We start from the raw sequence: 252494 nt of genomic DNA on the forward strand, positions 1-252494 counted from the left end.
GAACCGATCTACGACCACCATGACTGTGATGAAGTCTATGGACAGGTGTGACCAAGGTCACTGAGGCACTGGGAGAGGAACTCGTTTGCCTGCCGGGGCGTTCCGAGGTGTCTTCGTTTGGGAACATACAGAACAGGAGTTGACGTAGCGGGAGACATCAGAAGCCAAGGTGGGCCAGCAGTATTTTTGGGCTAGAGAATGCAGGGTGCGCGTAATACCAGAGTGCCCTGCTGTAAGGGTGGTGTGCGCCCAGATCAGCAGGCGGTCCCAGACACTGGTGGGTACATACACGCGCCCCGGAGGGGCGCTGACAGGCGCTGGGTCCTCCTGAGCCGGCAGGCGGATGTCTTCGTCCACATCCCAAACGACAGGAGCAACGATGAGAGACGAGGGCAGGATAGGACCCCCAGATCCTTCCTTTCTCCGGTATGGTGCATCCTGGAGAGTGCGTCGGCCTTCACATTCTGGGATCCTGGGCGGTAGGACAGAATGAATTGGAAGAGAGTGAGAAATTGGGCCCACCTGGCTTGACGAGAGTTCATCCGTTTCGCTGCCCGTATGTGCTCCAAATTCGGAATGGATGGACTGCGCCCTCCAGCCAGTGTCTCCATTCCTCCAGAGCGAACCACTGCCAACAGCTCCCTTTCTCCAACGCCATAGTTCCTCTCTGCGGGGGTAAGCTTTTTAGAGAAAAAGGCACAGGGATACATTTTCTCTGGCTTACTGTGCCGCTGGGAGAGGACCGCACCCACGCCCTCCTCCGATGCGTCCACCTCCAGGATGAAAGGACGAGATGTATCTGGGTGTTTTAGGATGGGCACTGTGGTGAACCTCTCCTTCAGCCTCTTGAAGGCAGCGTCAGCCTCAGGGTTCCAGGCCAGCTTCTGAGGCCCACCCTTAAGGAGAGAGGTGAGCAGGGCGGCTATGGAGCTGAAGGACCTGATGAAACGTCGGTAGAAATTAGCGAAGCCCAGGAAGCTCTGTAGGCCCTTGATGGTGGTGGGAACTGGCCATGACCTGACGGCGTCCGTCTTCACTCCTTCCCTGAACACCCCCTGAGGACTGATCTGGTATTCCAGGAAGGAGATGGCATGTTGGTGGAATTCGCATTTCTCCCCCTTCACCAACAGGCTGTGTTCCCGGAAGCGGAGTAGGACAGCTCGGACGTGCCTGACGTGCTCCTCGAACGTAGCCGAGTAGATCAGGATATCGTCGATGTACACCACCACCTGTCTACTCAGCGTGTCCCGGAACATGTCATTGACGAAGGACTGGAACACAGATGGTGCGTTGGTGAGGCCGTAGGGCATGACACAGTATTCATAGTGGCCTGAGGTAGTGCTGAATGCCGTCTTCCACTCGTCTCCTTCCCGGATTCGGATCAGGTTGTAGGCACTCCTCAGGTCCAACTTGGTAAAGTACCGGGCCCCTCGTAGCTGCTCGATGGCCGACGGAACCAGAAGGAGGGGGTACTGGTACTTGGTGATGACTGCATTCAGCCCCAGTCCTCCGTCTTTTTTGGCCACGAAGAAGAAGCTGGCGGAGGCAGGAGAGGTAGAGCGTCTGATGAACCCCTGTTTCAGGGTTTCCGCCACATACTTCTCCATGGCCTCAGTCTCCGCCATGGAAAGGGGGTAAATGCGACTCTTCGGGGGGTGTTGTCCCTCCAGCAGGTTAATGGCGCAGTCCCAGGGCATGTGAGGAGGGAGACATGTAGCCTTTAATGAAGAGAATACATCAGAGAGATCTGCGTACTCACGTGGAATGTTGCGCTGGAGGGCAGGCTCCGGACTCTCCACTGACGTGGAACAACAAACCACCGGCAGGCAGGTTTTCCGGCATGAGCTGTGATCCTCTTGGTGCTCCAATTGATGGTGGGGTTATGTAGTCTGAGTCAGGGCAATCCCAAGATGTTCCGGTGAAGGGGTGATGTGACGATGTGGAATGACAGATCCTCGTGGTGCTCCGGGAGTGTGGGATGGTGATGGTGATGGGGAGAGTAACGTGCGTAATGGTGCCTGATCCAAGGGGTTTATTGTCCAGTGAGGTGACGTGTAGCGGAGATGGCAGTGGTACGGTGGGCAACCCCCATTCAGAGACCAGCTCCCTATCTATAAGGTTCCCCGCTGATCCGGAATCTATCATTGCGGTAGAAATGGAAGAGAAGGAATAACCAGTCACCGTTATGGGAGCTAAAAACAATGGTTTTGTGATAGGAGCTGACGTAACACTCACGGAGCGGTGACGGGAGTCATACCGCCTAGATAGGGAGCCGCCAGGAGATCTGTGGTCTGTGGTGGTGTAGGGGGTGCTGCCCACCTCCTTGGGTGAGGACTCGGAAGCAGGGCGGCTTCCATAGCTCAGATGGTGTTGCCGAGGTGGTGGGCTCAGACCGGTGGCTCAGTAGACCGGCGAATCAGAGCACCGGAGGGGAGCAACGGGAGGAGACGTGACACAAGCGTCGGCTGGAGTGGTGTAAAGCTCGCCACCATTGGACTCTGGAGCAGTGGAAACCATTCTCTAGAGTGATGAATCACGCTTCACCATCTGGCATTCCAACGGACAAATCTGGGTTTGGGGGATGCCATGAGAATGCTACCTGCCCCAATGCATAGTGCCAACTGTAAAGTTTGGTGTAGGAGGAATAATGGTCTTGGGCTGTTTTTCATGGTTTGGTCTAGGCCCCTTAGTTCCAGTGAAGGGAAATCTAAACGCTACAGCATACAATGACATTCTAGATGATTCTGTGTTCCCAACTTTGTGGCAACAGTTTGGGGAAGGCCCTTTCCTGTTTCACATGACAATGCCCCCGTGCACAAAGCGAGGTCCGTACAGAAATGTTTTTTCCTGGATCGGTGTGGAAGAACTTGATTGGCCTGCACAGAGCCCTGACCTCAACCCCATCAAACACCTTTGAGATGAATTGGAACACCTACTGCGAGCCAGGCCTAATCACCCAACATCAGTGCCCGACCTCACTAATGCTCTTGTAGTTTAATGGAAGCAAGTCCCCGCAGCAATGTTCCAACATCTAGTGGAAGGCCTTCCCAGAAGAGTGGAGGCTGTTATAGCAGCAAAGGGGGGACCAACTCCATATTAATGCCTATGATTTTGGAATGAGATGTTCGATGAGCAGGTGTCCACATTCTTTTGGTCATGTAGTGTATTTCCAAGTTGGTGAAGTTGTTATACGACATGCATGCATTCAAGTGCCTTTGAAGTCTGAATAATTTTTTCAACCTATGAAATGTCATTGAGATTGCTAATAATATGTTAACTAGATTACTAACTGTGACAATATTGTCAAACTAGCTACATTCACATAATAATGATTTGTGCATTCAAGTGCTGTCGGAAACTCGTGCTGTCGTAAATTTGTAAATGCAAGTTTCCAACTCAGAAATAACCACTTGAACAACCCTCCAAGTGGGAAACTCTGCCCAGAAGTTCTGACGCGTCATCACTGACCCTTCACCTTTTCAACCAAACAACGATAAGACAAAGCCATTTACAACCTTCCTGTAATGATGTGGATATAGCTAATGATGTGTAAATGTTGGCAAGGTAGCTAAGGAATTATTAGCAACGTTACCTTGCTTAGCAATGCTATTCTAAATCTGTGGTTGAAGAGTTGTTCTAACTTAAAAAGCACTTGAACGCACGCATGTTGTATCAATGATTTCACCAACTGAGAAATAAGAGATTCGGAAGAGCATTTGAAGGCAGCATATGACTGCCATTGATGATATGTTTTTAATGGTATACCATGATATTGTAGTGGCAACATTGTGTTGTGTAATTGTAAATTGGAGCTAGAGTTTTGTTAATGTCCAGTATTGAAGAGAGAGCTTGCTCTCTTTCTGCAATTTGATAACACACACACACACAGACACACACGTGAGATGTATGCAGCCTTTGCAGAGAGCTCCACCCCTGTATTATCTGTCAACCAGGAAGAAGTAAGTTCACAACGGAACCACACTGTAGCATGTAGCTATTCAGTAATGCTCACAACATTCGGTCTAAATTATTTATTTGCCTTATGGACTTATAATTGTTGGAAATAATCAACATTCAAATAACCATTGAAGATGGTTGAAGAAACAGCATAATCTACTATACATTGTTATTTCCAAGTTCTACTGACCTCACTGCTGTAAGTTTTCAAAAGTGAAAGTAAACCTCAATTCCAGAAGCCATCACAGAAGAGAGACAGTGGTGGTGAGAAAATGGCATCTAAACCTTCCCTCCCAGAGGAGGATCTCTGATGTACTGTGTGCTGTGACATCTTCAGGGATCCAGTTTTCCTGTTATGTACCCACAGCGTCTGCAAAGCCTGTCTGAAGGAATTCTGGAAACAGAAGGGATCTCTAGAATGTCCAATGTGCCGGAAAATATTGTCAATGGATAACCCCCAATGTATGGATCCTCTGGTGTGCAGTGTAAAAATGGGGAATATACTACACATTCCTTATCTGATCAATGTACTCCATCCACTACCCTCAAAGTGAGAAAGTCCCAGAGAAAGGGAGAGCTTTCATTTGTTGACCCAGTTGATAATACAAAACCTCACAAATTCACACATCATTTCAAAGAGAGAGTTTTTCCATACATGTCTACTTTACGTTATAATCCACTGAGGATCTTGCCAGGGAAGGTCTCTATATCAATTGATTCTGCCTCTGTCTAAACCAGGTGTTAACATACTGTAAATGAGTCAGTAAAATGTAATCTTATTCAGTAATGGACAGCACTTCTAGCTACTTCAGTCTTTGTGAATACAGGCCCTGATATTATAGTTTCTTCTACATGAGTGTGTTTTTTTAAATTGTGGGTAACGTGTTCATGGTAGGCCTGTCAAATCATTGAATTTGAAAGGGAAAGCAACAAGTGCCATGATCCCATGGGAAATGTGGGACTTGAGAATGGTACAGCATCCAGAGACCAAATAGCTGAAGAGATACAAACAACATCATTTAGATTTTCGGGGGGAGTCGGGGCTCAAACACACCAACAGCGAGTACTTAGCACCTCTGAACGCAATTTGCGAACCGAGTTCGCACCGATTTTACACGTAGAACTGGTGAAAAACATCGGCAGTCAGATGTCTACAGTGGGTGGTCCCTAAAACAGCGTGCTGAAAGATCGGCAGACGAACGCTAGATCCACATTCAGTGCGATGTGTGCAAGCATTTATTGAGTTAAAGCTGTCGGTCCTCAAAGATTAAATTAAAACAAATTCATAATTTCCAATGATTTACCTCCCGTAAGAGTGGGGTCCCGCTAGTGTAAATACGTTGCATTACTTATTGCCGTTATCGGTGGGGATTTACATTGGCTGTGTGTTGTAGGACATACATTGCAGATTTGGCATCATGACATTGTGACAGTGTGAGGCATTGTTCAAGCCTAATTGATGTATTCACAGTAATACTTATGGTATGCTGGTATTAATATTTCCTTTATCGTTTTATTTTCTTCTTCTTTTCTTCTTATATATATAAAAAATCTGTCCATACTTCATTTAGCACATGATGTTTGTGTCCCAATAAACAGTGACTTCCTAAAAAGTTATCAATAATAAACAGAGCTCTGTGTTTTCATTCTCGTACAAGCGGCGGTAGGAGTTGGTTTTTAAGAGATTAATGTTGATGGGAAATGTAGGGGTTAATAAGTGATCAGTGGCGACCCGTCATTTTGAGGCCCACCTTTTTTCCCCCAAAACAAATTCATTTATTTAAAAGAATCATTGAGTTAATAAAGCTGCATATAAACTTGGTCTCTTTTTTGCTTTCTTGAGTAAGGCAGCTCCAAAATAAAGGTGTTTCAGCCTAGCCCAGTACTTTCTGTTGTGGTGGGGCAGCCAGCGGAAAATACGGAGCGTAGGGGTTGGTAATGTTCTCTAGTTGCGCTGTGATTGGGTAATGTACTCTAGTTGCACCGTGATTGGCTCAGTGTTCTGTCACTCATGGGGACACTACGTCACCGCCAAATCTAAGGATAGAACTCGAAAAATCAAGTCCCTTGGGTGCTGCCATGGAGTTACAATAGAAGTGCCCATCCAAAAAGGCTTAAGGTCATTGGCCAGAGATAAAATGACGTCAAATAATGTTACACAGTGTCTTCGGAAAGTATTCAGACGCCTTGACTTTTTCCAAATTTTTACATTACAGCCTTATTCTAAAATGGATTAAATAAATAAAAATCCTCAGCAATCTACACAAAATACAAAATACCCCATAATGACAAAGCAAAAACAGGTTTTTAGAATTTTTTGCAAATGGATTAAAAATAAAAAACAGAAATTCCTTATTTACATATGTATTCAGACCATTTGCTATGAGACTCGAAATTGAGCTCAATTGCATCCTGTTTCCATTGATCATCCTTGAGATGTTACTACAACTTGATTGGAGTCCACCTGTGGCAAATTCAATTGATTGGACATGATTTGGAAAGGCACACACCTGTCTATATAAGGTCCCACAGTTGACAGTGCATGTCAGAGCAAAAACCAAGCAATGAGGTCGAAGGAATTGTCCGTAGAGACAGGATTGTGTTGAGGCACAGATCTGGGGAAGAGTACCCAAAAATGTCTGCAGCATTGAAGGTCCCCAAGAACACAGTGGCCTCCATAATTCTTAAATGGAAGAAGTTTGGAACCACCAAGACTCTTCCTAGAGCTGGCTGCCCGGCCAAACTGAGCAATCGGGGGAGAAGGACCTTGGTCAGGGAGGTGACAAGAACCCAATGGTCACTCTGACAGAGCTCTAGAGTTTCTCTGTGGAGATGGGAGAACCTTCCAGATGGGCAACCATCTCTGCAGCACTCCACCAATCAGGCCTTTATGCCAGAGTGGCCAGACAGAAGTCACTCCTCAGTAAAAGGCACATGACAGTACGCTTGGAGTTTGCCAAAAGTCACCTAAAGACTCTCGTACCATGAGAAACAAGATTCTCTGGTCTGATGAAACCAAGATTGAACTCTTTGGCCTGAATGCCAATCGTCACGCCTGGAGGAAACCTGGCACCATCCCTACGGTGAAGCATGATGGTGGCAGCATCATGCTGTGGGGATGTTTTTCAGCGGCAGGGACTGGGAGACTAGTCAGGATCGAGGCAAAGATGAACGGAGCAAAGTACAGCGAGATCCTTGATGAAAACCTGCTCCAGACTGGGGCGAAGGTTCACCTTCCAACAGGACAACGACCCTAAGCACACAGCCAAGACAACGCAGGAGTGGCTTCGGGACAAGTCTCTGAATGTCCTTGAGTGGCCCAGCTAGAGCCCGGACTTGAACCCGATCAAAAATCTCTGGAGAGACCTGAAAATAGCTGTGCACCCATCCAACCTGACAGAGCTTGAGAGGATCTGCAGAGAAAAATGGGAGAAACTCCCCAATTACAAGTGTGCCAAGCTTGTAGCATCATACCCAAGAAGACTCAAGGCTGTAATCAATGCCAAAGGTGCTCCAACAACCTACTGAGTAATGGGTCTGAATACTTATGTAAATGATATACTTCAGTTTTTTTAAAATACATTTGCAAAACATTCTAAAAACAAGTTTTTGCTTTGTCATTATGGGGTAGTGTGTTTAGATTGATGAGGGGGAAAAAAAACAATTTAATCCATTTTAGAATAAGGCTGTAACGTAACAACATTTGGAAAAAGGGGTCTGAATACTTTCCAAATGCACTGTATCTACAGTAGCTTTGATTGGACTGATCATGTCAACATCATACTTTCAAAATCTTAGCTAACAAGCTAGCAGTCATCATCATGAGTCAAGTCGACAATCTACTGGCAAATCCTTTTTAATCCTTGTCATGTGAAGAGAAATTATGAAGAGAAATTATAGATAAAACATATCGGTGCTCATCGGCCATTGGACATAAACAGTACACAATAAATTGGAAATCGCAAATTCAACAATGAGTGGTTTGGAAGGAATCAGTGGCTAACTGCAAGGTTTGCAAAGCAATCACTAGCCTGCTATTCAGTGGAGTGGGTGTGTGGTCCAAGTATGGGATTAATGGTCTCTTTTCCAAGCTTAAAAGGATAAACATTCAACATTGGCCATTCTGTCAATCCAGCATGACTTCTGCATAACAACTGGAAACTCAGATCTGGGAAATCCGACTTCAGTGAGTTATTTTTTTTAAACGAGCTCCGACTGGGAAAATAAGTTTTGAACGGTCATCCAACTCGGAATTGCAAGTCGGGTTCTCTGGGCTCTTTTTAGAGCTCCGACCTCATCCTGATTCGACCTTGTTTTTTGCCGAGTTCCCAGTTGTCTTGAAAGCACCATAAATCCAGAGAATGCCAGACTTTGATGACAAAATTTGCCCACGAAGGACCGCCGCACAACCTTCCTGTTCAAGTGAGCACAGCACAACAAGGTGATTTAAAAAATGTATTGTATGCTGCTGCATAAATGATGTAATATGCCAGGGAGATAAGTATACTGTAGCTAAGAAAGTAATACTAAGTATGTTGTGTTGTAAGCTGTTAGTAGCCAATGTGCCTAGCCCTAATAATTTGGTCCCTTTCCCCCTCAGAACTTAGCCTTCTGTTCTGAGTTGGTGGTGCACATGTAGCCTATAGCCTGTTTTAGAGAAATGTAATCATTGAATATTGTAAGGGCTTTCATTGTCTGCTTATATGTTCCCTTTATTTATAATACGGTTCTGACTTGGTGTACAGGGAGAATACTGTAAGAACGGCCCATGTTCTGAATTCTGTCGCTGTACATTTCAAAAGTGCTGAACAGATAGTTATATTGACTACGTCCATCCTAGCTCGCTCATTAATGTCTTAATCGAAATTACGGATTGCCTCTTATCCGCTCGTCGTCCCCTTATGCCATAGTTTGTACATCTCAATTGTCAGTAGAAACCACATGTTTAAGCAAGTCAGCCATACCAGCTATGTTTTTTTCAAAGGCAGTGAATGAGACTGAATGAACTGTTTCGCTGCCAGACAAGGCTCCGCTGATAGCCTGGTGTAGCAGTGGTAAGGTGTTGGGACAGCATTAGGTAGCCCCTAACTGTTTGTGGGCAGTGTTTGTCACCGTTATAGTGCAATTAATGCATTGTTTAGTGTTGTGTTGTGTAATGGCTTTGCTGGCATGCATCTAAAAAAATATGTTTTTAGTTTGCCCCACCAAGATGTACATGCTAAAATCGCCACTGTAAGTGATGAATTCCATGTGGTTACAGACCAAAATGAAAGTTATCTCATGGCCTCATAAATGAATGACCTGCAGCAGCCCTCTCATTACATATCTGAGAGCAGAGCACTATATATAATCATCCAAGCACACTGCCAAAATGAATTTGGTTAGGAATGTGGGTTTTGAGTTTCTCAATTTAGTACAGTATCTGTTTTTTTCTTCAGTGTCTGTGCCACTGAGCCAAATTGACCTGCATTTGTTAAGGTAAATTAGCTCTAAAATCATCTCAGATTATCCGGATCAAGAGAATGTGCATTTAGGTAGAAACTTTAGTACTGTAGGTTTACTTGATTACAGTTTATCTCAGTCTCCTGTTTATCTTGGCCTGAGCACTGCTGGCTGTCCCTGCACTGATGACCTGTCTCTCTCTCCCCCCCTCTCCCGCCCTCTCTGGTCGGACTACTGACGATCTCTTTTCCTAATAAAGACTGAAGCAATCTTTGCACTGTGTTTACCTAGTGTACTGTACGCTGTTAGCTGTTACGTCTTCTCTATTGTCTGCAAGGTAGATTTATGATTCAGTGTTTGAAAACACTTAGGGACAGTTTCCTGGATACAGATTAAGCCTAGTCCTGGATTTAAAAGTGCCGTCAATGGAAAATCTCCATTGAAAAGGTTTTTTAGTCAAGGATTAGGCTTAATCTATGTCTGGGAAACTGGCCCTGTAAATTGACCATCTGTACTGTATCTTTCAATAGATTGATTTCCAGTTTGATTATAATTTCTTCAGATAGAGGTAAGGCTTCAAAAACAATGCAGTTAACTCTCATTACTCTCCAAAAGATACTGTTCTGAAACAACAAATGCTTCATGTCAAATAGTCTTAGAGTGTGTTCAGACTGGTCACGAAATATCACATATACAGTCGTGGTCAAAAGTTTTGAGAATGACACAAATACTAATTTTCACAAAGTCTGCTGCCTCAGTTTTGATGATGGCAATTTGCATATACTCCAGAATGTCATGAAGAGTGATCAGATGAATTGCAATAAATTGCAAAGTCCCTCTTTGCCATGAAAATGAACATAATCCCAAAAAAACATTTCCACTACATTTCAGCCCTGCCACAAAATGACCAGCTGCCATCATGTCAGTAATTCTCTCGTTAACACAGGTGAGAGTGTTGACGAGGACAAGGCTGGAGATCACTCTGTCATGCTGATTGAGTTAGAATAACAGACTGGAAGCTTTAAAAGGAGGGTGGTGCTTGAAATCATTGTTCTTCCTCTGTTAACCATGGTTACCTGCAAGGAAACAGTGTCATCATTGCTTTGCACAAAAAGGAATGCTCAGGAATGGCAGCAGGCAGGTGTGAGTGCACAGTGAGGCGAAGTCTTTTGGAGGATGGCCTGGTGTCAAGAAGGGCAGCAAAGAAGCCACTTCTCTCCAAGAAAAACTTCAGGGACAGACTGATATTCTGCAAAGGGTACAGGGATTGGACTTCTGAGGTCTGGGGTAAAGTCATTTTCTCTGATGAATCCCCTTTCCGATTGTTTGGGTCATCCTGAAAACACCTTGTCCCCGGAGAAGACAAGGTGAGCGCTACCATCAGTCCTGTGTCATGCCAACAGGAAAGCATCCTGAGACCATTCATGTGTGGGGTTGCTTCTCAGCCAAGGGAGTGGGCTCACTCACATTTTGCCTAAGAACACAGCCATGAATAAAGAATGGTACCAACACATCCTCTGAGAGCAACTTCTCCCAACCATCCAAGAACAGTTTGGTGACGACCAATGCCTTTTCCAGCATGATGAAGCACCTTGCCATAAGGCAAAAGTGATAACTAAGTGGCTCGGGGAACAAAACATTGAAATGTTGGGTCCATGGCCAGGAAACTCCCCAGACCTTAATCCCATTGAGAACTTGTGGTCGATCCTCAAGAGGCGGGTGGACAAACAAAACCCCACATATTCTGACAAACTCCAAGGCTTGATTATGCAAGAATGGGCTGCCATCAGTCAGGATGTGGCCCAGAAGTTAATTGACAGCATGCCAGGGCGGATTGCAGAGGTCTTGAAAAAGAAGGGTCAACACTGCAAATATTGACTCTTTGCATAAACTTAATGTAATTGTCAATAAAAGCCTTTGACACTTATGGAATGCTTGTAATTATACTTCAGTATACATTTACATTTTAGTCATTTAGCAGATGCTCTTATCCAGAGCGACTTACAGTTAGTGAGTGCACACACTTTTCATACTGCCCCCCCCCCCCCCCCCCCCCCGTGGGAAACGAACTTTTGACCACGACTGTAGTTCTTAAAATGACATTTTAGCTGACCTCTTGTGGACACCCGGGGTCAGGAAATGTGTCTATTTCACTACTATAAGAAGAAGAAATATGGCTCAAAGACGTAAGTGTTCTACGATCTGTTGGTACCCTTGGGTCTTGTCTGGAAACTCACTAAAGTCTATTTAGGCTTAATTTCAGGAGGTTATCATCGAACCACAACTGTGTGTGTGTGTGTGTGTGTGTGTGTGCGTGCGTGCGTGCATGTGTGCCGTGCGTGTTTGCCTGCAAGCGTGTGAACAAGCGAGAGAGAGAAAGAGAGAGAGAGAGAAAGAAAGTGAGCAAATGTTTGTCTCTGTCTTAACTCAATTCCAATCTTTTCTACAGTGGGCAATATAAATGGGAGTGTTCAGAGTGTCTCTTAAATCAGTCCTCTTGGCGAGATACAATAGAGGACTCCCTGGAAGTGTTTCACTGCCTCTTTTATGTGGCCTTGGTGTTGTTCCTGCATGCTCCAATGATGCAGCTCGGATCAGCACACTGTATGTCCTGTTCTCCCTCTCCTCTCTTTCTACTAGTCCTGGAGGACACATTTAGCTGTCGCACAAGGGACTCTGTTTGATGTGTTCCCTTACTCTTTGTGCATGGAATATCAATAGCAGCACTGTCTTCAGTGGTAGTGTGTATTACTATGGTATTGTTTGTGTACTTAATCATACCACTGATGACTAATGAGGTGAACACCCCTATGTGATGACATATATACCTTCCTTGGATACTCATTGTTCTGTGAGGAGAATAATGTTTTCACCTCCAATGTGAATTGCAGTTTCACAAGTGAAATTTGCGGTTTCACATGTTAAAAACGTTCACATGTGAGAATTGGATATGCAGTTTCTCATGTGAAAAACTTTCATGTGAAATTCTCACTTTCACATGTGGTATTGCAAGTACAGTGAGGGAAAAAAGTATTTGATCCCCTGCTGATTTTGTACGTTTGCCCACTGACAAAGAAATGATCAGTCTATAATTTTAATGGTAGGTTTATTTGAACAGTGAGAGACAGAATAACAACAAAAAAATCAAAAAAAACGATTTGCATTTTAATGAGGGAAATAAGTATTTGACCCCTCTGCAAAACATGACTTGGTGGCAAAAACTTTGTTGGCAATCACAGAGGTCAGACGCTTCTTGTAGTTGGCCACCAGGTTTGCACACATCTCCGGAGGGATTTTGTCCCACTCCTCTTTGCAGATCTTCTCCAAGTCATTAAGGTTTCGAGGCTGACGTTTGGCAACTCGAACCTTCAGCTCCCTCCACGGATTTTCTATGGGATTAAGGTCTGGAGACTGGGTAGGCCACTCCAGGACCTTAATGTGCTTCTTCTTGACCCACTCCTTTGTTGCCTTGGCCATGTGTTTTGGGTCATTGTCATGCTGGAATACCCATCCACGACCCATTTTCAATGCCCTGGCTGAGGGAAGGAGGTTCTCACCCAAGATTTGACGGTACATGGCCCTGTCCATCGTCCCTTTGTTGCGGTGAAGTTGTCCTGTCCCCTTAGCAGAAAAACACCCCCAAAGCATAATGTTTCCACCTCCATGTTTGACGGTGGGGATGGTGTTCTTGGGGTCATAGGCAGCATTCCTCCTCCTCCAAACACGGCGAGTTGAGTTGATGACAAAGAGCTCAATTTTGGTCTCATCTGACCACAACACTTTCACCCAGTTCTCCTCTGAATCATTCAGATTTTCATTGGCAAACTTCAGATGGGCATGTATATGTGCTTTCTTGAGCAGGGGGACCTTGCGGGCGCTGCAGGATTTCAGTCCTTCACGGCATAGTGTGTTACCAATTGTCAATGGTGACTATGGTCCCAGCTGCCTTGAGATCATTGACAAGATCCTCCCGTGTAGTTCTGGGCTGATTCCTCACCGTTCTCATGATCATTGCAACTCCACGAGGTGAGATCTTGCATGGAGCCCCAGGCCGAGGGAGATTGACAGTTATTTTGTGTTTCTTCCATTTGCGAATAATCGCACCAACTGTTGTCACCTTCTCACCAAGCTGCTTGGCGATGGTCTTGTAGCCCATTCCAGCCTTGTGTAGGTCTACAATCTTGTCCCTGACATCCTTGGAGAGCTCTTTGGTCTTGGCCATGCTGGAGTGTTTGGAATCTGATTGATTGATTGCTTCTGTGGACAGGTGTCTTTTATACAGGTAACAAACTGAGATTAGGAGCACTCCCTTTAAGAGTGTGCTCCTAATCTCAGCTCGTTACCTGTATAAAAGACACCTGGGAGCCAGAAATCTTTCTGATTGAGAGGGGGTCAAATACTTATTTCCCTCATTAAAATGCAAATCAATTTATAACATTTTTGACATGCGTTTTTCTGGATTATTTTGTTGTTATTCTGTCTTTCACTGTTCAAATAAACCTACCATTAAAATTATAGACTGATCATTTCTTTGTCATTGGGCAAACGTACAAAATCAGCAGGGGATCAAATACCTTTTTCCCTCACTGTATATGTATAGCCTAAAAACATGGTTAAAACTATAATATTGATATTATGGATGGTCAGTCCTTGCATCCATAGCGTAATCTATGGAATTGAGAGTGGTTGCATTTCTCCAGCCCCATCCCTCAGCTTTTTACCGAATGTCAAGAATGCTGTAGGTGGGTGTAGTGGTGGAATCAAGCGCAGGACACCGAAGTATAGTCCAAAAGACTTTAGTTAAAATTCCAACAAGGAAAATACGAACAAAACTTGCCCGAAGGCGAAACTACGCACGAAGGCGACACAAACAAAAGGCGCACTAAACATGTGCGTAAACGCTCCAACACAGTGGAGTGAAGCTCAACCGAGCGAATAAGCAAATACAAGCACAACACACGACAGAAAATAATCACACACAAACACAGACACACCCAACGAGACTTAAATAGAACACTAATGAGGACTAACTAGACACAGGTGTACAACATCAAGACCAAACCAAACGAACATGAAACATAGATCGGTGGCAGCTAGTACTCCGGGGACGACGACCGCCGATGCCTGCCCGAACCAGGAGGAGGAGCAGCCTCGGCCGAAACCGTGACAGTACCCCCCCCTTGACGCGCGGCTCCAGCCGTGCGCCGACCCCGGCCTCGGGGACGACCAGGAGGACGCGGAGCAGGGCGCGCGGGATGGTCCCGGTGGAACTCCGACAGGAGAGATGGGTCTAGGATGTCCCTCCGCGGCACCCAGCACCGCTCCTCCGGGCCGTACCCCTCCCACTCCACGAGATACCCATCCGGCGTCTGGAGTCCAAGATGGACCGAACGGTGTACGCCGGAGCCCCCTCGATGTCCAATGGGGGCGGAGGAGTCTCTCCTATCTCATTGTCCTGGAGTGGACCAGCTACCACCGGCCTGAGAAGAGACACATGAAACGAGGGGTTAATATTCTTATATTCAACAGGTAGATGTAGCCTATAACACACCTCGTTCAATCTTCTCAGGACTTTAAAGGGCCCCACAAACCGCCGACCCAGCTTCCGGCAGGGCAGGCGGAGGGGCAGGTTTCTGGTAGAGAGCCAGACTCGATCTCCGGGTGCGTACACCGGCCCCTCACTGCGGTGGAGATCGGCGCTCGCCTTGTGACGAAGGACGGCCCGCTGCAGGTGGACGTGGGCAGCGTTCCACGTCTCTTCCGAGCGCCTCATCCAATCATCCACCGCAGGGGCCTCGATCTGGCTCTGCTGCCATGGTGCCAGAACCGGCTGGTAACCCAATACACATTGGAAAGGGGTTAGGTTAGTAGAGGAGTGGCGGAGAGAGTTCTGGGCCATCTCGGCCCAGGGAATGTAACGCGCCCACTCCTCAGGCCGGTCCTGGCAATACGACCTCAGAAACCTACCCACATCCTGGTTAACACGTTCTACCTGCCCGTTACTCTCCGGGTGGTACCCCGAGGTAAGGCTAACCGAGACCCCCAAACGCTCCATAAACGCTCTCCACACACGGGAGGTAAACTGAGGGCCTCGATCAGACACTATATCCTCGGGGATCCCGTAATGCCGGAAGACGTGGGTAAATAGGGCCTCAGCGGTCTGTAGGGCAGTAGGAAGACCCGACATAGGGAGAAGACGACAGGCCTTAGAGAACCGGTCCACAACGACCAGGATGGTGGTATTCCCCTGAGAGAGGGGAAGGTCTGTTACAAAATCCACCGAGAGGTGGGACCATGGTCGTTGTGGAACGGGTAGGGGCTGTAACTTACCCCTGGGCAGATGTCGGGGCGCCTTACACTGGGCGCACACCGAGCAGGAGGAGACGTAAACCCTCACATCCCTAGCCAAAGTAGGCCACCAGTATTTAGTGCTAAGGCAATGCACTGTCCGGCCAATACCCGGATGTCCAGAGGAGGGTGACGTGTGAGCCCAGTAGATGAGTCGATCCCGAATCTCGAGCGGAACGTACCTCCGACCCTCAGGACATTGTGGAGGGCTGGGGTCTGTACGCAACGCTCGCTCGATCTCGGCATCGACCTCCCACACCACCGGTGCCACAAGGCAAGACTCCGGTAGTATGGGAGTAGGCTCAACGGACCTCTCCTCCGTGTCATACCGCCGGGACAGTGCATCTGCCTTACCATTCTGGGACCCAGGGATGTACGTGATTTTAAATACGAACCTGGTGAGAAACATACTCCATCGAGCCTGGCGAGGGTTCAGTCTCTTCGCTGCCCGGATGTACTCCAGGTTCCGATGGTCAGTCAAAATGAGGAAAGGGTGTTGAGCCCCCTCAAGCCAATGCCTCCACACCTTAAGGGCTTGAACTACAGCTAACAGCTCCCTGTCCCCAACGTCATAGTTACGCTCCGCCGGGCTGAGCTTTTTGGAGTAAAAAGCACAGGGGCGGAGTTTAGGTGGCGAGCCGGACCGTTGAGAGAGAACGGCCCCTATACCAGCCTCAGACGCGTCCACCTCAACCTGAAATGGAATTGTGGGATCCGGATGTGCCAGCACCGGAGCCGACGTAAACAGGTCCTTCAGTCTCCCAAAGGCCCTGTCCGCATCAGCTGACCACTGCAGGCGCACCGGACCCCCCTTCAGAAGGGACGTGATGGGAGCTGCCACCTGTCCAAAACCCCGGATAAACCTCCGGTAGTAATTCGCAAAGCCCAAGAACTGCTGCACCTCTTTTACAGTGGTTGGAGTTTGCCAATTACGCACAGCGGACACACGATCCACCTCCATTCTCACCCCTGACGCGGACAACCGATAACCCAAAAAGGAGACCGACTCCTGGAAAAACAGACATTTCTCTGCCTTGACATATAGGTCGTGCTCCAACAGCCTCCTCAATACACGTCGCACCAGGGTTATATGCTCGGCTCGGGTAGACGAGTACACCAGAATATCATCAATGTACACGACCACCCCTTGTCCCTGCATATCCCGGAAAATGTCATCTACGAAGGATTGGAAGACTGATGGAGCATTCATCAACCCATATGGCATGACAAGATACTCGAAATGACCTGACGTGGTACTAAACGCCGTTTTCCATTCATCGCCCTCCCTAATGCGCACCAAGTTATACGCGCTCCTGAGATCCAATTTTGTGAAAAACCGCGCCCCATGCAATGACTCCGTCATGGTCGCAATCAGAGGGAGTGGATAACTGTATTTCACAGTAATCTGATTGAGACCACGGTAATCAATGCACGGGCGCAACCCTCCATCTTTCTTTTTCACAAAAAAGAAACTCGAAGAGGCGGGGGAAATGGAAGGCCGAATGTATCCCTGTCTCAAAGATTCGGCTATGTAAGTCTCCATAGCTTTCCTCTCCTCTTGAGACAAAGGATACACATGGCTCCGTGGGAGCGCTGCTCCTGCCTGGAGATCAATCGCACAATCCCCCTGTCTATGGGGAGGCAACTGCGTCGCCCTAGTTTTGCTAAACACAAGAGCTAAATCCCCATATTCAGGCGGAATGTGCAGTGCGGGCACTTGGTTTGGACTTTCCACCGAAGTCGCCCCCACGGAAACACCCAGACATCGCCCCTCACACTGAGCAGACCACCCATCGAGAGCCCTCTGTTGCCACGAAATAGCAGGGTTATGGGTGCTTAACCAGGGAATCCCCAGCACCACTGGGTACGCAGGAGAGTCGATCAGATACAGCTGTATAGTCTCTTCATGACCCCCCCTGCGCACACATCCTAAGTGGCGCTGTGACCTCCCTGATCAACCCCGACCCCAACGGGCGGCTATCTAAGGCATGTACGGGAAAAGGTTTGTCAACAGGCAGGAGAGGGATCCCTAACTCTAAACAAAACTTTCGATCAACAAAATTCCCAGCTGCGCCTGAATCTACTAGCGCCTTATGCTGGGAATGAGGTGCAACCTGTGGAAAACCAACAGGTATACAAAAGTGCGCAACAGAAAGCTCTGGGTAAGCAGGGCGTCTACTCACCTGGGAGGCCCCCCCAGTGCGTGGCCTGTTGTCCTCTCCCTCGGAGAACCCTCCCCAGCACCTGGCCGCAGTGTGCCCTCCACGACCGCACTTGGTGCAGGAGACAGGCCCCCTCGGGCTCTTCCTCCTCCGCTCTCTAGCGCCAGCGCCCCCGAGCTCCATGGGGCACGGCTCGGAGGCGCTGGAGGGTGAAATGGACGGACCCCCCTCGGAACGTCCGCGGGTAGCTAGCAGGTTATCCAGCCTGATGGACATGTCGACCAACTGGTCGAACGAGAGGCTGGTGTCCCTATAGGCCAGCTCCCGACGGACGTCCTCGCGAAGACTACATCTGTAGTGATCGACGAGAGCCCGCTCATTCCACCCTGCATCTGCCGCTAGAGTACGGAATTCTAGGGCAAACTCCTGGGCACTCCTCCCCTGCCGGAGGAAGACCAGACGCTCCCCCGCCGCTTTCCCCTCCGGGGGATGGTCAAACACCGCCCTGAAGCGGCGGGAGAACTCGTCGTAGGTGATGGTATCCGCGTCGATCCTCCTCCACTCCGCGTTGGCCCATTCCAACGCCTTCCCGGAAAGGCAGGAGATCAGGGCGGACACGCTCTCATGTCCCGAGGGCGCCGGGTGCACGGTGGCCAGGTACAGCTCCACCTGGAGAAGGAATCCCTGACACCCGGCCGCGGTCCCATCGTAGGCCCTCGGGAGCGAGAGTCGCACTCCTCGGGGTTCCGGAACGGGAATGGGCTGACTGGCCGATGGTTCTGGCAGGGAGGATGGCGGTGGAGGAGTCCCCCAGCCTCGGATGGTGGTGATCACCTCCTGCAGTGCGGACCCCATCTGCAGGATCTGGTCACTTTGTTCACGGACCTTGTCCTCCAGCGTCGCCTGGGCTGCTGCGGCTCCTGCTGATTCCATTCTTTATGGTGTGTGATTCTGTCAAGAATGCTGTAGGTGGGTGTAGTGGTGGAATCAAGCGCAGGACACCGAAGTATAGTCCAAAATACTTTAGTTCAAATTCCAACAAGGAAAATACGAACAAAACTTGCCCGAAGGCGAAACTACGCACGAAGGCGACACAAACAAAAGGCGCACTAAACATGTGCGTAAACGCTCCAACACAGTGGAGTGAAGCTCAACCGAGCGAATAAGCAAATACAAGCACAACACACGACAGAAAATAATCACACACAAACACAGACACACCCAACGAGACTTAAATAGAACACTAATGAGGACTAACTAGACACAGGTGTACAACATCAAGACCAAACCAAACGAACATGAAACATAGATCGGTGGCAGCTAGTACTCCGGGGACGACGACCGCCGATGCCTGCCCGAACCAGGAGGAGGAGCAGCCTCGGCCGAAACCGTGACACCGAAACTGTGGTGGGGAAATGTGTTTCAATGAAGGATTCCCGTTTTAAACACCTTTAATAGAGTGACTGTTATTATATGGTGCAATCCTCTAGTGAGTGAATTACTTTTGTGCCATTAATATCAAGCAAAACTTCTGAAGTCAAGAACAACATTCTTAGTATTGCAAACAAAAATAATAATATTGAAAGCAAAACATAAACCCAAAGATATTGATAGCAAAACAAAATATTGCAAGGAAATAACTATTTTTATTTTAAAAATATTTTTCTGTGATTTTGGTTTATGATAATGCAATTAAATAAAACACCTCCCTCTTTCCTGCAATTAACCCTATCTTTGGTTATGTTACCCTGGCCTTTGCTTTCGCTGCCTTTCTTTTCCAGTTGCAAGTTTTGGCATATTCCTTCCAGCAACATAGAACCCTGCATCGCACTTCTGGTTTGCTTCTGAAGCTAAGCAGGGTCGGTCCTGATTGGTCTCTGAATGGGAGACCAGGATGTAACTGGAAGTGGTAAAAAATAACATGAAAACCACGTGTGTGAAAATGTCACATGTGAATTAAATTTTATGCATCAGTACCAGCAGCCCTACAGTTCAGCATGTTAAAGTGATTCATTCAAATAATCAATAAGGATGATCATTTTCTCCATCCATTTAGGCCTATACAATGTTCGCAACGTTTTTTTCTCCATCTTCAAATACATTAATGTTTGTTCCCACCATACCCCAGCCTATTCCTGCCAATAAACAAACTGCTGCTCAGACTTCCTGGTCTCTCAAGATGGCCCTAACAGAGCTGACTACTATGCTGTAAATGAATACATTTTGCTCAAATCTGCTTTGCTTTACAATAATCCTCCCTCTGGCTTTCTTTTGCTCCAGGGCTGTCCAGCAGAGGGCAGTGTGAGATATGACCAATCCCACAGTAAGTTTCATCCACTTATTTTCCTCATAGTGTATCTCTCATTGTACTGCATAGCTCTGTTCTTCTTCCAGGGGTGCACTGTAAGGGTGAAGGTGATACTGTACAGTCCGCCAAACAAACAAGAAAACAAAGACACTGGATATAATTGTGAACGCGGCTAAAACGTTTTTGGATCTCCAGGGCTTCGTAGCCGAAACATTGCAGGGAATATTGTCTGAAGATGCTTTCCCCTTTCAGGCCCCAGAGCCTGTAGGGAACTGAGTAGACATTTGAAACTGACTAAAGACTAAAGGAGTAAAAAAAAAAAATGTTTTCACCCTTTCCCAATTTTCCCATGTTTTTTCTGTGTTCAAGTTCCCCAGTTTTCACCGCACACAGTAGGTGGCAGCATGCACCTCTAATGTGTGTTTGCAGACCACAATAATACCATAAAAGAGAAGAATAAGCTCAGTTCTGCTGTTGCAGAAGGCTTTAGTGATGTTTAGGGTATTTGATCACAATGCCTGTTCATTTTGTTGAGTGTAATAATCAAGTACATTTTTATCATTGCAGCAGCTTACTCATACAAGAAATAGGCCTATCATGTGTTACACCACTCTAACCATACATTCCAGTCAATCAGCTAAGGCAGTGAACAACAAAAAAAGTGCTTGTTCATGATGGAGGGCTGACATACAGTAGGCTACATGTTAGCGTGGGCAGTGTTAGTGATTGCATGCGTTTGCGGCACTGATAGCTTAGGTGGAGGGGACACACAAATGCTGTATTCACACGCCACTCATCATCAAAGGGAAAGTTGCATGTGTTCTGTATGTGATGTAGGTTGCATGGTTGATATTCCAGTAAAGTAATCGTCGACACCATCTGTGACTGTACACTTGTAGTTCTGTTCTCTGTAGTCAAACGTACAGTGGCCTACTGTCTTTTCTGTTTCAAAAGGTCATTGTTACAGCAGTGCATCCCTATATGTCACTGTCGTCTCCTTCCTGCAATCTGTCTCCCAGCTCCACTTTCCTCACCGCGTCAACACTTTTCCTTGCTGTCGTCTGTCTCAAATCATGGGGTGTTATTTATTTCATGAGCATGTTGTGTATGTAGTAACATACAATGTGAAGTAGTACAGTGCTCATCAGCTAGTGTCCCAAAATATGTTGTAATAGAAAAAGACACAGGTGTACTATAGCTCTGTTTTGCTGAGCCTTCCTTGGTGAGGTTCACTTACACCCAGGGGTTCAATTGAGGTGTTAACAAAAATACATCCACCTTGTTTTGCCCCTTAATACACTGAACACCCCTCCCTGCCAATGCAACTACCATTCCCCCTGTTCACTTTTGAGAGTTTGCCCCCAGCTTACACTTGTACACTGTGTCTGTCTGTTGTTTTGGCAGCTCCTCCGGTCCCTTCAGGTCCACGCTGTGTGTCTGCAGTCAGAATCATCCCTCTGACAAGCATGAAAGGCTCTCCTGATCTGATTCCGTCTGCAGGTGAACACACTCATTAACTCCTCTTCCCCTCCTCCACCCCTCCACTCCTCCGTCTCATCTATCTTTCATCAGCCTGAACTTTAGGACACCTTCGACACACTGGATATGCCGAGGAGGATCACTTGTTAACTATCTGCATCCATTTTAAACAACAGGAAGCTACTATAGTGTCTCTGCCAGTGTTACAACACAGTTGTACTTATTGGATATAATGACTGACTAATGGTGTTAGCACAAAATTAATGATATGGATGAGGAGAGTATTAAACTGTTGGCCTGGATTTGACATTTACATTCTATTTTTATAATTTGGGGCTTGAGGTAACATGGATTCCCTCAGGACCTGAGGCAATAGAACTGTGTCTCATGGTGATTGAAGCTCACTCTGAGAATAGAGTCAAACAATGCGTGTCTGTGAGGATTTTCGCACATATTTTGCCTCGGAACAATGAGTGACTATGAAGATCCAATGAAAGTGATAACATCATTGTGTGTACCTATCTATCTATAGAGCTGGACCCTACAAGGGTGTGTAAAGGGAAGGGGGTCGTGACTCTGAGGGCCACTCTGGTCCACATAGACGACGAGGACTGCGTCAGTGAAGAATCAAATGTTGACACAGCACCAAGTAAGTCAAAGAGAATGCTAAAGCTGCTCTCTAAAATCTTAGATATTACAGCATATGTACAGTATATCTAATATCTCTGATATTATGTAGAGTTTTCCTTCTAATACGGAGTTGAGTGAAACGCCAGCAATAGCTCTGTGAAAGGGATCAAATTAGAGGGCAGATGTATAGCTGGAGGAATATAGTTGATGGGGCAAACTGGAAGGAAATGTTCCCGTTAACAAAATAGCACATTGTAATATCTTGATTATGTCATAGGATGAATCACTAGCAGTAATGAGTCATTTGTTTTCCGTTGTTATCTTGGAGGAAAATTCACTGTATTGCCAAGCTTTTCTGTTCACAGAAGTCTTAAAATGCTTGAGATACTGTACTTCATCAAGTGCAGCTGGACTCACTTATGCACATATTTTGGTTGTTTTGATATTAAAGTGAGAACTTGCCACATTTTAAAGTGTATTTATATTTGGTTGCCCAGCCCAACAGAGAATCGTTGACAATGATTGCTCATATTTTGTCAAAAAAAAACTTTTGTTCGGACCTGCCCACACTGCACTTTGGAAACAGGGCCTTGACTGTATACTTGTTTGTTGCATTCAGCACGTTAGAACTGGGCTTTAAACTGGAGGGCTTTTGGGGAGATGCTTTAATTGTTGTTGAGACTGAATATAAAGGCCACTGGAACAAACAGCCTTTACAGACCACTGAATAGGCGCCTTGTTCTGATGACAAAGTTCACAGATTGTGGGAGAATCATTGGGTTTCTTTCTCCATGGAGATATTAGCATCTCTGTCCGGGAAAAGCACTATAGGAAGCGTTTGGTCCCCGCAGGATCAGCCAGAGATTTATTTCATTGAGGATTAATTGTTTCCTGCTTGTAGTTTGGTGTTAATCTCTGAAAAATGTTAATTGCCAAGAGACAAAGATTGCCAAGAGTACAGTAGTTTGTTTTTGTATCTTTCAGTATTGTTAGGTTTCTGATCGTCTTACACTGTTATTCACTGGCCAAACTGAGATTGTTTTGGGATCATTTCAGGTGGTTGGATCAGCCAGATCAATGGAGACAGCTCTCAAAAGGGATTGGCTGATGGAGGCTTCCACGACATCACAGCTGATTTACCTACAGTCAACAGAACTCAACCCCAGGTGCGTTTTCATCTAATCAGTGAATACGATTTTTGTTAATTTCCCCTATTTTGGGCATTTATGGGATAATACATTTGATAATAGCATGCTTGTTTAATGTGAATAAAACCATATTTCAGTGTGATATAAATAGCCCTATTTGGTGTATTTCTGCTGTGGATTTTGTGTCAATTGAAGTTATTGCCTAAAATATGTGTTTTCTTAGCAAAACCAGAATATGTTCCTGCTCAACTACTCATACTATCCAGTTTATTGTTATTATCAAAAACGTATATAAGAGAGGAACAGCATCACTCACAAGTGTTATTCACTCATTACCAGGGAAGTTCACCTGTGAACACCGAAGAACCCCAGCTTCCTGCCTCTTCTGACATTCAGAACCATATTACTTCGACAAAGGCCCCCTCCAACACCAACACTGTCAACCCAACCATAGTTCTACTACAACACAACAGAGGTAAGCAACTCTGATTCTGGGTAGTACTGTATGTGGGTTACGGATGAAATTGCCATGAAATCTGTTGACCACATTGTGAAGTGTGTACTAAATTCTGAAGTTATGTGCCTGGGATAGAGAGTCCAGTGAGACTGACTGAAAGGTGGATTGGGCTTGTACTGAATGTTAGCCAGCATGGATTGACCAGCTCAGAGCAGCTTAGACTTGACCCCTTTGATTAGCCTTGTTTCATTGTCCTTTGTCCATCTCTGTCCTCTCCTCACAACAGAGCAACAAATGCATATTTCTAATATGGAAGGTATGCGCTGGAGTTCTGACAAATTGTCTTGTCCACTGCCCCTTCTTTTCAATCGTAGTTCCTGCCGCTGGCTGGACAACGTTTAGTTTCATTACCTGATAATATAGTCAATTTAGCCAATTTGTTTGTCCATATTGTCCCTACCTGTTTCAGTCCATTTTCTACTGCCTGAACAGTGCCTAAATATGTTTGCTGTCAGCCTCATGTCGGCCCAATGTGACGTGTTTTCATGCTCCTGCTCTGAGATATTGGATCGTTTTTAATATTTACATAAGAAGAGTACTTCATACAATACCAAGCTATCTTATAAATTACTGCACTTATTATATGTACATTTTTCATTGTAAAGCATTTTGTAATTCGTTATCTCAATTGCTGTGGTATTTTCGTGTAATCTGTTCATAATCATGTTTTACCATTGAAATGACTGTATATCGTTTGCATAGTATGCTTGTGGATCATATGGGGTAAACTGCTTGCCCACGATGTATAGGGACCTATTTGACAGGACAGATTTTGAGTGGTAGAACCCACTGTAGCACTTCTCTTCCCTTTGACACAGCAATGCTGGCTTTTTCAGACCCCACCCAAGAGAGGGACAAATTGCCTGATCCAGGACCTGTAGTTGGGACAGAGAGAGAACAGAGCCAACACCCAGATATGGACGGCAAGAGGATGAGGTACTCTCAATCCCCTGTCTTGGGCCCACTGAACCAGCCCATTGTGCCAGTACGGGTAAGAAAACAAAATGAAGTGACTGTATAAAGAGAGGACAGTAGCCTGGTCCCAGATCTGTTTGAGCTGTATAGCCAACTCCTATGGTCACGGTCATGCCAAATAATGACAACAACCATAGGAGTTAGTTATACAGCCCATACAGATCTGGAATCAGGCTAAGAAGACACACCTATGAGTGTACAGTCCAGATGTAATGAGTTGTGCTTAATAGTGTACGTCACTTTTTTTTTTACCTTGTGCCTTTTTTAAATAATCTGAAGCCTTCACAGGGCATTTTTCATTTGATGCTTAGGTCGGTAGGACAGTGGTGAAAAATCGATATGCCTCACTGCCAAATGCCAATCCACTTTTACCTATATATTTTTGTCAGAACCCCTGTTTGTTTTTAAATATGACAAAAAACATGAATATGTTCTTTTCAGAACACAGAGAAGTCCAAGGACTGGTACAAGAACATGTTTAAACAGATACACAGAATTCCAGGTAAGGGGATCATTAAAAAAATCTAACTCATTGTTCTCATGTGTGTGTTTGATTTGATGTTGACCAACGTGTCAGTTGTTTCTGTCAAGCCGTTGTCTTTGTGAGTCTGTGAGTGTGTTCGTTGTTGTCACGTTGTGTGTTTTTTGTCTCCGTCACCTCGCTCAGAACCTGTTGAGGAAAACCCATACCGCCCCACCTACATATTCCCTGAATCCTATGATCCTAGGCAGATGAAAACCACAGGTACCCAATAGCAATCATGACTCCACTTCCTAACTTTACTAATCATGTATAATCCCTTCATTATAATGCGCTTATGACTGTGTTGACTCTCCGTTTGTTACTTACCATTGCCTTGATAGAATTGAAAACGGGTCAGTAAATGGAGCACTTGTTTGCTTAGTAAAACTAAGAGTGAGCGTAACAGAAGACTACACCATGAATTCACTTGAACTGTTATCTGATATTTCTCATGAATAACATTTTGCATTAACTAATTCATGGACCATATGTTGTAAGGCTGCTCATCTTTTAATATTAATATATTAATGAACAGACATTTCCTGGCATTTCAAGTTCTTCCTGATTGAAAGATGCAGTAGTGTAGACAGATTAGGAACATTTGAGCCACTAGATCATGGATGGGTAACTGGCTGCCCTTTTTGTAGGCCCGTGGATCCATTTAAAATGGAACTCAATCAGGGTCCCAACTTACTGTTGAGAGTTAGAATAGTAGAATAAACAAGGTGCAATTTCAAAATGTGCTTGTGCATCAGCAGTTTTTCTCTTGTTATGTCAGTCACTGACAGTCATTCAATAAGCCCAAGCCAGCGATTATTTTATTTATTGGTAGGTTAGTCTTTAGTCTAGCCATCTAGCCAGCTATCTAAACTTGTAGTGATTTACGTTTTAGTCATTTAGCAGACGCTCTTATCCAGAGCGACTTACAGTTAGTGAGTGCATACATTTTTTCATACTGGCCCCCCGTGGGAAACGAACCCACAACCCTAGTGTTGCAAGCGCCATGCTCTACCAACTGAGCTACACGGGGCCAATCATGGTTGAATTACGGACCGGGGGGCCCCCCTTGGTTTGTAAGTCACTCTCACTCAGATTTCATATTAACATGGCATAAGTCAAGGCAAAATGTGTAGAATTGCAGGAAATTAGCTGTAAAACTGCAAAATCTTCTCTATGCCCCATGGCAAAATATGTAGAATTGCAGGACATTAATTCTAAAACGTCATATTCTTCTCTCCACTGTCAAGAGGGGGGCCGCTAAAATGTTTTGCTCGCAAGCTGGGTGTGGCCCCCCAACAAAAATGTGCTTAGGGCCCCCAAAAGGCAGGCTCTGACTGCATGTGTAGGTAAGGATGTGGGTATGCAGACCCGCGAACCACTGCGGCCCCTCATGATGAGTTCAGATTTTTTGTGGCCCCTACCCCATTAAAGTTGCCGATCCCTGCACTAGATGGTGCTCAAGTGTTATGTATTACAACAACCAAGCATGACAGAGAGGCTTTGTATGTACTGGACAGGCAGTAGTAGATCACGCTGTGTTCCATGGACAGTATATCAGCATGTTTACACTACACTAGTTTGAAACCGGTCTAGTCAGTGTAAAAACCCTCTATTTGTGTGTGCATGTGTATTCAGTTATTCTGTATTGACCCACTGAAATAATAGTTATTTAGCCGTTTGTACTATCTAACAGTTGACAGTTGTTTTTAAATCATCAATGCCATGCATGTCTAATGTCGGACTACATCACCTTGCATGTAGTTTAGGACAGTATACACTGAGTATACACTAAGTATACACTGAGTATACACTGAGTATACACTGAGTATACACTGAGTATACAAAACATTAAGAACTGCTGTTTCCATGACATAGACTGACCAGGTGAAAGCTATGATCCCTTATTATTGTCACTTGTTAAATCCACATCAATCAGTGTAGATGAAGGGGAGACATGGATTGTGTATGTGTGCCATTCAGAGGGTGAATGGGTAAGACAAAAGATTGAAGTGCCTTTGAACGAGGTATGGTAGTAGGTGCCAGGCGCACCGGTTTGTGTCAAGAACTGCACCGCTGCTGGGTTTTTTATGCTCAACAGTTTCCTGTGTGTATTAAGAATGGGTCCACCACCCAAAGGACATCCAGCAACTTGACACAACTGTGGGAAGCATTGAAGTCAACATGGGCCAGCATCCCAACTCAATAATAGGAAGGTGTTCCTAATGTTTGGTATACTTAGTGTGTAGGTGCTGTGTACAGATGTACTTATTTTCCCTTTTGTTTCTGCTCATGTCTGCTTCCAAGCAACCTGATATGTCTGGTTATTCATTGAGTCAATCAATCAATTGATCAATAAATCGAATAGTTGACCAAAAAATGCTTGTACGAAATGTGTACACTATTCAGAGATTTCCAAGAACAACATTACTTATTTATAAGGATGTTAATCGATTGGACCCGTTTATAGAAAAGTTATGCTTCTTCCAAAGTGCTTTGACTGACAACCTCTGAAAAGCACTCTATTTACAGTGTGTATGAAGAAATGTAATGCCAGAACTAATGGAATAAAGGACATTCTGTACTGTGCAATTACAGAGGAGGAATAGACGCTTACTGTGCCCTTTGAAGAGCTGTACTGGACTTATAGCCTTTTATTTGGATATATGATATACGGCTCTGGCTGTACCCTGCATTACAGCAGAAATGTATGGAATACCAGTCAAAAGTTTGGACACACCTACTCATTGAAGGGCTTTTCTTTATATTTACTATTTTATACATTGTAGAATAATAGGGAAGACATCAAAACTATGAAATAACACATATGGAATCATGTAGTAACCCAAAAAGTGTTAAACAAATCAATATATATTTTATATTTGAGATTCTTCAAAGTAGCCACCCTTTGCCTTGATGACAGCTTTGCACACTCTTGGCATTCTCTCAAACAGCTTCACCTGGAATGCTTTTCCAACAGTCTTGAACAAGTTCCTACATATGCTGAGCACTTGTTGGCTGCTTTTCTTTCACTCTGCGGTCCAACTCATCCCAAACCATCTCAATTGGGTTGAAGTTGGGTGATTATGGAGGCCAGGTCATCTAATGCAGCACTCCATCATTCTTCTTCTTGGTCAAATAGCCCTTACACAGCCTGGAGGTGTTGGGTCATTGTCCTGTTGAAAAACAAATGATAGTCCTACTCAAATTTGGACTCATCAGACCAAAGGATAGATTTCCACCGGTCTAATGTCCATTGCTCATGTTTCTTGGCCCAAGCAGGTCTCTTCTTCTTATGGTTGTCCTTTAGTAGTGGTTTCTTTGCAGCAATTTGACCATGAAGGCCTGATTCATGCAGTCTCCTCTGAACAGTTGATGTTGAGATGTGTCAGTGACTTGAACTCTGTGAAGCATTTATTTGGGCTGCAATTTCTGAGGCTGGTAACTCTAATGAACTTATCCTCTACAGCAGAGGTAACTCTGGGTCTTTCTTTCCTGTGGCGGTCCTCATGAGAGCCAGTTTCATCATAGCGCTTGATGGTTTTTGCGACTGCACTTGAAGAAACTTTCAAAGTTCTTGACATTTTCCGGATTGACTGACCTTCATGTCTTAAAGTAATGAAGAACTGTCGTTTCTCTTTGCTTATTTGAGCTGTTCTTGCCATAATATGGACTTGGTCTTTTACCAAATAGGGCTATCTTCTGTATACCACCCCTACCTTGTCACAACACAACTGATTGGCTCAAATGCATTAAGAAGGAAAGAAATTCCACAAATTAACTTTTGAGAAGGCACACCTGTTAATTGAAATGCATTCCAGGTGACTACCTCATGAAGCTGGTTGAGAGAATGCCAAGAGTGTGCAAAGCTGTCATCAAGGCAAAGGGTGGCTACTTTGAACAATCTCAAATATATTTTGATTGATTCCATATGTGTTATTTCATAGTTTTGATGTCTTCACTTTTATTCTACAATTGAGAAAATAGTAAAAATAAAGAAAAACCCTGGAATGAGTAGGTGTGTCCAAACCTTTGACTGGTACTGTATATGTCAGCATAATGTATTTGAATTAATGATGAATATTGATTTTCAGCCATCATGATTAGATGTTTTTAAAAACTATGGCCCCTCCTGGAAAGCTATTGTTGTAGATGTCTGATTCGAATCCAGGCTCTGTCGTAGCCGGCCACGACCGGGAGACCCATGGGGCGGCGCACAATTGGCCCAGCGTCGTCCAGGGTAGGGGAGGGAATGGCCGGCAGGGGATGTAGCTCAGTTGGTAGAGCATGGCGTTTGCAACGCCAGGGTTGTGGGTTCGTTTCCCAGGGGGGGCCATTATGAAAGAAAAAAAACAATTTGAAAAAAAAAAATGGTATGCACTCATGTAAGTCGCTCTGGATAAGAGCGTCCGCTAAATGACGTAAAATGTAAAAATGTAGATGCATGCTATAACATGCCTTTTAGGTCTACGTATTTTTATTTATTTAATTGCTATTCTTAATCTCACTTCTGTTTTAGATATCTTTGACGATACGTTAAGATGTCAGTCTTGTACAATTGATTAATGTAGTAAACACATTCTTGACCTTGCCATTCTACAAGTTCACTGCTTGTTACATTGCTATAATAAGCAGTTCATAGTATTCTGTCATTATAGTGTGGCACTGCTGCTATCAAACCTCTACTGGTTATACTGAGTATCTAAATATGTAGCACCACTATAACAAGCGAATGAACAGACAATAGATGGGGCCACCCTTGATTAACATTGCATAACATAGACTTATACAAGTGGAACTGCCAGTGGAGCAGGCTAGTAAGTACATGTTTATAGTGTATTTATAATAATGATTTTTCTCTCTCTTACAGATGATGGTCACTCCGCCTACGGTTATGTGGAAGATGGTGCGTTTTGTCATCCTCTTAGATTCAGAAATTAATAATAATAATCATTTATTTTACTTGTGTAGCGCTTTTTATTTCTGAAAATAATTTCAAAGGGCATTAAAAAGCAAAAAACAACAACAAATTTAAATTGAGATGGTAGAGATTGAGATTGAATGTCTCTAATTTTGGATGAAAGGCTGGGAGTTGAGGCAGTTTGGATAGGATATTCTATTATGTATATATATATATATATATATACATTACTAGTCAAAAGTTTGGACACACCTACTCATTCAAGGGTTTTTCTTTATTTTCACAATTTTCTACATTGTAGAATAATAGTAGAGACATCAAAACTATGAAATAACACATATGGAATCATGTAGTAACCAAAAAAGTATTTGAGATTCTTCAAAATAGCCACCCCTTGCCTTGATGACAGCTTTGCACACTCTTGGCATTCTCTCAACCAGTTTCACCTGGAATGCTTTTCCAACAATCTTGAATGAGTTCCCACATAGTCTGAGCACTTGTTGCCTGCTTTTCCTTCACTCTGCGGTCCAACTCATCCCAAACCATCTCAATTGGGTTGAGGTCAGGTGATTCCAGGTGACTACCTCATGAAGCTGGTTGAGAGAATGCCAAGAGTGTGCAAAGCTGTCATCAAGGCAAAGGGTGGCTATTTGAAGAATCTCAAATATAAAATATATTTTGATTTGTTTAACACTTTTTTGGTTAATACATGATTCCATATGTGTTATTTCATAGTTTTGATGTCTTCACTATTATTCTACAATGTAGAAAATAGTAAAAATAAAGGAAAACCCTGGAATGAGTAGGTGTGTCCAAACTTTTGACTTTGTACTGTATATAGTAGAATATCTATAATGTGATCTCAATAGCATGGTCTTTGTGAGGACAAGCCCCTACTCGGACACTTTAGACCTTGAGAAAGATTTCAGTTTATTTCAGTTTAAGCTAAACATTACAAGCCGCTTTCATAGCAGAGTCTGTTGTTCTTTTGTGTTTCTTTTCAGTCAAAGGGGTCCCACGGTCAAAAAGTGCTGCTGAAGTTGACCGTAGGTCGTCTATGCCTGTGCCAACACGGTCCTCTTCCCTCAAACCTGCCAAAAGGTAAGTCCTTTTCTATTGCCGTTTCTTTTTAATATGGAGAGGAGTATAGTGTGTCCTCGAAGACCTCTTAACCCAATCTCATTATAAATGAATTGCATTTTTGGTTGCACTTTTAGATGTGGGACTGTAATGAGATACAATAAGAGGTATACGATTATATTCATTTTAGTCAACATGTTTGGTGTGATACTGAATATTTAATCACGGAAAATGTAACCTACACACTTGAATACACACTTGTCATGGATTCAAGAATTCTACTTTTCTGGTTATATTTGATGTTTTTCCAGGAATCAGAAGGGCATCTACAGTAGATGAGTACCAAGCAGTAGGAACAGTACTTTGTTCCTCACCTCTGACATTGACTCATGGGAACCTCATGGTTACCTTGTCCCCAGTTAGGTCCTCTCTAACCTCTACTACCTCCTGTCCTTGTTGTCACACTAGATGTGATTAGACACACTCCTCGCACCTCCCCTTAAATGTTAGTGCTGACAAAGAAAATCCACTCTCTAAGGCAGGGATCATCAACTAGATTCAGCCGCGGGCCGATTATTTTCTTCAGCGGATGGTCAGGTGGCCGGAACATAATTACAAATAATTTGTAGAGTGCAATTGAACACAAGAAGCCAAACAGATATAATATTTGACTAAAACATAATCATTTCAAAACTTGTTTTCATTTGTATAAGATCACATATATGTCTCTATTATGCGTCCAAAATTAAAATCACTTGGAGCTGATTTCCTGGTGTTTTAAATATATATATTGTTTCCCACGGGGGGCTAGTATGAAAATGTATGCACTCACTAACTGTAAGTCGCTCTGGATAAGAGCATCTGCTAAATGACTAAAATGTAAATGTAAATATATATATGTTTTGCTCAGAAAACTTGTGGAGCCAAAATTAAATCACCCGTGGGTCAAATTAGGGAACCCTGCATTAAGGCGTGTGGAGGAATGAGTGATGGAGTGAAGAAGGAAGACAGGTGATAGAGGATAAACTGTTGCTCACGGAGGCTGCAGAAGGTGTGCCTGGTTGGCTCGAGCCCTTTCCTTGGTGTATACAGTGCATTCGAAAAGTATTCAGACCCCTTGACTTTTTCCACATTTTGTTACGTTACAGCCTTATTTTAACATGGATTAAATTGTTTTTTCCCCCCATCAATCTACACACAATACCCCATAATGACAAAGCAAAAACTGGTTTTAGAAATTTTTGCAAATGTATAAAACTCCCCCCGGAAATATTACATTTACATAAGTATTCAGACCCTTTACTCAGTACTTTGTGTGATGCACCTTTGGCAGCGATTACAGCCTTGAGTCTAATTGAATATGACACTACAAGCTTGGCACACCTGTATTTGGGGCGTTTCTCCCATTCTTCTCTGCAGATCCTCTCAAGCTCTGTCAGGTTGGATGGGGAGCGTCCCTGCACAGCTATTTTCAGGTCTCTCCAGAGATGTTCGATCGGGTTCAAGTCCATGCTCTAGCTGGGCCACTCAAGGACATTCAGAGACTTGTCCCGAAGCCACTCCTGCATTGTCTTGGCTGTGTGCTTAGGGTCGTTGTCCTGTTGAAAGGTGAACCTTCGCCTCAGTCTGAGGTCCTGAGCACTCTGGAGCAGGTTTTCATCAAGGATCTCTCTGACTTAGCTCCTTTCATCTTTGCCTCGATCCTGACTAGTTTCCCAGTCCCTGCCGCTAAAAACATCCCCACTGCATGATGCTGCCACCCCCATGCTTCACCGTAGGAATGGTGCCAGGTTTCCTCCAGATGTGATGCTTGGCATTCAGGCCAAAGAGTTTAATCCTGGTTTCATCAGACCAGAGACTCTTGTTTCTCATGGTCTGAGTCCTTTAGGTGCCTTTTGGCAAACTCCAAGCGGGCTGTCATGTGCCTTTTACTTAGGAGTTGCTTCGTCTGCCCACTCTACCATAAAGGCCTGATTGGTGGAGTGCTGCAGAGATGGTTATCCTTCTGGAAGGTTCTTCCATCTCCACAGAGGAACTCTGGAGCTCTGTCAGAGTGACCATCGGGTTCTTGGTCACCTCCCTGACCAAGGCCCTTCTCCCCCGATTGCTCAGTTTGGCCGGGCGGCCAACTCTACGAAGAGTCTTGGTGGTTCCAAACTTCTTCCATTTAAGAATGATGGAGGCCACTGTGCTCCTGAGATATTCACTTAGTAGAAACAATTTGAATATCAAAAAATTATCATTAATAATTACACACACTTATTTTAAAGTGTCCATCAACTGTGCTAATTTTGATGGCAGCCATTTCTTTTTAAGAACCAGGAAGATAAAGTTGTCCCTCTCAAAGGGACAACAGGACTTAATACAGTGGCTTGTATGGCCTCAGAGATACGGACCAAGAACTGATGTCCACTAGAGAGGACAAACATTTATTGCTGGGTCTCAGGGGGATAGAAAGCATTTGTTTCCGTAAAGTATTTAATGCAACACTAGGCCCAGTTGTTTTAATCTGAAACACAACCAAAACAAACAGCAAATGCATCCACCAAGTTTGTAGAGTCACAAGCGTGATGTAATCATTGCAAGCTAGGGTTATGGGACCAAATACTAAACGTTTGACTACTTTAACACGCATATAAGTGAATTTCTCCCAATACTTTTGGTCCGCTAAATTGGGGGAACTATGTACAAAAAGTGCTGTAATTTCTAAACGGTTCACCCGATATGGATGAAAATACCCTCAAATTAAAGCTGACAATCTGCACTTTAATCTCATAGTCACTGTATCATTTCAAATCTAGAGTGCAGAGCCAAAACCTACAACAAAATTGTCACTGTCCCAATACTTTTGGAGCTCACTGTATATTCTGAAGCAGATGACATTGACCACACCTTGTGGTCTATTCTCTCATGAAATGCAGCTAGGGTCTTTGGTTCAATCTAGTTAGCTAGCATGATTTGATTCATGCCTTGACATGACCGTACATTTTATTCTTTATTAAATCATCTCATAAAACAGCTTTGATCGAGAGCGAGCGCGAGAGAGAGAAAGAGCGACAGGGAGAGTAAAAGAGATGGAGAGTGGGAGGGGCACGAGCTTTACTGTATGGGAAAACGCTGTTGATGATGGAGCTGTAACCCAAAAAACTAGCCCCAGCCAGTTGCCATGGAGACTGCTTGACTTAATAGAGATCTGCTCGCTCTCCTACCCTCCCCCCTGCAGGAACGACTGGGAGCCCCCTGACAAAAAGGTGGACACCAGGAAGTACCGTGCCGAGCCCAAGAGCATCTTCGAGTACGAGCCGGGAAAATCGTCGGTGCTGAAACTGGAGAGAAAGGTACGACAGCCATGCTTCCAGTGCCATGCCTGTGTTTCTGTGTTTGCCTCTGCAGTCTCTATTATACGCATGTTGTGTAAGCTGTTTCCCTCTTAGAGCTTAGGTGGATGCTTCACTAACTAGGGCAGCTCTAGTAGGCAACATATGTGTAGACTGAATTGCCATGTGTACAATATTCCTAAAGGAGGATACTATTACAATGACAGATGACCTAGTTGGCGGTGTGGAGGTATCACTTACAAGCCATGGCCATTGTCTTGCAGTGTTTCAACAGCAAAAATTGGCTTGAATCTGCTTGGAAAATAGTCTGACACAGGACACAGTTTATGGACAAAAAATGCTATGAATACCGATAGATCAATGTCCCAATATAGTGTATGCCACCCGGGTTCAACTGAAAGGTTGAATCTGCGGGGCATTAAAGGCCCACTGTGATATTTACAGTCCATTTTTTCGATGACATACACCCATTGATTCTTAAACAGTATCACTTATTAATGCCTCATGAGATTCATTAACGAGTGGGCCTTTAAACAAATGCTGCATATGGGTTTTAGCTGACAGTTGGTTTAGCTGACAGCCTCTTTGTGTGGCTCATACAGAAGAGAATAGAGATGCTTCTCTACTGTATAATAGTTATTTGATTATATCATAATGTAATCATTGTTTGTCTGGAGCTCAATTAGGGTGAGCTATTATGGGTTAGGACCCATCCCAGTGGCACCACATACTGAACAGTAGAGATCAAGGCCTTGTTACTGCTGTCCACCATTGTCAGACAGATACAGTATGTGATGTGACAATGTATTTAATTACAGGACACAGTCTGTGGTTCTGTGTCAGGTTCCCGGCAGCATTAGTCTCTTATTTTAATCTAGCCTATTATATCTGTTGTTCTGTGAATTATGGTCTTCCTTATTGCCATTGTGGCTCATTGATTGAAATATACTATACATAAACATGTTAGGAAATATATTCACATTCAAATAAGTAGAAGAATAAGATTTCACAAGTAGGAATACAAGCATAAGAAGCAGATGGGACCTATGAAAGCACACTTGCTTATCTTCTCTTATACATGTGCACAGAGTGCACTCTGCAGTTGAGTACGATTCAGATGACTGCTTTATGTTATTTGTTGATGTCACATGTAATATGTGTTCTATGTCTTTATACATTTGAGAACGAATCCGACATCTGTCTGAGATCCAAATTTCCGGGAATGTCCATTTGTTTTTTCGCCTTGGATAACTCACCTGTCATAAAGACAAATCTTCAGGAATTCCTTTGTATTAGGAAATGTTTTGTTTAGAAATTCAGCATGTCGGGAATGTGGGAATGTTGTCTGGATCATATCAAGAATGTGTCATAGCCTCATTGCCTGTGTCTGTAAATTCTGTGCTGTCTGAACTGTCTTCTCTTTGTCTTTCTCCTCCTTTCCTTGTTGCCATGCCGCTGTAGACTCAGCACATTAGTCCAGAAGATGTAGATTTAGAGAATGAGCCTTGGTATAGATTCTTTTCAGAGATGGAGTTTGATAAAGCGGTAAGTGGTCGCTGTCTTAAAGTGACAGTGTATTTAAACAATGCATGTGGTAATAACATCCATGTTTAAATGCCTAATCAAACTACTGACCAAAAATATAAAAGCAACATGCAACAATTTCAACGATTTTACTGAGTTACAGTTCATATATAAGGAAATCAGTCAATTGAAATAAATAAATTAGGACCTAATCTATGGATTTCACATGACTGGGCAGGGGCGCAGCCATTGGTGGTCCTGGGAGGGCATAGGCCCACCCACTGGGGAGCCAGGCCCACCCACTGAGGAGCCAGGCCCAGCAAATCAGAATTCGTTTTTCCCCACAAAAGGGCTTTATTACGGACAGAAATGCTCCTCAGTTTCATCAGCTGTCTGGGTGGCTGGTCTCAGATGATCCCATAGGTGAAGAAGCCAGATGTAGAGGTCCTGGGCTGGCATGGTTACACGTGGTCTGCGGTTGGACGTACTGTCAAATTCTCTAAAACGACGTTTGAGGCGGCTTATGGTATAGAAAGTATCTGGCAACAGCTCTGGTGGACATTCCTGTAGTCAGCATGCCAATTGCACACTCCCTCAAAACTTGAGACATCTGTGGCATTGTGTTGTGTGACAAAACTGCACATTTTAGATTTGACTTTTATTGTCCCCAGCACAAGATGCACCTGTGTAATGATCATGCTGTTTAATCAGCTTCTTGATATTCCACACCTATCAGCTTGATGGATTATCTTGGCAAAGGAGAAATGATCACCAACAGGGATGTAAACAAATTTGTGCACAAAATTGTAGAGGAATACGCTTTTTGTGCATATGGAAGATTTCTGGGGTCTCTTATTTCAGCTCATGAAACATGGGACCAACAGTTGACATGTTGCGTTTATATTTTTGTTCAGTATATGTCTGTCTGTAAGGACTACTCCAACAACTTTACCTCACATCTGCAAACCTTTACTGAATATAAACAAGCTATTATCCCCTCCTAAAAGTCTTGCAATGGGGCCGTACCTTGTGTAATTAGAGCTACAGCTCTATAGGTACTCAATTAGCTCTAGATCTAGCTCTATCATTGTATACTGTATACAACACATTTTTACGTTTTTCTTTCTACTATCAGTTGGGAGTGTGAAAGACAAATGGGTCTGTGGCAAAGCAATGCAGTTAATGGTTATTTTGTTATTTGCAATGCCCATGCCATTGCTATCATTGCTTGTTATTTTATTTTGCACGTTTTATATACGTTCTGGAACAACTCCATCTTTTGACTTCAGTAACACCTGAAAGTGTGCTGTCTTTTTTAAAATGTTGTTCTACTTTCATGCTGTAAATCTTGGCACCTGCTCTTCATCTGTGAGGCTTGCTGAGTTTGGATTGTAACTTAGCTATATCGACTATGTTGGCAGCTGAACATTGTATGACGACCTACAGTAGCAATGGCTCTTATCCAGTGATTAAGATTATTTACATTTTTACACATTGTCCATTTGTGAGGCAAATAATATACCCAATACAATTCGGGTTAGGTGTCCTACTACCACTGTATATGATGATATAGAATACAGTGCCTTGCAAAAGTATTTATCCCCCTTGGCGTTTTTTCCTATTTTGTTGCATTACAACCTGTAATTTAAATTGATTTTTATTTGGATTTCATGTAATGGACATACACAAAATAGTCCAAATTGGGGAAGTGAAATGAAGATCTGGTGCAACCAATTACCTTCAGAAGTCACATAATTAGTTAATAAAGTCCACCTGTGTGCAATCTAAGTGTCACATGATCTGTCACATGATCTCAGTATATATACACCTGTTCTGAAAAGCCCCGGAGTCTGCAACACCACTAAGCAAGGGGAACCACCAAGCAAGCGGCACCATGAAGACCAAGGAGCTCTCCAAACAGGTCAGGGACAAAGTTGTGGAGAAGTACAGATCAGGGTTGGCTTATAAAAAAATATACAAAACATTGAACATCCCACGGAGCACCATTAAATCCATTATTAAAAAATTGAAAGAATATGGCACCACAACAAACCTGCCAAGAGAGGGCCGCCCACCAAAACTCACGGGCCAGGCAAGGAGGGCAGTAATCAGAGATTGGAGTATCTGTCCATAGGACCACTTTAAGCCGTACACTCCACAGAGCTGGGCTTTACGGAAGAGTGACCAGAAAAAAGCCATTGCTTAAAGAAAAAAATAAGCAAACACATTTGGTGTTCGCCAAAAGGCATGTGGGAGACTCCCCAAACATATGGAAAAAGGTACTCTGGTCAGATTAGACTAAAATTTAGCTTTTTGGCCATCAAGGAAAATGCTATGTCTGGCGCAAACCCAACACCTCTCATCACCCCGAGAACATCATCCCCAGAGTGAAGCATGGTGGTGGCAGCATCATGCTGTGGGGATGTTTTTCATCGGCAGGGACTGGGAAACTGGTCAGAATTGAAGGAATGATGGATGACGCTAAATACAGGGAAATTCTTGAGGGAAACCTGTTTCAGTCTTCCAGAGATTTGAGACTGGGACGGAGGTTCACCTTCCAGCAGGATAATGACCCTAATCATACTGCTAAAGCAACACTTGAGTGGTTTAAGGGGAAACATTTAAATGTCTTGGAATGGCCTAGTCAAAGCCCAGACCTCAATCCAATTGAGAATCTGTGGTATGACTTAAAGATTGCTGTACACCAGCGGAACACATCCAACTTGAAGGAGCTGGGGCTGTTTTGATTTGAAGAATGGGCATAAATCCCAGTAGCTAGATGTGGCAAGCTTATAGAGACATACCCCAAGACACTTGCAGCTGTAATTCCAGGGTGTAAGGCAACAAAATAGGAAAAATGCCAAGGGGGGGTGAATACTTTCGCAAGCAACTGTACATGTAAGTAATAAATCCCACAGCTGTTATGGCTGTATCAGGCAGAAAGCCATCTTTTCATTTTGTCCCTTACAACAGGATCCTCACGGCTATGCCAACACTGGCACCATGCCCTCTGTACCATGTAATTAACTCAGCACCCATGTGGACATTTTTGTTGTTGCATTGATGGGCACCCTGCAAATGAGGACACACAGCATACGCCAGAGGACTGGGCAGGGTGATTCAACTGTGGCAACACCTCAGATCAAAACTGTGATACCCTTTTCATACTAACATGCTGACCCGAACTGTATTGTGCTGGCTCTGATATTTTCCTTTCACATGGTCCTTTCCAGTACAGTGTCTGACAACTATGGTAGTATATAAAACCAGGCCAGCACAAAATGGCTTGGCTCAGCCCTGTAGCGTGGGTACAACAGTGCCTATGCAAGCATTACACGACAGCCCCTATTCAATCTAGGTGTGCTGTCTAGTCTGGTATATTTACTATAGTAACTTTTCCAAGTGAGGGCATGTTGTCAAGGTTGATTCAGAAGTTTGATATTCGGTGGGGAGCTTGATAAATACCGGTAGGCTACATGCCTCGGGCTCCAGTGGGCACCAGACAAGTATTCAGACTCACTGGCTGCCCACAAACAGATGTTACGCCTCCATGCCGTCTGCTCTGTCAGTCAGTCAGTCAGGGCCAACCTCTACAGTGGAGTCTGCCTGGAAACCACACCCTCTCCTCTTCCCAACCTTCTCTTTGAGTCACGGTGGTATCCATGGAAAGTCATGTCCGTCTGTCTCAGACTCCAGCAACTCCTGTCCGGCGACTTATATTAGAGTTAGGAGGGGTTAGTACTAGAATCTTTGGCCTTCAAGTGAGATGTCTCAGGGCGCGTGGATGGTTGCCAGATTAGCTCAATTTGATGACCTACTGACTCAACGATCCAGATACACCTGGTATTTGTAGCATTTGACCCTCAAGGGGTGGGCTAGACACCTTGGCACATTGGGTTTAAATTGGCATATCTCTTCTGGATTATGGTGACTCAATCTATGAGTTCTTAGAGTGCTCATGGGATGATGGTTCCTTCTTGGAAGGTCTAGTGAATCTAGACTCCATGTATGTCCATGTAACACGTGACGATCCGATCAACCTAAGGAGGAAACCTGAGTATTCTTTCACAATTTGTTCTAAATATTTTGCCCAAAGTTAAGTCCAAGAGCTGAATGGTTTCTTGACAGCATAATGATCTAACAATAGATAAAGTGGTTTTCTGACCTCTTATACTTGTAGGACATTGTCTTATGATCACAATCCCTGTTGCTCCAAAAGCATGGTCATAACTAGTAGGGCTGGGAATTGCCAGGGACCTGATGAGCCGACATTATCACAATACTTAGGTACCGATACAATATGTATTGAGTTTTTCTCGCGATTCTCACGATTCTATACTGAACAAAAATATAAACACAACATGCAACAATTTAAAAGATTTTTACTGCGTTACAGTTCGTATAAGGAAATCAGTCAATTGAAATAAATAAATTAGGCCCTAATTTATGAATTTCACATGACTGGGCAGGGGTGCAGCCATTGGTGGGCCTGGGAGGGCATAGGCCCACACACTTGGCAGCCAGGCCCACCGACTGGGGAGCCAGGCCCACTGACTGGGGAGCCAGGCCCAGCCAATCAGAATGAGTTTTTCCCCACAAAATGGCTTTATTACAGACAGAAATATTCCTCAGCTCATGAAACATGTGACCAACACTTTACATGTTGCATTAATATTTTTGTTCAGTTTATATGTATTGTGATTCGATACTGTAATTCTATTGTGATTCGATGTTCCATACAAACGTTGAAAACAAATTGGCTCCCTATTTAAAAAGAAGATGGAGAACAAGCTATGAAGGAATAATACTGCAAAATAGCGCAAAAATAATATTGAAATATTGTCAAAACGACACAATATATCGTCTAAAATATTATCCCGATATGTATCTGTATCGATTTATCCCCCAATCACTAATAACCAGATAGATGCAATGATATTATTGTTTAATCACATCAACCATTAATACATCTCAAAGATCACGACTGCATGAGCTCACAGTCAGAGGTCTGGACATTCGTATGATCACAGTCACGTTCAATCACAGCTCCATGGATATACAAGGCGATACGGAAGCCAAATTGCCATACGTATCTACGGTTAGGAAGAACATTTTGGCCTTCTGTGTTCCGACTGAGCGACTCCGTCAGTGACTAGTCTGTCTAGCGTACGCTGTCACTGAGGGGGCAGATGCATGTGGGACCACTAATAAAGTATCTGACTCTGACCACAGTCTCTGTACTGAGTCATACCCTGACTGATATTGGAGTGCGTCCCAAATGGCACCCTATTCCCCATACAGTGCACTATTTTGGACCTGAGCCCTATAGGCCCAGGTGAAAAGTAGTGCACTATAAAGGGAATAGAGTGCCATTTGGGATGTAGCCATTATGAACCTCCATCACAACCTTAATGTTTGACCGGAAGTAACCCATAATCCCATCAACTCATTGTGTTGTCATATATAACCTCTGTTATATACTTAAGCAATTAGGCACGAGGGGGTGTGGTATATGGCCAATATACCACGGCTAAGGGTTGTTCTTAGTCTCAACGTAACGCGGAGTGGCTGGATACAGATGTTAGCCGTGGTATATTGGCCATATACCACAAACCCCTGAGGTGCCTTATTACTATTATAAACTGGTTACCAACGTAATTAGAACAGTAAAAATAAATGTTTTGTCATACCCATGGTATACGGCTTTCAGCCAATCAGCATTCAGGGTTCGAACCACCCGGTTTATAATGAACCTTTATCTCTAAGCATTTTATGCGGAGGGAATAAGGATACAGCTATAACAACATCCTAGGGGAGCCAGTGTTTTTATAAGACTTGAGGATTCACTTTTCGAAGGAAGGCTCCCATTACATAGTGATACACTCATGATTCCTATTTTTGAATGTGAATAAACAAAGCCCATAGCACCCCAACCTGCAATGTTGGCCTATATATATCCCCCTCCAGCAAAGTAGTACATTTCTTTGAGTCAAACAATGTTAAAACAGTGTTCCACTGATGCGCCAAGGGAAAGGAGTTCACGGTACCTTCATCCGCCTAGATCGGTAAACAGCTTCTAAAATGTTGTGTCCCTTAATTTCCATTGAAACCACACATTACACGAAGAGACTTCAGATGTCTGCAATATATGTCTTAAATCATTGTTTGACTTCAGGGATCTTGGCATGCTAGGGACAATTGTTCATGCATATGAACTTTCCATCTTTTATGATATTATTTTGTACTCCACTTTATATGGAATGTTTCACATTGAAGGTTTTAATCATATTTGGCCCCCAACATATGTGTGAACCTTTGTTTCTGTTCAACTTTTTATTGTTATATCACCTGCCATAGACTATACGGTATCTATCCGTGGCGTTCGGTGCCGTTTAAGATGAGGGAGGATGATTATATTTTTAATGATCATGGCCTTATTTCTATTACAGCATATTGGATGACTGTCATTCATATTCCATTAACCCATCTCAATGTAACATTGATAAGTTTAGGCTACTACATGATACTCTAATTTTCCCTATACCCATCATGAGGTTGCTACAATCTAGCCTATGAATGAAAGATAAAACATTTTGTAATCAAGGTGACAGACAGTGACACATTCAATACTGCCTTGCACACTTTTGCCTGCATCTAGCTGATCTAGGGTGTATTCATTAGTCCAACAGTTGCAAACGAGAGTTTCTATTGGACAAATTCAGCTATGTTTATTCCCGCTTCGTTCCGTTTGCTTCCATTTAAGAAAAGTTTTAAAACAGAATCGGCAGAATGAATATACCCCTGATCACACACAAACACAGTTCACTTACATAGCAGCCACATACAAACAGCATGATCACTTTGCTCGTTAATTCCTTCTCGCATCTATGCGCTCTCCTCCTCTCACCTTTTCTCTTCGCTTGTGGACTTCAGTGTGCAACACATCAGCTGTCTGTGACCAGGGAAGAAAACCTTTCAAAGCCAAACCTTCATATCATAACCTCTACACACAGCCTACATCATTATCACCATATTAGCTAACATCATAGTCAACATAGCTACTAGAACTAATTGCATTAGTAAACCCGCTACAATCATACTGTACAGTGTACAGTCAGCAAGCACTTTAGCAGTTACACAGGCGGGTCCCGGTGGCAATAAATTAATAAAACCAAAAGCTTACCTTGACTTGGAAAAGTTCCAGTGTTGGATAGCTATAGCCAGCTAGCTAATATGGCATCTCTCTCTGTTTGAGCTGGGTGTTTGAGTAGGCTAGACTAGCTAGCTGTATTCGCTAGCTAAGTGAGTGAAAGAGAAAGTGAAATATAGCTCTCTCTCTCTCTCTCCCTCTCTCTCTCTCTTGGTTCTCCTTCATTTTTGAAGAAATTAATTTGTTTAAAACTGTTCAACTATTGTCTTTCTCTCTCTTTGAGTCAACTACTCACTACATTGTATGCATTGCAGTGCTAGCTAGCTAGCTGTAGCTTATGCATTCAGTACTAGATTAATTATCTGATCCTTTGATTGGGTGGACAACATGTCAGTTCATGCAGCAAGAGCTCTGATAGGTTGGAGGACGTCCTCCGGAAGTTGTCATAATTACTGTGTAAGTCTATGGAAGTGGGTGAGAACCATGAGCCTCCTAGGTTTTGTATTGAAGTCAATGTACCCAGAGGAGTACGGAAACTAGCTGTCCTCAGGCTACACCATGGTGCTACCCCACAGAGTGCTGTTTGAGGCTACTGTAGACTTTAATTGCAAAACAGTGTGTTTTAATCAATTATTTGGTTACATGAATATATTTAGTATAGTTTTATCTAAAAAGGATAACTTTTTAAAGTAGTCTATGCTGAAATCGCTCCGCCATTTCCTGGTTGCTAAAACTCTAATAGTTCGCCTAATTTCAGTTTATGTGACAAAATAAGCTAGTGTAGGGTAGAGAATCATTGTACAATCTAAACCGCTGTGAAATATATTTCCCATAACCAAAAATATTGTTGTTTCAGCTGTTTGAAGCTGGTGTAAAACCAAAAGTAAAAGACCCAAAAACAAAACTTAAGAACGGGAAGCATAGAAATAGCACACATTGAACAGATCTACCGCTTCTTAGACTTGCTTTCACATAGAATTATAGATCTGTAACTCACATTTCTATGTAAATTTGGTCGGGTCACCCAAAAAGTTACATATTGCCACTTTAATGTTTCAGTATTTAAATTTTTCTGAAATTCACTGAGGAGGATGGTCTTCCTCTTGCTCCTCTGAGGAGCCTCCACTGGTATCTATACATATACATATCTATACATATACATATCTATACATATACATATCTATACATATAACGTAGATTGCTGGGAATCCCCAGGCTTGTAAATCTCTTGTAAATAATCAGATTGAGATCCACCTCTTTTAGTTCAGATAAGCCTCTCACCCCTATTTCCTGTTTATTTTCCAGCAGAGCAGTGTAGTGTCAGCTCAATTACCCACAAGTAGCAGGAGAAACCATTCATTTCATCCCGTGTTGAGAGGGACTGGGAGATCAGTCAGCAGACCTGGGTTCAATTTGAGCGTTTACTTTAGCCTGCTTGGAGTGACAGATGGGTGGGGTTTGCCGTTTTGCAACGATTATATTGGCTCCATTGCGCCAGGCAAGCTCAATCAAGCCCAGCTAAAATATTGTAAATGATTTCCAATAGTGTTTGAACCCAGTTCCGTCAGACAGAGAGGGATATAAAGACAATAGAGTGAAAAGACAGAAAATTCAGTGGCAGTGGCATGTTCTCGAAGAGGGGGTAAAGTGCCCGTGGAACATTTGGCTTTATAAATAGATGAGTCTATAGACCTGCCAGGCTGAATGCTAGTCTTATAAAGATAGCCATTCATTTTGAAAGGTTATTAATGATCCTCCTCCCCTGGCAACCAGAGGGAAGGCATGTTGTGGGAAATAAGCCTGTGCAGTATGCTACTGGTCTGGACATCTGTTTGAGATGGGCCGGGGGTGAAGACGTGTGGTTGGGGGAGAGGTGAGCGGGGGAGTGTGGCGCTACGAGAAGGGCCAGGCTGGCGCTTGGGATTGTGCAATCTTATTTGCAAACAACACTTGTGCTTTTATTCATGTTCATGTCATGTCTGTTATTTTTACACTCTGTGACGTCCGCATAGAGAAAAGCAACAGAAACAGTGGGCTAAAATTAGCGAGCTCTAAACCATTCAAAATGCTAGCGGGTGCTACCCCACCAGCGAATGGCTCTCCCTGTGTTTTGGGGTTAGTAACCTCCCCAGAATAACAACAAATAAGATAACGTGTGTTTTTAGCTCGCACGGCACAGTCCTATAAACAAACGTATTCACTCACCCTTTCCTTGTTTGTTTATGTATGTCTGCTTGTGCTTATACTATATGTCATTGTGTCAGTTTTACTTTATTTCTGTGTTATTGTAAATGTTTCTCATTGCTTTTATTGTATTCAGGCGTTGTTGTTATTTGCATTATACTGTGACGATATTTGTGTGTGTGTGTGTGTGTTTCTGTGTGTATGTGTGTGCATGTGTGCGCGCACGTGTGTGTAATTTGGCCTGCTTGCACCACCAGCTGGTTAATTGTCCCCTGGTCTGGTCCAGTGGTAATGAGAGTGACTCAATACCAAACAAAAGAGAGGCCCTCTGTGAGAGACACCACCCTATTGGCTGAGCCTAGTGAGAGCCCCCCCCCCACGCATGGGCCCCCACCCCTGACCGATGCACGCCCACCCCCCTGCACCCCTCCTCACTGCCGCTTGTTCTCCAACTTGCATGCCGGCCAAAACACACGCTTGCTCCTCCATGTAAAAGCTTCGTCCAGCAGAGCTAAGAATCGCAGGCTTTGGAGACACTACAGACAGACACAGGAGAGCGAGAGAAGAGAACCTCACGACAGCTAATGCTCCTGCTTCTGTTCTAGCTGGAAGAGACCTTCCTGTGGATTTATCAATGACTTCTTTGTTTGGTCTGTTGCAGAGTGCCCCCTCTTTCAGCCCCCTGGAAACACCCTCCGACCTACAGAAGTAGTAAGTCCATGCTTCTCATACCTCTATGCTTCTGTCTTAGTGCTTAGCCATTCCCAAACGTGTGTTTGTTTGTGTGTAGGGTACGTTTTTAGGAGTGCTGTCAGCAGGGATTCTTTTGTGTGTATTTGAACACCCTATGAAGACTTCCCCATACAGGGAAGGGGGTGACACTCCTCCTGCTAGAGAGAGAGAGAGAGAGAGAGAGAGAGAGAGAGAGAGAGAGAGAGAGAGAGAGAGAGAGAGAGAGAGAGAGAGAGAGAGAGAGAGAGAGAGAGAGAGAGAGACCTATTAGAGAGAGAGAGAGAGAGAGAGAGAGAGAGAGACCTATTAACGAGGGTAAAAGCTGCCAGTACAGTGTGTCCTCTGTCTGCTTTGGAGAGATTTTGGGGGTGGTGGGGGGGTGGTTACTATATATTATGCCGATTTATTTAAAGCTGAAAGCAAACAGCCCCTGAATCAAACCTGGATGTAATTTGTGAGTGGAGAGAGACAGGGAACTCCGCTCTACTCCACCCCTACAGCTACGTAACTTTACAGAAATCATCCCCCAGAGTGGGTGTGTGAAGCCAGCCTGTATCGTATAACAAGAATAGCTTTTATATGAAAGAGGGTGTTTGGTCATTAAGCAAACCAGCAGCGTTACGACTTGGATCGCTTTGTTTTTGTCAGCAGAGATTTATGTGTGCTATTTTTGTTTCCGCAATAAAATGTAAGGAATTCTAGCCCTCGCCATGGTGACGTTCTTGAGGTCCAATGGCTAAAAGTTATCCCTCCATTTCAACATGGAACTTTCCATCTCTCTCAACACTTAAAGTACATTCGGAAAGTATTCAGACCCCTTGACTTTTTCCACATTTTGTTATGTTACAGCCCTATTCTAAAATGGATTCAATCATTTTTTCCCCGTCATCAATCTACAAACAATAACCCATAATGACAAAGCAAAAACTGTTTTTTATAAATATTTGCAAATGTATTACAAATAAAAAAACGGAAATATCACAATTACATAAGTATTCAGACCCTTTACTCAGTACTTTGTTGAAGCACCTTTGGCAGCGATTACAGCCTCGAGTCTTCTTGGGAATGACGCTACAAGCTTGGCACTCATATATTTGGGGAGTTTATCCCATTCTTCTCTGCAGATCCTGTCAAGCTCTGTCAGGTTGGATGGGGAGCGTTGCTGCACAGCTATTTTCAGGTCTCTCCAGAGATGTTCGATCGGGTTCAAGTCCGGGCTCTGGCTGGGCCACTCAAGGACATTCAGAGACTTGTAACAAAGTCACTCCTGTGTTGTCTTGGCTGTGTGCTTAGGGTCGTTGTCCTGTTGAAAGGTGAACCTTCGCCCCAGTCTGAGGTCCTGAGCACTCTGGAGCAGGTTTTCATCAAGGATCTCTCTGTACTTAGCTCCTTTCATCTCTGCCTCGATCCAGACTAGTCTCCCAGTCCCTGCCACTGAAAAACATCTCCACAACATGATACTGCAACCACCATGCTTCACCGTAGGGATGGTGCCAGGTTTCCTCCAGTTGTGACGCTTGGCATTCAGGCCAAGGAGTTCAATCTTGGTTTCATCAGACCAGAGAATCTTGTTTCTCATGGTCTGAGAGTCCTTTAGGTGCCTTTTGGCAAACTCCAAGCGGGCTGTCATGTGCCTTTTACTGAGGAGTGGCTTCCGTCTGCCCACTCTACCATAAAGGCCTGATTAGTGGAGTATTGCAGAGATGGTTGTCCTTCTGGAAGGTTCCCCCATCTCCACAGAGGAACTCTGGAGCTCTGTAAGAGTGACCATCGGGTTCTTTGCTCTGACATGCACTGTCAACTGTGGGACCTTATATAGACAGGTGTGTGCCTTTCCAAATCATGTCCAATCAATTGAATTTACCACAGGTGGACTCCAATCAAGTTGTAGAAACATCTCAAGGACGATCAATGGAAACAGGATGCACCTGAGCTCAATTTTGAGTCTCATAGCAAAGGGTCTGAATACTTATGTAAATAAGATATTTCTGTTTTTATTTGTAATACAGTTGCAGAAATGTCTAAAAACTAGTTTTCGCATTGTCAATATGGGGTATTGTGTGTAGATTGATGAGGAAAAACAATAATTTAATCAATTTTAGAATAATGCGCTATCGTAACAAAATGTGAAAAAAGTCGAGGGGTCTGAATACTTTCCGAATGCACTGTATGTTAGGATTTCACAGCATGATATTCCCTAACTCTTTGGAACAGTTTATTGTTATCATAAATCTTTGACGTCATTCATTGTCGTCAGCTCATTGTATATTAAGTAGCACAGGTTATTGATATTGCCATGCACTCTATTGCAATAAGTTAATTAGCAGAGAAATCTGTCTGTACATATTATATTATGTCATGTTATGAATACTACATGTTTTAACTCATTTCTACATTTACATTTTTACATTTTAGTCATTTAGCAGACGCTCTTATCCAGAGCGACTTACAGGAGCAATTAGGGTTAAGTGCCTTGCTCAAGGGCACATTTACGTCATTTAGCAGACGCTCTTATCCAGAGCGACTACAAATTGGTGCATTCACCCTATAGCCAGTGGGATAACCACTTTACAATTATACTTTTTTTTTTTTTGGGGGGGGGGGGGGGGGGGGGGGGGGTAGAAGGATTACTTTATCCTATCCCAGGTGTTCCTTAAAGAGGTGGGGTTTCAAATGTCTCCGGAAGGTGGTGAGTGACTCCGCTGTCCTGGCGTCGTGAGGGAGCTTGTTCCACCATTGGGGTGCCAGAGTGGATTGCTTAAAGTATTGGTTCAGTCTAAAGCCGTTCTTTAAAAAATATTAAACATGTATTTGTAAAGGTCTAACAAATATGTATAGTAACCAGCTATCTGCCCCCAAGTTGTGAAAATTCCCATTTAAAATAAGCAAAAACTATTTATTTCTGGTTAATAGCTAATCACATTTGCACATTCCTTTGATAAAAATAAAATTTAAACAACTGTCAGACCACTCGCTTTATTGGCCTTAACCGCATTTGATTTGCTAATGTTTAATAATGTTTGTGATGCAAGTATTGCATTGCATCACAACAGTTTGTGTATAAACCTTGTCTATCGCCTGTTCAAGAAATTCGTTTTAAATAGCCATAAACTCCTGAGATGAAGCTGTACGTCCCACATGCTTTCCTCAAAGGGATACGAGACACATGTTTATGGCGTGAGAGTTTACTGGAGTTGCTTTGAAATTAGAGGCCTAGTCTAAATTCAAGAACTTTCTAGGACACATTTACCTCATTGTTGACTACCACATTGCTTACTGTATACAGACGTGTGTATAAACAAGGGACTAAAACAGATATTTTTTGCTTTGAGTTCAATATAGGTCAGCAACAGACATGTGCACAGACAATATTCAGTCGTTAGACTGTTCACTATTGACTGAGAAGCTATCAGCTGTAGGCTTATATTTAAAATATGACCATTTACAAACAGGGTCAGCTACTATCAATCTATTTTTAGCCTTGCAATTTTATCCATCATCAACAATCAAGCTCTCTGAGCTTGATGCCTGCTGGTTAGATGATATTGGGTAAGAACATCTTCAGTCGTATAACAGATGTTATGTTGGTTCCAATGAGTTATACAGCCCCTGTAGCCTGCTAAGGGGTATTTATTTGAATATTTGCATGTACTCTATAAAGTAACGTTTTTTTATTTAATATGTAGGCAGTATCCCAAATGGTTGGTTCTTCTGAGAACTATGAAAGAGGTTCTTGTTAAGGGGGTTGAATAAACAAGGAAGGGGGCATGTATAATCCAACATTTGGTTCTTCCTGATAAACTGTAATCAGGCACCATGTCAGAGAGCTTAACTCATTTGGGGAAAACCTGTTACTCTCCTCACGCCTCACTTCACTTCAATTCTGCTCGCAAATGTATGTCTATTGTGTCTCCAAATGTTTGTTTATTGTTAATTTACAGCACAGGAAAGTAGAACATCCGGCAATGGGAATTAGACTACTGTTGTGTCACCCTGTAAAGACACTGTCGGAGGAGCGATTCCCTATGCTGAAAAATTTTGTTGCCAGGCTTTGTTTTATTTTTCCACATGACTTACTACGTTACTGGAAATTGTTGTCAGTTTAATGGCCTCCACTCGTGCATGGCAGCACAAATAGAAAGACAGGGAGGCGTCAAATTCTCTCCTCAGACAGTGGCATCTGAAGTAGAGTAATCCTGAGAAAAGTACAGGTGCATGGTAGAAGAGAGGCAGGAGCAACATGTGGCAACGTTCAGACAATATTGTTTTGAAATCTCTCCAATTGGCCCCTGTGGAATGCTAAGATAAGGGTGGTGAGCACAAGTAGTGAGTGTTTTACGTCAAGGTCCAAATTCCAGGCATGCTTATATGAAAGCATCTTTATACTCCTCATGTTCCCATAATACAAGTAAACAAAAAGGCTGAATCAACGAGGAATCAACCACAGAATGTTCAAAATAAGTCATAAAAAGGCATTTTATGCAACATTTTTAACTCAATTAGACTGCACTTAATTACCAACACTGGCATGTATTAAAGCATGCTCCCTTCTAGCTACAGTAGCTGGTTGTGTAAACATGTAGTCCAGTTCTAATCAGGCTTTCTGAGTAAAGCTGCTTTTTAGGTTGAATCACTCTTTACTCCCTGTTTTTCTCGCCCCTATCTAGCTCTGGGTGTAAGGCCAGACACAGCGAGGTGGAGAAGGACGAAGGATCGTCTGGCAGCGAGCCAGCGGCTCCAGAATGCGACCGCTATGTTTACAAGAACGTCCTGGAGGGCGGTGATATTCCCCTGCAAGGTCTGCGGGCCCTCAACAAGCGCCATGCCAGCACCTGCTCTAAAGGTAGGATTCCACCACTCAACACATGCTGCCAGGAAAGAGAGGGGAACTGAAAGGGGTTTTTACCACTCAGACAGAACCAAATGACTTATGAGGATGTTGAACCATAAAAGTGTCTGTCAGGGATACATGTGTTTCCTTTTAACTTTGTGTTGGAATCCACATATTATTTTGCTTCAGGTTACCACACCAGAGGCCAATCATCTTGCAGCATTTATTTTTTCTCAAATGTTTATTTGATTTATTATTGATATCATGGATCTTTCACCAAACTGTCCATATAATATCCGCTTGGAAATCAATTGAGAGTTAGGCTGTTGAAGGTTTTCCTGCGAAATCAATGAATGAAGGCTATCAGACTAACCTTGGGTTTTCCCCTCGTCTTCCAGTCATTTGCCTCTGCAGGCCAGGCGGTCATTGGAGAGGCTTAGGGGCAGGGCTCCGGAGTGTTCTAAAGTCAGGGAGCAAAGGTCCAGGCGAGAGGACAGATGGGGAGGAAAGGGGAAGATAAACAGTAGTCTGGTTTTCACGGCTGGGCCAGACAGGGGTGAGATAAACAAGAGGGACACAGCAGGGTGGCCAGGAATGAGGAAGTCAGCTGTCAGAGGGAGGTCAGAGGATGGAATTCCTGCGCACATGACCAGGGGAGAGGTAGAGGAAAGGAGGGAAGGGGACGAGAAAGGAAGGGACAGATTGGGCACCGCGAGGTGATGTTGCCCCAATACTTAACATGTCAAGAATTCCAACAGGCAAAGCAAGGCCCAGTCCTAATGTCTAAAAGTAAGAGAATGTACCATTACGCCAGTCCATTTGGAGTTTGTTTGAGTTTTTGCCAGATGCACAAATGTATTCTTTATATTCTTATTTTACGTGAGCTGTCTGCGCTTCTCAATGAATAAGACATATTTGTTCTCTACAGAATGATTTTAGATGGCCAGTAGGCTTACTGTATTGTGAAACAAAGATACCAGATGACTTGACTGAAGTTCAAGTCCCTATCCTATAAAAGTCTTGACTGAAGTCCCTTTTCCATAAAATAGTGGAAACTGCTGTAAAGGGAATTCCGCCCAGAGTTATCTTGAGCAAACTTAGTCAACTGACTAGCACGCTCTCTCATTATGGCTTACCAGAGACACACCACCTTAGCGCTGTGGACACTCAGTTGCAGTACAACAGAGCAAGATAAAGTACAGACAGAGACAAAGAAGCAACCCAAAGTTGGAAGGCAAAAGCTTCATCATGTGGTTCTGCTTCATGCTCTTTCAAACAATAATGGAACACTTTGTTTGTCACAAAACGTTGCTTCCTGCAGGCTGTTCTAGTGGCTACGATTGTAACGTCCCCTTATAATGTCATCTTCATGGGAATAACATTAGCATTCAACTTATTCAGCGTGTGGAGCTCAAACAGGATACTGAGGAGATTGCAGTTCTTGCCATATATGACTGAGCCAAAATGACAGACTCCTAAGAATAATGCTAGTTAGAAGTTGGAGCGTTCTGCTGTAGGCTACATCCCTGTAGAGTTGCTTTCACGACAGCTGGTGGCAGTTATGTGTCATCATTCCCTACTGTGATGTGTCATCCCTTACTGTGGTAGAACATACAGTACTTGGCATTACTAGCACATCTCTTACTTAGGTGAGAGTCAACCATAGCCTACTCGTCACACCTGGTGTGTCCTCCTGAATATTATATTGTGTAGTGGCTCACAGGGGCTTGTATGACCTTCTAGTTTTTACAGTTTTATTTGAGAATGTATCCTGAGAAGGAAGGGCTTTTGGGTTAATTCCTCAATGCTGAGGCTTATTTCGTAAGTAGTGTGTTAAGTAGTGCGTAGATGGGCAAGTAGCTTATAGAGTCATTTGTATTTCGTATGAACACTTACAGTATGAACTGTTTACGGCATCATTTTTTTAATGCACATTTTCAAAGCTAGCTCTCTGTTGTGAGGTTCAAGAGGCAAATATTAGAAAATGAAGTCCAGTGTCTCACTCGAACAACAAGTTTACCAACATTACATCACATAGCATTTCATGCATGACATACTTCCCTGCTCTTTGCCCTTTCTGTTGTTTCATTTCTTTTATGTTGCTGCTTACGATCACTACTAATTTAATTATGAATGACTAAAATGTAAAAAATGTAAAAATGGGATTGAAAAGCATATCAGGTCCAATGAAAATACTACACACTTTGTTATTTGTAAACATGCATTTCTAGGCCTATTCAAAATCAACATTTTCATTGCTCCACTAAAAACAAAGCATTTTACTTTGTTTTACAAGTATCATTACTAATTGCATAACAAAGTAATTTGTAGTATAGCAAAGTCATTTGTTACTTGATGTGAAATGTATCAAGTTTTTATCTCCCTCTCATCAACTTTTGATGGAACTTTAGAAATGTGTTGACTGTATTTTTTTCAGTGTGTGTGAATTTGTAACCATTGTAACCTAATATGCTGTTTATTCTGTTGTTCTGCATGCTTGCCAGTGGATTATCAAGGTGGGAATGGCTATATAATTTCACCCTGCTCTTCTGTAAATAGTAGATCAGTTCTTGCCAGTAATGCCCTAGGTTACCAGTGTAAGAATAAGAAGCCTTTATCTGCCGCCAAAGCCTGCATACCCCAAATCCTCCCCTCTAAGTTCAAACCCAAGCTGATGCACCCTAGTGGTGACAGCCAGGACAGTAGGACTGTGCCTGCCAGGCACCCAAAGGCACACAGCTGTGAGGATATATACACAGGGAGCACAGGAGCAGAGACCCGGGAGAACAGGTTACACTCAAACACAGACTCAAACTCCAATGGTCTCCCCCTTGACTCTGAGACTGGTTTTCAAAATGGCAACCCTGCAACTAGAAGGAGCACAGCAGAGTTCTCCACCCTGTACCGGAACATGCACAGTATCCAGAGGCCTTCCTGCTCGGTGGGCTCCAGCCCCCACGGTAGTGTCCGTAGCCTGACCTCCCTGTTTGAAAAGGTGGGGATCAATGAAGCTGATGGGGAGGGGGACGAGGCAGGGGGGAACATTCCCGGGCGGGACGCCGTGTTGTCAAGGGTTTCGGCGTTTGAGCTGATCATCCAGCGCTCCAGCCCGACTCCCACACGCTCCTCCTCCATGCCAACGCTACCCACTTGCCCCACCCTTAACCACAGCCCCGCCAACCTCTTCATGGCGTCCGCCGTCTCGGCTGAGTTGCTGCTGGTCACTGACCCTGGGCACCCTGGGCAGACAAAGGGCTGCCCTCTGGAGGACACGGAGGGTAAGGCAGCCCAAGATGAGGCCTCTCTGTCAGGCAGTGAGATAGTGGAGGAGGTGGCATCCTCGGAGTACAGTGACACCCTGCGAGCCGAGTCTCTCTCTGGGACTGAGGTAGAGACAGAGCAGCACGGCTCCACAGACAAAGCCCCAGTACCAAAAGAGAAACTCCCAGAGGTCACTTTCTCCAGAACCTCAAACAGTCCCCCAGCACCAGTCACTCCGTCTGCTCCCCCACACAACTACCACCTCCACAACCACCACCACCTTAAACCCAGCAGCAAGTGCAAAAGCTCCTGCCCAGCCTCCTACACCCGGTTCACCACCATCCGCCGGCATGAGAGGCAGCAGGAGGCCATGGCCCAGCAGGACAAACTGTCCACCCAGGAGAAAAGAAAGAACTCCTCCTCTCTCCCCGTTAACCTCTTCCTCATGGGCCCTGCACCATTCAGGGTGAAGAGGTCTCTCCAGTCTCACCGGGCCAAAAAGACTTTCTCAGCCACTAAGGTGATGGCAGGTCAACGGTCACAGACCCATTCTAATGAGCCCAGGCCCCTCATCCCACAGCGTCTCTCTTCCTTGGAGGTGCTGGAGAGGCTTGGCAACGGGGAGGGTGGGCCGTCCGACAGTGACAACAACCTGACTAATGGTGGAGGCTTGGACACCAATGGGAATCTTCTGCAGCCGCTGGCAGCTCATCGCAGAGGTGGCTATCTCCTCCCCATACTTTCACCTGAGTGTCACCCTCCAGCCTCCCTTCTCCTACACACCCATGCCGATCTCTATGGCCACTCATTTTGTTTATTCTCCAAACTTTTCTTCCTCACATTGTCTCTGTATTTTTCACAACGTGAAGCTACCACCTTCCATCTTTTTAGTCTGTGTGGTGTGTGACAAAGTGAAAATGCAGCCTCTCCATTTCAGTTTTTGGTGTTTTGGTTTTGGTGGTTTTTCCATTTCCATTTTCTTGCCCGGTGAAATTGTTTTCCCACCAACCCATCACAAAACATCTGAGTAACTTTGCATGACACCTTAATTTTGATTAAAATATATTGAACTTCATGTAAAATGCCATGCAATGTTAGTGTAGGCTATTGTTATGGCATTGCATACTATATACACCCTCAAGTAATGTATTACCATGCATTTTTTTAAAGGCTTTGTGGATTTGGGTTTTGTCAGCTTTGAGGTAAACAAATGTGCATCCTCCATTCATCTGTCATCCTCCATTCTGTCATTCTGATAAGACTGGTATTTCAATTAGAGACTATGTGCTTCCCTCTTGTTTCTTTATAGCTGATATTGGCATTTCCTGTATATATTCCGTGTGATAAAACACACAGAGGTTGGGAGTAATAGGGGTTTATTATGGTGCTTGCTTGGAGGCATGGTGAAATGTCTATTGCTAATGGCTGGGTGGGAAGCAAGATGAGTAATGTAGTACAGTTAGTGACTGGGATGAAGCATTAAACAGTCAGTCATGTCAGGGTGGAAATGATATTACTCATTGGTGATGGGTGATATGCATTTACATTGTACACCAACCATATCATAGTCACATTACTTTATTTCATCTGAATGTTTCGTACAGTATTTGTTTCCTCTATAGCCGTCAACCTCTTTTTCTGCCTTTTTTCATAAACAACACCCTAAAGCTGAGTCATAGTGTGTTACTGTGTTTATTGTTTTGTGCATGTGGGAATATACACTGAGTGGACAAAACATTAAGACCACCTTCCTAATATTGGGTTGGTAACAATCCCCCCCTCCCCCTTTGCCTTCAGAACAGCCTCAATTCGTCAGGGCATGGACTCTACAAGGTGTCGAAAGCGTTCCACAGGGATGCTGGCCAATATTGACTCCAATGCTTCCCACAGTTGTGTTAAGTTGGCTGGATGTCCTTTGGGTGGTGGACCATTCTTGATGTACACGGGAAACTGACCCAGCAGCGTTGCAGTTCTTGACACAAACCGATGCGCCTGGCACCTACTACCATACCCTGCTCAAAGGCCCCTTTTGTCTTCTCCATTCACCCTCTGAATGGCACACATACACAATCAATGTTTCAATTGTCTCAAGGCTTGAAAATCCTTCTTTAACTCCTACACTTCATCGACACTGATTGAAGTGGATTTAACAAGTGACATCAATAAGGGATGATAGCTTTCACCTGGATTCACCTGGTCAGTCTATGTCATGGAAAGAGCAGGTATTCTTAATGTTTTTGTACACTCAGTGTATGTTTTTTTATTTATTTTTTTTGGGGGGGGGTGTATTTTTCCTTTATCATACTGCAAATGACACCTTTTCTTTGGAGCATAACTAGTTCTATATGGTACAGTGTTACAAATTCCCTTGCTTTGTCAAAATATGCTTTATACATCTATTGGAATTGTGGTATTGCAATGCTGTTAGGGCTATTTAAAAAAATATATATAGATATTATAGATATTGAGAGCAGCATTATTGATAAATGCTGTTATGTGAAAATGTTGAATCCCTTGTGAGATTTTCAGGACATAATTCATGTATTTTTCGTATTAGATTCAGACTCGTCCCAGGCTTTGACCCAAGGAGACCTTGGTGACGGCCAGGATGAGGTGGTCAGGAGACGCCATGGAGACAAAGAGGTAATGTTTCTTTATAGTTTTTTATCATTTCTGCAATGTTTTGTTTCTAGTCCTCTCTCAACAAAACCTGATAGGGCTTCACTCTCTTTTTGAACAAGAAATATCACTAAAAACTTCTCAGTGTACACTAAAACTGTGAAATATTTTAACAATATGAAAATGTCTGTGGTCCTCAGAACTATTAATGTGGCATGCAAAAACAAGTGAAATACAAAAAAATGTACTAGCAGATTATGGAATGTTTCCCTGACAGAAAGTCTTGGAAGAGCAGCGGCGGCTGAAGAGGGAACAGGAGGAGGCTGACACAGCATCGAGGCGACACACGGGAATCGTTCCCACCCACCACCAGTTCATCACTAACGAACGCTTCGGAGACCTGCTCAACGTCAACATCAATGACGCAGACAAGAGAAAATCCGGATCAGAGGTACAGTACAGTACCATCCCTCTCATTGTGCAAATTGACAGCTATTTTGGTGTGTGTGTGTGTGTGTGTGTGTGTGTGTGTGTGTGTGTGTGTGCGCGTTAGTGGCGCGTGGGACAGCTGTTTGTTCACCCGCACCCACCCGCAAATGCTAATAACCCATCCGCAACCGTCCGACTACCCACATAGGCTAGCACAACTTGTTATCACAACACACTTTTGTTCCCTCCCCCGTTATGTTTCGGTGATTTACCATTTCAACATACCTGGCTACAATACCATACACTACTCTATTTTCAGTGACCAGCTAAATAGATCTGCCAAACATATATTATCATCATGATAAACCTGCTTTTTACTCTGTATTCCCTGGCACACATTTAGTACGTTTTAATCGGTCTGCCTGCTCTTTGACTGTAGCCCACAGTAGCTCAGTATTTACCACCGGACAGAAACACAGTCACAAGAGCTATTTCATTCATGTCATTTCTAGAATATTCTCAGTGGATCAGGGACACTGAAAGGGCACAACTAACAACCAGATGAGCTCAGAGATTAAATTAAGCACTCAAAAACATTTATGCATTTTAACTAATTACCATTATACGTAACCGGTACAAATTAGTACTATGGATTATATTTGTTTATGTTTTTATTCGATTTTGGAAGCATATAATGACAAAGTTAGTGTTAATTTGCAGTGCATTATATGCTGTGGAAAAGAAAACAGATTTATATTGCAACTGACATGTACAAGTGCTATATTTTTTTTATGTGCCTCTACTTGTATGAATCAACAATGTCTTATTACAGGGTATAACTATGAGGGTATAATTGACTGTGAACATAAACCAGAAGATAGTCTGCAACCTAGCATGCAAGGCCAGCCTGAACTGAATAACCAACGTTCCGTACATGTCACAGGGCATTGGAGTCCAGGCTCCTTTATCCATGCTTATTTTCTAACAGTCCTTGCTTTGTTTGTTTACAGAGAACTCCAGCCCTGGCTCGGTTTGACTTCAGAGCGGAAACTCTAAAGTGGGTAAAACCCATTGGCACACATACCATGAGTGATTTCAAGAGCATGCACAAAATACTGTGAAGCTGCAGTGAAATATAAACCCTGGTGTGTTGTAATCATCATGAGACTGTAACATGGAGGCCTGTGTACCATTTGTGTGACTGATGGTGGTTTAGATGAAACTCCACTCTCACATAGCAATTTATACATGGGGAGACGTCATTCTGAGTCTTTGAGTGAAATATTGAACGTGGTTGATATGTGGTCATATTTCTGCCATACTTTGTCATATTGCTCATATGCCTTTGACGTTATATGCATTTTGACATGAGTGCATATTGTTGAATCCAATAGCTAACCTATGTTTGTTGTTGTACTTTTTTTCAGGGAGTTACCATTTCAAAAGGGAGACATTGTGTACATCATTCGACAGGTGGATAATAATTGGTTCGAAGGGGAACATCACGGCAGAGTCGGCATCTTCCCACGGAGTTATGTTGAGGTACAACCATTTCCTGTATTTTGACTCCAAATGAACTCTGACCTTTTCTTACTAGATGGAACTCACTACAGTACGGTACAGACCAGTGTTGTAAAGTACTTAAGTAAAAATACTTGCTTTTTGGGGTATCTGTACTTTACTTTACTATTTATATTTCTGACAACTTTTACTTTTACTTCACTACATTCCTAAAGAAAATAATGTACTTTTTACTCCATACATTTCCCTGACACCCAAAAGTATTCGTTACATTTTTTATGCTTAGCAGGACAAGAAAATTGTAAAATTCACGCACTTACAGTGGCTTGCGAAAGTATTCACCCCCCCCCCCCCTTGGAATTGTTCCTATTTTGTTGCCTTACAACCTGGAATTAAAATTGATTTTTTGGGGGTTTGTATAATTTGATTTACACAACATGCCTACCACTTTGAAGATGCAAAATATTTTTTATTGTGAAACAAACAAGAAATAAGACAAAAAAAGCATGAGCATGCATAACTATTCACCCCCCCCCCCCCCCCCCCCCAAAGTCAATACTTTGTAGAGCCACCTTTTGCAGCAATTACAGCTGCAAGTGTCTTGGGGTATGTCTCTATACGCTTGGCACATCTAGCCACTGGGATTTTTGCCCATTCTTCAAGGCAAAACAGCTCCAGCTCCTTCAAGTTGGATGGGTTCTGCTGGTGTACAGCAATCTTTAAGTCATACCACAGATTCTTAATTGGATTGAGGTCTGGGCTTTGACGTCCAAGACATTTAAATGTTTCCCCTTAAACCACTCAAGTGTTGCTTTAGCAGTATGCTTAGGGTCATTGTCCTGCTGGAAGGTGAACCTCCGTCCCAGTCTCAAATCTCTGGAAGACTGAAACAGGTTTCCCTCAAGAATTTCCCTGTATTTAGCGCCATCCATCATTCCTTCAATTCTGACCAGTTTCCCAGTCCCTGCCGATGAAAAACATCCCCACAGCATGATGCTGCCACCACCATGCTTCACTGTGGGGATGGTGTTCTTGGGGTGATGAGAGGTTTTGGGTTTGCGCCAGACATAGTGTTTTCCTTGATGGCCAAAAAGCTCAATTTTAGTCTCATCTGACCAGAGCACCTTCAAATCAAATCAAATCAAATTTGATTTGACACATGTGCCGAATACAACAGGTGTAGACATTCGAGTAAAATGCTTACTTACAAGCCCTTAACCAAAAAAAATTAAAATAGCAAATAATTAAAGAGCAGCAGTAAAATAAAATAACAGTAGGGAGGTTATATACAGGGGGTACCGGTACAGAGTCAATGTGCGGGGGCACCTGTTAGTCGAGGTAATTGAGGTAGTATGTACATGTGGATAGAGTTAAAGTGACTATGCATAAATAATAAACAGAGTAGCAGCAGCCTAAAAGAGGGGGTTTGGGTGGGGTGGGGTGGGGTGGGGGGGCAATGCAAATAGTCCGGGTAGCCATGATTAGCTGTTCAGGAGTCTTATGGCTTGGGGGTAGAAGCTGTTAAGAAGCCTTTTGGACCTAGAGTTGGCGCTCCGTTACCACTTGCCGTGCGGTAGCAGAGAGAACAGTATATGACTAGGGTGGCTGGAGTCTTTGATAATTTTTAGGGCCTTCCTCTGACACCGTCTGGTATAGAGGTCCTGGATGGCAGGAAGTTTGGCCCCAGTGATGTACTGGGCCGTACGCACTACCCTCTGTAGTGCCTTGCGGTCGGAGGCCGAGCAGTTGCCATACCAGGCGGTGATGGAACCAGGCAGGATGCTCTCGATGGTGCAGCTGTATAACTTTTTGAGGATCTGAGGACCCATGCCAAATCTTTTCAGTCTTCTGAGGGGGAATAGGCTTTGTCATGCCCTCTTCACGACTGTCTTGGTGTGTTTGGACCATGATAGTTTGTTGGTGATGTGGACACCAAGGAACTTGAAGCTCTCAACCTATTCCATTACAGCCCGTAGATGAGAATGGGGGCGTGCTCAGTCCTCTTTTTTTTCCCGTAGTCGACGATAATCTCCTTTGTCTTGATCACGTTGAGGGAGAGGTAATTATCCTGGCACCACACGGCCAGGTCTCTGACCTCCTCCCTATAGGCTCTCTCATCATTGTCGGTGATCAGGCCTACCACTGTTGTGTTGTCGGGAAACTTAATGATGGTGTTGAAGTCGTGCCTGGCCATGCAGTCATGGGTGAACAGGGAGTACAGGAGGGGACTGAGCACGCACCCCTGAGGGGCCCCTGGGTTTAGGATCAGCGTGGCAGATGTGTTGTTACCTACCCTTACCACCAGGGGGCGGCCCGTCAGGAAGTCCAGGATCCAGTTGCAGAGGGAGGTGTTTAGTCCCAGGGTCCTTAGCTTAGTGATGAGCTTTGAGGGCACTATGGTGTTGAACGCTGAGCTTAGTCAATGAATAGCATTCTCACGTAGGTGTTCCTCTTGTCAAGGTGGGAAAGGGCAGTGTGGAGTGCAATAGCGATTGCATCATCTGTGGATCTGTTGGGGCGGTATGCAAATTGGAGTGGGTCTAGGGTTTCTGGGATAATGGTGTTGATGTGAGCCATGACCAGCCTTTCAAAGCACTTCATGGCAGGTTATCTTAGTGTTCTTGGGAACAGGGAACAGCTTGATCACATAGTCATCCGGAACAGCTGATGCTCTCATGCATGCTTCAGTGTTGCTTGCCTCGAAGCGAGCATAGAAGTGATTTAGCTCATCTGGTAGGCTTGTGTCACTGGGCAGCTCGCGGCTGTGCTTCCCTTTGTAGTCTGTAATAGTTTTCAAGCCCTGCCACATCCGACGAGCGTCAGAGCTGGTGTAGTGCAATTCAATCTTAGTCCTGTATTGACTCTTTGCCTGTTTAATGGTTCGTTGGAGGGCATAGCGGGATTTCTTATAACTTTTTTACATTTTAGTCATTTAGCAGATGCTATTATCCAGAGCGACTTACAGTTAGTGAGTGCATACATTTTTCATACTGGGTCCGGGTTAGAGTCCCGCTCCTTGAAAGCGGCAGCTCTACCCTTTAGCTCAGTGCGGATGTTGCCTGTAATCCATGGTTTCTGGTTGGGGTATGTACGGACGGTCACTGTGGGGACGACGTCATCGATGCACTTATTGATGAAGCCAGTGACTGATGTGGTGTACTCCTCAATGCTATCGGAAGAATCCCGGAACATATTCCAGTCTGTGCTAGCAAAACAGTCCTGTAGCTTAGCATCTGCGTCATCTGACCACTTCCTTATTAACCTAGTCACTGGTGCTTCCTGCTTTAGTTTTTGCTAATAAGCAGGAATCAGGAGGATAGATTTATGGTCAGATTTTCCAAATGGAGGGCGAGGGAGAGCTTTGTACGCGTTTCTGTGTGTGGAGTAAAGGTGGTCTAGAGTTTTTTCCCTCTGGTTGCACATTTAACATGCTGGTAGAAATTAGGTAGAACGGATTTAAGTTTCCCTGTATTAAAGTCCCCGGCCACTAGGAGTGCTGCCTCCGGATGAGCGTTTTCCTGTTTACTTATGGCCTTATACAGCTCATTGAGTGCAATCTTAGTGCCTGCATTGGTTTGTGGTGGTAAATAGACAGCTATGAAAAATATAGATGAAAACTCTCTTGGTAATAGGTCTACAACTTATCATGAGATACTCTACCTCATGCGAGCAAGACCTCGAAACTTCCTTAGTATTAGATTTTATGCACAAGCTGTTGTTTACAAATATACACAGACCGCCACCCCTTGTCTTACAGGAGTCAGCCGTTCTATCCTGCTGATGTAGTGTATATCCCGCCAGCTGTATGTTATCCATGTCGTCGTTCAGCCACAACTCGGTGAAACATAAGATATTACAGTTTTTAATGTCCCGTTGGTAGGATAACCGTAATCTTAAGTCGTCTAATTTATTTTCAAATTATTGAACATTGGCTAATAGGATTGTTGGAAGAGGCAGTTTACTCGCTCGCCGTCGGATCCTTACAAGGCACCCCGACCTACGTCCACGATATCTCTGTCTCTTTCTCATGTGAATGACAGGGATTTGGGCCTTGTCGTGTTTCTGTAGGATATCCTTCGCGTCCGACTTGTTGAATATTTTTTTTAAATCCAATATGAGGTTAGTAATCGCTCTCCTGATATCCAGAAGCAATTTTTGGTCGTAAGAGACGGTGGCAGAAACAGAATAAATTACAAATAACGCGAAAAAACACACATAATAGTACAATTGGTTAGAGGGCTGTTAAACGCAGCCATCTTCTTCGGCGCCATTCTTCCATATGTTTGGGGAGTCTCCCACATGCCTTTTGGCAAACACCAAACGTGTTTGCTTATTTTTTTTAAAGCAATGGCTTTTTTCTGGCCTCTCTTCCGTAAAGCCCAGCTCTGTGGAGTGTACGGCTTAAAGTGGTCCTATGGACAGATACTCCAATCTCCGCTGTGGAGCTTTACAGCTCCTTCAGGGTTATCTTTGGTCTCTTTGTTGCCTCTCTGATTAATGCCATCCTTGCCTGGTCCGTGAGTTTTGGTGGGCGGCCCTCTCTTGGCAGGTTTGTTGTGGTGCCATATTCTTTCCATTTTTTAATAATGGATTTAATGGTGCTCCGTGGGATGTTCAAAGTTTTGGATATTTTTTTATAACCCAACCCTGATCAGTACTTCTCCACAACTTTTGTCCCTGACCTGTTTGGAGAGATCCTTGGTCTTCATGGTGCCGCTTGCTTGGTGGAGCCCCTTGCTTAGTGGTGTTGCAGACTCTGGGGCCTTTCAGAACAGGTGTATATATACTGAGATCATGTGACAGATCATGTGACACTTAGATTGCACACAGGTGGACTTTATTTCACTAAATATGTGACTTCTGAAGGTAATTGGTTGCACCAGATCTTATTTAGGGGATTCATAGCAAAGGGGGTGAATACATATGCACGCACCACTTTTCCGTTATTTATTTTTTAGAATGTTTTGAAACAAGTAATTTTTTTCATTTCACTTCACCAATTTGGACGATTTTGTGTATGTCTATTACATGAAATCCAAATAAAAATCAATTTAAATTACAGGTGGTAATGCAACAAAATAGGAAAAATGCCAAGGGAGATTAATACTTTTGCAAGGCACTGTATCAAGAGAACATCCCTGGTCATCCCTACTGCCTCTTATCTGGCGGACTCACTAAACACATTTGTAAATGATGTCTGAGTGTTGGAGTTTGCTCCTGGCTATCCGTAAATAAAAAAGAAAAAAAAGAAAATCGTGCCGTCTGGTTTGCTTAATATAAGGAATTTGAAATGATGTACAGTGAGGGAAAAAAGTATTTGATCCCCTGCTGATTTTGTACGTTGGCCCACTGACAAAGAAATGATCAGTCTATAATTTTAATGGTAGGTTTATTTGAACAGTGAGAGACAGAATAACAACAAAAAAATCCACACAAAAAAAGTCAAAAATGTTATAAATTGATTTGCATTTTAATGAGGGAAATTAGTATTTGACCCCTCTGCAAAACATGACTTAGTACTTGGTGGCAAAACCCTTGTTGGCAATCACAGAGGTCAGATGTTTCTTGTAGTTGGCCACCAGGTTTGCACACATCTCAGGATGGATTTTGTCCCACTCCTCTTTGCAGATCTTCTCCAAGTCATTAAGGTTCTGAGGCTGACGTTTGGCAACTCGAACCTTCAGCTCCCTCCACAGATTTTCTATGGGATTAAGGTCTGGAGACTGGCTAGGCCACTCCAGGACCTTAATGTGCTTCTTCTTGAGCCACTCCTTTGTTGCCTTGGCTGTGTGTTTTGGGTCATTGTCATGCTGGAATACCCATCCACGACCCATTTTCAATGCCCTGGCTGAGGGAAGGAGGTTCTCACCCTAGATTTGACGGTACATGGCCCCGTCCATCGTCCCTTTGATGCGGTGAAGTTGTCCTGTCCCCTTAGCAGAAAAACACCCCCAAAGCATAATGTTTCCACCTCCATGTCTGATGGTGGGGATGGTGTTCTTGGGGTCATAGGCAGCATTCCTCCTCCTCCAAACACGGCGAGTTGAGTTGATGCCAAAGAGCTCCATTTTGGTCTCATCTGACCACAACACTTTCACCCAGTTCTCCTCTGAATCATTCAGATGTTCATTGGCAAACTTCAGACGGGCCTGTATATGTGCTTTCTTGAGCAGGGGGACCTTGTGGGTGCTGCAGGATTTCAGTCCTTCACGGCGTAGTGTGTTACCAATTGTTTTCTTGGTGACTATGGTCCCAGCTGCCTTGAGATCATTGACAAGATCCTCCCGTGTAGTTCTGGGCTGATTCCTCACCGTTCTCATGATCATTGCAACTCCACGAGGTGAGATCTTGCATGGAGCCCCAGGCCGAGGGAGATTGACAGTTCTTTTGTGTTTCTTCCATTTGCGAATAATCGCACCAACTGTTGTCACCTTCTCACCAAGCTGCTTGGCGATGGTCTTGTAGCCCATTCCAGCCTTGTGTAGGTCTACAAACTTGTCCCTGACATCCTTGGAGAGCTCTTTGGTCTTGGCCATGGTGGAGAGTTTGGAATCTGATTGATTGATTGCTTCTGTGGACAGGTGTCTTTTATACAGGTAACAAACTGAGATTAGGAGCACTCCCTTTAAGAGTGTGCTCCTAATCTCAGCTCGTTACCTGTATAAAAGACACCTGGGAGCCAGAAATCTTTCTGATTGAGAGGGGGTCAAATACTTATTTCCCTCATTAAAATGCAAATCAATTTATAACATTTTTGACATGCGTTTTTCTGGATTTTTTGGTTGTTATTCTGTCTCTCACTGTTCAAATAAACCTACCATTAAAATTATAGACTGATAATTTCTTTGTCAGTGGGCAAACGAACAAAATCAGCAGGGGATCAAATACTTTTTTCCCTCACTGTATACTTTTACTTTTACTTTCGATACTTAAATATGTTTTTAGCAATTATGTTTACTTTTGATACTTAAGACTTTTACTCAAGTAGTATTTTACTGTGTGACTTTTTTACTGACACCAGTCAGTTCATCAGGGTTATGACACCAGTCAGTTAATCAGCGTTATGACACCAGTCAGTTCAGAAGTTCAACCATGTATGAGTCCCAGTAATGATATTCACTGGGGTCGTGTTCAGTAAGAAGAAACTGTTCTGAAACAGAGTGAAACAGGGAGGTGCTACCTGAACATGTCCATTAAAAACACAAATATTTGTTTCACGTCACAAAACGTTTTACTACAGTGTGCCCTCTTGAATGTGACACTGGTACCTTTCATTGACTTTAACCGATACCCTCCTAAACTTGACACTTGTTCCTAGCATTGACATTGACGGATGTATTTTGGGCTTTATGTTTTCCCTAGCTCCTTCCCCCCACGGAGAAAGCCCAGCCAAAGAAGAGTGCCCCAGTGCAGGTGCTGGAGTATGGAGAGGCCATAGCACGCTTCAACTTCACAGGGGACACAGTGGTGGAGATGTCATTTAGAAAGGTAAAAAGAAGAACAGGGTTTTAAGGATATTGAGTTTAGGAGCAGTTGTAACATTTGTTCCTCTTTTTGCGTAATACAAATGGAAATCGCAAAGTATTACATCATAGTTACATCATAGTGTTATGATACAGGAAATACAGTATGTTTAACTGAAATGTTGTGTGTGCCGGTGTTTAGTTTGTGCTTGGTGTTATGTTATTCTATGCTATGCGTCTAAATGTGCGATCATATGAGCTAACGTGATACCAATGTGTCTACAGGGAGAGAGGATCACCCTAATTCGCAGGGTCGATGAGAACTGGTATGAGGGCAAGGTCTCCGGCACCAATCGCCAGGGTATCTTCCCCGTCACCTACATAGAGGTGCACAAACGACCCAGAGTCAAGAATGGATTGGATTATCCAGACCCACCCATTGGCCAATCACCTCACCGCAGCCTCAATGCTTCCCCTCAGGTAATGACAAACTCCTCACACAAACTCCTCACACACACACTCTCTCTTGTAGAGCTCAGTCTGTCCAGGAATACAACAATCCCATACTCTCCAAGTTTGTCTCTGTTTTTCTAGTTTACTTTGGTGTTGTGCTATTCAAATTTTTTTTTACTTTATTATTTGTGTTCATTCATACTCATGTCTAATGTTCCATTTCTGTCCCTCGTCCTCCCCTCTCTCTCTCGCTGGATTGTCATTTTGGTCTATAAGCTGAACCGTGTCCGTAACAACCGGCTCATCACGTCCCCCCTGCCCCTCCCCCGTTCCCCCCGCCGCTCTGTGTCCCCCGAGGTCCATGCCATCTCCTCTGAGTGGATCTCCCTGACCATAGGGGGTGCCGGCCCCCCCGCTGCCCCAACCCCTCCTCTACCCCCACTCCCTTCCGTGTCTTACTGCTGGGGCGAGTACCTGCCCCCTTCCATGTCCGCCAGCCCCGTGCCCCCCAATTGCGGCAGCCCCTACTGCATCTCCCCAATGGCCTCCCCTTCCGCCTCCCCCCTGCCCCCGCTCTACCCGCCCCGCCCTGGCTCAGCCACCCCTTACCTCACCTTCACCCCGCCCCAGGGGGAGGACTTCCTGCTCTCCCCTCCCTCTCCTCGTCTGTCCCGCAGCCTGAGCCCCTGTGGGGGGGTGGGCCTGGAGAGCTGGCTGACTGGGGCCAGCCCCTTGCGCATCCTGGAGAGGGATTTGATGGAGGGGGAGGGGGCAGAGAGAGACAGGAGCACTGGACGCGAAGCCCTGGGCAGCTGGCGAAATTGCCCTGCAGAGGTATCTGGCCTACTGCATGGTGTGCGGTGTTGCATCTCGGGCTCACTGTGGCTGGAACTGGAGTTCTTACCTCCATGAACCACAATAATAGGATGTTTCCGTTGTTGCTGCCTCTAGATAGATAATTGTGCAATAGATAGTGAATGATGACTAACTGTAATGTTGACCCTCCTCCAATGCAGTCAGCAGAGCTTACACAACTCCTGTGTCATATTTTGGTCTGCATGTTTTTTTTTGTGTGCACTACTCACATGTACATGTTTGAGTGGTAAATTAAGTTTTCAAATGAAAATGTATCTCCTCAGGTGTTTGGAATGAAAACCATGTGACTGTGCATGATTTGTATTTTTAAAATGTGTTGAATGATTCAGAGAGTGGTTGCAGATTCTTGACCCCCACCAATATAGCGTCATCCCACTGGGCACAGACATCAATTCAACGTCTATTCCACGTTCATTGAAATGACGTGGAAACTACATTGATTCAACCAGTGTGTACCCAGTGGGATGTTGTAAAATATTGTCATAGAGGAGCCAATTTGATTACTATTTGAGGATCAAGATTGTTTTGGGAACAATCTGAAATAAGTTTATGAATGTTTTTATAGAACATATAAATGTTGTGATTGTTTTTTGTAATAGAAAATTACTTTTGTTCGAGAGATACACTACATGACCAAAAGTATGTGGACACCTCATTGAACATCTCATTCCAAAATCATGGGCATTAATATGGAGTTGGTCCCCCCTTTGCTGCTATAACAGCCTCCACTCTTCTGGGAAGGCTTTCCACTAGATGTTGGAACATTGCTGCGGGGACTTGCTTCCATTCAGCCACAAGAGCATTAGTGAGGTCGGGCACTGATGTTGGGCGATTAGGCCTGGCTCGCAGTCAGCATTCCAATTCATCCCAAAGGTGTTCGATGGGGTTGAGGTCAGGGCTCTGTGCTGGCCAGTCAAGTTCTTCCACACCGATCTCGACAAACCATTTCTGTATGGACCTCGCTTTGTGCATTGTCATATTGAAACAGGAAAGGGCCTTCCCCAAACTGTTGGCACAAAGTTGGAAGCACAGAATCATCTAGAATGTCATTGTATGCTGTAGCATTAAGATTTCCCTTGACTGGAACTAAGGGGCCTAGCCCAAACCATGAAAAACAGCCCCAGACCATTATTCCTCCAACACCAAACTTTACAGTTGGCACTATGCATTCGGGCAGGTAGCGTTCTCCTGGCATCCGCCAAACCCTGATTTGTCCGTCGGACTGCCAGATGGTGAAGCATGTTTCAGCACTCCAAAGAATGCTTTTCCATTGCTCCAGAGTCCAATGGCGGCGAGCTTTACACCACTCCAGCTGACGCTTGGCATTGCACCTGGTGATCTTAGGAATGTGTGCAGCTGCTCAGCGATGGAAACCCATTTCATGAAGAGCCTGATGAACAGTTATTGTGCTGACGTTGCTTCCAGAGGCAGTTTGGAACTCAGTAGTGAGTGCTGCAACCGAGGACAGTCAATTTTTACCCTCTACGCGCTTCAGCACTCGACGGTCCCGTTCTGTGAGTTTGTGTGGCCTACCACTTCGCGCCTGAGCCATTGTTGCTCCTAGACGTTTCCACTTCACAATAACAGCACTTACAGTTGACCGGGGCAGCTCTAGCAGGGCAGAAATTTGACGAACTGACTTGTTGGAAAGGTGGCATCCTATGACGGTGCCACATTGAAAGTCACTGAGCTCTTCAGTAAGGCAATTATACTGTGAATGTTAAGCTATGGAGATTGCATGGCTATGTGTTCGATTTTATACACCTGTCAGCAACAGGTGTGGCTGAAATAGCCGAATCCACTAATTTGAAGGGGTGTCCACATACTTTTGTATACATAGTGTATGTCTAACCAAGAGTGTGAATTGACTTCCACTGCAATTGTGTTTACAGCACACACTGTTGAAAATGAATTGCATCCTGTAGACATGAACTCCGATTTGCGATCCTACTGAGTGTAATGTGTGTGTTGTTCCTCTTACAGCTGGTGAAGAATGAGAGTGTCTACCATGGAAGAACCTCCGGAAGCCCTATCATGTTGTTTGACATCCAGGACAACAACATGAATGCTAACTCATTTGCGGTAAGGTGCTGATTTGCATGTTGTGGGCGACGATACTATTAGAAAATGTATGTGTTTGTTGTTTCTGGATTAGAAATATGTGGTGGGGATTCATTTTTCCTGATCTATGATGATCGCTTCGTTTAACTCATCAATGTCAAAATATGAATTGAACTTAACATCATCACTTAACTAATCATTTATCCTAAACCTCATCACTCAGCTTCCGTCAATAAGATTGTCAATAAGATTAATATGACAGCATTCTTGCAAGACCTTGCTGCCATCTTTTCCTCTCCATTGATTGTGCATGTCTTCTTTTGAATAGTATCAGATGTTCACTAATATTTCATTGTGACTGTGTACATTCTACATGCCACTCACTCTAGTGTTTTGCTCTTCCATGCGTACCCCTTTGCCGGACTCCACCACCATCTCTTCTGGTGTTTCACGGCTTTCCTGGTTTTTCCTGGTTTCTAACGGACCCCTCCCTTTCTGCCTTGCTACTCACCGGACCTCCTACTTTCCTTCTTCCTTTACGTCCTCTAAATCCCTGCCCCGCCCCTCTCCCCAACTCCTTAATCTCTCCTCTCCTTCTGGGCTGACTGGGAATTCTGTGGAAATTCTGGGAATTCTCCCTCTGACCTCTGACCTGACCACCGTCACTAGGAGGCGGTTTGTAATGAGATCATGAATATAGCTGAGACCTCGGTGAGGTACTGCAGCACCCTCTCCCCCCACCCCCATGACTCTGTCCTTCACAGACTCCTGCCCCACCTTCACCCCAGTAAACAATCTCTCATCATTTCCCAGCAACCCCAGTCCCACAGCAGCAGCCCGGAGCCGAGTCGTCTCAGCTGTGGAATGTGAGTATGGCCGTCTGACGTCTGTCCCTACGTCTAGTCTGAGCTCTAGATACACTGTTATACTGTTATACTGTTATACTCTGTCTAAAGGATTCAGAGCCCCAGTTCAAGAGTCATGTTCATTAGGGCACGCAACAGAAAAAGGTTTTGAAAGCTTTGCAACGGAAAACGAAAATGAGCGTTTTATTATTGGATAAGTCCCAGTAGTCCCTCCCTGTTTCAGTTGGTTTCAATCCGTTTGGTGCCTAATGAACACGGCCCTGGTCTGGTAAATACATCTCTTATATCGTTTTTGATATTATGTCTCTCAAGTCCTTTTATGGTTGTATTTCTGACTTATGTAGTGTTATCCTACAGTTTCCAGGCTTTGTACAGTTACGTGCCACAGAATGAGGATGAGCTAGAGCTGCAGGAGGGGGATCTTGTCAGCGTAATGGAGAAGTGCGATGACGGCTGGTTTGTTGGTATGTGCCTGGGGCCTCAGGATAGATTGCCCGAAGATATAGTCACAGTATGTCACATCCATCCATAGCAGAGGGTTAAACTTCCATGTCGGTAGTTTCTCAGAAATTCTCACAGAGGTTCAAACACATAGAGTTCAAAACGTACATTTGTTCTGCCTGAGTAGGCACATTTGATTGCAAAGAATAACAAATATTGTTGTTGTTGTTTTTCATTCTCAGGTACCTCGAAGAGGACCAAACAGTTTGGCACGTTTCCAGGAAATTACGTGAAAGAGGTCAACTTGTAACCTGTCAACAAACATTTATAGTGTGAGGAGAACCCAGCTCTAACCCTTGGTTACAATTCGAGTTTTGGGAAAGCATTACTATTGCGCTTGATTGTTTAAATTAGGATAGTCATTCAGCCAGGTGAATACGTTTGTCTGGGGTAAGTGATCTGTTTGGTGTGAGGTATGTTAATGTTCATGAGGCGAAGACAGAAGGAAGCTAGCTGTTGACTCACTGCCCAAACGTCAGTGTTGTGTATACGTACTCCAACCACATCCTACACAGTACATGGCTGAATTTATCATATCATATTCTGACAATGGAACTTTTAGTTTGAAAACATCCTCCCAAAATGTCAGCACATACAGACTACGGTATACACTGAGTGTACAAAACATTATGAACACCAGATTTTTCCATGACATAGACTGACCAGGTGAATCCAGGTGACAGCTATGATCCCTTATTGATGTCACTTGTTAAATCCACTTCAATCAGTGTAGATGAAGGGGAGGAGACAGGTTAAAGAAGGATTTTTTTATCCTTGAGACAATTGAGACATGGATTGTGTATGTGTGCCATTCAGAGAGTGAATGGGCAAGACAAAAGATTTAAGTGCCTTTGAACAGGGTATGGTAGTAGGTGCCAGGTGCACCGGTTTGTGTCAAGAACTGCAACACTGCTGGGAATTTTAATGCTCAATCTGTTTCCTGTGTGTTTCAAGAATGGTCCACCACCCAAAGGACATCCAGCCAACTTGACACAACTGTGGGAAGCATTGGAGTCAATATGGACCTGCATCCCTGTGGAATGCTTTCAACATGCCCGACTCAATATTAGGAAGGTGTTCTTAATGTTTTGTACACTCAGTCTGTATTCTTGTACCGTGTATATATAGTAGCTGCGGTGTGTCATTGTGATTGTTAACTACTATACAAAGTATTTTTGAAGAACATGAATGTATATCTACAGTATATGGGGGTCAGCAGCAGAGCAGTTCATGGATCAAGAGAGTGGATCTTATAACTTCCATGATGGATCAGGAGGGCTCAAATGTGTTGTTGTTGATGAGCTAGAGAAATAGAAGCTGTTATTCATCAGCTACTTTTCAGGACCTTTTTTGGCGAAAGCATTTTTCATTAACTTTGAAAGCAGATACATACATTGGAAGGTTGACATGACTTGCTAAGTCGTCTAGAAGACTAATGTTTTTCCTAGGAAAACCCAGTAACTAGTAGTGTTTGGTTAGACATACCATGGAGGTATCAGGCTGTATGTGATGACACATACTTGGACAGTGTCCAACAGACCATATTCCTTGATTTGAATTTCGAAAACCCATTGACCTGACAGTGAATTTGTAGGCCTGCTATATTGTGAATCGTCTTGGAATGGCTTGGTTTTGTTAGCTCAGAATGCACTGAAAACTATAAAGCTATGTTTGTGACAATGTAGTCAATGTAGGCTTGTAGTCTTCATAAAATAGCAGAACATTCTTACCTCAGTGTAGTTCCAAAGCTTCCAATGCCATTTTAGTATTGCCTCTGTTTATCCAAGGTTTGTACTATAATTCGAGCATGTTCATGTGCATGATAGAAATCCAGAAATGCTCAAACACGTTAGCTAATATTAGCTAAGCTTTCTGTCAGTTGAAGTGATTCATCCAATCAGGAAGACTGGCTGTGCTATGTACGTACCTGATTAAGACAGATCATGCATGTGTATGAAGGAGTGTACGTACAAGCAAGCAAGCATATTTTGCCTGTGCGTCACACAGTATAGGAACATCATCTCTTATCAAAAATAATTTTCTGTCATCTTGTACAGCATATCTGTCCCTGAAAATTAGAAGTAACATTAGCTGTCTGATCTTCTGTGATTCCTGTGAGGTAGCTGGTGGCAGTCAGCTGCCTATGCTATACTGGCTCCAGTGGAACCACAGGACAGGCGTGGTATGCCACTCTTTTTAAAGCACTTAACTTCCGCCCCGTGGTCATTTTTGGGCTTTCTCCTCACACTAATTGTATACTAATTCATTTGAAGTTTAAAAAAGCCTTTTGTGAACTAACACTCGCACTTTACTTTTTTTCCCCCTTACTATCTCTGACTTTGCTAATAATTTAGCTACTTTACTGAGGAAAAATGTACTTACTATGACTGTGATATGTGGTTGACCCACCTAGCTATCTTAAGATGAATGCACTAACTTTAAGTCGCTCTGGATAAGAGTGTCTGCTAAATGATTAAAATGTAAATGTAACTTGTAAAATCAATTTCATATTTTTCATGAAAGTTAACTCTTTGTTTGATTTTAATTTGTGAGCATTTTACTTTTTACATTTGACAAATTATATATCCCAAAATGGTTGGATACAGAGGCCTTTTATACACAGTAGGCTACATGTGTAGCCTCAGTGTAGCATGTACCATTCATCTGAAAGTGTTAAACTATTTAAGAGCATTAAACTGTATCAATGCCATTATTATTTTGAGGCCAGCAGGTGCAACCAGAAAAACATTACTCATTATCTTTGAACTGGATTGCTCCCTCAGTGAAGATTGCTTTGAATTCGGATATCAAAGCATCGAAGCAGTCTTCCTGTGAGGACAGAGGTCCTCAATCTGAGAGCTACATCAGATCACTACGCTGGTAACAGGCACCATATGTCAGAATATATCCTGAAAACTTGGCAGATTGAAAAAAGGATGCCTTATGTTGTGGCAGCTCTACTTTCTTTCTTACTTTGTTCACATCAAATTCTTCCTCCTTATGACTCACTGCTATGTGTTCTTCAGAGGAATCCTCAATGTCATGAGTGACAGCAGTCTGGGTTCACTAGGCAATAGAATTTAAATGTGTTTCTAAGACAAAAAAGTATATCTGTCATAAGACTATCAACATCTAACTAGTATTATTACCTTTATAGTAATACTTAATCTAGTTCATGAAGTGATGATGCTGATGATGATGACTTATATGTTAAATATCTTAATTTCTCCACTTGATGAGGTTAGCTACAGTAGTGCTGTGATGATTAGCGTTGACCAGATTGTGACATGGTTGGGAGCTATTATAGCCGTGTTCACATTGGCAGTTTGAATTGACTCAAATCCTATTTATTTGCATATCCGATTCGAATCTGTTCTTTTTCCTGCAGTCTGAACAGCCAAAAACCACATGGAATCTGATATTTCAAGCCACATTTCAAACCACCTTCTAATTCCTGGCCATGTGACTTGTGTCTTAATGGTCAAATCTGATTTATTTGCAGTTTTTAGACTGTAATTTGGGATATCTTGTTGCTTGCTAGCTACTCTGTTGACAGTTTGACAAGAATATGTGGTAACTAACTAGCTTTTTAATTGTTTACAAACAAATTACTGAATATGCTAGAAAGCTAAACAGCTACCTAGCTAGCTAGTTGACTACTGTGGCGAGCCAAAAATAATTCGTTTTGAAAGTTGGATCATCTTATCCTTTGAGGCTTTAAAAGTGTTCTTAAACTCTGATTATGAACATTCAAAGCAACTGGGAAACGTCCATGGCAGGAATTGTTGTCACCTTAGCATGCTACATAACTTCTGAGTGATATGAAGCATGAGCACCACCACCAATCAGCCTACACCACTGCGCACACACCGTCGTTACTATGACAACTAGCATAGCCATGTCAGCAAATTACTGCTGCCTGAACACACACAAATCCAATTTGGTCACTTGTAACCTGCTGTTTGGACAGTCAGTATTCCAAAAAACGGATTTGACATACAAAACTGATTTGAGCATTAAGGCTTTAGTGGCTGCCACCTATGATGTTACCTTGTGAGATATTTAAGTACAGTTCTGCCTGTTCACTCATCTGTCAGTTGTACTTGAAAGGAATAGACAGCTTCATTCTGTCAAGCTGTTACAGTGTTTGTCATTGACATGAGACAATACAACACCCAAACATTCAACATCATTGTTTTCCCCTAGCTCGTTAACAGCCAACTGCCAACATTGATGAGAATATAGTCTTGTGTGACAGTTATTTTAACGAAACCAGTTACATTGTACTAAGTTGCTGAGTTTGTCTCTGCATCATTCATATGACTATCAAGAAGTATTTTGCGGCACTAGGAGAACATAGATGAGGTGTTCTACTGTATGGCCATTCATGTGTTTGTAAATGTCAGTGTTTCTCCCATTGGTTTGCTGTACATAACTTCCATAACTTGTTTCTTAAGGATAATCCGAGTGGTTGTATTGTGACTCAGCTGTGAGCTGTTTACCCCATAGAGATACAGTATAACACAATGTGTTCTATTTAATTCTGTGGTTTCCACCATGCTAGCACTTGCGCTATAGCTATTATTATCTCCAACACAGAGACAATGACATCCAAAGTCAAAGCAAAGCTTACAGAATAAGGTCCAGAGACAATTTAATAAGGAAAGGTCTGTTCCATGTCAAACTGACTGTATGATAGACTTTGGCAACAAGCACTCTCTCTTTCGTATCATATCGTAGCCTCACAAGTCAGTGTAGAATGTTGATGGGATAATGTGCTCCATCAAATTTTTGAATGTATGATTGTGGAGTACTGTATACACTCATTATGTAACAAGGATCAGTGCTTTCAGCTTGAATTAACATTTAAAACATTAAACAGCCTGGCACAATAAGGATTGTAAATATGTATAATAAAGACGTATGGAATGCAAGTGATGGGAAAAGTCACATGAAGCTCTCTCAGTTGTTCCAGAAGGATTTTTTTTGGCAAAGCACAGAGTGAAGAGTTATTGAGCACAGACAGTTTGATGCACATGAAGTAACGTTACGCTGCCATTTTGTGAGGATCATAATGCCTCATTTTCATTCGCTTTTATTGATTATCACAGAAATGTATCCATATGTCATATTTAAGGATATTACTATTGTTGTCCCCATTGTTTTGTAGTATTTGTAATGGGTGAAGACATGTACTGAAGAACATGATAGCTACTGGACCAGTATCTAGACTAAAGTGTGACACAACGCTTGAAATAAATGATTAATCATCGTAAGTATGTGTTCTTTAGTTTGCCGAGACGCACAACCTGCAACAGGTTTTGTTTGTTTGCTTATTTTTTGCGGTGCTGTTACAATGTCAATATTAAAATGAAGACAACACTATTTACTGCTGTGATATTATTATTGATATTTCGGTATTATGCAATATTTAATAAACTATATAAAGCATCCTAAATGACCATGTGTCTTATTGTCCTGTAAAAGGTCTAGCTTTGAAACAACTGAAGGGTTAAAAAAACTGTTTTACAGCCATTTGTACACATTGTTTAACTGATCATTTTTTCACAAACACATACACACAACAGACTCACAGAACAGGTATACTCCAGAGAAGACATGCCGTAACCTAAGATGTCCTGTATAACACTGATCATATAATCAATGATGGATGCAAGACAGCACAGTCAGTAATGAACAGATGTTTGTTTAAATTATTATGGAAAAGTAAATAATTTTGGCTACAGTGAGGCCGACACCACCACCAACATCCCAATTTAACCCCTGAATGAAAGTGATCAATGCAGTCCAAAAGTTTTGTATTGCTATGAAGAAGGTAGCTAGCAAATTGTTCAAGCGGCAATCAGCAGTTGAAAAAACTATAAAACGTACTCCACACCCCTCTTTCGGTAAAAAGCTGAGGGATGGGGCTGGAGAAATGTAACCACTCTCAAATTCATAGACAGAGCTAACGATGCAAGGACTGACCATCCATGATATCACAATTATAGTTTTTGTTTACATTTACTTTGTTTACAAACATTGGCATAAAATAAGCTTATATTTTGGGTTCTGATGGGGTACGCCAGCTGAACTATAAATTAATTAGAATTAATGGGTACATATCATTAATTTATAAGTCCAGAAATTATTGTAGCAACTGCAGATTGCCCCTTTAATGTCAACTATTGTTTCCATTGGTTAAAACTAGGCATACTGGAGTATAATCACACTCCATGAAACTTCAAGGTTTTCAGGCTTCTCATGTACTGGGCAATTTCCATTAAAAGTAGGCTGTTGATTTTAAAGACTGGAAGATCCCAATACATTAGGCCTAGTAGGACAATTGCTGTGACAGCCTGGTCTCATAGACTAGACGTAACATAGTAAATGTAAATCCGGGACGCTCAAATTAGTATGATATGTTACGCTTGGTATGGTTACAGCTACTCATTCAAGGGTTTTTCTTCATTTTTACTATTTTCTACATTGTAGAGTAATAGTGAAGACATCACAACTATGAAATAACACATATGGAATCATGTAGTAACCAACAAAGTGTTAAACAAATCAGATTTTATTTTATATTTGAGATTCTTCAAATAGCCACCCTTTGCCTTGATGACTGCTTTGCACACGCTTGGCATTCTCTCAACCAGCTTCATGAGGTAGTCACCTGGAATGCATTTCAATTAACAAGTGTGCCTTCTCAAAAGTTAATTTGTGGAATTTCTTTCCTTAATGCGTTTGAGCCAATCAGTTGTGTTGTGACAAGGTAGGGGGGTATACAGAAGATAGCCCTATTTGGTAAAAGACGAAGTCCATATTATGGCAAGAACAGCTCAAAAAAGCAAAGAGAACGGCAAAGAGAAACGACAGTCCATCATTACTTTAAGACATGAAGGTCAGTCAATCAGGAACATTTCAAGAACTTTGAACGTTTCTTCAAGTGCAGTCGTAAAAACCATCAAGCGCTATGATGAAACTGGCTCTAATGAGGACCGCCACTGGAATGGAAGACCAGAGTTACCTCTGCTGCAGAGGATAAGTTCATTAGAGTTACCAGCCTCAGAAATTGCAGCCCAAATAAATGCTTCACAGAGTTCAAGTAATAGACACATCTCAACATCAACTGTTCAGAGGAGACTGTGTGAATCAGGCCTTCATAGTCGAATTGCTGCAAATAAACCACTACTAAAGGACACCAATAAGAAGAAGAGACTTGCTTGGACCAAGAAACACGAGCAATGGACATTCGACCGGTGGAAATTTGTCCTTTGGTCTGGAGTCCAAATTGAAGATTTTTGGTTCCAAAAAGAGACGCGGTGTGGGTGAACAGATGATCTCCGCATGTGTATTTCTCATCGTAAAGCATGGAGGAGGAGGTGTTATGGTGTGGGAGTGCTTTGCTGATGACACTGTCTGTGATTTATTTAGAATTCAAGGCACACTTAACCAGCATGGCTACCAAAGCATTCTGCAGTGATACGCCATCCCATCTGGTTTGGGCTTAGTAGGATAACATAGTGCCACTGACGAGGCCCACTACCAAGGACTGTGGCCTCTCCTTCTCCATGGCCAACGTGATTAAGACATTTAAGCATGTTAACCCCCGCAAGGCTGCCGGCCCAGACGGCATCCCTAGCCGCGTCCTCAGAGCATGCGCAGACCAGCTGGCTGGTGTGTTCATGGACATATTCAATCTCTCCCTTTCCCAGTCTGCTGTTCCCACATGCTTCAAGATGGCCACCATTGTTCCTGTACCCCAGAAAGCAAAGGTAACTGAACTAAATGACTATCGCCCTGTAGCACATCTCTGTCATCATGAAGTGCTTTGAGATACTAGTCAAGGATCATATGACCTCTACCTTACCTGTCACCCTAGACCCACTTCAATTTGCTTACCACCCCAATAGATCCACAGACGATGCAATCGCCATCACACTGCACACTGCCCTATCCCATCTGGACAAGAGGAATACCTATGTAAGAATGCTGTTCATTGACTATAGCTTAGCATTCAACACCATAGTACCCTCCAAGCTCATCATTAAGCTTGAGGCCCTGGGTCTGAACCCCACCCTGTGCAACTGGGTCGTGGACTTCCTGACGGGCCGCCCTGAGGTGGTGAAGGTAGGAAACAACATCTCCACTTCGCTGATCCTCAACACTGGGGCCCCACAAGGGTGCGTACTCAGCCCCCTCCTGTACTCCCTGTTCACCCAGGACTGCGTGGCCAAGCACGCCTCCAACTCAATCATCAAGTTTGCAGACGACACAACAGTGACGAGACCGCCTACAGGGAGGAGGTGAGGGCTCTGGGAGTGTGGTGCCAGGAAAATAACCTCTCACTCAACATCAACAAAACAAAGGAGATGATCGTGGACTTCAGGAAACAGCAGAGGGTGCACCCCCCTATCCACATCGACGGGACCGCAGTGGAGAAGGTGAAAGCTTCAAGTTCCTTGGCGTACACATCACCGACAAACTGAAATGGTCCAGACAGACAGTGTGGTGAAGAAGGCGCAACAGCGCCTCTTCAACCCCAGGAGGCTAAAGAAATTCGGCTTAGCACCTAAAACCCTCACAAACTTTTACAGATGCACAATTGAGAGCATCCTGTCGGGCTGTATCACCGCCTGGTACGGCAACTGCACCGCCCGCAACCGCAGGGCTCTACAGAGGGTGGTGCGGTCTGCCGAACGCATTACCGGGGACAAACTACCCGCCCTCCAAGACACATTCAGCACCCGATGTCACAGGAAGGCCAAAAGATCATCAAGGACATCAACCACCCGAGCCATTGCCTGTTCACCCCACTATCATCCAGAAGGCGAGGTCAGTACAGGTGCATCAAAGCTGGGACCGAGAGAATGAAAAACAGCTTCTATCTCAAGGCCATCAGACTGTTAAATAGCCATCACTAGCACATTAGAGGCTGCTGCTGCCTATTGAAATCACTGGCCACTTTAAGAAATGGAACACTAGTCACTTTAATAATGTTTACATATCTTGCACTACTCATCTCATATGTATATACTGCATTCTATTCTATAATATTCTACTGTATGTTAGTCAATGCCGCTCTGTCATTGCTTGTCCATATATGTATATATTCTTAAATCCCATTCCTTAATAGTTGTGTGTGTATTGGGAATATGTTATACAGTGGGGGAAAAAAGTATTTAGTCAGCCACCAATTGTGCAAGTTCTCCCACTTAACAAGATGAGAGAGGCCTGTCATTTTCATCATAGGTACACGTCAACTATGACAGACAAAATGAAAAAAAAATATCCAGAAAATCACATTGTAGGATTTTTAATGAATGTATTTGCAAATTATGGTGGAAAATAAGTATTTGGTCAATAACAAAAGTTTCTCAATACTTTGTAATATACCCTTTGTTGGCAATGACACAGGTCAAACGTTTTCTGTAAGTCTTCACAAGGTTTTCACACACTGTTGCTGGTATTTTGGCCCATTCCTCCATGCAGATCTCCTCTAGAGCAGTGATGTTTTGGGGCTGTCGCTGGGCAACACGGATTTTCAACTCGGCTAGGCCACTCCAGGACCTTGAAATGCTTCTTACGAAGCCACTCCTTCGTTGCCCGGGTGGTATGTTTGGGATCATTGTCATGCTGAAAGACCCAGCCACGTTTCATCTTTAATGCCCTTGCTGATGGAAGGAGGTTTTCACTCAAAATCTCACGATACATGGCCCCATTCATTCTTTCCTTTACACGGATCAGTCGTCCTGGTCCCTTTGCAGAAAAACAGCCCCAAAGCATGATGTTTCCACCCCCATGCTTCACAGTAGGTATGGTGTTCTTTGGATGCAACTCAGCATTCTTTGTCCTCCAAACACGACGAGTTGAGTTTTTACCAAAAAGTTATATTTTGGTTTCATCTGACCATATGACATTCTCCCAATCCTCTTCTGGATCATCCAAATGCACTCTAGCAAACTTCAGACGAGCCTGGACATGTACTGGCTTAAGCAGGGGGACACGTCTGGCACTGCAGGATTTGAGTCCCTGGCGACGTAGTGTGTTACTGATGGTAGGCTTTGTTACTTTGGTCCCAGCTCTCTGCAGGTCATTCACTAGGTCACCCCGTGTGGTTCTGGGATTTTTGCTCACCGTTCTTGTGATCATTTTGACCCCACGGGGTGAGATCTTGCGTGGAGCCCCAGATCGAGGGAGATTATCAGTAGTCTTGTATGTCTTCCATTTCCTAATAATTGCTCCCACAGTTGATTTCTTCAAACCAAGCTGCTTACCTATTGCAGATTCAGTCTTCCCAGCCTGGTGCAGGTCTACAATTTTGTTTCTGGTGTCCTTTGACAGCTCTTTGGTCTTGGCCATAGTGGAGTTTGGAGTGTGACTGTTTGAGGTTGTGGACAGGTGTCTTTTATACTGATAACAAGTTCAAACAGGTGCCATTAATACAGGTAATGAGTGGAGGACAGAGGAGCCTCTTAAAGAAGAAGTTACAGGTCTGTGAGAGCCAGAAATCTTGCTTGTTTGTAGGTGACCAAATACTTATTTTCCACCATTATTTGCAAATAAATTCATTCAAAATCCTACAATGTGATTTTCTTGATATTTTCTTCTCAATTTGTCTGTCATAGTTGACGTCTACCTATGATGAAAAGTACAGGCCTCTCTCATCTTTTTAAGTGGGAGAACTTGCACAATTGGTGGCTGACTAAATACTTTTTTCCCCCACTGTATATATGAAATTGTTAGATATTACTTGTTGGATATTACTGCAGTGTCGGAGCTAGAAGCACAAGCATTTCGCTACACCCGCTATAACATCTGCTAAACACGTGTATGTGACAAATAACATTTGATTTGATTTGAGGACAATGAGCCAACATACCTCCACTCTGTGTAAGGGCTATTTTACCAAGAAGGAGAGTGATGGAGTGCTGCATCAGATGACCTGGCCTCCACAATCCCCCGACCTCAACCAAATTGAGATGGTTTGGGATGAGTCGGACTGCAGAGTGAAGGAAAAGCATCCCACAAGTGCTCAGCATATGTGGGAACTCCTTCAAGACTGCTGGAAAAGCATTCCAAGTGAAGCGGGTTGAGAGAATGCCAAGAGTGTGCAAAGCTGTCATCAAGGCTATTTGAAGAATCTCAAATATAAAATATATTTTGATTTGTTTAACACTTTTTTGGTTACTACATGATTCCATTTGTGTTATTTCATAGTGTGATGTCTTCACTATTATCCTACAATGTAGAAAATAGTAAAAAATAAAGAAATACCCTTGAATGAGTAGGTGTTCAAAAAATGTTTACCGGTAGTGTAAGACAGAAGGTTCCTTAAGGCAAAAACTAAAGGAGGGTGGTTGGTCAGAGTGGATGGGTGAGCGTATAATGCAAAGGTTGCGTGTTCGAATCTCATCACGGACAACTTTAGCATTTTAGCTAATTAGCAACTTTTTAACTGCTTACTACTTTTTAGCTACTTTGCAACTGCTTAGCTTGTTAGCTAACCCTTCCCCTAACCCTAACCTTAACTCTTTAACATAAGTCCTAACCTTAATCCTAACCCCTAAACCTAATCCCTAGCCTAGCTAATGTTAGCCACCTAGCTAATGTTCGCATTAGCCTCCTAGCTAACATTAGCAACAACAAATTGGAGTTCGTAACATATCATACATTTTGCACATTCGTAACATATTGTACGTTTTTCAAATTTGTAACATAGGTAACGTCATACCAATTGTAATCACAAATTAATACATACCATACTAAGTGTAATATATCATAGGGAGTGTAACGGATTTACGTACAGAATAAGAAGAAATTCTCTGACACCAGGTTGGCTGTGTAGGCCCTTCATTAATTTGCTTGTCTCCTATCTAACTCCTATAATGGAATTGTTGTCACATTGTTATTATTTACAATTCGTTTTTGCAATGCAAATTAAAAAGTAGAGAATGTAGGCCTACACACACCGGGACGTTTCAGTTAGTCGGCTGTAGCCTACTTAGTGGAGCGAAAGGCAGGAATTCCATTTTTGGGAGCGGCACATACCACATCCTGGGATTAGGGTCTTCCATAAATGGTAAGCTTGCATATAACATGGTGACGTAACCGTAAATGGTTGAACAAACATAGGAAATCGATCTTATCGGAGTGAAAACATCAAAAACCATTCGCTCAGCTTTGAAACAGGAACCGCCCCTTTAACTTCTAGCTACAAACTAGCCTCATCGAAGTTTGTTCACTTTGATCACACATGTCATATCTGTCAGGACATACACAGGCTGTCTAAGAATTATACGTTTTTAACTCGGATTCGGCAAGTTTGGAAGTAGGCTATGCCTCAACGAGTTGTCGTGCAAGGTCCTGGACCTTGGGGATTCCGTCTAGTTGGTGGGAAGGATTTTGAACAACCCTTGACTATCTCGCGGGTAAGTGTTGTTTCAGATCATCTGTCACTTTATAATGTACTGTTACAATGTAACGGCATCTGGCCTTTTCCCGTGGCAGAACTTTCACTTGCTGACTCGAACACACTCTTTCCGTGAGGCGCGAGGGGAAGCGCTCGTTCTCGCTGCTGTAAAGAACATTATTTTCGTAACCTCCCCAATAATGAATTGCCACTTGAGGGTCAGGAGAAAGTTACTTTTCGGATCATTGTGACAGATGGCCATTCAATAAAACTTTATTTACTCTGAACGGCCTTTCCCGAGAAACCAGCTTCACAGTTTGTGTTGTGCAAAGTGTGCTACCATGTGCTACTGTTAAATTCGTCCAGGAATTGGCCTAGTCTATTTCTAGATGACAATCTTCCATTGTTTGGCCAATACATCCATCCAAGCCTGTATAGGTCTATACATTATTGTTTAGTTTATCTAGAGGGCATTAACAACCAATTATATAGTTTAAGTTATTTTCTCAGACTTAGGCCTACAGTACAGCACATTTTGTGGGTAGGCAAGATCACATCCCTTGAGACTACATTGTCATAGGTGGGGCACTGAACTTCACTCTGTCTTCACCAATCTAACATTTGCCCACAATGTTTAGCCCTAAACGTTGTTGTCTCTGAAGTACATATTGAAGAATCATTGGCAAGGTGTATTGAGGGCTTCAGTGCAAAGGATTATGAAGTGTTTTAGATGTAACCAACTGAATGACTGCTATGCACACTCTTATCTTTGACCACCAACTATATTGTTAAGTGTGTTTGTGAAACCGATTCTTGTTATTTGTTAAGTTTCTCGAAGACATCCCTTTGAATGCTTAGTCACCATCATACTTTTCTAGTGTTACTAATCCATTCTGACAACTGAGACTGCGCCCATATTTACCACATAACAACCTGCCACGGGACACTCGAGAGTTTTGCCAAAGGATCCTTGTCCTCCTGAAATGTCATAGATGAATCCCAGATTACTAGGTCCCAAATTTGATAAGAACGTTTAGTATGTTGATGATGTACTGAATATTTCAGGTCACTCCGGGCAGTAAGGCTGCCCAGGCCAATCTGTGTGTCGGGGATCAGATCCTGGCCATAGATGGAGAGCACACTGAGAGCATGACTCACCTGCAGGCACAGAACAAGATCAAGGGCTGCTTAGAGGAAATGGTCCTCTCCATCGACAGGTAGGGAGTTGCAGTTTTCCATAGACTCAAATGGGTTCAAAAAGCACTGAGTTATGAAACAATCCAGCACAAGTACAGTATCTCTGACACCTGATGTGGTTATATGGAAGGGATACTAAATTGTATGGTTCAAATGGTTAAGGGGGTGGGGGAAGGAAGTCTTGGATTTGTTTATGTCTGAGGTTAAATGCCCACACCAGTAGAAATCCACTTTTTCGAGCTGAAAGACTATGGCCAGAGCTTACCCATGATGTTGCACAACAATTTAAGTCGATAAATCATTGTTTTAGTCAAAGTATGACATATTTGGGCTTGAAGTGATAAATCCGAACTGCCCACTTCATATAAATCTGTGTGAATGCGGTGACTTTTCCTGTAATATGACATACAAATTATTTTCAGCCAACGTTTTGTTTCAGGGCTGGGTTTTATTTGAATGTTACCACACACCAGCATGGCATTGTTTATTAATCAGAAACAGCTGAAAATGTATTATTCTTGGTGACAGAGATGAGCCATCCAATATGTATGTGTAAGCCAGTCCTCAGTAAAAGGCACATGACAGCCCGCTTGGAGTTTGCCAAAATGCACCTGAAGGACTCTCAGACCATGAGAAACAAGATTCTCAGGTCTGATGAAACCAAGATTTAACACTTTGGCCTGAATGCCAAGCGTCACATCTGGAGGAAACCTGGCACCATCCCTACGGTGAAGCATGGTGGTTGCAGCATCATGCTGTGGGGATGTTTTTCAGCGGCAGGGACTGGGATACTAGTTAGGATCAAGGGAAAGATGTACGAAGCAAAGTACAGAGAGATCCTTCATGAGCGCTCAGGACCTCAGACTGGGGCAAAGGTTCACCTTCCAACAGGACAACGACCCTAAGCACACAGCAAGACAACGCAGGAGTAGCTTCGGGACAAGTCTCTGAATGTCCTTGAGTGGCCCAGCCAGAGCCCAGACTTGAACCCGATGTAACATCTCTGGAGAGACCTGAAAATAGCTGTGCAGCGACGCTCCCCATCCAACCTGACAGAGCTCGAGAGGATCTGCAGAGAAGAATGGAAGAAACTCCCAAAATACAGATGTGCCAAGCTTGTTGTGTCATACCCAAGAAGACTCGAGGCTGCAATCGCTGCCAAAGTTGCTTCAACAAAGTACTGAGTAAAGGCTCTGAATACTTAAGTAAATGTGATATTTCTGTTTTTTTTACTTATAATACATTTGCAAACATTTCTTAATATATTTTTGCTTTGTCATTATGGGGTATTGTGTGTAGATTGATGAGTAAAACATGTTTTTACATCCATTTTAGAATAAGGCTATAACGTAACAAAATGTAAAAAAAGTCAAGGGGTCTGAATACTTTCCGAATGTGTTGTATAGTTAGTTACATGTCATTTGCGGTGTGCATGATCATGAGCAATGTCATTCACTTCCCCTGTGAGAACCATGAGCACAGGCTAACTTGACTTTGCTGTGCCGAAGCCTGCCAGCAGTCTACATTTACATTTGACATTTTAGTCATTTAGCAGACGCTCTTATCCAAATGTTGATGTACCAACTTGACGTATGTGTGATATCATGGCAGGACAGTTGTTGTGAGTGGTGCTTTCCTTAAAGGGGCAATCTGTGTTTCTACATCCATTTTTGGACTTTTAAGTTAATGATATATAGCCATTGATTCTTGAAGAATATAACTTATAAGTGCCTCATGAGCTTAGATCTACTGTAACCCCCCCAGAACACAAAATATAAGCTTGTTTTACTCCTTTGTTTGTAAATGATGTAATTGTAAAAACTGTATAGCCTCAAAATATGGTTAAATGTTGGAAATTGATATCATGGATGGACAGTCCTTGCATTCATAGCGCTGTCTTAATTTAAGAGTGGTTACATTTCTCCCAGCCCCATCCCTTTGGCTTTTTACCAAAACGGTGGTGGGGTGTGGCTTTTTACCAAAACGGTGGTGGGGTGATGCTTTGTTATTGTTTGAACTGCAGATTGCCCCTATAAAATATGTTCTTTAGAAATGGTTGTGGTCCCATCAACAGGTTTGAGGCCTGCTCCGTACACACATCTTTAATGTTTATTGCATGTCTGAAAACTGTTTTATTGCAAGACTGAATGTTTTTTAATTGCAAGTCTGTATATTGTCTGACTGTCTTTTTAGATCAGAAACTAAAATCTGGTCACCGCTCTCTTCGGAGGATGGAAAGACCAACCCTTACAAGATGAATCTTGCATCTGAGCCCCAGGTGTGTCTGTCTTGTATCCTACTTCACTCAGACCAAAGATATCATTAGGAAATGAGGCATTCATAAGTTGACTTAGAGGTATGTCCCTGCTCTGTCATGGAATATTAACTGGAAAATCCCATACTCACAGAAAGGAAATTATCCAGTATCTGCAACCTTTCACATCCCCACTGCACAAACAAAGGCTTGGGTTGTGATACTGCCAACGATGAAGTCATTGTTTACTTCCCAACAGGAGATATCCTAGGAGACCATGGCGTTATCAGCCAAGCTCTGACGCAAGACTCAGTTCCTGCATAGTGAATGGAAAATTGAGGCCAAAGTGTGAATTTAATGTAGGAAGTGTGTGATTTGTCAGTCCTCCACAGCTTTCAGGGATGTGTTGCGAACATAGTGCATTTTGGTCACAGAATTTCTAGAAAATATATATGTTTTACGCATACACACTGTTTTAAATGATTTTTTTCACTTTCGCTGTTAATGAATCCAACAAATGCATTTGTCGTGTGGAGCCACAGCCTGGAGCGGCAGTTTTTTTTTGTTATGTCTTTGTGAAAATATGCACGGAGCATGAGCCAGATTTGAAGGTATTTAGTCATTTCATTGACTGTGTACATTAATGGTGTGCTTGCATGTCACCGTATTTTGTTTCGGGCAGCCCCTTTTTTACCGGCTATTATGAAGGAGGTACCCAAATAACCTTTTGACGATGCTATTCTTTACCTCTAATATTCACAAATTAGTCAAGCAACTGTCATACTGTTTCTATCAAGGCATGTGTGTGAGAGATGCCGTTGAAAATAGTTCTATGATTTTGTCCTGTACTCATTACTTTCTTTATCCCTGGCTACACCCAACTTGCAGGAGGTGAAACCCATAGGTTCCGCCCACAACAGGAGCGCCCTGCCATTCGCTGGGTTTGGCCCCAATGTGGTAACCAATCAGTACAACAACCCTGCCGGTCTGTACTCCTCCGAGAACATCAAGGACTTTAACACGGCCGTGGATGACGTGAAAACCATTGCCACTGCTGCTAACGAGCCCAGCACCATGTAAGGATCTATCCCAGCTGGTTGTAATAATGTCATTGCAACCAATTTTACTCGCTGGGTATCATTCTGAAATTTACGACGTGGCTTACTATCGCAGAATGTACTGCATTTTCACTTGTTAAATGCTTACAGTATGTGTTTGTTACAAGTCAAACTCAGTGGTGGCCCAAGGAAACATAGCAATGTGTAAGGCCCTATCACTATAATTGGTTTTTCCTTGATTTGACTACGCCTTTGTACTATATGACTCATTGTATGTAAACTAGTATTGATTTGAAGTGTGTTCATTTGTTTTTCAGCCCAATAGTGGCAGACTCGGAGGTCTACAAAATGCTGCAGGAAAACCAAGAGGCTAATGAGCCTCCTCGACAGTCAGCTTCATTCAAAGTGCTGCAGGAGATTCTGGAGTCAGGTACTTATTCACACATACAGTGCTGTGAAAAAGTATTTGCCCCCTTTCTAATTTCCCCTACTTTTGCATATTTGTGATACTGAATGTTATCAGATCTTCAACCAAAACCTAATATTAGATAAAGGGAACATAAGTGAACAAATAACACAACAATTACATATTTATTTCATAAACAAAGTAATGCAACACCCAATTCCCCTGTGTGAAAAAGTAATTGCCCCCTTACACTCAATTGGTTGTGCCACCTTTAGCTGCAATGACTCCAACCAAATGCTTCCTGTAGTTGTTGATCAGTCTCTCACGTCGCTGTGGAGGAATTTTGGCCCACTCTTCCATGCAGAACTGCTTTAACTCAGTGACATGTGGGTTTTCAAACATGAACGGCTCGTTTCAAGTCCTGCCACAACATCTCAATTGGGATTAGGTCTGGACTTTGACTAGGCCATTCCAAAACTTCCAATTTGTTACTTTTTAGTAATTTTCATGTAGACTTGATTGTGTGTTTTGGATCATTGTCTTGCTGCATGACCCAGCTGCAGTTCAGCTTCAGCTCACAGACGGATGGTCTGACATTCTCCTGTAGAATTCTCTGATACAGAGCAGAATTCATGGTTCCTTCTATTAAGGCAAGTCGTCCAGGTCCTGAGGCAGCAAAGCATCCCCAAACCATCACACCACCAAAGGTCAAGCATGGTGGTGGTGGTGGTGTGATGGTAAATGAAATAAATATGTCATTGTTGTGTTATTTGTTCACTTATGTTCCCTTTATCTAATATTAGGTTTTGGATGAAGGTCTGATAACATTCAGTATCACAAATATGCAAAAGTAGAGAAAATTAGAAAGGGGCAAATACTTTTTCACAGCACTGTATATATGCAGCTGATATTTATATAGTGTTTAAGCAATGTGGCATTTACTTCAAAATGGGTTTGAAATGCAACCATTTTGGGTTGCATCACATGGATTGCGTATCAATTGGGTTGGATTATAACCCTGCATAACGTATTGCCACCGTTGCAATGATGTTGCACAATTTTAGAGACACTAGCACTTTTGTTTCGCATTGTCAAATTGGGTTATAACTTTGTCATGTAATGTTTGGAGTTTTAACATTATGTAATTGGCAATTGTTCTTGAATAGATTTGGTTGAGCTAAGTAGTGTTTAAACCAGGCGTGTCAAACTCATTTTAGCTCAGGGGCCACATGGAGGAAAATCTATTCCCAAGTGGGCCGGACCGGAAAAATCATGGTGTGTGTGTATATATATAACTTAAAAACAACAACTTCAGATTGTTTTCTTTGTTTTAATACGATCAACATACAACATAAAGCTGGAGCCTGAGGACAGTGTGTCCAAAATAGTACAAGCACAACATCACTATTAATCATAAAACACGTCAAGTTTATTTGAAAATTCTAAAGAAAAAGAACACACAAACACACAATGCCTCAGTGATTAACAGAACTGTTTCACAGATCACAGAACTATATCAGGGTGTCATTTCTCAGGCAGAAATGTAGATAAAAATAATGAAATCCTGTTCCCCAAACAAGTGCAAGTACCACAGAGTCAAGAATAGGTTAAATATACAAATAAAATAAAATCAATTAAAAACAATAGCACATCAACATAAAAACATATAAACATAAATCTGAAAGCGTTGCTCAAACTCCCGTAACAGTCCCGTTATTTTATCTTTGAACCGCTTCATGTCTGCCACATGTTGGGTCGCGCACACATTTTTCAGACAGGGGAAGTGAACTGCATCACCACCGGCAAGTTGCGTCTCCCACAATGACAGCTTCAACTTGAAAGAACGTATGCTGTCATAATACTGCGTGACAACTTTGTTGCGCCCTTGCAGCTGTTTGTTCAAGTTATTCAGGTGCTCTGTAACATCCACCATAAATGCAAGGTCCTGCATCCATTCTGCGGAATGAAATTCTAACACTGGTTTGCCCTTTTCTTCCATGAACTGTTCAATTTCTTCTCGTAAATCAAAGAAACGCCTCAGCACAGCACCTCGGCTTAACCATCTTACCTCAGTGTGGTATGGCAGGCCATAGATGTGGTCTTTCTCTCTGAGAAGGCTGTCAAACTGACGGTGATTCAGGCTTCTGGATCGGATGAAATTAACAGTTTGGATGACCACCTTCATGACGTTATCCATCTTTAATGACTTGCAACACAAAGCCTCCTGGTGCAAAATACAGTGAAAAGTCAAAAAATCACGTCCTCCATTTGCAGATTGCACTTTCTCTCTGAACTTTGTCACAACGCCTGCTTTTTTCCCGATCATTGAGGGCGCACCATCTGTAGCCAGACTGACAGCGCGGGACCAGTCCACTCCGACCCTGTCCAGCGCGCCGACGAATGCGGTAAAAATATCAGCTGCTGTTGTTGTATCTGTCATCGGCACCAACTCCACGAACTCCTCGGTGACGGTCAATGTCAAATCAAAATCAAATCAAATTTTATTGGTCACATGCGCCGAATACAACAGGTGCAGACATTACAGTGAAATGCTTACTTACAGCCCTTAACCAACAGTGCATTTATTTTAAACAAAAAAAGTAAGAATAAAACAACAACAAAAAAAGTGTTGAGAAAAAAAGAGCAGAAGTAAAATAAAGTGACAGTAGGGAGGCTATATATACAGTAAAATAAAGTGACAGTAGGGAGGCTATATATACAGGGGGGTACCGTTGCAGAGTCAATGTGCGGGGGCACCGGCTAGTTGAGGTAATATGTACATGTGGGTAGAGTTAAAGTGACTATGCATAAATACTTAACAGAGTAGCAGCAGCGTAAAAAGGATGGGGTGGGGGGGCAGTGCAAATAGTCCGGGTAGCCATGATTAGCTGTTCAGGAGTCTTATGGCTTGGGGGTAGAAGCTGTTGAGAAGTCTTTTGGACCTAGACTTGGCACTCCGGTACCGCTTGCCGTGCGGTAGCAGAGAGAACAGTCTATGACTAGGGTGGCTGGAGTCTTTGACAATTTTGAGGGCCTTCCTCTGACACCGCCTGGTATAGAGGTCCTGGATGGCAGGGAGCTTTGCCCCAGTGATGTACTGGGCCGTACGCACTACCCTCTGTAGTGCCTTGCGGTCAGAGGCCAAGCAGTTGCCATACCAGGCGGTGATGCAACCAGTCAGGATGCTCTCGATGGTGCAGCTGTAGAATTTTTTTGAGGATCTGAGGACCCATGCCAAATCTTTTTAGTCTCCTGAGGGGGAATAGGCTTTGTCGTGCCCTCTTCACGACTGTCTTGGTGTGTTTGGACCATGATAGTTCGTTGGTGATGTGGACACCAAGGAACTTGAAGCTCTCAACCTGTTCCACTACAGCCCCGTCGATGAGAATGGGGGCGTGCTCAGTCCTCTTTTTTTTCCTGTAGTCCACAATCATCTCCTTTGTCTTGGTCACGTTGAGGGAGAGGTTGTTGTCCTGGCACCACACGGCCAGATCTGACCTCCTCCCTATAGGCTGTCTCATCGTTGTCGGTGATCAGGCCTACCACTGTTGTGTCGTCGGCAAACTTAATGATGGTGTTGGAGTCGTGCCTGGCCATGCAGTCATGGGTGAACAGAGAGTACAGGAGGGGACTGAGCACGCACCCCTGAGGGGCCCCCGTGTTGAGGATCAGTGTGGCAGATGTGTTGTTACCTACCCTTACCACCTGGGGGCGGCCCGTCAGGAAGTCCAGGATCCAGTTGCAGAGGGAGGTGTTTAGTCCCAGGATCCTTAGCTTAGTGATGAGCTTAGAGGGCACTATGGTGTTGAATGCTGAGCTGTAGTCAATGAATAGCATTCTCACGTAGGTGTTCCTCTTGTCCAGGTGGGAAAGGGCAGTGTGGAGTGCGATAGAGATTGCATCATCTGTGGATCTGTTGGGGCGGTATGCAAATTGGAGTGGGTCTAGGGTTTCTGGGATTATGCTGTTGATGTGAGCCATGACCAGTCTTTCAAAGCACTTCATGGCTACAGACGTCAGTGCTACGGGTCGGTAGTCATTTAGGCAGGTTATCTTAGAGTTCTTGGGCACGGGGACTATGGTGGTCTGCTTGAAACATGTTGGTATTACAGACTCAGTCAGGGACATGTTGAAAATGTCAGTGAAGACACTTGCCAGTTGGTCAGCACATGCTCGGAGTACACGTCCTGGTAATCCGTCTGGCCCTGCGGCCTTGTGAATGTTGACCTGCTTAAAAGTCTTACTCACATCGGCTACGGAGAGCGTGATCACATAGTCATCCGGAACAGCTGGTGCTCTCATGCATGCTTCAGTGTTGCTTGAGTTGATGACACAATGTGTCATCAACTCCGCGGATGAAAATGGCCAGTTGTGCAACATCTGTAATGTCCGTGCTTTCATCAATTGCAACCGAAAACGCAATAAATGACTTTACTTTTTGCTTCAACTGGCTGTCCAAATCCACTGAAAGATCGGAAATCCTGTCTGCAACTGTGTTTCTTGTCAGGCTGATATTTGCAAAAGCCTGCAGCTTTTCAGGGCACACAATCTCCGCTGCCTTCATCATGCATGTTTTTACAAATTCACCCTCACTAAATGGTTTTGAAGCCACTGCGATTTCATTAGCAATGAGGTAGCTAGCTTTCACTGCAGCGTCACTGATGTCTCGGCTGTGAGTAAACACAGACTGCTGTTTCTTCAGACCCGCCAACAGTTCATTCACCTTCTCTCATCTCCGCTGTCCTTGAAAGTTGTCATATTTGTCGGCATGAAGACTCACATAGTGGCGACGAAGGTTATATTCTTTCAGCACTGCAACATGCTCTGAACACACCAAACATACAGCTTTCCCATTCAATTCCGTGAATAAATAGGATGACAATTTTTCTTGGAAAACTCTGCACTCTGCGTCCACTTTTCTCTTTTTTGACAGAGACATATTGGGGCAATGAGGGTGCCAAAGCACATAATGTTAAAAGTAGAAGCCGTAATAAATATCGCGGGCAAAACAAAGTAGCTCATTGGCTGCACGTGCTTGACCTACTTGCTCTGCCCCGGTATAAACAGTTTGCTTGCTTAACACAATTGCTATTGCGCCATCCAGTGGACGCAATTGGAACAGCAGTTTATTTTATTGAAAAATTGCAGCGCATTTTTATACTGTACAAAATTATTATAAAAAAATTTTTTTTTCAAAATCATCTCGCGGGCCGGATTAAACCCGTTTGCGGGCCTGATTCGGCCCGCGGGCCGGACGTTTGACACCCCTGGTTTAAACGATCATTTTGATTCTATAGTTGGTAACAGACTGGTGACACAATGTATTGTATCTCTGTGTGACACAAAAAGCCTTTGCCATATTTTCAAGGGTTTTCCAAATATTTAATGGCAATTGGTAAGTGGCTTAACAAACCATGATGGCTTGTCTCCTCTTGATTGCAGATCCTGATAAGCCCTCTGGGTTTAGGAGTGTGAAGGCACCCGCCGCAAAAATCGTCTCAACAGTGGGAAATGCGCACAAGTTACCAATCTGTGAGAAATGTGGATCAGGGATTGTGTAAGTACAGCATATGATTATTCAAACAGTCGTGATCTCATGATAATATTGTAAACTTTGCATTTTGCTCACAGTGATTTGACGAGGAGATCCACGCCTACTCTGAGATGCTTCATGAATACAGCCCAATTCGGATGGCTTATTTGATACCTATAATATGTTTTCCAGAAAGTGTAAACAGCAAAAAACACATGGAATCTGATCTTTTGAGTTCTGATGTATTCCACATTTTTATATGTGGTTCTCAATCCTGATACAATTAAGATGTTTCATATGCGACCTCAATCTGGATGATCAGATCTGATTTCTTTGCTCTGAAGTGTTGTTTTGCACATGACCTGCCATTAACATGACAAGCTTCCAAAAATTCAACGGTGGCTGCGTGGCTGAATTTCCTGGACGCCTCTTTTCGAAAGCTAAACAATCTTACCTTCTGTGCATGTGTGGGATTCTCTACCTCACGCACACATTTATTTACCTCGTTGCTGCTCCCTCCACTGCCGCTTTCCCCTCCTTCCTCCTGCGGCGATGATCAAATGTCTTTGTCTACAAACTTCGACATGTTGTACTACAAACTTCTTTGTCAGTTGTAACAGTAGGCCGTTACAAACGTAAGCAGGACACCGAAAGGCAGTCGAAGTAGCAATTTAATGTAATTTTTTCAGGTTGGGAGTTACATGCAGCTATCTAGGCAGCATATCAAACATAACAGGACACAGACGGGCTACTCTGGTGAATTTTATGTGCTGTCCATCAAATCATACGGCGTTGCATGATCATTGAGAAGTGAAATATCAGTTGTATGTTATTGATGGTTAAAAGGCAGATTGTTTTGCCCCAATGCAATGTGTAGACTGCATCCTGCTTATGTTTGTGCTGCTTTAATATCCTAGTTACAACAGACCGAGAAGGTTGAAGCTACCTTGTCCACATTGGCCTACAAAATACATATTTTGGGGGGGAATATTTGTTCAAATCTTCGCTGGGTTTTTATTTAATTTGTTCAGAAATATGAGACAGAGTCGTACATCTTCATGTCGATCAAATTGACTGATAGGTAATGTGTGTGTAAAGTAACACGTGCAGAATGTGATACATTTACATTGAGCTAAACAACCGTAAGAGGCATCCAGGTGGAACAGTGACCGGAAATTAGCATTGCATCTGTGTGCTGTTTCAGAGGCTACATCAGTGTGAATGCGGCAATCTGATATGGGTCACATGTAGAATTGCAAAGGGAGGGTGTATTACTGAAAACCTTTGACGTTTACCAGTAAACTACCAGAATTCTTGGTAACTTTTCACGTTTTTTGGGGGGTATCTAGTGGCCTTTTTGGGTGCTTCAGATTATCACAGTTGTTTTGTAATTATCTCTGGCCCTCTGTGTGGCCTTATCACATGTAAAATGTAATGACAAAGCTGTAAAACATTAGCCTAAATACAAACCAACTTAGTGAATACCATTTGTGTTTAATATGAGGGTTTCAGCATGAAATATCATTTATATTGTTTTTTTACACTTATTTATTTTACTATGTCAATATGTCTTTGTTGTAAATGTTTTGGCACTAAACTGGTGGCAGTTGTGGGGAAAAAGTCAATAGTTGGAAGAGTTGCAGAGTTAATTGAAAATAATATATTTGCTGAAGATGCTTTTTTTTCATTATTTAGACTATTTTCTCTTGAACCAAATGGTCTATCCACTAGAAACGAATTAACTACATTGGCACGGATATAAACAAAGAATACTATATATGAATACATTTTTTGAAAGTTATTCAAGTATAAATGACCAAAGTTACTATAGATTGTCATATATTACCTGTTAATTACTGAAGATTCCGGTAACTTTTGTAAATTATCAGTATCTTTGCAACCCTAGTCACATGAAAAACTGAGTGTGGACAGTCAGAAAGAAATATCTGAATTGGGTTCTTAGGATGGCTGTGTAAACGCAGCCTCAGTTGCTACACTAAGATGAAATACTGTATCTTAGTCTTTTTTGTCACTGGTATTTGTCTCCAAAGTTTTTTTTCTTCTGGAATGTCACAGGAGAAGGGTTTTGTGTCACATATCAATTCAGTTGGTTGATATACAGCCATGCTGTGAGCATGCCGCCAACAGCTGTGCACTTCAGGGGTTGTTAACACTCGGTTATAAAGTGTTAAGACTTAAAGGGCAATTCTGCCACATTTCAACCTCCTATTCATTATCTACAGCACCAAACCAGTGTCTGTATATGTGAAAACAGCATTTTTCTATGATCTGTGGTTGAAAAGATAAAGGTCCTGAAAAATGCTTCTCACAGGATAGGATTAAAAGTAAGAAATTGTGATTTTCAAAATCTGCAACGAGTTTCTAGCCAGAGTGTTCTTACTCCCCATGTCACCGCAAATCTGTTTTGAAAATCACTGTTTTAAAATGTTTGAACTTTTGATGATTTCGTCGGGTATAACTTTTTTACAAAAAAAAGTATACAAAACGTAGAACTGCGCCGTATTCATACATGTCAGTGGAGGCTTCTGAGGGGAGGATAGCTCATAATAATGGCTGGAACGGAGCAAATGGAATTGCAAACACGTGGAAACCATGTGTTTGACGTATTTGATACCATTCCACATATTCCGCTCCAGCCATTACCACAAGCCTGTCCTCCCCAATTAAGGTGCCACCAACCTCCTGTGGCATATGTAGACACTGGTGTTGTGCTGGAGATAATTAAAATTAGGTTGAAAAGTGGTGGAGTTGCCCTTTAAGAGACGCTCTAAGGGTGCTTGGACATGCCTACTGTGAGACCTCCACGGTGGATTGGGTGGCAAGATTAGCTGTTTTGTCTATCATGATAAGAGAAGATGGAACAGTGTTAGAGGTGTGTGTGGAAAAACGACATCTCAGTTTCTAATTGTCTTACTTATCTAATTGTCTTGCTATCTTCCTACAAAGGCAGAAATGGTTGTCTCTGTTTTTAGAATGTATTTTAGACCATTTTTGTCTAACATTTTAGATATAACATTTCATACCCTCTTCATAATGTATACCTCCTTATGCTCTATGCATTACAAGGCACTACATAGGCCTTAATAACTGCTTAGAAACATCTGACTACATTCATAGAGCATTATGACAAAGGCTGTAAAATGGCTTATGAAGAGTTATGCCCTATGTGCAAAGCTCATTAGGAAATCTTAAGTTCTCGTCAAGGGGTATATTCAAATTCCCCTGCGCACACTGTCACACATGTAACTCTGCCTTGCACACCAAACATGATTGTCGAACCCCCTCATTTCCAATGAGCATTTCATATTGGCCATTATAAGACTTTGCTACATGGGATATTATGTTGCCTGCGCATAATGCTTTGTGAATGTTATTAGGAGCTAATAGGTGCTCATAAATATCTATGTAATGCATTATAGTGTATTATGCATGCTCATGAAGCATTATAACTGGGCAAATAATGCATTATGAAGAGGGTTTTCATAAGATTTTTTTTATTATCATGTATTTATTTATTTGACCTAACCATTTAGTTTGTGATCTCTTCTTTCCCAAACTCAGAGGGATGGTTGTCAAGTTGCGGGACAAGTTTCGTCACCCCGAGTGCTACACCTGCTCCAATTGTGACATCAACCTGAAACAGAAGGGACATTTCTTCGTGGAGGACCAGATCTACTGCGAGAAACACGCACGTGAGCGAGTGACTCCACCCGAAGGCTATGACGTGGTCACAGTCTTCCCCAAGTAGAGCTGTCTCGTTGAACACTGCCTCAAACTGCACATGACCATATTAGTGTCTCCAAGACTCCATGAAAACCATTCCAAGACATTCCAGCATTTTAAAGATGTCACATTCTAGACTGTAAAATGGTCTACTGTTTTATGCCTGGATAATGTTACTACCAGGCACAACATGTTAAGCTTCAATCGAGGTTTGCTACTCGTCAAATAATAATAATTTGCACATTATGCGTATACATTTAGGAACCAAAGAAGGCTATGAATTGGTTGCATACATGGTGTAGTCTGGGTTCAACCAATCTCTGTAAGAGGAATCCAAAACATTTGCATTTTAATCAGTAGGCTAATAAATGTTTTGGGTTTATCTGTTTTTACCATGAAAATCTGTCTCAAACATGCTGTGACTAAGGATATTCAAGGGACCTGCAGTAGCTACTGTACTTGGGTTTGACTTTTTCATGGTGGTTGGATCCAGGATTCTGGTGGCCCTGCTTCTGGGTGGATGTTCATAAACAAAACTCTTCCAAAATGATTGCTGAGCTCTATCTTTTCATAGTGAAAATGCTGTATTGGTCTTCAAAATTACTCTTGTCAATATAATTATGACTTAATAAATGTTGTCTCAAACCGTGATCCTTTGTTTTGTTAGTTCATCAAGTTATCTGCATAAAGGTTGGGTTTTAAGGACGATTAACATTCTGCAGGGCTGTCTTTTTCAGTATTGGTAAAAGTGTGCTCAACGTTGTTTCAACAAGCAAGGGAGCAACGTCTTGCCCATAGAGCAAAAAGAAAAGGATGGAGAGAAGACGATGAATTGGACGACCAAAAAGGATGGAGTAAGAGTCTGATCGAGGAGACGTTGAGGGCCCGAGGAGACCGAGAGAGACTTATTGTCTGGGGGCACCAGGGGTGGAGAGGAGACACTCGGAGCCCCTCCAGGCCAGGGAGATCATTAGAAGCATTTAGAATGAGATTGTGCTTCTCTTGGGTGGATGAGTGGGAGGCTTCCCACCCATGGGGCTACCTGACCCTTGGACCCAGCAGGAGATGGCACTGCCCTGGTAAGTAGGCAAGTGTGGTCCTCTGTAGCTCAGCTGGTAGAGCACGGCGCTTGTAACGCCAAGGTAGTGGGTTCGATCCCCGGGACCACCCATACACAAAAAAAATTATGCACGCATGACTGTAAGTCGCTTTGGATAAAAGCGTCTGCTAAATGGCATATTATTATTATTATTATTATTAGGCCAATACATGCTTCAAAAGTCAGTTTTGTTTAAACACCCGTAAAGTACTGTACAGTAATTGACCATTTCATCCCCATGTCTCCAGCTGGTCAGGCGCCCTGTCTACTTCATGTTATTCTGGCTGGGGACACCACATGTTGTTTTTTTGCATGGTGACAGAGCTGGATGCTAGCGGTGACCACTGGTCACCTAGTGACCCTGCTGCTCTGGTTCTTTTTTAATTTACGCTCTTGCTGAAGAGTCTTTCTGGTTTCAAGCATTACCACCTTTCATGAGACCAGCTATTCTGTTTGATGTTATACAGTATTACAAATGACTAGTGACACCCCGCCCTACGGGCGATAAATCATTGCATCTGATTAATTCAATTCAATACAATTTTATCTTTGAGGAATACAACCACAATCTTCAACTCAATAACCTAAAAAGAATGTCACCATATGAGTGAATATTGAATGTGCACAGACAAATAATTTGCTTGCAAATGCAATTGGGGTCATGTAAATAATTGTAAGGCTATCCACAGGTGGGTCCACCTTGTGTGACCATAAGTCTGTGTGTGACCCAGCACAGTAAAATAATTTGGTTGCAGTTACTGCCTCTCTTACATTATAGAAGGCCCGCTTTCACCATAGAACTATAATTACTATTGTGATGCATAGCCTAATTGCCATGGTAATTTTGAACGTTTAGTCAATTAGCATTATGGGGAATGTAGTCATTCTACAGTTTCCAAATTGTCCTACAAATGCATAGGCCTACATCATACGCATTGTGACAGCACGGTATCCCAGGGAATACTGAAACATTCCCAACACAAAAACACAGCGGAATATTTGCGTTTAAATGAAGAAAATCTGAAAATTGTAGGAGATTCCCCCGCAGTTAAGTGGCTTACGGTAAACAGCACTTACGGGCGATAAATCATTGGAAATTAGTAATTTGATTCAATGCAATTCCCCCTTCCTGCAAATCAAAAATGTGTTTATCTGTTGTGTTTTTAATTTTATTTTATTGGGTAATATCAGTTATACCCGACACAACATTCAGTTTGCCTCATTCTATGTGTCATGCCACTAGGCTCTTCTAAGAACTAATTTGTTTTTGAGGTCTATATCTTCATGGATGTCCCACCTGGATGTGTGCACCTCTGCAGATGTACTCGGCTACATGCGTGGAAGACGCAAGTCATAATCAGTTTTGCCATTTTCTGTGGCTTATAGCTAACGTTATTTGGTTGAAAATAAAATACTATGTGCTAATGCCAATCACCTTTCTCAGTACCAACCAATCAGGGCGCTGGGACGCTCTCCAGTGGTCCGACCCGCACACCTCAAGTTAGAGCATGTTCACCTGCAGTCTCAAGTAGATGCAAGTTATGTTTGAGGGACGCACAACACTTCAAGATAGAAAACAGCATGTGGGAGTCCGTCATTACACAACTTGCATCTACTTGAGACTGCAGGTGAACACGTTCTAACTTGAGGTGTGCGGGTCGGAGCCCTGGAGTGTAGAACCCCTCATGTATAAATATAAATAATTTCACATTCCTTATATTAAGCAAACCAGACAACACGATTTCCTTGGTTTTGTTATTTTTTATTTACGGAAAGCCAGGGGCACATTCCAACACTCAGACGTCATTTACAAATGAAGCATTTGTGTTTAGTTAGTCCGCCAGATCAGAAGTAGTAGGAACAGGGGCGGTGTGTTCAATAGGGCGATATGGGCGACGCACTGCCAAACGGGAAAAGGAAGGGATTTTTTTTCTAATCAATTATATCACGGCAACAGTAGTTATCAGTGTTGTAATCTAGACGTGTCTGGTCTGATCTGCCACTAAATGTCCAATCAGGCTAAAGTCGTGCTTCAAATGGCCCCCCCCCCTTTTTGGGCGATTTCAGTCAGGTTGAAAATCGCCCAGAAGTCTGTCATAGACTCCCATGTAAAATCTATTTTTTTCAAATTTCAGAGCTTTCAATACAATCTCTATGGGTGTCTGAGGGCTTGCACTTACGCGCTTTCGTCATACGTAACGTAACCATGAACGTAACTAAGAAAAGACCGGGTAGCAGCCTCAATCAATTCACTACTACTGTAAAAATGGCTAGCCTTCAGTGCAACTCGATTGTGTCTTTGAAAGAAGTTCCTTTTTGTCGGCGAACAAATCAAGATAAATTGGCAACGAAACAATTAGGACCTCCCAGACCAAATTTAATAATTCAACAGGTTTCTACTAAAGGCGGAAAGTCCTACACCCGAGGATTTTCCAAAAATTGGTACTAACGAAAAAAGAACATTGCCACTCAACTGGATGAGGGATACAGGCTAGCTGTCCGCCGCCACAACGATGAGGTTAGTGTTGATAATCACAAGTTTACTGGAGAACTGAGACCAAGTAGAGACTTTGGACAGGGTGGATATGGTATAATAAAGGCAGTTTATTCAGAGGTAAAGATATTTGGAATCGCGTGCACGGACCCGTTCGTCAAACTCTTAGGGAGCTATACATTAAGCCCCATTACTTACCATATCAGATAAGAGAAATTGCTGCAGCTACATATATTTTACATCCTGGCCCTACATAGTTCACTATTTGCATCACTTACCAAAATATTACATGTGGTCATATATGCTTGGAAAGTGGAGATGCCATAGAACGTCAAAAAAGTAAACATTGCTGGAGACACATTGCCGTTTTGGAGAAGACATCGCGTTTGCTAGCGAAGAGATTTGTTGTGGCAAATGAACTTGGGCTGGGAATTGCCAGGAACCTCACGATAAGATATATGCATTGCGAGTCTCATGATTCTATACGTATTGCGATTCGATACTGTGATTTTATTGCGCACCATATGTCTGTTGCAGAGGGATCAGAAAGCCATGAGAACGAGTTTTGATCAGTCATGGAAATAAAAGTGCTGAAAACAAATTGGCTCCCAATGTGAAAAGATTGAGAACAAGCTATGAAGGAACAATAATGGTGTTTTGGTGCAGGTACAGCCAACTAGCGCTAAAATATTGCGATATTGTCAATACAGTATATCGTAAAGTATCACTATGTAACTCGATTTCTTTCACCCCAATCCCTCAAATTAACGGTAAATAACTGAATTGTTTGCCCCACATTTAGCTAAGATGATTAGCTAGCCAGCTAAAATGTTTTATTTAGTTAGCAGTCGCATCTACAATAGTTTACTGTCAATAACATGTCTCCAAAAATGACGTGGTGTCTCCAATTGTGTTGACATTTGACAATTGCGATGCGCATCCATGAGTATCCACTTTCTGTAGCTCAGCTGGTAGAGCACGGCGCTTGTAACGCCAAGGTAGTGGGTTCGATCCCCGGGACCACCCATACACAAAAATGTATGCACGCATGACTGTAAGTCGCTTTGGATAAAAGCGTCTGCTAAATGGCATATTATTATTATTATTATTATCTGAAGAGAGCCCCGAAACATTGTGTGCAGACATTTTATGCAATAAATGAAGTAGGTTGAATCTAGTAGTTCTGATCTTCTGATTGGTCCTGATGAGTTGGACGAGGTCCCCTCCAGGCTACTGTCACTGTTGCATTGGCTCTGAGTCGGGTTCTCTGTCTTCAAATGTTCAGCCTAAGAGAGGGGATTTTTGTGTGTGTGTGTGTGTGTTTAACAGTGATGATGTGTGTGTGTGTGTGTGTGTGTGTGTGTGTTTAACAGTGATGATGTGTGTGTGTGTGTGTTTGTGTGTGTGTGTGTGTGTGTCCTCAGAGCAAGAACTCGTGAGTTGGAAGAACTGAGAGGCCTATGGCGTGGGTGTTGTCCTTGGCTGACAAGATAGGACCCTTTTGTCCATTGTTATTGGATAGGAACAGAACTTATAACCAGCTCCTGACCTAAACAGATCTTAGCACAACATTTTACTCAACATATCATATTCCATATTCACTATAACAAATATATTTACTACGACATTAGCAAGAACCGCCACATCCTCAGCCGGCTAATCCAGTGTGTGAAGTTTTGCGGAGTGTTTGAGTTAGCTTTGCGAGGCAAAGATGAAACTGAGGGCTCCACCAACCCTGGTAAGCCAACACTTTTGAGATCAGTCAATAAATGCTTCTGGTATTGACTTATATGCTGCCCCTGTCTTCATGTTGTTGCTGGACATATCTTTTTTTAAATGTGTGTAGGTCACCTAAATCATCAGAAAAATTGCCCCCCCTGAGAATTTTTTCAGGAGCCGCCACTGAGTAGGAATGGCTCTTGACAAGTGCATGAATTTGACTATTTTCCTGTCCTGCTAAGTGTTCGAAATGTAACGAGTAATTCTGGGTGTCAGGGGAAAATGTATGGAGTAAAAAGTACATTATTGTCTTTAGGAATGTAGTGGAGTAAAAGTTGTCAAAAATATAAATAGTAAAGTACAGATACCTCAAACTACTTAAGTAATACCTTTAAGTATTTTTACTTCAGTACTTTACACTACTGCGTGTGACGAAAGCATGCAGAGTCAAGGGTGCTGTATGTACACTCTAAAAATTAGGGCTTCAACCAGGGTTCTTCTAAGATCCTCAAAGTTCTTTGAAGAATCTTAGGGTTCTTGGCACTGAAAATTGGCCCCAAATGGTTCTTCCAAGAACCCAATAGGTGGTGGGGTTCATCGAGGAACCTCCTTTGTTGGTGGGGGTTCTTGCAGGAACCTAACTGCCCAACTGAAACATTTGGATTTGAATAAGAAAGGACAGCAGGTGCAGACACTTAACTGAAAAATGTAAAGATCTCAATTTAAGGTCCCTTATATGATCTAAATTCATATTGTTTGATGATGATACCATCTATCTTTTCATATTTGTGCAAATCTTTCTAAAACAGAAAATGGACACAATTCCATGGATATCAATCATCGAAGAGGTAAGAATATGTAGGCTATAAGAATATGTTGAAGGCTAGCTGTATTGGGTGCAGATGACTGAACTGCTCACTTTTGTGTCTGTGTCTGCAGGTATAAAGACGAGGAGGCATACAAAGGTATGTCAGTTGGTATTGGTATGTTATGCAGATCACATGTACCATCCTCCTCCCTTACCTCTTCAATGAAAATCCCATAGGCCTCTACATTATGGACAAGGTATGTGTATGAAAACCATTATCAAAACAGTTTTTTTCATTCACATTTACCACAAAAACCAAGGTATGAATACTGTTGTGTGCATGTTCTGTTAAACATCTGTATAATTACAATTTTTGGGATTCACAGACTTCACCCTCTCTACACCTCTGATGAATATAACAGGAAACCTGTTCGATCACCATGCATTTCAAAATCATTCTGGCTATGGATACTGAAAACATCAACACATTAAACATCAACACGCTAACATCAACATGCCAGGGGATATATCCATTGGACTTGGGGCTCTGCTGGGAGTTTACCTCATATTTTGATATTTTATTCTGCTTTGCCAAAAAAATCATAATAAACACTGACAACTAAAATATTGTGTTATTGCTATCTATATTATTATTAATAATAATAATAGGGGAGTCCCGTGTAGCTCAGTTGGTAGAGCATGGCGCTTGCAACGCCAGGGTTGTGGGTTCGATTCCCACGGGGGACCAGTATGAAAATGTATGCACTCACTAACTGTAAGTCGCTCTGGATAAGAGCGTCTGCTAAATGACTAAAATGTAAAAATGGGAGGGGGAATAGTTCAAAAATTAACCCCAAAAGGTTCTTCAAAAGGTTATTTGAGGATCCATTAAAAGGGGTTCTTTGAAGAACTTATAGGGGTTCCCCCACAGTTTCAATTGAAGAACCCCTAAAGGATACTCCAGGAACCTTTTCTTTTTAGAGTGTAGCCGCCCTGTGAGGAAGGTACACAGTCAAAGGGCACAGCATTTAGCTGCCCCATGCAGGGCCACCGGTGTGGTGAATGTCGAATGCCCAGTTTAATAATAACAAGCGGTCCCCCACGCATGGTAAATCATTGAAAATAATTAATTTAATTAAATACAATGTCATTTTTGAGGACTGACAGTTATACAACACCAGAGAAACTGCAACTCAATAACCCCTACTGCAAATCAAAATGTGTTATTTTCTCTTTTTGGTCTCTGGACATGCTGCTACTATTCTCAACTCCAAAGCATTGTGATTGTTATATTAATTAGAAACCTTGCTTTGTTTGAAAGGATTTGAGGGTTAGTTTAGCAGTTGGGAGAAACAGGGCAGCTTGCCATAGGGCCATGAGATATGCAGTTGTTATTATGGGATGAACACATTTTACCTCCAACAACTGTTTTATAGAACCAGATGTTTGTCCCAAAAGCATTATTAAAGATTTGTATAACTATCTGTGGCATTATGATGCATGTACATGACACCACAATGGAAGCAGATATTATTGTGATGGGTCATCTTTCCCCATGGCAATTTGTATTTATTATGGATCCCCATTGGCTGCTGCTAAGGTACTCTTCTTGGGGTCTGGCAAAATTAAGGCAGTTATACAATTTTAAAAACATTACAATACATTCATTACAGAATTCACAACACACTAAGTGTGTGCCATCACCATTATGTCTTCACCCCAAGCTTGCATGCCCAAGTCATTCACCATTATGATCCACTCACTGTGATTTTATGACATACATAAAATGTGACGTCATATAAAGTTAGGCTGAATGTGAACAATACATCAACAGTTAGCTATCAATACTTTAATACAACAAATACAAAATATTTCAAGGATGTGTTTTAAATATAAATAAACAGTGCTACTTCAGACCTCATTCTTAATGATCTTACTAAGGTACTTACCAAGCTTAGGTGCTTACCTGCATTATAAAAAGCATTCTGCCCAGATTAATTTCTAGATTAGCCTAATCATATCGATAAAACCATTTTACCTTTCCAAAGTGCGTGAGATTAACATTAACGAGTACAAGAAAATTGTACGTGCTGATCAACATATCATTAAAATGAAATCAAGCTTTGGATATTACAACGAAAGATTAAATCAAGCTTTGGTTTGATTAGATGCCATTGTCTTTCATCGATCATTGTTGATTGTGAGATAAAATGCAAAAGGAAAAACGCTTCATTCCTCCTTTGTAAAATCCGTTTGACTCATCCCAATATTGCTTCTTATGTTCTCCGTGGTTGAAATCCGCCCACGTGTTTGCTGAATTCCCGTGCCAAGAGGATGAGGTGGATGTTGAGTCACACTCAGGTGAGATCACACTTGTTGGACTTCCCATGCAACCCTGTGATGCGGGTAAGTAGTGTTGTTGAAGGTTGTCAGGAATTTCACCGAAGGTGTCAGCCATGCGCAAAGTCTCAGTCAGTGCCCAAATGTAATTATGCGCAAAGCGCAACGTTTCAATCTTGGTCAGTTGGGCATCGTCGGGCAGAGCAGGAAGGATGCTTCTCAGAACATCCAATGCAGAGTTGAGATTGTGCATGCGATGCCTTTCCCTGTCGTTTGCCTTCGTCCTACGATTTACCGTTTGTCTGGGCAGTTTTAACCCCGTTTTTTTTCTGTAATTGCTGATGTTGACCACAGTGAATTCTTCTCCTGGTTTGACACCGACCTCTGAAGAACACATGTCAGCTGTCAGTGCGTCTTTGGTTATGCACGGCTCAACAGAGGCGCACAGCAATGTGGGTGACATTCTGCAAAATAAAAATGATAATATGGCATTGAGACGAAATCATGAAAATAGTGAGATTACATTCAATGATTACCCACATAAATGGATGTCTTCATAAACAATATCCCAAATACCCTTTGAAAACATACAAGGAGGAAAAAGTACCCCGTGCTCTGATGCACAACATCACTTACCTATACGACGGATGCAGCTTGGGTTGAGTGGGAAGGAGTCGCGTGTCTTTTGGCTCCACTATGTTGATGCACTGCCTGGCTGCATTAATTGGTGACAGGCGCCCGGTCTCTCGGGGCTCTGTAGCGTATATAAGTGCTGCGCGAACAATGGAGAGTTTATGCGCACCTCTGCCATTTTCTGTCCCCTTTATCTTATCTGTCTGTATGGAGTGCGCCTGGATCAACAGCACCTGCCAAGTGGCCAATCAGCGTTTAGGCAGCTCTTTTTGCGCTCTCTGCGCTCTCGTCAGTCACTTATTGCCCTCGTGTCTTATTATCAATCTATACCTGCACAAAATTCAGTTCCATTGATCGAGGTTCACGAGTTCCGCATACAGTAAAAAAAAGATGGATAAATATTTTTCTCTGTCCTGAAATTATTTGTGATATTATTTATTGTGGAATGATAAAATGCTAAATTCAAATATAAGTGAGGCAATTAGTTGACCAAATATTAACGTATTTTGCTGTCATGATGCGAGTTCTATTGGTTGGTTAAAGTAACTAGGGTAGATCTACTAATCGAAGGCCTAATTTGTTTTTCTTGGAGATTTATAAGCATTCCCCTGATAATAAGTCTAAAAAAAGTTCATGCAGCTATATAGCAACGTTTTCGGGTGGTCCTTAATCTAAAACCAGTGAATGATGTACGTTTCAACCCATGCACACCCAGTGTAAATTGGCAAATGAACACACAAGTCCTTCGGCCATGATTCTTGACCTTTACATAAGTGGTAGCAAATAACAACAACACAGAAGCTCTAGTAGTGGTATATATTTAATTCCACCACTTAGAGAAAACCTGATGATAGGCGTTTTTCCTACCAACACACACACGACCAAAGCAAAATAAGAGTATTCACTCTGCAATGCCATCGTTATGTTCGAGTTTCAGCACCTTTTTGGTGTTCTTATCTGTGAGTGCAGATCAGAATTGTTATTCAAATATCACCACCATCCCTTGTTTCATTCAGTTTGGATAAATTAGACACAGATGGAGAGCCTACATAGGCCTATGTGGTGAATTATTCATAATGATTTGTTCCATAGTTAATATGTAGCCTTTCTCTAATGTTCACTATAATTTCGTGTATAATTCCCCAAAATCTCAAACATAATTAAAACTTCATTATTTGAACATTGGAGTGCTTGGAGACACTGTAGGGGCCGTGCGCCAAACTATTTGGCACTTTAGTTGAACCGTGGCATATAACAACTTTCCTCTAGCAGTTAGGATTTATTTTTTAACAATGTGGCGTTTACCATTAATGCAAAAATCCACATCCACAAAAATCCATATGACACGGTATGTACAAATGATTCATCCACACATTTGCTTTCGAATATTTATTTTTTGAAGGAGATTGCGCTTGAAACAGGTGTTGTGGTGAGCGACATTACGCAGGGGCCCACCTCCCAAACAATTAATGAAGACGTGAAACGTTTGGTCTGTGGTGAAAGACAAAGGGTCTAGCTCTTTGTCTAGTCCATAAAAGCTCTGTGTATGCTCTGACGTGGGAGTGATTCTGTGCGCTATGACATCTCCAAAATAACCAGTATCACCAGAAAGTCAAGAGCGCATTAAACAATTTTAAATAAAAAATAAAACATTTAATTAAAACATACTTCAATTGTATCTTCATTATCAAGATATATTGTTCTCAATTTTGTGAATAATGTCGAAAGAGCGTGTGGTAGGCCTGTAAGACAAACAGTAGGCCTATGGGCTAACATTTTAGATTGCCTACAAGTGAAAACAAAAGCACCCCTTAACTTTCTATCTAAATATGTATTTTGGGAGCCCTCTGATAACCATATGCTTTCAATAAAAAGGACAAATATGCCAAGCAGATAGGAGATGTTGCCTTGCTGTTATAAAAGGCACGAAAAGTCCAAAGTAAACTAAATATTACCGCTTTACAAATAATGCCAAATCCATATTCGGATACCATGGACAGGTGTGAGTTTGAAGCTGTCAGTCTTGTCCCTTGATTTTTATCAGTGTCGTGTAGTGTCTTGCTTGTTATGCAAAGTATAGGCAAACATAGACAGCCCAGTTGCTGTGGAAATGGGAGATATCGGGAAAGAGTTGGTACGAAAGTGATTGAACAATATTTAACAATAAACTGAGCTAGCTCGAGAGCAGGTGATACCTGCCCCAGTCTCGTGATTAACACTTCCTCTACTACTTCACTTTACAATCTGTTGTAATTATTTATTACACGAAATCTATTTATTATTATTTTAGCAACAGAAGTACCAGGTGGGGCTTTATTTTCGTCTTAAGCTGTTGCTTGAAGGACGTTTGGAGAGGGCAATCAAAGTCTAAAAACTCGCTGACCAGATTGTTGCCATCCATTTGTTACAAACTAGCGGCGAACCTATTGAATTTGTCCCCTCTTGTTGAGACACGAAAAAAGGCTGCATACAAAGAAAAAAGGGAAACATCTCTAAGAAAGAAAATCAACTTTAAAAACATTTAATTACAACCCGGAGGCCATATGTACACCTTTTGTGTATATTCTAACAATGTCTCTCCTTTAGAAAGTAGTAGGTGCGCCTTTGGAGACGCGTGCGCTTTTGGAGAGGTGTGCGCATCTTGACCAGAATGACCCTGAGCACACTTATCGCAAGAAGTAATCCGGTTTTGATGTGCTTTAGAGTTTTCTTTTCACATGCTATTTATTGTGTTCCAATACTTTAGCTTTTGATGACAATATACACCAATTATAGAGGAATAGCAAACAGACTCGTGCTTGAACAATGTTCTTTGTGGTCTCAGGGTCTAATGAATACAGTTATTTAGTCCTCTTGTACAGGTTTAAGGCTCTGTAGTTTGAAATAGAAATTGAATACAATGACGATTGCCAGTTGATCTCGCTCAGTACTCAAGAAACCTGCACAGGTTCTTCAATCTTTATTATAATGAACTTTGTGATTTCATCAAGTGTACATACAAAACATACAATTTGAATAAAACAACGATTTTGTTAGTCTTTCTGTACAACAAAAGTGTTCCACTACAGTGTATTGGATATTTTATCCGATAAACAATAGTCTTACCTGTCAGTATTTGATTCCTACTAGGTACAGTGGAATTAATCATACTCTTTGTAATAATGAGCTGTAATAATAGTCTCTCTATTTGATTTATATCTGAAATGTTTATGGATTATGCTTGACATACATGAAAAAGGCTGAGCTGTATGTAGGTCTACCAGTCCTTAAACATAATCCATAATCAAATTACGAGTAAGGGTCACTGTGAATAGGACTTAATAATGATGACTGTCAAATACCAACTTTTGTTGCTTTTGTAACCAAATCTGGCTAAATTTAATAACCAGAAAGAAAATTAAAATAGATGTGATGTAATTAAATGTATTGTTATTGCTAAGGATTTGGGGTGGAATCGATAGCCTGTACTTCTCTGCATCTCTAACATTATGGCTGGGCTTGATTGTTTACAGTCATGGGAGACTATTTACTATAAAGTTGCTGTAATGTGTTGGTAAGGCCAGTAGGTGGCATTATTGTTGTCCCTCGTTAAACATGGGTCAAACAGGATGTTAACGTCCCAGAGCAGTGGCAGATAGCCTGCATTGGGATGGCACACATTGAACAGTCATGTATTGTGTCCTATAAATGCTCCTATCAGGCCAATAGGCCTACTATTCTGGGAATAGTATAACTCCCCATGTTATGATAGCCTACATAACATACAGTGGCTTGCGAAAGTATTCACCCCCCTTGGCATTCTTCCTATTTTGTTGCCTTACAACCTGGAATTAAAATTGATTTTCTGGGGGTTTGTATCATTTGATTTACACAACATGCCTACAACTTTGCAAAATATTTTTGTGTGTGAAACAAACAAGAAATAAGACAAAAAAACAGAAAACTTGAGCGTGCATAACTATTCATCCCCCCAAAGTCAATACTTTGTAGAGCCACCTTTTGCAGCAATTACAGCTGCAAGTCTCTTGGGGTATGTCTCTATAAGCTTGGCACATCTAGCCACTGGGATTTTTGACCATTCTTCAAGGCAAAACTGCTCCAGCTCCTTCAAGTTGGATGGGTTCCGCTGGTGTACAGCAATCTTTAAGTCATACCACAGATTCTCAATTGGATTGAGGTCTGGGCTTTGACTAGGCCATTCCAAGACATTTAAATGTTTCCCCTTAAACCACTCGAGTGTTGCTTTAGCAGTATGCCCAGGGTCATTGTCCTGCTGGAAGGTGAACCTCCGTCCCAGTCTCAAATCTCTGGAAGACAAAACAGGTTTCCCTCAAGAATTTCCCTGTATTTAGCACCATCCATCACTCCTTCAATTCTGACCAGTTTCCCAGTCCCTGCCGATGGAAAAACATTGGGGATGGTGTTCTCGAGGTGATGAGAGGTGTTGGGTTTGCGCCAGACATAGCGTTTTCCTTAATGGCCAAAAAGCTCAATTTTAGTCTCATCTGACCAGAGTTCCTTTCTTCCATATGTTTGGGGAGTCTCCCACATGGCTTTTGGCGAACACCAAACGTGTTTGCTTATTTTTTCTTTAAGCAATGGCTTTTTTCTGGCCACTCTTCCGTAAAGCCCAGCTCTGTGGAGTGTACGGCTTAAAGTGGTCCTATGGACTGATACTCCAAACTCCACTGTGGAGCTTTGCAGCTCCTTCAGGGTTATCTTTGGTGTCTTTGTTGCCTCTGATTAATGCCATCCTTGCCTGGTCCGTAAGTTTTGGTGGGCGGCCCTCTCTTGGCAGGTTTTTTGTGGTGCCATATTCTTTCCATTTTTTAATAATGGATTTAATGGTGCTCCGTGGGATGTTCAATGTTTTGTATATTTTTTTTATAACCCAACCCTGATCTGTACTTCTCCACAACTTTGTCCCTGACCTGTTTGGAGAGCTCCTTGGTCTTCATGGTGCCGCTTGCTTGGTGGTGCCCCTTGCTGTCACGACCCGGTGCGAGGAACAGTCACTAATAATTGTCAGAACCCAGAAGATGAGGCAGACACAGCTGTACTAGAGATGGTGGTTTATTAAAGAACAAAATCTTCAGGCCAAGAAGCTAAATCCACAATGTCCAAAAATAAAGCCAAGAGGCACAAAGAGGAAAACCTCCAAAAAACAAAAGAAACTCCACAAAGTGGTAAAAAACAGCAGGGAAAAAACAAACCTCAAAAGACTACTCAAACAAAACACAAGAACTAAACCAGAGAACCTCTGGAAAATCCCACCAGAGAAATATCTATATAAAACAAGGCTTGGGCTGGGGCTGGGTGCTAACTTACAAACACTGAGCAAGGAACTGAGGAACACACAGGGTTTAAATACTAACAAGGGAATGACCTACAGGTGCAAACAATAATTAGAGCAAGAAAAACAAAAGGTACAAAAAGGTGCAATGGGGACATCTAGTGACCAAAACCCGAACAGTCATGGCCAAAACCTGACAGAATCCCCCTCCTAGGAACGGCTCCTGACGTTCCTACCAGCCTTCTCAGGGTGGAGGGCCCTGAACTGACGAATGAGGTCAGGGTCCAGTATGTCCTTGGCAGGAACCCAGGAGCGCTCCTCGGGACCGTAGCCTTCCCAGTCCACCAGATACTGCCAGGACCGCTGCACCCGGCGGGAATCCAGTATCCGGTGGACGGTATAAGCCGACTGACCACCGATGACACGGGGCGGAGGGGGAGGTCTGCCTGCCGGGATAAGGGGAGAAAAAACAACAGGTTTTAATAAAGAAATGTGAAATGTTGGATTGATCTTAAGTGATCTGGGTAAGTGCAGGCGAAAAGTAACGGGATTGACTCTCCTGGCAATCTTAAAGGGACCGATGAACCTCTGGGACAGCTTGCGAGACTCCACCCGTAGTGGTAGGTTCTTAGTTGAGAGCCATACTCTCTGGCCGGGGTACAGGGTAGGACCGGGACGGCGACCTCTGTTGGCTTGTCGTTGGTACTGCTGAGAGGAACGCAGAAGATTAAGACGTGCCTTCTTCCACGTAAGCCGACAGCGTCTGATGAACCTCGAGGCTGAAGGCACTCTGACTTCTGCCTCCTGGTCCGGGAACAATAGAGGCGCATAGCCAAACTGACACTCATGCGGGGACATACCAGTGGAGGAGGAGCACAAGGTGTTGTGCGCGTACTCGGCCCAAACAATGAAGGATGACCAAGTGGACGGGTTGTTGGAAACCATGCATCTGAGGGTGGTTTCCAGCTCCTGATTCATCCTCTCAGTTTGGCCATTGGACTCCGGATGGTACCCTGAAGATAAACTGGCCGTGGCCCCTATGAGTTGGCAGAAGGCCTTCCAAAACCTTGAGGCGAACTGGGGACCTCTGTCGGAAACCATATCTTGCGGAATCCCAAAGACTCGGAACACATGGTTAATCACCAACTCAGCTGTTTCCTTGGCAGAAGGTAATTTGGTCAAAGGAACAAACCTGGCCGCCTTAGAAAACCTGTCGATGATGACTAGGATCGTAGTATTACCATGGGACGGAGGAAGGCCAGTAATAAAGTCCAACGAGATATGGGACCAGGGTCGGTGGGGAATAGATAGAGGGTGAAGGAGTCCTTGAGGGCAGAGGTGAGAAGATTTGCCCTGGCAGCACACGGAACAGGCCTTGATGAAAGTGGCAACGTCTTCTTTTATGGTGGGCCACCAGAACTTACGCTGGATGAACTCCAAGGTGCGGCCTACGCCCGGGTGACAGGTGAGGCGAGAGGAGTGCCCCCACCGAAGGACTTGGGACCTTGCTGCCTTGGGAACAAAAACCGATTAGCAGGACCTCCTCCAGGGCCCGGTTCGATGGCTTGAGCTTGTTTCACGGTATCCTCCACTTGCCACGAGATCGGAGCCACGATCTTAGCGGCCGGAAGGACAGTCATGTCAGTATCTTCTCGAATGGCAGGAGAGTAGATTCGTGACAAGGCGTCCGGTTTGAGATTCTTCGACCCGGGTCTATAGGTGAGGATAAACTGAAATCGGCTGAAGAAAAGAGACCATCGAGCTTGTCTGGCGTTCAACCGCTTCGCCTGCTGGATATACTCCAGATTCTTGTGGTCCGTAAGCACTTGAAACGGTTGAGAAGCCCCCTCGAGCCAGTGTCTCCATTCCTTCAATGCCATCTTAACCGCTAGGAGTTCACGATCCCCCACATCGTAATTCCTCTCGGCCGGGGTAAGCCGGTGAGAGAAGAAGGCGCAAGGATGAAGCTTCTTGTCTTCACCCCTCTGAGACAGGACAGCTCCAACCCCAACCTCTGATGCGTCTACCTCCACCACAAAAGGTTCATCCGCCGTTGGTAGTGTCAGGATGGGAGCAGAGAGGATGCGCTGCTTGAGTCCTTGGAAGGCCGTCTCAGCTTCTCTTCCCCACAGAAACCTTGTGTTGCCACCCTTGGTTACCGCCGAGAGAGGGGCTGCCACCGAGCTGAAGTTCTTGATGAACTTGCGGTAAAAGTTGGTGAAGCCCAGGAAACGCTGAACTTCCTTAACGGACTTGGGGGTGGGCCAATCCGCTACCGCCTCTACCTTCTTGGGGTCCATCTGGACTCGTCCGGGTTCCACTATAACTCCCAGGAATTGTACTCGAGAGGAATGGAATTCACACTTCTCCGGCTTAACGTACAAATGGCTGTCTAGGAGGCGTTTGAGCACTTGTCTGACATGCTTCGTGTGTTCTTGAAGGGAGCTCGAAAAGATGAGGATGTCATCCAAGTAAACAAACAAAGATGTTAAGCATATCCCTAAGCACATCGTTTATGAGCGCTTGGAACACAACCAGAGGGTTGGTCAGGCCGAAGGGCATCACCGAGTATTCGTAGTGACCAGTAGGCGTGTTGAAAGCGGTCTTCCACTCGTCCCCGGGTTTGATCCGCACAAGATGGTATGCGTTCCGCAGGTCAAGCTTAGTGAAGACAACTGCTTCCTGGAGCAGCTCAAAGGCTGTGGCCATAAGAGGTAGCGGGTAGCGGTTACGGACGGTTATGGCATTGAGTCCCCGGTAGTCGATGCAAGGTCGTAATCCACCGTCTTTCTTGGCCACAAAGAAAAACCCTGCTCCCGCCGGCGAGGTAGATGGACGCATGAGGCCTGCTGTCAGAGCGTCCTTGATGTAGGTATCCATAGCAGCTCGTTCGGGAGGGGAAAGGGAAAAGATCCGACCCCTGGGAGGGCAGGTCCCCGGCAACAGGTCGATGGTGCAATCGTAAGGTCTATGGGGTGGTAGTTTGGTGGCCCTCTGTTTGCTAAATACCAGTTTGAGGTCATGGTAACACTCGGGAACTCGGGACAAGTCGATGGATTCTAGAGACTCGGAAGGAGAACTCTGGGAACTCGGGAAGATACAAGTGGCTTGGCACGTAGGACCCCACTGCTTGATAGTGCCCACAGACCAGTCGATGTGAGGGTTATGGCTGTGAAGCCAGGGATAACCAAGGACGAGAGGAAACTCGGAACAGGAGATCAGATGAAAGTTCATCACTTCCTGGTGTTGGGAAACTGAAAGTCGTAAGGGGGTAGTGGCACGAGTGACAAGTCCAGATCCCAAAGGACTTCTATCCAACGTAGTAACCCTTATGGGGTCACTTAGAGGTTCAGAAGGAACGCCATTCTCCTTCGCCCAGATCCCATCCATGAAGTTACCTGCGGCTCCAGAGTCTACCAAGGCTTGAAGAGAAAACTCGTGGTCGTCCCAGGAGAGGGTAACTGGAATGAGCAGGCGGGAGTTGGATGGATGGGAGGAGGTTATGTTTCCCGTTACAGTCCTCCCAGGCCTGCACGGGAGAGTGCGTTTCCCTGGAGCCCGGGACACGTGGAGCGGAAATGGCCCGGTTTGCCGCAATATAGACAGCATCGCTCCCTCATCCGGCGGTCTCTCTCAGCCTGGGAGATGCGTCCAACCTGCATGGGTTCTGGTGGAGCCAGCGAGGATAAAGGTGGAGACTCGGAGCTGGAACCGATAGGAGCTGGGGTGAGCGGTCTATGGTTTTGTTCTCTCTCTCTCAGACGCTGGTCTATGCGTGAAGCCAACTTGATAAGGGACTCGAGGTTGTCCGGTGGTTCCCGAGTGGCCAGTTCATCTTGGATGGTGTCAGAAAGACCCTTCAAAAAACACACTGTGAGCGCCTCGTCGTTCCAGCCACTTGCTGCTGCCACAGTGCGGAACTGGATGGCATAGTCCGTCACGCTGCGCCGACCTTGGCGGAGAGTCAGGAGCTGTTTGGCTGAGTCAGGGCCGTTGGTAGGACCTTGAAACACTCGCTTGAATTCTTCAGCAAAGGTAGAGTAGCTGGCACAGCAGGGACTTTGGGCATCCCACACAGCAGTAGCCCAGGCTAGGGCCTTTTCCGACAGCAGGGTGATGATATATGCTATCTTGGACCGGTCGGTGGGAAACGACGATGGTTGCAGCTCAAAGGAGAGAGAACATTGGGTGAAAAACCCCTTACAAACACTCGGATCCCCTGAGAACCGTTGGGGAGGCGGCAGACGAGGTTCAGCCAGGGGATTAACTGCCAGGGGCCCTTGAATCGGATGAACTGGAGCAGAAGCGGTTGCCGGGGAAAGTCGATCCGAAATCTGCTTTATGGAAGTCAGCATCTCTGACAGAAGTTGAGAATGTCTAGCCATTAAGGCCTCTTGCTGAACCAGAGCAGCTTCGTGGCGTTGGACAGTCCCCTCATGGTGGGACAGCATGGAAAAAAGATCCTGGGTACTGGCTGCCTCTGGGTTCATAATAGTGGCTCAGTGTTTCTGTCACGACCCGGTGCGAGGAACAGTCACTAATAATTGTCAGAACCCAGAAGATGAGGCAGACACAGCTGTACTAGAGATGGTGGTTTATTAAAGAACAAAATCTTCAGGCCAAGAAGCTAAATCCACAATGTCCAAAAATAAAGCCAAGAGGCACAAAGAGGAAAACCTCCAAAAAACAAAAGAAACTCCACAAAGTGGTAAAAAACAGCAGGGAAAAAACAAACCTCAAAAGACTACTCAAACAAAACACAAGAACTAAACCAGAGAACCTCTGGAAAATCCCACCAGAGAAATATCTATATAAAACAAGGCTTGGGCTGGGGCTGGGTGCTAACTTACAAACACTGTGCAAGGAACTGAGGAACACACAGGGTTTAAATACTAACAAGGGAATGACCTACAGGTGCAAACAATAATTAGAGCAAGAAAAACAAAAGGTACAAAAAGGTGCAATGGGGACATCTAGTGACCAAAACCCGAACAGTCATGGCCAAAACCTGACACTTGCTTAGTGGTGTTGCAGACTCTGGGGCCTTTCAGAACTGGTGTATATATACTGAGATCATGTGACACTTAGATTGCACACAGGTGGGCTTTATTTAACAAATTATGTGACTTCTGAAGGTAATTGGTTGCACCAAATCTTATTTAGGGGCTTCATAGCAAAGGCTGTGAATACATATGCACGCACCACTTTTCCATTATTTATTTTTTATAATTTTTTGAAACAAGTAATTTTTTTCATTTCACTTCACCAATTTGGACTATTTTGTGTATGTCCATTACGTGAAATCCAAATAAAAATCAATTTAAATTACAGGTTGTAATGCAACAAAATAGGAAAAACGCCAAGGGGGGTGAATACTTTTGCAAGGCACTGTAGCCTACAGGTAACTGCAAAAAATAAAGGAAAAACCAACAGTGTCTTAATAGGGTGTTGGGCCACCTCGAACCAGAACGGCTTCAATGCACCTTGGCATAGATTCTATATTAAAGCAGGGCTGCCAACTTTTGAAGAAAGCTTAGAGTGATGTGAATTTCATTGCCCCCTGGCACAACCCCTAAACCGAAAATGGTACTGTTTTAAAGCAAATTTCCTGCAATTCTACATATTTTGACATGGCTTAGGCCTATGACCAGGGTGGAAAATGTAAAAATTAGTAGACATATCAGATTTCAAATATGTGATTATGTAACAGGTGTGAAATGGCTAGCTAGTTAGCGGTGCGCGCTAGTAGCATTTCAATCGGGTGACGTCACTCCCTCTGAGACATTGAAGTAGTTGTTTCCCTTGCTCTGCAAGGGCCGCGGCTTTTGTGGAGCGACGGGTAACGGTGCTTCGAGGGTGACTGTTGTCGATGTGTGCAGAGGGTCCCTGGTTCGAGCCCAGGTAGGGGTGAGGAGAGGGACGGAAGCAACACTGTTACATTGGTGCCGTGACCCGGATCACTGGTTGCTGCGGAAAATGAGGAGGTCAAAAGGGGGGTGAGTGTAACCGGTGTGAAATGGCTAGCTAGTTAGCGGTGCGCGCTAGTAGCGTTTCTATCGGTGACGTCACTCGCTCTGAGACATTGAAGTAGTTGTTTCCCTTGCTCTGCAAGGGCCGCGGCTTTTGTGGAGCGACGGGTAACGGTGCTTCGAGGGTGACTGTTGTCGATGTGTGCAGAGGGTCCCTGGTTCGAGCCCAGGTAGGGGCGAGGAGAAGGACGGAGCAACACTGTTACAATTACACTGGCAAAATTGGGAAGAAGTGGAATAATAAGGTAAGTGTGGAAAATAACAGTAGTGTTGTTGCTGACAAGCACATTACATTCCCTATATTTTAGCCCATTGTTAAGAATGAGAATTGTTCCACTGATCAGACTAAATCAATTAAATAGATAATACAATCTCCTGAAGACAAGATGGCATAATCCTACACTACACCCTAACCAAATTATTTGTATATTCATTTTCCCTCCTCTAGAATCAAACAAACTTTTCTGTTCACAATCTGTTTGACAAAATTATTTTCATAGTTACAAATCAGGTCCCCCTCCCAAAACTCCCTGCTAAAACGTCCTGTAGGTCTGTCTGCCTTTTCGTTGTCACAGCCTAAATGCCAATCACGAAACGAGAGGACAAACGCAAGTGTGAATTACATGTACTTTAGTACATGCTGTCAAAAGGCTGCATTCTACAATAATAGGGACGGGAGTAACAGTTACCTAATTTTGTTGACAACAGCAACCTAATTTTGTTGACAACAGCAACCTAATTTTGTTGACAATATTGTACATAAAACAGCACTACCGTGCTGCTCTTTTCACACTTCTCTCTCGCCATTCAGATCCACTCAAATCTTGAGAGGCGTTTCTTTAAAACACGTATCCAATCCCCTTGATCCCTTCCATAACTAGACCAATAATATAAAAAATTAAAATACAATTAAAATGTTTAACCTTTATTTGACTGGGCAAGTCAGTCAAGAACAATGCTTCAATGTGCCGCGGTTCACCATGCTGTGGCAAGACAGGACAATGATAGAGGTTTCGCTCGTGATGTTAAATTGCAGGTGCAGATGCTCCGATTTCAAAACGATTAGGATCACAGTTGAAAAGTTAACGCGCTGACTGTACAATGGACTAATTAGACAAATAAAAGCAGTACTTTTCAATGCGTGAGATATAAGAGGTATGCCGTGAGAGCGTGAGAAGATGGTAAAATGGGTGTGTCTCACGGCCAATGCGTGAGAGTTGGAAGCTCTGATTAAAGTACCTTTCTTCCACGAGAAATTCCATAATTTGGTGTTTTGTTGATGGTGGTGGAAAACGCTGTTTCAGGCGCCACACCAGAATCTCCCATGAGTGTTCAATTGTTTGAGATCTGGTGACTGAGACGGCCATGGCCATGACACGTGCTTATCTAACCATTCAGTGACCACTCGTGCCCTGTGGATGGGTTGCCTGGCTACCCAAATTCCTTGCAAACGCTATGCCTCGCCCACGAACGTTAGTTTGTTCTCCGCAATAGATCCCGCCAGAAATTAGTTACCTCTGGTTCATTCAGCCATTCCTATGTGGAAATTGAATGGAGAAAGAATAGGATTTTGGGATAAACGCCGAAAATAATTTCTGAGGTTAACACAGGCTTAGGAGATCTTGTTCTATGAGATAATATCAGTCAGTTAACATGACCTTTATGCAGAGGCGAGTGGGTCAGAGCCCCACCTATTTTGTGCCCCACCTGTTTAGCAAAAAAAAAAAGTATATATATATATATATATATATATATATATATATATATATATATATATATACAGTCATGGTCAAAAGTTTTGAGAATGACACAAGTATTGGTCTTCACAAAGTTTGCTGCTTCAGTGTTTTTAGATATTTTTGGCAGATGTTACTATGGTATACTGAAGTATAATTACAAGCATTCCATAAGTGTCAAAGGATTTTATTGACAATTACATTAAGTTTATGCAAAGAGTCAATATTTGCAGTTTAACCCTTATTTTTCAAGACCTCTGCAATCCGCCCTGGCATGCTGTCAATTAACTTCTGGGCCACATCCTGACTGATGGCAGCCCATTCTTGCATAATCAATGCTTGGAGTTTGTCAGAATTTGAGGGGTTTTGTTTGTCCACCTGCCTCTTGAGGATTGACCACAAGTTCTCAATGGGATTAAGGTCTGGGGAGTTTCCTGGCCACGGACCCAAAATGTCGATGTTTTGTTCCCCGAGCCACTTAGTTATCACTTTTGCCTTATGCAAGGTGCTCCATCATGCTGGAAAAGGCATTGTTCGTCAGCAAACTGTTCTTGGATGGTTGGGAGAAGTTGCTCTCAGAGGATGTGTTGGTACCATTCTTTATTCATGGCTGTGTTCTTAGGCAAAATTGTGAGTGAGCCCACTCCCTTGGCTGAGAAGAAACCCCACACATGAATGGTCTCAGGGGGTAGCCCTTGTCTTCTCCGGACAAGCTTTTTTCTGGATGCCCCAAACAATCGGAAAGGGGATTCATCAGAGAAAATGACTTTACCCCAGTCCTCAGCAGTCCAATCCCTGTACCATTTGCAGAATATCAGTCTGTCTCTGATGTTTTTCCTGGAGAGAAGTGGCTTCCTCGCTGCCCTTCTTGACACCAGGCCATCCTCCAAAAGTCTTCGCCTCACTGTGTGTGCAGATGCACTTACACCTGCCTGCTGCCATTCCTGAGCAAGCTCTGCACTGGTGGTGCCCCAATCCCACAGCTGAATCAACTTTAGGAGACGGTCCTGGCGCTTGCTGGACTTTCTTGGGTGCACTGAAGCCTTCTTCACAACAATTGAACCTCTCTCCTTGAAGTTCTTGATGATCCGATAAATGGTTGATTTAGGTGCAATCTTACTAGTAGCAATATCCTTGCCTGTGAAGCCCTTTTTGTGCAAAGCAATGATGACGGCACGTATTTCCTAGCAGGTAACCATGGTTAACAGAGGAAGAACAATGATTTCAAGCACCACCCTCCTTTTAAAGCTTCCAGTCTGTTATTCTAACTCAGTCAGCATGACAGAGTGATCTCCAGCCTTGTCCTTGTCAACACTCTCACCTGTGTTAACGAGAGAATCACTGACATGATGTCAGCTGGTCCTTTTATGGCAGGGCTGAAATGCAGTGGAAATGTTTTTTGGGGATTAAGTTAATTTTCATGGCAAAGAGGGACTTTTCATCTGATCACTCTTCATAACATTCTGGAGTATATGCAAATTGCCATCATAAAAACTGAGGCAGCAGACTTTGTGAAAATTAATATTTGTGTCATTCTCAAAACTTTTGACCACGACTGTATACTACCGTCAAAAGTATTAGAACACCTACTTATTCAAGGGTTTTTGTCGCTGTACATTTCAAAAGTGCTGAACAAACAGTTATATTGGCTACGTCCGACCTAGCTCGCTCATGAATGTCTTAATCAAAATTACGGATTGTCTCTTATCCGCTCGTTGTCCCCTTCTGCCATAGTTTGTACATCTCAATTGTCAGAAGAAACCACATGTTTAAGCAAGTCAGCCATATCAGCTATGTTTTCTAAAAAGGCAATAAATTAGGCTGAATTAACTGTTTTGCTGCCAGATGAGGCTCCGCTGATAGCCAGGTGTAGCGGTGGTAAGTATTCACTCCATGGTGCTGAAAAGAAAGCTCTGCTGTTGGGACAGCTTTATGTAGGCCCTAACAGTTTGTGGGCACTATTTGTCACCGTTATAGTGCAATTAATGTATTGTTTAGTGTTTTATTGTGTACTGGCTTTGCTGGCATGCATTAGAAAAAAAAGTTTTTGCCCCACCAAGATTTACATGCTAAAATCGCCACTGCCTTTACTCAAGTGACTCAAGTGACTTTATGTTTTTACCCCATATGTAACTCTGTGTTGTTTTTATCGCACTGCTTTGCTTTATCTTGGCCAGGTCGCAGTTGTAAATGAGAACTTGTTCTCAACTGGCTTACCTGGTTAAATAAAGGTAGAAAAAAAAAATGTTTCCATTATTTTGACAGTTACCTGTAATTTAAAGTAACACCAGCAGTAGTAATAGTCGATGTGCTGGGAGCATCCCCACAAAGTCAATTGAACAACTGAAAGATTCCATGCATTCCAATAATCATTTTGGACTTTTCAAGATGTGAACGTTTGAAAGCCTTATTTAGAAAGAGGATATTGTTGAATATTGAATAGAAAGATACTCATCCTTACTCTCAAATTAGAATATTACCAGTGTGTGCCAATTCTCTTACGAAAAAAATATTGTATTTGGAGTGCAGTATGGCTGCAGAACAATGCAGTGCAAGTGCAGCAACAGTGCAGTATAACTGCAGTTCAACTGCAGTACACTGCAGTTATTCTGATATTACTGCGTCCAAAATACCACAGTCGACTGCAGCAGTTACTGCACTTTTACTGCAGTTTAAAAACTACAATCTTTTTTGTATAGTTTGTTATATAAATGATGATTTCCATTATGGTCTATGGCCTTGTGTTATTATAGACTACTGTAATGTATTGAGGGAGTCATGGGGTGGCGCTCGGGGGCACTGTTCGCTCTCTGCTCCATCTGGCGTATGAAAACGTCTAACGTCAGTACAAATGAGTCGAAAGTACAAATGCATTTCCGTTTGCGGATGTCGAAAACTGCTACCATTATGCCATTAAACACGATATTTATAGTAGGCCTATATGGACAAAAAGCCAGTAAAGGAGTTTACCGATTGAGTAAATCTATCGGGTTTGTAGAATTATAATTGCGTGTACCGTGCACAAATAATATGACGTATGCCGCGTTCAAAACAACTGGGAACTCGGAAATATCTGACTTCATTGCGTTCATGGCAACTGGGAACTCGGGGAAAAAAAACGAGCTCCGACTAGGGAAAGTTGTTTTGAACGTTGATCCAACTCGGAATTTGAACTCGGACACTTCTATCTAGAGCTCCGACTTTCCGACCTGAAGTTCACTGACGTCATAATTTGAATTCGTATTTTTCCGAGTTCCCAGTTGACTTGAAAGGTCCATTAAGACGGAAAGGTTGCTTGATGGGAGTGTTGTCGGGTTTGAGAACAATCGCGGAAGCAGAAGTAATGCTTGATTCTGTTGGCGCGAGTCAAGATAGAGGAAATTATTGGAATAGGCTACTGTAACGTCTAAGAATGGAGCTAAAAGGTCTAAAGTTGTAAATCAAGATAAGCCTCGGTATGATAATGCATCATTCCTTGTTGGAGTGCGATAAATGAGCAAGGATGTTTTTTTGGGGAAACCCGTTTGCGGTCACAAAGATAGTGAAGAATGCATTGGACTTGTGGAGTCAGCCAAAGTGAACAGGAGTGGTATGATGTTGATTTCATGTGTGTCAAAAGAACAAAAGGAGAAAGCGCTGTGGATGTAGAAATTATCGACACATGAAGTGGAATGCTATGATTATCGGAGTAGGGCACCGATAAAAAGTGTAATATCTGGCATCTCGATGGATATTGAGGCTTCGTGGTTTAATTAAGATGAACATGCCAGGAATAGTTGATTCACGTCGCTTAACCCGCACTGTGAATGTAAAGAAAGAGGAAAGCCTTTCTGTATTATCGATGTTTGATGAATAATTTCTCCCGACCCATGTAAGGCTGGGATATAATTTATGAGATGTGCGGTGCAAGCTTATGTACAACAGCCACTTCAATGTCACGAATGTAAAAAGTTTGGCCACCTGTCAAGTGTTTGCAGACGGAATATTATTTTTGAATAGTCTGTGACGGTAATCACGTTCCAGAGTGCCCTGTTAGGGTTAAGGAGGTCAAAGTAGGTAGGATCAGGGCTGTCGAGAAGGTCTCCTATGCAGAGGCAGTGAACATTGACGAAGAGGCGAGGAGAGTTCATGAAGCTATGGCAGTGGATGATGCCCAATAGTATGTGGATGTCAGTCAGTTGAAAGATTCTGAAACACTAATCCTGAAGAATGTTGATTTTGTTGCGTTAATTGCGCAGGTGATTAATTGTACAGGACAAACTAACAAAAAATCGAAGAAACTGTAAATCATTGTGAAAGCGGCTAAAATGTTATTGGATCTCCAGGATTTCACTGCTGAAACATTGCAGTGAATACTGTCTGAAGATGCTTCCCCCTCTCAGGCCACAGAGCCTGTGTAGGGATCTGAGCACATCTGAATAAGTGAATGAGTACAATTACTTTCGTTTTGTTTTTTGAGAATAATATGAGTGTGTTTTATAAATGTTTTAGTTTAAAAAACAAAATCGTTAAAGTATCTCAGTTTTTACCCCACCCAGTAGGTGGCGGCAATACACCTTTTTGGATGTATTCCGCCAATAAAGGTTGCTTGCTTTTAGTTGCTGGTCACTTCCTGAATATAGGTTACGATTGTCTGTAATATAGTGGCATGTTTATCAGATCCTCGACCACAAAGCAAGCTATACAGAAATATTGAAGTGACTTTCCCTAATAAGAAAAAGTGAAGACAACCATTCATTTGCTGAAGGCTTGCCTTGACACTAACCATGGACTATTGGGTAAGTGAATAATGGGCTATGTCAACCCAGATGCATTTTCTTTCTCACGTCTTGAATAAATGTAAAAATTGCTTGAACCATGTAACGTTAGCTAACTCCGTGTGTCAAAAAGCATATGAACAGCAGGTCTCACTGATAAATTATTTACATTATAACAATTATGTTTACTGTGTTGCTGCAAACTATAGTAAAGTGTCCAGAACAGTGGAGCGAAGTTTGCCTACACACAATCATGTTGCTTGCCCTGGAGCGCTACAATGTTGACATAATTCGCGCATTGTTAAAGTGATTATAGCACGTATTCTTACTATTTCAATAACACCCCTGGCATTTATAATTACTTTGAAGTCGAACCTTTTTAAAGTACGAGGATCATTTTCTTTAGGATCGTTTATTTTGTGTGTATTCAGAGGGAATAATGTGGCATAAATACAAATCAAGAATCTGATATGGAAAGGTCAAGCATCTTCTAAGATACATTTTGTGTCTTAACTGCCTCAACAACCATTCACACTTGCAGGCATAGCCTTCTAGTTGTAAGTTTGATTTTCTTTTACAAGTTTGCAGTATAATAAGGGTTCTATTACAGTTATTAGAGTGAATAACTGACCAAATACATTCTAGAAATGGGGCAGTGTTCTTAGTATGGAGTAGAGTCACCTCTAGCTTGACGTGTTCTTTCTCACATTCAAATTATCCAGGTTCTTTCTCACATTCAAATGATATGACAACTTTATGATCAAACAGTTTCTCCTGCAGGCAATCTCCTTTGCAGTGATTTTAAGACAAAGAAAGGGAGCTTTTACTGAGATTTCCACATTGAGCCTCATTGTACTGTACTGCACACTGCCTATCATTAGACTTCCTGTTTAACACAAACATACAGGAAGTACTATCATTTATAATGCAGCATAGCTGCAGGAAGTAGGGGTGCTTAGGGTGCTGCAGCACCCCCTCCACCCCCCCCACCCCCCCCCCCACCCCCCAAGAAAAAAAAATCTGAATAAAAACAAAATCTGAATAAATAAATAAATATATGTAAAACAATAAATAATCATCTTCACAAAAGTAGTGCACTGGGCCTTTACTAGTACTGTATTAGCGGACCGATATAGCCTTATTACATTTACATTTTAGTCATTTAGCAGACGCTCTTATCCAGAGCGACTTACAGTTAGTGCATACATTATTTTTTTTATCGAACCCACAACCCTGGCGTTGCAAACGCCATGCTCTACCAACTGAGCTACATCCCCTGCCGGCCATTCCCTCCCCTACCCTGGACGACGCTGGGCCAATTGTGCGCGCCGCCCCATGGGTCTCCCGGTCGCGGCCGGCTACGACAGAGCCTGGATTCGAACCAGGATCTCTAGTGGCACAGCTAGCACTGCGATGCAGTGCCTTAGACCACTGCGCCACTCGGGAGTACTTATATTGCAATAGACTTACACAGTATAATACTGTATATACAGACATCAGCAGCCACACATGTACTTGGACATCAAGCAGCCACGCATGTACTTGGACATCAGCTTTTTATCATCTGCACTACAGATGTCGGTTCTTAATTTGACCGCGCCAACTAAACCCAACAGGGGAGGGGCCGGGTGGGCATTCCGCCTCGGAGGCGGATCCGGCTCCGGGCGTGACCACCACTCTCTAACTACCCCCCGTAGCGCCCCTGGTCTGGTCCCGCTGGCTGGAGCTGGACTGGACATCGGTGGAGCGGATTGCTTAGGCTCCGGTGTGGAGCAGCTGACCGGTACCTGATCAGGCACCGGTGAAACAGGCACGGGCTGTGCTGGACTGACGACGCGCACCACTGGCTTGGTGCGGGGAGCAGGAATGGACCGGGCTGACGACGCGCACCACTGGCTTGGTGCGGGGAGCAGGAACAGGCCGGACCGGGCTGGCGACGCGCACCACAGGCTTGGTGCGAGGGAAAGGAACAGGCCGGGCCAGGCTGGCGACGCGCACCACAGGCTTGGTGTGGGGAGCAGGAACAGGCCGGACCGGGCTGGCGACGCGCACCACAGGCTTGGTGCGGGGAGCAGGAACAGGCCGGACCGGGCTGGCGACGTGCACCACTGGCTTGGTGCGAGGGGCAGGAACATGCCGGGGAGCAGGAACGGGTTGGGCCGTACTGGGAACACGCACCACTAACCTAGTGCGGGGAGCAGGAACGGGTTGGGCCGTACTGGGAACACGCACCACTAACCTAGTGCGGGGAGCAGGAACGGGTCGGGCCGGACTGGGAACACGCACCACTAACTTAGTGCGGGGGAGCAGGAACGGGCCTGACCGTACTGGGAACACACACCACTGGCCTTGTGCGGGAATCAGGAACGGGCCGGACCGGACTGGTGACACACACCACTTGCTTGGTGTGAGGAGCGGGACTGGGTTTCCTCATAAACCTCCGCTCCCTCTGCTGCCTACTCAGTTCCTCTCGCCGTGCCTCCACACTCTCCTTCTCCCTCCTGACCAATGGCCCCCGTAACCTGGTGGCCTCCTCTCCTAGTCCACAAACTCGCCCTGTAGCTGCCTCCAGCAGCCCCGTCGTCCATGCCGTGTGCCCCCCCCAAATTTTTTTTATTGGGGTTGCCTCTCGCCTGTCCGGCGACGACACTGTTGGCGCCGTACCTCCTCTCTCGCCAGGGCTTTAACTTTAGCCCATGGCCCTTTGCCCGCGAACATGTCCTCCCAGGACCACCATTGGCCCACCTGGGCCATCGCCAACCTCTCCAGCTCCTTACCCGGTGTTTGCTCCTGCACACGCTGCTTGGTCCTTGTATGGTGGGATCTTCTGTCACGATCGTCGTAATAAGTGGACCAAGGCGCAGCGTGATATGCGTACATCTTTTAATGCGTACTTTGCACAATACAACAAAACAACAAAACGAAACGTGAAGTCCTCGGTCATACAACACAAACCTAAACGGAACAAGATCCCACAAATGACAAGTGCACAACAGGCTGCCTAAGTATGGTTCCCAATCAGAGACAACAAGACACAGCTGCCTCCGATTGGGAACCACCCCGGCCAACACAGAAATACACGATCTAGAACAGAACACATAGAAAACAAAACATAGACACTACACATAGAAACTAACACCCTGGCTCAACATATAAGAGTCCCCAGAGCCAGGGCGTGACACAGCAGCTCTATATTGACGAGTTGACTTGGAATGAAATAACAGTCATCAAATAAAACAAATGTAACATACACAACAAATATTTTATTAAATTAATGTAAATAGGTGATTATTAATAAGTGATAAGTAGTAATGTGCAGGCCCTACAATCATGGGACTTTTATTAATTTGAATTGTATTATTGTTTTTCAACCCACATAATGTATGGTGCGTTTAATAATTAAAAAACGATTGAAATCAAAAACCGTGATTTATTTTTTAATGATCGAACCGAAACCGAACCGACCTCAAAAAGCACTAATAGCTCAGCACTATTGTATACAATGCAGTACCATACCTACATTTGACCTTAGACTAGTTCAAGTAGCCTAAGTAACTCTAGTAGTGCAGGGTGGATAGGTGGCGGACGGGTTGAATAAAGAGAAAACCAAACCTTTAAAAAATCCATAAATGTATCATTCTTGTGCAATTTATATCTATAGGCTACATTTGAGGTTTTTCTTTCATTATTTTAGGCTATCAGGCATTAGTGCGTAAGCCTAAGCATCAGGGCCTAACTGTATGCGTGTCAAATAACCTACCCGCTAATCGCCAAATGCTTTTGGGAACGGGCAGAAAAAGTTAACATTCATCCACAGAGCCAAAAAGGACAATGTCAGAGTTTAACTCAATAAGAGAAAAGCTGCAAAATGGAGAGTTGAAAATAAAGAGACGGGAGGGCCAGAAAATAAATGTTTAGGAAAGATTTGGTGAAGTGGTAAAAGAGGATGATAGGAGTGCCGGCTATGTTATGTATGATGATTGTAAGGTGCTATACAAATTCGACAGTCACAAGACGGGGACTTCAAACAAGCCTATGGCACGTCGAGGGAACTGTACACTACTATTCAGATGGGTTAAATGAAAACTGTAATCTGGACACTAACTGTAAGTCTATAACCTCTCACATAGCCTTAATTTTAACTCCTGCAGAATTGAGCATTTCTTGCAGTAATATGATACACCAAATGTAGGCTACATTTTTACTCAGGAACAGGAGTGGATTATTTAAAAAAAAATTCAGTGTCTTGCAAGAATGCGAATGCAGGTAGATACCACCTGTAGAGGTGCTTTCTTTATCAGCATAATAAAAGCTGATAGTATTTCAACCACATAAAATATGCATCCAAGCTGAACTGAATTCTTATAAGAAATATGTTGGGTCGTTTTCACAGCTTTCTATTTCCTTACAACTTGTCAAACTGATGTCATTTGGACATTTTGCACCGAAAATCTTTACTGTTTTTTGTTGTTGAGTTATAGCATTTTCTCCCCGGGCCCTAAACGTCTTTGCTCCGCGAAAGAAGCAGAGATGACAGAGAGAACTTTACCAATGTCAACTAGATTGAAGCATTCATTCTATCGATTTATGACATTCTGGTGAGCAAGAGTTTATTTAGTCTTCTGGGGCAACATATAGGCTAATGACAGTCACAGAAGAGAAGCTGCATGTATTTAATTATAGACAAGTTGACTAACAAATAGCCTACCAAAATGTCAGAAATTATAAGCAGAAACATATCTAAATTAGGCAAAGAAATCCTGAACCTCCTGTCAAAAAATCGTTAAGCCATTTCTGACTGTAGCCTACAGGCATTTTCTATATATTAGTGGGTTAGGTCTGGTGCGGGCCTCAGATTCTCACTTTATCACATATAGTCGGGCGGTTGTGGATGGGTTATTATCAATTAAGGGTGGGTGCGGGTAAACAAACAGCTGACCCGCACACCACTAACGTGTAGGCTACAGTGCTTCTCGTGTGAATTCTTATGTGGATTATAATAAATGGTCATATTTGTAGGGGTAGTTGTATTTTTCGTTAGGGAAAATCTTTTTATTTTTAGATCAATTGTTTTATTATGTTCAAGGCACACATATACAGTGGGGAGAACAAGTATTTGATACACTGCCGATTTTGCAGGTTTTCCTACTTACAAAGCATGTAGAGGTCTGTAATTTTTTATCATAGGTACACTTCAACTGTGAGAAACGGAATCTAAAACAAAAATCCAGAAAATCACATTGTATGATTTTTAAGTAATTAATTTGCATTTTATTGCATGACATAAGTATTTGATCACCTACCAACCAGTAAGAATTCCGGCTCTCACAGACCTGTTAGTTTTTCTTTAAGAAGCCCTCCTGTTCTCCACTCATTACCTGTATTAACTGCACCTGTTTGAACTCGTTACCTGTATAAAAGACACCTGTCCACACACTCAATCAAACAGACTCCAACCTCTCCACAATGGCCAAGACCAGAGAGCTGTGTAAGGACATCAGGGATAAAATTGTAGACCTGCACAAGGCTGGGATGGGCTATAGGACAATAGGCAAGCAGCTTGGTGAGAAGGCAACAACTGTTGGTGCAATTATTAGAAAATGGAAGAAGTTCAAGATGACGGTCAATCACCCTCGGTCTGGGGCTCCATGCAAGATCTCATCTCGTGGGGCATCAATGATCACGAGGAAGGTGAGGGATCAGCCTAGAACTACACGGCAGGACCTGGTCAATGACCTGAAGAGAGCTGGGACCACAGTCTCAAAGAAATTGAGGGGAGGATGGATGGGGCCATGTATCGCGACATCTTGGCCAACAATCTCCTTCCCTCAGTAAGAGCATTGAAAATGGGTCGTGGCTGGGTCTTCCAGCATGACAATGACCCGAAACACACAGCCAGGGCCACTAAGGAGTGGCTCCGTAAGAAGCATCTCAAGGTCCTGGAGTGGCCTAGCCAGTCTCCAGACCTGAACCCAATAGAAAATCTTTGGAGGGAGCTGAAAGTCTGTATTGCCCAGCGACAGCCCCGAAACCTGAAGGATCTGGAGCAGGTCTGTATGGAGGAGTGGGCCAAAATCCCTGCTGCAGTGTGTGCAAACCTGGTCAAGACCTACAGGAAACGTATGATCTCTGTAATTGCAAACAAAGGTTTCTGTACCAAATATTAAGTTCTGCTTTTCTGATGTATCAAATACTTATGTCATGCAATAAAATGCAAATGAATTACTTAAAAATCATACAATGTGATTTTTTGGATTTTTGTTTTAGATTCCATCTCTCACAGTTGAAGTGTACTATGATAAAAAATTACAGACCTCTACATGCTTTGTAAGTAGGAAAACCTGCAAAATCGGCAGTGTATCAAATACTTGTTCTCCCCACTGTATACCAGAGTTCGAATCCGGCCCTCTGCCCTTTTGACTCCCCTATCTTCCCTGTCTTTGCCACGTCTTCCCTGGGCTCTGGGGGCCCCAAACCCATCCCTAGACAGCATATGAAAACATCATAACCCATGGCAAAAATGTTTAGAATTGGCTTTAAAAATGCAAATTTCTCTCAGCCTCAATGTGTTGAATAGCATGAGATTAGCTATAAAACTGCACATTTTTCTCTCTGCCCCTTGACAATATGTGTAGAATTGCTGAAAATTAGCTTTAAAACTGCAACATTTTTCTCTTTGCCCCATGGCAAAATGTGGTGAATTGTAGGAAGTTAGCGACAAAGAAATAGAAAATAAACTCTGTATGCTGAGATTCAGTTTGGAGATTTTGAGGTGGAAAAATGTTAAGCCTCGAATGCATTTGTCCTTTCAGTTTTGACTCGCACACTGATCGTACATTGTTTTTGACCTTCCAACCTTTTTGTCGACCACGACCTTCCGCTCAAGAAAAAATCTAGTTGATGATCCCTGGCCTATAGCCTCCATTAGGCCCACAAGTTAATTGCATTGACTTAAAGTAAAACAAATAGTCTGATGATTTATACATCAAAGAAAAGTGTCTCGACTCAACTAAATCGTATTTGGATAGGCTCAAATGCATAAACATCTTGACAGTTTTTCAAAATGAAATAGTAGAGCCACACAATACAGGCTGTCAATCCACAACAAGAACTACTTCAAAATGCCGGCATCAAACTGAAAGTACAGTAGGTCTATGCTACTGTAGCCGGCGCATAACAGTTTAGCAATGGAAATCTCACCTACTGTAAGGGCCATCCACTCAAAATACCATAATTATATTGACAAATTATACACAGCCTAACTATAAAACGTGGGCGAGCATCCACACTGGAGGAAACTTTATCGTTCTACTGTAGGCCTACATCTGTCACTCAACTGATGGCCAAATCAGCTCATCAACTTTTTCACACCTTTCATTTTGTGCAATGGATAGGCTAACGGGTAGTCTACAGAATGTAGCCTATTGGAATATAATAAAATAACAAAGGGCCTATTGCAACCATCGATGGCACTATATTATCGTAATGCCTCGTTAAACCATCAATAGGCTCAAAATTCACCCGCACAGCTGATTTCAATTGCAACCATTATTGGTTACCGCATTGCCGCTTCCGAAAATATGATGTCGGGTTTACCTAAGTCCTGCTTGCAACCAAAGTCTTTCAAGACACTTATGTATATATAGTGTATGTGTACACCCCTTCAAATTAGTGGATTTGGCTATTTCAGCCACACCCGTTGCTGACTGGTGTATAAAATCGAGCACACGGCCATGCAATCTCTGTACACAAACATTGGCAGTAGAATGGCCTTACTGAAAAGCTCAGTGACTTTCAACCTGGCATTGTCATAGGATGCCACCTTTCCAACAAGTCAGTTCGTCAAATTTCTGCCCTGCTAGAGCTGCCCCGGTCAACTGTAAGTGCTGTTATTGTGAAGTGGAAACGTCTAGGAGCAACAACGGCTCGGCCGCGAAGTTGTAGGCCACACAAGCTCACAGAACGGGACCGCCGAGTGCTGAAGCGAGTAACACGTAGAAATCATCTGTCCTCGGTTGCAACACTCACTGCTGAGTTCCAAACTGCCTCTGGAAGCAACGTCAGCACAAGAACTGTTCATCGGGAGCTTCATGAAATGGGTTTCCATGACCGAGCAGCCACACACAAGCCTAAGATCACCATGCGCAATGCCAAGCGTCGGCTGGAGTGGTGTAAAGCTCTCCGCCATTGGACTCTGGAGCAGTGGAAACGCGTTCTCTGGAGTGATGAATCACGCTTCACCATCTGGCAGTCTGACGGACGAATCTGGGTTTGGCGGATGCCTGGAGAACGCTACCTGTCCCAATGCATAGTGGCAACTGTAAAGTTTGGTGTAGGAGGAATAATGATCTGTGGCTGTTTTTCATGGTTCAGGCCCCTTAGTTCCAGTGAAGGGAAATCTAAACACTACAGCATACAATTACATTCTAGACGATTCTGTGCTTCCAACTTTGTGGCAACAGTTTGGGGAAGCCCCTTCCTGTTTCAACATGACAATGCCCCGGGACACAAAGTGAGGTCCATACAGAAATAGTTTGTCAAGATCGGTGTGGAAGAACTTGACTGGCCTGCCAGAGCCCTGACCTCAACCCCATCGAACACCTTTGGAATGAATTGGAACACTGACTGCGAGCCAGGCCTAATCACCCAACATCAGTGCCCGACCTCACTCATGCTCTTGTGGCTGAATGGAAGCAAGTCCCCGCAGCAATGTTTCAACATCTAGTGGAAAGCCTTCCCAGAAGAGTGGCGGCTGTTATAGCAGCAAAGGGGGGGACCATCTCCATATTAATGCCCGTGAATTTGGAAAGAGAGTTTCAACGAGCAGGTGTCCACATACATACTTTTGGTAATGTAGTGTATGTTCGCCTTCTGGTTAGTGTTATCATCCGAAAAACGTGGACCTTTTTGAACAGACTAAGGGCGATTTATCTATTTGACAAGCATTCCGTACAATTGAAATAAAGTAGTTCCTCATTCCTCTACTGTGGCTGTTTACCCAACCCTTTGTATGAATGGAAACTGTTGGTGTAGCCTACTGTTATTGTTGAATTTGTTTCCTATTGATGTTATGCATTAAATACAACTGTCTTTAAAATAAAAGTGTCTGGTATAGTCATTTGTTATCAAGATCGGGGGTCAAATATCCCTGGACTGTCCATATCTTATTGAGTTGTTTGTGACAGATGTGCCTGTGCCGGAATCGAACCCACGGTAGATCTATAAGTGCGCACTGAAGGCAGCGGCCCTAACCGCTAGACCACGAATGAACTCAATGTTGATGGTTGACGCTCAGATGTTGGTATTTCACTGGATTATTTGAATTTTATTTTCCAGAAGATACAGACCTTAGAATTCATAGAATGTGTTTGCCAAGCCAGTGTTGATGCTAATGTGGATTATCACACTGTTTTCCCCATGATGTCTCTCCTAGCAGTAGCCTCCTCCTCACACCCAGTACATTTCCATGAGAAATACGACCTCCCCTTGGAGACAACAAAGGTCTCCTTACAGAATACAGTTGGCCTGGGAAAACGGATGCATGGGCGTTTTACACAACAATAGGGAGAACAAAATAAGCGTGAAGGCGGGCTTCAGCACTTCATTATTTCCCCCAATGCAAAGACGGCCGTGAAAAATGTTTTGTAACGGGCAAAGTATGTTAGTTGAAAAATGTCAGACAGAAATGTGTTGGATAACAAAGAGTACGTACGTGGCAAAGGGTTCATATATCTGTTGCAATAGGACTTTCCTTTTGCCCTGACGCAAGATAACACCATTTAATCTCTCCAGTTTATGGCATATAGAAACTCACATTTGCTCAGCTCTGCTGTCTGTGCTACAGAACCACTGAACTCCAAGGGAACTACAGCTTTTGCATACATATTTCAAAATATTCCTGACAATGTTTGTTATTTCACCATTTTTAGATGGAGAATGAAGCCTAATCCTATGAAAAGGCATTCAGATTAGCTGCCAATCTGGTCACATAGTATGTTTCTCCCGTTGCTCCCAACTCTGCTCTACCTGGCTAACCCTGGCAAACCTGTCGGAGAGCATGTTACACAGACAAGTAAACCTAACAACTGTCGTCAGGGGGTGTATTCTTGTGATTGAATGGCAAAGCTTCCATTCAGGTTAATTCATTGTAGAATGTGAGTTTGTCATTACTATAGGCTTAAGTACTGTCAGTACTCTTATGTACACCTTTTTATGTCTATTATTTTATTTTACTGTTTTCTTTTTGTTGCTGTGACTACTAGACCTGGATTGACGTGATTCCACTTAAGCAAGTAGTTAGTCAGTCAATCAAAGCCTACATTTCAAACGAAGTCACTAAAAGTGTTTGCATTGCATACAAATACTCTGCGTTGAGCATGGTTCGCTTGCATGATGTCACTGGAATGCATAACCAGTACCTTTTTGATATTTTCCCCCCAAAGCATTATGCGATGTTAGTTTCAGTGGTTAGGAATAGTGGTTATTCAAGTTACTGTCCTGTGGACCTTAAGCTTTTCCCTATCTGATTACAGTGAACCTACATGGATACAATATTTATTGTTATCAAGCAGAAAAGCAGAGTGTTGTAAAAAGCAGTGATGGTGACATAATAGATATACCCATTTTTACTGCACTCATGTAATTAATGAATCATTTTACTATGGCCACTGGTTTGGAAATAGGCTTAATTTGTCAAATGCAGATATTATATGAGCAGTTTTTCAATATTCCACACCTAAAATAGTGTATTCCTTACTTACTGTATTTGGAATACGTTAGTGATCCGTCTATCAGATAGTAATTTGTTTTGAGATGATAACATGCACAACTTGCAGTATCATCTTATTGCACTTCCTCTGCACTTGAATTAACACACCAAATTCATTTGTTTGGGGAGGAAGTGTTTCTGAGGTTTTTCTCCTCCATTGGCTATAGATGTTATGTCTAATGGGTGATAAGGGCAGAGTGTAGTCAGCTGACTCCTATTCCTCCACCCCTCCTGGTTGTGGAAAATGAGCTACCTTTCAGTCTAATGACTAGTCGAACTTTGGAGTAACAGATTACACTAGTCACTTTACCTCTCTGATGTAATTTTCGCAACTGCAATTGTGCCACGTTTCTACAGAGGGATCGAAATTGAACCATAGCACGATGACAGAGTCTTCTGGTGTAAGTACTCGTCATTAGTAGACTTATTACTTGTTGGTTTATTGTATTTCTACTTTCGCAAAGATTAAAGTTGACTGATGTTGTATTCAACTTTATATGATGGAAAGTGTGATGTCAATTGATTATGAGGGAATTGCATTGTGACATTGTTCTAAGTTGTTGTCATTTCGATTTTGTGCATGGGATGTAAATCTGCTATTGGGGACATGATTACTCATGTGATTAATTGACGATGATATGCGGTGACAGTCGGTGTCTGTAGCTAGGTTTCCATCCAATTGTCGACAGATTGTTATGTGAATATTCTAAAATCCGCATTAAAACAATATGCGCATTTTCCCACCAGAGATGTTTCAAATTGACTTGTTGGAGATAAAAGGCTGTGCGTGCTGACAGTGCACACAAAAATAACTTGTTTTTGTGACAATTGTTTACTGAACAAAAATATTTAAAAAAATATATGCAACAATTTCAATGATTTTACTGAGTTACAGGTCATTTTAGGAAATCAGTCAATTGAAATAAATTCATTAGGCCTAATCTATGGATTTCACATGACCGGGCAGGGGTGCAGCCATTGGTGGGCCTTGGAGGGCATAGGGAGTTTTTCCCCACAAAAGGGCTTTATTACAAACAGAAATACTCTGTCTGATTGATTGAGAGATTCAAGGAGCTATCATCATTAAGTAACATAATAGATGGAAAGCATTTGAATATTAACATTCATGCACTTCTAAATGAATTTTGTAACTTTGTCCCAGAAGCATTTAACTGCAAGGCACTCCACATCATATGAAGGAATGTGCCTACCTAATTTAGGGGACACATTTCCTTTGCTTTAAATACAGTCTGTGAACAAACACAAAATGTATGAGTTGATGATTCAGATTACGGCATGCCAAGGTCATATTTTTCCATATTCTGGTCCAGTTAAAGGGTTGTTCAGATTCACTTAGATCTGTGGACTGACCTAAACTGACCTAAGTTGTAAATATAGAACAAAGAGTTGCCTGGTAATGTGTGTCTTTCAAATCTTGGAATGTTCTCAAACCATTATTGTCCATGATATGGGTAAGTGTATGGACTCCACATTTGGACCATTCAGGGGGATGCAAAAGGCATTCTTGTGAAATATTGGGAGTATGGTCATACCATTTTGATTCCCAGTTAGATTGTTTTTAAATTTTGTGGCAAATAGAGATTGTGTGAGCAATAATAGGAACAAATCATTGTTTACTTTGTTTAAGACAGGGTTCCCCAACTGACGGCCCGCGGGCCAAATGTTTTTATTTGGCCCCCCAAGTTTTCTGAGCAAAAACAATAATACATCAAATCAAATCAAATTTTATTGGCCACATGCGCCGAATACAACAGGTGCAGACATTACAGTGAAATGCTTACTTACAGCAATACACAATAAAATGAGCTCCAAGTGATTTTAATGTAAGAAATCTGTTCCCAAGTATTCCCACGCACAATAGAGAGACACGTGATCATAAACAAATGTAAGCAAGGTTTGATATGATTGTTTTAGTCAAACATTATATCTGTTTGGGCTTCTTGCAGTCAATTTGCAGTCATCAAATTATTTGTAATTGTAAACTGGCTGGTTCGAGCCCTGAATGCTGATTGCCTGACAGCCGTGGTATATCATACCATATGCCACGGGTATGTATATTTTTTCTGTTCTAATTACGTTGGTAACCAGTTTATAATAGCAATAAGGCACCTTGGGGGTTTGTGGTATATGGCCAATATACCACGGATAAGGGCTGTATCCAGGCACTCCGCGTTGCGTCGTGCGTAAGAACAGCCCTTAGCTGTGGTATATTGGCCATATACCACACCCCCTCGTGCCTTATTGCTTAATTATGTTCCGGCCCCCCGTCCATCCGCTCAATAAAAAATTGGCCCGCGGCTGAATCTAGTTGATGATCCCTGGTTTAAGGGAAATATTAGTGAAGACCATCTATTCCAGGGCAATAGGAGATATTGCTAATGTCTGGAAATATAATTAAAAATTTGGTACAGATAGTCTTCCTACTTATTTCCTCCTTTGTAAGTTTGTTCATTTTATCTGGGTTTGCTTACCTTGCCATATAAAATTTGAAACCACTCTATGGATTTTATCCCAATAACCAGAAGGAGGAGACACGGATGGGTTGAACTACAGAAATTTAGCCTTGGCAATATATTTATTTTTACAATAGATATTCTGCCGGTTAAAGCAACTGGGATGTTAGTCCATCTACTGTTAAAGTTTCTGGCAGTGGTTTTATCTAAGGATGGAAATATATCTACTACCAAATATTTTAAATGGGAAACATTTGAGATTCCATAAGTAGAGATGGAGTCCTCCATCGGGGTCTTGAGAGGCAGTAGGGCTGATTTGGTTAGATACATTTTATAACTTGAGATGAAGCTGAATTTATCTATGATCTTCAATGTGTTTGGGAGCGGTTTGAGATGCATTGTCTAGATATAGTAAAATATCGTCCATGTATAATGAGATGAAGTGATCAGTAGATTTTTGGCAAATTTGTGTTATTTATTTATATTGACAAATTGCCTGGGCCAGGGGTTCCATGGATAATAAAAATAGCTAAGGATAAATAAGTACGTCTCGATGGGATGACGACATCATTTTGGAAATCAGTTTAATATCTGTGTTTATCAAAGATAGGGGGTGATTATGAGAACACTGGGTGGCATCCATACATTTTTAAAAATAAAAGCACAATTTGTGCTGTCTTCGCATCTCTCACAAGTGAACAGCTGTGTTAATCATTTCGAGCTATAGCGGACCTAATTTGATTCCAACATTTTAAATAGAGCTCCAAAAATATTTTGCAGTTAAATTCCCATGTACCGAGAAAAAAAACAACAACAAGTTGAATGGGTTTCCATTGCATTTTCAACTCTACTGATGGCTTTGTCACAACAAACGTTGTCTTGTATAGTGAATATAGCCACTCTGGTTTGCTGTTTTCATCAGGCCTAGCTGTAACATATTTTAGTGGGAAGTATTCAACCCTAAACAAGACACCATAGGATGAAAGCTTTACTTTTGTATGATCTTTAAAACAAAGTGGGTGTTTAGTCATGACCATCTTTTTGTTCTTCTCCTCAGCAGTTTTATCGATATGCATGTAGTCCCCAGGACCCTCCAGAAAATCCTTATACGTTGCATAGCAGTACAGATGGATCTACAATTGGAAATTAACAATGTCATCTCGCTACGTTCCTAGAGTGCCTTGGAGGTGTACAAGGAGATGCTATTGCTCTACCTGGAGGAAGGCAGGCGGCTTGTGAACACCAACTGTGAGGAGCTGGAACCATGGCAGATCATTGGAGCTACTCTCATCTCGACCCTAGGAGCAGTCTGGGTCAAAGGCTTCCTGTTTCAGCAAGAAAGTAAGTTTTCAGATGATGGAATGAGGCACGTGTGTATCAAATGCATGGGAAAATGTTATGAATGGGTGTTTATGTGTTCTACATGATGAAAAGTGCTTTTTGGTTTAATCAGACATGCTGCTTCATGATTCATTACCCGTCTGAATGAGTGGGCAGTTATTCACTTCCCCTCGTGGATTTAAAAGGAAAGGACTGGTGTAAACTCTCTCTAGCTCATGCTTACATCAATCCAATGACTGGTAGAAAGGTTGAGAATTGGGACTCGGGAAGGTGTCAGCATTAAAGCACCAAGAGTTGGACCCGAAGTATGGCAGGGATTGACATTAAGGTCTGAAAGGCCCTCACCCGTTGGGCATGTCAGGAGTATTTTTGGGTTGGCCGAAGATTATGATCACTTGCCCGATATTTTTAAGTCGCTATTTTCACCTACACACAGGGGAGGAAACAGAGAGTCCAGACTACTGGATTTCTTTGTAATTTGGTTGTTGTCAGTAAAAATAAATCACCTGCCCAATGGGGCAACCTCAGAGCAGATTCAACTTGGGCAACTGCTCAGGTCACTTGCCCCGGGCAATAGGACAACCCTTAATGTCAATCCCTGTATGGGCTTGAATACTTCTTTCTGATACCATTGTGAGCAATGATCAGCTGACAAAACAATTTCGGTGTATCTCTGTGATCAGTTAAAGCACTCGATATTGCTGGCCAACAATTTTAAATATGTTTGAACTTGCAGTTGCTGTTTTTGTTCTTGCTCCACACTTCAGTTAGTCTCTCTTTGTACAGTTTACAGCTGTTTTACAGTTATTACAAGTGACATAGACATGTCCAGACATGTTACTGTTCTCACTGATGTCTGTGCATTTTCTAGAATCCTACAGATCGGTGATATTTATATTCCAAATCAGTGGAAATTACGATTTGTTTTTTGTTGTTGTTGATGGCAGTAACTTGCTGTACACAATTTCATTTGGCAGGAATGTTGGCAGGAAATATGTTCCAGTATTAGCTTGTACGCCAGCTGTTGGCCTTTTTGATTTGACTGCCCTTTCCAAGCAGCTGTTTTATTCATATAAACATTCCCCATTGAATTCAGCTTGTGGTTTTCTCCTGTGCTGCTCATCTACTGTTATTTTCAGCTCAATCGCCTCTTTCTTTGTTGCTTAATAGCCCTGACATCCCGAATCAAGAAGCAGTGCTTTCGACTCATCAGAAAAATACCCTTTGTTGGCGCGACAGTAAGTTTCAAGCGGTTATTGTGTTCCTCTATTCCACAGATGTGTTCTGACTCTTCCTAGTCTAGCGTGGTATGAGTCACTCAGTGATGACTTGAGTGTCGGCATGCGGGAGGGAGGGAGGGAGGGAGGGAGGAGGGGGGGGTTAAGACCTTTAACACGGTTTACATAATGGACTGGTGATAATGCTGGGTTAGTGTTGGTCATTACAGAATGACTAAAACCATATTTAACTGAAGAGTGTGAATAGGCTACACTTTAATGAGATGGTGAAATCTACATTTACATATTTTGAATGCTCTCTAGCCACAAACATATTTGGATAGCCCAGATCTTCCTGGCATGCTATCACCTATACGTTCACAACTAGCTGGTTTTGATTGCTTTCATATATTTTCTATATTTCCGAAAACACTTTTAGATAAGTTGTGAACGCCAGAGTGCTGTAGCCTAAACGTCCTCCTCAATGCCATAATGGGTCCCTGCTCCTTGGAAATGGTTTGTGTTGTCTGAGCGGTGATGTGCGTAGTGTGACTAACTCAGTGTCTCTTTGCAACAGATCCAGACCCAGCTGAACAAGGCCCTGGCTGACATGTCTCTCAGTCTTTGCACACTGAAGGAGGGTATGAGCTATACCAAACAGCTGCCTGAACAAGGGCTAACCCAAGTTGAAGTTCTAGACAGAATCAGAGAGTATCAAACACTGAGTAAGTGGCTGAGAGTTGTCCCAGAGCAGGTTCTGGAGCATGCATTAGTCTTGGTAGCCATATGGGGCCGTTGACCTACAGTACCCTACTGCCCTATATATATTGTATTGGCTATATCCTAGAAAATGATTTTTTTTTGTTTTTGTGGAGCAATAATATAATATAATATAATATAATGGCTTATTATGGAGCCAATGACCTACTTGCTACTTCTATCCAAGAAAATGTGACAAATGTTTTGACAAGTGTGCCTGCTGTTTTTAGCATTGGTTTTATTTGTAGGGAAAGTTGTGAAATTACAATATATACCGTAGTCATTTCCTGAGGTATTGCTGTTGTCTGCTCTTCACAGATGAAGTGGATTGGGAGAAAGGACGAGTTTCAGGCGCAGTGTACTGGGGAGATCAGACACTTACCAAACTTTTGGTGAAAGTATGTCTAGTCCACAAAACCATAGTCTTTGTTTTGTCTTGAATTCTTTGAATGAACAATCAAGTTAAACAGCTGTGTGTAGAATTTTGAGTAATACATTTTTTAATTTAAAGCTCATACTACAGTCTGAATATCCCTTGTTTATCCTTGTTTATATGTCAAATCTCATCGCTTAGTGATTCTCTTTTTATATTCTTCTTTTTGTCGCTAGGTGTATGGAGACTTTGCATGGAGCAACCCACTTCACCCAGACCTCTTTCCTGGTGTGAGGAAGATGGAGGCAGAGATTGTGAGAATGGCGTGTACCCTCTTCAACGGTGGGCCCAACTCTTGTGGCACAGTGAGTTTACCTTCAGTACTCCCACAAGACTCACTGACCTAGGGTTTGGGAAATGTTCTTCTCAAGAGAATAATCCAAACGTATGCACCGGCATATTTTGAACGCTGATTGTTGCTGCTGTTTCTGCTTTGTCCAGGTCACCTCCGGAGGAACTGAAAGCATATTGATGGCATGCAAGGCGTACAGAGACATGGCCTATGAGCGGGGTGTGAAACATCCTGAAATGTGAGTTCACTGTCAAAATATAGCCCCAGATGATTTTTATTCTTGGCACACAAAATGTTCTCAGAACAAGCTTGATTTGCATGCTTGAAATGTTTGCTTTCTCATAAATGGTAATTATGGCTACACATAATGGTTATATCACCTGTGAAATACATTTTATACGATACAGGGAATAATTTGTGTTTTATTTCCTCCCCTCATTTTGCAGCATTGCACCAGTCAGTGTCCATGCAGCCTTTGACAAAGCAGCAAACTACTTTGGAATGAAGCTTGTTCATATTCCCCTGGACAAGAAGACCTTGAAAGTGGATGTTCAGGTGCAAATATTTATTCGTTCCTATATTAATGGTTATTCTAAAGAATAACTTGACTGGAAAGTCAGTCCGTGCTCAATACACAAAAGGTCAGAGTAAATGTAGGTTTGTTGGTTTACAAATTCCCAATTGTAACTGTTGCCGTGACCCCAGCCTAGTCTAGGTAACGAGAATACGGTGTGATGTCTTGCAACGTGACACTACTGTAACTAATGACTGTCACTGCCGTCACTGACTGGGGAACTCTTCCTCGATTTGGACTGTTAAAGATTACAATTTCAGACATTACAATAGTTATAAAAAACTAGGGCTGTGACGATACCTGTATCTCATTATTTTATCCATGGCAAACATTAAAAACCTGCAAACCTAAAATATTGTGTGCTATAGCTTGGAAAAAACAAATAAATGTGACTCTGGATGACAACATAATGATGTTTGTTTCCAACATTAGGGCCGTTTTCCTAAAGAAGTTCAATCTGCTTTGTTTTGTTTCCTTGCCAGTATCGCAATACTGGTATCGTCCCGGCCCTACAAAAAAACATGGTGGCAACAATGACTTTAGAATGACTGGTTCTTAGTGAGGGTGGATTAGACTTATCATCACCATAATCATTTGTCTTAAAGCAATATCATGACGCCTTGAACTCCTGATAACTCCTACTTGTTCTGTATAGGCTATGAGGAGAGCCATCAACAAGAACACAGCCATGCTTGTGTGCTCCGCACCCCAGTTCCCCCATGGAATCATTGATCCTATTGAGGAAGTAGGAAAGGTAAAGCTTGTCATTGTTATCTACTTCTCATAGTAAAAGGAAAGTCATGGGGAAATGTGTTGGAAAAACTGGTCATTCTTAACATTAAGTTGCTTGTATACCTGTGTAGTAACACTGTTGTTGCATAGTACCTTAAATGACCTAATCCGTCCCACATGGTGTTTTTCAGCTGGCTGTAAAGTACAACCTCCCTCTGCACGTGGATGCTTGTTTGGGAGGGTTTCTCATTGTGTTCATGGCCAAAGCCAATTACCCACTGGCTCCCTTTGACTTCAGGGTAAAGGGTGTGACCAGCATCTCTGCAGACACACACAAGGTAAGAACAGGGTGTGGATCCCAGACAGTCCTACTTAACATTTTCTCCCTCTTGATTTTCAATCATAAGATGCTCATTGTTCCATAAACATGTCGTTTTTTTGGTTACGGTGTTGACTGGTTGTGGTGTTGACTGGTTATGGGGTTGACTGGTTATGGGATTGACTTGTTATTGTTTTTTGATCTACCTCTACTCTAGTATGGCTTCGCCCCCAAAGGTTCATCAGTGATCCTGTATAGTGACAAGAAGTACAGGCATTACCAGTACTTTGTGGCTCCAGACTGGCAGGGGGGCATCTATGCGTCCCCATCAGTGGCAGGTTCTCGGCCAGGAGGTATCATCGCAGCGTGCTGGGCCACCATGATGTACATGGGAGAAGATGGCTACATAAAGACTACCAAGAAGATCATTGACACTGCACGCACCATCAAGACAGAGTAAGAGACCCATCTTTTACTGTAGTTATTATCAGCCTTGATTTCCGGCTTTCTCACTAAACAAGACTTGGATATGTGGTAAAGCGAAACTATTATAGGTACAATCAGAAACATTATGGTCGTTTTTTTTTCATCAAGTTTGCTTGGTTGATTCGCTTTCTGTTGGTTTCCGAAACCATCTTTTAACCTATTTACAACAGGCCCAGAATATAGTTAGATTTCGCTGTTTCTAAGAGCTCTTGGCAAGCACATTGAGATCTCAATGTTTTTGGATAAGATAAATATTTGAAGTGTTTTTGTTTCGTTTATTTCCGGACAGAATCCGTAAGATAGACGGAGTGTTTGTGTTTGGAGACCCTGAAGTGTCGGTGGTGGCAATAGGCTCTGACGTCTTCGACATTTTCCGTTTATCCAACGCACTGACGTCAAAGGGTTGGAATCTCAACACGCTACAGTATCCATCCAGGTATGTTTTCCTAAACATTTTCACATCACATATTTGAAATTCAGTCATACTTATCAATTATAATGTATACCTTTCATAGAATATTGACTATGCACTGTATGCTGAAGTAAAACCAGCAAACAAAGTCCGCCAGGCTAGGGCTGCATGATGTGGACAAAATATCTAATTGTGATTTTCAAACACTTGGGTGAAAACTTGGTAATTCCATCAGCCATGGTTAAAACAATTGTCAGGATAGAGAACATCACTTCTAAAATGAGATCGTATGAATGAATACATACTGTGCTACCTGAATACACAACCAGATGAAACACATATTTTCCAACATTGTTATAGGCTAGATAGGATTATTCCACCTACATATTAACAAACCTAAATGTTTAACATGGTCATCAAAATATGGTGTGCTATAGTTAATGAATTATGAGTTCCTATTTTACCATTGAGTTCTTAAATAACCTAAATTAATTATTTATTCAGGCAGCCATAGGCTGCAGATGGAATAGGAAACGTATGATTGTGTAAATATGTATAAGTAGGCTTAATTATTATAATAATTTAAATGATATGTCTAAAGTTCCTTAAAAACATAACACGTAGCCTACCGACTGCAAGGTGAATCCTGTCCAAAACATTGGAGTCTGGTCCAGTAAATCAATGTGACATGTTTCAACTTCTCCCTTCATTTTGTTAGACAGTGTTGGAATCTTGTATCTCCTGTCCAGCTTGTTTATCATCTTCTTGAAGCCGTCTTTGCTGAATGTGTAAATAGGAACCATGTCTTTGGCTTTGTGATAGGTGATCGCCTCAGTGATTTATCTGCGTCTGCGGGATGTTTTTTCGTAGGACGTTACACTTGAAAACGCATCGGCAATCAATGCCTGTTTAACGTAGGTGGCTGGTTGTGGCTGAAGGGCTTTGCTGCTGTCGGGCGCTTTTTTGTGGTGTAAGGTACTTAGGTAAAAATACATCGAAGTACAACTTAAGTTGTAATTTGGGGTATCTGTACTTTACTTTACTATTTATATTTTTTTTCAACTTTTACTTTTACTCCACTACATTCCTAAAGAAAATATATGTACATTTTACTCCATTAGGGCTGTCCCCGACTAAAAACAAATATTGGTCGACCAAGAGTCAGTCAGTCTGTTGAAACTGAGTGGTTGAAACTGAGTGGAAAACATGGTCATTGTGGATTTTGTTTCAAAGCCTAACAATGAATTGAAATGGACAGCGCTTTTTAAGGTGATGATTAATTCAAAACACCCAAACACATAGGATGTGTCTATATGGAAAAATACACAGTTTAAAATTTCGACCAATCGATTGGTCAACATTTTAAAACGTGTATTTTTCCATATATAGACACATCCTATGTGTTTTAATCAAATCAACAAATGCACTGAGTTTAGGGCTGTTGCAGTGACTGTATTACCCTGAATACCACGGTAATCTCCTTTTATGCACTCAGGACATGCGTTGGTAGTACCCAACTCGCTAATGGCCTGGTATTCAGGGCTCTATTGTCCTTCTAACCACTCTGACATCAATGAAATCGAAAATCACATCACATTACATCACAAACACTTATCATCAAAACAGTATTTAAAACTCACCTCACTGTCATTGATCAATTTGAAGAAAGAAGTTCAACAACAGGTTGAAACTGAGTGGAAATCATGGTCGTTGTGAATTTTGTTTCAAAGCCTAACGCAATGAAATTGACAGCGCTTTCTAAGATGATGATTCATTCAAAACACCCATACACATATTCGAGCTTATACATACGCATAGGCCTATATATGAGCCCGAAGAAAAACTGAATTAAAATAATGATTGTGAAGTTCGTTATACAATACATGTAAATTACGCACCGCTGCCGAAAAACATTTAAAAAAGCTGATTTAAGATGTCTTTAATTGGTCTAGCCTATATTCCAAAATTAAACAAATTCTAGTAATCGCCTTTTAGTGTGGACTGTATTATTATGCATACTGGATGGACTGGTTACCTTACGCTACACTCCAAAGTTTCTATTCATGAGTCTGGGAGAGAACGTATAGGCCTAGGCGATGCTGTTGGTTCATTGATTGTGCAGGGCGGTTTACAGGTTTAGCCTACAATAGTGAATTTAATTTTGAATAGCCTAGTTAGTAATAGGGAATGTTTATAATTTCATCATTAATAGGGTGACACATTAGACCACCTTTAGCTACAGAATATCTCACCACCGTGCGTTTCAATCTCCTCCCCTTTCTCCTTCATTACTTTCTCAAGCGCACAGAGAGAGGAGCTGTCAACAGTTTAATGAATTATGTTTCCTTGTGAAAACATGTTACTTTTGATGTTCCCGAACAGATTTGACTTGGTTTCCCAAATGAAGCACTTGGTAGCTGCAGGAACAGGGTTGGGGAGCCCATGGCATACAGAGTTTGGGCGGAATATCACCTGTCGCGCATGCTCCTCAAACAGTGGTGGATGTTTGGAGTAGCCTTCCCGAACCAACAGCGGGAAAGCGGCTTCCATTCGCTATTTGAGTGCATAGGCGAGTGCATAGGCGGATGACGTCTTTTTTCCCCTGCCCCTGTTCCTGCTCATTTGATAATGGGCCATTCTAAATCGAAACTAGTTTAATATATTAGTAAAGACAATATTAAATTGAGCATAGTCTGATGGTGATAATATGATCACTTGATGAGAGAACAGTGTGTGCAGCCTGAGGCAAGGAACCGAGCGCAAGCTTTTTTTGTGACTCTCAAATCATCAATAGCCTATAGTCACATCATGCAGCCCATATATGTTTTGATTTCTAAGACATCCTAAGGTTTGTATCATTAACATCTAAAGTTGCCAAATAACTCTAAATCTAGCGTAGCCTATAGGACCTGTTTCAAATGATCACTTTCACACACAGCTCCGGAATGGGAAAAATATCCTTTCTATTTTATTCAGCTAAGTTCAATTATATTCTTCTTACTATAAAATAAATACACGGGACTTATAAGCATATCTTGTCTGCTAAATGAACAAGCCTACATCCTATGACATGGAGCATAGCCAGATAACATACAGTAATAAGCCAACTCATACATTTTCTTCATATCATGTTTCTTTAGACCTACCTAAAATAAATAATAGATTTGTTGGTATGATGTTTATTAAATTGATTTATTAGACTTATTAAAATGTAATGTTACAAAGGCACACATCAGCAGCTTGTATGTGTGGAGCCCTGGAGATGCTATACATGTTTATGTTAATTAACGGTCTATTACTGTGAGACCGGCAGTCTTTTGCATGACAGTAACCGGCTGACAAAATGTTGTGACCGCCACAGCCCTAACTGAGCTTGTCTGATGCTTTAAGCGCACTATTTGATTAAATAATGAAGAAACACAAATGACTAGAGGGAGTCCGACCAGCGATTGATTTGATTGTGCTGGGCCAGGCTCAGACTTGCTGCGCTGTGTTAAAAAAAAAAAAAAAGTTCTGTTACCGAAATCCCTCATTTGTTTAGGAAAAACATTACCTCAACACTTGCTCTCTTTACGTGACACATGTAAGCATCACATGCACGTGACCAATGCATTTCAAATCATGAGTGACTCGTATGCTGTGTGATGACATGAACGAACTAATGATTGATTGATACAGTAGCCTATATAAGTATTGAAATATAGAGCTAAGTAAGTTCCGGTATTAAGACTAAACAGGATGCGCTCTTAGGCCTACAGCTCAATGGTGGTTATACAAGGCTGCTATACTAAACCTACTAATGATAACGACATGACTTATTATAATGATGCTCATATTCATAGTAATTATAATAAGGAGATCAAGAAAAAGGAGGGTTATTTGTTATAAATAAAACAATTCTGACAATTTGGAACGGTGTAAACAACACTAAATAAATTATAAGTAATACCAGAGAGGCTTTTTTAACGAAAAAAAAAAGTGTAAAGCCTTTTATTACAGCATAGCAAAGATTAGAAACAGACACATTTTTTAATTTGTCTATGCGACATTGTGGTTCCGTGAATCAGTAGGCTATAAAACAAACACTCAAATAGGCAACACAAGCAGGATCTGACTTATTTCTGTAGATATGGCGCAGTGTTATAAAAATGGAAAAACCCCAGCAGTTTTGTTTTCGTTTTCTTTTATTTCATAAAAAATGTCAATGTGTGGCCTAATCTCCCAGTCATCCATCCCTCTGAGGCAAGATTAAAAGGAAAGAGAGAGAGGAGATACATCAGTACATTGTAATTTTTTACCCATTTTTCTCCCCAATTTCGTGATTACGATCTTGTCTCATCGCTGCAACTCCCCAATGGGCTTGAAACATGACCCGCCAAACCACGCCTCTTAACACCCACTCGCTTAACCCGGAAGCCAGGATGCACCAATGTGTCGGAGGAAACACCGTTCAACTGACGACCGAAGTCAGTCTGCAGGCACCCGGCCCGCCACAAGGAGTCGCTAGAGCGCGATGAGCCAAGTAAAGCCCCCCAGGCCAAAGCTGGTTGAGAGAATGCCAAGAGTGTGCAAAGCTGTCATCAATGCAAAGGGTGGCTACTTTGAAGAATCTAAAATCTAAAATATATTTCTTTAACACTTTTTGGGTTACTACATGATTCCATGTGTATTATTTCCTAGTTTTGATGTCTTCACTATTATTCTACAATGTAGAAAATAGTAAAAATAAAGAAAAACCCTTGAATGAGTAGGTGTGTCCAGTAATGGAGTTAATCGCGCCACTCTCGTCTGACTTCAACTTTCTGGCCAATGTTAGCTAGCTAGCTTGCTACACACAGGGCTCGAGAATAACTTTTTTCATCACCGTCCCAGAATTGTCCCAAAGTGCAATTTATTTTTATTTTTATGTTTTGCTATGCAAACATGGCTTTACTCATAGGACCTAGGTAATTCACAGTGATTTAAAAGGCTAATAATAGTAGCCTACTACTGAAATAGATACATGGGGCTGGCAACTGAAGCAGAAATTCACCCCCTTGCCTCTATAAAGGCCAACGTTGGAATAATATTTTGCATAAATGTACATAAATAATTAGCCTACATGTAAAAGTGTAGCTTGGGTTATATGCATATTGCTACAGCCTCATGTCCACACCGATGCTGACGTGAGGGAGGCTCCAGAAAATGTAGTCAAACTTTAATGGGACTTTTAATTACATAAATATAGGCTAAACGCCAGTCATGTTTGACAATTAGAATGTTGGTTAACATTAACGTCTAAAGGCTTGATTCAGTTGACATGCTCGAGGCATGGTTGGTTCAGATCAAATGGTCACGAGCGGAGAGAAAGGCATATTACATAAAACATTTTTTTTTTGGGGGGGGGGGGGGGGGGGGTGTACAGAACTGTCCCAGAGTCTGTTTGAACCTTCCCAGACATCTTTTTTTTATCATCCCCGGGACGACCTTCATTTCAAGCCCTGTCTACATACCCAGAAAGAAACACATTGTTCAATCCTCTATGTCTCCCTCTCTGAATCAGTTTAGACAATTATTTCTCAGTTTCTCACCCTTGCTGTGTTGGCTCTAGTAATGATCGGTAGGACTGGGGGGCGGTCAGGAAACAACGAACGAGGCAAACAAGAATTATGAGGAGAAAGTATGTAGCTAGCTAGTGCTAGTTAATTTGTTTGTTGTTCTCACATCACTTGTCATGACTGCCTGCTGCAGCGCTCTCTCAACGCCAATGACTGTGCTCAACACACACCCCACCGGTCCTCACCCTCCCTCCCTCCCCACCTTTCACTCACTCACTCACTCACTCACACACTCACTAAGCAACAGCCTGCCTCACTGCCTGATAGTCATCAGGAGCAGGTTACAGTGAAATTTATATATTTTTAAGAGAAATGCCATGGCGGCCGCAGGGCAATTTAGAAGTAGCCCAAAAATCCGCAAACCCACAACGAATACATTTTCACCCACGACATCGTTTTCAGAGTAGCCCAATTTTCAAGAAAATCACAGACATGGCAACCCTATACTGTACTTTATTTGTTAAAGCCCTTTCTCTCCTCACCAGCAACTAACTGCGTGCTCTAAGCAGGTATACTTGTGATTGGCCAGCATGTGCATGCCGTGCAGAGAGTGAGGCCGCTTGTGATTGGTCAGCATCATCTGTGCATGTAGAGAGTGAATGAACAGAGTCTAGCGAATCTCGTTGGAGGAGGTACGGTAGTCTAGTGTCAAAGAAAGGAGAAAATCACAGCCTCTTGAGATATTGCACATTTCAGTATTGCAATTTGGATCTGAATTCGATTAATCGTGCAGCACTACCCCAGGTACCATAGCGCCATTTTGAATAATGTTTGTGTTTTTAAACAACGTTCTCTCTGTCCCACCGCAGCATCCATATCTGTTGTACAGTACTACACACACAGGGAGGTGTGGCCAAACAGTTCATCAGTGAGGTCAAAGAGCAGGTGGCTCTCATCTTGAAGAATCCCAATGAGAAGACCACTGGAATGGTGAGTGTTAATGCTGACTCCGTTACCTGGAATACACTTCACAGCAGTACACCAATAGTCTAATAGAAAATATAAATTGTATGAAATTCTTTTTTGGAGGTTATTATTCACACTTTTTTCAAAATATGTTTATTCACTCATTTTATGTTTATAAAAGTGGCTTCACATGCAAACATATTGGATGCATGGCTCTACATTCATATATGTTCATGTTCTAGGGAGCGATTTATGGCATGGCCCAGTCCATCCCTGACAGATCCATGGTGACAGAGATCTCCTGCGGTTTCCTGGACTGCCTCTACAGCACAGAGGAGCCCAAGTCATCTCAGCCCCAGAAGACCCATATAAATGGCAACAGCAACGGCAAGGCCCACTGAGTAGGCTGGCTGTGGCCTGGACACACACCTGGGTCATGTTCATTAGGGCACGCAATGGAAAGCGTTGTAAAACGTTTTGCATCGTAAAAAGAAAATAAGTGTTTCTTATTAGACAAGTTCAGGTAGTCCCTCGCTGTTTCAGTGCGTTTTCTTCCATTTGGTGCCTAATGAACACAGCCCTGGTTACCAGCTTGCTTCACCTCTGCTCCATCCACTGCATCACTCAACAGTTGCCTTATCCTGCCCACCTTTTATCTATCTACTCACCCTTTTGCAGATATCTTCTGAAGCACAAGCCATTGTTTTCAGCTACCATAAGTGACGTTTTTCAAATATGTAGAAAGTGAAAGCACATGTAAAATATGTAGAATAGCAGCTCAAACCATTCAGATAGGGTTTGATCTGTTTTTGTGATTTCTTTATGTAATATACAGTTGTGGGTTTAAAAAAAAGTTCTATACAGCACTTGACGACGGTTTTATTCAAGTGGTAATTTCAATGTCTGTTCTTTCTCGAGATTTTCTGTTTCAGTTAGGTGCTATGAACTCTTTAATTTACAATATCCTGATATCTCTCTCGCATAATTGTCTCGATCTAAAGTGGTGATTGAAAATATTCTAGATACCTTTTTTTTATTTTTTATATCAGAAACAATTCAGCCTCCAAGTAATGTTTGGAGAGAGCAAGATCACAATCATGTCAGAGAAAACCCCTCTACTGCCCCCTATCAGAAAACACAATTTTCTTCTCAATACTCATGTTCCAGGTACTTACAACATAATGATTAAATCAGTCTCTGTTTGATTAATGTACAACAAATAACGGTTTTAACTTAAAATCAATGTAATTTCCTAGTGAAATAAATAATGACGCAATGAACAGTAATGAATGATAGAGGAGCAATCATATCTGCATGGATTTGTAAGGACAACCAACTTTAATCATTTAAGACTTGAGCTCCTTTTGAATTTAACACATTACCTTCCTAGGCACTTATTGTACTATATTGCATATATACATGTATTCCTAATTGTGGTCCATCTGTGGCTAATTGCATCTTTCAATAATAATTCAGACAGCAGGAAACCCTGGCTGCTGTAGTACACTAACTAGTATACTCTGCACCGCCAATATGTTAAGAATCTGAGACTGCAATCCTCTGATTTGACAACATATTCATTATCCCCTTCTATTCTTTGAGTCAATGGTTTAGTCTTGAATTGAATATTCTGGCCAAGAATTGATCTCAAGGAACAGAAAACAACTTATTTCAGCATCTTTATAGGCTTTTTTTTAAAAGTCTCCATAAACTCAGATGTAATCGTTTTTGATGTGTTCTTGTAGTAAATTAATTGACTTCTCTTCTAATTTTATCTACCTCAGTTTCTGTTCAATGCAATTGTGTTGCTTATTCACCCAGTAACATCATTATAAGGCTAAAGAAGACAGGAAAAGCCTTATGTAACGTTTAAACTTTTCAGACTAAACTGTTATGGCATATGAGAAACTACAAACTGTTCTTAAAAGCAATGATACTGGGATGAAACAGTTTGCAAAAAAACACCCCTACTGTACACTTGGTAGGCAACCCCCCAAAAAAGTTTGATCTTTCCCCTCAATATTTTCCATGTGCATTCACATTAGTGTTTGTAGTCAAACTTAAGTGCATATCAGCTGTTTTCTTTCCATGTCTGTGTCGCAGATGTTTTCACTTTCTGGAGTCATAAGAAGGGAAATAGTCTGACATGAATGTTATGATGATTTGAATCAAACCATTGAATTATGACTTTTAGCCTAGTCCTGTTGTATCATTCTTAAGCATTGACTATGTAACCACTGTGTGTTATTGTATTTTTTATTAATCACAAATTGTCTCATGTCATTTTTATTTTTGTTTTCTTATCTTGAACCATTGTGTTTTTATTTTTGACTGCAGGGTAAGCACTAGTTTGGAGGTCAATTCCGGTCCTCAAGGGCTGCAGTGTCTAGCTAGTTTGTTCTTTGATTGATTTTCTAGCGCCAATGCTTGATTATATAGCAAGAATGAAAACCAATAGACAGGGTGGCCCTCAAGGACTGGAGTTGAGGACACTAGCTGGATTACCTGAAAAGATACAGGAAGTCTAGAGTGGAACAGTACCACTGAAAAAGGCACATAGTTGTCAAAGACCTGACAATGGATTCATCCTGTGGTGTCTATTTTTCGGTGGAGCTGTCAATGGGGAAATATCCACTAATATTTTGTGACATTTTAATAGCCAGGATATGATATTCAATTGCAATAGAAACATGTACGTGTCCTTATGGAAAATATTGGGATAGTATTAGTACTTGAGAAATTGCTGCTTAGTGATTACCCCACCATATTATATAATCTGTAAATTGTACAGTGAGAATCTGTAAACTTTACGAATGTGCAGTGAAAATCTTAACGAAGCACCTTGCCCCCTAGGAGGTATGGTAAAAAATCATGCCTTCTGTTAATGTTGTAAGGGCATAATTTTCACAGCAATAGGCATTTACCTGTATGCCTTTATAGGCCAGATTGATGAGTGCTATTGGGTAATGCCAATGAATAGATCCATAACAACAATCTATGTATCTCTAAAGAATGTAGATTATATTTCTATGTAACGATCAGCCTCAGGGATTTGGCTTCATAACATCAAGTTCAGTAAGGTCCCGTTCTCTTTTATACTGTACATGTAAATGTTGTTATTGAAATATAATTAAATGTTTAGAAAATAAAAATATATAGTGGCATGAGTTTGTAGCTATCTCGTGAGCTGGGCATAATTAAAAATAATACTAGTAATATGTTTTATATACTGTACTCTGCCTGGGGCTGCCAAATCACTACATCCACCCCTTACTATTGTGTAATTGTTTGCTATCCTTCATTATTCCAGAGGAAACACCATTTGAAAGCATTTGTTGGCCTTGACTACACTCCTTTTAAGCACAATTGATCCAAAAATACTTTCAGCACGCAGGAAGCTAAGCACCATACCATTTTCAATAAGCCTACAACAGCTGTTCCATTTATGTTATTTTTAGAGAAAAAAGTTCAATGTGATGAAACCTTGTTTATAATCTTGTGATTTCTAGGAGGGGTGAAATATTCTGAGGCTGACCCCATTTGTCTGCAGACCACTCTTTGGACAAATTAATAAACAGACACGTACTGGTTATTCAAACAACTTTATTTGCCACTTACAAAACATTAGACATAGGAAAACAGTGTGAGACAAATGGTAGTCACAAGTAGACTAGACAGACTGACAACAAAACACACAGTGTTAATGTTGCCACTATAATTTTAGAAAATGACTGGAATGAACAGGTGAAGGAATTTTTCCCAGATTTCAAAGGTTCATAGTCAGAGCTAGTCATATTATGTACCTTTAATGCTTTTGATTTTACAGTAACGGATCCGCTCAGCTGGGGATAGAGGAATGTTTCATATACTGTGGGGATGAAATTGACACTTGATAAAGATGAGCAATAATGACTGACTAAAATAAATAATTAAAATACTGAGCTATTATTTTATACTACTACAATTGCTCAGAAAAATAGATTTTGTTTAGCAAGTAATACTATTTTTCTTCAAAAAGGTAGGAGTTCAAATGATTGACACCCCTACAGATTCTTATAAATAAAGTAGTCATAAGTTTAGTATTTGGTCCAATATTCCTAGCACGCATGACTACATGAAGCCTGTGACTCTACAAACTTGTTGGATGCATTTGCAGTTTGTTTTGGTTGTGTTTGAGATAATATTGTGTAATTTTGTAGTCACTTATTGTAAATAAGAATATAATGTTTCTAAATACTTCTACATTAATGTGGATGCTACCATGATTACGGATAATCCTGAATGAATCTTGAATAATGATGAGTGAGAAAGTTAGAGGGTCAAAGACCATACCCCCAAGACGTGCTAACCTCTCACCATTACCAATAATAGGGGAGGTTAGCATGTTTTGGGGGTATGATCTTTGACCCTCTGCAACTTTCTCACTCATTATTTACAATTCATTCAGGATTATCCATAATCATGGTAGCATCCACATTAATGTAGAATTGTTTTTTTGTTATTAAACCAAATCTATTTTTTTCTGAGCAATTGTATGAGTATAAAATTATATAATTTCCCAATTTATTTGACCATACAATATAGCTCAGTATTAGAATTATTTATTTTATACAGTCATTATTGCTAATCTTTATCAAGGGTGGCAATTTCGGGCCCCACTGTATATAGTCCAATGCTCTTTTTACTGGCTTATGGTCTTGTGCTCTTAAATCCACTTTCCACAAAAGCAAATTTTAAAGATATATTTGGCTTCATCAGTTTAGCAACAAACACCACACCTGCTAAATGTTACATTATGAATTGAAAGTGACCTTTAAACAAACATTAATTGGGATTCTGTGACGTAATTTCCTGTTTGATCATTTCCTGTTCCTGTCCCAGGTTAGTCATCTGAATGAACGTATGGAGAGGGATGAATAGGCATCCTCTGCTCTGGGTTCCGCCATTGAAATGACAAACTGAAATGGTTGGAACTGATAGACTGAAATGGCTGCAGGCCATGAGTTGCTCAGAGGACAGATGCTTGGTCGATGAAGGTAGCCAGAGTGATGTCTCTCTGGGAGAGGCCCCCGCAGTCATGTGTGCTGAGTGTGATCTGGACCTGGTGGAGAGAATATAAATTGAGTGAGGATAAGGATGAGAGACAGCAGGAAAGACAGGGTAAATGGACATACACCTGTTACAGCTATAGTGACATATGGAGAGACATCCCTTTCACAACTAGTGATGCTATCTAGTGATGCTAACAGGTTTGTCTATATCTCTTTTACCCCAGGCAATCCTAGTGGGCCTTGGGCTGGGACTTGTTGAAATACCTTGTTGTACACATTAAACCACTCTGGGTGATGGTCCATCTTCTCAGCTTGTAGTGCCACCCTGGACATGAAGCCAAAGGCCTGTGAGATAAAGTAGCACACTATACATTGTCACAATCAAGTCATATGCGTTTTATACCCTAAAGCCATTAAACTGATCTAGGATCAATCTGGACTTTTAGAACATAATGAGTAAGATTACATGGACCGAGAGGACCTGATCCTAGATCAGCACTCTGAGACACTTTATGAATATGGGCCCTGAATATATTGGCAAAGCTTTTCTGACCTGGTTGAAGTCTTTGAAGATGAACTCTTTGTAGATGGCATCCCTTCCCACCACCTCCACCCACTGGGCATTCCTGAGCAGGGGGAGTAAGTGCCCCCTCTCCTCCTCACTCAAACCCTGGATTTTACTGGCCTGGAAGAGGAAAGCGAATAGTCACTGGCTGCCAATGTGAATGGGGCAGTTGCACAAATGTAAAACTGTGATTGGTTGCATAAAAGCCCATCTGGAATGAATAGTGTTGCATTCCATTCCTGGGGCCTGTTCAGAACGTTCAGATATAAATGTGTTTTGTAGAACAGGTACAATTATATGTTATGTAGAATTGGAGATTGTGTCAGCTATTTTAATACAATTTATTTCTGCAACATTCTGAACCTTTCACCCTAATTGAAAACATCCCTGGTTTTCAAAACGGTGGGAGGCTCCATTGCTTTCTCTTAATCACTTCAATGGAATTCCACAGCTCTTTACACATGTGGTATCACATGAGCTTTAAACTCAGTGAATTCTGAAAGGTACTTCGAAAAGGAGGGTTAACTGTGTCAGCTGCATTGTGAACGGAAAAGGCACAGGCTACGGAGTGCAATAATACTACGAGCAAATGACTCATCTTTCAATTAATTTGTGTAATAGATTGAAAGGCAGGCAACTGAAATAATACTTCAATGGGGGGGATTTGTAAGAGGATTTGTCAATGCCTCCAAATGATTTGTTAGTGTGTTGAGACAAAGCAACTAGATGTCACCATGAAGCAGCCGATATTGCTGATAAAGGAGAATGCCATCAACAGGTATCTTAGCAACATGCTAACCTTCTTTATCACTATCTGTGAAGCGCTGACAGATTTGGGGCACAGCACACTGACCACAGGCAGACAATAACCTGAGGCTTCATCTCATTCAATGACTGGCTGTATAGACTGTTCCTGTCAGGACAATAATATTTTTTTTATTGCAAAACAACAAATATATACACTTTAGGTGCCATCTCGTTCTAACATTCACTCAGTATTCTGTTCTTCAAATATTATTTTTGGCACAATAACAACTCATATTGCTTCATTATCTATTGAAAACAATTTAACAATACAGTACGCCAACAGGTGTGTCAGACAGAATACAGTTGGCATGTGGCTCAAAGCAGCGTCCTCTGATAACATAGAGAAGCTACAATATAAAGCAAATCACTCACCATGGTTTTTGGCTGTTATCAGAGAGACAGAGGGCTCTTTTTCTGCTCCTGCTTCACTTGCACTGAGGCAATCTGCTATCACTGTTAAAGCAACTGGAAAGCAAGTGGGGGTCCTGTTTTAGCTGTCCATGCAGAAGCCTGAACAGAAATGCACACTGCTGGTTATACTGCCTAGCTCGTCTTCGGCATGACCATAATCATAAATCCTCTCCACTGTTGCCCATAACAACACAATTTCACTAGCCAGTCTTTATGTGATAAATTTGAAAAGGGCATCCATGTAGGATGATGTTATCTTTGTGAAAGGATATTGACAGATTATGGTCTCATACAGCAGCTTTCACTGTAAACAAAAATGACTGATTGATGTAATTCACGGGTGTAGGTCAGGATATAACATTCAATGGTTTAGTCTACGATAAAGACGTAGACTAAGCTAATGAAGACCCATGTCAGAGAGATTCCACGGTTATCTCTGTCCCTCTGTCATGGTCCAATGAAGGTCAAAGGTTAATGAGTTGACCTGTGAACTCAGCCGTGACAAGGTGTGCTCAGGGAAATTAACTAGTTAATGAAATGAACAGAGGGAGATGACAAGTGATCAAGGTTAAATGCCTGAATGAGTGTAGGAAATGAATATGGTGCTTCAGTGGTTTGGTATGGTTTGCTCTGCAAAGGGTTTGTTGATACATTGAGTGGCTAGACCTTGAGGTAGATGGGTTTGGGCTGGGGGTTGTATGTTGCAGTACTGATAGAGGGTTGTTTGAACTCCTCTTTTCCCCCAAAATAAAATTAGTCTTAGAATGTGGCTCCTTCTCATCTGTATATCATTGGGTGTAAGACACAACCTGGGATGGTACAGCAATGACAGCAATAAAAAAAAGGAACTGACTCAGTGTGGATGTGGTGTCAATATCGACTGGCTACCATACTAACAACGCACACATTCATGTTCATATTGCATGAGTTTCAAATGTGTGGGTAAAACCTTTAGGTAACATGTCCTATGAGTGCCCTCTCCATAATGCATTATAAGCAGAAATCTGTATGTGACTGTTTATGTTGTCTTATCCTCTCAATCTGATCCCAAAGAGACTCCAAACAAAATGAGATGAACTACTCTACACGCATGCATAGTGCCCTTTGAACACTGTTTATATCTGTAGCTGTCATAAAGATGAGTTGCAGTGGAATTTTTTTGTAGTAGGAAATGGAGCCTAGAAGAATCCTCACACAGACCCTATTTGTGTTCTTTCTTACCACCGGACTAAATGAAGGAAAACATGGTGCAAAGTTGTATTCAGGTGAGTGTTTTTATTCAGTAAGTATGGGTGTTGTTAAAGGTGGTCTTATTTTGGTGTCCAACAGAGAATGTATAGGACTGCGTATGTTATGCATTTATAGTAGTACTGCAAATTCAATCCATGTGACTGAATCACAGTCATAAACAATTCCTACACGAACTGCTGTATATACTGTGGCTTCACTTTACCAACTGTAACCAAAATGAGTTTCTAATTCTTTACATATTAAATTATTTTTTTCAAAGCAGCATGAAATTATCTCAGTTAACTTTTCTATATTTACTGTACCACCCTATCCATGTTTTAAGCAACTGCCATATCCAAAGTACAATGAAATGTGTAGATTTTACAAAAAATATAATTTGAAAGAAAATTTGCAAACTATCTTTTGTTATCAGTTATGACTCATGTCTTCTAATTTACTTAATGGTCATCTTTGTGATAGGCATGTTATTTACAGTTAGTCTTGCTAACACCAGACCCCTTGACTTTTTCCACATTTTGTTACGTTACAGCCTTATTCCAGTGGTGTAAAGTACTTAAGTAAAAATACTTTACAGTACTACTTAATTAGTTTTTTTGGGTATCTGTACTTTGCTTTACTATTTATATTTTTGGCAACTTTCCCTTTTACTTCACTACATTCCTAAAGAAAATAACGTACTTTCTATTCTATACATTTTCCCTGACACCCAAAAGTACTCGTTACATTTTGACAGGAAAATGGTCCAATTCACAAACTTATCAAGAGAACATCTCTGGTCATCCCTAATGCTTCGTTTGTAAATGATGTCTGAGTGTTGGAGTGTGCCCCTGGCTATCCGTAAATAACAAAATACTTTTAGACTTTTACTCAAGTAGTATTTTACTGGGTGACTTTCACTTTTACTTGAGTCATCTTCTATTAAGGTATCTTTACTTTTACTCTAGTATGACAATTGAGTACTTTTTCCACCACTGCCTTATTCTAAAATTGATTAAATTGGGTTTTTTCCACATAAATCTACACACAATACGCCATAATGACAAAGCAAAAACAGGTTTGTAGAGATTTTGGCTAATTTATAAAATACAAATAAAAAAATTACACATTTACATAAGTATTCAGACCCTTTACTCAGTACTTTGTTGAAGCACCTTTGGCAGCGATTACAGCATCGATTCTTCTTGGGTATGACACTACAAGCTTGGCACACCTGTATTTGGGGAGTTTCTCCCATTCTTCTCTGCAGATCTTCTGTTAGGTTGGATGGGAAGCGTTGCCGCATAGCTATTTTCAGGTCTCTCCAGAGATGTTCGATCGGGTTCAAGTCCAGGCTCTGGCTGGGCCACTCAAGGACATTCAGAGACTTGCGTTGTCTTGGCTGTGTGCATAGGGTCGTCCTGTTGGAGTCTGAGGTCCTGAGCCTCGATCCTGACTAGTCTCCCAGTCCCTGCCGCTGAAAAACATCCCCACAGCATGATGCTGCCACCACCATGCTTCACCGTAGGGATGGTGCCAGGCTTCCTCCAGACGTGATGCTTGGCATTCAGGCCAAAGAGTTCAATCTTGGTTTCATCAGACCAGAGAATCTTGTTTCTCATGGTCTGAGAGTCTTTGGGTGCCTTTTGGCAAACTCCAAGCGGGCTGTCATGTGCCTTTTACTGAGGAGTGGCTTCCGTCTGCCCACTCTACCATAAAGGCCTGATTGGTGGAGTGCTGCAGAGATGGTTGTCCTTCTGGACGGTTCTCCCATCTCCACAGAGGAACTATAGAGCTCTGTCAGAGTGACCATCAGGTTCTTGGTCACCTCCCTGACCAAGGCCCTTCTCACCAGATTGCTCAGTTTGGCCGGGCGGCCAGCTCTAGGAAGAGTCTTGGGGGTTCCAAACTTCTTCCATTTAAGAATGATGGAGGCCACTGTGTTCTTGGGGACATTCAATGCTGCAGACATTTTTTGGTACCCTTCCCCAGATCTGTGCCTCAAAACAATCCTGTCTCAGAGCTCTACGGACAATTCCTTCGTCCTCATGGCTTGGTTTTTGCTCTGACATGCACTGTCAACTGTGGGACCTTATATAGACAGGTGTGTGCCTTTCCAAATCATGTCCAATCAATTGAATTTACCACAGGTGGACTACAATCAAGTTGTAGAAACATCTCAAGGATGATTAATGGAAACAGGATTCATCTTAGCTCAATTTCGAGTCTCATTGCAAAGTGTCTGAATACTTACGTAAATAAGGTATTTCTGGTTTTTATTTGTAATAAAAATTTATAAAAACCTGTTTTCGCTTTGTCATTATGGGGTATTGTGTGTCGATTGCTGAGGATTTGTATTTATTTAATCCATTTTAGAATAAGGCTGTAATGTAACAAAATGTTGAAAAAGTCAAGGGGTCTGAATACTTTCCGAAGGCACTGTATATGTCCCTGACATGAGAGTGAGTCACAGCTTGCTGTGTAGTCACGTGGGTCGCACGTCAGCCAGGTTAATTTATAGTGTCTTAAGCAGACCAAGCGTCAGGATAAAGTGACTAAGGTTGGTGAGATTGGCACAATTTTGGAGGGGTACTTGCATTGGAATTACATTGAATTCTGCTTATATCACGCTATACCACAAGAAACATAAAGTTTAAATGCTGAGACTCAGAGACCATTGATTGAGTGCTTTTGAAGTGACAGGTTGGCGCGAAATCTGTAGCCTATCTCCGCTGCGCTGTATCAGCACAATGTACAGCACACTACACACTAAAGCAAGGCCGTTTTCGTAATGAATATAGGCTACAAGATAGATAGGGTAATTCACCTGTTACAAACAGCCTATGTGAATGCAGCCATACACACAGCTGTCTTACCAAAATAATGCAAACGAAATACTGAAAGTAGTAGCCTAGTTAATCATGCATGCAACAAAAATAATGAATAGCAGTTTGACTTAGAATATTGGCACAACTGCGAATGCGAAGGAAATAATGTGAACAGAACAAAACAGCGGTAGGGTAGGCCTAGTAAACAAAATATCAGATCAAAAAAGGCATGACTCAATCTATATTTAGGCTAGTTACATTAACAGTAAACAAACGCGGAAAATGGAGATCCAAATAACCAAAACATAGCCTACAGCCTACTACAGTGAGATGCAGCCATGCTTCCTGAGTAATCGATCATTCCATTCTCCCCGAAATCTTCTTGTAAGATCCCCCTCAAATGCCAGTTGGATTAGTTGAGCTTTCCTCGGGTGTAGGATGCTTCTTCTGTGCTGGCTGAACACATTTGTCAAAATGGAAAAGTAGTTCTCGCGTGTAGCTGTGGACGCCCCAAAAGTCAGTCCATGTGTCAGTAAGCACGGTCGGCATATCGGAGAGAGGCCCAGAGAATTGTTGCACAATATCAAGTTGGGTCCATTTGTCCTCACTGGAGAAGGGCGATTTCAGTCTGCAGAAACTGGCAAGCGACACTAAACTCAGCTTCCACCAAATCTGTTTTGCTTAGATCCAGCAGTGGTTTCACCTTTTTCACATCTAGAAAGTCATGTCTCTCTGGGTCAAGGTCACACAGGGCTTCCACCAGTTGACTGTTGCGTTCGCTGAATCGTCCTGACATTGAATTTTTTTCAGCTGGCTAAGAACCAAACCAAACTCTGTAGTGGTGAGTCGTGATGCAGAGTTGAGTGAAACAGCTTCAACGGTAAACTTGACCCCGCCCTTATAAATCATAATAAAATATTACAGGTGGAGGCGTGTCACATTATTCACTTAGCCTACCACAGATGAGAAGCGTTTTCCCCCCTTTTTATGGAAATCCAAAGGAGTCATACCTAACCGCCCCAGTGGCTTTCCATACCCCCCCTACTCACACAGCTGAGCTCTGTCCATTGTGCTGACACAGCGAAGCTGGGATGCAGATTTTGCACCAACCTGTCACTCAATCATTTAACCTTTTTTGCTATTTTTATATAGGGACATAAAACTAACACAGAGGGGGCACGTTTCAACTGAGGGGGTTAAGCTCCCCTTTGCCCCCTCGTGGAACCGGGCCCAGTCTTAAGCCTGTTTTATCTTTAAGATTCAGATCAAGCTTTTTAATATTGTTATGAATCCATTGTATTTAGGACTGCCTGCATTGAAATTAGACCAGGCAAGTCTTACGGTCCATAACCTGCTACCAACTGGCGTTGATGTCCTCTACACCTCTGATTCCTGCTACAAGGTACAGTGTCTATTACTGCTACAAGGTTTAAAAGGTCAACGAAAGATTCAGAGAGGTAATACGATATTTATGTAAAAATGTAAAAAGACAGTTTCATATTTGAGCTCCTTTCACAGGTGCAACAATGCTCAGTAAATCTGGTCCTGGGTGCACATGACACGACATAGCATATCATGCTTCCATATTTGTATGAAACAAAGAAAGCTATACAGTGTGTTTGATGGCGACATCATGCCCAAACGTCACAAACCTGTGTCTTTTTAGAATCTGCTTAGCCTGTTTTCTCCCCCATGCAGTGTCTGTACCAGCCCCTGGTCAGTGTTCTAAATGGTCCCCAGAATGCATCTGTCGTGGTCAGCACCGTCCTCACTCTGACACTGCAGTTACAACCAATGGGCAGAAACACAACTCTCTGCAGGTAACGTATTCATAGATATTGAGCACATAATTAGGCATACGACTGGCATAGCATCTACAAAGGCAATACATAACAATTGCCATAGATAGTGTTGCCATCAATGGGCAACATACATGACTTAAACATGATATTTGTAGGTACATTTTGTAGGTAAATCACTACACAATCTAGTTCCTTGTTTTCGATAATTACAGTCTTCTCTCATAGAGGATTGACTGCAGGTCTGTAATGTTCCCAGGTCTTGACACAGAGCAGAATATACTGCATTGGCATTCCAATGATTGCATTTGCAATCCATGAGATTATTTACTGGGCTGGGAGTGTAATCCTGACCTGCTTTCTGAGCCTGACATATGCTCCTGCTGAAACTACCTCGCCAAGTATTGATCAGAGGCCCTTTTTGGGGTTAATAGGAGCTGACACTCCAATAATGAAGGAAAGAGCCATTAAGCCTGCAAAGCAACATGTCTGGTGGAAACCTCAGAAGAGACTTTCTACAAGAAGAGGCAGTGGCCATATTTATAAACAGTCAGTGCTTTACAAGAAGTCAGGGCAGAGCATTCCATTTGGGGGTCACCCTTAAACGTGCTCCAAGGGATCTGGTTTCACATGACAAGGCAGGGGCAGGTTTCTCTTCTCCTCTTCAGCTGAGGTCTAGTCTTGGGCTTCCTATAGATCAATGCTGAGGTCCCTAACCAGACCGAGCCACTATCGATTTCCTTTAACCCTTAAAAAAAACACTCCAAGTGATAGCTAGTATGTCATCCCCCAGATAGATCAGTAAGAGCTTGTAATGCACATTTTTGGGGGGTGAAACCGGAGATGTATAGGATATAGGATACAGCTGAAGGCTGCACTACTGGCTTATATACACTAGGTGTCCCCCACGAGCTACATTTATTATTCCTGTGCAGAAACCTCAGAGGGGATAGTGTGGAAAGGACCATTTACCGCTAAGGTCAAAGGGAAATTCATACTCAAGTGCACTGTAGCAATGTCTAGTGAATGTGTGATACAGTAGATTAAAAGGACAATCAAATGCATGCTTTTTGGTGATCACTGAATTTTTTTAAATGATGAGTGTCTTCCCTCTATTGAGTGCATTGTTGTTGATACAGGTGGAGTCAGTTGTATGAAGAAGCTGGCCGTTACTCTGTCCGGATCCAAGGGTCAGAATCTCCCGTCAATGTCATCTGCTATCATACTGTGGATGTCAGTCCAAATAACATCTATTTCCGTGAGTAAACAAAAACAATTTCCTGTCATTCTGAAAACAAAACATTTAGAACAGCACCATTTTTTTGTACTTTAGATAATCATACTTTAGCAAAACATTTTATTTAGAAAATTATTTTACAGAAAATATCCAATCAATTGGACACGATTATTTAAGATATGGACCTTTTGTGTTTATATATACTTTTTGTGGCATCACAATTATTGAGTACAGTGGATGATACCTGTTTAATATGCAAAATGCCAATAAAATTGAAAGTAGAAAGTACTAGTGTACTTGTGAACCCTTCTAGGAGTAAGGCTAAGCCTGTGACTGGATCCTCACAGTTCCTAATTGAGACCGCAAAGAAGAGACATCAACTGTGTTGTACACGTCCATTGAGAAGTCATTATCTTTCCTCTCATGGGACATGATGTGTATCGATTAGATAAGACAGCCATTCTTGAAAACGGATAAAATAAAAGCTTTTCTGTTTGTTTTGGTCTGTGCTCTGTGCAGGAAAGGGATTCTGGGTAATACATTAGGGAGCGTGAAGGGATTAAGCCATAATGGGATTTTGAAAGCGTCTCTCTCTATAATGTACACGCTGATTAACAATATTGCAGATTATGTTGTAGATCAGACTTTTAAGGCCATGTAGCCATGATCTGGCAGATATATGGCTACTGTGACTGCACCCCCCACATTATGTTCAGCTTCCATTAGCTTCGTTGTCCGGTGATTATTGTTAGGCCCCCATAGGGCTCTCTCAACTTTAAGTAATGGGCTGGTCATCAGCAGACGCTAAAGGCACAGGGAGCAGGTTAGAGTTGGCCTTTGCAATTTAAAAGTTAACTTTAAACTGAGTTGTGACTGGCCCTTGGGCCAATTTATGTTTAAAATATATATGATCGAGAATGTGTTGCGGTCCTGTAACTCTACGTATATACCAATTGTAACCAAGTCTCGTGAGCTATAACATCCATTAATATTACAGTGGACATGCAAGTCCACTCTCTAATGTTATTAGTACTGTATTCCACCTACAGTACCCCAGACCACAAGTCACCTGCATGGTTAATCTAAGCCATAATGCTCCCAGAGTGGTTTGTGGTATAGTGACCATTAATAAGTATTAGTCAAACTGATATACATGCCTCAAGGTCATTATAGGATCTAATTTCCATGTCCATTGCAGTTTCTGTGTTGAGTTTAAATTAAACTGATCCCGAATCTGTAGGTTATTTAGCTGATAATGAAGATGACTCTATTGTACATATGTAAAGCGATTTGATTACTTTAACCAAGACATGATTTTCTTTCATATCACATTTCTATGTTGAGGATAAGGAGTTTACCCTCTCCATGTTTTGAGAGTTATAAAGGTCTTTTTCAGAAGGGATCCAGTGCGTAGTCTTTGTTCAGTGGATGTCATAGTGTGTATTCAACCAAGGATGAAATGGCCTCTGTGTTTGTTTTTCCATTCTACGACAAACAGGGAGCACTGCATTTCCTGTCCCCTCTGCTTTGAGTCCTCTAATTACATAGCTGTTTTCATATTCTAAAGGTCAATGACACTTGTTTGGCCAATTTCTATATTTCTATATTATATGGCTATTATCTTTCAATTTAGCACATTAACCTATCCAAGAAGGCAATATCACTATTCTTTCTGTGGCCTGGCCCCTGAGTGTACAGAACATTAAGGACACCTGCTTTTTCCAAGACATAGACTGACCAGGTGAATCCAGGTGAAAGCTATGATCCCTTATTGATGTCACTTATTACATCCACTTCAATCAGTGGGAGAAGACAGGTTAAAGAAGGATTTTTAAGCCTTGAGACAACTGAGACATGGATTGTGTATGTGTGCCATTCAGAGGGTGAATGGGCAAGACAAAATGTTTAAGTGCCTTTGAACAGGTTATGGTAGTAGGTGCCAGGCACACCGGGGAGGTGTTCTTAATGTTTTGTACACTCAGTGTATATTACAGCACATAGGTATAGTAATCCCCCAAAGCATTCTGTATCATTGATGGCAGTCCACTCAATACAGCTTTGTTTCCTTGTTCTTTTTTGTCCCTTAGATTACCTAGATTGACTGCTCTTGAGTTTCGTATTGGGCTGTTTGTCCCTTGAGGGATCCCCTGGTCACCTGGTTGGGTGACAGTAAGCCACTGGGGAGCTTAGACACTGACAATGGGGAGAACATTATTTGAGCTGGCCTGGAAATGGTAGTCAGCCCTCTTATCACTAGTCAGATCCTGTTTTGATAGAGGGGTATATCACTTTCCTGACAGTCACTTTCCTGGGCATCCAGACTGGGCTGTGATGAAACATAGGAAGTTGTTGTCTGGTTTCTCTCATCAGTTCAGTCAGAAAGGCTTTGGGTCTTTTAAACTGTATTCAATGATGAACTCATTATTTGTATCGTTTTATTAGGTCCCAAATTTACAAGGAAGGTCCATTCTCCGCTTCCTATTCGCACAGCCCTCCACTGACTCATACTCTTTTGATTTGGTTGGACAGCTCTGTTGGTGGCAGCTCTTCTACTGGCACTTATTGCTCTCCTGTGTGTCGTTGCTCCCAACCTGTACAGGTGCTGTATTTTAATTGATTTGACATTTGACTTTCTAAATACTGTATGCTTTGATCTGAAGCCAAACTGACATGCTGTGGCAGTTGAAGCTCCTTGTTTTCTGTTTACAGGAGGCGCTGTACGACAAAGCTTATCAAGACCATTTGCTGCAAAGGCCCACAACATGCAATGGATGTCAGTATAATATTAATATTCACTTATTACAACGCAAATCTCAAGTTAGGATTTAACCCTATGTTTCTCTATATAATATATTATGTTTCTACATCCAATTGCATCACTTATAGAACTCATTGTCCTCTGGAATCAAAAATCTACTTTAGCTTTGATCTACCAAATGCATTGAAATGTTTTCATGAACTTTTTCTATTAAGTTTAAGAGGCATTTTAAATGAATGAAAGCCTCCAGACTCCAGTCACTAAGCCATTTGTGAGATACTAATATGATAATTGATACAAATGTTAGCAGAGTCAGCAGACCTGCATTAGTGATAGATCAAGCATTGTATCTATCATCTTGTCTTGGTCCATGACGTGACAGCCTGACAGGCTCCTGCGTATTTTTGGAGAGCATGAATAGCTTCTCTCATCTTCTCGAGGAAGAGGCCTTCATCTCCCATATGCTCTCATGATGGCAGTCAGATCCATCATACAGAATTAGTGCTAGTGTCTTCCTGCTCTGGCCCTCCAAACTGTTGCATGGAGGTCAACAGGCCAGGGTATTCAAACTGGGAGGGCAGCAGGCCAGAGTAATCCAAGCCCGCTCTTTAAAAAACAAGGAAGTAGTGGCCAACTATTGTCAGCACAGCTAGAAAGAAGGATAGATACCTACAAATCCAACTGGATCAATCTGACTAATTTCTCTACTCTGTTACTGCAAACTCAAGTTTTGTTTGGGTTTGTTAAACACTAGCAGAGGCAATAATATCGAGTAAGCATGATTTGACTATGGATTTCAACCAAACAAAATCGCATTTTTGCCAACACTGAACATTACATACTGTTTACATTATTCAATGGTATTTATTTATTAGGGTGTAACTTTTGCAATATGTAACAAGTATGTAAGTCATAACTGCATGTACTGTACTTACTAGCTTGTTACATGGTTATAACATAGGTTATTACACTGGTTTGTACTTTTGTATAAGGTCTAAGTAATGTAAAGTAATACCCCCAAAAATGAAAGTTTGTTGACTGAAATGCTTTTGTTCAGGATGAGGTTAACACTGCCCAACCAAAAGCAACACGACTGCGCTCATTGGACACTTTCCGAGGGTATGTACATGGAAAATGATTGTTTATCTCTCTGTCTCCACATAAGGCTTGTTTACATGCTAATTGATTTCAGACTAATCATAGGCATGCTGAAGTTGTACAGAACACAAAACAAAGTATGTATTGTATAACAAAATATTATACGGGTCACTGTCTGGTTACATGGTCACTTGAGCCTTTGTTTTCAGGCAATTGCTTTAGGCATGATTTGTAATATTTTGTTGTCTCTCTATGTTTGAGAACAGCGTATTTCTGTTGGGCAGGAGTGGTGTGATTTAATCTTGGATCCCTGCTCTTCTTAATAGTGGCCTCGGGGCTGACACAAAGCACGCCTCTCTGGAAACAGGAAGCTGGTGTGGGTTTGACCTCCCCTTCGCCAAATAATTGATGCAATAATACCATCAACATATCAGCACATATTCACTGAGCCATAGATCTACAGCTGGGATAGAAAGGAAAGAGCTTTCCAGAGCCAGGTTTTTAGTATCGTGCAGACTTCTCCATGTCTGCTCCCTTCATCTGATGATTTCGGAAATGTTGAAATCTCACTCATTGTATCTGCTCAAACTGACTCAATATTATTTTGGTACGATTGTATATCTTCAAATCAACATATCAAGCCTTCCTCAACCGGGAAAATGAAATTGCTCATTATCACGTTATTTCAAAATGCTTTTAGTTACCAGGAAATTACCATGCTGTAGATACTAGTGATGGGGGAAGAAAATCGATACAGTTACATATCACAATATTATTTTGGGATGATATTATATCGATATTTGACTCCAAGTATCGATTTGTAAAAATCCCAACCCTACTGTAGAAATCCCAACGCTACTGTTGGTAGCGTTAGCTAGCACTAGTCGACTGTACCTGCGCCAAAACGCCTGTATTTTTCATCCTATCTTCTTTTTAAATGGTGAGCGAACATGTTTTCAACACTTTTATTTCCCTGCCTGATCAAAACTCGTTTTCTCATGCTCTCTCTTGTCACTCTGGAGCAGACATATAGTGAGCAATATGTTTGGAATATGAAATCACAATAAAATTGCAGGATTCGAATCGCAATACATACAAAATGGTGAGAATCGAAATACATATCGTATCGACAACTAAGTATCGTGATAATATCGTATCGTGAAGTCCCTGGCAATTCCCAGACCTAGTAGATACAGTACCGTATAATAAATCTAAGTAATAAATCACATTTTCACATGCTCTAGAGAAGACAAGTACAAGTTAAAGGCCAAATTAGAAGCTTGTGAAAACAAGTGTTCTTTCTACTGTTCCCTGACACTAACCAGTAACTTTTCTCTGGGCTTTTCACATATAATCAACAACAGACCTATTTCATTAGAAACATATCAGAATGTTGAAATGTAGGCGTATTTTTGAACATATGTCACTGAAGGTAACATTTAGTTATATGTCACTATAATGACATATTACTGTAGTTATGGCTCTTACAAGAAGACAGAGGGACTATGGTGCTAGTGTGGATGGAGGAAGTACGACATGGGTTGATTCATAACAACCTTCATAACACATGTATTCAATATCGTTCATCAGGAGTTTTCAAAATAATAGTCCCTTTTCATTACGAAACTAAAAGTTATCAGTAACACTGAAATATAACTTCATGTATCCATTGTACAGCAGACATTTGCATTTTCACAGCCACAGTACCCAACCCAACCCAAGTGTTATCCTAATAACACTTGTTTCTGGCTGTTATTGGAAGAAAACATATTGTAGGCCTAACATGAAGTTTACACATGGTGCTCCAGACCAGAAGTCAGTGTAGGCCAGGTAGGCCAGGTACTTTGTTTACTTCAGATCCACCTTGTCCCAGATATCGTCCGAAAAAAGTTCATAATTCAATATGATAATATTGATAATTCCAAAGGCTGTTTACCCAGCGGCATCTTGCCGCATTGAAAGATCACAAAAGAGGATGCAAAACACTCAATGCACACAGTCACGGACCACTAACCCTATGTTGCTCCCAGCCTGTTACGTGAATAGTGTGACAGAGGGTTGGGTACTGTGGCAGTATCAAATTTCCATTGTACAATGCTGAAATTAAATCAAGATTTATTTCAAGAGACTTTTATTTTTGAAAACTTGTTATGATTGATGTTGAATAAATGTGTTAAAACGTTTGTTATGAATGATACTGCAACACTCATAAAGGTGTTATGACTGGTTTCATAAAGATGTTATGAATGTCTTGTATGAATGTATATTCCCTTCAAGTAAAGTGTTACCGGATTTTCTCATATGTAATACAAAGTTACATTTGCCTGAGAAGATATACTGCTGAAACAATCTGTAACATATCGATGTTCTCATATTGGTTCCTGTATCAATTGAATGTCCTATACCTCGACACGTGCTTAATCAAATGACTCGGGGCTCAAGATTAACGTTCCAATGCACCTCAACTGGCTGAGTTATGATCCAGACGCCAGTAAATAACAACTTTTCACTGAGGAGAAGAGTCATCAGTCACCTGCCATGAACGCTGGTACATTTTTGAAGCCAAAGGGGTTTCTTCTCCTATGAAAGACTTTTCAGCTCGTTCCTCCAACTCCGCTGACATGAGTTATAGAGGACAGCTCGACTTTGTTTGCATTTTTCTAAAAGGATCTTGATTTTAATCTTGTGGCACTTCTAAAAGCCTTCAGCCATTTCATTCATTTTGAAGATGACACACTAAAGATTAGTTGTAATACATTGAACAATTACAGCAAAACAGGATAGTGTAAATTACAGCAAAACAGGATAGTGTAAATTACAGCAAAACAGGATAGTGTAAATTACAAATGGAACAATAACATGTCTCATTAGAATATGTCAAAATAGCGACATTTAACCTTTGTCACCTAAACTGACATGTCACCTAGCGTGGTTAGGGTTAGGGCTACTATGTCAACATTCTGACATTCATATAATGAATAACATAGATAGTTACAGTGAATTCGGAAAGTAGTCAGACCTCTAGACTTTTTCCACATTTTGTTACGTTACAGCCTTATTCTAAATGGATGAAATACATGTTTTTCTTCATCAATCTACACACAATACCCCATAATGACAAAGCGAAAACAGGTTTTTAGAAATGTTTGCAAATTTATAAAAAATTAAAAACAGAAATATCTTATTTACATAAGTATTCAGACCCTTTGCTATGAGACTCGAAATTGAGCTCAGGTGCATCCTGTTTCCATTGATCATCCTTGAGATGTTTCTACAACTTGAATGGAGTCCACCTGTGGTCAATTCAATTCATTGGACATGATTTGGAAAAGCACACACCTGTCTATATAAGGTCCAACAATTGACAGTGCATGTCAGAGCATAAACAAAGCCATGAGGTCGAAGGAATTTTTCGTAGAGCTCTGAGACAGGATTGTGTTGAGGCACAGATCTGGGGAAGGGTACCAAAAAAGTTATGCAGCATTGAAGGTCCCCAAGAACACAGTGGCCTCCATCAATGGAAGAAGTTTGGAACCACCAAGACTCTTCCTAGAGCTGGCAGCCGGGCCAAACTATGCAATCGGGGGAGAATGGCCTTGGTCAGGGAGGTGACCAAGAACCCGACGGTCACTCTGACAGAGCTCCAGAGTTCCTCTGTGGAGATGGGAGAACCTTCCAGAAGACCAGCCATCTCTGCAGCACTCCACCAATCAGACCTTTATGGTAGAGTGGGCAGACGAAAGCCACTCCTCAGCGGCAGGGTCTGGGAGACTAGTCAGGATCGAGGGAAAGATGAACGGAGCAAAGTACAGAGAGATCCTTGATGAAAACCTGCTCCAGAGTGCTCAGGATCTCAGACTGGGGTGAAGGTTCACCTTCCAACAGGACAACGACCCTAAGCACACAGCCAAGACAACGCAGGAGTGGCTTCGGGACAAGTCTCTGAATGTCCTTGAGTGGCCCAGCCAGAGCCCGGACTTGAACCTGATTGAACATCTCTGGAGAGACCTGGAAATTGCTATGCAGCAACGCTCCCCATCCAACCTGACAGAGCTTGAGAGGATCTGCAAAGAAGAATGGGAGAAACTCCCCAAATACAGGTGTGCCAAGCTTGTAGTGTCATACCCATAAAGACTCGAGGCTGTAATCACTGCCAAGAAAGTACTGAGTGAAGGGTCTGAGTACTTATGTAAATGTTATATTTCAGTTGTATTTTTAATATTTTTGCAAAAATGTCTAAAAACCTGTTTTTGCTTTGTCATTATGGGGTATTGTGTGTAGATTGATGAGGGAAAATTGTTTTTAATCCGTTTTAGAATAAGGCTGTAACGTAACAAAATGTGGAAAAAGTCAAGGGGTCTGAATACTTTCCGAATGCACTGTATGTGCACCAATGTTATGAATAGATTTGATAGATAGGTTGATGTTTATTGAGAGGACAGTATGCTTTTCATTCTGTGCATTGATATTTGGCCACTGAAATAAGCAGCATGACATTTCCTCTCAAGTACTAGACATTTGTTATGACTAGATTGGGTTTCCATGTACTTGATGTGGCTAGCGATAATGTAAGTAACTCAATACTCAATAGTGATTGAGTGTAGCCATCCATTTGCTTGTAGGCTAAAGAGGCATTGTATTGAACTAAAAGCCTAATTGCTGATGCAATGTAAAGAGATCAAAATCCAAGAAATGTGATGGTATTATCGCATCCACAGTGGATATCATGTCTTAACCCCCTTTGATTTTTTCACATTTTGTTGCATCACAAAGTGGGATTGAAATAGATTTAATGGTATTTTTTTGTCATTGATCTACATAAAAGACTCCATAATGCCAGTGAAAATAAAATTATACAAATGTTTACAAATTAATACAAATGTAATAACTAAAATATAGTCATTGCATTCACCCCCTTTGTTTAATTAAGCCTAAATTAGTGCAGGAGTAAAATGTGGCTTAACAAATCACATAATAAGTTACATGGACTCACTCTGTGTGAAATAATAGGGGTTGACGTGATCTCCCAGACAAACAACATCTGTAAGGCCCCTCAGTCAAGTATTGAATTTCAAGTACAAATTCAACTACAAAGACCAGGGAACTTTTCAAAAAACCAAATCAAATCCATTTGTATTTGTCAAATGCTCCGAATACAACAGGTGAAGACCTTACAGTGAAATGCTTACTTACAAGCCCTTAACCAACAATGCAGTTTTAAGGAGGAATATTTTTTAAAATCACACAAAAAAATACAATATAAATAATGCGAAATAAAAGTAACAAATAACCGAGTCAATGTACGGGGGCACCGGTTAGCCGAGGTAATTGAGGTAATATGTACATGTAGGTAGAGTTATTAAAGTGACTATGCATAGATAATAAACAGAGAGTAGGCGGGGGGGGGGGGGGGGGGGGATATGCAAATAGTCTGGGTAGCCATTTCATTAGATGTTCAGGAATCTTATGGCTCGGGGGTAGAAGCTGTTTAGAAGCCTCTTGGACCTAGACTTAGCGCTCCGCTTAGCGCTACCGTTCGGTAGCAGAGAGAACAGTCTATGACTAGGGTGGCTGGAGTCTTTGACAATTTTCAGGGCCTTCCTCTGACACCGCCTCATAAAGAAGGGGAGTGATTGGTAGATGGCTAACAACAACAAATCAGACATTGAATATCTCTTCAAGCATGGTCAGTTAATAATTATGCTGTGGATGACCACCCAGACACATCAAAGATACAGCTGTCCTTCTGAACTGAGCTGCAGGACAGGAAAGAAACTGCTCAGGGATATCACCATGAGGCCATTGGTGATTTTAAAACAGCTACAGAGTTCAATGGCTGTGATGGGAGAAAACTGAGGATGGATCAACAACATTGTAGTGACTTCACAATAATGACCTAAATGACAGAGTGAAAAAAAGAATACAAATATGCAAAATAAAAGATTCCAAAATATGCATTATCTATGCAACAAGACACTAAAGTAATACTGCAAAAAAACACGGCAAAGGAATACACTTTTTGGCCTAAATGCAAAGCCTTATGTTTGGGGCAAATCCAACACAACACATTACTGAGTAACTGCTTCCTTATTTTCAAGCATGGTGGTGGCTGCATCATGGTATGGGTATGCTTGACATCGGCAAAGACTGGCGATAAAAAGAAACAGGATGGAGCTAAGCACAGGCAAAATCCTAGAGGAAATCCTACTTCAGTCTGCTTTACACCAGACACTGGGAGAGGAGTTCACCTTTCAGCAGGACAATAACCTACAACACAAGGCCAAATCTATACTGGAGTTGCTTACCAAGAAGACAATGAATGTTCCTGAGTGGCCAAGTTACAGTTTTGACTTAAATCTGCTTGAAAATTGCTGAATTCAAAATAGCTGTATAGCCATGATCCCCAACACCTTGAAAAATTTTGAAAATAATAATGTACAAATATTACCCAAGAAGACTCACAGATGTAATCATTGCAAAGTGTGTTTCTAACATGAATTCACTCATTGGGGTGAATATTTATCTAATTTACATTTTAGTCATTTAGCAGACGCTCTTATCCAGAGTGACTTACAGTTAGTGAGTGCATACATTTTTCATACTGGACCCCCATGGGAATTGAACCCACAACCCTGGCATTGCAAACGCCATGCTCTACCAACTGAGCTACACGGGGCCAATATGTTAGTGTTTTATTTTTCATTAATCATAAAATCATTTTTAGAATTTGTCTTTCACTTGGACATTAGAGTATTCTGTGTAGGTCGTTGACAAAAAATGTCAATTAAATCCATTTTAATATAAAAAAAAAATTCTCCAGCTATACCCACTGTATTAGTCATGACATTGTGTCTGTGTTTTATATAGAAGCTAGGTGGTGTTTTGTTGTCATTCACCTGTATCTGGCTGGTGTTCATAAAACTGTTTATCACAGAAACATTACATTTACATTTTAGTCATTTAGCAGACGCTCTTATCCAGAGCGACTTACATGAGCAATTAGGGTTAAGTGCCTTGCTCAAGGGCACATCGGCAGATTTTTCACCTAGTCGGCTCAGGGATTAGAACCAGCGACCTTTCGGTTACTGGCACAACGTTCTTAACCACTAAGCTACCTGCCGCCCATTAATTAGTATGCTGAGAAGCTTGAACTATTCAATTTGCTGATAAAGTGGTAAAATGACAACAACTCTATTCAAATTAGGTGCTTTAACCTGACAATCTTTGGAATTGTCAGGTTGTGCTCATGTTTTGTATTGTAAAGTAGCTTAATAATCACAATATTTTGCACTCTCTCACAGGCCAATTTCATAAGATATTGGAAGGTTTAAGAATGGGTAATTTAATCGGACTAAAATGGTTCTCTGAAAGATGTAGGCCAGAGAGTCGGACACCAAATGCTTTTAATTTAAAAGATTGGCAATAAGTCGTTATATTGCAGCAATTTACACGGGGCTCATCTGGAAAATGACTTAACCTTTGTCTCTGTCTCTATGACGACTAATGGACATATTCGTTACAATCTGAATGAGGATGCACATGACGTGTGTTTCTGTGCATGTGTGCATACGTGCATGAATGTATGTGTGTGTGTGTCAGTGTATATGCATATGTATACTTGTGTGTGTATGCAACAGAGTTCGCTCTGCTTTAATAGCTCTTTTGAGATGATAGTGCCAGATTAAAATCTTGTATCAGCAGGTTAGGGATAAAAGGAGCAGTAATGGCTTCTGGACTTCTTAATTGAATCTGGGCAGAAAAACAAGGGAGGCTCAAACTGAGCTAGACACAGTGTACCTTATCAGACTGGGAGCTTGCTTTATGGTCCTCAAATAATGTTTTTATTTCTTCCATTAACATTACTCATGAATCAAAAGCAGAAATTAGATTTTATACCTGGTGAAAGGAGTGAATCTGCCATTGAGAAAGCTATGGCACTTTACCTGACACAAAGCAAATTTGTGCAATGTAATGCAAATACACATTTTCTGACATGTGATGCAAACAACCGTCTCCCATAGCAGCTGATTCAGTGTAGTATTCCATCATGTATGCTGTGTTTCAGCGGCCCTCGCGAGCACTAAGTTATAAGTGTATCGTAAATTATAGTCAAAGTCTTTAGTCAGCAGTCCTGCATGAGTAGATCTAGAGGACAAGTGTTCATTTCCTGAGTGATTCATTATGCTTAGATTGCATTAACTTGTATTGCGTTTCGGTGTGTGACAATGGAAAAAGTTCCCAATTGTCACACTATCTTAATAGAAAATTATTCAAGTAAAAGTGAAAGTCACCCAGTAAAATACTACTTGAGTAAAAGTCTAAAAGTATTTGGTTTTAAATATACTTAAGTATCAAAGTTAAAGGTAAAGTATAAATCATTGCATTTGACAATTTTCCTGTCCTGCTAAGCATTCAAAGTGTAAAGAGTACTTTTTGGTGTCAGGGAAAATGTATGGAGTAAAAAGTACATTATTTTCTTTAGGAATTTTGTGAAGTAAAAGTTAGTAGTAAAGTAGTAAAGTAAAGTACAGATACTCCAAAAGTATTTTTACACAAGTACTTTACACCACTGAGAATATACCCACCCTTGCTTGGCCTTTTGATCTTTGATTCAGAAGTCATGTCTTTACTAAAAGTAAATTATGTAAAACAGAGTAGTTATATGCTGTACGGACATTTTCTTTAGAATTTCATGTTAGGTGTCAATGTCCAATAATAACAATGCTAGCCTACCAACTGGTTACATGTTTAACTGAAATCTATATTTTTTCAATATTTATAGACTTTCCCTGACAATCATGGTTTTTGTTAACTATGGAGGTGGAGGGTACTGGATATTTGAACATGCACCATGGAATGGTTAGTATACAATTCTAACATACATCACCACACCATACACACAAAACTGTCTCCATTATCAATTCTACTGTAAATTCAGGCTCAACCCAACAACGAGGGCTATGGTGTAATTTCTTATCTAGGCCATCAAGGACCCTCCCAATGGATCAATAACACTAACGACCTAGGGGAAGATGAGGAGGGAGGGTTGCATGTTAAATCTTAATGGAGACTATTACCAAATGTACAGTGGGGAAAAAAAGTATTTAGTCAGCCACCAATTGTGCAAGTTCTCCCACTTAAAAAGATGAGAGAGGCCTGTAATTTTCATCATAGGTACACGTCAACTATGACAGACAAAATGAGAAAAAAAATCCAGAAAATCACATTGTAGGATTTTTTATGAATTTATTTGCAAATGATGGTGGAAAATAAGTATTTGGTCAATAACAAAAGTTTCTCAATACTTTGTTATATACCCTTTGTTGGCAATGACACAGGTCAAACGTTTTCTGTAAGTCTTCACAAGGTTTTCACACACTATTTTGGCCCATTCCTCCATGCAGATCTCCTCTAGAGCAGTGATGTTTTGGGGCTGTCGCTGGGCAACACGGACTTTCAACTCCCTCAAAGATTTTCTATGGGGTTGAGATCTGGAGACTGGCTAGGCCACTCCAGGACCTTGAAATGCTTCTTACGAAGCCACTCCTTCGTTGCCTGGGCAGTGTGTTTGGGATCATTGTCATGCTGAAAGACCCAGCCACGTTTCATCTTCAATGCCCTTGCTGATGGAAGGAGGTTTTCACTCAAAATCTTACGATACATGGCCCCATTCATTCTTTCCTTTACACGGATCAGTCGTCCTGGTCCCTTTGCAGAAAAACAGCCCCAAAGCATGATGTTTACACCCCCATGCTTCACAGTAGGTATGGTGTTCTTTGGACGCAACTCAGCATTCTTTGTCCTCCAAACACGACGAGTTGAGTTTTTACCAAAAAGTTCTATTTTGGTTTCATCTGACCATATGACATTCTCCCAATCCTCTTCTGGATCATCCAAATGCACTCTAGCAAACTTCAGACGGGCCTGGACATGTACTGGCTTAAGCAGGGGGACACGTCTGGAACTGCAGGATTTGAGTCCCTGGCGGCGTAGTGTGTTACTGATGGTAGGCTTTGTTACTTTGGTCCCAGCTCTCTGCAGGTCATTCACTAGGTCCCCCTGTGTGGTTCTGGGATTTTTGCTCACCGTTCTTGTGATAATTTTGACCCCACGGGGTGAGATCTTGCGTGGAGCCTCAGATCGAGGGAGATTATCAGTGGACTTGTATGTCTTCCATTTCCTAATAATTGCTCCCACAGTTGATTTCTTCAAACCAAGCTGCTCACCTATTGCAGATTCAGTCTTCCCAGCCTGGTGCAGGTCTACAATTTTGTTTCTGGTGTCCTTTGACAGCTCTTTGGCCTTGGCCATAGTGGAGTTTGGAGTGTGACTGTTTGAGGTTGTGGACAGGTGTCTTTTATACTGATAACAAGTTCAAACAGGTGCTATTAATACAGGTAACGAGTGGAGGACAGAGGAGCCTCTTAAAGAAGAAGTTACAGGTCTGTGAGAGCCAGAAATCTTGCTTGTTTGTAGGTGACCAAATACTTATTTTCCACCATAATTTGCAAATAAATTCATTAAAAATCCTACAGTGTGATTTTCTGGATTTTTTTTTCTTAATTTGTCTGTCATAGTTGACGTGTACCTATGATGAAAATTACAGGCCTCTCTCATCTTTTTAAGTGGGAGAACTTGCACAATTGGTGGCTGACTAAATACTTTTTTTCCCCACTGTATCTCCAACAGTATTTAAAGGCAAACTAATTTTAAGCTTTATAATAGACCCTTCATCACTCAGCTGAATCGTATTGATTCCAAAGGAAAGTTGATGGATTTTGATATAACTACGTGGCTCCTACTGTCATGGAGGTTTGGACGTTTATAAATCACTCAGTCTGAAAGTCAACTATTTTTTTTAAAACTGTGTTTTAGGGGCATTGAATACATTATTATTAATCACACGTCCAGGCTGTTTTGGAGTGTAGTCCAGTTTGTATTATCTGGACAGAAGACCAAGAACTATAGATCTTTAGTAGTATAGTATAGTAGGTGTACTGTATGTTTTGTTCCTCTGACTGAATGACTATGTTTAGTTATGCACTTACAGTGAGGGAAAAAAGTATTTGATCCCCTGCTGATTGTGTATGTTTGCCCACTGACAAAGACATGATCAGTCTATAATTTTAATGGTAGGTTTATTTGAACAGTGAGAGACAGAATAACAACAAAAAAATCCAGAAAAATGCATGTCAAAAATGTTATAAATTAATTTGCATTTTAATGAGGGAAATAAGTATTTGACCCCTCTGCAAAACATGACTTAGTACTTGGTGGCAAAACCCTTGTTGGCAATCACAGAGGTCAGATGTTTCTTGTAGTTGGCCACCAGGTTTGCACACATCTCAGGAGGGATTTTGTTCCACTCCTCTTTGCAGATCTTCTCCAAGTCATTAAGGTTTTGAGGCTGACGTTTGGCAACTCGAAGCTTCAGCTCCCTCCACAGATTTTCTATGGGATTAAGGTCTGGAGACTGGCTAGGCCACTCCAGGACCTTAATGTGCTTCTTATTGAACCACTCCTTTGTTGCCTTGGCCGTGTGTTTTGGGTCATTGTCATGCTGGAATACCCATCCACGACCCATTTGCAATGCCCTGGCTGAGGGAAGGAGGTTCTCACCCAAGATTTGACGGTACATGGCCCCGTCCATCGTCCCTTTGATGCGGTGAAGTTGTCCTGTGCCCTTAGCAGAAAAACACCCCCAAAGCATAATGTTTCCACCTCCATGTTTGACGGTGGGGATGGTGTTCTTGGGGTCATAGGCAGCATTCCTCCTCCTCCAAACACGGCGAGTTGAGTTGATGCCAAAGAGCTCTATTTTGGTCTCATCTGACCACAACAGTTCTCCTCTGAATCATTCAGATGGCAAACTTCAGACGGCCCTGTATATGTGCTTTCTTGAGCAGGGGGACCTTGTGGCCGCTGCAGGATTTCAGTCCTTCAAGGCGTAGTGTGTTACCAATTGTTTCCTTGGTGACTATGGTCCCAGCTGCCTTGAGATCATTGACAAGATCCTCCCGTGTAGTTCTGGGCTGATTCCTCACCGTTCTCATGATCATTGCAACTCCACGAGGTGAGATCTTGCATGGAGCCCCAGGCAGAGGGAGATTGACAGTTATTTTGTGTTTCTTCCATTTGTGAATAATGTCACCAACTGTTGTCACCTTCTCACCAAGCTGCTTGGCGATGGTCTTGTAGCCCATTCCAGCCTTGTGTAGGTCTACAATCTTGTCCCTGACATCCTTGGAGAGCTCTTTGGTCTTGGCCATGGTGGAGAGTTTGGAATCTGATTGATTGATTGCTTCTGTGGACAGGTGTCTTTTATACAGGTAACAAACTGAGATTAGGAGCACTCCCTTTAAGATTGTGCTCCTAATCTCAGCTCGTTACCTGTATAAAAGACACCTGGGAGCCAGAAATCTTTCTGATTGAGAGGGGGTCAAATACTTATTTCCCTCATTAAAATGCAAATCGATTTATAACATTTTTGTTGTTGTTATTCTGTCTCTCATTGTTCAAATAAACCTACCATTAAAATTATAGACTGATCATTTCTTTGTCAGTGGGCAAACGTACAAAATCAGCAGGGGATCAAATACATTTATCCTTCACTGTATGACAGTATGAATACTGTCTGTCTCTCTGACTGTATGTCTGTCTGTCTGCTCTGTCTGTCCATCTGTATTGATCCTTGTGACCTATAAGCATGTCTCTGTGTTCCAGGTCTTACTGTGGCTGATCTTGTGATGCCTTGGTGGGTTTGACTGCAACAACTGTTCAATAAATCACTGTATAATTATTACAGGCATGAGCAGAGGAAACTCTTACACATGCTACTAACAAATTATGCTCCTACAGTGCAAACACAGTCAAGTAGTTCACACAGGTCACATGATCTCTAATTAGCACTGCACAGTAACTAACACTACAATAACACACATGGTGTTTCATTACCTTTGTTTCAACCAACTTGATAACTCATTGACAGTGTGTGGTTAGGACTCCTTTGCTCAGACATACAGACACTTGTTTAACACTGAATATTATTGAATATTATGCACTAAATTGTTTAGTCCCAAATGTTTATTGAAGACAGAGGGGTATTGTGCAGTAATGACGCGATTAGATGTGGGGCGTCATAGTCAGGAACTTTATATGGGTGGTGTACACTGTAACACTTAAGCCTATCTAGTAGAGCAATCAGTGTACATATCAGTGCAGTAATTAGGATAGATGACAAAGAATACAGTGAATTATAGATTGATATTTGATATCGGGAAATTGTATTAGACCCTTTGACCAGCAAGATTATCCTTTATCCTTCGGTATTGTGACTAATTAAAGTGATATTACACTCCAAAATCAAATTGGTCTTCTGTTGAGTTAAGTCTACATCCTAGGCCATCTGTTTTGTAGATTCAGCTATAAGCCACAATCCAAAATGAATGGACAAGATAAGCGCCATGTAATTTCCAGATTTGCGGTGCTTATCTTTTACATTCCTTTTTGGGTATGTATGGGGCGGCAGGTAGCGTAGTGGTTAAGAGCGTTGTACCAGTAACCGAAAGGTTGCTGGTTCTAATCCCCGAGCCGACTAGGTGAAAAATCTGTCGATGTGCCCTTGAGCAAGGCACTTAACCCTAATTGCTCCTGTAAGTCGCTCTGGATAAGAGTGTCTGCTAAATGACCAATTTAAGCACAGCTGGACAAACACAGTTGAAGGTGAGGGACATAGATTTATCTTGATGTTTGAGGTCAGAAAACATCTTTGATTTTAGAGTGCAATGTCCCTTTAATTTAGTTGTCTATGAGTACTGTAATGTTTCACTGTGTGTTTCATTCAGGTTTGTGTTCATCATTGGGACTTCTGTGGTATTGGCCTTCACCTCCATGCGGAAAAAGGGAGTTGGCCGTTGGCAGCTAATACGCAAGCTAACCTGGAGAACTGTGGTCCTCATCCTTATCGGCTTTTGTTTCATGAACTACTCTCCAAAGGATGGATTATGTAGGTACACACGTAAAAAAAAGTTGCTTGATTTACCAAGGAACGTTGTGAACCCTAAATCATAATCATGGATGCACCGGAAACATATGGGAGTAATGAAACATGCAATAAGTCATTGAAGTTATAAATCTAAACTCTTGCTATTGAAGCAGTTCAGGATCTGAATCTGTGGCAAGTCATTACAAACTTTCCCCACCAGTATCTTCCTGTTTCCATATGACCTTAACATGATGAGTGTGGAATACTATTATTTAGATACCATTAGATACACTACGTGACCAAAAGTATGTGGACACCTGCTCGTCGAACATATCATTCCAAAATCATGAGCATTAATGTGGAGTTGGTCCCCATTTGCTGCTATAACAGCCTCCACCCTTCTGGGAAGGCTTTCCTCTAGATGTTGGAACATTGCTGTGGGGACTTGCTTCCATTCAGCCACAAAAACTTAAGCGAGGTCGGGCACTGATGTTGGGCGATTAGGCCTGTCTCGCAGTCGGCATTCCAATTCATCCCAAAGGTGTTCGATGGGGTTGAGGTCAGGGCTCTATGCAGGCCAGTCAAGTTCTTCCACACCGATCTCAACAAACCATTTCTGTATGGACCTCGCTTTGTGCACAGGGGCACTGTCATGCTGAAACAGCAAAGGGCCTTCCCCAAACTGTTGCCACAAAGTTGGAAGCACAGAATAGTCTAGAATGTCATTGTATGCTGTAGCGTTAAGATTTCCCTTCACTGGAACTAAGGGGCCAAGCCCGAACCATGAAAAACAGCCCCAGACCATTATTCCTCCTCCACCAAACTTTACAGTTGGCACAATGCATTGGGGCAGGTAGCATTCTCCTGGCATCCGACAAACCCAGAAGCGTGATTCATCCAGTGGAGGCTACTGCGGGGAGGACGGCTCATAATAATGGCTCGAATGGAGTAAATGGAATGACATCAAACACATGGAAAACATGTGTTTGATGTATTTGATACCATTCCACCCATTCCACTCCACGAGCTCATTCTCCCCAATTAAGGTGCCACCAACATCCTGTGGATTCATCACTCCAGAGAACGCGTTTCCACTGCTCCAGAGTCCAATGGCGGTGAGCTTTACACCGCTCCAGCCGATGCTTGGCATTGCGCATGGTGATCATTGACAAGATCCTCCCGTGTAGTTCTGGGCTGATTCCTCACCGTTCTCATGATCATTGCATGCTGCTTGTGTGCGGCTGCTCGGCCATGGAAAGCCATTTCATGAAGCACCCGACAAACAGTTATTGTGCTGACATTGCTTCCAGAGGCAGTTTGGAACTCGGTAGTGAGTGTTGCAACCGAGGACAGACGATTTTTATGCGCTACGCGCTTCAGCACTCAGCGGGCCCGTTCTATGAACTTGTGTGGCTCTGGCAGGGCAGAAATTTGACAAACTTACTTTTTGGAAAGGTGGCATCCTATGACGGTGCCACATTGAAAGTCACTGAGCTCTTCAGTAAGGCCATTCTACTGCCAATGTTTATCTATGGAGATTTCATGGCTGTGTACTTGATGTTATACACCTATCAGCAACAGGTATGGCTGAAATAGCAGAATCCACTAATTTGAAGGTGTATCTTCATTACAAACTGTAGAGTTCAATCCATCCTAGCTCTTGTTCTTGGTCACCATGCTAAATGCTGGAATAATTAATAATGGTTTTCTTATGTAAAACCCCTGTTGGATTATGATTATGAAGTCTGGCAGCGTAGGGTGGCTGGCAGTGGCTGGCTGCCAGAGACGTGACAGGGTTAAATGGGGAAAGCTGTGTGGATTTATTACTGTCCACGAGGCCCTTCACACATTAGCTAACCCTGGCGCTAATGGACTTTCCTGGGTGGATGTCTCTGTAACCGGGTTAAAAAATATATTGTTATTCCTCGCAGTGGGGAACACAGTATCAGGGGACATTTAACAAAAAAAGGATTTGAGCAAAAACAACCAGTGTTGCTGTAATGGACATTTTCAACAGATAGTGTTACATGGTGCCAGCTGTAGCCAGTAGATCCTGTATAGTGTAAAACCTCTCATAACAGGATGATGTGTTTTACCATCAACTGCTGTAGACAGTGTTGTCTCTCTCCCCACTTCCCCATGATGCCCTTGGCATGTCTAACCCTGGGTTTTATCTAATAAGGAAATGGAGGTGCTTCGATCTGTTCAATATGCATACTGTTTTGGTGGTCAAATGAAGAGGTGTTGACCTTTGACGTGTTTTTACTGCCAGTATACAGGTTGGTTTTAGTTTTTGGAGCGCAAGTCAGCTTTAGCTGTTGTGAGGTGATTGCATGTACACTAATAGCCTCATTTATTGTGGGGCTTGGATACATTTCCGGTATTCAACTTTGATTCAAGTCCCACCCCCTAAAATGTCCTTCCATTTGATTCTTCATCAGGATGCTTTATTACAGGATGCTTTATTTTATTCAGTAACCCATTTATTTCCACTTTGCAATAAATCGCCACTTCCAACTGGAAAAACTCTCTGATTTCTTTTATAATTTTGAGCTTTAACAGGCTTCTACTCAGAAGACTCACTATAGTTATTTATATTGATCAAAGCCATGTGCCACCAGAAAATGAACAAAAAAGTGTGCCATTGTAGCCCTTTATACTCGTACCCGTATACGGGTTGGAAATGGCAGATTTGGGCACTGATAAATTCCTACATTGAAATGCAGTGGCTGTACAGTAACAGTCTATACATATAGTCAGAGCTCAGGCTCTGCGCTTCACAGCACTGTCTGGGTTTTGACTGACAGATGTTCTGAACTTGAGCACCGCACGCGACAAGAAGTTCAAATCAAATCAAATCAAATTGTATTGGCCACATGCGCCGAATACAACAGGTGCAGACATTACAGTGAAATGCTTACATACAGCCCTTAACCAACAGTGCATTTATTTTTTACAAAAAAGTAAAAATAAAACAACAACAAAAAAAGTGTTGAGAAAAAAAGAGCAGAAGTAAAATAAAATAACAGTAGGGAGGCTATATATACAGGGGGGTACCGGTGCAGAGTCAATGTGCGGGGGCACCGGCTAGTTGAGGTAGTTGAAGTAATATGTACATGTGGGCAGAGTTAAAGTGACTATGCATAAATAATTAACAGAGTAGCAGCAGCGTAAAAGGATGGGGTGGGGGGGCAGTGCAAATAGTCCGGGTAGCCATGATTAGCTGTTCAGGAGTCTTATGGCTTGGGGGTAGAAGCTGTTGAGAAGTCTTTTGGACCTAGACTTGGCACTCCGGTACCGCTTGCCGTGCGGTAGCAGAGAGAACAGTCTATGACTAGGGTGGCTGGAGTCTTTGACTATTTTGAGGGCTTTCCTCTGACACCGCCTGGTATAGAGGTCCTGGATGGCAGGAAGCTTGGCCCCAGTGATGTACTGGGCCGTATGCACTACCCTCTGTAGTGCCTTGCGGTCGGAGGCCAAGCAGTTGCCATACCAGGCGGTGATGCAACCAGTCAGGATGCTCTCGATGGTGCAGCTGTATAATTTCTTGAGGATCTGAGGACCCATGCCAAATCTTTTCAGTCTCCTGAGGGGGAATAGGCTTTGTCGTGCCCTCTTCACGACTGTCTTGGTGTGTTTGGACCATGATAGTTTGTTGGTGATGTGGACACCAAGGAACTTGAAGCTCTCAACCTGTTCCACTACAGCCCCGTCAATGAGAATGGGGGCGTGCTCAGTCCTCTTTTTTTTACCTGTAGTCCACAATCATCTCCTTTGTCTTGGTTATGTTGAGGGAGAGGTTGTTGTCCTGGCACCACACGGCCAGGTCTCTGAACTCCTCCCTATAGGCTGTCTCATCGTTGTCGGTGATCAGGCCTACCACTGTTGTGTCGTCGGCAAACTTAATGATGGTGTTGGAGTCGTGCCTGGCCATGCAGTCATGGGTGAACAGGGAGTACAGGAGGGGACTGAGCTGATCCTCAACACGCACCCCTGAGGGGCCCCCGTGTTGAGGATCAGCGTGGCAGATGTGTTGTTACCTACCCTTACTACTTGGGGGCGGCCTGTCAGGAAGTCCAGGATCCAGTTGCAGAGGGAGGTGTTTAGTCCCAGGATCCTTAGCTTAGTGATGAGCTTTGAGGGCACTATGGTGTTGAATGCTGAGCTGTAGTCAATGAATAGCATTCTCACGTAGGTGTTCCTCTTGTCCAGGTGGGAAAGGGCAGTGTGGAGTGCAATAGAGATTGCATCATCTGTGGATCTGTTGGGGCGGTATGCAAATTGGAGTGGGTCTAGGGTTTTTGGGATAATGCTGTTGATGTGAGCCATGACCAGCCTTTCAAAGCACTTCATGGCTACAGACGTCAGTGCTACGGGTCGGTAGTCATTTAGGCAGGTTATCTTAGAGTCCTTGGGCACGGGGACTATGGTGGTCTGCTTGAAACATGTTGGTATTACAGACTCAGTCAGGGACATGTTGAAAATGTCAGTGAAGACACTTGCCAGTTGGTCAGCACATGCTCGGAGTACACGTCCTGGTAATCCGTCTGGCCCTGCGGCCTTGTGAATGTTGACCTGCTTAAAAGTCTTACTCACATCGGCTACGGAGAGCGTGATCACATAGTCATCCGGAACAGCTGGTGCTCTCATGCATGCTTCAGTGTTGCTTGCCTCGAAGCGAGCATAGAAGTGGTTTAGCTCGTCTGGAAGTCTTGTGTCACTGGGCAGCTCGCGGCTGTGCTTCCCTTTGTAGTCTGTAATAGTTTTCAAGCCCTGCCACATCCAACGAGCGTCAGAGCCAGTGTAGTACGATTCAATCTTAGTCCTGTATTGACTCTTTGCCTGTTTGATGGTTCGTCGGAGGGCATAGCGGGATTTCTTATAAGCGTCCGGGTTAGAGTCCCGCTCCTTGAAAGCTGCAGCTCTACCCTTTAGCTCAGAGTGGATGTTTCCTGTAATCCATGGCTTCTGGTTGGGGTATGTACGTACGGTCACTGTGGGGACGACGTCATCGATGCACTTATTGATGAAGCCAGTGACTGATGTGGTGTACTCCTCAATGCTATCTGAAGAATCCCGGAACATGTTCCAGTCTGTGCTAGCAAAACAGTCCTGTAGCTTAGCATCTGTGTCATCTGACCACTTTTTTATTAACAGAGTCACTGGTGTTTCCTGCTTTAGTTTTTGCTTATAAGCAGGAATCAGGAGGATAGAGTTATGGTCAGATTTGCCAAATGGAGGGGGAGAGCTTTGTATGCGTCTCTGTGTGTGGAGTAAAGGTGGTCTAGAGTTTTTTTTCCTCTGGTTGCACATTTAACATGCTGGTAGAAATTAGGTAGAACGGATTTAAGTTTCCCTGCATTAAAGTCCCCGGCCAAGTTGCCCCCATCCCTCCTGCTAATTGGGCAACATTTGTTAATTTGTTATGTCTGAGTGAGGGAAATGCTGTAAATTAAGAGGACTCGATGTATTTTGAAAGATGAGACGTTGAGGATTATAATAAATACTGCTTTGATGTCGTACAAGCAAGCCAAACACCTGTGAGTCCAAATGTGCACTTCAAATTCCTATATCATAAATCTCATGTCATATACAGTGTCAACATTTATGATCACTATGTTTGATGTACAGTTACAAGATGACATGGCATCATACCCTGTGTTGTCCTGAACAGAAGGAGCCTATGTTTGTCTAGTGTGAAGAAAATTCACCACGGCACACACAACTGAATGCACTCATGACTCCTTTCTTTGCCCACCAAAATTATGATCTGTTTCCCTGAATTGCCTTGTGAAAGCCTAACACTGTAAGATCCTATTTTACAACTTTGCTAGTCATTTCAAATGATGCCCATCTGACCCAGATGATTTATAATGGACTTTTGGGGGATTGCGTAAACAACAACAGTAATTGTGTGATGGCGGGGATGCAGGGTTGTGTTCCAAATAAAACAACTACAAGTGCGCTTGCTCTAGTTCCTCAACGGCACAGCTAGGAGAGCTCAAAAAAGCACCTTATAGTTGAAGACTCTTTTTTGAGTCATAAAAGTGCATTGAAATTACTTAGGAACTGTGCATACTTTGGAGAGGTGTGTGGCCACTTAGAGACACCAGTTAGTCCTCTCACTCAAACCCTTGTAATTGTTCTGTCTTATGTTGCACCTACCCCACATTTTCCAGGAATATTCTAATCATGTTACTGAATGTATCCAGAGTATTTTCAGATTTCGTTATCATACAAATGCAGCGAAAAGTGCAGTATATGTAAAATGCACCAATAATCAACAATGCAATGTTTAGATTCAGTCTTATGTCAGTTGAACTGTTGTGTCCTCAACTTTGGTCTAATCATTTTCCAATAATCTCCAAACTGTTCCCTTTCAATTGCTACCATGCTTATGCATTTCATAGAAACTTAAGAATTTTGCCTCCTTACCTTTGGTCTAACAATTTCCCCATATTATAATATAATAATTTTCCCATCTCAATTGGGTATGCATATGCTTTTCATATTTCTTCTGTTAGAAACATTTCAATTTACCCCTATCCGTATAGACCAATTTCCACGAGTGTAAATGGTTAATACTGATGCATGACTCATAAAGAACATGACGTAGCCATAATTATTAATTTCAAAGTAACTTTCGTGGATGTTTCATGCATATTGAACTTGATAATGATGAATGTCATGAGAGATAGCAGAGACAAGGGACCAATCTCATAGAGGTGTAACCTACGGACTTAACAAACTTGTCATTAGTCACCCAAAGCGCTTCCTCCTTTCCTGTGGAAAGAGACATTTCCGCTTCTTATTTGATTTGTCCAGATCAATGATTGGGATTATCTAGTTTTTTTATGCACTTTGTGCCGCAAAGAGATTGTCTGTTAACTAATGTGGAGATTACCATCAATCTCTGAACCAAATGCCATTCATGTCCTCCCCAATTTGCCTGGGCTTGGAGATAACTGGGAATCTTTGATGAGCCTTCCACTTCCCTGACACACACCTCGACATCCGAAGACACCCATTTCCACCCATATCCTCCATTTTAGTCATTTAGCAGACGCTCTTATCCAGAGCGACATACAGTTAGTGAGTGCATACATGCATTTTTTACTTTTTCATACTGTCATTCCCTGTGGGAATCGAACCCACAACCCATAACTGGGCCAATTGTGCGCCACCCCATGGGTCTCCCGGTCGCGGCCGGCTACGACAGAGCCTGGATTCGAACCAGGATCTCTAGTGGCACAGCTAGCACTGCGATGCAGTGCCTTAGACCACTGTGCCACTCGGGAGGTTCCTCCCTCAGGGAACAGTATTCTTGTGGTCGCCCAGGTGTCGATGGGTGATGCTATTCATTTCCTCTGCAAATATTAGCTTAAGTCATCAGAAAGAGTTTTGCACCGTTTCAAGAACATCTGTATTTCATTTTGTTATAACGTCAATGCTCAGTGTATAGCCAATAACTCCAGTATAAAAGTATAACCCCCGACAGTTGGAGCTTTTGTACTGTACATATTTCTTGCAGTTCTATCTGATGGCTTGTGAGGATATGACCAAAAGTAGTGCCTTATGAGAAAAATTGAGTGCCATTTCAGACACAGCCCAGAACATAGCCATTTTCTCTGTGTTGGTGATGCTGGCTGTATTACAATGTTCTGGTCAGTGTTCTGGTCTATGATCACAGGTCTGTGTGAAGGGTCATTCTCTCTGTGTTGCAGTATCTTGGTCTTGGCTTAGAATCCCTGGAGTCCTCCAGCGTCTGGGATTCACCTACTTCATACTGTCTCTGATGCAGTCTTTCTGGGGCATGGGAGAGATCCCACTGAGCGGGGTGAGACACTGACTTTGTCAAGTTTGTTTTCATCAGTAATTACACTCTGGAAAGCAACCTTATAAGACCATAGAAAGTGTAATTGGTTGCTAAGCGCAGGTTTTTGCATTATGTAACACCTGGCAAACTAGGGGGCTATTACATAAAATGACATCCTGCCGACTACGCCACGTTTAACGTTGCAATTACATTAATTTTGCTTGATCTAACTATAGGATCGCTGGTGGGACCCTGTCCAGGATGTGGTCTTGTATTGGCCAGAGTGGATCTTCATTATTCTCCTTGAGACATTATGGCTGTGTCTCACCTTCCTACTGCCTGTGCCTAACTGCCCCACGTAAGTCAAATCTGCCTGAACACACAATCTCAACAGGTTTTTCAGTTTATCATGTGATTATCATTATAAAGATCTTGATAGATTACTATGTGATGTATCAAATCCAATAAACAATGATATTCTCTATACAATGATATTCTCTATACAAATCCATGGGATTTGAATGGGTGACTGTCCTAATATGGACACCGTATAAATAATAATAAGCCAAGAAGTGATGACAATGAATACAATTATTTTCTATATTTATACATGCTGTGGTGATGTGATATTTGGGCCAGTAAACTGGGGTGATGCTGTGGCTGTGGCTGTGGCTGTGGCTGTGGCTGTGGCTGTGGCTGTGGCTGTGGCTGTGGCTGTGGCTGTGGCTGTGGCCGTGGTGTGCACTGTGTAGCATGTGTTGTGCTCGCTAGCTGGTGTTATGAGCCACTGTGATTTATGGGTCTGCGGTTGACGCTTCAGAGGGCATAATTAGCCAATCTCAGTCTGTCATGCGCAATAAGACAGGCCGAGGCAGAGGATCCATCTTCCTCTCTCTCCCTCCTCTCTGTCTGTCCTCTCTGTGCTCCACTCCTATTCCTCCTTTTCAGTTTTTTCTGTCCTCCTCTCTCCTGTTCTTGACCCTGCCTGGCATTGTTGTGCCTCCCAAGGCAGCTGAGTATGTTTGATTAAATGTTGATTGTCAGAGTGAATGAAAAGCATTTTTACTATTGTCCTTTCTCATCAACATAAACTGTACAATATGTGTGTTGTTATTAGATGTAGATGTGGCAGTAGAAGTCTAATCTAACATTTTTGCATCCAATAGAGGTTATTTGGGGGCTGGTGGGATTGGGGATAATGGCCTATATCCCAACTGTACTGGGGGAGCAGCCGGGTACATTGACAAGTGGTTATTGGGTGATAACATCTACCATTGGCCAACGTGCAAGGTAAGGAGCATTACAGTTTTCTCTCTTCCATTTGTGATATAGTATTTAACATTTGAACACTTTTTATTCCAGCAAAGGATAAAAATATAAACTAAAGGCAGGGAATCTAACGACAAGCACATTGTTACAAAACAAATACAACAAATTATCTTTACATTAACCTGCTCCATAGGAAATGGCTTGTTAGTTCTTCTCATGTTGTGTTTTTCAGGCCATGTATCGTACTACCCAGCCCTTTGACCCAGAGGGGGTTCTGGGTACTATCAACTCCATTGTCATGGGATTCATGGGGATGCAAGTAAGCAGAGCTCAAGTTTATGACCCAATAATTTTGTACCGTTTTTACCAGATCTGTACCTCAGTCGTAACTTTTAAAAAGGCCAAAGGTTTAAGTCCTTCTTATGTGTGTTTTCACGATATTTCAAAACTTGAATAACAAAGGTCATTCATGTAAGTTGCAGTATGGATATCATGTCAACTCAAACTCATAAACAAACTTAATTTCAGCATTTTATTTCATTTCAGTTTTTCATTTCAATCTTTCAATTATTTTCAGTTTTTAATGATTTGTCCATGCATCATGACACTAAGGTTGAGTCAGTAGTCTACTAAAATGGAGGTTGTCTAAGGGACATTTTTCCGCCTCATGTCTGCACAGCTGCTCTCCTGTTATTGACACAGAATGTCGTCCGAAGGTGAGGACAGAGTTTTGGGGTCTTTAGGGTGGGAGCCTTTAAAACAACTCATGCACTTTGATGGCGACAGCGTTGCGTTCAACCGTTTTCTTAGTGGGAAGTTGCCATGCAAAAGCAGCCGCATAGCTCAATTCCCTGTGGGCGGTTGGTGCTGAGCCCTTCAGTCAGCGAGTCTTAGACGACACGCCAGGTGTCCACTCCCCTCGTCTGTGTTTGCCCATGCTAATGTCCTCAGCTGAGACATATTCATCATCACCAAATTAATCAGAGAGCGCCGGTGACTTACACGTCACATCTGGCACCAAAGGGATATGAGAAATATGACCGCCACACCAGGGGCACACAGCACCCACATCCACTATATGGGCCAATTTAGTTCACCGACTACATCTAACCTGTTTATATAATTTTCTCCTTCAAAGGATCAGTCATGATTAAATGACATGTATACCCAGCCTGCTTAGCAGTGTCCTTTCTTTCCACAGGCGGGAAAAATTCTACTTTTTTACAGGAAAAAGGATGTCAGCATCCTCTCCCGATTCCTAGTATGGGCCATCCTCCTGGTATGTACTGTAAAGCCTCCCACATCTGTTCAGAAATATTACTGGCATGTTTTAGTCTCTTTCTGCATTACTTTGTGATAAGTCAACACCACAGCCCATGATAGATGTAATAATTTCCTTTAAAATAAAAATACCTGTGATGAGTGTGATGGAAGGAGTCAGGCGCAGGAGGGTAATCACCAAATACAGAGTTGATTCCTTCGTTACACTAAATACGCTGGAATAGCGACAAACGATACAGGCACAGGGGAAACTATCTACCCTGGCAATACACTGTAACGGTATCTCCAACAATACATAGGCACAAGGGAAATATCTACCCTGGCAACAAAATGGTACGAGTTGCTCCACCGAGCTACACTACTCTCACAAATAACAATCACCCACAAGGACAAGGGGGCAGAGGGAACACTTATACACAGACTAATGAGGGGATTAGAACCAGGTGTGTGTGATGATAATTGGGGCGGCAGTGGTTAGTAAGCCGGTGACGACAAACGCAGAAGCCTGCCCGAACAAGGAGGGGAGGTAGCCTCAGCGGAAGTCGTGACAATACCAAAGACCAGACAAGACTAAAGCTAATGCCTCTCCCGCGCAGTCTATTGGTGGTTATATTTTATTTTATAAGGGAAGCCACATGACGATGTGGCACTATAAAGAAATATAAGCCATTTGGCGTTTAACTTTTTAGTCACTAGTTAGTCGTAGCTGCATAACAGCTCATTAGCAGTCTGTCTGTAGTAGGTATGGGATCTCTGTGTATGTTAAAACAACACAACCATGTATGGCTGTCTGTTTCTTGGCGGACATAAGTATCTTCTGTCTCTCATTGCTTGTGTGTCTCTCGTGTGGTTTCAGAACGTACAAATCCTGCATATTAGTTACATTGAGCTCCGACATCATGGCAAAGAGCTCATGTTCTCCTCTTCATTTACTATGCTCTGCTGAAGTGTATGATTGTACCCTACCCTAAGATTCAATTCACAGTAGCAGATGCTGGTTTTATGCTACAGTATAAACCAGTATTCCTCACTACAGGTACTCAACAACTGTAGTGAGTAGACTTTTGTCCCAGTCTAACCATAATATTGTTAGCTAACATCTGATTAGAAACCAATCATCAAGACCAAGATAAGCTGAATCTATTGTTTGAGTGCTGAGCTGGAACAAATGCCTATACACTCTGGTCCTCCAGAACCAGAAGTGAAGTACACTAGTGGTATTGATGTAAAGATAAGTCATTATGAAATAACTGTGATTCTTACATAGATTGACGGGTAATGTTATTGTGTTGGTAGGATAGTGCTCTGTGTGGGTGGTCTCAAAACAGAAAGGGATACAAGCTGGCCACTATTTCATTTGGGGAGACTCTATCCCGTGGGGAAAAGGTAAGTGTCGTGAAATGTAGACCACTCTTTTCATCTGTTTGCCAACAAAGGGAAGACCCTCCACTCAAACGAGATTGACAAATCCCATGTAGTGATTTTATTTTAGCCTAATCATGTGGACTATGTTAATTATGGCAGAGTTACATGGCATTGGCTGTAGTGAGAGGTTCCATGTTACGGTGGAAGGGAAGGGGTCTTGAGTTCCAGGACCCGGTGACCAGGGGTGGTGATGGAGAGGTTTTAGCTGGATCAGAAACCCTTTGAAGTCTCACTACAGCAAGGAAAAACAAGGAACCAAACAGACTGGGAATGTCTTGAGGCCGCTTTAAAAACTGTAAAATGGAGGATGAATTTTGCCTTGTTATAGAGTTTTATTAAGTCTTATTCTAAATATTAAAATTTGCGTAGGTTTGAGTTTCCATTATATCATAAATTAATTATCCTTTGATGTAGATAGTTAAACTTGATGTAATAGATTATGTTAACATGAAGCAATTATTTAGATAATTATCTAGAACAAAAGAGACTCCAATTTCGGTACAATCATACCTTTTAAAAGCAGATTGTATAATGGGATTCAGATGCATCGCCCTATAAAAAGGGGAATGTATTCGTGTGTTCTGTGAACCAGTACAACATCATCGGAGGCCCCATCAGGGGCATTTAAATGTTATTATCTTCAGCTCCTATGACAAATCTGTCCATTATGTTTCTTGGGTTGAATCTTATTGACTGTTATTATAGGGCGAGTAGCTTGGGGGAGCCAAAATAAATTAGATCCATTTTGTACTTCCCAGAGGCGCAGGGTGATAAAGTAAGCCACCTTTATGTAAAATCATTACCAGCCTATGTTTGTTCTATTTTGATATTTCTTTCACACAATTTACCAGTTAGTACTAGCAGCCATGACAATATTACAATACTCTGTACTGTATGTTATTGTTATGTTGGAGATGTCCTATAGAATAGGCAGATATAGAATAGGTTGTCTTCAAAAGGTATTTGCAGAAATACAGATTCAAAAAGGACACTGCCAATGGATTTTTGGCAGTGTTGGCAGCACAGCATCGATCTGTTTCCTCATGTCAGAGAAGCTGAGGGTGTAACGCTTTTTCTGTAGAGGTGTCTTTTTCCGCCTTCATTTTCTCTGAGTATCTCTGAGATGCAAACATGCTACAAACTAAGTCATTGCATTTTGGTTTTGATTTGATGATGAACTTTTTATTGGAATTATAGCCCATTTTACTTACAGAAACATGGAACAGTGTTCCGTGTCTTTCCACACATTGATGGTGAAAAGAGTCAGACTGATTGACCAGCTCTTATTATTGACTTGTCTGATAAGATGTGACCTTCTAGGAGAGGTTTGAAGCTGTACTTCAGCAGCCTCTTGTATCAGAAATGTGCTCTTGACATTAGTAGTTAGCCCTGCCTGATAAGGAGCTAATTGATGCAGCCAGCCAACCACAGATACTCACACACCATAGACAGTTTTCTACACAGAATCCACTTCAGGCAGACCAGGGACAGTATTATACACAGATAACACAGTGGGCGGGTCGAAACTTCACTTTTTAACCTTAAAGTGTAATAAACTCCTCCACTTTTCTTTGTGAGCGAGAATTTAGCCTACAGACAGTTCACCACTAGGAGGGACATACAGGATGTTTCAGTAGTGTTGTTGTGGCATGAATTCTCTGGCTGACTGACGGTGCCTTGATATTCCGGGGCGGCCATGCTTCCTCATCCCAATAAACAGCAGCCAGAGTTAATTAAAGCTCAACGATCTGGGCTGGGGAGTGAGAGATTGAAATTGAGCGATTGCCCCACATACCAGCCCCGTCCCTATTTCTGCCTGCCTGCATAGCCTGGAGACTCAATCTAGCCACAGCCAGGCTATTTCCACACCATTGATTCTGTCATCTATACAAATGATGGATAGCCACCGAACAAGCATGTTTAGGTTTGGATCTACAGGGTTTCTTAAAGGAATGCACAAGCACAACTCAAAAATTGAAATAAAGCTAAATTATTTCTTATAGGTAAATAAATATATGATGCAATAAAGGTGTTTATTGATATTTGATATGCAGTAGATATGCCATTTGTTTATAAGAATTGGTAGATAGAAGCATTATTCTTCTAGGGTACAAGTGGATTCACTACGAGCTGGGAGAGATCCAACTATGGTAGAGGTGGATTTAAACCAGTTGGTTTGCAGTTCTTTCGTGAGGGACCTTGTTGATCTGAGGCTCAGATAATCAATGAATCTGCCTCACTCGCTCGATTCTGTTGGCCCACGTTTTAGCAGACCCAATACTGCTTGCTTTATCGCCCGCATCGATTTGAAATCTGTTTCGTTTCCACCCTCAGGGAATCTCCACAGCCATCCTTTCTAAGTGCACGCGAGACGAAGGATTTATACCTGTCAATAAAAACCTTTGGTAAGTGATTCCTGACCCTCTAAATCCAGTCACTTTTCCTCACAAAAGAGAGGATGAGTTTCCAGCAGGCACAAATCACGGCCTGCTAAAACACGCGTTTACTTGCCTTTAACGACAGATACGACTGTAAATAATCACCCCGGCTGTCAGAGAGTGTGAGGCAAGCCGGGCGATACATCCTCCAACAAGATCACTCTTCTTTACAGCCAGAAGGAAAACAGTCTGTTTTATACTCCCTCCCTACCCCACCATCATGGCAGGAAAACTGTCCCCTAGCCAGCTCTCAGTAAAAGGTTCTACCTGGAACCACAAAGGGTTTTCCTACAAGGACAGCTGAAAAACCCTTTATGGTTCTAGATAGCCCCTCCGTTTCTAAAAGTGTAGAGGGTCAATATGGAGTTCAGGGGACAGTATTACTATGGGAAATTCACAACTCACACAGTACTCACTGTATTCCCACAGAGTATAAAAAGGATAGGAATTCAATGTCTAGACTTTCCTGGATGCACAAATATTTGATGAACATTTCAATCACGGTAATGATTTTGCATGAAATATAGTATGATTACAGCCATATATGTTATAGCTGACGTATTTCTTCCACGCTCACACTGCATGTAAAATTAATATGAATCATTTTAATGTCATGTCAGACAGAGTACCATTTCATCTATGATATGTAAGCAGAATCTCCCATGATTCTCCCACATGAGCGTCTTCTCTATAGCCATGCTCATTCATAGCCATTATACCTGCCCTGGTTTTATAGGCAGTTCATCATGCGCAGGTTTTTGAGCTCTTGAGTATGAGTCCCAGCCTTAGAGTCTTTTTTGGACCGCCTTCAGATTAGATAAAAGATGCCTGCTGCTGCAAGGATCTGGGATGTGGCCATTTTACATGAGATGATATTACATCAAACATTCTTGCACTTTGGAACAGACAGGGACATGACTCGCCGACATGGCTCCATGGCTCCATGAGCCAAGGATCCACTAACTGACGCTAATACATCATACTAGACTACCATACTGTACTGGACTGTAGCTTAGCATCAGCAGCAAACTCTATTATGCATTTATATGGCTGCTTTGTTGTTCACACTTTGTACTGGTCATCCAAACTCTTGACCACAAGTGCCAAGCTTCCCCATGGAAAAGTGTACACATAGTACACTCCTCATACAGGTATACAATACAGAACAGTGTACGCATAATAGAGCGCATTTTAGTTAGAATAACTATCTATTTGTACACTATGCAACATACAGTAGATAGATACAGGTGCAACTTTTATAACTCTATTGCTTGTACAATAAAGTGTATTTGTGTTGTGCATTCATGTACTGTAGGTCTCTGTCGTATATCACCTGCATGGGCTGTTTCTCTTTCCTCCTGCTGGGAGTCATGTATTTCATCATGGACGTTAAGGCCTGGTGGGGCGGGCAACCCTTCATTTACCCAGGTAAGTACACAAAGATAATGGCACAGGGGTCCATTGTTAAGACATTAAGAAACAAGTCAATGTGTTACAATCCAGCGGGCAAAACTGGTCAAAACTGGTTGAAATGATGTCATCATAATGATGTTATTTCAACCAGTTTGTGGTTGTGATTACGTCATTTCAAACAGTTTTTCCTGCTGGAAATGGATGACAACCTTCCTAATGGGAATAAGTTACTGAAAGGATCCAAGATTCATGCAAGCACTTTTGATAACCATTACTTTGTTTTTGGATACCTTGACTTCCTGTCTCTGTGGTGGTCTGCAGGGATGAACTCCATCTTTGTGTACGTGGGCCACTCTCTCCTGGGGTCCTACTTCCCCTTCAGCTGGGAGATGCGCTTCGTGGACAGCCACTGGGAGAAGCTGTTCCAGAGCCTGTGGGCCACCTCCCTCTGGGTCCTCATCGCTTACCTGTTATACAGGAAGAAGTTCTTTCTCAAAATCTAATAGCGCTACAATCCAACTCCTTTCATTCACTGTCTGCTTTCATTCTGAGCCATTGTTGTGAGAATTATTGCAAATGCTTGATTTTATTGTTTTACTGTAAAGTGTGTTGTGATTTTAAATGCACTTGAAATAAAGTTTGTTTTGATTTGATATGAAAGTGTATAAGTGGACAATTTGGTTATCTATGTATTGAATTAAAATGTATACAGTGGTATGTTGTATGTGGTAGTGTCAGAAGCGACGTGTATGCGGTGAGTGAAGTCAAGCGCAGGACACAGAGATACTAGCAGACGTACTTTACTAATAGTAAAGAACATACAAAACCTCCGAACCGGGAGGAAAAACACAACACACGTAATACGACAAAAGCGATGCCGATACCGCCTAGACACAAACAATAACACACAAATACCAAACGTGAGACATGGGTAAATATAGGATCTACAATCAAACATAATGGACAACAGGTGTAACCACTCAGGACAGAACAAGACAAACACCGAAACATCGATCGGCAGTAGCTAGTACTCCGGGGACGACGAACGCCGAAGCCTGCCCGAGCAAGGAGGAGGAGCAGCCTCGGCAGAATCCGTGACAGGTAGACCTAACCACGTTACACTCATATTTGCACCTTTGGTTATTTGAGGGGTTCTTGGAGGAACCTTTAATGGTTCAATGTAGCTATGGGTTCCTGGAGTACCCTGGAGTGGAGGCGTGGCTTAGTGGGGGCATGGCTTTAAGATAGATAATTCTTTGGCCACCTGTTAGAGTAATTGTCATTTCTCTTCATCTGTTCTGTTGTATTGTCATCACATGTCAAGGTTAAACACTGACAGTTGTGTATCTTCAATGAGGCTAACAGAGGTGGATGAGTTCCCAAAATTGGAATAGTTAACACTTTATTACTATAAGTAATCAGCAATGTTAATATTATTTATATTATATGCATAAATAGTCAAGAAAATTTTACATTTGCAGTGTACAAACTTAACATGATGAATAGGAATGACATTTACGCTAACGGGTGGCCAAAAAGAACTATCTGAAAGCCACACCTCCAATCTGATAGACTGGCACCTCTACAATATATTATTAAAAAGGTTCAAAATCGAACCCCTCCCATCACAAAAAGGTTCAGTTTTGAACCTTTACACAGGTGTTCCTTGAAGACCATTTTCAGAGGGGTTCCTCAAGGAACCTTTTTGAACTGGAATGGTTCTGCCGGTGTTGCAACCCAAAAGGTTCTTCCAGGCACCTTTACTTCTAAGAGTGTAGAGTCTCTTCCCGATAATGGTATGGACTCAATTACTAAAAAGTGGAACTGTATTGAAAGCAAATGTCTGATTTATTGTCCTGTATGGACACCCCGGGATGTTTTACTTGATGTCAGTTGTGTTATGCACTGAATAGAGTGATTAAATCTGAGGTGGTACTCAACAAATTAGAGCCAGCGATTCCCCTACACCAGGGTAGCCACTATGAGTCTGTTGCCATGGCCACTCCACCTCTCTTAGGCAGAGAGTGTGTGCACCATCTGCTCTCTGAGCGACAGCACTTTAATGGGGGTCAAGATGGACAGCTCACTAAGGATTATCATTAATATGAACATCACCTCTTGCACTCATACTAATGCAAAATCAGGGAAATAACACCACTCAATTCACCCACTGACATCACAGCTACCCAAAATGTCCCAGAAAGAAAACTGTAATTTCAACTTATATTTAAAAAATCTATTCGTATTTCAAAAAATGTCTGCTAGGTTCTTGGTTGTGGAGTTATATCAGCTGCCCTGGGGGTCGAGTAATGCATCATTCCACAGAAACCAAGATAATCAGCCAGCCTGAGAGTAATCCTAGATGTGACACAAAGTCTTCAACATCAGAAACACTCCCCAAACTGAGGGTAACAAGGGCCGGCTCTCACTATAACCCTTTGCAAGGGTTTGAGCTACACAGAGCACAGCTTAGACAGAGCATAGCTCCCACTCACAGGCTTGGACTCTTGTTAACAGCAGCCAGACAGTTTCCGTTTAACTCTGTATATTAGCCTACTTCATGTTAGGGGCTTTGTGTAATGAATATCTGGTGGTAAAAATGAAAAAAGTTTGTCCTATAATGCCAACAGGGGAAATGTCCTAATGGATTAAATAAAGAGGTCCCGTGTGGTTCAGTTGATAGAGCATGGCACTTGCAACGCCAGGGTTGTTGGTTCGATTCCCACAGGGGACCAGTACGAAAAAAGTTTGAAAATGTATGCACTCACTACTGTAAGTTTCTCTTGTTAAGAGTGTTTGCTAAATGACCAAACTGTAAATAAAGATCATCATCAAATGAGACAGTCATGATGACCTGTCACAAGTTATACATGACATAACATACCTCATATGAAATATCCTTGAAACAAATGGGGGTCTTCTGTATCAGGGCCCCCAGTGGAATGGATACGTCAATGGAGGACTATGCGCCCTGACACAGCATCTAGCTAAACCCTGCCACCCACACATTGGCAGAAGTTCAGTAAGTGTGCACACTCACAGAGCTTACTATCTATCATATCACTGATAAACAGATGGTTCGAGATGTATGAGTTTCAAGATCTTTTAGGGCCCTATGATCAGCTCAGTTATGATGGCAATACAGTATTTTCAACATTTGGCCATAGACCTATCAATACCTGTATTCTACCATTAAGTAATCTAAAAGTAAGGTCTAATAATGTCCAATAATCTTAAACATATGACATAAGCATATTTGAAAATAAACTTCACAAATAAGAGGCATGAGGTGAGAAGTAAAAAGCACAGCACATTTGAGATGTTTTTCATTAGCACTAATAGGAAAATTAGTGGGGGGTGTTAATGATTTGACATTCTGTGATATAGTAGTTTTTAGAGATGCTATCGCGTATGCTGCTCCGGCTGGACCGGAAAATACATCGCTGCATATTAGCTTGATTTAAACCTCCCCTTGCACTGCTCGCTACAGACGGTCAAGCAGCAAAAGCTGCAGAGACCAGCCCAATGGGAGAGGGACTCCGTCAAAGTACTTAATCTTTTGTCTGGAGGAGCTGCGTGCGGGAAAACGAATACATTACTCTTGCTTACATTCTTATCCATAGGGTCTCTTCCGTTCTTTTATACCAGTGGTCTCTACGCGTGATTTTTGATTATTCATCCTGCAACTTTCACTTATGATTGGCGATTATGGGGCAAACGTGTGGTTTCTCTCTGGGAAACATTGTTTTGGTCCTCCTGCTGTTGTGTGAAGGTAAGGGTCAGCCTCAATTAGCCTATATCGCATCTTATGGTTTTCTGGGAATACAGTTGAAATCTATATAAATAAGCATACTCTATCTGAATGAACAACATAGCCTAGTTTGCATGTAGCAAACATGTAGTTTACCATTGTTATTATTAAAATTAGTTTCACTTTACAGAATAGGTGGACTTTATTTAATTTCAGATGAAATCAGATGGAAATATATGTAGTCAAACGAAACGTTATTGTTGCTGTGTGATTTATGAATGACCGTGCATAAACGTGCGTAAAGCTGGTTTGAGGCTGAACGTTTTAACTTAGCTTAGTTATAGTGACTGAAACAAACATGTTCTAATTGAGGGCATCAATTCTCAGGGCATCTTTTTCAGTTCATAGTCAAGATGATATGAAGAGATTTATGTGACTAATGTCAATTCGAATAAATGTGCACAACATTTCAAATCTCAATTCCAAATCTCTTTCTGCTTATGCAAATACAGTATGTTAGTTCCTAAAACATTACTATGACGTTAAGTCCTATGACTTAATATTCACAGCAAATTCAGATAGAATATTTCTAGACTAAAACGGACTAAAACGCATATGCAATTTGGTTCGTTTGGAGAGTTTGGGGATTTGAATGGAATTCAGAGAGTATTTATAACAGTAACATATTATAAGACAACAGACATGCTGCTGGCATACAGTATAAATACATTGTCCTTTCAGATCGTGATATGCATGGCATGGCACATGGCCTCCGTGTGTAAAATGCATACAGCTATATATCATAATATTATAATCCCATTCACAATCCCACTACCCAACTGTACTAACACTCTCCCCCCAACCAGACTATATTTATAGTCTAACTCATGGCTCAAGAGTTTGTAAATCGCAGTGTGTGGCCAGAGCTCTAAAGCAGAAAGGTTGTTCAAATATAGACCATTGTGTAGAAGTATTGTTAGAACAACAAATGTATTTATCATAATTTAGAGCACATATAAACTGTTCATATAAAACTCAGTTTAGCATCTCTCTTTAAAAGTGTAATTACAGTAAGCCTACTTTGAATCGAGGGAGGAAACCCCCATCAGCAGGATAAAGCCTATATAGCTAGACTGATTTAATTCTCTTTTGAGAGTATGGAATTAATGTGTTAAGTAATCACCCTTGGGAGAGTTGGTAAAATGATTAATGAAATACTTAAATTGTCATAGTTGTGTAAATGTTTTTTGGTCCTTTTTCACAGTGGCAGCAGTAGGCATTTAGTAATGCTCTACATAATTTACCACTCTGCCTTTATATCGTTTTCAGTCCGCAGGTGATATCTGTGAACTAAACTCGCAATAAATCACACCCAAATGATTTTAAGGAGCTGGAGTAACGATAAGTGGGCTATATGGCCTATTGCAGTGTCATAAAAATGTGCAGATTGCAACAGAAATGGCCCTATACACTACCCTGTTTTGAACCAATGTCCCCACGTTTCTTAGGCCTATGAAATGATGTGTTGTTTATCAAGTTGAGTAGGCCTAACCTAGATTTCGAGAGTCAATAGTCCGTTATTTTGCAGGCCCTAGTCCTAATTGCATAGGTGCTGAATACAGCGTCCGGCAGGCTAGACGTGCGCATTGAATGGATTCTACACCAGCCCCTTTGTCGGAACAAAAGCCTCGCGCCACGTGCAAGTCTGAGGGCAGGTGTGCGGCAGGTGCTCCAGTCTCTGAGCAAACACTGCATGTTTGTTTTCTGATCAGAAAATACAGCCAGTTAAACAACTGAATCAACCCACCGTTCTAATAGCAAATGCGTCCTAAAACGCATAACTAAAGACAGGGCAGTAAATTAGAATTTTTAAAAATGGATAGTAGGTCTATGGATAGGATGGGCCACTGATGGTCACAACAAAAAGGTTAGGTGAGGGCCATCCGTAAGAGGACATGACTGTTACTTGGAAAACAGTGGAGAGATGGAACTACAACATGTTTTTGATGGAACAACAATGTCTTTTGATTGAGTTTGACTGTCATTATTTGTCATGTAATCATTCATAATTCAGTGAAGTGGGCCTACTAATAATATCCAACCTGTAAGTTAAATGGAATTTCATACAGGTAAAAAGTATCTTCCAAATGCAGATAGTAACTATTTCATATTATAATAAAATAATGCAAATTTCAACCACATTACAGCCACAGCATTAATAATAGCTTTTAAATGAAAATGAATCTATTTATATAACTTATCTATACAGGGATTCTGCTTTAAATCAAGAGCATTTGTAGAGTTGGATATTTGAACATTTAACAGTCATGTTCTAATTATTGTAATGATACCTTGGACAATATGGCTGCCCCAAGTTATCAATAACTGATATACTGAACAAAAATATTAACTCAACATGCAACAATGTCAATGATTTTACTGAGTTACAGTTCATATAAGGAAATCTGTCAATTGAAATAAATAAATTAGGCCCTAATCTATGGATTTCACATGACTGGGCAGGGGCGCAGCCATGGGTGGGCCTGGGAGGGCATAGGCCCACCCACTTCGGAGCCAGGCCCAGCCAATCAGAATTAGTTTTTCCCCTCAAAAGGGTTTTATTACAGACAGAAATACTCCTAAATTTCATCAGCTGTCTGGGTGGCTGGTCTCTGACGATCCCACGGGTGAAGAAGCCGGATGTGGAGGTCCTGGGCTGGCATGGTTACATGTGTCTGCGGTTGTGAGACCGGTTGGACGTACTGCCAAATTCTCTAAAACGACGTTGGAGGCGGCTTATGGTAGAGAAATGAACAACAGCTCTGGTGAACATTCCTGCAGTCAGCATGCCAATTGCACGCGCCCTCAAAACTTGAGACATCTGTGGAATTGTGTTGTGTGACAAAACTGCACATTTTAGTGGCCTTTTATTTCCCCCAGCACAAAGTGCATCTGTGTAATGATCATGCTGTTTATTCAGCTTCTTGATATGCCACACCTGTCAGGTGGATGGATTATCTTGGCAAAGGAAAAATGTTCACTAACAGGGATGTAAACAAATGTGTGCACATAATTTGAGATAAATTAGCTTTTTGTGCGTATGGAAAAATTCTGGGATCTTTTATTTCAGCCCATGAAACATGGGACCAACACTTTACATGTTGCGTTTACATTTCTGTTCAGTATACATGGTTCCTGCTGGGGTAATCAAACAAAGGAAATTGGCGATCAATGCTCCTGTAATGGCCATCAGTGTTTTGAAATGGTGGCTGGTTGGAGAGTTTGTGCACATGCAGAGGAGGTGTACAGAAGGAGAAGCCCATGCAAAATGCCTGCTGGAAATCAATATTATTTTAACACAACGTTACATGGTTTTATGAAGGCTAAAATTGTATTTCTATTAAAACTCCCCAAAATCTGATATCTGTATATTTCCATACACGTCATGAAAGCAGTGAATTCACAGGAGGCCTAAAGATCAACACTTTTTGATTTATCACGCAGTCCAGCTCTGTCACATTTGTGGTCATGTAATATATGATTCAGATCGACTGACTCATCATGTTTGCTAGGATCACTGTGTTCTCTCTTGTGTACACTTAGTTACCTGTGTACACATAGCCTATTAATGTGTTAAAAAATATATATTTTAATTTTGTATTATTTATTATTTTCCCCTAACCCTACCACCCCTCCCCTAATTGGAGTAAACTAATGGACAACAACACTTAGGCTTCTGGGGCGGCAGGTAGCTTAGTGGTTAAGAGCGTTGTGCCAGTAACCGAGAGGTCGCTGGTTCTAATCCCCGAGCCGACTAGGTGAAAAATCTGTCGCTGTGCCCTTGAGCAAGGCACTTAACCCTAATTGCTCCTGTAAGTCGCTCTGGATAAGAGCGTCTGCTAAATGACGTAAAATGTAAATGCTTCTACTTCCAGCTTATACATACTATATACATTTCACGGACACAGTATATTTTACAATAGTTATCTTTTTTATTTTTTGTCCCGTCCTTCTGCTACCCTCAACCCCTCTCATCTATCTCTGAAGAGCTATTAATGTATTATTTTCCACAATGAAAAATTTACTGTATTTCCTGAACAAACCGCTTCTATACTTTGGGAAATAGTATATACCCAGAACCTTTGTGTATGAAAGCTAGCAGATATAATTTCAAATGTTTCAAAACTCCAGGCTACTAAGGTCAGCAAAATTGGGGATGTTGAGCCTTCATTTATATTTTAGTCATTTAGCAGACAGTCTTATCCAGAGCGACTTACAGTTAGTGAGTGCATTCATTTTTCATACTGGTCCCCCGTGGGAATCGAACCCACAACCCTGGCATTGCAAGCGCCATGCTCTACCAACTGAGCTACAGGAGGCCTATTATCTGTCATGAAAGCCAAGAAGTGTAAAGTGATCTGGAGAATTGCCCCAATCCTTTCCATAATTTGACAACGATTCTCTGGCGGAAACAAATGTGTGAAACCACCATCAGGGAACTGAGGGTAGCCTGCTCTTATGACCAAAGAGTTGCACGGTCAAGGTTCGAGGTTCAGGTGAGGTGAGGCACCTCAGTTGACCCTTTTCGGTGAAAAGGTTACCACTGACAAAACATCCATCAGTCAACTGTAGGAAGTAGGTGCATCCTATAAGTAAAGAGGCATGGATGTTTTAGGCATAAAAACATTGATCTGTGGATCTGCTCTTTTGACCTCATTACCCTATTTGACCATCTAACCCTTTAAACGCTATCCCAAGTGCTAATCCCTAGTGATTGGCTCCCTCCACCTCCCACAGGAAGTGATGTTAGCAGCTGGTTTACCTGGCTCTCCTCCTTGCATTGGCGCAATCATTTTCATCAGCATCCATCGCTTTTGAGAAGGACCAGACCAATAAATCTAATTTGATACATGACACTATTTGATTTAGGCCCTTATTACATCATATGATTTAGTTAAGCTTGTGTCTTGGGTTGCTTATGGATACATTATAAATCTTCAAAATTTTCTACTCTTGCTGTCAGTGCGTTTTCTTTTAGTATAATTGGAAAAACACCATGATGCAAAAACGTATTTGCTAGAGTGTTACCCCATTTTTTTCTTTTTATTCCAGTCATAGCTTAGTTTCTGGTGATTTTTCTGTGGTGAAAATGTACACTATCGAACATGCATTAGGAGCCAAACCAAGCCAAAATGTTGAACGTCAGTTCTCCACATCAACAAATGTTACTTCAATGTTACTGTAATGTTTTTGAGATGAAAGCTCAGCTGTGCTCTACTCTTGGGTCCATAAGGACTTTTCCCATAGGCAGTAGGTCGCATGTGTAGGAGTTGATACACTGTCATCAAGCTTGTTAACACTGTTGTTACATAGTATCAGCTCATGGTGGTAACACACAATTTAGAGATGTATTACCTACATTTGATGTTCTATTGACATGTTTTGCTTAGCTATAGGAATTGGTTTTAAACATACATTATTTTGATATAGACTCCAGTTTTATCAGTGTATTTAGATGTGATCGTCCTTATTATATTTCCTGTATTCATATTATGTAAGCGTACTGTTTTAATTATAGGTAACCTAGTCGTAAAATTGGATAACTGAAAACTCCAGGAATTATATAAATGCGCTTCTCTTTCAAAGACAGAGGTACTCATTGTATTATACTTCATTGGTTTATTGCCATATACAGTATGAGAGACCAAGCCCAGTGTCTATGTATGTCTAGGCCTGGGGTCCTCTACTGCATGGATGCTACAACTATACCTTTCCCTGATCTGGCACTGTCCCTGATCCTTCAGTCAGTAAATGGTCACATTTACAACCCATTGCATGGGCACATTCTAATTTGCTTTGGTGGAAGGACAAGGAGACATTGATTGAAATGGTGTCCTCAGGGCGTTTAGTGCTCTTTTTTTCACATGGGTCTTGACAAATAATTTTCCAGTGGTCGGTGATGCATGCTGTGTTTGACCGATCATTTACAACAATGAACAATACAAAGACTAAGCTGGGCTCTTTTTAAGCCTCTTTCTCTCTTTCTCCTTGACAAGGCAGGGTAGAGATAGATGTAGGAGTGGCTCAGCGTTGGGATTGCTTTGGCAGTGGCATTTTGACCCTCTGGACTAATAAGATTTTCTATTTGTTGGATGAATTTAGGGAGCCTCTCTTTATGTATAGGGGCATTATGATTACATAGATTACATAGATAGCATGCCAATGTTACTATACAACACACCCCTTAATATAACATAATAACAGGTCTTTTATAGCCTAGTTGTCAAAATCAGTGACCAGGAAGTGCTGTTGCTGTGACCAAGCAAGCATGAAACTTGAGAAGTGGTCAATTAAGAGAAAATGCCAGGCGGAGGCAGAGCAGTTATTGCTTATGGTGTTGAACACAGACAATACCTATGCGTAGGCTACAATACAGATCATCTATTAATGAAACCTATTTTACATCAGCTGTTCTACAGTAACCCAAAGAGCAAGCAGAAGCAGAGGCAAATTGGCTAGGAGAAACTCAGAAGGAAGAGACCTACGGGTTACTGGAACATATAACATAATAACAGTATAATGACATAACAGTATATGTTTGAAGCTGTCATTTCATGTAAGTGGCCTGATGATGATGATGAAGACATCAAAATAGATCTGCTGTTGCATGATGTGTCCTCTGTTCACTTTCTAATGTCCCAGTCATCCCCAGAGGAATTCTTCAACTGAATTTGTAGTTGCAGCTAGGTTAGCTAACCCCTAAGGAGATGTTATATTAGATTTATTGTTGACTGATTAACATGGAACATTGCATTCGGTTGTTGTAATCTCTGAGGCTAATTGGATTACGTAATGAGAATAATTGATTATTATGTTACTAAATGAATCTACCTGTGGTTCATCTATGTGCATCAAGCAAAGAAATTGTTAAAAAAGAAAAACATCCCCTTACTCTGACTAACAAAATGTTGATTTCAATTGCAACGCTATCACATAAAGAGGCCACAGAAAGCAGTTCCACAACACAACAGCATGCTTGCATATTTGAATTATATATTCAGAAATCATGTATCTGTGTTTACTGGACACACCCCCTCATTGTGATGTGCTTATACTGGTTGCATCGGATGAATGTTAATTAATTAAATTAGCTCCATGGCCACAACACATTGGGCCTCAATCCACTATGCAGTAACTCAAATGCCAAACATTAATGGAACCAGTAACATCACTGTGTCTGTCTCGTTCTCAGGTGTATGAAATGGTCACGTGACAATGTTATGGTTGTTGAATTGTGTCTCAGTTTGAGGTAGGCCTATCCTTATCCTGTCATAGTCCAAACACACCAACACAGTCGTGAAGAGGGCACGACAGTGCCTCTTCCCCCTCAGGAAGCAGAAAAGATTTGGCATGGGCCCTCAGATCCTCAAAAAATTATATAGCTGCACCATTGAGAGCATCTTGACTGGCTGCATCACCACTTGGTATGGCAACAGCTTGGCATCCGACCGTAAGGCGCTACAGAGGGTAGTGTGTACGGACCAGTACATCACTGGACCTCTATACCAGGCGGTGTCAGAGGAAGACCCTAAAAACTGTCAAAGACTCCAGCCACCCAAGTCATAGACTGTTCTCGCTGCAACCGCACAGGAAGTCTGGGACCAAAAGGCTCCTGAACAGCTTCTACCCCTAAGCCATTAGACTGCTGAACAGCTAATCAAATGGCTACCCGGACTATTTGCATTGACCCCCTTTTTTTTTGCACTGACTCTCTTGCACTGACTCTCTTGCACTGACTCTATGCACACTCACTGGACTCTACCCACACACTCACACATACTACACTGACACTCCAACACACACACACATACACACACACTACATCTGCTCGCACACAGAAAACACACACACATGCATATTGACGCCACACATAAACACACACACACACACACACACACACACATAGACACATTTTCACACTCTTTCACACTCTTGACATACGCTGCTGCTACTCTGTTTATTATCTATCCTGATTGCCTAGTCACTTTTAACCCTACCTACATGTACATATTACCTCAATTACCTCAACTACCTCGTACCCCCGCACATTGACTCGGTACCGGTACTCCTTGTATATAGCCTCGTTATTGTTATGTTATTGTGTTACTATTTCCTTTTTTTATTTTGGTAGTTTTCTTACTTTTTAATTCTGGATTGTTGAGAAAGGCCTTGTAAGTAAGCATTTCACAGTAAAGTCTACACCTGTTGTATTCAGCGCATGTGACAAATACAATTTGATTTGATTTGATTAATTATGCACACAAAAATCTGGACTCGACAGTATGATGTAGCAATTCTGTATATTGGCAATGCAAACTAAGAACATTATAATCAATAATAACTTTCATCAATTGAGTTATTGCTTGATTTGCAGCCTTTTAGTTAATTGGATCTTGTATAGAGTCTTTAGTAATTCTTCTCATTACTGTTTTATTTTTGGAAACAGAGTGATCGCGACAGCTTTCAGAGTCTTTATGACAGATTCCTTTGAACTTTGAAATGTATTTATATTCTCACATTGGTGTTTTCTATACTCTCTGTGGAATAATGGGTTATACACAAGCAGATCGGTGTGCATGATGAGTATGATCCATATGACTCTATAACAGACTTTCAGATTCCACAGTTGTAGTTTTTGTTTGGACAAAAATACATACTAGTATGAGGCAATGAGCCCTATTTTATGTGCTTGGAAATGACTGTGTACATGGTTTTCTCTAGCTCATCAGTTAAAACAATGAGCATGAACATGTTGATTAGTATTGCTATTGATTGGCCCGCTGCCATATACTTGACTTTCTGATGGGTCATTACTGCAGGATAGATGCATTGAATGAATGTTGACCTTGGTAGAAAGGGCATGGGCTTTGCTCTTGTCACAGTCACACAACTCATTGCCCAGACTCAAGACCACTGCTAAACGCACATCTTTTCAGACCTGGATTCAAATCGTTTTTGAAATCTTTCAAATACTTAAGCTGGCACAATGGAACCAATGGAATAGTCTCAAAACTGCAAACCCCTCCAATCTGGCACTCCAGGCAGGCTCAAGCAAATGCTCAAAATACTATTTGAACCCTGGTCTGCATCTATTACAGAGGCTAGCCCCAAGGTCAAATCTCATGATCTGCACAGGGTTTGGGGAGAATTTTCAATGAGGAGTTATGGGTGGTAGATATAGATGTGGCCCCCCAAGACCCTGTGCTCACCTCCAGTCCAGTTGTGTCCTCACTCCCCAGAAAACATTAGTAAGCAGAGAATTGCTGGGGCTGGGGCTCTTTCTCTAGTCTAGCACATGAGCTCATAGCTGGTCAATCTCTCCGGTGATGTGCGCCGTGAGCTAATTGAGTTTCTGTCTTTGTCCTGGCCAGCTGAGAGTCAGAGGACGTCCCCAGTCGGTCTGTTTGTCAGACTGGTCCAATCCTAAACATCGTTCTTATCTGTCACTGGCGGTCTGAGCATGCAGACATGTTTCAAGTTGTTTGTTTATGTCCTGCAACAGAGGATTGTCTTTATCTAGGCTTCGATTAAAGGAGGAGACAAGAATACGAATTCATACCTATAGCATGTAATGGTTATTAAGTCAATAGAAAGAATGATAGCGCCAGTGTAGTGTTCTTTAAAAACCCTCAAGGAATTATATATCAATTGATGAAAATGGCATTTTAAAAAATCGGAGGGTTTTCTAATTGATAATAATGTTGATACGTAATGCTTTGCATTTATGGTGTACAGTTTATAAGGTGTTTAGTTCTCTGCATTACATGGGGTAACTCACCCCATCCAACACAAATGTCTAGCACCCACCAGTTTTGGGGGTTATTAGTAGATCAAAGTGTTGGTTTCAAAAAGTCGGACCTTCCATCGTAAATCCTGGCTATGCCTTTGAGCTGAAATCAGTATGTTCAGATTGCATCATGTGTTTGCAGTCATAGTCCTTGCCGTGGTTATGAGAGGTCAAAGCAGTGAGCACATCTGCTGATGTGTGACTGTGGCTAACATTGAATTTCTCAGGTTTTCAATCATCACAGTGATCGAAAGAAGTCCTGAGTCACTCCAGTGGTAAACCTTAATGGTATCACTGAACAAAGAAACCTATTTGCTCCCAAACGGGCTTGATGCATTCAATTAATAAGCTTTGATATAAACTGCTTACTTTTCTGTTGGCTTCCGTCCTGGAAATAAATTGAATTTTGACTGATATAAACCAATTGAGTAGCCAGCATATGGTTCACCCAATGTGGCCAACCTCAAGCCACAGTCAGCCCTCACTAGTGAATTCTAGTTTCACCTGTTTGTTGTTTGACCGTCGATTCTTGTCAGTCCACATGTGCCTCCCTTCACATCTTCTCTGAGTGTACCTCTGCTTCTTATGTATCTGATATAGGAGAGAAGGATCAAGCAATTCAATACTTATTTCAGATATTATTTTATGTACAATGAGCTCTTATAGTTTGTCTACTGACCCTGATACACAATGATGTTGTTCCTTTTTGTAAACATCGCTCAAGCATTTAGGATCAGAATTTTAAGAGGATATTCTAGCACTTTGTTTTGCAGCGTTATCTACACAGCACAGGAGGTTGGTAGCGCCTTAATTGGGGAGAACGGGCTCGTGGTAATGACTGGAGCGGAATCAGTGGAATGGTATCAAATACATCAAAAAAATGGTTTCCAGGTTTTTGATGCCATTCCATTGGCTCTGTTCCGGCCATTATTATGAGCCGTTCCAGCCTCCACTGCTACACAGTTATCATGTTCCCTGTAGCCTTGGATTTCAGGGCAGGGTGACTGTTTTAGATGTTGGATCTGAAAAAGGGAAATGTCTCCCTCTGATGGTCATTGGCTGCTGCTTGGATTTGGATGCTGGATGCTGTAAGAATATGTGCAACATTTCTTACTATGCTTTCCATATGAGTGCTATGACCGGTGGAGCTTGTTTTCTTAGTACTTGATATACTTTATGATTGTGTTGCTTTGCAAAATCTGGCACCTCTTCACTTTCTTAATCCATGTCCAAATTCATGTCCAAATGTTGTGGTTTCAACCTTTTAAGTTTTTTTTCAAGCAGATCAAATGTTATGAATGACTTTCATTTGAATAGATATTGGTGTTGGATAATGTCCCCCACTACTTTGAGATGTGGAGTGAAACCAAATAATCTAGCCCTATAGCAGAATTTTATGGAGGGGTATCCAGGTCAGTATTAAAATGCAATGTGAAAATGCTTTTGGACAGAATTTGGCCAAGATTTTTCAGACAAGTGGACCACTGGCACTCATCTTAACAAAGCTTTTAATAAAGAGGGTCATAGCTTGGCTGACTGAATCTCCCTCCTTCAGGAAGACTGGACATATTTTATCCATCAATTCGACCCCCTGTCATCCAAGCACAGCGAAATTAAATCAATGTCTGAAACCAGAGCGAAGGCCTCAACTGCACCAACAGAAATAGAAAATCTAGTTCCGCTGTCTGCTAATGACATTAGTGCATTCCCTAAATGGCCGTCCCCACCGACATTGGACAGGAACACAACAGAGGATATAATTACAGGCCTAACACTCACATCTCACTTTTCCTGTAAAACACACATACAGTAGCCTGCTATTGCGCTTGATAGATTAGCCAACATTGGCCCCAACCCCCTCAGTCCCGGCCAGCAGGTAATGATTCATGATTCATTTCTTCACAGTATCATGTTATCCCCTGCAATTATACTTCCCAAGGTGAAACCAAGGAGAAACGGAAACCACATCCTTATTCACCATGTGAGAAACTCATTACTGCTTGGGTGTCATTTGAGCCCCTCTTTTCAATTTTGGTTGACATAAAAATAAAAGATATGCCAATAAAACATATGTATTGTACAGATACAGTCTCATCATATACTGTAGTCTCATCATTTGACATGTATGGTGGCATAATTGAAATAGGCCTATCAGGGAAGAGATTTCTGAAACAGGAAACAGCAGAGGGTGCACCCCCCTATCCACATCGACGGGACCGCAGTGGAGAAGGTGGAAAGCTTCAAGTTCCTTGGCGTACACATCACCGACAAACTGAAATGGTCCACCCAAGCAGACAGTGTGGTGAAGAAGGCCTCTTCAACCTCAGGAGGCTGAAGAAATTCGGCTTGGCACCTAAAACCCTCACAAACTTTTACAGATGCACAATTGAGAGCATCCTGTCGGGCTGTATCACCACCTGCTACGGCAAGAGCACCGTGGTGCAGTCTGCCGAACGCAATATCGGGGGCAAACTACCCGCCCTCCAAGACACATACAGCACCTGATGTCACAGGAAGGCCAAAAAGATCATCAAGGACATCATCCGAGCCACTGCCTGTTCACCCCGCTATCATCCAGAAGGCGAGGTCAGTACAGGTGCATCAAAGCTGGGACCAAGAGAATGAAAAACAGCTTCTATCTCAAGGCCATCAGACTGTTAAATAGCCATCACTAGCACATTAGCGGCTGCTGCTGCCTATTGAAATCACTGGCCACTTAAAAAATTTAACACTAGTCACTTGAATAATGTTTACAGTCACTTTAATAATGTTTACATATCTTGCACTACTCATCTCATATGTATATACTGTATTCTATTCTATAATATTCTACTGTATCTTACTCCATACCGCTCTGTCATTGCTCTGTCATTGCTTGTCCATATATGTATATTTTCTTAAATTACATTCCTTACTAGTTTTGTGTGTATTAGGTATATGTTGTGAAATTGTTAGATATTACTTGTTAGATGTTACTGCACTGTCGGAGATAGAAGCACAAGCATTTTGCTACACCCGCTATAACATCTGCTAAACATGTCTATGTGACAAATTAAATTGATTTGTTAGTTGATTATGTGCAGGCACACCCTCAAGTTAGGCAGTAAAAACAAATGTCATAGGATTGTGAAATTCAATGACATGGTAGTAAGCCTGAAGGCTACATTCAGTGGATATGTGTCCCACGGTACAGTCACCTCCAAAATGATTGGCGCCCTTGATAAAGATGAGCAAAAAAGACTGTATAAATTAAATAATACAAATACTGAGCCATATTGTATGCAAAAAAAAATGAAGAAAATTTGTTTTTTACACTAATACAATTGCTCTGGGAAATATATTTTGTTTAAGGAGTAATTGTTTTTTTCTCTCAAAAAGATAGGTATCAAAATTATTGGCACCCCTGTTTTCAATACTTTGTGCACCCTAAAAATTGCGAGGATAACGGCACTGAGCATTTTTCTAGAATGTTTTATGAGATTGGAGAACACATTGGGCGGGACCTTAGACCATTCCTCCATTCAGAATCTATTCAGATCCTTGATATCCTTCGGGGTCTGCGTTTATTGACTGCCCTCTTCAATTCGAACCACAGATTTTCAATGGCAACCTGGACTCAGCAGTCGACGTAACACAGTACATTTAAATTTGATCCCCTCCATTTAGTATGATATGTTACGTTTCATATGATATGCATTAATTTGTGGATGTCCATCATTCATTTCACATGATATGTTACGTCCTCCAATTCATATTATATGTTAAGAATTGCCAATATGTATGATATATTACGAATTCCAATTTGTTGTGGCTAATAGTGATGGGAAGTTCGGCTCTTTTTACTGATTCTGATCTTTTCGACTCGTTCAGTTAAAAGAACAAATCTTTCGACTAATTTCGTTCATTGAGTCAGTCATGCCCAGACCACGCAGAACCCCCTACCGGCGAACGATGAACTGAAATTTGAGTCATGATTTAAGCCTCGCATTCACATGTTGTTCACCATAGGGGGCTTATTGGCGGTGTCATTTGTGACTGAGACTTGTAAACCTATGCTTTAAACAATGTACATTTGCTGTTTGCTAGGCATAGGCATGATTATTTCTTAATATATTTTAAACGAGGTCTAGACTAGTTGTGGCCGCTACCAGACTAGATTGTGAATGACTCTTGGCGGAATGCAATGCTTGACTGCCATAAGAGTGCTAAGCACAATGTCGTTCGCTGCTCTCAGAATGTCTCTCTCAGACCCAATGCACAAAGTGATCATATAGTATACACTGAGTATACCAAACATTAGGAACGCCTTCTTAATATTGAGGTCCACCCTACTTTTGCCCTCAGAACAGCCTCAATTCGTTGGGGCATGGACTCTATAAGGTGTCGAAAGGGTTCTACGGGGATGCTGGCCCATGTTGACTCCAATGCTTCCCACAGTTGTGTCAAGTTGGCTGGATGTCTATTGGGTGGTGGACCATTCTTGATAAACACAGGAAACTGTTGAGCGTGAAAAACCCAGCAGCGTTGCAGTTCTTCACACACTCAAACTGGTGCGCCTGGCTCCTACTACCATGCCCCGTTCAAAGGCACTTAAATATTTTGTCTTATCCATTCACCCTCTGAATGGCACACATACACAATTCATGTCTCAATTGTCTTAAGGCTTAAAAATCCTTCTTTAACCTGTCTCCTCCCCTTCACCTACACTGATTGAAGGGATCATAGCTTCCACCTGGATTCACCTGGTCAATCTATGTCATGGAAAGAGCAGGTGTTCCTAATGTTTTATACACTCAGTGTAAATGCGTTGGGTTTAGAAAATAACAAAAATACAGTAAAACATACCTGCAGTAAAAGATATCAAACAGTGATAACAGGCATTGACAGGACAGTCACAGCCACATGTTCACTGGTTGGATAGAACACAGGATATATTTTAGATAGGAGCAATAGTAATGATACATTCCCTCAATGTGAAGTGACATCAATCCATAAATACAGAGTACAAGTACAGCACATTCAGAAATTATTCAGACCTCTTCCCCTTTTCCACATTTTGTTACGTTACAGCCTTATTCTAAAATGGATTAAATAAAACAATTTCCTCAACAATCTATACACAATACCCCATAATGACAAAGCGAAAAAAAGAAATACCTTATTTACATAAGTATTCAGGCCCTTTGCTATGAGACTCGAAATTGAGCTCAGGTGCATCCTGTTTCCATTGATCATCCTTGAGATGTTTCTACAACTTGATTAGAGTCCACCTGTGGTAAATTCAATTGATTGGACATGATTTGGAAAGGCAAACACCTGTCTATATAAGGTCCCACAGTTGACAGTGCATGTCAGAGCAAAAACCAAGCCATGAGGTCGAAGGAATTGTCCGTAGAGCTCCGAGACAGGATTGTGCCGAGGGACAGATCTGGGGAAGGGTACCAAAAAATTTCTGAAGCATTGAATGTCCACAAGAACACAGTGGCCTCCATCATTCTTAAATGGAAGAAGTTTGAAACCAGCCAAACTGAGCAATCGGGGAAGAAGGGCCTTGGTCAGGGAGGTGACCAAGAACCTGATGGTCCCTCTGACAGAGCTCCAGAGTTCCTCTGTGGAGATGGGAGAACCTTCCAGAAGGACAACCATCTCTGCAGCACTCCACCAATCAAGAATTTATGGTAGAGTAGCCAGACAGAAGTCACTCCTCAGTAAAATGCACGACAGCCCGCTTGGAGTTTGCCAAAAGGCACCTAAAGACTATCAGACCATGAGAAACAAGATTCTCTGGTCTGATTAAACCAAGATTGAACTCTTTGAGCTTGAGAGGCTCTGCAGAGAAGAATGGGAGAAACTCCCCAAATACAGGTGTGCCAAGCTTGTAGCGTCATACCCAAGGAGACTCGAGGCGTTAATCGCTGCCAAAGGTGCTTCAACAAAGTACTGAGTAAAAGGTCTGAATACTTATGTAAATGTTTTCCATTTTTATTTTTCAATAAATGTGCATACATTTCTAAAAACCTGTTTTTGCTTTGTCATTATGGGGTATTGTGTGTAGATTGATAAAAAATCAATAATAAAAATGTAATCCATTTTAGAATGAGGCCGTAACGTAACAAAATGTGGAAAAAGTCAAGGGGTCTGAATACTTTCTGAATGCACTGTACAACCCTTCTTATATAAATATTTTAAGATAGTAAGAAAGTAAACATTCACTTATTAATATTTCATTAAAGAACACTTTGATTACAAATAAATCCCTTGCTAGCGTTACATTACAGTGCGCTGGCTGTCCGCGATAGTTAGCTCATCATTGACATGGCTAGCTTAACTTGCCAAAATAGGCTTTATATACATTAACGGCAACATAAATATATACATAGTCACATTCGCTAATGACTTCGGAATATATGACGCAGTTTTCAAAATACACTATTGTGTCTGAACCTGCTCTCAGAATGTCTCTGTCGACTGAAGAGCAGGCGGACCAACTCTTCAAATAGGGGAGACACACTCAAAACCCACTAGTTGTTATTTCAAGGGAAATAATATAAAAAGGTCATTATGAAGACAAAGACAAAAACGAAAGTAGGGAGATGGGTCAGCGAGGATGGATGGGCGCATAACGCGAACATCTAGCAACCCATAGGTTGCGTGTCGAATCAGATCACAGAGAACTTTAGCATTTTAGCTAATTAGCAACTTTCATGTCAAGTTGAAACTTGAAACATGATGTGATTTAAACACGCAACCTTTGGGTTGCTAGATGTTCGCGTTATGCGCCCATCCATCCTCCCTGACCCATCTCCCTACTTTTGTTTTTGTCTTAAGTAACCTACTGTCCTATGTAACCATACAAACGTAATATATCATACAAATTGGAGGGGCAAAAATGTACGTTTACTATGTTACATCTGAACTATGCGTCCAAGCTGTCAATGGGGTTCAAGTCCAGAGACATTGTCATTGCAAAATGTAAATTTTGTGGTCAATTTACCATTTCTTTGTGGATTTGTTGTGTGCTTGGGGTCATTTTCTTGCTGGAAGATCCACTTTAACCAGGTTTTTGGTTAAAATGTCCTCGTACTTGGAGGAGTTCATGATGTTAAACTTAACAAGGGCCCTAGGACGAGTGGTAGCAAAACAGCCCCAGAACATCATAGATCCACCACCATATTTTAAAGTAGATATAAGGTTATTTCTGCATATGCATCCTTCTTTTGACGTCAAACCCACTGCTGGTTTGCATGGCCAAAGACCTCTATTTTTGTCTCATCTGACCATAGCACCCGGTTCCAATTCAAGTGCCAATGCCATTTAGCAAACTCCAGGCATTTACATTTGTTAGTTGCTTACAGTAAAAGCTTTTTTCTGCTAACCCTTCCAAAGAGCCTATTGGCATGGAGGTGGCGTCTAATTGTAGATTTGGAGACTTGGTAACCCCAAGATGCGACCAATTCTCCAACTGTGGCGCTTGGATTTTTCTTTGCCTCCCGAACCTCCTTCCTCACTGGGACAAGATACATTTACATTTACGTCATTTAGCAGACGCTCTTATCCAGAGCAACTTACAGTTAGTGCATACATTATTATTTTCATACTGGCCCCCCGTGGGAAACGAACCCACAACCCTGGCGTTGCAAACACCATGCTCTATCAACTGAGCTACCTCCCTGCCTGCCATTCCCTCCCCTACCCTGGACGACGCTGGGCCAATTGCGCGCCGCCCCATTGGTCTCCCGGTTGCGGCCGGTTACAGCAGAGCCTGGATTCAAACCAGGATCTCTAGTGGCACAGCTAGCACTGCGATGCAGTGCCTTAGACCACTGCGCCACTCGGGAGGCACCAGGCAAGTTTACCACTGTTCCAGTGGTTTTAAACTTTTGAATTATTGCCCTATTATTGGTAAGTGGTATAGAAAAAGTGTATTTTTTTTTACCCAATGCCTGATTTCTGAAGGTCAACAACCATTTGTCTTTTTACGTTAGTGAGTTCTTTGCCTTTCCCCATGGTGATGGATGACAAATGGATTTGATATGCGTGTTTCCTCATTTTCAGGGCCGGGTTACCAAACGGGGCCCCCAACCAAATTACACAAAATGTTTTTTTCCTATTTTGGGGGGGTTGGGGGCCCTCCAGATAGCATATGAACATGTCATAAGCATTGGCAAAATGTGTAGAATTGCAGGAAATTAGCTTTAAAACTGCAATATTTTCTCTCATCCTCATGGCAAAATGTAAAGAGTAGCATGAGATGAGCTATAAAACAGCAAATCTTTCTCTCTGCCCCCCCCCCAAATTTTTTTTGTAGAATTACAGGAAATGTGTTTTAAAACTGCAATATTTTCTCTCAGACTCATGACAAAATGTGTAGAAGAGCATTATAAAACTGCACATTCTTCTGACTGTCCCATGGCAAAATTTGTTTAAATGCAGGAAGTTGGACGTTTTGTTGTTCTTTTTTTTTTGGAGGTCGGTGCCCCGGGGCCCCGAATGCAGTTGTCCGGCCCTGCTCATTTTTATACCCCAGTGAAACAGGAAGCCATGAAAGGCCACAAAACAGTTCCTTAAACTGAGATGAACTTAAAAACGAAGAATGTTAATGCACATTTTATTTTGTTTGATTTTATTTTAAGAATATTTAGGGATGTCAATAACTTTTTGATAATAGTTTTTATTACTTGTTAAACAAAATCTCTTTCTCTGAGCAATTGTATTAGTGTCACGACTTCCTCCGAGGCTGCCTCCTCTCCTTGTTTGGGCAGGCTTCGATGTTCGTCATAACCGGCCTTCTAGCCACTAATCTCATCATTCCATTTGTTTTGTCTTGTTTATTACACACACCTGGTTCATATCCCCTCATCAGTACCTGTATAAGTGTTCCCTCTGCCCCCTTGTCTTTGTGTGTGATTGTTTATTGTGGAGGTTGGATTAGCTCGGTGGAGCTCTTTGTTATGTTGTATCGCCGGGTTATTTTCACCCGTGTGCTTTTCCAGTGCGCCTGTTTTCCGCACTGAAGTGTTTGACGCATTGCTGCGTACTACTGTGTTCAACCTTTTATTCTGTGATTTGCCCTCCTGCTCCTGACTCCTTCAAATCACACATCACAGAATCACACACCACAACATGGAGTCAGCAGGAGAAGTGAACAGGCGACCAAATTACCACCTCAACGGGGCGGGGGATTGCCCGATAAACCTCCGGGTAGACGCTGTGCCTCCCAGGAGTCATGTGTATCCCCTGTCGTAGGCTGAAACGGAGGCAATGGAGACATACGTCTCCGAGTCCCTGCGCCAAGGGTTCATACGTCCCTCCACTTCGCCCGCCTCCTCAAGTTTATTTTTTGTGAAGAAGAAATACGGAGGTCTGCGCCCTTGCATTGATTACTGAGCACTTAACAAGGGGACAATTTGTTATAGTTATCCTCTACCCCTCATTCCATCTGTAATCGAGTCAATGCATGGGGTGCGCTTCTTCACAAAATTAGATCTCCGGAGTGCGTACAACCTGGTGCGTGTCCGAGAAGGGGACGAGTGGAAGACAGCATTCAGCACAACCACTGGGCATTATGAATACCTGGTGATGCCGTATGGTTTGATGAATGCTCCATAAGTCTTCCAGTCATTTGTGAACGAGGTGTTTCGGGACATGCTTGGTCGCGGTGTAGTGGTCTACATCGATGACATTCTGGTGTATTCCGCTACGCGCGCAGAGCATGTGTCCCTGGTTCGCAAAGTGCTGGCCCGACTGTTGAAACATGACAGTTCGTCTCCTTCCTCGGAGACCGCATTACCACCTCAGGTGTGGAGATGGAGGGAGATCGCATTTCAGCCGTGCGTAATCGGCTGACTCCAACCACAGTTAAGGCGGTGCAGCGCGTTATTGGCTTTGCCAACTACTATCGTAGGTTTATCCGGAGCTTTGGCAAGGTCGCAGCTCCCATCACATCTCTGTTGAAGGGTGGGCCGTCCCGGCTCCGCTGGTCTGCTGAGGCTGACAGGGCCTTCAGTAACTTGAGGGGTCTGTTCACCTCAGCCCCGGTACCGGCCCTCCCGATCCATCACTACCGTTCGTAGTGGAGGTGGATGTGTCCGAGGTAGGGATAGGTGCTGTCCTATATCAACGTTTGGGCACGCCACCAAAGCTCCGCCCCTGTCCCTTCTTCTCCAAGAAGCTCAGCCCGGCGGCGCAGAACTACGACGTTAGTGATCGGGAGCTGTTGTCTGAGCCCTGACCGTGTGGAGGCACTGGCTCGAGGGGGCGAAACACCCTTTCCTCGTCTGGACGGACCACTGTAACCTGGAGTACATCCGGGCAGCGAGGAGGCTGAACCCTCACCAGGCCAGGTGGGCCCTATTCTTCACCCGGTTTGATTTTACACTATCTTACATCCCGGGTACAAAGAACGTGAAGGCAGACGCACTGTCACGGCTGTCTGACACAGAGGAGAGGCCCAGAGACAACACCCCCATACTCCCGGCCTTCTGCATTGTGGTGCCGGTAGTGTGGGCGATGGACGCGGACATAGAGCGGGCGTTACGCACAGAGCCATCTCCACCTCAGTGTCCAGCTGGGCTTTAGTACGTGCCTTCTCTTGTCCGTGACCGTCTGATCTATTGGGCACACACGTCCCCCTCCTCTGGTCACCCAGGTATCGGTCATACAGTGCGCTGCCTGAGCGGAAAGTACTGGTGGCCTACCTTGGCAAAGGACGTGAGGGTGTATGTCTCCTCCTGCTCGGTGTGCACACAGAGTAAGTTACCTAGGCACCTCCCAGCGGGTAAGTTACAGCCCTTACCAGTTCCACAATGGCCATGGTCCCACTTGTGTATTGACTTCCTTACTGATCTTCCCCTCTCTCAAGGTAACACCACCATCCTGGTCATTGTGGACCGCTTTTCCAAAGCCTGCCGCCTCCTTCCTCTGCCCGGTCTCCCCATGGCCCTGCAGACTGCGGAGGCCCTATTTACACATCTCTTCCGGCACTACGGGGTGCCAGAGGACATAGTGTTTTTGGCAACAGTGCTTACTTTTTTTCCTCTCTTCAATCAAACAGCATCTCAGTTACTTGCTACTGTACTGGGAATGTCAAAGACTGTGTCTTGATATTTCAGAGTGCACTGTAGTTATTCAGACTATATCTACATGATTCCCAGGTATGTTAATAGTATCTGGGTGGTTTGGTGATTCCATGTGTTACGGAAGCAGCTAACCAACCATGAAAAAGAGTACTCTCACTTTGTCTAGGGGTTCGTGGCCTGCCTAGCTGATCTCAACTCTGTAACATGTCTGAATGTGTGTATTTAACATGAAAGCAGGAGTAAGCTAACAGGGTGTTGGATGCATGTGCCTAGGAAGAAAGTGTACTTACCAGGGTCCAGGATGAGCTCTGTCCAGGATGAGCTCTGATGAGCTCTGTCCTGACTCTGTAGTTGTCCAGCCCAAGCAGTTAATAAATGTTCAATTGTTGGTGACAAAAACAATAATATATACAAAAAGAAACAAAAGCTAATGCCATAGCAAAAAGGCATTCAAACAAATGTAGGAAGACCTCGTCAAGCCTTACTGGCACTCTCAGCACCTGCCCGAGTTGCTGCTGCTCCCTAGAGACGGGATGTGGAAGAGTGCTGTCTACCTCTAACTACCTCCATTCCTAACACATGGCATTTCTTTATTTTTGCAGGGTCAGTTGGGCTCTACTTCCCCCAGAATCAGTACAAGGAGACTGTGTACGTCGGGCAGTCTGCAGGGACACCCGTGCTCCAGGTCCACGCCATGGTGGAGAGTGACTCTCAACGGCCCCACTTCTACCTGTGCTACCTGAGGCCTCCACCCTATGCTCCGTGGTTCCACCTGGACGAGACCACAGGGATACTCTCCATGAATAAGACCCTGGAGTGGAGCGACTTTGACTCTGCATGTGAGTTTAACAGAGACAGAAGGTTGTGCATATGTATTATTTTCCCATTGTTTATGGAATATGTTATGAAGTTGACCGTGCAATCTATTTACTTGAACACAACACTCCAATATCTTTACAATATACGGTTATATTTAACATTGTAAAATGTGTGGGGGGAAGTGATTCAAGTTGCTCAGCTTTCACGCTTTGTGCATACTAATAACGTTGAGCTTCAAGGTGATACATCATGTTCAGGGATCTGCTTTCAGAATCTGGTTCTAACCATTGGTTCCAACGATGAACTTAGCATTAAGATGCTTTTGGGAAACTGGAGCCCAGGACAGTAATGTAATTGCATAGAAGCCCAGAAAGTGCCCAGTCATCAAGAAATAAATGCACTGTGGGAGATTTAAATGGGGCCCTGTGTTACTCTTTTGGTTCTCTTGCTGATCAGATAAGTTTTGGAAGCTGCCGCTGAGTGTCATTGCAGCGACCAGACCATTGAAGAAGTTCCTCTGTGGCCTCAGCCACCCCACCGTACAGGTCAGCCTGACCTTCATCAATGACACAGCGCCACCGTGTGGCCAGACCAGACCAGAGCTGAAGAAACTGTGCTTCCCTGACAAAGACCTGCACTCCCACATTAAGGAGAACAGGTTCCCCGGGGCCCTCCGCCAGCTCAGACAGCTCACCAGGCTTAACGTCTGCCCCAACTACACCATCTCCTACAGTGTAGAATCCGGTGAGGCTTGCTACACTCGCCCCACCCACACTGTCTCTGTGCATCATATTATGAGAAACATGAAACACTTTGCATGTCTCTACACTGGCGTACCACACCCCCCCCCCCCCCCCCCCCCCCCCGCAGCCCCCCCTGGAGGTTGCCTCCATAGAATTAGGAATTAGAATACTAGAATGGACATGAACCTTCTTATGATGGGATAAAGGTCAGCCATTTTGATCAGGGAATTGGTCTACCATGGTTTGCCAGTGCTGTGATAAGATGTTCTATAAAATAATTAATTTGAATAATTTATCAGGGTCCAGTTTGTCAGCTAGCTAGCCAGCCAGTTTTAGAGGAATGATTCCATACATTTTTCAAATTAACTGCCAATATGCCAACATTCCATTCAAACAATGCAGTCAATCTACAACTATACACTGGCTGAAATCAATAGATGATAGGACTTAGACAAGTTGCAAATGCAACAAGTACTGACATTGTATCATATAAAGAAAACAAAAAAGTATTGGGACAGTGACACATTTTATGTTGTTTTGGCTCTGGACTCCTACACTTTGGATTTGAAATGATACAATGACTATGAGGTTAAAGTGCAGACTGACAGCTTTAATTTGAGGGTATTTCCATTATATCGGGTGAACCGTTAGTATTTGGTCCCATATTCCTAGTTTGCAATGATTACATCAAGCTTGTGACTCTACAAACTTGTTGGATGCATTTGCTGTTTGTTTTGGTTGTGTTTCAGACTATTTTGGGTCCAACAGAAATGTATGGTAAATAATATGTTGTCATTTTATTGTAAATAAGAATATAATATGTTTCTAAACACTTCTACATTAATGTGGATGCTACCATGATTACGGACAAATGTCCAGCTATCATACCCCCACAAAAATTCTAACCTCCCCTGTTGGTGTAATGGTGAAAGATTTGCATGTCTTGGGGGTATGATATTTGTGCAACTCTCAATCATCATTATTTACGATTCATTCAGGACTATCTGTAATCATGGTAGCATCCACATTAATAAAGAAGTGTTTAGAAACATATTATATTCTTATTTACAATAAAAGTGACTCCAAAATGACACAAAATGATCCAAGGTACTGGAGTGCAGAGCTGAAATAACAACAAATGTGTCACTGTCCCAATACTTTTGGAGCTTACTGTATATATATATATATATATATATATATATATATATATATATATATATATATATATATATACAGTATACAGAAAATGTGTATAAAACCCATATAGAAAGCATTTATGATTATATGACAATATTTTAGGTTGACAATAATTCTATTGCACAATTTCTGATATATAACATGCCTTTGTTTAATTTTCCTGCATAAGTAAAATCAGGATTATGCCTCTGCCATTCATTCCAATTAGCTGTAAAACTGCAACATGTTCTCTTAGCTTTATTGCAAAATGTGTAGAATAGCATGTGATTAGCTATAAAACTGCAAATGTTCCTCTCTCCCCCATGGCAAAATGTGTAGAATAGCAGGAAATGTGCTTTAAAAATGCATAATTCTCTCAGCCTCATTGCAAAATGTGTAGAATAGCATGAGATTAGATATAAACTATACATTATTCTCTTTGCCTCAAGGCAGAATGTGTAGAATTGCCACTGGGTCTTTACTAACCTTGGTGGGTTACCCCATGTTCCCACTCTTATAGAATGCATGATATTAACCTCAATCTTCTTTTCGATTTTCTTTCTCATTGCTGCTCCAGTAGTCTGGCAACATGAGACTAACATGATATGTTGTTTACATCTCCTCTTCATGTTCCATTTGGCGCTAGATGTTCCAGCCCCATTCGCTGTGAATGACACCACCACTGAGTTGGTAGTGACAGCTCCATTGGACCGCGAGGAGAGGGAGACGTACAGTCCCATTCTGGTTTGCACAGTGCAGACTGACACGATGATAGACAAGTTTTTTGTTACACTACATATCAACGTCTACGACGAGGACGACAATGCACCGTATGTCAGTGGAACAGACACAGAGGACGTGGTACTAGATTTTGATCGCATGCAGGTGACTTTACATTACTTTTACTACCATACTGTATATCAGTTTATTGCTATAAATGTATCATTGATACCACTGTTGTTCTTGTTGTGTGTTTCTCAGGGAAGTTCTTTTGGCAACTTGGTTGTCTATGATAGAGACACAACACCCAGGTATCCCAAATCCCAGAGTCAGAATAGATTTGTCGGAAATATGATGACCAATGACTCATGGATAAATGAAATGTTCACCATAGAATACTCTTTCAAAGAAGAGAAGGCCATTTTTGGCAACGTCCGAGGCACTGTTCATGAGTTCCGTGAGTAGTCCAGATGAGTTCCACAATCACTCTAAGGGCTGGTTTCCCGGACACAGAGTAAGCCTAGTCGCTTTCCAGTCTAGGACTAGAGTTAATATGTGTCCGGGAAACCAGCCTGTTAACTTCTACAAAATATATTGATCGATTCATTAAATAAACTAACTGCCCCCCCCCCCCCCCCCCCCCTTCCTTTTGTGTGGCATATAGGGCTTGCACTGAAGAAGAATTTGTCTGTAACCGAGAATAGGACACTCCAGCTGGATTACCTGGTTAATGACACTACATACCCCGGTCCAGAGGGAACTGTGATGCTGCACTACAATATCACCATCTTACCTGTCCCCATCCACTTCACCAATGTGACATACCTCTTCACCCTAACATGTAGAGCTAATGTCTACGCCCAGGTACCTAGTGTTCACATGCAGCCCTCTTCGCTTGAGAAGAGGGATCCTGCTTATGAAATGCTTATGAAGCAGACAACTCTTTTAAGATAATAGTATTCCTCTGTGGAGGAATAATGTGATGAAAATGCCATTAAAGCAGTCTGTGAGGTTACTTGGTTGATATTTCACAGGTTAGCTCATCATGGACCTATTTTCACCCCAGTATGCTATACTGTATGTAAGATCATGTGTCAATCCGATTATAACTGTAGCATTTTCCCTGTATGATTTATGTTCCTTCTCTTTTCAGGTTGGTAGGATTTGTGTGGACAACTGCCTGAAGTTCCAGGGCATCAATGTCACATACCGGCTAGCGGTAGCAGAGAAGACAGATAAGAATGTGTCCGCCGACATACAGTCATGCTACGCTGCGATTAGCATTGCACAGAGCCTCAAGGACATGGCGGGGGTGTTATATGTGAACGACACAGAGGCGCTTCACAGGCCAGAGTGCCAGGACCTGCAGTACGTGGTTATTGCTCAAGAGCAACAGAATCTGCTGCAGGCTAGCGCTCAGATCCTCATTGTGCTCGATGGCAATAGTAAGTACTCTCCTGAGATAATTAGTTAATTCCCAGCAATACTCCAGACTGATGCTGATTTGGCCACAGAGATTATCAATGAATGAGATGTATGGCATCCATATTTGGAAGTCGTCAGTTCTGTCTGACTTCCTAATATGGATGCCCTAGTGTTGCCCCTTTTTCAAGGCTCATGCCTCATTGTTAGAGACCTTAGTACTAGTGTAGTAGAGACATTTCAAATTATGTTAACTCTATCCATGTCCAAGACTCTATCCATTGCTTTGTCCATGTCCAAGACTCTATCCATAGCTTTGTCCATGTCCAAGACTCTATCCATAGCTTTGTCCATGTCCAAGACTCTATCCATAGCTTTGTCCATGTCCAAGACTCTATCCATAGCTTTGTCCATGTCCAAGACTCTATCCATAGCTTTGTCCATGTCCAAAACTCTATCCATAGCTTCGTCCATGTCCAAGACTCTATCCATAGCTTTGTCCACGTCCATAGCTTTGTGTTGTCTTCATAAAGTTTGTGTTTGTGTTGTGTAGTTGATAAGCAGGGCCTAGAGGACCAGCGGTTCCTCTCCTGTGCAAAGGGGAGACAGCGTAGGGACTGTGAGAACATCAGAGGCCTGGGGGCAACCACAGGGAGGTGCCAATGGAGACAGGGCTCTGCAAAAGGTACCCACACTCTACATAATTAGGGGTATTTCATTGGCACAGGAAATGATGCTATTATATTTTTCCTCTATCTTTCAGGAATATCAGAAAGTTATTCCACCTGCTCCCCTGACCTCCGCACATGCCCTGATGGTTTTTGTGATGCAGTTGAAAGCAAAGACGTGTCAATATGTCCTCAGGATTGTACAAGTGAGAAATGTCTAAATCTTTTACTGCCATTTAAATTTGGCTACCGTATTGATGTTCTTTATTTTTTGACAGTATTTCAAGAGCTTTATTTTATTGTTGAATTCAATAGATGTATATGTCTTTGTGTCTCTCAGCTGAACCCGTTATAGGAGGTCATGAGAAAGGCATTGTGTCTGGCATCAGAGCAGGTCATGGAACCTGCTATTGTTACTCTGAAAAATGCTTCTGTGAGAAGGATGATATAGAGGGTGAGTTGTTTCATTTAAAATCCCTTTTTGTTCTATGTGTATTGACCCATATACCCCCCGCATAGGTCATGAAACAGCATGATACTGTATGTCAATCAAAGGTGAAATTACATTTAGCCTTTGTTATCAGAGGATGGTTTCCATGGTGTTTTTTTGTTGACCACTGACTCCTTCTGCCATGTCTGATCCAGAGGCCATGTGTGACGAGGTCTGCAAGACCATCATTGCCAGTGCCGTGCTGCTCTCCTTCATCGTCTCCATCCTCCTGTCCTCCTACTTCATCCATCGTTACCACAAGAACTCCCCCAAGCTCCCCATCACCTCGGCTGAGATGACCTTCCGGCGGCCCGCACAGTCCTACCCCATCAGCTACTCCGCTAACAACATGCGCCGTGGCTCGTTGGACTCCATGGAGAACCATGTAGCCATTGACACCTTCAAAATACCTGTAAGGCCTTAGCTAATACGATGTTTGCCAAATTCCTGAAACTTTCCCCAAATTCCCAGGTTTTCCTGAATATGTTTGGAAAGTTTCCGGAATTTTGCAAACCTAGCTATACTAAATTGCCTTTTAAATGATCATGAGACCTGCAAATATATGTTGTATTAATAGAGACGTTTTTAAAATGCGTTGCTTAATTGTTTTAACAGGAGGATCCCAAATGGGAATTTCCACGCAAAAACCTGGTGCTGGGCAAAACCTTAGGAGAAGGGGAGTTTGGGAAGGTTGTCAAGGCAACTGCATTCCGGCTGAAAGGAAAGGCTGGTTACACCACAGTAGCTGTGAAAATGCTTAAAGGTAAGACTAACCGGACAAAGAGCACACAATAGGAATAATTATTGTAAGACTCATGCAGTGAGTGAGTCCCTAGATGTCTGTATACTGAATATACAGTGGAAGTAGATTTTTATGATGTGACATTTGGCCAGATATAAGGTGCAGGCAGTTCTGCCACCCTAGGCGAGACATACATTTTTTTGACGCCCCCTCCTATTCCCACAAAGTAGAATAGTAGCCTATACAGTGTCCGCCCGCAATTACATTTCATGAATGCCCATCCACAGGGGTGCAACTTTGGTTTTAGAAGTGGGGGGGACATCATTATTATATATATATTTTTTTTATCCTATCGGATAAACACTCCAAACAGCCTACCCGACCGCTCGGAGGCGTCCGCATGGTCCTAAAGCACACCGCGGCCTTGTTTTGTATCACATTCCAATGATAAAACTGGGGAGGACAAAAATGCAATTTCAGAATGTCTCCCCTCGTCCCCAGTGAAAGTTGCGCCCCTGCCCATCCATATGGTACCGTTTGTCAGTCCTGATTCCTGACAAAGACCTAAGACTGATCACTTTGGCTACTCAAGCTCTGAATATAAGCTACCCAAATTTATTAAATTCCGCCCTTGTCAATCTGCCGTCCTAATCCTGCCTAAGGGCCTGATAAGGTGATGTATTTTATGAAAGTATTTCATGAATCTCTCTTTTATTTTGCAACAGACCACGCCTCACATAGTGAACTGCGTGACCTGCTGTCAGAATTCACCTTACTGAAGCAAGTCAACCATCCACACGTCATCAAGATGTACGGAGCTTGCAGCCAGGATGGTAAGGCTTCATACCCATCCACTCCGAGCACCATTTGAGGGTATCAATGTTACTGATTGACTGTACCTTCACCAATGGAGATGTGTGATACATGAGAATCTTGTCTTCAGATCTTGTCCTTTATGGTAGCAGTGCCTCAGATACCCTGTCTGATCAAATTATGCTTAAAGTCATCATGAGGTTGTGGTATAATAAATTGTGGACCCACTTGATCATATTAATGAAAACGTGATGTCCTTGCAATGCTTAACCTTCCGGTGTTATACCTGGTATATGTGATGAATATTTCATTAAATACTGCCAGATACTCTAAGCCTAAGTGTGTGTTTCTTTCCATCTAGGTCCAATGTACCTGATTGTAGAATATGCCAAATATGGGTCACTGCGCAACTTCCTACGTGAGAGCCGAAAGGTGGGACCCAGCTACATGTCGGGCAACGATGCCAACCGCAACTCGAGCTACCTGGAGAACCCAGATGAGAGGGCACTCACCATGGGCGACCTGATCTCCTTCACCTGGCAGATCTCCAGGGGCATGCAGTACCTGGCTGAAATGAAGGTGCCTGTATAGCAATTATCACTTTCAAAATATTCACCATGTGGCGAATCCTAACTTCCACTTAAGTCAAATTTCACTTAGTCTCCCGTTGACGTCAATGCATGACTCAGTGAAAATTTGACTGAAGTGGAAGTAAGGATTTGCCTTTATTATACAGTCACCTCCAAAATTATTGGCACCCTTGATAAATACTGTATGAGCCAAAAAGACTAAGTAAAGTAAATAATACAAATACTAAGCTATATTGTATGCTCTAAAAATGTGGAAAAGTATATTATTTTATACTAATACAATTGTTTAGAGAAAGAGATTTTGTTTTACAAGTAATAATTGTTTATCTCAAAATTATTGGCACCCCTAAATATTCTGATCTATAAAATCAAACAAAATTATACCCCCAAGACATGCTAACCTCTCACCATTACCAATTACAACGGAGATTAGCATGTCTTGGGGTTATGATTTTTGTGCCTCTGTAAATTTCTCGCTCATAATTATTCACGATTCATTTAGGATTATCCGTAACCATGGTAGCATCCACATTAATGTTGTCAAGGTAGATGTAGGTGGGTGTGGGTGGAATCAGGCGCAGGACGCAGTACGTTAGTCCAACAGACTTTAGTGATGCACAGCAAACAAACACGAAATAACTGCCCTGAGGCAAAAGCTCCGCACGTAGGCGAAAACACAAGCGCACAAACAGGTGCGACAAAATACTCCAAAACTAAGGAGCAAAATAGCTCAACCGAGCAAACAGTAAATATCCAGCCTACTGGCACGACAGTAAAACAATCACATACAACACTAGACAAACACAACGAGAACTTATAGGACACTAATTACACTAAACGTACGGAGTACGCCGGTGCCCCCTCGATGTCCAATGGGGGCGGAGGAGTCTCCCTGATCTCACTTTCTTGGAGTGGGCCAGCTACCACCGGCCTGAGAAGAGACACATGGAACGAGGGGTTAATACTCTTATACTCAACAGGTAGTTGTAATTTGTAACACACCTCGTTCAACCTTCTCAGGACTTTAAATGGCCCTACAAACCGCCGACCCAGTTTCCGACAGGGCAGGCGGAGGGGCAGGTTTCTGGTAGAGAGCCAGACTCGATCACCAGGTGCGTACACCGGTCCCTCACTGCGGTGGAGATCGGCGCTCGCCTTATGACGTCGGAGGGCCCGCTGCAGGTGGACGTGTGCAGCGTTCCATGTCTCCTCCGAGCGCCGCGCCCACTCATCCACCGCAGGAGCCTCGATCTGGCTCTGCTGCCAAGGTGCCAGAACCGGCTGGTAACCTAACACACATTGAAAAGGGGTTAGGTTAGTGGAGGAATGGCGTAGGGAATTCTGGGCCATCTCGGCCCAGGGAACGTACCTTGCCCACTCCTCCGGCCGGTCCTGGCAGTATGTTCTAAGAAACCTACCCACATCCTGGTTCAAGCGTTCCACCTGCCCATTACTCTCCGGGTGGTAACCCGAGGTGAGGCTCACCGAGACCCCCAACCGCTCCATAAAAGCTCTCCAGACTCTGGAGGTAAATTGGGGACCTCGATCAGACACAATATCCTCGGGTACCCCGTAGTGCCGGAACACATGGGTGAATAGTGCTTCGGCGGTTTGCAGGGCAGTAGGAAGGCCCGGCATAGGGAGCAAACGACAGGCCTTAGAAAACCGGTCCACAACGACCAGTATAGTGGTATTCCCCTGTGAAGGAGGAAGGTCAGTGAGGAAATCCACCGAGAGGTGAGACCATGGTCGTTGTGGAACGGGCAGGGGTAGTAACTTACCCCTAGGCAGATGTCTAGGCGCCTTACACTGGGCGCACACCGAGCAGGAGGAAACATAAACCCTCACATCCCTCGCCAACGTGGGCCACCAGTACTTGGTACTAAGGTACTAAGTGCACTGTCCGGCCGATACCAGGGTGTCCAGAGGAGGGTGACGTGTGAGCCCAATAGATCAAACGATCCCGAACCTCGAGCGGCACGTACTTCCGACCCTCCGGGCATTGAGGTGGACTAGGGTCGGTGCGTAACGCCCGCTCGAGTTCAGCATCGACCTCCCACACTACCGGTGCCACCAGACAAGACTCCGGCAGTATGGGAGTGGGCTCCACGGACCTCTCCTCCGTGTCATACCGCCGAGACAGCGCGTCTGCCTTACCGTTCTGTGACCCAGGGATGTACGTGATCTTAAATGTGAAACGGGTCAAAAACATATTCCACCTCGCCTGGCGAGGGTTCAGCCTCCTCGCTGCCCGGATGTACTCCAGGTTACGGTGGTCCGTCAAAATGAGGAAAGGGTGTTGAGCCCCCTCAAGCCAGTGCCTCCACACCTTTAGGGCCTGTACCACGGCTAACAACTCCCTGTCCCCCACGACATAGTTTCGCTCCGCCGGACTGAGCTTCTTGGAATAAAAAGCACAGGGGCGGAGCTTAGGTGGCGTGCCGGACCGTTGCGACAGCACGGCTCCTATACCGGCCTCTGACGCGTCCACCTCTACCTGAAATGGCAAAGAGGGATCCGGATGCGCCAGCACCGGAGCCGAGGTAAACAGGTCCTTCAGCCTCCCAAACGCCCTGTCCGCCTCGGCTGACCACTGCAGACGCACCGGACCCCCCTTCAAAAGAGACGTTATGGGAGCTGCCACCTGTCCAAAACCCCGGATAAACCTCCGGTAATAATTCGCAAACCCCAAAAACTGCTGCACCTCCTTCACAGTAGTTGGCGTTTGCCAATTACGCACGGCTGACACCCGGTCTACCTCCATCTTCACCCCTGACGCAGACAACTGATAACCCAAAAAGGAGACCGACTCCTGGAAGAACAGACACTTCTCTGCCTTGACATACAGGTCGTGCTCCAACAGTCTCCGCAACACTCGGCGCACCAGGGCCACATGCTCGACTCGGGTAGGTGAGTACACGAGAATGTCATCGATGTACACGACCACCCCCTGCCCCTGCATGTCCCTGAAGATCTCATCCACGAATGATTGGAAAACTGAAGGAGCGTTCATCAACCCGTATGGCATGACAAGATACTCGTAATGGCCCGAGGTGGTACTAAAGGCTGTCTTCCATTCATCGCCCCCCCTAATGCGCACCAAGTTGTACGCGCTCCTGAGATCTAATTTAGTGAAGAAACGCGCCCCGTGCAATGACTCCGTCATGGTCGCAATCAGCGGGAGTGGATAACTGTACTTCACCGTGATCTGATTGAGACCACGGTAATCAATGCACGGGCGTAATCCTCCATCCTTTTTCTTCACAAAAAAGAAACTCGAGGACGCAGGGGAAGTGGAAGGCCGTATGTATCCCTGTCTCAGAGATTCGTCTATGTACGTCTCCATAGCTCTCTTCTCCTCCTGAGACAGAGGATACACATGGCTCCGTGGGAGCGCAGCTCCTGCCTGGAGGTCTATCGCACAATCTCCCTGCCTATGGGGAGGCAACTGCGTCGCCCTCGACTTACTGAACACAATAGCCAAATCCCCATACTCAGGGGGAACGTGCAATGCGGGCACCTGGTTTGGACTCTCCACCGAGGTAGCCCCTATGGAAACGCCTAAACATCGACCCACACACTGGGCAGACCACTCCATCAGAGCCCTCTCCTGCCACGAAATAGATGGGTTATGGGTACTCAACCAGGGCATGCCCAGCACCACCGGATACGCAGGCGAGTCGATCAGAAATAGCTGGATCATCTCCTGATGACCCCCCTGCGCACACATCCTAAGTGGCGCAGTGACCTCCCTGATCAAGCCCGCACCCAACGGGCGGCTATCTAGGGCATGAACGGGGAAGGGAACGTCAACAGGGAGAAGGGGAATCCCTAAGGCTAAACAAAACTTCTTATCAACAAAAGTCCCAGCCGCGCCTGAATCTACCAGCGCCTTATGCTGGGAATGAGGTGCTACCTGTGGAAAACGCACAGATATACAGAAATATGCAACAGAGAGCTCTGGGTGAGTGGGGCGCCTACTCACCTGGAAGGACTCCCCAGTGCGGGACCTGTCGTCCTCTCCCCGAGGAGGCCATCCCCAGCACCTAGCCGCGGTGTGTCCTCCCCGACCACAGTTGGTGCAGGAGATGGACCCCCTCGTAAGCCGACCCCTCCTCTCTCTAGCGCCAGCGCCCCCGAGCTCCATGGGGCACGGCTCGGAGGCGCTGGAGGGTGAAATGGACGGACCCCCCTCGGAACGTCCGCGGGTAGCTAGCAGGGTATCCAGCCTGATGGACATGTCGACCAACTGGTCGAACGAGAGGCTGGTGTCCCTACAGGCCAGCTCCCTACGGACGTCCTCGCGTAGACTACATCTGTAGTGATCGATGAGAGCCCGCTCATTCCACCCTGCATCCGCCGCTAGGGTACGGAACTCCAAGGCGAACTCCTGGGCACTCCTCTTCCCCTGCCTGAGGCCGACCAGACGCTCCCCCGCCGCTTTCCCCTCCGGGGGATGGTCAAACACCGCCCTGAAGCGGCGGGAGAACTCGTCGTAGGTGATGGTGTTAGCGTCGATCCTCCTCCACTCTGCGTTGGCCCATTCCAACGCCTTCCCGGAAAGGCAGGAGATCAGGGCGGACACACTCTCGTGTCCCGAGGGCGCCGGGTGCACGGTGGCCAGGTAAAGCTCCACCTGGAGAAGGAATCCCTGACACCCGGCCGCGGTCCCATCGTAGGCCCTCGGGAGCGAGAGTCGAACTCCTCTGGGTTCCGGAGCGGGAATGGGCTGAGTGGCCGATGGTGCGGGCAGGGAGGACGGCGGTGGAGGAGTCCCTCGGGTCTCCCAGCCTCGGATGGTGGTGATCACCTCCTGCAGTGCGGACCCCATCCGCAGGATCTGGTCATTCTGCTCACGGACCCTGTCCTCCAACGTCGCCTGTGCTGCTGCGGCTCCTGCTGATTCCATCGAGTATGGTGTGTGATTCTGTCAAGGTAGATGTAGGTGGGTGTGGGTGGAATCAGGCGCAGGACGCAGTACGTTAGTCCAACAGACTTTAGTGATGCACAGCAAACAAACACGAAATAACTGCCCTGAGGCAAAAGCTCCGCACGTAGGCGAAAACACAAGCGCACAAACAGGTGCGACAAAATACTCCAAAACTAAGGAGCAAAATAGCTCAACCGAGCAAACAGTAAATATCCAGCCTACTGGCACGACAGTAAAACAATCACACACAACACTAGACAAACACAACGAGAACTTATAGGACACTAATTACACTAAACGATAACAGGTGTACAACAATCAGACAAAAGCAAACGAACATAGAAACATACAACGGTGGCAGCTAGTACTCCGGAGACGACGAACGCCGAAGCCTGCCCGAGCAAGGGAGAGAGGCAGCCTCGGCCGAAACCGTGACAAATGTAGAAGTGTTTAGAAACATTTTATTGTTATTTACAATAAAAGTGACTCCAAAATGACACAATACATTATTTACTATTCGTTTCTATTGGACAGAAAATAATCAAACACAACTAAAACACACTGCTTGTTGTAGTCATTGAGCGCTAGGAATATGGGACCAAATATTACATTTTGTTTGATTTTATTGATAAGAATCTTTCCAGCTAACAACAAATGTTCCCACAACTTTAGAGAATGTTCCCTTAAGAGTCTCATTACGTCATTACCTAATGTTTTCATAGGAATATTCCAGTCATGTGACTGTTTCCAAGAGCCCATTCCCTTAACCCTTTACACTAGTAGGAATAGGTTTATATGGATAGGGCAAAATTCGTATGTTTCTATGAAATGCATAAGCATGGTAGCAATTGAAAGGGAACAGTTTGGAGATTATTGGAAAATGATTAGACCAAAGTTGAGGACACAACAGCTCACCTGACATAAGACTGAATCCAAACATTACACTGTTGATTGTATGTGCATTTTACATTTACTGTACTTTTCGCCCCGTTTGTTGATAACGAAATCTGAAAATATTCTGGATACATTCAGTAACATGATTAGAATATTCCTGGAAAATGTGGGGTAGGTGCAACATAAGACAAATAAATGACAAGGGTTTGAGTGAGAGGACTAACTGGTGTCTCCATGTGGCCATGCACCTCCCCAAAGTATGCACAGTTCCTAAGTAATTTCAATGCACTTTCATGACTCAAAGAAGTCTTCAACTATAAAGTGCTTTTTTGAGCTCTCCTAGCTGTGCCGTTGAGGATCTAGAGCAAGAACACAATTACTGTTTTCACAATCCAAAAACGGCCCATTATAAATCGCAATCTGGGTCAGGTGGGCATAATATGAAAGCTGTTCTATTGCCAATACGATCTTACAGTGTTAGGCTTTCACAAGGCAATTCAGAGAAACAGATCGTAATTTTGGTGGGCAAAGAAAGGAGTCATGAGTGCATTCAGGTGCATGTTCTGCGGCCAATTTTCTTCACACTAGACAAACATAGGCTCCTTCTGTTCAGGACAACACAGGGTATGACGCCATGTCATCTTGTAACTGTACATCAAACATAGTGATCATAAACGTTGACACTGTATATGACATGAGTGTTATAATATGGAAATGTGAAGTGCACATTTGGACTCACAGGTGTTTGGCTTGCTTGTATGACATCAAAGTGGTATTTATTATAATCCTCAATGTCTCATCTTTCAAAATACATAGAGTCTTCTTAATTTACAGCATTTCCTTCACTCAGACAACAAAAAATTAACAATGGTTGCCCAATTAGCAGGAGGGATGGGGGCAACTTCTTGTTGCGTGCGGTGTTCAAGTTCAGAACGTCTGTCAGTCAAAACCCAGACAGTGCTGTGAAGCGCAGAGCATGAGCACTGACTTCATTTATAGCATGTTACTGTACAACTACTGCGTTCCAATTTAGGTGCATATCAGTACCCAATTCGGCCATTTTCAACCCATATACAGGTACGAATGTATAGGCCTACTGTCAAACAGAACTTACCCAGAACGTGGTGACAATGTTCTCCGAAAATTCAATATTACTGCTCGGAACGTTGCAAAGATATACCCGTGTCCAGTTTTCTGAGGGTTAGGAGAATATTCCATCAACGTCACACCAAACATACACAGAACATGGTTGCTATGTTCTCAGAATATGAGATATTAACGTTCTAGACACGTTTTATGGGAACGTTGCATGAACAGTCCTGTGTCCAATGATGTTTAAAACATAGGACGTTGTGTCATGGTCCCCTGGAGGTTTTTGGTCTAGTTCCCAGCTTGTTCCGGGGGCGTCCCTAAAGCCTGAAGGTCCCAAAGAAATGTTCCCCCCCCAAAAAAGATGTATTTCTTTACACATCACCCCTTCATACTGTTGTCGAGCCCATCAAGGCCCTGATTGGTGAACCACTGATCCATTCAGAGCTATTTGCCTGTTGGCAAGGTTAGGAATACTCAAACACACAAAAAGTGTTTTAAATTATGTTAAATATATTTGACACACTTTGACATATATGATTACATTGTGCATGTTCATTTATACAGTCATTATTATTCAACATGTCCTCACCTGGGATTTGAACTTAACCTCTTGGGTCATGGCATTCTGATCTTCCTGTTCTGGGTTTGTTCTTTGTTCTGGGTAAAGTTCTGGTTAATGTTCTCCTAAACATGCTAAAGATAAAATAAATATTACTAGGTAAAAACAAAAGCCTTTTCTGCATTAGTATAAAATAATATAATTTTAAATTTTGGGGAAGCATGCAAAACAGCTCAGTATCTTTTTTACATAATTTTTTACTCAATTCATCAAGGGTGCCAATAATTTCGGCTCCCACTGTATGTATGAATTCCATGCTAAACCTAGCTCATGGTCAATGTGACTCAGTGTTTTGTAAAGAAAGGAGCTCAACCTGACTATAAACTATAAGAAGCTTGATTGACTTTTGTCCTCCAATAGCTTGTTCACAGGGACCTCGCTGCAAGAAATGTCCTAGTTGCGGAGGGGCGTAAGATGAAGATTTCAGACTTTGGTTTGTCCCGGGACGTGTATGAGGAAGACTCTTATGTGAAGAGGAGCAAGGTAGGGTACCCAAATGTCAAATACCCAAGTACTTTTTAAAATTATATCACAAAATCATATCGTTTTCTGAAATTGTCAATTATTATGTTATCGATTGTAATAAGGATTTCTTAACATAATGTCCATTCTCTTACTTTTTGGCTTCTCTTTTCAGGGCCGAATCCCAGTGAAATGGATGGCAATAGAGTCCTTGTTTGATCACATTTACACAACACAAAGTGACGTGTGAGTACCTTGCACAATCAACTTAAAACACCTGTTATACATATCCATAATCAACTATGTTTGCGTGATCAAAAATCTACTAAATTGCACAACTGAATGCATTCAACCGAAATGTGTCTTCTGAATCAGAGAGGTGCTGGGGGCTACCTTAATTAACATCGTTGGCACCCAGGGAGCAGTTGTTGGGGGTTAACTGACTTACTCAAGGGCAGAACGGCAGATTTTTCCACCTTGCCGGCTCAGCGATTCCAACCAGCGACCTTTCAGTTACTGGCCCAACGTCCTTAACTGCTAGGCTACCTACCGCCTCGGATAAACCATACAGAAAACATCAGAATCACTGTTTCATCCATGCATTAGGTGGTGGTGCTATTAATGCGGTGTTCTCTGTCTCCTGCCAGCTGGTCCTTTGGTGTGCTGTTGTGGGAAATTGTGACACTGGGTGGAAACCCGTACCCAGGCATCGCCCCTGAACGCCTATTTAACCTCCTCAAGACTGGCTACAGGATGGAGAAACCAGAGAACTGCACTGAGGAAATGTACGTTTGCCACTTTACTTTACCCCAGCTTCATTGTAACCACAGTAAAACTCACTCTTACTCTATTACATTGTGATGGTAATGACATCCATGACATGACAAACCAGCAGCAAACCCACACTTATTCATTCTAATGTTGTAATGATCTATTCTAAATTGTAGGTAAACCATCCCATTGGTTTATTTTCACGGTGAATCGTGTGTTATGTTGCTTCTAACCATTAGGTGTTGTATGAATGTGTTTCTGCAGGTATAATCTGATGCTTCGATGCTGGAAACAGGAGTCAAACAAAAGGCCCATATTCGCAGATATCAGCAAAGAACTGGAGAAGATGATGGTGAAAAACCGGGTAGGATCAAGCAAAACAACCAACACTCTTTCTCTGTCTAATGTGGTCGTTACACTGTTCACTGGTAGTTACAGTATGCAATGTCATAAATGGAGTAAACAGCAAATGGCCAGTCTCATGTCCAGCAATAAGTATAACCAATGTCTGGTGACCATCCCCAAAATATGGCCCTGGGCAACATTTGCAAAACGTATAATTACAATAGATAGCAGTTAGTCTTGTGTTGAGGTAAAGAGGCAAAATATAGTGCAATTTTTTAGGATGCCAAATACAGTGCAAAAATGTGAAGGATATGTTTAGGATTTGAAACAGAGTACTTTTAAAACGTTTTATCTCACACACAAGTAGGAAATGTATTGCTCTAATATATTCTGTTTCCTATCAAGTGTTTGTCATTAGACGTCTTATGCCAGTTGGCTACGATCATAACTATATGGGAGGTTAAGTTAGGTCATAACTGCATGGTAGGAAATGACTGTATTATGACTGTATTAGCAGTATGCTCCACCTTCCTGTCATTAGTGATTATCCTAATCAGGTGTTCCTCTCCTGTTGTCAGGATTACCTGGACCTGGCAGCGTCTACGCCAGCCGACACCCTACTGTACGACGACGCCCTCTCCGAAGAGGACACACCCCTAGTGGACTGTAATAACGCCCCTCTCCCTCGAACCATTCCCTCCACATGGATTGAAAACAAGCTCTATGGTAGAATTTCCCATGCATTTACTCGATTTTAGAGACAGGACACATAAGCTCTCTAATTGACATGTTGTGATTGTCTTCCTATAGACCGTGTGTGACTGTGATCTAGGCATGCTTCCTGAAAATGTCTCCCATTTCTTAGAAAATGAGAGTCAGTGGAAAAGGAGGATCTTGTGTCTGATGATTACTATTTGGACCTGCTTCTGATGTACATGAAATATAGACACATCTGTAAATAGTAAACATTTCCATAATTCCCTTATATGACATATTGTAATCAACATTCAATCCTACATATTGATGTTATATTAGGACACATACATTTTGGACAACATAAAACAAATTCTAAACACATTCCAACACCCACATTTGTAATTAATTTGGAAAATACTGTTAAAAAACAGTTTAACATTTGAAACAGGTCCTTGCTGAATCAATCATTATCTATTACATTTGGATTCCAAACTGTCTTAAGTTATCTGAATTGTTTGTGTGTATATAGGCTACCTATTAAGCACAGAGTAAGCATACAGTAAGGCTTTTGAATTAAACCTTTGGCTAACATTGATAAACAATACTTTGTAAAAGTATTTTCATAAGAAATTCCCAAACAAATCCTACAGATTCTAAGCACTTCCAGTTGATAGTTCATAAAAGTATTTAGCAATAAGATGGCTGCCAGTGACTTAGTTACCATAAACAGACTGTGACTTGGTGTCCATGGTGTCCTGTTACAGTGATGCAATTATTGTATCTGCTTTATATTGACAACAATTATCAATGGTGCATAAGCCAAGGATAACATTTAGAGATCATGACATACATTACCAATAATGTACCAATAATTGTTGTGTTATTTTTCTTTGAATCTTATTTAATCAATCCAGTATATTTTTTTGGGTTAAACTGTACAGGAACTATGGACACCATTATTGTCTGTGAAGTGATTTCTACATAGAATTCTAAATGTATAGCCTTCTCATGTTCCTATGTCAAACATCTGTCTATAATTCACTTCTGAAAAATGTCTTCTCTCAAAAATGTAAGGGAGCCTTACTGTCTGCACTCAACTTTTTCTTTACTCAGTGCAGAAAAATGATATGTTCTCGTTTTTAGGCATGTCATACCCGAACTGGCCTGAGAAGAGCCCGGTACTGCTCAACAGACTTGATGCCACTAACCCAGTCTTTACAAGATATGCCAATGATAGTGTTTATGCAAACTGGATGGCTTTGCCTTCACCCGCAAAAATTGTGGACAAGCTTGATAGTTAAAAGCAAAAACCATTGTGGAAAATAAAGATTCGTAATTGGGTAGATGTGTATATTTATATAAAAACTGTACATAAACAATCTAAAGTTGGTTCCCTTTTATTTCTGTTGCACGGGTATTCCACGTTGAAACTGGGGGATTTAAAAAGTGTATTTGCTGAAAAATGGCTGGAATTACATAGACCATGTTTCAAGCAGCTCTTCGGTATGTTAATCATAACCTCAACGTCATGTTGGTCAAGTTGTATCATTGCATGACTGTGTACCAGGTTGTATGTCAATGTTAATTTCTTTCAAGTGCCTGTGCCGCTTCTACAATAGCCTCCAATTAGTAAATCTGTAAAGATGTTGTTTCCAGCCCATAATTAAAGGGGACTTCTTTAGCATCACCTGTCCTATATTGTAGACCTGTGAGGTTAAGATGGACAAAGAGTGGACACTGAGTTCATCCAGAAAAACTGCAGAGTTTCTACTTGATATGATCATGTTCTTTGAAATGTAAAAGCCACTTTTGTCTTTCCACTTTAACGTTTCCAAGTATACTTGCCAAAGAAAATAAGAGAACCGTGTTTAGTTTAATATATTCTTTCTTTTACACAAAAAATATCAAATAGTTAGTGCTACTGTGTTGTTAGGACATGAGACTATAAATGTAGAATGTGGGCATGTTCTGTGTCAAAACTGCAGCTCACCATTTGATTCCTCCTAATGGCAATCTTTGTGCAACAATTAGCTATGATTTTGAAAACAAATGAGTGTTATTAATTGTTATTTCATTATTACATGATTATGTTGCAATCAATAAAAAGTTAAAATATGTGCGATCTAGTTATATGATAGCCTCCCCCTTCTCTCTTTCTTTCATCAGATGTAATAATGGAAAAATAATGGAAGCTTACATTGTGAATAAAACCTTATTTATCTGAAACCGTCAGAAAACATGACATTTATTTGGTAAGATATGCTTGGTAGAATTAGATTACCTTATTATTTAATACAAAATGTGTTGTGTGAGTCTGTTACTCTTTAAGATTGGTTTAATGTAGTTGTACATAACACGTCAAAAGGTTGGACACACCTACTCATTCAAGGGTTTTTCTTTATTTTTACTCTTTTTTACATTGTAGAATAATAGTGAAGACATCAAAACTATGAAATAACACATATGGAATCATGTAGTAACCAAAAAAGTGTTAAACAAATCAAAATATATTTTATATTTCAGATTTTTCAAATAGTCTTGATTACAGCTTTGCACTCTCTTGGCATTCTCTCAACCAGCTTCACCTGGAATGATTTTCCAACAGTCTTGAAGGAGTTCCCACATATGCTGAGCACTTGTTGGCTGCTTTTCCTTCACTCTGCGGTCCGACTCATCCCAAACCATCTCAATTGGGTTGAGGTCGGGGGATTGTGGAGGCCAGGTCATCTGATGCAGCACTCCATCACTCTCCTTCTTGGTAAGGTACCCCTTACACAGCCTGGAGGTGTGTTGGGTCATTGTCCTGTTGAAAAACAAATGATAGTCCCACTAAGCCCAAACCAGATGGGATGGCGTATCGCTGCAGAATACTGTGGTAGTGTCAGGCGTCAGTGTGCAGCGGTAGGACGGAGTCAGGCGCAGGACACAGAACTGAGTAACAGACAAACTTTACTCGGAAAGAAACAAATACTAATTCCACGCAGTGAAATAAACCAGCTCACAGCAGTCATAAACACCAAACAAAGAACAATCAAGCACAAAACCATGAGGGAACCAGAGGGTTAAATAGGGAAATAATCATAATGTGATGGGAACCAGGTGTGTACAATAAAGACAAAACAAATAGAAAATAGAAACGTAGATTGGTGGCAGCTAGAAGACCGGTGACTACGACCGCCGATGGCCGCCCGCACAAGGAGAGGCACCAACTTCGGTAGAAGTCGTGACAGTACCCCCAACCTTGACGCGTGGCTCCAGCAGCGCGCCGACCCCAGCCTCGCAGGACGATCCGGGCGGAGACGGTGAAACTCCTGCCGTGAGGAAGGGTCCAGGATGTCCTCCACCGGCACCCAGCATCTCTCCTCCGGACCGTACCCCTTACCTACCGTACCTTCTGTCGCCTGATGGCCCGTTGCAGGTGCACATGGGCAGTGTCCCAGGTCTCCTCTGAGCGCCGAAACCATTCATCCACCACAGGTGCCTCGATCTGGCTCTGATGCCACGGTGCCAGGACCGGCTGATACTCTAGTACACACTGAAATGGAGACATGTTAGTGGAGGAGTGGCGGAGGGAGTTTTGGGCCATCTCTGCCCAGGGGATGAACGCCGCCCACTCCCCCGGCCGGTCCTGGCAATAGGACCGCAGAAACCTACCCACATCCTGGTTAACTCTCTCCACCTGCCCATTACTCTCGGGGTGAAAACCTGAGGTCAGGCTGACCGAGACCCCCAGATGTTCCATGAACGCCCTCCAGACCCTCGATGTGAACTGGGGACCCCGATCAGACACTATATCCTCAGGCACCCCGTAGTGCCGGAAGACGTGGGTAAACAGAGCCTCCGCAGTCTGTAGGGCCGTAGGGAGACCGGGCAAAGGAAGGAGACGGCAGGACTTAGAAAACCGATCCACAACGACCAGGATCGTGGTGTTACCTTGTGACGGAGGAAGATCCATCACGAAGTCCACCGATAGGTGTGACCACGGCCGTTGTGGAAAGGGCAGGTGTTTAGGTGCCTTGCACTGGGCGCACACCGAGCAGAAGGAAACATAAACCCTCACGTCCTTAGCTAAAGTGGGCCACCAGTACTTCCCACTAAGACAGCGCACTGTCCGACCGATGCCAGGATGACCAGAGGAGGGTGAGGTGTGGGCCCAACAGATCAATCAATCCCACTTGATGTCCGCGTCAACCTCCCATACCACCGGCGCCACCAGGCAAGAAGCCGGAAGTATGGGAGTGGGATCCGTGGACCACTCCTCTGTGTCATACATCCGGGACAGAGCGTCTGCCTTAGCGTTCTGGGAACCTGGTCTGTAGGATAGGGTGAAAACAAAATGGGTGAAAAACATGGCCCACCTTGCCTGGCGAGGGTTTAGTCTCCTCGCCGCCCGGATGTACTCCAGAATGCGGTGGTCAGTCCAAATGAGGAAAGGGTGTTTAGCCCCCTCAAGCCAATGTCTCCACACCTTCAGAGCCTTGACAACAGCTAACAGCTCCCGGTCCCCCACATCATAGTTTCGCTCCGACGGGCTGAGCTTCTTCGAATAGAAAGCACAGGGGCGGAGCTTTGGTGGCGTACCCGAGCACTGAGACAGCACAGCTCCTATCCCAGCCTCGGATGCGTCCACCTCTACTATGAATACCAAGGAGGGATCAGGATGAGCCAGCACGGGAGCAGAGGTAAACAGAGCCTTCAGGTGACCAAAAGCCCTGTCCGCCCCAGTTGACCACTGCAGTCGCACCGGTCCCCCCTTCAGCAAGGAGGTAATGGGAGCCGCTACCTGACCAAAGCCCAGGATAAACCTCCGGTAGTAGTTGGCAAACCCTAAGAACCGCTGCACCTCCTTTACCGTGGTTGGAGTCGGCCAATTACGCACGGCTGAAATGTGGTCATTTTCCATCTCCACCCCGGACGCGGACAGGCGGTACCCTAGGAAGGAGACGGACTGTTGTAAGAACAGACATTTGTCAGCCTTGACGTACAGGTCATGCTCCAACAGTCGACCAAGCACCTTGCGCACCAGGGACACATGCTCGGCGCGTGTAGCGGAGTATATTAGAATGTAATCTATATACACCACTACTCCCTGAAAATCTCGTCTACAAAGGATTGGAAGACTGATGGAGCATTCATCAACCCGTACGGAATGAAGAGGTACTCATAGTGCCCAGAGGTGGTACTAAATGCCGTCTTCCACTCATCCCCCTCCCGGATACGCACCAGGTTATACGAGCTCCTGAGATCCAATTTGGTGAAGAAGCGCGCCCTGTGCAATGACTCGGTCACACTGGCTATGAGAGGCAGCGGGTAACTGTACTTCACCGTGATCTGATTTATACCTCGATAGTCAATGCACGGGTGTAAACCTCCATCCTTCTTCTTCACAAAAAGGAAACTCGAGGAGGCAGGTGAAGTGGAAGGCCGAATGTATCCCTGTCCCAGAGTTTCGGAGACATATGTTTCCATACCCGCCGTCTCCTCCTGTGACAGAGGATACACGTGACTCCTGGGAAGTGCTGCATCTACCTGGAGATTTATCGCACAATCCCCCCTACAATGGGGTGGTAATTGAGTCGCCTTCTTTTTACAGAATGCGAGAGCCAAATCGACATATTCGGGGGGGATGTGCATGGTGGAGACCTGGTTTGGACTCTCCACCGAAGTTGCACCTATGGAAACACCTACACACCTCCCTGAGCACTGACGTGACCATCCCTTCAGAGCCCTCTGTTGCCACGAAATAGTGGGGTCATGATGGGCCAACCAGGGAAGCCCCAACACCACAGGAAACGCAGGAGAATCGATCAGGAAGAGACTAATGCTCTCCTCATGACCCTCCTGCGTTATCATACATAGTGGAGCTGTGATCTCCCTAATCAGGCCCGACCCTAAAGGATGACTATCTAAGGCATGTACAGGAAAGGGCACATCAACAGGAACAATAGGGATCCCTAATCTAAGTGCAAATTAACGGTCAATAAAGTTCCCAGCTGCACCTGAATCTATTAGCGCCTTATGCTGGGAATGCGAGGAAAACCCAGGAAACTCTATACAGACACACATGTGCGCAACAGGGAGCTCTGGGTGAGTCGGGTGCCTACTCACCTGGGATGATCCACCAGTGCCCTGCCTGCTGCCTCGACTCCCTGGGGAACCTCCCCAGCACCGACCAGCAGTGTGCCCTCTGCGGCCACAGGTGGTGCAGGAAACGCCCCCCCCTCTGGTCACCCTTAGAGCAACACCTCCGAGCTCCATAGGTGTAGACTCGGAGGTGCTGGGGGATGGAACGGACGGACCCCAATCCGAGCGTCCGCGGGTGGCCAACAGGTTATCCAGCCGGCTGGATAAATCCACCAGCTGGTCGAGGGTAAGGGTGGTGCCCCTGCAGGCTAGCTCCCGACGAACGTCCTCCCGTAGACTACACCGGTAATGGTCGGTAATGGTTCCATCCCGCGCTGGCAGCCAGGGTGCTGAAGTCCAGTGCGAAGTCCTGTGCGCTCCTCGTCCCCTATCAGAGATGGAACAAGCGTTCCCCCGCCGCTCTCCCCTCAGGCGGATGATCGAAGACCACCTGGAAAGGGCGGGTGAAATCCTCGTAGCGAACCAACATTGCGTCAGTCCCTCCCCATTCAGCGTTGGCCCACTCCAGCGCTTTCCCCGACAAACAGGAGATGAGGGCGGGCACTCTCTCGTATCCCAAGGGAGCCGGGTGGACGGTCGCCAGGTAGAGCTCCACCTGGAACAGGAACCCCTGGCACCCAGCAGCCGTCCTATCATAGACCTTCGGGAGCGAGAGCCGGATCCCACTGGGTCCAGGTGACTGAGGGGTGGACAGCGGTGTGGGTTGAGGTGAAGTTGATGGGGGTGTGGGAGAACCCTCTCTCTCCCATCGCTCCATGGTGTGCAGCACGCGATCCATGGCTGTGCCCAGATTGTGGAGCATCTTCGCGTGCTGCTGGATGCGCTCCTCCACCGGTAACAGAGGACTGGATGCACCTGCTGACTCCATATGTGGTGCGTGATTCTGTCAGGTGTAAGTGTGCAGCTGTAGGACGGAGTTAGGCGCAGGACACAAAACTGACTAACAGACGAACTTTATTCGGAAAGAAACAAATACTAATTCCACGCAGGGAAATAAACCAGCTCACAGCAGTCATAAACACCAAACAAAGAACAATCACGCACAAAACCATGAGGGAACCAGAGGGTTAAATAGGGAAATAATCATAACGTGATGGGAACTAGGTGTGTACAATAAAGACAAAACAAATAGAAAACAGAAACGTAGATCGATGGCAGCTAGAAGACCGGTGACGACGACCGCCGATAGCCGCCCGCACAAAGAGAGGCACCAACTTCGGCGGAAGTTGTGACAGGTAGCCATGCTGGTTAAGTGTGCCTTGAATTCTAAATAAATCACAGACAGGGTCACCAACAAAGCACCCCCACACCATAACACCTCCTCCTCCATGCTTTACAGTGGGAACTACACATTTGGAGATCATCCGTTCACCCACACCGCGTCTCTACCAAAAATCTCAAATTTGGACTCCAGACCAAAGGACACATTTTCCACTGGTCTAATGTCCATTGCTCGTGTTTCTTGGCCCAAGCAGGTCTCTTCTTCTTATTGGTGTCCTTTAGTAGTGATTTCTTTGCAGCAATTTGGCCATGAAGGCCTGATTCACACAGTCCCCTCTGAACAGTTGATGTTGAGATGTGTCTGTTACATCAAGCATTTATTTGCACTGCAATTTCTGAGGCTGGTAACTCCAATGACTACTGGCGCCGGAGAAGATGGCTGCCGTTTTACAGCCCTCTAACCAATTGTACTATTATGTGTGTTTTTTCGCGTTATTTGTAATTTATTCTGTACATAATGTTTCTGCCATCGTCTCTTATAACCAAAAAGAGCTTCTGGATATCAGGACAGCGATTACTCACCTCGTATTGGACGAAGATTTTTTCTTCAACGAGTCGGACGCAAAGGATATCCTACAGACACACGACAAGGCCCAAATCCCCGACATTCGCAGGAGAAAGAGACTGAGATATCGTGGACGGCAAGCAAGTAAACTGCCTCTTCCATCAAACCTATTAGCCAATGTTCAATCATTTGAAAATAAATTAGATGACCTAATATTACGGTTATCCTACCAACGGGACATTAAAAACTGTAATATCTTATGTTTCACCGAGTCGTGGCTGAACGATGACATGGACAACATACAGCTGACGGGATATACACTACATCAGCAGGATAGAACGGCTGACTCCGGTAAGACAAAGGGTGGCGGTCTGTGTATATTTGTAGAAAACAGCTGGTGCACAAAATCAAATACTAAGGAAGTCACAAGGTTTTGCTCGCCTGAGGTAGAGTATCTTATGATAAGCTGTAGACCACACTATTTACCAAGAGAGTTTTCATCTATATTTTTCATAGCTGTCTATTTACCACCACAAACCAATGCTGGCATTAAGATTGCACTCAATGAGCTGTATAAGGCCATAACTAAACAGGAAAACACTCATCAAGAGGCAGCGCTCCTAGTGGCCGGGGACTTTAATGCAGGGAAACTTTGTTCTACCTAATTTCTACCAGCATGTTAAATGTGCAACCAGAGGAAAAAAAACTCTAGACCACCTTTACCCCAAACACAGAGACGCATACAAAGCTCTCCCTCGCCCTCCATTTGGCAAATCTGACCATAACTCTATCCTCCTGATTCCTGCTTATAAGCAAAAACGAATGCTTCACCAGTGACTCGGTTAATAAAAAAGTGGTCAGATGACGCAGATGCTAAGCTACAGGACTGTTTTGCTAGCACAGACTGGAACATGTTTCGGGATTCTTTGGAGAGCATTGAGGAGTACACCACATCAGTCACTGGCTTCATCAATAACTGCATTGATGACGTCGTCCCCACAGTGACCGTACGTACATACCCCAACCAGAAGCCATGGATTACAGGCAACATCCGCGCTGAGCTAAAGGGTAGAGCTGCCGCTTTCAAGGAGCGGGACTCTAACCCGGACGCTTATAAGAAATCCCGCTATGCCCTCCGACGAACCATCAAACAGGCAAAGAGTCAATACAGGACTAAGATTGAATCGTACTACACCGGCTCTGACGCTCGTCGGATGTGGTAGGGCTTGAAAACTATTACAGACTACAAAGGGAAACACAGCCGCGAGCTGCCCAGTGACACAAGCCTACCAGACGAGCTAAACCACTTCTATGCTCGCTTTGAGGCAAGCAACACTGAAGCATGCATGAGAGCACCAGCTGTTCCGGATGACTGTGTGATCACGCTCTCCGTAGCCAATGTGAGTAAGACTTTTAAGCAGGTCAACATTCACAAGGCCGCAGGGCCAGACGGATTACCAGGACGTGTACTCCGAGCTGTGCTGACCAAGTGGCAAGTGACTTCACTGACATTTTCAACATGTCCCTGACTGAGTCTGTAATACCAACATGTTTCAAGCAGACCACCATAGTCCCCGTGACCAAGGACACTAAGATAACCTCCATAAATGACTACCGACCCGTAGCACTGACGTCTGTAGCCATGAAATGCTTTGAAAGGCTGGTCATGGCTCACATCAACACCTTTATCCCAGAACACTAGACCCACTCTAATTTGCATACCACCCCAACAGATCCACAGATGATGCAATCTCAATCGCACTCCACACTGCCCTTTCCCACCTGGACAAGAGGAACACCTACGTGAGAATGCTATTCATTGACTACAGCTCAGCATTCAACACCATAGTGCCCTCAAAGCTCATCACTAAGCTAAGGATCCTGGGACTAAACACCTCCCTCTGCAACTGGATCCTGGACTTCCTGACAGGCCGCCCCCAGGTGGCCACGCTGATCCTTAACACGGGGGCCCCTCAGCGGTGCGTGCTCAGTCCCCTCCTGTACTCCCTGTTCACCCATGACTGCATGGCCAGGCACGACTCCGACACCATCATTAAGTTTGTCGACGACACAACAGTGGTAGGCCTGATCACCGACAACGATGAGACAGCCTATAGGGAGGAGTTCAGAGACCTGGCCGTGTGGTGCCAGGATAACAACCACTCCCTCAACGTGACCAAGACAAAGGAGATGATTGTGGACTACAGGAATAAAAAGAGGACTGAGCACGCCCCCATTCTCATCAACGAGGCTGTTGTGGATGAGGTAGAGAGCGTCAAGTTCCTTGGTGTCCACATCACCAACAAACTATCATGGTCCAAACACACCAAGACAGTCGTGAAGAGGGCACGACAAAGCCTATTCCCCCTCAGGAGACTGAAAAGATTTGTCATGGGTCCTCAGATCAAATCAAATCAAATCAAATTTTATTGGTCACATGCGCCGAATACAACAGGTGCAGACATTACAGTGAAATGCTTACTTACAGCCCTTAACCAACAGTGCATTTATTTTAAACAAAAAAAGTAAGAATAAAACAACAACAAAAAAAGTGTTGAGAAAAAAAGAGCAGAAGTAAAATAAAGTGACAGTAGGGAGGCTATATATACAGGGGGGTACCGTTGCAGAGTCAATGTGCGGGGGCACCGGCTAGTTGAGGTAGTTGAGGTAATATGTACATGTGGGTAGAGTTAAAGTGACTATGCATAAATACTTAACAGAGTGGCAGCAGCGTAAAAAGGATGGGGTGGGGGGGCAGTGCAAATAGTCCGGGTAGCCATGATTAGCTGTTCAGGAGTCTTATGGCTTGGGGGTAGAAGCTGTTGAGAAGTCTTTTGGACCTAGACTTGGCACTCCGGTACCGCTTGCCGTGCGGTAGCACAGAGAACAGTCTATGACTAGGGTGGCTGGAGTCTTTGACAATTTTGAGGGCCTTCCTCTGACACCGCCTGGTATAGAGGTCCTGGATGGCAGGAAGCTTTGCCCCAGTGATGTACTGGGCCGTACGCACTACCCTCTGTAGTGCCTTGCGGTCGGAGGCCAAGCAGTTGCCATACCAGGCGGTGATGCAACCAGTCAGGATGCTCTCGATGGTGCAGCTGTAGAATTTTTTGAGGATCTGAGGACCCATGCCAAATATTTTTAGTCTCCTGAGGGGGAATAGGCTTCAATAGGATCCTCAAAAAGTTCTACAGCTGCACCATCGAGAGCATCCTGACTGGTTGCATCACCGCCTGGTATGGCAACTGCTCTGCCTCCGACCACAAGACACTACAGAGGGTGGTGCGTACGGCCCAGTACATCACTGGGGCCAAGCTTCCTGCCATCCAGGACCTCTATACCAGGCGGTGTCAGAGGAAGGCCCTCAA

General features: G+C 42.8%; 6 protein-coding genes across 8 annotated transcripts; 5 read left to right on the forward strand and 1 right to left on the reverse strand.

Moving 5' to 3' along the window:
• Positions 1-21683: 21683 nt before the first annotated feature.
• On the forward strand, positions 21684-76744 carry LOC311110903 (sorbin and SH3 domain-containing protein 1-like; the record flags this gene model as incomplete). Its single annotated transcript, XM_084153531.1, has 25 exons — positions 21684-21717; positions 22229-22345; positions 23383-23492; positions 23814-23949; positions 24828-24982; positions 25408-25468; positions 25634-25711; positions 30357-30392; positions 31412-31508; positions 34711-34825; positions 36287-36370; positions 46345-46394; positions 51083-51258; positions 53751-55226; positions 57065-57150; positions 57404-57577; positions 58566-58612; positions 58983-59097; positions 66439-66564; positions 66825-67019; positions 67269-67826; positions 69852-69950; positions 70743-70795; positions 71153-71259; positions 71479-76744. 25 exons carry the CDS (start codon positions 21684-21686, stop codon positions 71544-71546), a joined length of 4353 nt encoding a protein of 1450 aa, XP_084009657.1. The 3' UTR covers positions 71547-76744.
• A 6500-nt stretch (positions 76745-83244) lies between these two features.
• LOC311110830 (PDZ and LIM domain protein 1-like) lies at positions 83245-98554 on the forward strand. Its single transcript, XM_084153414.1, has 7 exons — positions 83245-83730; positions 84777-84928; positions 87102-87186; positions 88051-88238; positions 88538-88650; positions 94069-94183; positions 97742-98554. The coding sequence occupies exons 1-7, from the start codon at positions 83638-83640 to the stop codon at positions 97926-97928; spliced, it is 933 nt and encodes a 310-aa protein (XP_084009540.1). The 5' UTR covers positions 83245-83637; the 3' UTR covers positions 97929-98554.
• Positions 98555-124674: 26120 nt separating this feature from the next.
• Positions 124675-153383, forward strand: sgpl1 (sphingosine-1-phosphate lyase 1). Of its 2 annotated transcripts, none has more exons than XM_084153416.1 (14): positions 124675-124832; positions 139229-139394; positions 140565-140632; positions 141189-141336; positions 141689-141768; positions 141980-142108; positions 142245-142333; positions 142542-142650; positions 143325-143423; positions 143593-143739; positions 143938-144176; positions 144496-144642; positions 151025-151145; positions 151364-153383. In XM_084153416.1, exons 1-14 carry the CDS (start codon positions 124821-124823, stop codon positions 151520-151522), a joined length of 1713 nt encoding a protein of 570 aa, XP_084009542.1. In that variant the 5' UTR covers positions 124675-124820; the 3' UTR covers positions 151523-153383. The 2 variants fall into 2 exon arrangements, with proteins under 2 accessions (XP_084009542.1, XP_084009541.1); XM_084153415.1 differs by lacking the exon at positions 124675-124832 and adding an exon at positions 135892-135980.
• A 1324-nt stretch (positions 153384-154707) lies between these two features.
• pcbd1 (pterin-4 alpha-carbinolamine dehydratase/dimerization cofactor of hepatocyte nuclear factor 1 alpha) lies at positions 154708-158007 on the reverse strand. 2 transcript variants are annotated; one of them, XR_014610728.1, is made up of 5 exons: positions 157917-158007; positions 156726-156857; positions 156437-156517; positions 155746-156222; positions 154708-155377 (listed from the first exon to the last, which is right to left on the reverse strand). XR_014610728.1 is itself a non-coding variant. In XM_084153417.1 (4 exons), the coding sequence occupies exons 1-4, from the start codon at positions 157917-157919 to the stop codon at positions 156130-156132; spliced, it is 309 nt and encodes a 102-aa protein (XP_084009543.1). In that variant the 5' UTR covers positions 157920-157996; the 3' UTR covers positions 154708-156129. The 2 variants fall into 2 exon arrangements, 1 of the variants encoding a protein (XP_084009543.1); XM_084153417.1 differs by having other exon boundaries at positions 154708-156222; positions 157917-157996.
• Positions 158008-159126: 1119 nt separating this feature from the next.
• On the forward strand, positions 159127-199031 carry LOC311110556 (heparan-alpha-glucosaminide N-acetyltransferase; the record flags this gene model as incomplete). The annotated part of the gene is made up of 18 exons (XM_084153062.1): positions 159127-159220; positions 163315-163412; positions 163709-163830; positions 164949-165067; positions 167576-167645; positions 167756-167819; positions 168862-168923; positions 177685-177761; positions 181626-181656; positions 182747-182907; positions 190611-190723; positions 190939-191060; positions 191869-191992; positions 192204-192290; positions 193173-193250; positions 197012-197082; positions 198431-198543; positions 198850-199031. 18 exons carry the CDS (start codon positions 159127-159129, stop codon positions 199029-199031), a joined length of 1788 nt encoding a protein of 595 aa, XP_084009188.1.
• A 3205-nt stretch (positions 199032-202236) lies between these two features.
• LOC311111039 (proto-oncogene tyrosine-protein kinase receptor Ret-like) lies at positions 202237-242497 on the forward strand (the record flags this gene model as incomplete). The annotated part of the gene is made up of 20 exons (XM_084153735.1): positions 202237-202300; positions 223807-224043; positions 224480-224767; positions 226589-226827; positions 226924-227119; positions 227327-227526; positions 227816-228107; positions 228638-228769; positions 228848-228958; positions 229093-229206; positions 229398-229654; positions 229858-230005; positions 230710-230817; positions 231159-231376; positions 239283-239405; positions 239560-239630; positions 240032-240169; positions 240420-240519; positions 241079-241226; positions 242340-242497. 20 exons carry the CDS (start codon positions 202237-202239, stop codon positions 242495-242497), a joined length of 3342 nt encoding a protein of 1113 aa, XP_084009861.1.
• Positions 242498-252494: the final 9997 nt, after the last annotated feature.

The sequence above is a fragment of the Coregonus lavaretus genome (assembly GCF_964263955.1).
Source record: "Coregonus lavaretus genome assembly, chromosome: 36".
NCBI lineage: Eukaryota > Metazoa > Chordata > Actinopteri > Salmoniformes > Salmonidae > Coregonus > Coregonus lavaretus.

Excerpts from the sequence above, each read along its gene's own strand:
- LOC311110830 (XM_084153414.1), top strand. The coding sequence starts at position 83,638 with ATGCCTCAACGAGTTGTCGTGCAAGGTCCTGGACCTTGGGGATTCCGT. Across the intron at positions 83,731-84,776 it reads AACCCTTGACTATCTCGCGG|GTCACTCCGGGCAGTAAGGC; the intron begins GTAAGTGTTGTT and ends TGAATATTTCAG. Across the intron at positions 84,929-87,101 it reads ATGGTCCTCTCCATCGACAG|ATCAGAAACTAAAATCTGGT; the intron begins GTAGGGAGTTGC and ends CTGTCTTTTTAG.
- sgpl1 (XM_084153415.1), top strand. Across the intron at positions 142,109-142,244 it reads GGCCCAACTCTTGTGGCACA|GTCACCTCCGGAGGAACTGA; the intron begins GTGAGTTTACCT and ends TGCTTTGTCCAG. Across the intron at positions 144,177-144,495 it reads GCACGCACCATCAAGACAGA|AATCCGTAAGATAGACGGAG; the intron begins GTAAGAGACCCA and ends ATTTCCGGACAG.
- pcbd1 (XM_084153417.1), bottom strand. Across the intron at positions 156,518-156,725 it reads TCTTCAAAGACTTCAACCAG|GCCTTTGGCTTCATGTCCAG; the intron begins GTCAGAAAAGCT and ends TTTATCTCACAG. Across the intron at positions 156,223-156,436 it reads GGTTTAATGTGTACAACAAG|GTCCAGATCACACTCAGCAC; the intron begins GTATTTCAACAA and ends TCTCTCCACCAG.